General features: G+C 33.8%; 23 protein-coding genes, 4 long non-coding RNA genes and 5 pseudogenes across 42 annotated transcripts; 23 read left to right on the plus strand and 9 right to left on the minus strand.

The window, feature by feature from the left end:
* Nucleotides 1–2,316: 2,316 nt before the first annotated feature.
* LOC133303915 (putative receptor-like protein kinase At3g47110) lies at nucleotides 2,317–8,374 on the plus strand (the record flags this gene model as incomplete). Its single annotated transcript, XM_061503889.1, has 3 exons — nucleotides 2,317–2,710; nucleotides 6,636–7,800; nucleotides 7,939–8,374. Coding segments are annotated over 3 exons (1,933 nt in total), but the record flags the coding sequence as incomplete, so codon positions are not given.
* An 11,254-nt stretch (nucleotides 8,375–19,628) lies between these two features.
* LOC133303909 (probable LRR receptor-like serine/threonine-protein kinase At3g47570) lies at nucleotides 19,629–23,209 on the plus strand. 2 transcript variants are annotated; one of them, XM_061503882.1, is made up of 3 exons: nucleotides 19,629–21,707; nucleotides 21,789–22,429; nucleotides 22,569–23,209. In XM_061503882.1, the coding sequence occupies exons 1-3, from the start codon at nucleotides 19,732–19,734 to the stop codon at nucleotides 22,931–22,933; spliced, it is 2,982 nt and encodes a 993-aa protein (XP_061359866.1). In that variant the 5' UTR covers nucleotides 19,629–19,731; the 3' UTR covers nucleotides 22,934–23,209. The 2 variants fall into 2 exon arrangements, with proteins under 2 accessions (XP_061359866.1, XP_061359865.1); XM_061503881.1 differs by having other exon boundaries at nucleotides 19,631–22,429; nucleotides 22,569–23,208.
* A 901-nt stretch (nucleotides 23,210–24,110) lies between these two features.
* LOC133303910 (uncharacterized) lies at nucleotides 24,111–24,781 on the plus strand. The gene is made up of 3 exons (XR_009750529.1): nucleotides 24,111–24,220; nucleotides 24,522–24,598; nucleotides 24,700–24,781. It is a non-coding gene; the product is annotated as an uncharacterized LOC133303910 (long non-coding RNA).
* A 2,315-nt stretch (nucleotides 24,782–27,096) lies between these two features.
* Nucleotides 27,097–27,888, plus strand: LOC133303926 (uncharacterized). Its single transcript, XM_061503904.1, has one exon. It carries the CDS (start codon nucleotides 27,097–27,099, stop codon nucleotides 27,886–27,888), a length of 792 nt encoding a protein of 263 aa, XP_061359888.1.
* A 2,326-nt stretch (nucleotides 27,889–30,214) lies between these two features.
* Nucleotides 30,215–30,833, plus strand: LOC133303903 (uncharacterized). Its single transcript, XR_009750528.1, has 3 exons — nucleotides 30,215–30,272; nucleotides 30,574–30,650; nucleotides 30,752–30,833. It is a non-coding gene; the product is annotated as an uncharacterized LOC133303903 (long non-coding RNA).
* A 4,071-nt stretch (nucleotides 30,834–34,904) lies between these two features.
* Nucleotides 34,905–38,008, minus strand: LOC133303916 (phytochrome-interacting ankyrin-repeat protein 1-like). Its single transcript, XM_061503890.1, has 3 exons — nucleotides 37,870–38,008; nucleotides 35,503–35,674; nucleotides 34,905–35,398 (listed from the first exon to the last, which is right to left on the minus strand). Exons 1-3 carry the CDS (start codon nucleotides 37,999–38,001, stop codon nucleotides 35,208–35,210), a joined length of 495 nt encoding a protein of 164 aa, XP_061359874.1. The 5' UTR covers nucleotides 38,002–38,008; the 3' UTR covers nucleotides 34,905–35,207.
* A 1,511-nt stretch (nucleotides 38,009–39,519) lies between these two features.
* On the plus strand, nucleotides 39,520–42,088 carry LOC133303923 (trihelix transcription factor GT-3b-like). Its single transcript, XM_061503900.1, has 2 exons — nucleotides 39,520–39,994; nucleotides 41,134–42,088. The coding sequence occupies exons 1-2, from the start codon at nucleotides 39,665–39,667 to the stop codon at nucleotides 41,728–41,730; spliced, it is 927 nt and encodes a 308-aa protein (XP_061359884.1). The 5' UTR covers nucleotides 39,520–39,664; the 3' UTR covers nucleotides 41,731–42,088.
* Nucleotides 42,089–47,874: 5,786 nt separating this feature from the next.
* On the plus strand, nucleotides 47,875–48,444 carry LOC133303927 (cytochrome P450 89A2-like). The gene has a single exon (XM_061503905.1). The coding sequence runs from the start codon at nucleotides 47,875–47,877 to the stop codon at nucleotides 48,442–48,444; it is 570 nt and encodes a 189-aa protein (XP_061359889.1).
* A 1,633-nt stretch (nucleotides 48,445–50,077) lies between these two features.
* LOC133303907 (cytochrome P450 89A2-like) lies at nucleotides 50,078–51,622 on the plus strand. The gene has a single exon (XM_061503879.1). The coding sequence runs from the start codon at nucleotides 50,078–50,080 to the stop codon at nucleotides 51,620–51,622; it is 1,545 nt and encodes a 514-aa protein (XP_061359863.1).
* Nucleotides 51,623–58,321: 6,699 nt separating this feature from the next.
* On the plus strand, nucleotides 58,322–59,054 carry LOC133303928 (trihelix transcription factor GT-3b-like; annotated as a pseudogene).
* A 13,089-nt stretch (nucleotides 59,055–72,143) lies between these two features.
* LOC133303908 (cytochrome P450 89A2-like) lies at nucleotides 72,144–73,685 on the plus strand (annotated as a pseudogene).
* Nucleotides 73,686–77,970: 4,285 nt separating this feature from the next.
* LOC133303904 (LRR receptor-like serine/threonine-protein kinase FEI 2) lies at nucleotides 77,971–89,257 on the plus strand. Of its 3 annotated transcripts, XM_061503876.1 has the most exons (15): nucleotides 77,971–78,134; nucleotides 78,707–78,933; nucleotides 79,361–79,496; nucleotides 80,152–80,223; nucleotides 80,323–80,394; nucleotides 80,738–80,809; nucleotides 81,199–81,270; nucleotides 81,395–81,466; nucleotides 83,533–83,627; nucleotides 85,479–85,646; nucleotides 85,760–86,092; nucleotides 87,147–87,392; nucleotides 87,978–88,111; nucleotides 88,489–88,726; nucleotides 88,881–89,257. In XM_061503876.1, the coding sequence occupies exons 2-14, from the start codon at nucleotides 78,837–78,839 to the stop codon at nucleotides 88,705–88,707; spliced, it is 1,788 nt and encodes a 595-aa protein (XP_061359860.1). In that variant the 5' UTR covers nucleotides 77,971–78,134; nucleotides 78,707–78,836; the 3' UTR covers nucleotides 88,708–88,726; nucleotides 88,881–89,257. The 3 variants fall into 3 exon arrangements, with proteins under 3 accessions (XP_061359860.1, XP_061359858.1, XP_061359859.1); XM_061503874.1 differs by having other exon boundaries at nucleotides 88,489–89,257; XM_061503875.1 differs by having other exon boundaries at nucleotides 78,711–78,933; nucleotides 88,489–89,257.
* A 5,352-nt stretch (nucleotides 89,258–94,609) lies between these two features.
* On the plus strand, nucleotides 94,610–99,943 carry LOC133303917 (SH3 domain-containing protein 1). 4 transcript variants are annotated; one of them, XM_061503891.1, is made up of 11 exons: nucleotides 94,610–94,748; nucleotides 94,844–94,939; nucleotides 95,288–95,401; nucleotides 95,491–95,560; nucleotides 95,648–95,796; nucleotides 96,375–96,476; nucleotides 96,555–96,755; nucleotides 97,635–97,697; nucleotides 97,867–98,010; nucleotides 98,722–98,796; nucleotides 99,469–99,943. In XM_061503891.1, exons 2-11 carry the CDS (start codon nucleotides 94,880–94,882, stop codon nucleotides 99,577–99,579), a joined length of 1,089 nt encoding a protein of 362 aa, XP_061359875.1. In that variant the 5' UTR covers nucleotides 94,610–94,748; nucleotides 94,844–94,879; the 3' UTR covers nucleotides 99,580–99,943. The 4 variants fall into 4 exon arrangements, with proteins under 4 accessions (XP_061359875.1, XP_061359878.1, XP_061359877.1 ...); XM_061503894.1 differs by having other exon boundaries at nucleotides 94,613–94,748; nucleotides 94,873–94,939; XM_061503893.1 differs by having other exon boundaries at nucleotides 94,670–94,748; nucleotides 94,848–94,939.
* Nucleotides 99,944–101,188: 1,245 nt separating this feature from the next.
* LOC133303920 (uncharacterized) lies at nucleotides 101,189–104,002 on the minus strand. The gene is made up of 2 exons (XM_061503898.1): nucleotides 101,635–104,002; nucleotides 101,189–101,515 (listed from the first exon to the last, which is right to left on the minus strand). The coding sequence occupies exon 1, from the start codon at nucleotides 103,883–103,885 to the stop codon at nucleotides 103,082–103,084; it is 804 nt and encodes a 267-aa protein (XP_061359882.1). The 5' UTR covers nucleotides 103,886–104,002; the 3' UTR covers nucleotides 101,189–101,515; nucleotides 101,635–103,081.
* Nucleotides 104,003–105,206: 1,204 nt separating this feature from the next.
* LOC133303934 (uncharacterized) lies at nucleotides 105,207–106,282 on the plus strand. The gene has a single exon (XM_061503909.1). The coding sequence runs from the start codon at nucleotides 105,367–105,369 to the stop codon at nucleotides 105,703–105,705; it is 339 nt and encodes a 112-aa protein (XP_061359893.1). The 5' UTR covers nucleotides 105,207–105,366; the 3' UTR covers nucleotides 105,706–106,282.
* A 5,754-nt stretch (nucleotides 106,283–112,036) lies between these two features.
* LOC133303937 (uncharacterized) lies at nucleotides 112,037–114,693 on the plus strand. Its single transcript, XR_009750533.1, has 3 exons — nucleotides 112,037–112,311; nucleotides 113,667–113,763; nucleotides 114,308–114,693. It is a non-coding gene; the product is annotated as an uncharacterized LOC133303937 (long non-coding RNA).
* A 2,440-nt stretch (nucleotides 114,694–117,133) lies between these two features.
* LOC133303924 (probable serine/threonine-protein kinase PBL15) lies at nucleotides 117,134–119,401 on the plus strand. The gene is made up of 5 exons (XM_061503901.1): nucleotides 117,134–117,553; nucleotides 118,106–118,241; nucleotides 118,362–118,495; nucleotides 118,582–118,705; nucleotides 118,877–119,401. Exons 1-5 carry the CDS (start codon nucleotides 117,134–117,136, stop codon nucleotides 119,323–119,325), a joined length of 1,263 nt encoding a protein of 420 aa, XP_061359885.1. The 3' UTR covers nucleotides 119,326–119,401.
* A 1,437-nt stretch (nucleotides 119,402–120,838) lies between these two features.
* On the plus strand, nucleotides 120,839–123,590 carry LOC133303913 (uncharacterized). The gene has a single exon (XM_061503888.1). It carries the CDS (start codon nucleotides 121,069–121,071, stop codon nucleotides 122,539–122,541), a length of 1,473 nt encoding a protein of 490 aa, XP_061359872.1. The 5' UTR covers nucleotides 120,839–121,068; the 3' UTR covers nucleotides 122,542–123,590.
* On the minus strand, nucleotides 122,846–126,775 carry LOC133303912 (protein NUCLEAR FUSION DEFECTIVE 4-like). Of its 2 annotated transcripts, XM_061503887.1 has the most exons (4): nucleotides 126,406–126,775; nucleotides 124,872–125,416; nucleotides 124,488–124,781; nucleotides 122,846–124,191 (listed from the first exon to the last, which is right to left on the minus strand). In XM_061503887.1, the coding sequence occupies exons 1-4, from the start codon at nucleotides 126,712–126,714 to the stop codon at nucleotides 123,711–123,713; spliced, it is 1,629 nt and encodes a 542-aa protein (XP_061359871.1). In that variant the 5' UTR covers nucleotides 126,715–126,775; the 3' UTR covers nucleotides 122,846–123,710. The 2 variants fall into 2 exon arrangements, with proteins under 2 accessions (XP_061359871.1, XP_061359870.1); XM_061503886.1 differs by having other exon boundaries at nucleotides 122,851–124,191; nucleotides 124,488–125,416.
* Nucleotides 126,776–137,738: 10,963 nt separating this feature from the next.
* On the minus strand, nucleotides 137,739–139,103 carry LOC133303933 (coniferyl alcohol acyltransferase). Its single transcript, XM_061503908.1, has one exon. The coding sequence runs from the start codon at nucleotides 139,101–139,103 to the stop codon at nucleotides 137,739–137,741; it is 1,365 nt and encodes a 454-aa protein (XP_061359892.1).
* A 2,551-nt stretch (nucleotides 139,104–141,654) lies between these two features.
* On the minus strand, nucleotides 141,655–144,253 carry LOC133303938 (uncharacterized). Its single transcript, XR_009750534.1, has 3 exons — nucleotides 143,968–144,253; nucleotides 143,025–143,113; nucleotides 141,655–141,872 (listed from the first exon to the last, which is right to left on the minus strand). It is a non-coding gene; the product is annotated as an uncharacterized LOC133303938 (long non-coding RNA).
* Nucleotides 144,254–152,175: 7,922 nt separating this feature from the next.
* Nucleotides 152,176–153,218, plus strand: LOC133303935 (uncharacterized). Its single transcript, XM_061503911.1, has one exon. The coding sequence runs from the start codon at nucleotides 152,700–152,702 to the stop codon at nucleotides 153,099–153,101; it is 402 nt and encodes a 133-aa protein (XP_061359895.1). The 5' UTR covers nucleotides 152,176–152,699; the 3' UTR covers nucleotides 153,102–153,218.
* Nucleotides 153,219–156,414: 3,196 nt separating this feature from the next.
* LOC133303911 (carbon catabolite repressor protein 4 homolog 4) lies at nucleotides 156,415–160,853 on the minus strand. Of its 3 annotated transcripts, none has more exons than XM_061503884.1 (10): nucleotides 160,762–160,853; nucleotides 160,566–160,660; nucleotides 160,441–160,481; nucleotides 160,132–160,181; nucleotides 159,980–160,049; nucleotides 159,727–159,848; nucleotides 158,966–159,099; nucleotides 158,436–158,562; nucleotides 158,127–158,274; nucleotides 156,415–157,377 (listed from the first exon to the last, which is right to left on the minus strand). In XM_061503884.1, exons 1-10 carry the CDS (start codon nucleotides 160,806–160,808, stop codon nucleotides 157,069–157,071), a joined length of 1,143 nt encoding a protein of 380 aa, XP_061359868.1. In that variant the 5' UTR covers nucleotides 160,809–160,853; the 3' UTR covers nucleotides 156,415–157,068. The 3 variants fall into 3 exon arrangements, with proteins under 3 accessions (XP_061359868.1, XP_061359867.1, XP_061359869.1); XM_061503883.1 differs by having other exon boundaries at nucleotides 158,436–158,580; XM_061503885.1 differs by having other exon boundaries at nucleotides 158,436–158,580; nucleotides 160,736–160,762.
* A 16,044-nt stretch (nucleotides 160,854–176,897) lies between these two features.
* On the plus strand, nucleotides 176,898–184,138 carry LOC133303936 (pectin acetylesterase 8-like). 2 transcript variants are annotated; one of them, XM_061503912.1, is made up of 16 exons: nucleotides 176,898–178,124; nucleotides 178,249–178,331; nucleotides 178,589–178,718; nucleotides 178,804–178,883; nucleotides 179,009–179,095; nucleotides 179,171–179,295; nucleotides 179,388–179,448; nucleotides 179,603–179,656; nucleotides 179,742–179,819; nucleotides 180,221–180,326; nucleotides 180,598–180,743; nucleotides 180,836–180,958; nucleotides 181,258–181,329; nucleotides 182,160–182,228; nucleotides 182,329–182,390; nucleotides 182,865–184,138. In XM_061503912.1, the coding sequence occupies exons 1-15, from the start codon at nucleotides 177,989–177,991 to the stop codon at nucleotides 182,338–182,340; spliced, it is 1,362 nt and encodes a 453-aa protein (XP_061359896.1). In that variant the 5' UTR covers nucleotides 176,898–177,988; the 3' UTR covers nucleotides 182,341–182,390; nucleotides 182,865–184,138. The 2 variants fall into 2 exon arrangements, with proteins under 2 accessions (XP_061359896.1, XP_061359897.1); XM_061503913.1 differs by having other exon boundaries at nucleotides 178,249–178,315.
* A 6,193-nt stretch (nucleotides 184,139–190,331) lies between these two features.
* Nucleotides 190,332–194,353, plus strand: LOC133303931 (uncharacterized). 2 transcript variants are annotated; one of them, XM_061503906.1, is made up of 6 exons: nucleotides 190,332–190,475; nucleotides 191,400–192,455; nucleotides 192,792–192,986; nucleotides 193,070–193,221; nucleotides 193,844–193,954; nucleotides 194,163–194,353. In XM_061503906.1, exons 1-6 carry the CDS (start codon nucleotides 190,332–190,334, stop codon nucleotides 194,215–194,217), a joined length of 1,713 nt encoding a protein of 570 aa, XP_061359890.1. In that variant the 3' UTR covers nucleotides 194,218–194,353. The 2 variants fall into 2 exon arrangements, with proteins under 2 accessions (XP_061359890.1, XP_061359891.1); XM_061503907.1 differs by lacking the exon at nucleotides 190,332–190,475 and having other exon boundaries at nucleotides 191,491–192,455; nucleotides 193,091–193,221.
* Nucleotides 194,354–196,505: 2,152 nt separating this feature from the next.
* On the plus strand, nucleotides 196,506–203,025 carry LOC133303905 (beta-amylase 8). Of its 2 annotated transcripts, none has more exons than XM_061503877.1 (10): nucleotides 196,506–196,958; nucleotides 197,153–197,377; nucleotides 198,298–198,378; nucleotides 198,550–198,753; nucleotides 199,452–199,646; nucleotides 199,923–200,087; nucleotides 200,212–200,472; nucleotides 201,391–201,603; nucleotides 201,785–202,001; nucleotides 202,410–203,025. In XM_061503877.1, the coding sequence occupies exons 1-10, from the start codon at nucleotides 196,575–196,577 to the stop codon at nucleotides 202,442–202,444; spliced, it is 1,980 nt and encodes a 659-aa protein (XP_061359861.1). In that variant the 5' UTR covers nucleotides 196,506–196,574; the 3' UTR covers nucleotides 202,445–203,025. The 2 variants fall into 2 exon arrangements, with proteins under 2 accessions (XP_061359861.1, XP_061359862.1); XM_061503878.1 differs by having other exon boundaries at nucleotides 202,422–203,025.
* Nucleotides 203,026–203,402: 377 nt separating this feature from the next.
* On the minus strand, nucleotides 203,403–207,886 carry LOC133303919 (alkylated DNA repair protein ALKBH8 homolog). Of its 4 annotated transcripts, none has more exons than XR_009750532.1 (8): nucleotides 207,356–207,886; nucleotides 207,178–207,279; nucleotides 206,928–207,014; nucleotides 206,600–206,725; nucleotides 206,118–206,408; nucleotides 205,443–205,508; nucleotides 204,293–204,421; nucleotides 203,403–203,671 (listed from the first exon to the last, which is right to left on the minus strand). XR_009750532.1 is itself a non-coding variant. In XM_061503896.1 (7 exons), the coding sequence occupies exons 1-7, from the start codon at nucleotides 207,653–207,655 to the stop codon at nucleotides 204,365–204,367; spliced, it is 1,029 nt and encodes a 342-aa protein (XP_061359880.1). In that variant the 5' UTR covers nucleotides 207,656–207,886; the 3' UTR covers nucleotides 203,403–204,364. The 4 variants fall into 4 exon arrangements, 2 of the variants coding, with proteins under 2 accessions (XP_061359880.1, XP_061359881.1); XR_009750531.1 differs by having other exon boundaries at nucleotides 203,403–204,040; XM_061503896.1 differs by having other exon boundaries at nucleotides 203,403–204,421.
* A 17,456-nt stretch (nucleotides 207,887–225,342) lies between these two features.
* Nucleotides 225,343–228,568, plus strand: LOC133303929 (probable LRR receptor-like serine/threonine-protein kinase At3g47570; annotated as a pseudogene).
* An 11,374-nt stretch (nucleotides 228,569–239,942) lies between these two features.
* LOC133303918 (probable LRR receptor-like serine/threonine-protein kinase At3g47570) lies at nucleotides 239,943–243,190 on the plus strand (annotated as a pseudogene).
* Nucleotides 243,191–252,328: 9,138 nt separating this feature from the next.
* Nucleotides 252,329–258,264, plus strand: LOC133303925 (rop guanine nucleotide exchange factor 14). The gene is made up of 7 exons (XM_061503902.1): nucleotides 252,329–252,412; nucleotides 255,514–255,903; nucleotides 256,146–256,300; nucleotides 256,395–256,469; nucleotides 256,564–256,833; nucleotides 257,241–257,588; nucleotides 257,840–258,264. Exons 1-7 carry the CDS (start codon nucleotides 252,337–252,339, stop codon nucleotides 258,215–258,217), a joined length of 1,692 nt encoding a protein of 563 aa, XP_061359886.1. The 5' UTR covers nucleotides 252,329–252,336; the 3' UTR covers nucleotides 258,218–258,264.
* An 11,351-nt stretch (nucleotides 258,265–269,615) lies between these two features.
* Nucleotides 269,616–272,897, minus strand: LOC133303921 (probable LRR receptor-like serine/threonine-protein kinase At3g47570). The gene is made up of 2 exons (XM_061503899.1): nucleotides 270,168–272,897; nucleotides 269,616–270,025 (listed from the first exon to the last, which is right to left on the minus strand). Exons 1-2 carry the CDS (start codon nucleotides 272,860–272,862, stop codon nucleotides 269,649–269,651), a joined length of 3,072 nt encoding a protein of 1,023 aa, XP_061359883.1. The 5' UTR covers nucleotides 272,863–272,897; the 3' UTR covers nucleotides 269,616–269,648.
* A 3,996-nt stretch (nucleotides 272,898–276,893) lies between these two features.
* Nucleotides 276,894–284,756, minus strand: LOC133303930 (uncharacterized; annotated as a pseudogene).
* Between the last annotated feature and the right edge of the window lie 2,810 nt (nucleotides 284,757–287,566).

A 287,566-nucleotide genomic window follows, 5' to 3' on the forward strand; every position in this document is an offset into this window, starting at 1 on the left:
TTATGATTATGTGTACATCAAAGTGAACCTTAGGGTGGAGTGATCTCCAAGGACCTCTGGTTTACTGTGATATATTCATATATCTCACCCCGTGTTGTGGGGCATCATTTCAGGTACTGATAGAGGTGAGGTTGATCGAGGCAAGAAGCGTGAGTAGACTGTACCTGATAGCTGGACATGTTGAGTTGCATGCCATTATTTTGATGCCACATGATGTATTTTGGAGGACTTAGTGCATGATCATTGTAGTAGTAATGGGTATCTGATACAGGGTTACTTGCTTTGATCATGTTCATTTTGTAGCTAAGTCCTTTGGCATGTGTATGATGATTACTGTAAGTTAAATGCATGAATGTATTTTTATGTATTGGATATGTTGAGCTGGAAAGTCAATTAGGTACCTTGTGCTAAGTTGGGAAACGTTGAGAAAACAAAGATTATGCTGCCCAATTTCCGTTAAATCAATGATGAGAGGATGAGAGTTGAGCAATGATATAGGGATATCACAAGCTTGTTAAATAGGTTGTAAAATGTGTAGGATTGATTCCCCAAGAAAGATGCATGAAAAATATGAGTATAGGAAATTGCCCAGAAGAGGGGGCTTAAGCCTGCAAATGGAGGCTTAAGCCTGCTCAGGGGGCTTAAGCGCCCATGAGGGGGCTTAAGCGCCCTGATGCACCTGTGAAGACCAAAAGCTTTCTGCCGCATGGGGCTTTAGCGCCCAAAATGGGGGCTTAAGCGCCCAGGTAGCGCGCTTAAGCGCCCTGGAGCGAGCTTAAGCGCCCTTGGTGGCTAAAAAATGTAAATTCCCTCTGTCTGTGGGCGCTTAAGCGCCCTGGAGCGAGCTTAAGCGCCCTACCCGCGTAGTTTTTCAGCATACACTGAGTTAGTAAAATTGTCATAACTTGAGCTACAGAGCTCCAAATGAGGAGCGGTTTGAAACCACGCGTAGCTAACGAAGAGATCTACAATATAGTAGAAGTTGGGAAATAAATAAGAAGTAAATTAATGTTTTAAAAATGGAATAAGAACATGATGTTAAGCTTGGTTTATCTGATTCCGCAAGGTAATACGGTTATGATCACGAAATTGGGTATTATAAATTCGGCATGTTTTAAAATGAAAAATTTATCCGGATTTTAATTGAACCCATGTGATTGTAACTGCGCTTAATATCATAATGCGATGTTAACAAACCGGTTCTAGAACGGGGTGTTACATTTTATGGTATCAGAGCAGTTTCGTAGGGAATAACTGTTAGCTATTGTTGAGTATGCTTAGTGTTTGATGCTTTTTAGTTGTTTTAGTACTCTTGATGATTATTGCATTTGTGATCACTAAGTGTGGGCCTGATCAACTCACTTCTTTGTGTAACATGTGTAGTGACATGACGAGGCACCGAAACAACCCCGGACCATCAAACACCAATGCTCAGCCATAACCTGTTTTGGCTGCTCTTGTGAGGCCCAGAAGTGGCCGTGGGGCAACGGGCATACCGCCTGATCCCGTGGCTGAAGCTCTTGCAGCCGTTCAGAGAGAGTTGGCTGCTAGCAGGCAAGCCAATGAAAATTTGTTAAAGACAAATGAAGACTCGCGGACTGCTATGGCCGCGATGATGACCGAGTTGAGGACGTTGAGGGGTCCTAGGCCCGTGAACCGGCAACCCACTCCTCCTCCTCACACTGCTACGCCTTCTCCACCTCATTCACAGGAAGAGGGTGTAGCGGGTAACAATGAAGGTGAGGCTAGCCACCATTCTGATAGTCATAGCCATCACACTGAGGTCCGTCAACCACGTGTTGAGCGTGTTGACGAGCATGAAGCTGAAGAAAGAAGATTGATGGCTTTCCGAAAACACAAACCTCCTTCTTTTAAGGGAGGTTATGAGCCAATGGCGGCTGCGAAATGGCTCCAAGCTATGGAGAAGATATTCAGGGTGATGAGATGCCCTGACGCAATGAAGTTAATCTACTCTGTTTATATGCTGGAAGAGGAAGCGGAAGATTGGTGGACCAATACCGTGCAGCCATTAGAAGCTGAAGGCCGGGAAATCACCTGGCGGTTGTTCGAGACATTGTTCTTGGATAACTATTTTCCTAGGGAGGCTAGGGAACAGAAACAGAATGAGTATAACGATCTCAAGCAAGGGTCGATGACAATTGACCAATATTTCGCCAAGTTCAATGAATTGGTGAAATATGCTAACTATGGGAGAGCCTTACCCATTCCGGCCGAGATGACCTCTAAATTTCAATGGGGTCTAAATGAGAAGATGTCTCGAAAGATGTCAAATTGTGACATCCGAGAGTTTAGTAGATTCGTGAACCAATGCCGGAAGGTGGAAGAAGTTTATGGTGTGCTGAAAAGTAAGAAGTCTTCCGAGGCACAAGCATCTGGTGCTAGTGGAGCAACTGGCTCTACTTCAGAAAAGGGTAAGAAGATGGATGACAGGAATATTAAAGAAAAATTACAAGCTAGACAGTCTGAAGAAAAGTTTAAAAGAAGCGGGAGTCAACAGAGTTGGGACAATGAAAGACCTATTGTGCCAAAGTGTGACAATTGTGGCAGGCATCACAAGGGCGTTTGTTTGATGGGCCAGAACGTATGTTTTAAGTGTGGTAGACCTGGTCACTATGCGAGGGATTGTCCCCAGATTGTGGGATGGGTTGCTCACGTGCAAGTGGTCTATGACCCTTCAGCAGCGGCACATGTTAGCACTTCGACCCAACCCCAGCTAGAGAGGTTCCCATACTTGACGGGAGGTATGACGCATGTAGATTAATATGACATGCATAGTTTATTGAGGTTGGAGCCACACATGCTTAGACTGTGAACTCAATTATGATTGTGTGATTCGTTATGTCTAGTAATTAAAGACTAGACTATGTATTGATTGCTAAAAGATGGTAAATTGTATGCAATGACCTTTCCATGGATGTAGTGGTATTACCTCCATGAGGATAGTATCCTATGAGATAGAGAATTCTCATTAAAGGTCTAGATTGAGGGGAACTTCCCTTGGAGTTAGCCTTCGGGACCTCCTTGTGGTCAGATACCTAAGAGAAACAGCCCATAGCGGATCTCTCTTGGAAGTTCCATCAGATGAGATTTTATTTATGAGGTTATTAGTAGGACCGCAGAAGGTCAGGGTTAAATATCAAGTGAATAGGTATGACCCTTGAGGAAAATGAAAGATAAAAGTGCTTGAACATATTAGTATCACCTAATTATAAAACATAGATTGAATCATGAATGAAACATTTCATCTTATGATAAGATGATGAGGGAAAGAGGAACCTATTAATAGGGTAACTTCGGGAACACAAGAAGAGTTCTCCGATAAATCCATAGATGATTGAATGAGTGGTTTTGTCGATTTTGAGGACAAAATCGTTAAAAAGGTGGGGTGAATATAATATCCCAAACTTAAGCATTTAATTGATTAAATTTAATTAAATAATTAAGCATGTTTTAGTGAATAAAATTAAGTATAAGACTTAATTAAATGAATCTGAGTCACTTTGGAGTTAAAAAGTGTACTCAGTGAAAATTAAGGGGTATAAATGGGTACTGGCAAAAGTGCCCAAAATATAAAAATAAAATTATAAATATTCCTAGAATAATATTCCAGACTTTTGGGTAAAGTTTGGTAATTAATGGAGTTGAATAGATAGACGAACTAATACCCGCATTATTTCACTTAACCAATGTTAAGTGATAAAGAACACAAAAGAACCCAAACCCCCCCAAGCAACCCGTCGAGCATCAGAGAAGAGGAAAGGAAGAAGGAGAAAGAAGAAGAAGGGAAAGGAGGGAGGAAGAGAGAGTGAGAGCAAATCTTAACCGTTTTGGGTGATTCAAAAGCCTAAACTACTCTAAATCTTCCCCTCTTTCATAATCCAAGCTTAGTTTTGAGTGGGGAGCATTGTGGAGAGGGATATTGCCCCTCAAAAATTCGGCCCTTTGTGAGATTTTGGGGTTTTGGGGGTTTCAACCTCCATGGAAGCTTGAGGAACACTCATTCCTCTATTGTGTGATCATTGGTGGTAAGTTTCCACTCTCTTTCACATGATTCTTGGAGATTTGCATGAGTTTAGGGTTAATGAATAGTGTTTTAGGGTTTTTATGAAATGTTGAGTAGATTGGCTATGTTCAAGGAAGAATGAGGCTTAGAGTATGTTGTGAAAAATGCTAGGAATGACATTTAATCGGTAGAAATGAGTTTATAGTGTTATTTTAGTATGCTTTGATGTTTGGAGAAATCTAGGCTTGGAACTATGGATTTCCTTGCATTGTTAGCATTGTTTGATTGTATTCCTTGTGTTGATAGGATTGAGGCAAGAGGACCAAGTGGAGTGACCAACCCTTGGGGTTGTGTGCAATTGAGGAAAGCTCAAGAGCAAGGTAAACCTTTGGACCTTGTGGTTGATCCCATTGAGTGTTCCACCATACTCCGTTGAGGAGAAATGGTTTATGAGATGTGATATGTAATTATGATAGTGATTGTATGCTCATGCATTGATTCATGCATTGATACATGTTATGATTGATTGATGATTATTGGTTGATGTTTGATTGTTTAAGAGTAATTGAGGAATGATTATAGAAGTAGCAATAATGAATGAGGTAATGGTTGAGGATTGTGATTGAGGTTATGAGTGATAGTATTATGATGAGGATGATTGGTAGGAACTTCCCTTGGAAACAGCCCTATGTGGATCTCCATGTGGTTAGAGCCTAAGAGGAACAGCCCTATGTGGATCCCTCTTGGAGGTTCCTAGATTGAGGAAAGGACTTCCCTTGGAAACAGCCCTATGTGGATCTCCATGTGGTTAGAGCCTAAGAGGAACAGCCCTATGTGGATCCCTCTTGGAGGTTCCTAGATTGAGGAAAGGACTTCCCTTGGAAACAGCCCTATGTGGATCTCCATGTGGTTAGAGCCTAAGAGGAACAGCCCTATGTGGATCCCTCTTGGAGGTTCCTAGATTGAGGAAAGGACTTCCCTTGGAAACAGCCCTATGTGGATCTCCATGTGGTTAGAGCCTAAGAGGAACAACCCTATGTGGATCCCTCTTGGAGGTTCCTAGATTGAGGAAAGGACTTCCCTTGGAAACAGCCCTATGTGGATCTCCATGTGGTTAGAGCCTAAGAGGAACAGCCCTATGTGGATCCCTCTTGGAGGTTCCTAGATTGAGGAAAGGACTTCCCTTGGAAACAGCCCTATGTGGATCTCCATGTGGTAAGAGCCTAAGAGAAACAGCCCTTTGAGGATCTCTCTTGGAATAGATTGAGGAAAGGACTTCCCTTGGAAACATATGTGGATCTCATGTGGTAAGAGCCTAAGAGAAACAGCCCATAGTGGATCTCTCTTGGAAGTCCATGTGATGCTTGTGGATAAGAATGTGTTAAGCTATTATGATTATGTGTACATCAAAGTGAACCTTAGGGTGGAGTGATCTCCAAGGACCTCTGGTTTACTGTGATATATTCGTATATCTCACCCCGTGTTGTGGGGCATCATTTCAGGTACTGATAGAGGTGAGGTTGATCGAGGCAAGAAGCGTGAGTAGACTGTACCTGATAGCTGGACATGTTGAGTTGCATGCCATTTAGCATTGCTATATGTATATTTTGATGCCACATGATGTATTTTGGAGGACTTAGTGCATGAATTGTAGTAGTAATGGGTATCTGATACAGGGTTACTTGCTTTGATCATGTTCATTTTGTAGCTAAGTCCTTTGGCATGTGTATGATGATTACTGTAAGTTAAATGCATGAATGTATTTTTATGTATTGGATATGTTGAGCTGGAAAGTCAATTAGGTACCTTGTGCTAAGTTGGGAAACGTTGAGAAAACAAAGATTATGCTGCCCAATTTCCGTTAAATCAATGATGAGAGGATGAGAGTTGAGCAATGATATAGGGATATCACAAGCTTGTTAAATAGGTTGTAAAATGTGTAGGATTGATTCCCCAAGAAAGATGCATGAAAAATATGAGTATAGGAAATTGCCCAGAAGAGGGGGCTTAAGCCTGCAAATGGAGGCTTAAGCCTGCTCAGGGGGCTTAAGCGCCCATGAGGGGGCTTAAGCGCCCTGATGCACCTGTGAAGACCAAAAGCTTTCTGCCGCATGGGGCTTTAGCGCCCAAAATGGGGGCTTAAGCGCCCAGGTAGCGCGCTTAAGCACCCTGGAGCGAGCTTAAGCGCCCTTGGTGGCTAAAAAATGTAAATTCCCTCTGTCTGTGGGCGCTTAAGCGCCCTGGAGCGAGCTTAAGCGCCCTACCCGCGTAGTTTTTCAGCATACACTGAGTTAGTAAAATTGTCATAACTTGAGCTACAGAGCTCCAAATGAGGAGCGGTTTGAAACCACGCGTAGCTAACGAAGAGATCTACAATATAGTAGAAGTTGGGAAATAAATAAGAAGTAAATTAATGTTTTAAAAATGGAATAAGAACATGATGTTAAGCTTGGTTTATCTGATTCCGCAAGGTAATACGGTTATGATCACGAAATTGGGTATTATAAATTCGGCATGTTTTAAAATGAAAAATTTATCCGGATTTTAATTGAACCCATGTGATTGTAACTGCGCTTAATATCATAATGCGATGTTAACAAACCGGTTCTAGAACGGGGTGTTACATCTACCAAATGAAGTGGGCCAATTGAAAAATATTGATGAGCTTCATGTCTCTGAGAATCACTTATCTGGTAATATTCCTGGAACCATTGGAGAATGCTCAAGCTTGGAGTACCTTTATTTGGCCGGGAATTCCTTCCATGGAATCATACCATCCTCTATGGCTTCACTAAAAGGTCTTCGACATTTAGACCTATCACGAAATCACTTGTCTGGATCAATTCCTGATGTTTTACAGAATATTGCTTTCTTAGAATACTTAAATGTATCATTCAACATGTTGGATGGTGAGGTACCAACTAAAGGTGTCTTTAGAAATGCAAGTGAGTTAGCAGTGACTGGAAACAACAAGCTTTGTGGAGGTGTGCTAGAGCTGCATCTACCGCCATGCCCTGTCAAAGGTAACCAACATGCAAAACACCATAATTTCAAGTTGATAACAGCAATAGTTAGTGTAGTTGCTTTTCTTCTCATATTGTCATTCATCCTCACTTTCTACTGGATGAGGAAAAGAAGCAAGAAACTATCTTCAGATTCACCAACAATTGGCCAGCTGGCCAAAGTTTCATACCAAAACCTACACAGTGGAACTGATGGGTTTTCAACAAGAAACTTGATAGGATCTGGAAGTTTGGGCTTTGTGTACAAAGGAATTATTGAGTCAGAAGACACAATTGTTGTCATAAAGGTCCTAAATCTTCAAAAGAAGGGAGTTCACAAGAGCTTCATTGCTGAATGCAATGCACTCAAAAATATCCGGCATCGAAATCTAGTTAAGATTTTAACATGTTGTTCTAGCACAGATTTCAAAGGTCAAGAATTTAAAGCTCTTGTTTTTGAGTACATGACAAATGGAAGCTTAGAAAGTTGGTTGCATCCTACAGCAAATACTGCAAATCAACCCAAATCATTGAACCTTGAGCAAAGGCTAAATATTATTAGTGATGTTGCTTCAGCAGTACATTATCTTCATTATGAATGTGAGCAAGTTGTCATTCATTGTGATCTGAAGCCTGGCAATGTTCTTCTTGATGATTGCATGGTAGCTCATGTGAGTGATTTTGGCCTAGCAAGATTGCTCTCAAGTTTTGGAGTCTCTCTGACGCAAAGTAGCACAATTGGAATAAAGGGAACTGTTGGTTATGCTCCTCCAGGTATACCCTAATATTGTTTGGTTAAGTCGTGAAATTTTTCATTTTCAAGTTTTAGCTAATGTTTATGGACCTTTATTTCCTTTTGAGTTAATTTTTTAATATCTTTAATGGCATTTACTGATTTGAATTACATTTCAGAGTATGGAATGGGTTCTGAGGTGTCAATTGAAGGCGATATGTATAGCTTCGGAATTTTGATTTTAGAAATGTTAACAGGAAGGAGACCCACAGATGAAATGTTTAAAGATGGTCACAATCTCCATAATTATGTTAAAAGTTCACTTTCGAATCACCTTTTGCGAATTGTGGACCTGACTATTCTTACCAATGAAGAAAATGCTACTGACAATGAGAACCTTGGCCTTATGCATCCTAATGTAGAAAAATGTTTGCATTCACTTTTCAAGATTGCACTTGCTTGTTCAATGGAATCACCAAAAGAAAGAATGGGTATGATTGATGTCAGAAAGGAGCTTAATCTAATCAAAAGTTTCTTCCCTTCTGGAATTTAATAGAGGTTATCCAAGAAAAAACAACATGTAGAGGCCCCATTATACTATTGCTACTAATTAATGCCAGTAGATGTTTGTGATATTTCCATATTCATGTTACCTCTTATCTTAAATGCTTTTCCTTGTAATTGTCCATTCACATTTAAAAAAACAAAGAATAAAAATGTAGTATGAGATTTCCTTATTGTTTACTTGTGCAACCATAGTCTAACTACATTACATCCACAAAAAAAGAGTTATTATTTTTGAAATTCTGGAGCAATGACGTCAATCACTCTTTATTAGAGTTTCTATTAGAGAAATATAATATAACAGAGAAGTGATCTTTTCACTCTAGTGTAAGACTAAGAAGTTTTACTCTTTATTTCAGTCGTTAATTTTCATTCATCTAACGACTATAATTTATTTGGAATTAATAAATAAATAATTAGTATAACTCAATAAATTAACTATAACTGTTAAATGAAAGGAAATCAAAAGAGTAAAACTTTTTAGTCTTACACTGAAGTCAAAAGATCTCTCCTCAATATATAAAATTATTAAATAACATTCACTTAACCACTTTAATGGTTCTTTTGGATTGAATTAGATGTATTATATGATATTATTGGAGCCTTCTTGATTACTTGATCAGGTGTTTAATTATCACCATTCTCATTCTATTAGTAAATAATTTATAGATGAGTTTGTATGTTATCCATCCATTGTCCAATAAAACTCTTGTAAAGGTTCTTTAGGAAACGTGGAATGCACAGCTTACGGTGATATCTAAAATGGTTTCAAAATGTGTGCAACCAGAGTATAAATGTTTGAGTTTAGGCATTTGCTTTCGATTTGGAGCTGTTATGTTTGGCTTTTTTTACTACGGTTTATGATTCCTTAGCCTGATAACCTTCGATTCGTGCTTTTGTCTGCTATATATTGTTAAATCATGTAAATTATTTCCGTCATCTTCCTGTATTCTTATCATAAGATAATTTTTCTATCATTAAAGTTGTTACAGGCAAAATGTTATATGTTTAGTCCTAATGTTTTTAAAAGATTATAACGAAAGATCAGCAGGACAGAACGGTGAATGCCGAAATTAAGCAGGCCCATAGTCCTACAGAGACTCATGTATGCCAGCGCAGCAGCTAATTAATTCTACGGGGACCCATGTACGATGTGGGGTAGGGGTGTGCAAAAAAACTGGTTCATTTGCCCTGTCCTTGACCCGACCTTGACCTGACCCATAAATATCTATATTTTTTGAACTGGTCTAAATACTGACCCACTTTTATTTGGGTCAGTTTTAGACCTGACTTGTTTTAATATTGACCCATTGACCCAAAACTTGACACATACACATTATGTGAAAAAAAAAGAAAAGCACAATTACATTAAAAGAAAAGTTTTAACGTAAAACAATTACGTCAAAAATTTTTACGAAAAATATTTCCATAAAAAATTTTCGCAAAATTTTTTGACGAAAAATATTTTCATCAAAATTTGTGACTAAAAACATTTTTGTAAAAAAATTTGACGGAATATTTTTTTTGTCAAATTTTTTTACGGAATCTAAATTTCGTCAAAATATTTCACAAAAACATATATTCCTCAAAAAATTTGACGAAACACATTTACATCGAAATTTTTTGACGGAAAAAATTTTCATCAAAATTCTTTACAGATTTCGAATTTCGGCGAAAGTTTTCGACGGAAACATTTTCATTAAACTTTTTAACAAAAAAAAATTTCGTCGAAATATTTAGCGAAACACATTTCTATCGAAAATTTTCGACTAAATATTTTGTCAAGTTTTTTGATAAAAAATATTTCTATCAAAATTTTCACCGGAACACATTTCTGTAAAATAATTTCGTAAAATTTTTTGACAAAAAATATTTTGATAAAAATTTTGACGGAAAAAATATTCTGTCAAAATTCTTTAGAGAATTTAAATGTCATCGAAAGTTTCAAATGAAACATTTCCCTCAAAACAATTTCCATCGAAAATTTGGACGAAACACATTTTCATCAAAAAAATTTGACGGAAAAAAATTTCATCAAAATTCTTTACAGATTTTAAATTTCGGCGAATGTTTTCGACGGAAAAATTTTCGTTAAATTTTTTGACAAAAAAAAAAAATTTCGTCGAAATTTTTAGCGAAACACACTTCCATCGAAAATTTTCAACTAAATATTTTCGTCAAGTTTTTTGATAAAAAATATTTCCATCAAAAATTTCTACGAAACACATTTCTGTAAAAAAAAATTTCGATAAAAAATTTTGACGGAAAAAATATTCTGTCAAAATTCTTTAGAGAATCCAAATTTCGTCGAAAGTTTCAAATGAAACATTTTTTCCGAAACAATTTCCGTTGGAATTTTCGTCAGAACACATTCACATCGAAATTTTGAACGAAAAACATTCCGTCAAAATTTTTGATAGAATTTTTTTTTCGTTTAAAACTTTTGATGGAAGAAATCATTTTCGTCAAAACTTTTGACGGAAACTAAATTTCGATAGAAAATTTATTTTTGTACAAATTTTCATTAGAGAAAAATTTTTGTTGCTTTTCGACAAAAAGTATTCCGACGAAAAAATAATTTTGTAACGAAATTCTTGTCATTTGCAATGTAGAAATTTCGACGAAATTTTGTGAAGAAACCAAAATTTGTGACGAAATTCGGGTCAGGTCATACGATCATGGATACGTTTATGCAATGTTGTGTACAAGATTGTTACAAAGCTTGCAGCAAACAGATTGAGCACTATCGATCATGGATACGTTCGTTGGTCATGCCTAATCAGTGCAGTTTTGGAGCATATTTATATCATATACTTTGGGGTGACAAATGAGAACTACAAGGTTATCTCTAGCAGGCAGCATGATAACTTTGATTCAGTCAGTCATACGATACCTGCTCTTCCAACTTAGTCGATGCAAACAGGGATTCTTCCTGTGAGCACTGTTGATGCGATTGAGCAAGCCTCAAGGGTTCTTGGAATTGGGCGATGTTCCAACACTTGTTACCAGCAGTGGTGGTGTTACAAATAGCAAGCACTGTTTTTGCGGTTGTTCTTGGGGTTGAACCTAGCATGGAATTAATTGGGCTATGTTCCAACACTTAACATTTCTTTTCAATCTCTATGAGTCATTGGGTGTATATGAACTTAACACGTACATGATATGATATGAGCATTCACAAGGATGGAAACTGGTCTTTGCGGTTGTTCTTGGGGTTGAACCTAGCATGGAAGATGTGGTACCGATACTACCGAAAGTTGTATGTGGAAGGAGACTCCCGCGTGGCAATTGATGTGAGATGACCAATGGATGCTCCGAACATCATCCATATTATAATCTTGTGCTTCGCTGCAAACAATTGATGTGGTTAAGGTTGCTCAAATTTACAGGGAAGGGAATGCTGTAGCAGATTGGTTGGCTTCCTACTCTCACACTTGTAACCTGAACCTGCAACTGTTCATACAACACAACCTCCAAGCGAGTGTGAAAACTGTCTGCAGTGTGATATGCGGTGTGTTGCTTTTTCTAGAATGGGTCGTACTTGGTTTGTTTTTACTCAAAAAAAAAAGATTATAACTTATAATTGTCGATGTTATACTATAAAATTACTTTCAGGAATAAACTAGATTTTGAACACTAAAATTACAAGTTTATTATTATTACTATTTCATACTCTTTAAGCATTTTGATGATATTCACCATAAAACATCAAAACTACATAATATAAATAAATCATTTCTTGTCCTCTCTAATAATTCAATTTATAAAGTAATCTCTTTTTTATACAATATAAACAAAATATATTATCGTAAAATCATATTTCAAATAATATAGACTAAAAGCAACACTAAAAGCAGTTGCTGAGTGCTACAAAATTTGACAAAATTGAGATCCCTTTGGCTCCAAATATGACACAATTTTAATTCTAAAAGTAGCAATAAATAATGGATAATCCAACATTTTACAAATCATCAACCTCAAGCAATACAGGAATTCGTAGCACAAGATTTGACAATTTTTTTAAATTCAACCAGGAAGTCATAAAGGGTGGCACAGACACAGTGCACAGGGCTGAGGCTCCCACAGTCCCTCCATTGTAGGGTATGGGGTAAGTCAGATGGGCGCATCCATAGCTCATGATAGAAGAGGAGGCTGTTTACACAACCAGAATTTCGCCAACAAGTCACAATACAACAAGCTTATTGTTGCAACACGATGAGCTAATGCTGACCTACAAGAGAACTCTACAGAACATTTATAGACTAAAGAGAATTAATTAAATAAAAAAAAAATTAAGTCCATTTGAATAAGATCATGTAGCTTCATAGTTAATCAGAACCGTCTCTGTTTCTTACCAGTCATGCATACACATCTAATGGACTTGTCATCTACCATAATTTTCTATGTGCACTATATTTACATCCCTAACCTATGAATTACTTCGTGCGTAGTGACTTTAAGTTGCACCACCTTTACAAATATCACACTAACCCTGCAAAATCGTCCCCCTTATTCATAACAGTCCAACGTGAGAATGTGCTACCCAACCCCTTTCAATGCTTCACTCTGCTTGATGGCTTTCAATCTTAAGCTATTTGGCCCTACATATAGCACCCTGCATAACTGTTTCGCACATCATGTGCCATACTGCCATAATCATAGAAGAGCAGCATAATTGATCATTAAAAAAGTCGAAACAAAGTTAAATTGAATTTAATGTTGACTTTAAGTGAGGATTCCTTGATCTAGATCAGGCTCAGTACAGAAAAACCAATTAGGACAGAGGTTTCAGATCATTTATCAGCACTCAAATAATGGAATAATGTCACTACTCAAGCAACATAAGTACATAACTAGTAAAAAAAAAAAAATAACCGCGTGAACATCATCTAGAAGAGGTAAGGTGGAGCCAGCTTCTATACAACCTAGGAATAACCTCACCTTTGCATTAGATTCATCCATATTTCCCAGGAATAGAACCCTCAAATTTTGCATTATTCACACTTGTACAGCACTTCTTACAGCAAGATTATACAATCATAAATTGAGAACTTTGCTACACAATTCAAAACTCACGTTTATTAAGTACTGACCAAGTAAATGCCGCACATAATCATTTCTCTTCAAGCTATATGCCACCCTAGGGCCGTTTGGTACACGGATTTTTCCCGGATTTTCGGGAAACTGAAATTTTTAAAATTTTAAATTTTTAGATATTATCGTAAACTGAATGTAAAAATCATATTTTTGAAAATCGAGATTCCTGGACAAATAAAAGAATAAAGAAAAATTAAAACCAAAAGAAAAAAAAATTGCATTTGATATCTTTGAGCAATAAACTCAATATTTAAAAGCAATTGTCATTTGTTAAAAGTATTTCAGGTGGCCTGTATCTAGTTTTGGGCATGGCTCATTGTACATTCAGTAGTTACTGTAAAGAACCTTGGGATACACCACCCCAAAAGCTAGCTCTAAGGGTGAGAGTGACTAAGGCCTTATAAACTCCACATTAGTTGGCTCAACAACTAATGTGAGACTATATTCTCAACTAATGCAACAGGCACAGCCTACCTGTGCTAAGAAACTCCACAAGAGAAAATGGGGGACGGCAAGGCTCTGATACCATGTAAAGAACCTTGGGATATATATATCTCAACACGCCCCTTCACACGAGAGCCCTTTGGGCTTGAAGCGTGGAGAATGCAACAGGCCCAGCCTACCGTTACATTGACAGAGCGTTGATAATCACATTCTCCTTTTGGGTGTATTGGGATTAGGGTTTGGGTGTGAGCGAGTACAACTTATAATCTACATCAATCATAGTGAATTTCTCTCCATTTTTCCCACGGCCATTAATTCTGTGCCTATTACTCCTCTCCTTATTCTCTGCAGCAGAGCGTCTGGATATCAAAAGGGGGAAAGCATGTATAAAACACGACTGTAACAAAGGTAGTAAAAACGATTCCTCTGTTGATAAAAACACAAGTTATTCAGTGGGAAAACAAAACCTCAAATCTTGAAACTGAAGCCACCTAAAACAAAATGCAACTCCATCACAACAGGCAAAACACGAGAAGAAAGTATCTAAATTCAAATCCAACCAACCAATAAGCAGAATGGAACCCTCGTGTGTGTGTATATATATATATGTATATATATTGCTCCATAAAGCTACCTAATGTGTGTACACTTTTGTTTTTCCTTCTTGCTCATTCATTCTCTAATTTTTGGGCACCTCAAGTCGGACTCAAGATTAAAGACGATCACAAGAGAGCTCCTTTACTTCTTGCTTTCTTTAATGTGTTTTTCCTCAAATTATTGGCAGAGCTATTTGGTTGTCAATGTATGCAAGTGTACACATAAATTTGGTCATATATTTTTTTAGTAAAGAAATATTTTTTTTAATTAATTATGAATGTCACTCAAGGAGCAATTTTAGTGGTTGCATTGCAAGCACATGTACTAAGAAAGAAATACATCGTGGTTACGGAATGTTTAAATCAATTTGAAGCCTCCTCGGGTCAAAGAGTGAATAATGGAAAATCTAACATCTTTTTACCCATAAATGTCTCTAATGAAATGACTGCGAAAATAGTGAATATTAGTGGTTTTACTCCTACCACTAATCTTGGGAGATTCCTGGGTGCTATGATGAAGCATGGTAGAGTCAATAGAAGCCTCTATCGAGACATCTTGGACAAAGTACATAACAAATTAAATGGCTGGGCAAGCCACAATCTTTCCATGGCTTGAAGGGTTATACTTGCAAAATCTGTCATCTCTTCCATCCCTTTGTTCCAGATGCAAAGAGGCATCATCCCCATGGGAATTTGTGATGACATGGAAAAGCTTCAAAGAAAATTCATATGGGGAGATTCCAACTCAAAAAAGAAAGCTCATGTCATCTCTTGGGAGCAAATCTGTACTCCTAAGAATCTAGGTGGTCTCGGATTAATGAAGTTAAAAAAACAAAATGAAGCCTTTATGCATAAAATGGCTTGGTCAATCATTAACTCCCCTGATTAGCTTTGGACTCAAATTCTTATTGCTAAATATGGTAGATATAAGGATCTGACTAGCTCCCCATCATGTAAATCGTATGACTCAAATTTGTGGAGAAATCTTTGTAAAATCTGGCCTGACATGTTGGAAGGCCTTGTCTGGCAGGTTGGTGATGGACAAAAAATTAACTTCTGGTTTGATAACTGGATTGGAGAGATCCCCAGGCTGATTGATGTAGCTAAACATCAACCTCATCCTCTCTTATTATCCGATTATGTAGCAGAAGTTGTTGAACACATTACAGGAACTTGGAACTCAAACTTCATTTCTAGCTTTTTTGAATATGATGTTATTAAGCTTATTTCCGCCATCCCTCCCCCTTCTAGTTGTGCTGGAGCTGATAGTTTAATGTGGAAAAATTACAATCCTTCCACTTCTCTTGTTAAACAAGCATATGTTAAAATATCTAAATTTGTTAATAGCTGTACTGACTTTCCCTTGAGCAGGATATGGAGTTGGAAGGGCCCAGAAAAAATTAAATTCCAAATTTGGAAGATGTCTCATGGCAGAATGCTCACCAGGAATATAACTGCTCTTTGGGGATCTGGCTCGGATAGATGGTGGTGGCGGCAGTGGTGGTAATGGTGGCGATGGTGACGGCTGTGGCTGCGACGATGGTGGTGGTGGTTGGTGGCGGTGGCATGGTGGTGGTAGTGATGGCAGTGGCTACGACAATCGTGGTGGCGATGGTGGTTGTAATGACATAGTGGTGGTGGTGACGGCAATGGCTGCGACGATGTTGGTGGTGACAGCAGTGGCTGTGATGGTGGTGGTGGTAGTTGGTGGCGGTGGCGGTGGCGGTGGTGGTGCTAATGGTGGTGGTGGTGACGGCGGTGGCTGCGACGATGGTGGTGGTGGTAATGGTATGGTGGTGGTGGTGACAGCAGTGGCTGCGACGATGGTGGTGGTGGTAATGATATGGTGGTGGTGGTGACAGCAGTGGCTGCAACGATGGTGGTGGTAGTTGGTCGCGGTGGTAGCGATGGTGGTGGCGATAGTGGTAAGGGTGGTGATGGTGGTGGTTGGTGGCGGTGGCATAGTGGTTGTAGTGATGGTCGTGGTTGCAGCGGTGATGGTAGTGGTAGCGATGGTGGTGGTTATGACATGGTGGTGGTGGTGACGGCAATGGCTGCGACGATGGTGGTGGTGTGGTGGTGGTGACGATGGCACTGGTGGTACGACGATAACGGCAACGATGGTAGTGTGTCGGGATGATGGTGATAGTGGTGATGATGGTAGTGGTGAAGAGTAATTGAGAGAGACAAGTGTTTTTCATTTTGTGCCCGGGAATAAAAAAGCAGAAATTTTTTTATTCTTTTTTCTGTTCCTCAGCACAAAAATTAAATCGGTTCATCCCGAGAACAAAAAAATAAATCGGTTTTACTAAACGAGTTTCCTATCCATTTCTATTCCCGGGAACATAAACTAAAAAAAAAGTGATTTTGGGAAGGTTGTCATGCACACCCTAAGTGCATCATTCTCCCCTGCTATGAAAATATATGATTGGATAAACTAATGGCTACGCATCTGATAACAAAGAGAAGGATATCAGTCCTTTGGGGATTCTAAACCAGGGACAAAATTGGGGAGTACGACCTAGATCATAGTCCACCTTTCAAGATATTAAGATGCAACTCAACATTCATAACTTTGATGACTATGATCATAACACAATTTATGATGATTATCCAATTTATAAGGACTATCCATCTTATGATGAAAATTCATTTTATGATGATAATTCAGTCTGTGATAAATCTGATAGAGAATATGATGATAAATATCTAAAAGAAAAAGAATTATTAGTTGAGTTTTACTTAAAGAGATTGCTATCAGTAAAGATGAAGAAGATTTGATGACGAATATTTTTCTAGAAGGGGATAATGATGCCTTTACGGTTGGCCCATTACATGGCCTAACCATTGATTCAGGAAGTCCGGAGCCAACCAGAATTGTGACTCAATAAGTATGGTCAAATTGATAAAAAAAATAGTAATTTAAAATATAACAAATTATGATCAAATTCTAATCCAAATAAAGCCGCAGATATTATTGTGGTTTGTTTGACAAGAAAATGAAAGCAACACATTTGGCATGATTTGAGATCTAAGATTTAGGACGTGTTTTGAATGACTTAATTGTAATTATTTATTTATTCTTAGAATTTAATTACCGTTATATTTATTTTAGGAAATTTCCATATTTTTAGGATTTTAGATTTTGAATTTTGGATTAATTTGTGATTATTCTATAAAAGGGTGCTTATAACCCTTATTGTATGAGTTAAATTTTGTTATTTGTTAATTAAAAACTGAGAATTAGAGGGTTATTCTTTTACCAAATCCTAACTTTCTTCTAGCCACCTTTTTTATGTGCTTTCGACGTCAAATAGTTTACGATAGAATGAATATGGTGGATGTTATCAAAGAACTGCATCTAGTGATGAAGGTCTAACAAATTGATTCCAGATTTTATTTTATTTTTCCCTTAGTTATATCACTTTTTGATCCAGAAAAAATTCTGTTTGGATGTAAGTGACTTATCTTTGTTCAGAGTTAGCACTTTGGTTTTCTATTTGTGCTAGTATTGAACATCGTTCACTTTTGTTTATCATATGTTATTTGCATATAGTTGGATCACCTGATCACTTGAATTCCGTTACATATATTCTCGATCAATTTACACAAGTTAATAAATTTCAAGAAAACCGAGGATAATTTAGTTTTTAGTTTTGTTTCCTTCCACTTCTCTCATTACAAACTTAAGTATGGGACTGATACCTTGTGGTGGTAAAGTATCCAATATGCTTTTAAGTCCAGAGACTGACATAAATGACTTCCTGTTGTAGCAATATCCGCTGGTCCACATAGCATTAGGAGAAAACCTCATCTTCCTGTCTTCCACCCCAAAATAAACGATTGTAAGGTAACACACAAAAAAGACTAATCATGATGAAGCAGACAAGCTAGCATTGACTTTTATTAGAAGCAATACATTAAAATTTATCCAGACTTTGTATAGAACGTATTAACCAGGGCATGACCACTGACTAGTAAGAAAAACTAGAGAGAAACCATATAGACAAAGACCGAAGAGTGAGAAAGGCCAAGTTTTATTCATTAATCACGAAGAAATTCTTATGTATTTTCAGATTAATTCATTCAGCTACTTAACTTCTATAATAAATTATTTTGACAACATAAATCTAATTTAATTTTTCAGTGTGACTTGCTATGTATGTCTTCATTGAATTGATGTATTAGCATGTGATATATATTCTGCTTCCTTTTGTGACAAAAGCTCCGACTAGACGATATTATCTCAGAGGGTAAACAATTTTGTTATGCACGCACCTAAATTTTCACCCCGTTTTAATGCCAATGGCCACATAATACAAGCTCATCAATATTGCTCGAAAATCACTAAGGTAGATATGATGACAAAAATGACTCCTCTCTATAGCAATATCAGCTGGTCCACATAACATTAAGAAAAAACCTCATCTTCCAATTTTCCACAACCCCAAAAAGCAGTCAAGCATCGACTTTTATCAAAAGCAATAAATTCAAGTTTATCAAGAGTTCCCTTGGTGGGAAACGTATAAACCGGGGGCATGACTGCGGACTAATACGCAAAATTACATAAAAAAAACAGAGAGATGCAGACTGAAGAGTGAGAAAAGACTGAAGAGTTAGTTCTTTTGTATTTTTAGATTAATTCATTCAACTATTTAAATTTTAATAAATTATTTTTAAATTATTTTGACAACATATATTTAATTTAATTCCTAAATGACATGCTATGTCGAACAGACATTTACTGGGAGCATTGACAACTGACTAGTAACCAAAATTAGAGGGAAAACCAGAGAGATATCAAGACAGAAGAGAGAAAAGGCCAAGTTTTATTCACTAAAAGAAATTCTTATGTATCTTCATATTAATACACCCAACTACTTCATAAATTATCATAAAATTAATTTGAGAACATAAATTTAATTTAATTCCTATCTAATCTCAACGTTTGATAATACATAGCTTTTCAATCTAGAAGAAATTCCAAGTCATTACTGGCGATGTACCAATTCAGGAGTTATTGGTTACTAAATTCCCATTGATCGGGCCCACGTCTGTTGGCATCTTTATGGTCCTTTTTCTTCTCTTCACACCTAAGTCCATGTAAATGCTGCAAATAAGTCCTTTTACTTGACTTATAAGTGGTGCTAATTTCCTATTGCGTTGCCTCCATTATTTAAGTGCATAGAGTAACACAAGGAAGTAATATCCCACATCTGTGTTTCCATCCAATTATCAAACTCCGGTAGTCTCGTCTTCCTCAACCAAAAAATGAAGCCCTTTTCTCTCATCATACATGAATTTGGTTCTACATGCCTTCCCCTATTTCTTCTCTTAATTACTTTGAACTCACTTTGGTTTGGCCCAAACACAACTGCCTCTGCATCAGGAAATGAAACTGATCACTTGGCATTGCTCAAATTCAAGGAATCAATATCCAATGACCCATCTGGAATCTTGTTCTCTTGGAATAGTTCTATCCACTTCTGCAACTGGCATGGACTCACATGCAGCCCCATGCATCAAAGAGTTACCGAGTTGAACCTACAAGGTTATCAATTGCATGGGCTCATATCTCCACAAATTGGCAATCTTTCTTTTCTTATAGAACTCAACCTCGCAAATAACAACTTCTACGGAAAAATCCCACAAGAATTGGGTCGATTGTTACAACTGCAGCAACTCTCTCTCGTCAATAACTCATTGACTGGGGGAATTCCTACAAACTTGACAAGTTGCTCTGATCTCAAAAGCTTATTATTGGGAGGGAATAATCTTATTAGCAGCATACCAATTGAAATTGCCTCTCTCCAGAAACTTCAGATATTGTACGTTGCAAGAAACAATTTAACCGGAGGAGTCCCGCCATTCATAGGAAATTTTTCATCCCTAAATCATCTCAGGGTGGGTTATAATAACTTGGAGGGAGAAATTCCACAAGAAATATGCCGCCTTAAAAACCTGACATTGATAGCAGTGGGTGTAAACAAATTGTCGGGTACATTTCCTTCTTGTCTTTATAATATGTCATCTCTTACTATAATCACAGCTACAGAGAACCAATTTAATGGCTCTCTTCCACCCAATATGTTCCTCACCCTTCCCAATCTCCAAGACTTTGAAATTGGTGAGAATCAAATCTCAGGTTTGATTCCCACTTCCATTGCAAATGCTTCTATCCTTCAAGTACTTGATATCGGTGCAAACCATTTTGTAGGACAAGTTCCGAGTATGGGGAAGCTAAGAGATCTGTATTTCCTACAATTGTCTGAAAGCAATCTAGGTGGCAATTTAACTACGGATTTGGATTTCTTAAAATCATTGACAAACTGTAGTAAGTTGCAACTATTAGGTATCGCCAACAATAAGTTTGTAGGTCATTTGCCAAATTGCTTGGGTAATTTATCCTCCCAACTCACTCAACTAGATCTTGGGGGTAATCAGATATCAGGACAAATTCCTACAGAATTAGGAAATCTAATTAGCTTAACTCTCTTGGGCATGGAAAATAGTCGTCTTGAAGGGATTATTCCATCTGCTTTTGGAAAGTTTCAGAATATGCAACTTTTATATTTGGGTGGAAACAAGCTGTCAGGAAATATACCATCCATCATAGGCAACCTCAGTTTGTTGTTTTATTTGGATTTAGACCAAAATTTGTTAGAAGGAAATATTCCTACAAGTATAGGGAATTGTCAAAAGTTGCAAGTTCTAGACCTTTCCCGGAACTACCTTAGAGGAACTATACCCTTAGAGATTTTTAGTCTTTCCTCTTTAACAAATTTACTAGACTTGTCACATAACTCATTAAGTGGTAGTCTACCAAATGAAGTGGGCCAATTAAAAAATATTAATGTGCTTAATGTCTCTGAAAATCATCTGTCTGGTAATATTCCTATAACCATTGGAGAATGCTCAAGCTTGGAGTACCTTTATTTGAAGGGGAATTCTTTCCTTGGAATCATACCATCCTCTTTGGCTTCACTAAAAGGTCTTCGACATTTAGATCTATCACGAAATCACTTGTCTGGATTAATCCCTGATGTTTTGCAAAATATTGCTTTTTTAGAATACTTAAATGTATCATTTAACATGTTGGATGGCGAGGTACCAACTAAAGGTGTCTTTCGAAATGCAAGTGAGTTAGTAGTGACTGGAAACAACAAGCTTTGTGGAGGTGTTTTAGAGCTGCATCTACCGCCATGCCCTGTCAAAGGTGACCAACATGCAAAACACCACAATTCCAGGTTGATAGCAGTGATAATTAGTGTAGTTTCTTTTCTTCTGATACTTTCATTCGTTCTCACTTTCTTTTGGATGAGGAAAAGAAGCAAGAAACAATCATCTGATTCACCAACAATTGACCAGTTGGCCAAGGTTTCATACCAAAATCTACACCATGGAACCGATGGGTTTTCAACAAGAAACTTGATAGGATCTGGAAGTTTCGGCTCTGTGTACAAAGGAACTATTGAGCCAGAAGACACAGTTGTTGCCATAAAAGTCCTAAATCTTCAAAAGAAGGGAGCTCACAAGAGTTTCATGGCTGAATGCAATGCACTCAAAAATATTAGGCATCGAAATCTGGTTAAGATTTTAACATGTTGTTCTAGCATAGATTTCAAAGGTCAAGAATTTAAAGCTCTTGTTTTTGAGTACATGACAAATGGAAGCTTAGAAAGTTGGTTGCATCCAGCAGCAGATATTACAGATCGGCCTAGATCTTTGAACCTTGAGGAAATGTTAAATATTATTAATGATGTTGCTTCAGCAGTTCATTATCTTCACTACGAATGTGAGCAAGCTATCATTCATTGTGATTTGAAGCCTAGTAATGTTCTTCTTGATGATTGCATGGTAGCTCATGTAAGTGATTTTGGCCTAGCACGAATACTCTCAAGTGTTGGAGTCTCTTTGATGCAAAGTAGCACAATTGGAATAAAGGGAACTATTGGTTATGCTCCTCCAGGTATACCCTAATATTGTTTTGTTAAGTTGTGAAATTTTTTATTTTCAAGTTTTAGCAAATGTTTATAGAATTTTATTTTCTTTTGGGTTAATTTTTTTTATATTTTTAGTGGCATTTACTGATTTGCATTACATTTCAGAGTACGGAATGGGTTCTGAGGTGTCAATTGAAGGTGATATGTATAGCTTCGGAATTCTGATTTTAGAACTGCTAACCGGAAGGAGACCAACAGATGAAATGTTTAAAGATGGTCACAATCTCCACAATTATGTTAAAATTTCATTTTTGAATAACCTTTTGCAGATTGTGGACCTGACTATTCTCAACGAAGAAAATGCTACTAGCAATGAGAACTTTGGCCTTATGCATCCTAATGTAGAAAATTGTTTGCGTTCGCTTTTTAAGATTGCACTTGCTTGTTCACTGGAATCACCAAAAGAAAGAATAAGCATGATTGATGTCATGAAGGAGCTTAATCTAATCAAAAGTTTCTTCCTTTCATAAATTTAATGGAGGTTGTCCAAAACAAAAAAATGATGTAGAGGCGTCATCATACTATAGCTACTAATTAATGCCAATAGATGTTTGATATCTTTCGAATGTTACCTCTTATTGTAAATGTTTTTCCTTACTCACATTTAAAAATACTAATAAATTATTTGATATCAACCTAGATCATTGTCCATTATCTATAGCAATATCAGCTAGTCCACGTAGCATTATGAGAAAACCTCATCTTCCAATTTTTCTCAACCCCAAAAAGTAGTAGTGACATAAATTATTTGATATCTTTCCCCATTCATGTTACCTCTTATCTTAAATGATTTTCTTTGTAGTTGTCCATTTACATTTAAAAAAAAAAAGAGAGAATAAAACTGCAGTATGAGATTTTCTTATTGTTTACTTGTGCAACCATAGTCTAAGTGCATTATATCCACACAAAAGAGATATTATTTTTGAAATTCTAAAAAATGAGTCAACCTGGTTGACTCGTAACCCGCAAAAAATGAGTTGGGTTGGGTTGAAAAAAATGAGCTGACAACCCGAATCAGCCCGACCCGAGCCTGCTCGAAAAAAATCGTGCCAATCCGCTAGTCAAACGAGTCATTTCGCGGGTTGGCTCCAAGCAAAAATGCAAAAGATCAAACCACTTACCCATATAATATCCCTAACCTAATTAATTAGTAAATTACAAGTAATTAAATAATTAAGCATGTTTTAGTGAGTAAAATTAAGTATAAGGCTTAATGAAATGAATCTGAGTCACTTTGGAGTTAAAAAGTGTACTCAGCGAAAATTAAGGAGTATAAATGGGTACTGGCAAAAGTGCCCAAAATATAAAAATAAAGTTGTAAATATTCCTAGAATAATATTCCAGACTTTTGGGTAAAGTTTGGTAATTAATGGAGTTGAATAGATAGACGAACCAATACCCGCTTAAAGCCACTTAACATAAGTTAAGTGACCAAAGCAACAAAAGAAACCCAATTGTCCCTCCCATTCCCGTCGCCAGAAAGAAGAAGAAGGAAGAGAAGAAGAGGGAGGAAGGGAAGAGAGGAAGAGAAACCCTAGGGGGAGCTAATCTCAACCATTTTGAGTGATTCCAAAGCCTAAACCACTCCAAATCTCCTCCTCTTTCATAATCCTTGCTTTGTTTTGAGTGGGGAGCATTGTGGAGAGGGATATTGGCTCTCAAAAATTCGGCCCTTTGGTGAAATTTGAGGTTTTGAGTGCTTCAACCTCCATTGAAGCTTGAGGAGCCATCAATCCTTGGTTGTGTGACCATTGGTGGTAAGATTCTAACCCTTGAACCATGTTTTCTTGGAAATTTCATGATATAGGGTTTTGAATGAATAGTGTTATGGGTTTTGTGAGAATTTGAGTAAATTGGCTATGTTGTGGTAGAATTGAGACTTAGCACATGTTGAGAAAAATGCTAGGAATGTCATTTAATCGGTAAAAATGAGCCTAGTTAGTTAAATGACTATACTTGGTATATTGCAAGATTATCATGCTTGTTGAAGAGTTTTCTTGCAATTATGACCAATGGGTTGGCTTGGTTGATTGATGATTGGATCCTTGTGATGTCTAGGATTGAGACATTTGGACCAACCGTGAGTGATCAACCATTGGAGCAAGCTATGGAGCTTGATTAGCTCCATTGGATAGGTGAGTTCATGCTTATGTTTGGTATGAATTGTATAGCTTGGATGATAGCTATGTGATGTTATTGGATGCAATATATGTTAATTGCATTAAACCTTGTGTAGGTTTTGTTTGAGAAGTGGAGTATTTTAATTGATTGACTGTGGAAACTGTTGGTGGTGAACAAAGGTCGAATTGAAGCTGAGGTAAGCCTTCGGACCTTGGGTGTAATTCCCTTGACTGTTCTACCAAGCCCTGAAAGGGTGGAGGTTGTGATTGTGTATATAAATGCAATAAAATAGTGTAATGCTTTGTTATACGTATGTGTATGCATTTGGTGTGGCATAGGATGGTGTTTCCCTATGTTGGTATGTTGCATGACGATGCGTAAATCATACTTGGTAGTTAGCTGGCCAGTAGGACTATTTGCATCTGAGTTTCCTTAGGACAGCTTGAGAGCTCGAGGGATTTCTCCTGGAGATGTATTGCACTTTGCATAGATATGTATTTACTGCATTATTATAGTTATTGCTATTACACTGATATGGAACTGTGGGGTGGAGAGATACTCCAAGGACCCCTGGTTTACTGGATATATTCGTATATCTCACCCCGTGTTGTGGGGACCCCCTTTCAGGTAAGGATGCTGCAGGAGCCTCTGGTGGCAAGTGGCCATATCTGGATTATGCATGAAATGTGGCATTTCTTTTGAGATTGTACATGTTGTTTTGTAGCTCACATGTATAGGATTGTAATTCATAGACCATTGATAGATGTATGAATTGTATATTGGAATGGACTTAGCCTATGCTCATGCCTTTGGTCATCTCTTTTGTTGATGAGAGCCAAGGGAATGATCATAGTGTTTTGTTAGCTAAGTTCCATGAATTGTAATGAACATGATGTGTAATTGATGAGTACTTTGAGTTTAATATATGTATGTTCATTAACTATTGGATTGTTGAACTGGAAACTAAATTAGGTACCTAGTGCTAAATTGGGAAATGTTGAGAAAACAAATACATCCTGTCCGTTTGACCAATTTTCATAACCAATGTGATGGAATTGGACTTTGATGTCTCTAGGGAAGTGGTAGACATTCCTCTTAGCTTTCCATAGAGACCAAAATGGTGTAATTTGAGTGAGTATAGCTCAAGTTATGAGTGGAAAATTATAGGTAGGTTAAATGACCTTGTTTTGGGTCACCCAGCCCTGTGGATGGCGCTTGGGGCGCCAGATTCACGCTTGGGGCGCCAAATTACGAGATCAGACAGTAGCATCCACGCTTGGGGCGCCAGATTCACGCTTGGGGCGCCAACTTTCTATTTTCCCACGCTCTGAGCGTGGATCTCACGCTGCGGGCGCGGGGGTTCTGGAGGTTTCGCACCCTTTTCTTAAAAAGTGCATAACTTTGGCTACGGTGCTCCGATTTGAGCGCGGTTTGAACCCACGCGTAGCTAATGAAAAATACTATAACATAGTAGAAGATGGGAATCATAAAAGGAGTTTAGAATTAATTTGATAAGTAAAGTGATGAAGACATTTCACGACGTATTGTCAAGTATAATGGGAATATAATCTTAAGTTTTGTCCCACTATTCCGCGAAGTATATATAGTTATGGTCACGCACTTGGTTATTTGAATCCGGCTTGTATAAAGAGGAAAAATTTATCCGGTTTTCTAATTGAACCAATGTGATTGTAACTGCGCTTAATGCCGTACGCAATGATAACAATCCGGTTCTAGAACGGGGTGTTACATTTTATGGTATCAAAGCAGTTTCGTAGGGAATAACTGTTAGCTATTGTTGGGTATGCTTAGTGTTTGATGTTTTATAGTTGTTTTGGTACTCTTTATGATTATTGCACTTGTGATCACTAAGTATGAGCCTGATCAACTCATTTCTGTGTGTAACATGTGTAGTGACATGACGAGGAACCGGAATAACCCCGGACCATCAAACACCAATGCTCAGCCAGAACCTGTTTTGGCTGCTCTTGTGAGGCCTAGAAGTGGCCGTGGGGCAACTGGCGTACAGTCTGATCCCGTGGCTGAAGCTCTTGCAGCTGTTCAGAGGGAGTTGGCTGCTAGCAGGCAAGCCAATGAAAATCTGATGAAAACAAATGAAGACTCGCGGACTGCCATGGCCGCAATGATGACCGAGTTGAGGACGTTGAGGGGTCCTAGGCCCGTGAACCGGCAACCCACTCCTCCTCCTCACACTGCTACGCCTTCTCCACCTCCTTCACAGGAAGAGGGTGGATTGGGTAACAATGAGGGTGAGGGTAGTCACCACTCTGGAAGTCGGAGTCATCACACTGAGGTTCGTCAACCTCGAGTTGAAAATGTCGGTGATCATGAAATGGAGGAAAGGAGATTGATGGCTTTCCGAAAACACAAACCTCCTTCTTTTAAGGGAGGTTATGAGCCAATGGCGGCTGCAAAGTGGCTCCAAGCGATGGAGAAAATATTCAGGGTGATGAGATGCCCTGACGTAATGAAGTTGGCTTACTCTGTTTATATGCTGGAAGAGGAAGCGGAAGATTGGTGGACCAATACAGTGCAGCCCTTAGAAGCTGAAGGCCGGGAAATCACCTGGCGGTTGTTCGAGACTTTATTCTTGGACAACTACTTCCCTAGGGAGGCTAGGGAGCAGAAGCAGAACGAGTACAATGATCTAAAGCAAGGGTCGATGTCAATTGACCAATATTTTGCTAAATTCAACGAATTGGTGAAGTACGCCAACTATGGGAGAGCCTTACCTACTCCGGCCGAGATGACCTCTAAATTTCAATGGGGTCTGAATGAGAAAATGTCTCGGAAGATGTCTAATTGTGATATCCGAGAGTTTAGCAAGTTTGTGAACCAATGCCGGAAAGTAGAAGAAGTTTATAATGTGGCAAAGAGCAAGAAGTCTTCTGGGACACAAGCTTCAGGTGCTAGTGGAGCAACTGACTCTACTTTAGAAAACAATAAGAAAATAGATGACAAGAATGGAAAGAAGAAATTGCAAGCGAAGCAATCTGATGATAAATTTAAGAGAAAAGGCAACCAAGGAGAGACAGTTATGAGTGAATTCCCCCTGTCTAAATGTGACACCTGCGGGAAGACACATAGAGGCACATGTTGGTACGAAACAAAGTCGTGCTTCAAATGTGGCCAACTGGGTCACTTTGCTAATGTATGTCCTACTAGGACTTATCGGATTTCAAATGTACACGCAATTGTTGGATCTCGAGTAAGAGGTCAAGATTATACCTTAGAGCCACATGATGGGGAGGAAACTCTCAGGCAAGCAGAAGGTATGATTTGAAAATTTCTTTCTTGTGAATTGTCCACCCAGTGTAATGATGATAGACATGTTGTTGCATAAAGTGTAATGCATGCATGTGAGTGATGTATTCTTGATGATGCATGCAATGTCTGTGAGAGTGAACATTGTGTTGAATTGACAGATTTGACGTTAGTCTGATCAAGTGGAGCATAGGCTCTATAACCACAAAAGTTAAAGTTAACAAAAGAATTAATGAAATGGAAAGCTAGAATTATGAACCAAACTGTAAACCTCTAGGTTTAGCTTACGGCTAAAAACCATTAGGAGGTGAAGGTATAACAAAGAAAAGTAGTCTGATAACATGCATAGTTATGCCTGATTGTATGTTAATGTATTGAGGCAAAGAATAAAAGACTATTGCATGAGGGTGTGAAAATGATTGTTCTTGTGAGTTTATGTTATATGAAATTGCATTTAAGATGGATGTGAATTATTAGCGAAGAAATTCTCTAAATAGGAGAATAAGTGGATACGGGGCTTTCTTAATGGAATAATTCCTAAGAGTAGTGACTCTTGGAAGCACCCAGATAAAAAATTTGTTTTTAAAAAGGAATAATTCCTTAAAAAGTAAGTCATGAAGTGAGAGTGAAGATGGTATGGTTAGTGAAAAGGCTAATGTACCATTGAATGATGAAAACAAGTCATCAGTGAAAGGACTGGTGTGCCATGTCAGTGAAAGGACTGATAAAATCATCAGTGAAAGGACTGGTGTGCCATGTCAGTGAAAGGACTGATATGTGAAATCAGTGAAAGGACTGATAAAATCATCAGTGAAAGGACTGATATGTGAAATCAGTGAAAGGACTGATAAAATCATCAGTGAAAGGACTGATATGTGAAATCAGTGAAAGGACTGATAAAATCATCAGTGGAAGAACTGATGTGCATGCTAGTGAAAGGATTGGTGCATGATATTAGTGAAAGGACTAATATCTAATTAAAAGTTTAGGTAAGGATTGTATTATCAGCGTAAAGACTGATAGGGTCATCGGTGAAAGGACTGATGGTCTATTACAAATGTAGTTGGTATTATCAGTGGAAGGACTGATGCACTGATGTTTCAATGGAATGGTATCATCAGTGACAAAACTGATGTACAATTAAATAGGATAGGATATTATCAGTGAGAAGGCTGATGTACTAAAGCACATGTGGACAGTAATATTAGAAAAATGGCTAATATTAGATCGAAAACTTAGAAAGGGTTCAAAGTTGTAATGAAAAGACTAGTTCACGAAATAGAAAATTTTGTGAGATTTATTATAAACAACCTTGTAATGATAATGGATCATTGAGAAAATAGTCTGTAAAAGACTGTGTGCCTAACGAAAGGGTTAGCACACAATATGGAGATTGGTGATGATCTTAGGATTGTCTTAAAGATGAGGAGTTTGAAAGTAACATTATTAAAATTGAATAAATGTTGATGAGGTAAGACCATGATGTTTTATGGTTTCATACCAGAACGAAGGATATAGACCTGGTAGGGATAAAATAACTAGGCTTGAGGAGATCGAGCACTACTTATAAGCTCAAAGGCTTGCACCTAATGGCAACGTGTGTATAAGTATAGAGATAAAACCATTTTGATGGTCGAGATGCAGTGGGAAGGCAGAAGGCCTGACCTGTCCAGTTGGTAACGGGGAGAACGAGTTCTCTAGCGGAAGCCCGAGTTCAGGAATAGGTATGTTCCTGATTTTGCGGACAAAATCGCTAAAAGGTGGGGTGAATATAATATCCCTAACCTAATTAATTAGTAAATTACAAGTAATTAAATAATAAAGCATGTTTTAGTGAGTAAAATTAAGTATAAGGCTTAATGAAATGAATCTGAGTCACTTTGGAGTTAAAAAGTGTACTCAGCGAAAATTAAGGAGTATAAATGGGTACTGGCAAAAGTGCCCAAAATATAAAAATAAAGTTGTAAATATTCCTAGAATAATATTCCAGACTTTTGGGTAAAGTTTGGTAATTAATGGAGTTGAATAGATAGACGAACCAATACCCGCTTAAAGCCACTTAACATAAGTTAAGTGACCAAAGCAACAAAAGAAACCCAATTGTCCCTCCCATTCCCGTCGCCAGAAAGAAGAAGAAGGAAGAGAAGAAGAGGGAGGAAGGGAAGAGAGGAAGAGAAACCCTAGGGGGAGCTAATCTCAACCATTTTGAGTGATTCCAAAGCCTAAACCACTCCAAATCTCCTCCTCTTTCATAATCCTTGCTTTGTTTTGAGTGGGGAGCATTGTGGAGAGGGATATTGGCTCTCAAAAATTCGGCCCTTTGGTGAAATTTGAGGTTTTGAGTGCTTCAACCTCCATTGAAGCTTGAGGAGCCATCAATCCTTGGTTGTGTGACCATTGGTGGTAAGATTCTAACCCTTGAACCATGTTTTCTTGGAAATTTCATGATATAGGGTTTTGAATGAATAGTGTTATGGGTTTTGTGAGAATTTGAGTAAATTGGCTATGTTGTGGTAGAATTGAGACTTAGCACATGTTGAGAAAAATGCTAGGAATGTCATTTAATCGGTAAAAATGAGCCTAGTTAGTTAAATGACTATACTTGGTATATTGCAAGATTATCATGCTTGTTGAAGAGTTTTCTTGCAATTATGACCAATGGGTTGGCTTGGTTGATTGATGATTGGATCCTTGTGATGTCTAGGATTGAGACATTTGGACCAACCGTGAGTGATCAACCATTGGAGCAAGCTATGGAGCTTGATTAGCTCCATTGGATAGGTGAGTTCATGCTTATGTTTGGTATGAATTGTATAGCTTGGATGATAGCTATGTGATGTTATTGGATGCAATATATGTTAATTGCATTAAACCTTGTGTAGGTTTTGTTTGAGAAGTGGAGTATTTTAATTGATTGACTGTGGAAACTGTTGGTGGTGAACAAAGGTCGAATTGAAGCTGAGGTAAGCCTTCGGACCTTGGGTGTAATTCCCTTGACTGTTCTACCAAGCCCTGAAAGGGTGGAGGTTGTGATTGTGTATATAAATGCAATAAAATAGTGTAATGCTTTGTTATACGTATGTGTATGCATTTGGTGTGGCATAGGATGGTGTTTCCCTATGTTGGTATGTTGCATGACGATGCGTAAATCATACTTGGTAGTTAGCTGGCCAGTAGGACTATTTGCATCTGAGTTTCCTTAGGACAGCTTGAGAGCTCGAGGGATTTCTCCTGGAGATGTATTGCACTTTGCATAGATATGTATTTACTGCATTATTATAGTTATTGCTATTACACTGATATTAACTGTGGGGTGGAGAGATACTCCAAGGACCCCTGGTTTACTGGATATATTCGTATATCTCACCCCGTGTTGTGGGGACCCCCTTTCAGGTAAGGATGCTGCAGGAGCCTCTGGTGGCAAGTGGCCATATCTGGATTATGCATGAAATGTGGCATTTCTTTTGAGATTGTACATGTTGTTTTGTAGCTCACATGTATAGGATTGTAATTCATAGACCATTGATAGATGTATGAATTGTATATTGGAATGGACTTAGCCTATGCTCATGCCTTTGGTCATCTCTTTTGTTGATGAGAGCCAAGGGAATGATCATAGTGTTTTGTTAGCTAAGTTCCATGAATTGTAATGAACATGATGTGTAATTGATGAGTACTTTGAGTTTAATATATGTATGTTCATTAACTATTGGATTGTTGAACTGAAAACTAAATTAGGTACCTAGTGCTAAATTGGGAAATGTTGAGAAAACAAATACATCCTGTCCGTTTGACCAATTTTCATAACCAATGTGATGGAATTGGACTTTGATGTCTCTAGGGAAGTGGTAGACATTCCTCTTAGCTTTCCATAGAGACCAAAATGGTGTAATTTGAGTGAGTATAGCTCAAGTTATGAGTGGAAAATTATAGGTAGGTTAAATGACCTTGTTTTGGGTCACCCAGCCCTGTGGATGGCGCTTGGGGCGCCAGATTCACGCTTGGGGCGCCAAATTACGAGATCAGACAGTAGCATCCACGCTTGGGGCGCCAGATTCACGCTTGGGGCGCCAACTTTCTGTTTTCCCACGCTCTGAGCGTGGATCTCACGCTGCGGGCGCGGGGGTTCTGGAGGTTTCGCACCCTTTTCTTAAAAAGTGCATAACTTTGGCTACGGTGCTCCGATTTGAGCGCGGTTTGAACCCACGCGTAGCTAATGAAAAATACTATAACATAGTAGAAGATGGGAATCATAAAAAGAGTTTAGAATTAATTTGATAAGTAAAGTGATGAAGACATTTCACGACGTATTGTCAAGTATAATGGGAATATAATCTTAAGTTTTGTCCCACTATTCCGCGAAGTATATATAGTTATGGTCACGCACTTGGTTATTTGAATCCGGCTTGTATAAAGAGGAAAAATTTATCCGGTTTTCTAATTGAACCAATGTGATTGTAACTGCGCTTAATGCCGTACGCAATGATAACAATCCGGTTCTAGAACGGGGTGTTACAACCCACACCACCGAGCAAGCATATCAGTATCAGGTTTGAACTTTTAAACCCTAACTCAATGTGTTTCATTCGTTTGGGAAATTTTGCCTTCCATCTTCACTGTTGATTCAACTTATTTCTCAGCTCTTTTCTTTAATTTTCTTTACATTCTCCTTGTCTAAAAAATCGCTATCAGCAACCATATTCATAAGCCACTCTCGACTAAGCCTTTTCTTTGTCGCCTTACCCAAATTAAAAGTTCACCCATCCTCACGCATACCAAGCTCATCCATCCTCACCCACTCTTCGCTGGTTAAGTTAAGCTTCTATTTTTGTTTGTTTTTTGTTGTTCGTTTTGTCGCATATGGACCATACTTTTCAAGTCTTGGTTTTCATTCACTTGTTGATGTTTGAGCTGCTAGAGTAGTTATGGTGTTCTAGTTTTTGCAGCATGCTGACGTGCTACTCGAACCCCCAATTTTGAAAACCCTTTTTTCGACCAACCCCTAATCCAACTTACGTGAACTATTTCTTCGAGCCAACCTGTAAGCCAACCCTAACCCGCCTCAGGTCAGGTTGGGTTGAATTTTCTGTTGAATTTTTTTTTTTCGAGCCAACCCTAACTCGGCTCATTTTTTCGAATTGCAATCCGTTTGGGCCGGGTCGAGCTGGGTTGGCCCGTTTTGCCAACCCTAGCAGTGATGTTGGTCTCTTTTTGGAATTTATTTGAAATTAATAAGTAATTAATACGTATAACTCAATAAAATATAATCATTAGATGGATGGAAATCAATCACTAGAATAGAGAGTAAAAATTTTTAATTTTATATTGGAGTCAAAAAATTCCTCCTCGATATATAAATTATTAATATAACATTTATTTTGTCGGTTAAATTTTTGAATTGAATTAAGTGAATTATATGGTATTGGAGCCTTATTGATTACTTGATCACGAGTTCAATCATCATTATTCTTATTTTATTAATGAATAATTAAATATGATGGAATTTTTTAATATTGATAGATGAATTTGTATATTATCCATCCCTATTGCGGTATAAACTCTTGTAATGGTTCTTTAGGAAGAATAAATTTTAAGTGCATCTGTTGCAGTTAGATTCAGTGTATTCCACCATTAGAAGCATACACGTCAGAGGAGAAAAAGAAAATTTGACAGAAGAGAAATTTTGACTGATATATAATATTTCCATTAATAAGATACTCTGAATCTTTAGTGCAACAATAATACTAAATATTTATTCCTTTAGCAAAAGTGCTTTAGGAAAAGTGCAGTGCATAGTTTATGGTGATTTCCGGAATGGTTTCAAACTGCGTGCTTTAGATTTGGAGCGGTTATGTCTGGCTTTTCTTCTACGGTTTTCTGATTCCTTAGCTTAATAGCCTTGCATTCGTGTTTTTGTCTGGTTAATACAACTTTTATGTTAACGCAGATAACAATCTTCTGCCTTATATCCATCGATAAATGTGCAATTTTTTATTAAAAAAAAAAAAAGAGTGGTCTACATACACCATTGAATATCTTTATTTAGAAAAGCAAACTTGTCTACAATAAAATGAAAAAAGTAAACCCCGTAGTTAAACCATGTAAGTTATTTCCTATATCTTCATGTAATCTTATCATAAGATTTTTCTAATCATAAAAATTATTACAGGTAAAATGCTATATGTTTAGTGCTAATGTTTTGAAAGATTATAAATTATTATTGTCGACGTTATACTAGAAAATTTCTTTCAGGAATAAATTAGATTTTGAACATTAAAATTATAATTCTATTATTATTATTATCATTAGAGGAAGGTTATACTTACAACCTATTTTCGTTTACAACTTCTTGCAACCATATTTTAACCGTTGATTTCTGTCAATCAACAATTAAGATTTTTGCAAATAAAATTTATTAATTCACAATAAATGACAATTGTTGATTGACGAAAATCAACGATTAAGATTTGATTATAAGAATTTATAAACTATTTAGATTGTAAATATAACCCTCCCTTATCATTATTACATACTCTAAGCATTTTGATGATATTCACCATAAAACATCAAAACTACATAATCTAAATAAATCATTCGATGTCCTTTCTAATAATTCAAGTTATAAGGTAATCTCCTTTTTATACAATGTAAACAAAATATGTAATTGTAAAATCAAATTTCAAATAATATAATCACAAAAATAATTTTATCATGATCAATTTAAATGAAGTTTCACAACTAATGTAAACATACGCTGCATTTGAATTAACTTTTTTTTAGTATTTGAAATTACACATAATCTTCTATAAAATAATTATAATAATAATCAAAATCCAAGTGAAAAAAACTTTCGTCAAAAGAATAAGGCGATCCTTTTGAAAATAAGATCTATGAATCCAAACATATTAACAAAAAATAAAGAACTGAAAAAGTTATTGCGCCAAATAATTAATCAAATCCTAAGATTCATTTGAAGACAAGAATTATAGATGCAAGATTGTAAAGATATCATTGTTCATAAGAAAAATACCACTCCATAACAATAGTGATACTTTCACAGCTGGCTTTGAACTCGAACAAAGCATTGTGTGCACACACAATGCATAAAGGACAGGACTATATCAACAAACGCACAACATATCACATTAACAACCTTATATCATTTTTTTTTCCCATAAGAGGAGCATCCAAAATATTAACATTGTAACACAACCCATACATTAAGGAAATCATGCGTAGTACGTTGCTTAGTCCAATTCTACATTTATTCACACAAGACAAATCCGAACATCAACCAAATCCCTGAAAGGCAAATTAACTTTCAGAGCTGTAAGATGTCTACCCCGCAGATAAGTCTGCATGTCGAAGTCGCTTCAACTCCTCATAGGCCCATTCAAGTCCGGGGCAGTAATGAAGCGGAGGATTAAATCTGCTATCATTGATATCAGGTGGCAAGAATGCTCCATTCTCTATCAAGAATTTCACCGCCTCCCTCCTCCTCTCTTTGGCTGCAATGTGGAGCGGTGTCCCTGGTTTTAAGAGAAGAACATACACATCAATATGAAATTTAAAATTTTGAACGAACACAGACATAGTAGTATTGAAGTCTGCAGAGGAATCAAAAATAACTTACAACCACAAGCACCCTTAGTTCTTGCATCAATGTTGGCACCACGCTCAAGCAGTTCATCCATCACACCAAGGTGACCACCTTCAGCAGCAAGGTGGAGAGGGGTCACCCCTTTGGATTTAGGGCCCCATGCAGTCACATTGACATCCATTCCTTCGTCAAGAAGTTTTCTTACCTGTTCAGCAACACTATAAGCAGATGCCCAGATGCGACCAAATTTGACAAAAATGAGAACCCTTTGGCTCCAAATATGTTACAATTTTAATTCTAAAGTAGCAATAAATAATGGATAATCAAACATTTTACAAATCATCAACCTCAAGCAATACAGGAATTCGTTGCACAAGATTTGAATTTTTTTTTAAATTCAGCCAGGAGGTCATAAAGGGTGGCACAGTGCACAGGGCTGAGGCTACACAGCCCCACCATTGTAGGGTGTGGGGTAAGTCAGATGGGCGCGTCCATAGCTCATGATTGAAGAGGCTGGTTACACAACCAGAATTTTGCCAACAAGCCACAAGGCAGCAACCTTATTGTCACAACACAATGAGCTAATGCTGACCTACAAGACAACTCTACATAACAAATATAGACTAAGGAGAAAAAAAAATATTTAAGTCCATTTGAATAAGATAATGTAAGGTTCATAATGAGAACCGTCTCTGTTTCTTCCCAGTCATGCATACTCATCTGATGGACTTGTCATCTACCATAATTATATATCTGCACTGTATGTACATCCCTAACCTATGAATTACTTAGTGAGTAGTGACTTTAACTTGCACCACCCAACACTCGACAAATGGAAAACACTACAGGTCTGACAAAAACTGAGCAACGTTTCTAGTCAGTAGAATACCCACTCCTTTTACAAATATCACGCTAACCCTGCAAAATCGCACCCTTATTCATAACTGTCCACCCTGAATGTGCTACTGGCAACCCCTTTCAAAGCTTCATTCTACTTGTTGGCTTTCAATCTTAAGTTATTTGGCCCTACATATAGCACACTGCATAACTGTTTTGCACATCATGTGCCATACTGCCATAATCATAGAAGAGCAGCAAAATTGAACAATAAAAGAGGTAACACAAGTTAAACTGAATTTGATGATGACTTTATGGGAGGATTCCTTGATCTAGATCATGCTTAGTACAGAAAGAACAATTAGGACAGAGGTTTCAGATCATTTATCAGCATTCAAATAATGGAATAATATCACTACTCAAGCAACATAAGTATATAACTAGTAAAAAAAAATACATTACTGCCATAACATCATCTAGAAGAGGTAAGGTGGAGCCAGCTTCTATACAACCTAGACTATAACCTCACCTTTGCATTAGATTCATCCACGTTTCCCAGGAATAGAACCCCTAAATTTTGCATATTTCACACTTGTACAGCACTTCCTACCGCTAGATTATACAATCATATGTTAAGAACTTTGCTACACAATTCAAACTAATACTGACCTAGTAAATGCCGCAACTATTCATTTCTCTTCATGCTATATACCACCCTTAAGTAAAAATTATTTTCCCCTACTCTTCTGAAAGGGTCTAAAAGAATAAAGAAAAATTAAAACAAATTGCATTTGATATCACTGAGCAGTAAACTCAATATTTAAAAGCAATAGTAATTTGTTATAAGTATTTTAGTTAGCCTGTATCCAGTTTTGAGCTTGACTCATTGTAGATTCAGCAGTCACGTAAATTGAGAGTTGATAATCACAGTCTGCTTTTGGGTGCATTGGGATTAGGGTTTGGGTGTGAGCGAGTAAAACTTATAATCTTCATCAATCATAGAGAATTTCTCTCTATTTTTCGCATGGCCATTAATTCTGTGCCTATTTCTACTCTCCTTATTCTCTGCAGCAGAGCGTCTGGTTATCAAAAGGGGCGAAGCATGTACAAAACACTACTGTAACAAAGGTAGTAAAACAATTCCTCTGTCTATAAAACAAAAGGTATTCAATGGGAAAACAAAACCTCCAATCTTGAAACTGAAGCCACCTAAAACCAAATGCAACTCCATCACAACAGGCAAAACACGAGAAGAAAGTATCTAAATTCAAATTCAACCAACCAATAAACAGAATGGAACCCTCGTGTGTGTGTGTGTATATATATATATATATATATATATATATATATATATATATTGCTCCATAAAGCTACCTAATGTGTGTACACTTTTGTTTTTCCTTCTTGCTCATTCATTCTCTAATCTTTGGGCACCTCAAATCGGAATTTTCCTTGTAAATAACATTTCTTTCTCTGATTTCATCCTTAAAATTCAGTAATTAAACAGGAACACAGTAAATCTGCATTTAAAAAAACACAAAAAAATAAAAAAGACAAACTTACCACTTTGAGTTCACCTTTCCGAGCGCAAACATGAAGTGAGGTCCAACCCCTGTCATCGGTACCGACCCCAGGCCTCAACATGCGCCTTCTCGAAGGGCTCTTTCTGAATAAAACTGGCTGCTCCTCCAGCATATCTCTCACCAATCAACGCAAAAACGAAGATCAAAACAAACAAAAAACAAAAAACAAAAAAAGAGAGACCCAAACCCTAGAATCAAAGAGTATTGGGTTCCAATGAGCTCAGATTAGGTTTCACCGAGAATAATCACAGAATCCTCCCTTCGATTATTGGAAACCTAGAACCAATCCCCCAAAAAATAATAGACAAGAAATCTAAAAGGGTCTCTGATTTTACATATTTTGCACGGAGAAATCCGAGAGCGATATTTTGAAAAGAAAAACACAAAGGCGTGGGAAAAGGGGAATTAGCGAGAGGGAAGGGAGTGATTGGCCATGCAATATGGTGCGAAGGGATTCAAGCCAGGACCGAAGACACGAAGGTTTTGGGCGATGAAGAAGATGGAATTCATGATAATCATAATTGATAAGGATACAGGATTGTGAAGAAAAAGAAACGTAGTGGAACAGGAATCAAATGAATCCTTGTTTCATTGGGATGATGATTGGCAAGAACAAACGAAGGAGGAGGATTCTGTGATGTGAAACCCTAACACACCCAAATGAAGCGTAAGGGCTTTCTTTCTTTATCTTATAAGGGGTTGTATTGTGGTTACGCTCGAAACTTACTTCCCTAACTTATTATCATTAAATTGTATTTATACTATTTATGTTTAAAAAATCTTATCTTCCCATGTCTATCTTTTTATTTATTTATTTGACATTTTTGTGTTTATCTTTTTACATTAAAAAAAAAAAAAAGATTTCAAATGACTAACTATGTTAATTGCATTGAAATTAGTATATTTGTTTTTAATTAGAATGAAATTCAATTTATAATAAAGATAATTATCATTTTGGAAAACAAATTCAATGTTAAGGTTAAGAAACATAGATTACTATCTTGATTGATAATTTATACTATGATTTATGTCTCGTTTGATAAATAAGATATGATTAAAATAGATAGGATAAGAGTACTTGCAGAATATGAATCTAATAAACTTGTGTTTGATATACATTAAATATCATTAATATTTTTTATTTATTTTTTGGAGGTTATATCATTAATATTTTAATATTTAAGATGAATTATATTATGTTTTCTATGTTACAATACAATAGAAATATATAAAAATATTATTACTATTTTTACAAAATTTCATATGATTTTTAAATTTAATTTTTAAACTATTTTTTATGTTTATTTACACATTAATTGTTATTCTAAATCAATAAAAAATTAATAGTCATAATTTTAAATAAGAAACATTAAAATAAATAAATAACTTAACGAAAAATTTAAAATAAAATAAAAATCATCACTGAATAAATTTTTAAAATATGTAATGCTTATAATAATAATAATAAAACGGTGTAAATTTTACACCGACGAGGCGACAATCAGTAACGGCTTTGTTAAATGAAGGGACATAATCGTAAATTACCATTTTCAAGAAGCGGATTTTGAGATAATCGTACGTAATGATAGTCAACGATTCCTGTCTTGTCGACAAAGATAACTTGCGAAAGCGGAAAGAAGAAAAAAGGAAAAAGTTTTTTTTTTTTTTTTCGATGCTTCAAGTTTCAGGTGCGGCTCTTCTTCCATTTCGTTCAAAACCCTTATCCCAAATTCACTTCATTTGATTCAAACGACGACGTCGTGGCAGAAAGGTCAATGTTCAGTGGTGGAGGTGACGATGCACTGGCGGCTCGCCTCGGCATGATGACGCCGTCGTTGCTGAATCCGGCGACGCCGTCGGTGGTATCGGGCGAGATGTCTCCGGCGCCGTCGAGGGAGGAGAGGGGTCCGGCTCAGACGCAGTGGAGCCAGCAGGAGACGAGAGAGTTCATAGAGATCCGCGCGGAGCTTGAGAGGGACTTCACTGCTTCGAAGCGGAACAAGACGCTTTGGGAGGTTGTTAGCTCCAAGATGAGGGAGAGAGGGTTCAGAAGGAGCCCTGAACAGTGCAAATGCAAGTGGAAGAACCTCGTTAATCGCTATAAGGTATTTCTCTCTCTCTCTCTCTCTCTCTCTTATTGCTTTGTGTGTGTTGTTGGATGTCGTTTGGTTAATTGTGGCGTTTGCATTATTCATGAATTTCGATGTGAGTTTTGTATGGCAGAGCAGACACGATTTTATTTTATATTTTTTTTTTTTTACCTTTGAATAATGGTTATGAGTTTTTGGTCGGATTGATTCAGCACTTAGGTTTTGATTGAGTTGGTGGAAAATTTTGAGGGAAAATCACTTCATATCTGCGTGGTAGAACAAAAATGTGGATTTGTTTAAAGTGGAGTACAATTCATTTACTATCCACCCTGGAAATGTTGGCCATTTCTATAGCATTAAAGTGAGTTGAAAGTAATATTCCTCACCCTATGCCGAGCAACGATGAGTTCAAATCAAAAAGTTGGCATCCCACTCTAATTTCACTCTTCTCCCTGTTTTCTACTTGAACAATCATAGCCTTTGTGATATAATGTATTCGGGTCTGAAATTTTGGGCCTGTTTGGGGTTCATAACTACATGTTACTATTTGTTGATTGATATATGCCAGTGGGAGGAGCACTAAGCGAGCATTCTCATTATCTCATTGCATTTTTTTTATCAGCGTTCATTTTGATGTTTTTGCCAGTGGGAGTAATAATGTATCCACCCTTATATCCCGCATTTTTCCCATTTGGAATAATTCAGAAATGGTGAAATATGACAAGATGTTGATTTTTCGAAAACCGAGTGTGTACCATTAAATTGTATTAAGTTCATATGATGCTTGGTATGATGAAGTAATTTGGTTATAGGGTGTGCTTGCCACAGCTTAGGCTAAAAAGTCAACAAACCCCCTCCAACTTTGGTCATGTGCAGGAACCCCTCTATTTTTTGAAATTCACCAACATGGCTCCTTGAACTCACCTAAACGTGCATACCAATGTATTTTGACCTCCCCTATGCATGTGCAGAAAAACCTGCATAGGAAATCAATATGTACGGTTTGGTGAGTTTAGATGGTCTTTTGTTGAATTTATGTTATTGGGTGTGCAACTGTGCATGAATCTTCTCTTATTTGAAAATGCAGAAAAAGCCATATCTTTAAGAGGGGAGTGTTCACTTTACTCAGAAATTGCATGGTAATATTTATGCAGGGAAAAGAAACATCTGATCCAGAGCATGGCAAGCAATGCCCATTTTTTGAAGAATTGCATGCAGTCTTTACCCAAAGAGCACATAAAATGCAACAGTCCCTTCTTGAATCTGAAACTCGATCCGCTCAAACAAAGAAAGGGGTGAAAAGATTAAGTGGAGATCGGTCCTCAGAGGAATTCTCAGAAGATGATGAGGTCGAATATGACAGTGAAGAGGAGAGACCTCCCAAAAGCAATACCCGCAAAAGGAAAGCTGACAAAGTTGCAATGGAGAAGTCTTCAAGGGCAAACATTCCATCAAATGCTGCCAGTAACAATATTAGTAGTATTCAGGAAATGCTCAAGGAATTTTTCCAGCACCAGCTAAGGATGGAGATGCAGTGGAGGGAGATGATGGAAAGGCGTGCTCATGAAAGACAGCTGTTTGAGCACGAATGGCGTCAATCGATGGAAAAGCTTGAGAGGGAGAGATTAATGATTGAACAGGCATGGAGGGAGAGAGAAGAACAGAGGAGAATGAGAGAAGAGAATAGAGCAGAGAGAAGGGATGCTTTGTTGACGACCCTTTTGAACAAACTCATTCATGAATCTAACTAAATGAGGCAAATGGCTTGGGTTCCTTATAGCTAATTTCTTTCTATTTTCCATTTGATATATGATTCTGAGTTTAGCCGTGAATGAACTAAATTTCATAGTAGCTTTTGATTACAGATAATTTTGGAAAGGAGCATTCATTGGATGAAGGAAGGAGAGCATATGAATATAATAGGAGTGTATGAACATTTTCTTTTGAAAATTGATACAGAAAGATTTTTTTTATATGACTATTTAGGGATACTTCTGTTTGGCATTCAAGGTCAGGGACATATTGCTGTAACTAAAAAACAGGTGTTGGTTTCTGCCTGTCTGTATGATTTTTCTTATTTCGGTACATATATTATAGGTTTTCCTTTTTCCCTCCTTGAAAGATGCATGCAAGGATGACAAGTTTGTTTATTATTGAGATAAATCTTATTATTTTCTTTTATGGAATGTTCTGGATGTGATTGAGATGAAATTTTATACAAAATGATCCTTAGCTTTCATGGTTTTGAGTCGCAAAATCATGCCCTCTTCAAGTATTGGAGTTACTCTATCCTAACCTCTAGCACTAACACCTCCAAATACTCTACCCAGTCAAATCTCTAAAGTTTTGATGTTGGATAAATGTAGCACTCAAGAGTTGTTTAGATTTGCATTGTTCATGATTATTTTTTTTCGTGGGGCGTGCTGTAAAAAAACAAAGAACATATTTACTAATTCAGTCAGGGTGTCAGTTGAGTGTTGAGTATGTTGATAGTTGTCAATTGGTTTATTTATGGGCTTTTGTAAATTAAAGGTGATTGAAGAAGACTGGCTTTGTTGCATGTTTTATTGTGTTTCTTAGGTTTGCATGTTTTATTGTGTTTCTTAGGTCTACGTTTACGAACATTCGACAAGGAATCGCTTGCAATCTTTAACAAATTAATCCTGGGTAGGGGTTAGGGTATCTTATCTTTTTATTAAACACTATTTTCTATCAATGGTTTCTATTTGATGAAAGACATTTTTCTTAAATTTATTTTTACGTGCATGATTCGAGATTTCGGTGGATGAAGTTTGTTATTACGTTTTTGGGAAAATTGTTGTCATAGTGCCACGTGTGGCACTCGAGTCCAAGCAGAGATGTATGGTGTTTTTGTTTTTACCCGAAATTATCTTTCAACTGGTGCATGAGCCTTTATTTTGTTAATTTTCACTGATTGGAGCTCTAAACCGGACAAATGCTACGTAAGAGTGGAGCATGATGAAGCTTGGCTTGCTATCATGCCTCGCTCTAAATAAAAAAATGACGACTTTTTATTTTTTCTTTGCTTCATAGGCACACTTTTTAATAGTGCAATTATACTGTAATTCTTTTTTTTTTTTGTATACCAATTATACTGTAATTCTGTACACAATAATTTTGAAGTTAAAAAAAATGGCAGATTTCTACAGTGCCACATGTTATTTGTGATTAATTTTTCTTATTTTCCTTAACTGTTTATGTTATTATTCATATGTTTGATAATGTACAACAACCGCGCCTTGTCATTATAGTGAATAATATTTGATTGCAACTTTATAGAGACAGGAAAAGCTAAATCCAAAAGACCAAGCTACAAAAATATACACATTGACTTACCGATAAGCGTTACATCTTGAATTTAGCATGATTCATTCTGAGTTTAGCTGAATCCATTCTACAGATACTTGAACCTATTTTGTTTTTTTGTTATGCTTTCTTTTATTTTATTTACGTGTAATTATAGAAGTTGGTAATTACGTGTCAATAAATTTGGCCCAAATTACTTTTTCCACAACTAAAAGCCATGTGTGTCTGGAGCATAGATGAAAATAGCGCCGCAATAGCGCTATTGTAGCGGGTAGCGGCCATATGCCGCAATAGAACGCACGCAACGCTACTATTCAATGTAGCGGCAGTAGCGGTCAACAATTTGCAGTAGCGGATAGCGTGGTTAGCCGGGCAATTGCACGCTACAGTGAGAAAGCAATGGAAAAAGGAGGAATGGAGGGTATTATGGTCTAAAACTTTAATTATAAGGGTAAAATAGATTTTTTAATCTAAACCTACTTGGGCTTTATCACTGAGGGAAAGGAAAAGGAAAGTGTTGATAATGAAGGTGGTGGTGATGAAGAAATTGAAGAAGAGGAAGAACAAATTTATAATTTTAATACTAGTGACAGTGAGGATAGAGAAGACTTCTTAGAAGATGGTGGAGATGATGATTTTGCTTAGTTCCTTTCTTGATTTTGAAATAGACCATTAAAATTCGTATTTGACAATATTTAGATCATTCTTTTCAAGGAATTTATATTATTTCCTTTATATTCTTTGAATCCTTGTTTGGAATGAAAGTGACAATAGAATTAATTATGAATGTATATTTTTAATTTTAATTAATTTTTTTATGGACTTCGTTGTAGCGATTATACCGCTACCCGCTATACCGCTATAGCATTTTTGAGCTTGGCCGCTACCCGCTATTAATAACTATGGTCTGGAGTATAAATTTCAAACTTGGTTACAGGATTTATTTTTCTCTCTAAGAAGAGAATGAAGTTAGAAAAAAAAAAAAAAAAAAAACAATCAGTGCAAAGAAAGGATGCTAATAAATTCTCCTATAAAACAAACAACACACGAGAATAACCCGCAAAAGCTAAAGACAGAGCTCTACCGTCCCTTCAAAATTGGAAAGAACAAATACTCTAGAGACTCCAGAAGCTAAAAACAACATAATTTCTTAGAGAATAATAACATAATGGATTTTTGTAGTGTTAGGTGTTAATGGATTTTTGATTCTCTAAGAAATTATGTTGTTTTTTAGCTTCTGGAGTCTCTAGAGTATTTGTTCTTTCCAATTTTGAAGGGACGGTAGAGCTCTGTCTTTAGCTTTTGCGGGTTATTCACATGTGTTGTTTGTTTTGTAGTAGAATTTATTAGCATCCTTTCTTTGCACTGATTTTTTTTTTTTTCTAACTTCATTCTCTTTTTAGAGAGAAAAATAAATCCTGTAACCAAGTTTGAAATTTATACTCCAGACACACATGGCTTTTAGTTGTGGAAAAAGTAATTTGGGCCAAATTTATTGACACGTAATTACCAATTTCTATAATTACTTTAATTTGGTTCAAGCTATGGTTTAGATGATGGTCCAACAGAGGTGGAGTTTGAATTTATGTTATTTTATCTTGTTCCATAGTGAAGTGACTTTCATGTGTTGATTCTCATGTTTGTGCATGTCACGTGGTTCTAATAAACCGTGGCATTTAAGTTTGTCTGAACTGTCTTCACTCTTCAGCAGTGAAGTAATGCTGAAAGAGCCGTGATAGTTTACTTTTCTTCTAAGGTCTTAGATATGTGGGTTGGCAAGCAAGACTTATCATTAGCAAATAGAAGTTAATCAAGTTATGGATGAGCTGTAGCCTACAAAACCTATTGTGTAAAGAATTTTGAGGAAGATCATGGGGTTCCCATGCTTCATTTTTTAATACTGAACTACTGAGGCATCTCCTTGCCTACTTGGAAGAAGAAAATCATTAGATCTCTTCATATTAGTAATCAAATGATTATGTTTTGATATTATTGTTAAAGAGCTTTGTCATATTTTAAATTAGAACTTTCAATGTACTGAAATTCTAAGTTTGTGGAACTTACATTAAAGTAACACAATAGAGGTCTGTATATTCAAAGGTTTGTTTAAGGTGCATAATTGATCTAAGAGAGGATATCTAGGAAGTCAATAAAACCATCATCTAAATTAACTGAGGTGTGTATGTCTTTAGCAAATAGGATAACTCCTCCGCAACAGGGGTAAGTAGGAAATATTGATAAGATTGATACTCAGAAATGATAAAGAAATACAAATAGGAAATAAAAATGAAATGGAATTGTATTGATGAACTGAAATTCTTACAGAACAAGACTTGTACATGCTAATACAAAAGAAAAATGAGAATGTATTACAATGGAAAATTAAAAAAACAAGAACAATGACAGATATCTGAGTATTCGAGAGACTCTGTCCTCTCCCAGCCCAATTCCAAGTCTTAATTCCCAAGATGCTAAACCTTTATCCCCATCCTTCTTATAGTCCGCTCCCCTAGGTAACCGAAACCCACTCTCCCTTTCATGCCCCCTGGAATGTGAGTTAGTTATGAAGGTGTTGATCCCCTGTGGTTGCACCTATGATAATCCCTAGTAATGGGTGGTATCCTAACAATACTCCCCTCCTTTTAAGGACCTTGTCCTCAAGGTGTAGTTTAGTCAACAAAGACCCACCTCCTGGATCCCACTGTTTGAATTGTAAGACTCCACATACACACCAATATCGACAATTTCCACCTGAATCCCATTGCCCTTTTGCAACAGTAATCACTCTTTCAATAGTGGGAAAAATAATCCTAACAGAAAAATCCTTCAATCCTTCATTATATTGTTTCTCATGCAATCTGATATGAGTTTCACCATCATCAATTTGTGGGAAAGGTAATCCTCAATCAGCTGAACTAGCGTGAGGGGAATCTTGCCACCATATATAGTTAGTCACACTATTCCTCTGCATCTCTGCCAAATTTCTAGATGTAATGACAACTAGAGTGATCTCTTCTCTTATAACCATCTCAATAGACTCCTTGTCATCTAGGTCCACACAATTGTTAACAGACAAAGAGAAAATACCTTGTCCGAGGACCCTGACGAGAAAAGGCAGCACAAAGTAGCCGATTCCTTCCAGCTTGGCCATATGGAGCTTCTTAGAACAATTACCCCATGAGAACATGAACTTTGTAGCATCAAATGAACAGTGCGTTCCATTTTCTTGATGATTGACCCAACCATTATCTCCAACCAGTATCTGCAATGTGCTATCTCTTGTACCTTTTGCAGTCAACAAAGTGTAAGAGCAAGGGTTTGGGGTGATTGGAAATTATTTGCTGTAGGTGAGTGCAGGTTGAGAATATTGGTTCGATTTCGTGAGACCTGGAGATCTTTGTGGATGCCGTTCTTGGCAAAGTGACATTACGATCAACTTGGTATAGGCAGAAATTATAAATTTTTGGTTGGGCTTACAAGCCCAAATGTCACCCTTTAAAAAAAAAGAAAGGACTCGTCCTTGGGCCGATTTGGGAACATTTCAATAGTGATTTGAGCCTGATCTTTTTGGCCAGCAACTTAGCCCAAATTCTCTAAGCACCATTGCGACCTACTTTGCTCCATCTTCTTCAGATGCATTTGCATAGAGCTGTCAAAACGGGCCAGTCCGGCCCGTTAGGCCCTCGCCTGCGCGGGCCATAGCCAAAAAACCCACATATCAAACAGTCCGCACGGATCAAAAAATTATGCAACCCCACGGGTTAGGGCCAGCCCGTGGGCCAAAAAATTTTTAACAACACTTTCAAGAGTAAAATTCCAATAGTATATATTAATGTTCCTTGTAAGAGAAACAAAAAAGGTTAAAATTTGGGGGAGAAATTAACATTAAGAAAGTTCATGGTCGGCTTATGTACATTCATAAAAGCAGCAATATAGCTATAAAAAACCTTAACTAAAACTAGGTTTAAAAACAATTAATTTAGTAATTTTGTCTAAATCTGTCTGTTTCTTAACTTCATTAGGTACATCAGGGGTTATTTACTAAAGGCAAAAAACTACGAATTAAACAATTTGGTAATAAAATTTACACAGGTGCAATATTCCAGGCCATGACTAGATGCAACACAGTTTAACACTGCACCATATCTGATTTAATTCTTTTGAACAGTTGTAAGTTCAAACCAAATCATAGATTATTTGGGTTAATTCAAAGCATGCGTCAAACTTGTGCCACATAACATAGAAAGATTAGGCTAGTTCTGGATGTGAACTCATGAATTCAATTCCTTAGGCAATCACTCCAAACGAATATAAAATCAGTGTGTGCAAAGAAAAAAAGCAAGTTGAACAGAAAGCAGTGCTGTCAGAAAGAAAAGGGGGAGATTCATTAGTGCCAGAATTAAAAGGCAGGAATTGCTGAATTATCATTTTGATTGTGCTTAATAGTTAATACTGCAAATTCAGACACGAAAGAACAAAAAGAAACAACTACTAAAGCAGGAAAAATAATAATAAGGGCATACCAATTTATGATCATTTCAATTACACAATGTATGTTTTACTTTCTTATGTGTTTTGGAGATAAACTTGATGAGGAAACTGTTGAGAATATTCAAAGGGTACAACATAGTTTACTTCACAATTTCATTCGGTTCAATGTCCTGAATTTTCTACCAGTCTTTTTCACCGAGATTTTGTTTAGAAGACTATGGAGAAAGATCTTGGAAATTCGTCAAAGTCAAGTGAGTGTCTTCCTCCCTATAATAAAAGCACGACATGAGAAAATGAAAAGCAAGGTTGGTGTTGGTGTTGGAAACGAAGTAGAAGCAGAGTTTGAGGCTTATGTTGATACCCTTTTTGATATGAAACTCCCACATAGTGGAAGCAAATTAAAGGATGAAGAGTTGGTGAGTTTGTGTGCTGAGTTTATCTTAGGCGGCACCGACACAACAGCTATCACGTGGTTGTGGGCCATGGCAAATTTAGTGAAGCATCAAAACGTACAAGAGAAACTGTTTGATGAAATTAAGGAAGTTGTGAAACATGGTGAAGACATTGAAGAGAAACATTTGAAAAGGATGCCTTATTTGAAGGCTGTGGTCTTAGAGACCCTGCGGCGACATCCACCTGTTTCATGAAAAGTCTGAGAAACTCGTTCATGTTTAGAAACTTTTTAATAGGTGCGATCTTATGGCACAGTGGCTGTGTGTCCGTGTTGCAGTAATTGAACCATTGAGTCTACCTGCTAATCTAAATTGTGTGCTACGATTGTGGTTTGAAAATTCTGTTTTGTGAAACGTGCATCAATATTAGCAATTTTTTTATTTATTTTTTATTCAAGTTACTTGATTTATTTTTATTTGAATACTGTTTCGGAAGACATGGTATGCCCATACTAACAAATTTATGTTTCGTGGTATTAGTTTCCTGTCAGTGATTTTACTTGATTTGCGTGATTTTTTGTTTCATGAATCATTTTTTAATATTAAATGATTCATTGTTTGTTTGGATAAAAATAAGTATACTGTTTGCATGGTACACGTCTTTGAAAAATTATTTTTTGTTTGTGTTTGTCATTTTAAATGATATAAAGTTATCTCATTTTAAGAGAGAGACAGATACAGAAATTTTTTTATTTAAATTTTAAAATTAAAAAAATCATACACTTTCTCTCTCTCTCTATTTCTATTTTTCTGTGTTTATCTCTCTCCTAAAATGACATAATTTATGTCGTTTAAAATAATAAACTACAAACTTTTTTTAATAAATATATTGTTTTTATCAGGTTCGTCTTTTACGGATAGGGTAATACGTCACTTATGTTGCATAAGAGAAGTATTATCTCATGCTCAAACAAAAGTTAGGAGAGAGAAAAAAGTTATAGGTAAGAAAAAAAAAATCTTGTGGGACCCATTTAAAAAATATGAGTGTAGGAGATAAAAAAAAATTTATGTAAGAAAAGTAATTCCCTTACGGGTATTGTTTACAAATTTACGGTTTGTTTGTTGTGTGAACATTAAAGACAGATTTTGTTTCTTTCTATTCTATTGCACGAACTATAAGACAGATTTAATTAATTAATTAACTAATAATCTTTGAAAATAATCTTTGTTACGTTTTAATTAATTAATACAATTGACGTAACCTATAATTTGAAAAATTATTTAATACAATTAACGTAACCTATAATGGAATTAATTAACGTTTTAATTGTGGTTTCAAGCGTTACGTTTTCTGATAAACTGACCATGCTTTAACGTTGTAATGAATTTGGTCCAAAAAGTTTAATTCAATAGTATTTTCCAAAGTCAGATGAGTATTTCAATCGTTGCTTTTATAAAAAAACAGTAAATTAATTGAAAAGAAGTTTCTTCCCAACAGTAAATTAATTGAAAAGAAGTTTCTTCCCTTCAAACTACTCAAGCTTCGTTACATATACAGTATTCCAATTGTTTCTTCCCAACATTTCCGTTGAAAAATTATTTAATACAATTAACGTAACCTATAATGGAATTAATTAACGTTTTAATTGTGGTTTCAAGCGTTACGTTTTCTGATAAACTGACCATGCTTTAACGTTGTAATGAATTTGGTCCAAAAAGTTTAATTCAATTGTATTTTCCAAAGTCAGATGAGTATTTCAATCGTTGCTTTTATAAAAAAAACAGTAAATTAATTGAAAAGAAGTTTCTTCCCTTCAAACTACTCAAGCTTCGTTATATATACAGTATTCCAATTGTTTCTTCCCAACATTTCCGTTCAATGTTTGCAATGGGATTGTGGTTCTATTTTCTATCTTCTATTTCTCTATACCTTTTCCTTCAAGCTTTTCTCAATGTCATCCGCAACAAGAGACTACCACCAAGCCCTCCTACCATACCCTTATTAGGTAACATTTTCTGGCTCCTTAAGTCGTCAAAAAATTTTGCTGTCCTCGAACCTGTCCTTCGATCTTTACGTTCCAAGTATGGCAACATTGTTACCATTCACATTGGGACTACACCTTCCATTTTCATAACATCCCACGAAGCTGCTCATCGAACACTTGTTAAAAATGGCACTGTCTTTGCTAGTCGCCCCTCAGCTCTTCAAACCATCAAAGTCTTCTTCCCTAATCTATACACCGTTAGTACTTCTCCTTATGGTCCCATTTGGCGGTTTTTACGTCAAAACGTCATGCAAGTTATTCAACCTTCTCGATTAAATTCATATTCTCATTGCCGTAAGTTGGCGTTAAATGTATTCAAGAAACATCTTTTAGCTGATATTGAATCAGGCAATAATAAGGGCATACCAATTTATGATCATTTTAATTACACAATGTATGTTTTACTTTCTTATATGTGTTTTGGAGATAAACTTGATGAGAAAACTGTTGAGAATATTCAAAGGGTACAACATAGTTTACTTCACAATTTCATTCGGTTCAATGTCCTGAATTTTCTACCAGTCTTTTTAACCAAGATTTTGTTTAGAAGACTATGGAGAAAGATCTTGGAAATTCGTCAAAGTCAAGTGAGTGTCTTCCTCCCTATATTAAAAGCACGACATGAGAAAATGAAAAGCAAGGTTGGTGTTGGTGTTGGAAACGAAGTAGAAACAGAGTTTGAGGCTTATGTTGATACCCTTTTTGATATGAAACTCCCAGATAGTGGAAGCAAGCTAAAGGATGAAGAGTTGGTGAGTTTGTGTGCTGAGTTTATCTTAGGCGGCACTGACACAACAGCTACCACGTGGTTGTGGGCCATGGCAAATTTAGTGAAGCATCAAAACGTACAAGAGAAACTCTTTGATGAAATTAAGAAAGTTGTGAAACATGGTGAAGACATTGAAGAGGAACATTTGAAAAGGATGCCTTATTTGAAGGCTGTGGTGTTAGAGACCCTGCGGCGACATCCACCAGGTCACTTTATATTGCCTAGGGCAGTGACGCAAGACACTGTGATAGATGGTTATGATATACCTAAAAATGCAATGGTGAATTTTCTTGTGGCTGAAATGGGGTGGGATCCAAATGTGTGGGAAGATCCAATGGAGTTTAAGCCTGAAAGGTTTTTGAGGCATTGTGAAGGTGATACTAAATTTGATCTAAAAGGGTTTGCGGAGATTAAAATGATGCCTTTTGGTGCTGGAAGGAGAGTTTGCCCAGCAATTAGTATGGCACTGCTGCACCTTGAGTACTTTGTGGCCAATTTGGTAAGGGATTTTAAATGGACACTTGAAGATGGGTGTGAGGTTGACTTGAGTGAGAATCAGGCTTTCACTATTGTGATGAAGAATCCGTTGAGACCATGTGTGTCTCCAAGAATCACTTGAAATATGCCTTCCAACTTTCTGGTTTAGCATTTAGGGGTGCTAGGACCCCATCTCCCCCTTTCCAATCCCCACCCCATTTCCTCCAAAATAAGAAAATTAAAAAAAAAATTGGAATTTTGTTAGTTTCTTGATAATTAATATTATGTTATAAGAACAACAATTGAATGAGATAAAAAGAAACAGCAGTGTATAAATATGACATATGACATATAAGAACAACAATTGAATGAGATAAAAAGAAACAACAATTGAATAATTAATATTTTGTTAGTTTTTTCTGTATGTATATAAGATAATTTTATTTCATGTAACCTGAAAAATTATATTCCCTTACATATCGAAATTAGTTTAATAATTTTTCTTAATTGTTCAAAATGTGAGACAGGACAAATCATTAGAGGCCGAAACTTGTTTCAAGAGAGCCGCACCATGGAATTTAGATTATCTTGATTGATCTCACCCTTGTTACAAAAATAAAAAATGAAAGAAATGTCAACATTGCGCGCATATAAACAGTATCCAAAATGGTTGTACCAAAAAAAATAAAATATATAAAACAGTATCCAAAATGGTTGTACCAAAAAAAATAAAATATATAAAACAGTATCCAAAATGATGGGAGTAGTGTCTCTTGGCTCACTTTTACACAACATGTAAAAGAGGATTGCAGCATGCCTTTACCGTGGTTCATGGATTGTGACCCCACCCTCAAAAGTAAGTGTCGGCATCTCCGTGAATCATATTCATGAACCAGAATCCATCATGTTCATAATCGTATGATTTTGTCGCAACAGTTTGTATTCCTGATAGAATCTGTCATTCCAACAATACAATGATGTCCTCCCTCGTTCTTACTACCATAACAATCCAATGTGTTTTCTATAATAATTTATTATCTGTTATATTATATATATAAAATAATATTATATAAAATAGACTTGAAAATGTTATATATAATTATATATGGTACCATTTAATGTGCTTTTTCTGCCTTTTTTAATTATCAATCATCAATCATCTAACTTTTTTATTATTTTTTTAATTTTTTATTTAATTTAGTATATTAACTAAATGCAGTGCTGATTCAATACAAAGTCAAGCTTATGCATGCAACTATTAAAAATGTGTAAATCCATTATCAAATAAAGTACAACTTTTTACATTAACAGTACACGAAAATTAAAATCATATATATGTTACAAATATTATTTTTATGGGCAATATTAATTAATTAGTTGTGTATTTTAAAATTAATCGGGTTAATAGATATTTCAATATTATTATTGTAACTGGCCCATTGTGATCACATTGAATTGGGCTTATGACATCTGTTGTTATTGGGCCTAATTGGGCAGCAGTGTAGGTTTTAGTGTGACCCTGGTTTTCCATGATGGGTGGACACAGACTTTATTAGCTAGGTCTCATCTCTCGCCTATTTATATTGGAGTTAAACATCATGCTATCATTGTTGAGGCTGCCTTTATCGAAACAAGTGACAGAAATGAAGATCTTGCATATAGTCCGTTCTTTCTTTCGTCTTTGTGATGATCCAACAAGGTACATACAATCCTAACTTTGATTTTATATTGTTTGGTATTTTATAATCATATACATAATCCAGGTTAAAATAAATCTAACATTTGGTATCAAAGCCATGTGTATATGATTTTAGAATCCACGTTCTTGATTGGAATCAAGAAATTAGGATTATTTTTATAAAGGTTGAAACTTTATGTGTTGATTCATGAATTTTTTCTTCTGTTGAATCGAGAATATTAGGGTTTTTATTTTAGTGTCACGATCTTTCTATTCATGTATGATATGTGTGTTTTTATGAAATATTGAAGGAGAATTTGTATTCTAAAATTTTAGGGTTCATCGTATTAAAAAAAAAGCACTCTTGTTTAAAACATCATTTTAAGTTTTCAATTTTCGTGCCCTTTTTTTTATCACCATTTGAATACATTTACACTATTGTCCTATATTTAGTATAGGAAAGTGGAGAAAACGTTTTCTATGATGTTTTATATTAAGAAGGTAGTTTTATGGTATCCTTTGTATTGGATCGTGCTTAAACACTGATATTAAAAAAAAGGTATCAATTATGATTAAAAAAAATGATTAATTTGGCTGAAATGTAAAGTGATCAGAATGGATATTTTCACTTTTTTTTCTATGATCGTACATAATAATTTTTGTTTTTGTTTTTGTTTTTTGTTAATATGGTTGCGAGCATTCTTCGATTCCTCAAAAGACCCAAAGATGATGAATAGGTTGTTTGTAAATTCGGTAATCCGTTCTTTTTAGTTAAATTCTATTTCCATCTATGTTTTCACTCTGAGCGTGAATGAAAGAGGTAATTGGACACTTGTATATGTTGACGATGGAAACCCAATGACACATAATTGCAATTTTTAATGGATTTGGGGTATTCTAGTTGTTGTATACCACCTGTTTGAGGAAAAGTCTGGGAAACTCGTTCATGTTTAGGAACTTTTTAATAGGTGCGATCTTATGGCATAGTGGCTGTGTGTACGTGTTGCAGTAATTGAACCATTGAGTCTACCTGCTAATCTAAATTGTGTGCTACGATTGTGGTTTGAAAATTCTGTTTTGTGAAACGTGCATCAATATTAGCAATTTTTTTATTTATTTTTTATTCAAGTTACTTGAATTTTTCTTACTTGAATACTGTTTCGGAAGATATGCCCATACTAACAAATTTATGTTTCGTGGTATTAGTTTACTGTCAGTGACTTTACTTGATTTGCGTGATTTTTTGTTTCATGAATCATTTTTTAATATTAAATGATTTTTTGTTTGTTTGGATAAAAATAAGTATACTGTTTGCATGGTACACGTCCTTGAAAAATTATCCTTTTCATTTATTATTTTGTTTAAGGGAGAACTGATTGTAATTTTAAATGACATAAAGTTATGTCATTTTAAGAGAGAGACAGACACAAAAAAAATTTTATTTAAATTTTAAATTAAAAAAAAATCACATATTTTCTCTCTCTCATGATTTCCATTTTTCTGTGTTTATCTCTCTCCTAAAATGATATAACTTATGTCACAAACGCCAAACTTTTTTTAATAAATATACTGTTTTTATTAGGTTCGTCTTTTACGGATATTGTTTACAAGTTTACGGTTTGTTTGTTGTGTGAACATTAAAGAAACTATTTTATTATGTTTCTTCCTATTCTATTGCACGAATTATAAGACAGATTTTTTTTTTTAAAAGTTCAAGTCCACATTTTTATTTTCCACAGTTGATATATTTATTGATATTTTTTTGCGGTTATATCTAAAAGTCCAACACTAATCTATCTAAAAGTGTTTTACGGTTATATCTAAAAGTCCAATCACATTTGGACCACGTCTTTTGCTATTGAAAGATAAACCCATTTATTTAACGAGAAAAACAAATATTATGTTGTAAGAAAATTTCCAAAGTCATGTCACAGAGATAACTAATTGTGGGGTTCATTATTTTTAAAATAAAAGAATTAAGGGGCACACTTTTATATTTATGTAGGAAAATTGCTTGTGTCATGTAAAAGGAAGAAAATATTACCCTTATTTTATATGTATAAAATTAGAAAAAAATATTTATCCTTTTAAATAACACAACTTATATCATTTCACTCTCTCAAAGAAGTGAGACCCATACCTTTATTTTTTTGGTCAACTCTCTCTCATTCTTTATGTATCTCTTTCTCTCTATTAAAATGGCACAATTTTACATCTCTTAAAATGACACACATTTTATCCATAAAATTATGTTGGTTTAGATTTTCATGCCTTGTTATATTTAATAGGGCTGCATTTCACTTTTGGATTCCATGATATTTCCTTTTTGCTATATCATTATGTTGTTTTAGTGTATTGTATTTTCAATGTAATATAATGAAAAAATATTATTTTGATACACAATTTTAATAATTGTGATTGACAATAAGTGGAATTTTTTTTATCGACAAATGCAATAATTTTTTAGAAACACATGTTGGAAAAGTGTTTCGTGTTGTTTGAGCATGTTTGGTTCATGAGTTATTATTATTGTTTAATAATTATTATATGTTAATTACCTGCCCAAAGGAGATTTTTAATATATAATAATAAATTACATGAAGATAAAAATTATTGATGGGAATATGTAATTGAATTTTTTTGAAAATTACATATGATGCATTTATGTTGGAATTAAGGTGATATAAAATTTATCTGCCAAAAGGGGATAAATTTTAGACAATTATATATAATTCTCTCCGTTGTTAAAACTTCGTGTATGAAAAATAATTATATATTATATACTCTGCCCAAAGGGGAGTATATGATACTTAATTATTTTTGTTATTGTTCATGACTAATTTATTACATTATGTGTGTAACTTTTGGTGATAAAAATGAAATTGTGTTAAACTCTATCAGTTATGAATTTTATTTTATTTTTTGATATATTTTGGTGCACAATGTATTGAAAAATTAGCTCTCAATTGATATTATTATATGATTTTGTATTCTCAGCCTGTGTTGCATGCTGTAATTTTTTTTATTGGATTGTATGCTTCCGCTTAAACTGTTTAAATGCAACAACAAAAAATTATTGAGGAATGCTTCTGGTTATTTCATGCAATTTACTGCCCAAAGGGGGTTATTGTGTGTTTTAATTGAAAACTTAACAATAAATAAAATTATTGGAGGTGCATTGGTCTAGGTGATCTATCTGTCCAAATGGGACGAATCTCTGAAGCCAGTGTATGCTCATAATTGATTCATCTACATGAAAGTAAGTGGGAGTAAATATATTTTCTTAATACTTTATGTAGATGACATTTTATTTGCTAGTAAGATGTTGATTTATTGAATGAAACAAGAGCCTTTTATCTAAAAGCTTTGATAAGAAAGACTTTAGAGTAGCTTCCTTCGTGTACAGAACATGAGTTTAAATTCCTTGGTGGTAAAATAAAAATTTCCAAGCACAATAAATTTTCCAAGCACGATATGATCACATTTTTAACATTTATTGTGCTTGGAAAATTTTATTTTACCACCAAGATATATTGATATAATACTTAGCTTGTATACATATCGTCCATTCCCTTTTGATTTGCGTGGGATGGTATAATAAGAAGACCACAATTTGCACAATACCGAAGTGATGCATCTATATAAAACAAGAAGACCACAATTTGCACACTAAATTCCTTGTTGGGCCTTCAAGTGTAATAAATACATCTAACAAAAAACAGCAACTATAATGTAACAAACTTAGAATATATCTATTAAACTGAAAAAGCAGAACTGATATATGTGTTACTTGAATAATAAATATGTAACTGATAACTTACGAAAAATCGGAACTGATAGATATATAACTGAATAATAAACATGTTACTTGAATAATAATAAATCGTGCCTAATAACAACAAGTGCAACCACAATATGTTACTGTTTCGGAACTTGAATAGATTTCGAAATTGATATACTTTGAATATATATATATATATATATATATATATATATATATATGAAAATAGTGACATGTTTCATCTTTTCCCGTGTGTGTGTCTATATATATATATATATAAATAAATAAATAGTGACACGTTTTATCTTTTTCTCCGTACATCGCACGGATAATGCACCCTTATATATATAAGGGAAGGAAGAGGATTAAGATTTTAGGATTTCTTAAATCCGCATGGGCTGTGATTTTAGCATTAAGGAAAAAGCCCAACACTATATAACAAAAATAAAAAACAAGAAATTACAACTGAATTAGGAGAATAGTCCAAGCGAAAATAACTCTAACTACCCACTACTCCTAATCTACAAACAGTGACATAGAACCTTTTTTTTTCTTTTAATTCTTATCCACAACTCAGAAAAATAAGAAACAACCCAACTATTAAATAGGACTGTTACAGTGAACTAATACTGAAATAACAAAAGGTTAAAGTATAAATGTAACATAACTTTAAGAAGTGCTTTTTTTTTTTTTACAAGGCAACTCGAGTACTTATAACTAATTGAAACAACTAGCACTTTTCTTAATAGTAAGTTATAATCATCGTACGTTTCTTTAACATCTTACGATTTTACATTTATATATATTGAGAATATTATATATCAAACAATTGTTAACAAACTCAATGGATCTAGGAGTTATGACAATCCTAGGAAGTTTTCAATAAGTGATAGGTGCTATTATTTAGAAACCACTAAACATTTAAGTGAGATGTATATAACGATGGCAAATATCATAACAGTAAGCACACATAAGATAACCCACAATATATAAATCTCAAATGTACATAACTAAAAAGTATGGCTAAGGGAGGGGATTAGAGTAGAGAAACAGAGATTTTAGTTTTGATTGATAGGAAAAAAAGAAAAAAATGGAATTGTGGTTCTATTTTCTATCTTCTATTTCTCTATACCTTTTCCTTCAAGCTTTTCTCAATGTCATCCGCAACAAGAGACTACCACCAAACCCTCCTACCATACCCTTATTAGCTAATATTTTCTGGCTCCTTAAGTCGTCTAAAAATTTTGCTGACCTCGAATCTGTCCTTCGATCTTTACGTTCCAAGTATGGCAACATTGTTACCATTCACATTGGGACTACACCTTCCATTTTCATAACCTCCCAGGAAGCTGCTCATCGAACACATCGAACACTTGTTAAAAATGGCACTGTCTTTGCTAGTTGCCCTTCAGCTCTTCAAACCTAAGATGAGGGAGAGAGGTTTCAGAAGGAGCCCTGAACAGTGCAAATGCAAGTGGAAGAACCTCGTTAATCGCTATAAGGTATCTCTCTATATATATATATAGTCTTATTGTTTTGTGTGTGTCGTTTGGTTAATTGTGGCGTTTGCATTATGAATTTCGATGTGAGTTTTGTATGGCAGAGGCGACACGATTTTATTTTATATTATGTTTTTTTTTCTTTGAATAATGCTTATGAGTTTTTGGTCGGATTGATTCAGCACTTAGGTTTTGATTGAGTTGGTGGAAAATTTTGAGGGAAAATCACTTCATATCTGCGTGGTAGAACAAAAATGTGGAGGGAGATGATGCTGACAAAGTTGACATGGAGAAGTCTTCAAGGGCAAAGATTCCATCAAATGCTGCCAGTAACAATATTAGTAGTATTCAGGAAATGCTCAAGGATTTTTTCCAGCACCAGCTAAGGATGGAGATGCAGTGGAGGGAGATGATGGAAAGGCGTGCTCATGAAAGACAGCTGTTTGAGCAGGAATGGCGGCAATCGATGTAAAAGCTTGAGAGGGAGAGATTAATGATTGAACAGGCATGGAGGGAGAGAGAAGAACAGAGGAGAATGAGAGAAGAGAATAGAGCGGAGATAAGGGATGCTTTGTTGACGACCCTTTTAAACAAACTCATTCATGAATCTAACTAAATGAGGCAAATGGCTTGGGTTCCTTATAGCTAATTTCTTTCTATTTTCCATTTGATATATGATTCTTAGTTTAGCCGTGAATGAACTAAATTTCATAGTAGCTTTTGATTACAGATAATTTTGGAAAGGAGCATTCATTGGATGAAGGAAGGAGAACATATGAATATAATAGGAGTGTATGAACATTTTCTTTTGAAAATTGATACAGAAAGATTTTTTTTTATATGACTATTTAGGGATACTTCTGTTTGGCATTCAAGTTCAGGGACATATTGCTGTAACTAAAAAACAGGTGTTGGTTTCTGCCTGTCTGTGTGATTTTTCTTATTTCGGTACATATATTATAGGTTTTCCTTTTTCCCTCCCTGAAAGATGCATGCAAGGATGACAAGTTTGTTTATTATTGAGATAAATCTTATTGTTTTCTTTTATGTAATGTTCTGGATGTGATTGAGATGAAATTTTATACAAAATGATCCTTAGCTTTCATGGTTTTGAGTCGCAAAATCATGCCCTCTTCAAGTATTGGAGTTACTCTATCCTAACCTCTACTCGAGCACTAACACCTCCAAATACTCTACCCAGTCAAATCTCTAAAGTTTTGATGTTGGATAAATCTAGCACTTAAGAGTTGTTTAGATTTGTATTGTTCATGATTATTTTTTTTCGTGGGGCGTGCTGTAGAAAAACAAAGAACATATTTACTAATTCAGTCAAGGGTGAGCCCATAAATAAACCAATTGACAACTATCAACATACTCAACACTCAACTGATTGAAGAAGACTGTCAGTTTGTTGCATGTTTTATTGTGTTTCTTAGGTCTACGTTTAAGAACATTCGACAAGGAATCGCGTGCAATCTTTAACAAATTAATCATGGGTAGGGGTTAGGGTATCTTATCTTTTTATTAAACATTATTTTCTATCAATGGTTTCTATTTGATAAAAGACATTTTTCTTAAATTTATTTTTACGTGCATGATTCGAGATTTCGGTGGATGAAGTTTGTCATTACGTTTTTGGTAAAATTGTTCTCATAGTGCCACTTGTGGCACTCGAGTCCAAGCAGAGACGTATGGTTTTTTGTTATGCTTTCTTTTATTTTATTTATTTTATTTATTTTTTTGGGTACCGTTTCAACTACAAATGTTTCACATTTTATATATTGTTTCTTTTTTATTGAACGTGTACATAGGGCATCTGAATAGATCAACATGACATCAAATGGATGTTCCTTATTGGTTTCTAGGAAGGAGTCCCACTTTGGGAGGCTGTGCAAAGGGATGTTATTTTATGTAATGTTGCAGACCACCTTATGTTAGCCTGCACTGGTACAACCGGATAATATTCTCATGATGACAGCAGTAGATTTTGTATCATCCGTTATGATCTTACAATAATGCACATTAACAAAATGAAATTAAAACATGTCGCTATCTGGCTTGGAAGCAGGGCATTACATTAAAAGCATGGAGGCACGCCAAGAGAGCAAATTTTCTTTTGGAACTTTTGTACTATCTGCTCAGAAGATCGCTAGCTTGACTTTGCAGGAGGTTTCTCTTTCGGATGTTTGGAGGCATAATGATCACCAAGTTGATTTTGATTTGCAAGTTGGACCTGAAAAAGAATGTGGAACAACAGTATAACGAATCCTGATACAAACACAAAAAATCTCAAAAGATTCTTCTATAACATATTTAAGATTGCAAAAAAACTTTAGAAACACAAGGGTTCCATAACATATTCAGAAAAATTCCAGAAAAGCTTCTAAATTAAAAGGGTCCATTAACCTATTTAACCATAGTACCACTGCCACCGAATGACCAATACCACAAATATATGTTTGAGTACTTAAGCTCTGTCAAAAAGGTCATTTCATAAGTCTAATTCTAAAAATGATGATCTTAACAAAGATATTCTGGGCACTCAAAAACACTGCATATACCAGACACCTAGTACATGCATTGAAATATTGTTAGTTGAGCAGTCAATTTAAGTATGACTGTTGGTACCCAATTAACAAGAACAGATATTAAAAGGAACGGTGGTCTCACTGAATAACTACAATTTTATTAATGTAAAACAGAGTTATATCACCACCGTGAATACAACCTGTAACAGTAACAGAAAAAAGAAATGACAATCACGACATAGACTCAAAAATAGAAGAACACTACCCTTTCCAATTAATTATCCGATTGAGGAAGGAACCCTTATGATTCATACCCTTCCAGCAACTGGTACTCTCTTCCCAGTGCCAAGATCCACTTCACTACACAAAATTCTCCACCCCATCCCCCTCCCCACTCCAATCACATTTGCCGTGATTTGGCTGCAAATATGATTGCAATGGCCGCTATTGCATTCCGGTGCGACGCGGCGCGTTTTCTTGCGGCAAGGCACCGCAACACCCATACGGCGCGGCTTGCGGCGCAATTAACTACTATGATACCACCCATTACTAGGGAGTATCATAGGTGCAAGCGTGCAACCACATGGGATCAACACCTTCATAACTAACTCACTTCCAGGGGGCATGAAAGGAAGAGTGGGTTTCGATTCCCTAGGAGAGGGGACTATAAGAAGGATGGGGAGGAATGGTTTAGCATCTTGGGAATTGAGACTTGGAATTGGGCTGGGATGGAAGAGGACAGAGTCTCTCGAATACTCAGATATCTGTCATTGTTCTTGTTCTTTTAATTTTCCATTGTAATAAATTCTCATTTTTCTTTTGTATTAGCATGTACAAGTCCTGTTCTGTAAGAATTTCAGTTCATCAATACAATTTCGTTTCATTTTTATTTCCTATTTGTATTTCTTTATCATTTCTGAGTATCAATCTTATCAATTGGTATCAGACTCTTGATCCAGGAGCATTGAAACCAGGAAAAAAAAAAGTATGGAAAACAGATCTGAAGATTGGAAGAAAAGAGAGAAACAACTACAAAACAGATTTGAAGATTGGAAGAAAAGAGAGGCAAGTTGAAGAAGATCATAGGGAGATACTCAGACTCTTTGATGAGCTTCTTCAGAAGGCCAAGCATCACTCTAGAGGACGATCACGTACAAGAAGGAGGGGCGAAGGTTCTGAGGAGAACGAGAAAATCAAGACTCGTAAGCAGGAAGACGAAACGGAATTTTTTTAAACAAAAAACAGAGATAGTGAAAGAGGAGACTCTTGTGGAGGATGCGCAACCAACATCTTCATTCACGAAACCAGATTTGGGCTATTGTATGGAGAAAAAATTTCAGAATAAAAACAAAGAAGAACAGTCGCCTATGAATGATGTGCAAGTGACGATGTTGACACAGCCTGCGGAATTGGATCTTCATGAGTATGAGGAGGAGTTGCCCTGGTGCTGCTGTGAACGGCATCAACAAACGTGTGCAAGAAAGGAAGAAGAGGATACGAAGAGAGAGGAAATTGAGGGAGACAAGGATGCACATAAAGCTTTGACTATGGTAACATGTGAGGCGAAGACATCACAACCACAGGACTCGAACCTTCTTAAGTTGGAAAAAAATCCATTGCTGCACAATCTTGAAGGGAAAAAAGGTCTGCAAATGCATCTGAAGAAGATGGAGCAAAGTAGGTCGCAATGGTGCTTAGAGAATTTGGGCTAAGTTGCTGGCCAAAAAGATCAGGCTCAAATCACTATTGAAATGTTCCCAAATCAGCCCAAGGACGAGTCCTTTCTTTTTTTTTAAGGGTGACATTTGGGCTTGTAAGCCCAAGATGATGCCTAGCCTAATCAAACCAAAAATTTATGATTTCTGCCTATACCAAGTTGATCGTAACGTCACTTCGCCAAGAACGACATCCACAAAGATCTCCAAGTCTCACGAAATCGAACCAATATTCTCAACCTGCACTCACCTACAACAAATAATTTCCAATCACCCCAAACCCTTGCTCTTACACTTTGTTGACACATCGACATTTGCAAACGAGGACCTAGTTGCTGCAAAAGGTACAAGAGATAGCACATTGCAGATACTGGTTGGAGATAATGGTTGGGTCAATCATCAAGAAAATGGAACGCACTGTTCATTTGATGCTACAAAGTTCATGTTCTCATGGGGTAATTGTTCTAAGAAGCTCCATATGGCCAAGCTGGAAGGAATCGGCTACTTTGTGCTGCCTTTTCTCGTCAGGGTCCTCGGACAAGGTATTTTCTCTTTGTCTGTTAACAATTGTGTGGACCTAGATGACAAGGAGTCTATTGAGATGGTTATAAGAGAAGAGATCACTCTAGTTGTCATTACATCTAGAAATTTGGCAGAGATGCAGAGGAATAGTGTGACTAACTATATATGGTGGCAAGATTCCCCTCACGCTAGTTCAGCTGATTGAGGATTACCTTTCCCACAAATTGATGATGGTGAAACTCATATCAGATTGCATGAGAAACAGTATAATGAAGGATTGAAGGATTTTTCTGTTAGGATTATTTTTCCCACTATTGAAAGAGTGATTACTGTTGCAAAAGGGCAATGGGATTCAGGTGGAAATTGTCGATATAGGTGTGTATGTGGAGTCTTACAATTCAAACAGTGGGATCCAGGAGGTGGGTCTTTGTTGACTAAACTACACCTTGAGGACAAGGTCCTTAAAAGAAGGGGAGTATTGTTAGGACACCACCCATTACTAGGGAGTATCATAGGTGCAACCACAGGGGATCAACACCTTCATAACTAACTCACATTCCAGGGGGCATGAAAGGGAGAGTGGGTTTCGGTTACCTAGGGGAGGGGACTATAAGAAGGATGGGGATAAAGGTTTAGCATCTTGGGAATTAAGACTTGGAATTGGGCTGGGAGATGACAGAGTCTCTCGAATACTCAGATATCTGTCATTGTTCTTGTTCTTTTAATTTTCCATTGTAATACATTCTCATTTTTCTTTTGTATTAGCATGTACAAGTCTTGTTCTGTAAGAATTTCAGTTCATCAATACAATTCCATTTCATTTTTATTTCCTATTTGTATTTCTTTATCATTTCTGAGTATCAATCTTATCAATATTTCCTACTTAAATAGCTTGGTAAAACTTATACAGGGGCTGTTGCGGAGGAGTTATCCTATTTGCTAAAGACATACACACCTCAGTTAATTTAGATGATGGTTTTATTCACTTCCTAGATATCCTCTCTTAGATCAATTATGCACCTTAAACAAACCTTTGAATATACAGACCTCTATTGTGTTACTTTAATGTAAGTTCCACAGACTTAGAATTTCAGTACATTGAAAGTTCTAATTTAAAATATGACAAAGCTCTTTAACAATAATATCAAAACATAAACATTTGATTACTAATATGAAGAGATCTAATGATTTTCTTCTTCCAAGTAGGCAAGGAGATGCCTCAGTAGTTCAGTATTAAGAAATGAAGCATGGGAACCCCATGATCTTCCTCAAAATTCTTTACACAATAGGTTTTGTAGGCTACAGCTCATCCATAACTTGATTAACTTCTATTTGCTAATGATAAGTCTTGCTTGCCAACCCACATATCTAAGACCTTAGAAGAAAAGTAAACTATCACGGCTCTTTCAGCATTACTTCACTGCTGAAGAGTGAAGACAGTTCAGACAAACTTAAATGCCACGGTTTATTAGAACCACGTGACATGCACAAACATTAGAATCAACACATGAAAGTCACCTCACTATGGAACAAGATAAAAGAACATAAATTCAAACTCCACCTCTGTTGGACCATCATCTAAACCATAGCTTGAACCAAATTAAAGTAATTATAGAAGTTGGTAATTACGTGTCAATAAATTTGGCCCAAATTACTTTTTCCACAACTAAAAGCCATGTATGTCTGGAGTATAAATTTCAAACTTGGTTACAGGATTTATTTTTCTCTCTAAAAAGAGAATGAAGTTAGAAAAAAAAAAAAAACAATCAGTGCAAAGAAAGGATGCTAATAAATTCTCCTATAAAAAAAACAACACACGAGAATAACCCGCAAAAGCTAAAGACAGAGCTCTACCGTCCCTTCAAAATTGGAAAGAACAAATACTCTAGAGACTCCATAAGCTAAAAACAACATAATTTCTTAGAGAATCAAAAATCCATCTCAAACCCATTAACACCTAACACTACAAAAGTAGCATATTTTTCAAAGAAACTTTCTCATCTTACAAGTTACAACACTAATGCTTTGGGTCAAAGATATGTTTGTCCCCAAAAGTAAAAAAGGTAGACTAAACCGTAGCAATAACAAAGTATGCAAGGACTATATTTCCTAATATACAATTAAAGTAATCTCTCGCAAAGCTGCACCAAACTTCGGGTTGGGGCTCTGGCACTGGATAGAAACCCAACAAATTCCATTGCCAAAAATAATCATTTTTAATTTTATCTTATGCATCATTCCAATACACATCAAACAAAGACATATGAGATTATCATAAATCATAACAAATGAGGACTAAAATAAGTATCTAAATAAAATGCTTACACGGGTTTCTTTGATATTCCACCAAGGTACCAACATCAGCAGTAACGTGCCTTCAATCATAAATTATTGAAAAAATATTTATGGGTCTAAATTGCTAGCTAAAGTATAAACCACGAGTTGGCAACCTGACACAGAGCCAACAAGGGGCAAAGTGGAATAGAACATTATCTTTTAAATAATTAAGACAAGTTATTTATAGTTATTAACCAAATTAATAATTGAATCACTTGAAGCCAAATAATAATTCTAGCAACCCCTTCATCAATAAACCATTTCCTTTCAGGTCTGTTTAAATTAAAAGCGATTAGTCATCCAATCAATAAATAGGCACAAGTCACAACCAAGATCTGTTGTTTCGATGCCATAACCCAACAGCCAATTACTACAGCCTCTAGAAAACAATAACAGAGGGGTAATTTACAAATACCCAATAATAAAAATATAATTTTTGTTTTTTCGGGTGACACGGAGAAAATAATAATAAGAAAAAAAAAAAAAAAAGGGGGGGAATAAGTATAAACCTTGCAAATGGGACACATGACTTTGAGGCCAATGGCTCTGGCCTCAAGCTGAGACCCTTTTGCCTTCGGATTCTTCTCTGCGTTTCGCTTCTGCGCTTCGATCTTCTGCTTTCCCCGCGTCATCTCTCTCTCTCTCTCTCTCCTCTCTCGGAGTAGTGAAACTCGAAACAGGTGACCAACACGGAAATACGAAGACGAATGCGTAGAGAATGTAAATGGGGCCCACCCTCTTTTTTCCTGTGGCCATCACGTGGGGCCCTCCCTAAATATTTTCTTTCTTTTTCTCATTAACATTAGACTTTCTCAATCTAGTTTTAAGAAAAAGATTTTATCATATTATTTCAAGGGAAGAGTGGAGAGATAAACTTAACCTGTGATTGTAAAATCACTATTCATATGCCTACTAAAAAAATAAAATAGAAAACCATTATTCATATGTTCATTAATCCTAAATGAATGCCTTTTAGACACAAGACATAAAAAGAATTTTTGTTGTTTCAAGTTAACATAATTATTATGTACTCATATCATTGAATATATAACCACTAATTAATTTGTATATTAATTTACTTTTAAAGTAAGTTACTAAGGATATATGAACTTGTTTATTTTTAAAAAATAATATTTAGACAAAAATATGTAGTTTGTCACCGCGCCAATATTATAATTATAATTAAAAAAAAATTCATGCATGATGCAAATTTTATACTTTATATGATTTAACACTTAATTTTGCAAACATTGCATTCATGACATTAGTTTGACCTTGTAAAGTCTACAAGTTTTAAAAAATTTGTTTGTATTTATCTCTTTTAGGGTTGGCAAAACTCGTCAACCCGCCTCGACCCAGCCCAACCCGCATACAACCCGAAAAAAATGAGTCGAATTAGGGTTGACTCGAAAAAATAAACGAGCCAGAAAGCCTAACCCAACCCAACCCGAGTCGGGTTAGGGTTGGTTCGCGGGTTGGCTCAAAAATATGGCTTGTGAGTTGGCTTAAAAAATAGCTCGCGGGTTGGCTCGTTTTCAGCCTATTTACATAAACATGTAGTATTAATGCACCAGCTATGTGGCTTCCATCAGTTTAAACAAAGGGTTAAAAAATGAGAAATAAAAGCAAAATATTCTAGTTTCTAATTTTTTTACAACAAATTTACATCAACATCAAGAAACAATCAGAACCACTTGCTACTAAGTGGGTAAGATATTTGAACCAAACAAAGCCAACACAACCTAACAATATAAAAATGCTAGGGATGTGAGAAGATTAGGGACTTATGTTTAGAAAAGAAAGAAAGACGATGACAAAGTGTGTGGGTTTTGTCCATTTTTGTATATCATATTTTTTATTTTTTATTAAAAAATAAAAATAAAAACTCAACCTGCGAGCTGGCTCGTTTGATCCGAGGGTTGGCTCGGGTTGACAGCTCATTTTTACCAATCCAACCTGGCTCATTTTTTACATGTTACGAGCCAACCCGACGGTTGGCTCCTTTTTTCTACGGGTTAAGAGCCAACCTGACGGGTTGGCTCGTTTTTTACATCCATAATCTCTTTTTTGCATTTTCATATTTTTAAATGTAAGGAATACAGGATATCTAAATTTGAGCAATTTCTATGGAAATTATATTCTTTTATATTAAAAGTAAGTGGGCTTTTTGACCTATGTAGTTTGAAATTTTAAAAGTTTGACCTGAATAAGTTTATGGTCAAACCATTACCTAGAGTAATGCATTATAACGCGCTATGTCAGTTGCCGGAGTAAGACACGGTAGGATGTATATCGTTTATGAAAACATTCCAAAGCCTGCCATGTAACCGTTGTACATAACACGTCACATAAGATCATGTTTTTCATGATGTCAGAGTGAAGGAAAACATCTCTGCACAAGACGCGTCCTACTTCCCATAAAAACGCCAGCGAACCACATTGTTGTCTCATTATTCTCCTTTGTTTTTTTTTTTCCTGTGTGTGTTTGTTTTTGCGTTTTTTTGATGTGTTATTTTTTTTTATGTTGGAGCAGTGAAAAGTTCTGAAACTAGCCCTGCCATATTGCAGTTGGATAAGTACTAGTTATTACTAGGGAGCTGTAGTTGTCTCTATTACTAAGAATAAATATAATTAACTTATTTAAGTGTATCAAATACAAATCGAATGTTATTAGAACCGGACCGGTCATTGATCCGGTCGAGATACTGGGTTACTGGGTCAATAGTTCAACCGGTGGATTACGGGTTAAACTGCATGAATTGAATATATATATATATATAAATTTATATTTTATACTTAATTATATAATAAATATTTTAAATGGTGTCATCTAAACAATAACCTGGTGTAGTTTAGTGGTATTTGCTATGTTGCACAACCTCAATGGCATTAGATACAATTTTTGAAATAATTCTCTTACCTTAATAGTTATATAATAAATATATTAAATGATGTATTTTATTCAACAAGTGATGGTGGCTTAGTAGTATGAGAAGACGCTCTTCACTCTAACGTATCGGGTTCGAACCCCACCTGCTGCAAAAAATATTTTGTAATACTATAACCGGGGTTTATCACCGAATCACTAGGTCGACTACTAAAGCAGTCCAATATTATAACCGGACAAATCACGTGAATGGTAGTTTGGTTACTTTTTAACAAATAATAAGTTAATAAATGGGATCATTTATAAGTGAAAAAAAAGAGTGAAGATTGTGTTTGTAAATTTGAAGAATAGACAAATCAAGGATATGTTAACGTTTAAGTTTAATTTGGTAGAAGAATGGTAAATATAATTTACTAAAAAAGTTTTTAATTAATTTAATTGTTATCAGTAGACTTGCTGCGTCTGACACCCCATCTTTTATACTGTTTATGAAAACGTTACGAAGGCTACTGTGTGTTTGGTGTACAAAAGCCGTTACAAAAACTCACGTCTACAATAGACTAACTATATGTGCTACAGAAGGCTACTGTTTATGAATTAGTTATATATTTTGTTAATTTTACAATAGACTAACTATAGACTAACTCCAACATAAAAAAAATAACACATAAAAAAAACGCAAAAACAAACACACAGGAAAAAAAAACAAAGGAGAATAATGAGACAACAATGTGGTTTTTATGGGAACTAGGACGCGTCTTGTGCAGAAACATTTTCCTTCACTCTGACATCATGAAACACGTGATCTTATGTGACGTGTTATGTACAACAGTAGGCTTTGGAGCGTTTTCATAAACGATATACATCATATCGTGACTTACTCAGACAGCTGACATAGCACGTTGTAATACATTACTCTAAGCAATAGTTTTGACCATAGACTTATTCAGGTCAAACTTTTAAAATTTCAAACTACATAGGTCAAAAAGTCAAGTAAGTGTGTTGAATTTGTATTGTAACTTTAATGTCCTTCTTTTTTTACCAAAAAAAAAATCCTTTTATAAATTTTTAAACAAATTAGTTCTTATCAAAGGTCATAAATATTATTATTTTTGTTGTTGTAAAACAAAATATTATATAATGATAGGTAACTTGGTACATGAAGATAGGGGTGTTCATCAACAGATCCAAACCGATTCAAACCGCGATAACCGAACCGAAAAACTGAAAATCAAATAAATCGAAAATTGAAAAAAAAAACAAAAAAAATCGCAAATTTTAATTGGATTGGATCGGTTTTCGGATTGATTGATGAAAACCGATCCAATATATTAATTTCCTTCTACCTACTTGGGTCTTTCCCCAATCATAACCCAAAAATTTCTAAATTAAAGATCCATTAACCCATCAACTAAACTCAAAAAAAACACTAAGGTAGTGTTTGGTTGGGGAAATTTTTTTTGAAGGTGGGTAGTTGTCTTTGCTAGGAAAGATGTTGGAAAGTTAGTTTAGTAGGAAAATGTAAAAAAAGTTGTTTGGTAGTGCAAAATATTACTAGGAAAATTGAGTTAAATATCCTGATGTGTGTTTGGTTGAAAATAAAACTATGATGGGAAAGATAATGCAAATTACGAGATTAACCTTTTACATATCCGTCACTTGCAAACGTGTGGTTAGGAAGCAAGGGTATATTTGTCACACATTCTTCACCTTTTTTACATATCCGATTTCGTTCAACAATTCCACCTGTTTCAACGTCTTCTTGAACAGTGCTGAAATCCAAGATTTACACTTCTTCAGATAGTGCTGGGCAAGTGGGTTTGATGGCAAAGATTAACAAAAATTCCCAACCAAACATTGCTATCTCACATTCCCACATACACTTATCCAGCAAAGTTTGAGCAAATCTCCAACCAAACACTACCTAAGACATTCAAATAATAGACATGTAATGTCACCAACATCTCTATCGAGTGTGTGTATGAAGTATGTAAAGGGACGTGAGCATGTAAAAAACACTAATTAGGCCAAAATGTAATATATAATTGATAAATCATTTTTAAGAAAAATCACAAGTTCCAAGGCCCTAACCCTCCCACTCAGATTAGCCTATGGGATACTTAACGTTAAGAGAGAGAGAGAAAAGACTTACAAGTAACTTAGGGGCGCTATTAATTGCTATATTTAGGGTCGGTTTTTAAAATAGCCATTAAGAAACAACAAACCATCATTTAGGATGGCAATAATGAGCACCATAAAGGGTGGAAAGTCAAACTTCCATATGAGAGCCAGCAACATGAAACCAAGCTGTAAGCATGTCAAACATGTAGAACACAGTAGAAAAAATTAGACCCATCTAGTAATTACATTGTCAAGTGTCAACAATGCCACATCAGGTAGAAATATAGATCCCAGAGTTCCAAAATAATTCACTTACCACAATACGAATTGTAATTGAGACTGCATAAATCTGCATGAAAGAAGACACAAGTTAATCAAATGACAGTAAATATAATTAGCACTCAGATCACCCCAAAAATTATTTTGCAGGACCAACAATTTACTTTTGTAGGACCAACAAGCCGGGAAAAAGGCATTTGTGTCCGGCCAGTGTTCAGACCCCTTTGACCTGAAAACCTATCATTTACTTTTGGTTCTGAATTCTGATACAGATTTGGAGAGAATGCTTGTGCAAGTTCAACTGCTGAAGCTGCTCTACCATAGCGTGTGCCTACAGCATCCAGAGATGATTTTGGCTGCTCCGTAGGCTTACGCCATGTCTCAGGTGAAGTTTGCCTCTCAGAGACCACCTGCTGCATGCCTATCAATCTCCCTCACGTTTCTCCTATATATTATCACTGCCGCGCCAATTCCTCCTCTGTGCATGAACTCTCTCAGCATCTACCCTTTGCTCCTTCATTTCATGTTTTCTGCCTGTCCTTTGATCAAGAAGAGCATCCTCAGTTTTTCCACCATGTCGAGGCTGTATTGAATGATCATGAAGTTTCACTTACGACGGGTGCAAAATGTATATTTCATAGACTTGAAAATTGAGTAGAACGTAGATAATATAATTAATTAACCTCCGTTATTTCATAGACTTGAAGGCGGGTTTTTAAATGGCCACAAAGAAACCACCATTATACCCCGTATTTCCTGTAGTGCACTACTCCTAATCTACAAACAGTAACATATGACCTTTTGTTTTATTCTTATCCACGACTCAGAAAAATAAGAAACGACTCAACTATTAACGAAAGGCTAAAGTATAAATGTAACATAACTTTAAGAAGTGTTTTTTTTTTTTTCACAAGGCAATTCCGAGTACTTATAACTAATTGAAACAACTAGCACTTTTCTTAAGAGTATAAGTTATAATCGTCGTAGGTTACTTTTAACATCTTACAGTTTTACATTTATATATACTGATATCAAACAATTATTAACAGACTCAATGGATCGAGGTGTTATGACAATCCTAGGAAGTTTTCAATAAGTGATAGGTGCTATTATTTAGAAACCACTAAACATTTAAGTGAGATGTATATAACGGTGGCAAATATCATAACCGTAAGCCAACACATAAGATAACCACAATATATAAATCTCAAATGTAGATAACTAAATAGTATGGCAAGGGAGGGGATTAGAGTAGAGAAATAGAGATTTTAGTTTTGATTGTTAGAAAAAACAAAAAACAAAACTAAGAAAAAAAAATGGGATTGTGGTTCTATTTTCTATCTTCTATTTCTCTATACCTTTTTCTTCAAGCTTTTCTCAATGTCATCCGCAACAAGAGACTACCACCAAGCCCTCCTACCATACCCTTATTAGGTAATATTTTCTGGCTCCTTAAGTAGTCAAAAAATTTTGCTGACCTCGAACCTGTCCTTCGATCTTTACGTTCCAAGTATGGCAACATTGTTACCATTCACATTGGGACTACACCTTCAGTTTTCATAACATCCCACGAAGCTGCTCATCGAACACTTGTTAAAAAAAGCACTGTCTTTGCTAGTCGCCCCTCAGCTCTTCAAACCATCAAAGTCTTCTTCCCTAATCTATACACCGTTAGTACTTCTCCTTATGGTCCCATTTGGCGGTTTTTGCGTCAAAATTTCATGCAAGTAATTCAACCTTCTCGCTTAAATTCATATCCTCATTGCCGTAAATTGGCATTAAATGTATTCAAGAAACATCTTTTAATTGATATTGAATCAGGCAATAAGGCCATACCAATTTATGATAATTTCAATTATACAATGTATGTTTTACTTTCTTATATGTGTTTTGGAGATAAACTTGATGAGGAAACTATTGAGAAGATTCAAAGGGTACAACATAGTTTACTTCACAATTTCATTCGGTTCAATGTCCTGAATTTTCTACCAGTCTTGCTCACCAAGATTTTGTTTAGAAGACTATGGAGAGAGATCTTGGAAATTCGTCAAAGTCAAGTGAGTGTCTTCCTCCCTATAATAAAAGCACGACATGAGAAAATGAAAAGCAAGGTTGGTGTTGGTGTTGGAAACGAAGTAGAAACAGAGTTTGAGGCTTATGTTGATACCCTTTTTGATATGAAACTCCCAGATAGTGGAAGCAAGCTAAAGGATGAAGAGTTGGTGAGTTTGTGTGCTGAGTTTATCTTAGGCGGCACTGACACAACAGCTACCACGTGGTTGTGGGCCATGGCAAATTTAGTGAAGCATCAAAACGTACAAGAGAAACTCTTTGATGAAATTAAGAAAGTTGTGAAACATGGTGAAGACATTGAAGAGGAACATTTGAAAAGGATGCCTTATTTGAAGGCTGTGGTGTTAGAGACCCTGCGGCGACACCCACCAGGTCACTTTATATTGCCTAGGGCAGTGACGCAAGACACTGTGATAGATGGTTATGATATACCTAAAAATGCAATGGTGAATTTTCTTGTGGCTGAAATGGGGTGGGATCCAAATGTGTGGGAAGATCCAATGGAGTTTAAGCCTGAAAGGTTTTTGAGGCATTGTGAAGGTGATGCTAAATTTGATCTAAAAGGGTTTGCGGAGATTAAAATGATGCCTTTTGGTGCTGGAAAGAGAGTTTGCCCAGCAATTAGTATGGCATTGCTTCACCTTGAGTACTTTGTGGCCAATTTGGTAAGGGATTTTAAATGGACACTTGAAGATGGGTGTGAGGTTGACTTGAGTGAGAATCAGGCTTTCACTATTGTGATGAAGAATCCATTGAGACCATATGTGTCTCCAAGAATCACTTGATATATGCCTTTCAACTTTCTGGTTTAGCATTTAGGGGTGCTAGGACCCCATCTTCACCTTTCCAATTCCCACCCCATTTCCTCCAAAATAAGAAAATTAAAAAAAAAAATGGAGAAAAAAAAGTAAGAGTTTTTTCTTTTGAATTTTATTAGTTTCTTGATAATTAATTTTATGTTATAAGAACAACAATTGAATGAGATAAAAAGAAACAGCAGTGTATAAATATGACAAGAAAGATTTGTGTTTAATTTTGATCCACTCAATATGAAAAAGTTATATTTTTATATTTAATAATGTATTAGCAGTTAGCACTTTGCACTTCGCACGTTATTTAATGAATTGGTTATACTAATAAATATATAAAATGTCAAATTCATTAAATATTATATCATTTTATTATTACATATTTTGTTTATGAGAATATAAATTTTCATGTTACATAGACAAGATAATTTGTCTCATATATATTACTTTTTATGTGTATAAAACAATTTTATCTCATGTAACCTGAAAAAGTATATTCCCTTTGTTTATACTGTCTACATATCAAAATTAGTTTTTTAGTTTTTCTTAATTGTTCAAAATGTGAGACAGAACAAATCATTAGTACAAATCATTAGAGGCCGAAACTTGTTTCAAGAGAGCTGCACCGTGGAATATAGAATACTTTATTGATCTCACCCTTGTTCCAAAAAATAAAAATAAAAAAATTGAAAGAAATTATGTCAACATTGCGTGCATATAAACAGTATACAAAATGGTTGTACCAAAAAAAATAAAAACAGTATCCAAAATGGATGGGAGCAGTGTTTCTTGGCTCACTTTTACACAACATGTAAAAGAGGATTGCTGCATGCCTTTACCGTGGTTCATGGAATGACCCCACCCTCAAAAGTAAGTGCAGGCATCTCCATGAATCATATTCATGAACCAGACTCCATCATGTTCATAATCGTATGATTTTGCAGCAACAGTTTGTATTCCTTATAGAATCTGTCATTCCAACAATACAATGATATTCTCCCTCGATTTTACTACGAACCGTGACCAAAATGTCACGTTTTGTCAAATTTTTTACTCAAATATCACGCAAACAAATTTTTTACCAGACTGACACGTGTCATAATTCGCTACCACTGGTAGCGAATTTCGTGGCCAATAATTTCGTGACACATGGTCATATTGCAGACCAAATTCGCTACCAGTGGTAGCGAACTATGACACGTCAGTTTTTTTCTGCGAAAGTGTCCCACGTGTCAAAAATTCATTCGCGAACATAATATGCTACACAAGATAGCGAATTACTACCTGCTTGACACGTGTTATTTTTGCTGACTGTGTATTCTGACGTGGCATAATTCGTTACACTGTGTAGCGAATTATTTGTAAGCATATTTCGCTACACAGTGTAGCGAATTATCCCACGTGACATTCTGGGAAAATTTACTGTTGGGCAGGCGTAGCAAAATAGTCACTGTTTCATTTTACTACTATAACAATCCAATCTATCTTCTATAATAATTTATTATCTGTTATATTATATAAAATAGACTTTATATATTAGCGAAAAATGTTGTATGGTACCATTTAATGTGCTTTTTCTGCCTTTTTTAATGATCAATCATCATTCATCTAACTTTTTATTATTTATTTCATTTTTTTATTTAATTTAGTCTATTAACTAAATGCATGGTGCTGACTCAATACAGAGTCAAGCTCATGCCAGCAACTCGTCCTCTTCATTGCAAGTGATGAATTATGTAGATTTTCACTTGAAAAGAGACTTCCATTTATATAGCAGGTTTGTTTGATGGTTTCCTCTTTTACATATTATGGTTTCCAAGTTTGTCATTGGTCATTTGATTTGTGATTTTCACTTGGGTCAGGTAAGGAAACAATTTTGATGGCAAATTTGATTACTTGATATGTAAAAAGATAGCATGTGCATTTAAACCAATAGAGATACTTTGTGTGAGACCATTTATAGATGGTGTGAAGTTGAAATTTACAACTCTAATAGTAATAGGTACGGGAGTGTAAATGATAGTGTTGATGGTTCATTGTAGTTTAAGGATTCAGGGATACTCTAAAAAAAGTCTACTCAAATTAGGTCCCATGAACTAAGTTTAGGCATGTACTTAAAAAAATTTATTCGACATATATAATTGTCATTGAGGCGCAGAAGCTTCCCGCTTTATCAATAACCACCTATTTAAAACATTTGTATTACATGAAAACATTAAGCGCTTGTATATCAAATTTTATTCTTATTAATCACATGTGATTTTTTATTCTTAATAAATTTTCTCGTCTTTCTTGTTATTTATTAGGGAAAAATATTTCTGCAGTTAATGCAGATAAATTATCTGCATTTATTCTCAAAATGATGTCGTTTTGGTATTGAAATTTTAAACAATTATAAATATAAAGACTATTATAACCCTGAAATAAATTAAAATTACAAAAACATCATAATTTCTGTCTCAAAACGACGTCGTATTGAACTTACTGCAGATAACTTATATGCAATAAGTGCAGAAAAAGCAAACCATATTTATTAATATACAATAGTTTTTATATGATATAATACATTGATATATATTTACTTCTCATTATTATGTGATTATTTTTACTAATTTAACTTAATGTTGATTCTAACCCTTTTACAAAGACGTAAGTTATTTTTTTTATTCAAAGACGTAGGTTATTACTATATGAAAGTAATAAAGATCCGTTTTCAAGGACACAATAGTCATTTTAACGACCATAATTGATAGTGAGCAATGCTTTGACCAAACTATACAGACAATGATGCTTCGGCAACGTTTATTAAAAAAACAAAGAAAAGGAAAAACCAAAAACTATACAGACAATGGAGAATAAGAGGTCCCACGAGGAATGGGCATCCTCAAGCAACTTGAAGCAGATTTTGTCATTTGTTACTTTTTTAATTTTTTCTCATTTAAACGAAAATAAACTAATTAAATTAAATGAGTTCATTTTCTCTATAGTAAATGCAGATAATTTATTTACATTAAGCTCAAAACAATGTTGTTTTGAGATAAAAATTAAAGTATTTTTGTAATTATAATTTATTGCAGGATTATAATAATTTTTTTTATTATAATTTTTTAATTTTTCAACCAAAGCGATATCATCTTAAAAACGAATATAGATGACTTATCTATATTCATGGTAGAAATATTAAAGTCAAGTTAAATACGTATATAATCTAATTTCAATTGAATAAAATGTGAATATAATTTTTTATACTATTATGTAATAATGTGTTATTTAGTAAATTTGTCAATACATGAAGTGTCAAATTTATTAAAAATGTGTAAACCATTATCAAATAAAGTATAGTTTTTTACATTAACAATACACAAAAATTAAAATCATATATATACATATATAATTTATATTTTATCAAATTTTATAAGTTAACTTTTAAAAAAAACAAACCTACTAAACACATAATACAAGCCACTTTATCATATTGTCACATATTTTATTTTAAATATCATATTTATCAGTTCATATTTGATCTTTATATTACTACGATAATATTTAAAAAATATATAAAAAAACTAATTTTTTGAAATTTATTAAATTTTATATAAGTATAACGAGCAACAAAGTTCGGTAATAACTTATAAAGCATAAACTGACAAATAGTAAATCACGGAGATAAGGAAGAAAAGATATTTGGTGAACGGACAGCGAAGCCATAGAAAAGGAAGCTAATTACATATTATCCTAATCCTTATCCTTATATTTTTATTGTCAAACTAAATTATACGTGTAAAAAAAATGGTGAATTCAATTATAATCGGACTGTAAAATTATATAAAATATAAAAAAAATATAAAAAAGGAAAAATTATTTGTTATTTTAAATGACAGAAAATTATGTAGAGATACAGAGACAGAAAATTTGAATTTTAAATTAAAAAAAACCACCCACTTTCTCTTTCCCATGATTTCCGTTTTTCTGTGTCTATCTCTCTTCTAAAATGACATAATTTATGTCATTTAAAATGACAAACATCAAATCCATAAAAAAAATATAAAACGAGAATAAAGGAAAAGAGAGAAGTGTTGTAATATAATGCAATGTAAGATACAGGCGTCAAATTTGTGAGTTGTAACGGGGTCTTAGAGCAAAGGCGTCGGTCGCACGTACGGTGTGTCTGCGTTCTCACGTGCGGAACAGCCTTGCTCTCATTGGTTCTCCTTTAATTCCCAAGCATAGCAATTAGCATCTATTCACTCACACTCAGCACTCGCTCTTCTCTTCGGAATCGCCCAAATCTCAGGCACAACGAACACAACACAAATCAGTCGGTGAAAGTGAGCGTGGGAGTGCAGTTTCAACGCTCTTGCTGTTATTCCTTTGCAGCTCAATCTGCATTCCTCTCTCACTTTCGCATCTCAGATCGATATCGAGGTCAGTGTGTTCTCTTTTCTCTCTGATTCTTCGATTTTCCGGGAAAAACAAAATTCACTATTGCTGTTCGTGTAATTGATGCTGCGGATTAGTTAACCTGGATTTGTTGTTTGTGCATTGCTTGCTTTTGATTTGAAATGCTGAATTTCTCTCTAGTGTACTGTTTATGAAGCTCTTCTAGTAGTTTACCTTTTGTGCTTCTGTGCTACTGAAAAGTAGTTGTGTGTTTCAACTGAAAATATCGGAACATTGATTGAAGCATTAGCTTGTATTGTATTGATGACAGAACTTGAAAGATGCGTTCATACTGAATGGTTTGTTGCGCATTTCTAGTTTTGTCTATATGCATCATCTTAAACTAAAATCTAGAAAACGTAATTTGTGTTTTGATTTACTTGATGAGTTTATGTGTGTAACTGTTGTAACTGTTTTTGAGTGCCATCGTAACGACCGATATGCAAAACTGCCAACTTAAAATTTTATTTTTGCCTGCTATATTTCCCCCTGATAAATTTGTGATAATGATGATTCATGTCTGCTGTTGTTTATGTTTAATTGCTTTTTCATTGCAGGCAGTGTCTATGTTTGTCTGCACTGCTGATGTTCATACCAACTAGACAACTACATGGTGGAGAGAGGAACTGCTGTCTGCACTGTCTCAGATGACTTTTATTAGCTATCTCGTTCTTGAAAAGTGTTGCTATGGGCATTTGTCTGATGAAATGGCAATGGCCATGGCTTCTTTGTGTTATGCTGATACATATTGTTATCAATAAAAGCAAAGCGATCAGTCCTGATGGTACGATCATATATATTTCTGACACCTCTCCTTAGTTTGTCACTTTACAGGCTCTTGTTAGTTAGGATATGAGTCCGCTTCTGATATCATCACATTTCAAGTTATATAATAAAGATCAAATTTTGTCATACTTTATTATGAACATCTTCATACATATATTTGTGATGCCCCTCAATTTGTCTGAAATTATCCTTAAATTAGACCAATATTGTTATTATCCATTATGCCTCCATCATAAATTTTTTTGAATTAAATCAAAACTTCACGAATTCTCCTATAGAAGTTTACCGTCTTCTTACTTGAATTTGTACTCTGATAGGACTTAGTTGAAATTAACATTTAACCAGTTTCATCACTTTCATGAGGTAGACACCTTTTCTCTTGCATAATTATTGTTATAGCATAATATCTTCTCTCATGTTTGTAGGTGAAGTACTTCTCAGCTTCAGGACAGCAGTTGTTAGTTCTGATGGTGTCCTGTTACAATGGAGGCCAGAGGATCCTGATCCATGTAAATGGAAAGGAGTAAAATGTGATCCAAAAACCAAGAGAGTAACACATCTGTGAGTTTTGATGATGATCTTGACAATTCTTGTCTTGCACTTGCTATAAGACACTGTTTTTTATGGGATGAAATGGTTTCATACATCATCTTGTTTTAATTGACTCGCGTAATTTATAACATCGATTATTTTGGGGGTAAATATATTATATCATGTTAGTCTTGTATTTATAAGTACGCCAAACCAGACATTTAAGAAGCTTCATGGGAAATTTATTTACCATGTCTCAAACATTTATGTTCTGATTTAGACTAGAAATTCTGTAAACAAAAATGTATTGTCTAATTCTTGCAGCGAGTACTGATTGTAAATTTCTCATAAAACATGTGGCCTTTTTCAGTTTCTCATTGTTTTAGTCTAGGATATTTTCATAACTTGATGCTAGACTTTAAATTTCTTCCACCCTGATGAGTCCCCCATTTTTTAAATCTTGTTTCTGTTTTAATCTGCTGCCCTTTCCCTCTTTCATTGAAGAAGGATAGGATGCTCTGTCTCTAGGTTAAAATTTCCTTGAAAATTGCATCTGTGTAATATTTTGGTTACATAATTTTTAAGTTATTGAAAACAGTACTTTACCAAGACATGACATGAGACTTGCTGGCCAATTATGTCTGGAATTCTTTATCTAACTTTGCCTTCATTGGTGATATTCTAGGAGTCTATCTCACCATAAGTTAAGTGGGTCTATGTCACCTGACCTCGGGAAGCTAGAGCATCTGAGGGTTCTGTATGTATTTTTAAAACTTTGATTGCATATATATTTTCTTTTAAAGTTATTTGATACTTTTACATAATATCTTATGTTATGATAATTTATCTGTTGTAGTGCTCTTCATAACAACAACCTCTATGGGACAATTCCATCAGAATTGGGAAATTGCACTGAATTGCAGGGAATGTATGTATTAACATGTGTTCATTTACCAAGTTCCGTTCTCTGTTTTTTTGTTTTTCTTTTTACCTTGGAAAATTATCTGCATTTATCTTAGTTGATGATGATATTAGGTTTGCAATTTAACAACATAATCTCACCTTTGTTAACTTTAATGTACATATGTATTCAAATTGTTACATATATGTACAGTGCAATCTATTGCATTTACTGCATAGCTGGGACCACATGAGTTCTTATGTTCTTATATTAACTTCTAGATCTTGTTCTTTATGTTGTGTTTTAAATTAGGTAAATCCAATTGTTATATGTTGCTACTTGGCAATAACTGTTAATTTGTGTTGTACAGATTCTTACAGGGTAATTACCTTAGTGGAATGATTCCAAGTGAAATAGGAAACCTTTCGCAGCTTCAAAATTTGTGAGTTTCTCTTTTTGTTGGTGCTTGTCTTTATGTTTGAATGTAATTGTTTGGGTGGGGATTAAGCACTATAAATATTGTAGTTTGGATTCATTCTGTTTTCAATTGAAGAATAAATGGCCTAAGTGTGTCTACTGGAAGAAAAAGAGGAAAGAAAAAGGAATGTTTGAGATAATTTATCTGGTGTTTATACGTGAGTGGTAGGAACATTATGCATGCACATGTGTCAGCTAATTTTGAGATGAGCGGAGTGTTCAGTAATTAAGTTATTTAATGGAGTTTCTTTTTTTTCATTTTCTTTTTTTTCTTAAAAGAAAAAAGAAAAAATCAAATTGGGCAATTCTGGTGTTACAAAAACCATATTAATCAACATGTCTCCCATTTTACAGGGATATATCAAGCAATTCCCTTAGTGGGAACATTCCAGCATCACTTGGGAAGTTGTATAATCTCCAAAATTTGTATGTAGACTTCTTTTCTGCTGTGGTTCTTCTTTCTTTATGCACATTTTTATTAATTAATTAATTTGTTTAAAAAAATTGAATTGAATTTTTTACTATTGTGGTCATGTTTGACACTCTGAAGCAATGTATCAACCAATTTTCTGGTCGGACCAATACCTTCTGATGGTGTCCTTGCCAACTTTACTGGAAGCTCGTAAGTTCAGTTTTTTTCTTTTCATAAATGTTTTATAGGCTAAAGAGCCAAATGGAATATGACTAATTGGTCTGCATAGGGTTGTTTACTTCCTATAGTTTTTGGGGCAAGGCTATTGGCATTCTCGATTGCTTATCCACACTCCACATTAACAACTATTAATTGTAATTCCCTATATTACCATTAACTAAATATATTAACAACAATTACTCTGATTTGTATCTGATTTATCTCCATGATTTGGGTCTGATTTCTTTCCATAATTATTCTGGTTTGACCGAATGTTGCTTCGTCTGCAATAAACATTATTGTAGAATCTTGTTGTGGATTTATCATAATATAACTAATTATGACTAAATTGAATAGAAATTATTTAGGTGAAGGTAATTTAGGAAATTACAATTAGGAGTTGTTAGTGGGGAGTTTGGATAGGTAATTGGTAGTGCCAATAGCATCACCCCAAGTTTCTGATCAGCAAAATGAGATATATGTGATTGAGATATAAGAGACCGAATACATGTGAAAGGCATATCATACCTATTAATTATTTTGGATTACTGAATAGATACTTAAAAGAAAAAGAAATTAAGACAAAGGAAATATCTGATTGAGATTGGATCATGAACAATTAGTATTCTAATTACAGGTCAATTCTGGTGTGTACTTTTATTTATCTTCTTGTAAGTGTCGAAGTGTGCTGTGTTGAATGCATGCTCCTTCTACTCCCTTATCTGATGACTTATTCTTCGTATCTTTTTATTGAATGCATGCTCCTTCTACTCCCTTATCTGATGACTTATTCTTCGTATCTTTTTATTCTTTTTCTTTTTATTGAGTTCTCCCCCAGCTCTCTAGATTTCTATCTCTTATCCATATGTCACTGCCTTTAAACATTTGAGTGGGAATGCAGTATCTTAGCTCACCTGCAACTCAAATTCTTATTAAACTTCTCTATTTAGTGTTTAGGCTTTGTTTGCTTGTAAAGAGTTAAACAGACTAAAGGCATGCATATTTTCTGTATGCATTGTGCTTTTCCTTTCCTTTGGCCTCTTCCAAACAAAGACTCAAGGTTTGACTTGATTCTATGAAAAAAATCTATTTAATGAGGTATCAAGCTTTTTGCTTGATACCATAGTTGTCAGTAGCAGTTAGCGGCCGGTAGGCCGACCCCGAAAATGGTATAGCGGGGTAGCGGGTAGCAGTATTGCCGCTACGGTGAAATATTAATTCCACATATATTATACTAACAGTCAAGAAACGATGCAATACCGCTTTTAGTATTAATGCTCAAACATAAGAAGTAACACAAAATCAAACCCATAATTCGACAATCAATGTCAAATACAAGGAACATAAAGGAAGGATCCAAAACTAAACACAAATGAACAATAAAATTGTCAAATAGTCAAGTACAAGAAGTGAACTAATTAAGAAAATCATCATCATCTCCGGATTCTCCATCAAATTCCAACATGGGAGTGGTGTGGCGGGTAGCGGTATTGCCGCTATGCTATGCCGCTGCCTTCCGCTACGGCCAATGTTGCGTAGCGTCGCGGTTTGTAGCGGTTCAGCGGTGCTACGGGCCGCTACTGACAACCTAGCTTGATACTGCACTATGGTACCGTATAACAAGATGTGCATTATAAAATTAAACAAAAAGTCCTGCAGTTCCTTCACTGGAATCATGGTATTTGATATTTAGTGTCCTTGTTTTATTGAAATCCATATTTAGTTTTGATATTCTAATTGTTACTCGTTATCCATGCATGTAGATATCTGTAGGCATATATTAATATTGAATATGCCTGTGTATTAACTTTGTCTACTCTTATGATAATTTTATTATGTGTTGTTGTGCTGGTTGATAATTTTATTATGTGTTGTTGTGCTGGTTGATAATTTTATAGATACATTAAGTGATAACACAAATAGCTTCATAATTATTTCTTAAATGTTTATTTTATTATCCTTGCTGATCAATGATATTAGATTGCCCTAATGTAACAGTCTACCTCTAAGGAACTAAATCTACTTATCAATATTGAGACATATGTGCCTTGTTGCAGCTTTGTTGGAAATCGTGGTTTGTGTGGAGTGCAAATGAATTCAACATGTAAAGATGATGGTTCACCTGAAACAAATAATCAGTCTCCTTCCTCGGGTAAAGCTGCTTGCTTTTGAACCAATTGCTTAATCCTTCATTTAATCTCTCTCCAAGCTCTCTCTATCTTTGTTTCTGTTTCTTTCTTTTAATGATGTATTGTATTTTCCAGTTAAATATTTTAAATAGAGCATTTGAGCCTTCAGCTTTATAGATATTCTGGCTTAATCTTTCTGATGAAAGGTGGTGACTTGAGTCCTCAACCGGTTTAAGATGAAGTTGAAATGAAAAGCGGGAAACTCTTTTTGGAGGGTCTAAGGGTGGTACCATCAGGCTTTTTTGTTAATATCTCAATCATGGACCTATCTTGTCATCTAAATGAGGGTAAGGTAGAGTCATGGCAAGGTTCTGGTGACATTTCATAATTAATTCAGACTGCAATCAAGGGAAAATATGGGAAACTTGGGCATTTCGTTCTTTGGGTGTATGTGTACTAAGTTGACCAGTATAGACTAGAGTCCCACTTTTTTTTTGCACTTGAGATTCTGTTTGGTGGGCTATTGAAAACACTCGACTAAAGAAACTAAATAAATAAAGGGAAAAAATCAACAGGTATAAGCAAAAAAAGATCTCCACATGAAATCTCGGCTTGCGAGGGTTGGGGTGAGAAAATCCTTTTATGCAATCTTATCCTTGTATTTTGCAAAGAAATTGTTTCCTTTATTTGATCATATGATCTTATGATCACAAAGGAGCAGTTTTACTATTGTTCCAGGCTTGCCCTCTATAATAGGTATAAACAAGCTTGTTAAAAATAGATTAAAAAAATTAGAAACGTTTCTATTAATGTGTTAATGAATGAACTTTAACTTTTTATTTAACCAAAAAATAAAAAATGAATATTTTATTTTAACTGAATTTGACGATGCATTTGGTATTAGGTCATGGCCTTTTTCTGGAGTGGATGACTCCCTAAGAACCGGAAGTTGATTTTTGTATGATCTGACTTTGCTTAGCTGCATGTTTTTGAGTGAGAGTGACTCTGCATAATAGGTACTTAGGTCATATTTGTCTTTATATGTTAAGTTGGCCAGGGAGAGGACAAGGGTGCATGTTGATTGATGTTTTGAGTGCCACCAAAGCTACAAAACTTAATGCGCCCTCCCAAAAAAAAGGCAAAGGTATCAGCACCTTTATAAATAACCAATTAGGTGGGAGTGCAAATTTAATATTGAAGTGGATGCAGTGCTTAGCGTGTTTTTGTGAACAAATGGTGGACTGCTTCCTTCACCATAACTATGTGATCAAATGAAGTGCTTCAAGTTTCTTTTTAGATTTACTTATTTGTTATCTATGTTATGCATGATTAATTTGATAAAAAGAAGAAATTTTGTTAGACTGTGTTAGAAGAGCTGAGGAGGAGGATAAGAGATCCTACTAAAATAATCAACTGTACAATAAAAGCTTAAAATTTTAAAGTCTACATCAAGACACTAAAGCCTTATGATCCCACTCACCTGAAAAGGAAAATTCCTTAAAGAACCTGATGTAATCATAGCAAAGAGATCCTAAATATTAGAGACAGAATTGTGTAGCAGTTTATGATGGAATTGGAAATGCAGTTAAAAGATACTTTCTGTATTTGTTTTTATGAAAATAAATGTAGTGATACTATTATTTCTGTGATATTTACCCAATATTTTTTTTTTGCCATTTTTGAATATTTCTTAACAATGCTAGCAAACAGGTTCATAGTATTTGTCTGACTTTTGATATGTTGGCACAGCCTTGAATGGACTCAATGAATTTTTCTTTTCACACCAATAGTTTTGACTGTGTTGTATATATTACAGTCAATTGGATCACATTGTCACCATTTTGACTTTTATAATTTTATATTACTCTTTATAGACCAAAATCAAATTGAAAAGAAGAAATATTCTGGCCGGCTGCTCATCAGTGCATCAGCAACCGTGGGCGCACTGCTTTTGGTAGCACTTATGTGCTTCTGGGGTTGTTTTCTTTATAAGAAGTTTGGTAAAAATGACAAAATAAGTCTGGGAATGGATGTTGGTGCAGGTTTGCTCCTTATCTTTCAGTGGCTTGCATATAGACCTATTTGAGGTAGCTTTGTCCTACTTTATGCATAGAAAAATCCTTGAAAATTAATATGTCCAAATAATGTCTTGTAGGTGCATCAATCGTGATGTTTCATGGAGACCTACCATATTCTACGAAAGACATTATTAAGAAAATAGAGACTTTGAATGAGGAACACATAATAGGGGGAGGGGGATTTGGAACCGTGTACAAGCTTGCAATGGATGATGGTAACGTATTTGCTTTGAAAAGGATTGTAAAGTTGAATGAGGGCTTTGATCGTTTTTTCGAGAGGGAGCTTGAAATTCTTGGCAGCATCAAACACCGTTATCTTGTGAACTTACGAGGATATTGCAATTCACCTACATCAAAGTTGTTAATATATGACTACCTACCTGGTGGTAGTCTTGATGAAGCTCTTCATGGTAAGATCCCGGGTTGAATACTTACTCTATTTTCATCATCATATCAATGCATGAAACAGCTGTATTTTTGGGTACAAGTGTGGGCCTTTTAAGGTGGGCATGTGTAATTACAAATTCAATGCTTACATGTGGTAATCATCATTTGTTTCTCCTTATAACCAACCAAACCTTTAATTAAGAACCCTTGGTAACTCTCTCAAAATAGGTCACAACATAAAATTATCGAGGTAGTTTGTTATGCTCATTCATTATTAAACAAGTAATATTAACCTTAGCAGCTGAGCATGTGACTCATTGATACTTTTTGATGTGAAATACCAACTCAACCGGGAATTATTATTCACTGAACATTTTGATGCATCAAGATTAGGTTATAATAACTTCCATCTGCTTGGGATGTGATGCTGTTGTGCTTGTGTTGTTTGGTTGTTAAATATGGCCTTTTTCATTTTTCTGCACTAGTTGATACATATTCAATTAACATGGAAGCTAAGTGTAGCAAGTATTGCGGCCCTGCCTAGATTAGAATCCATCCGACAGAGCACAATATTATATTGTATAATGATAGATATTTGAAGCCTGTTGAAATAACTGTTTTAGGAAAGACTTATCTGATATTGCTGCTTATTGTTTCTACACTTCGAAGATGGTTTTTGAGATCTTCCTATAGTTTGGTGAGGTGAAAGCTTTACATAATCTTGAAATTATCTTGGTCAACACGTCCTTTTTACTACAAAAAAAAAGTTCCTTTTTTTAAAGAAAAAAAATTAATTGATACATCTTGAAAGTTTTAAATCCTGTTCAATCTGACTTCCCTTGGTTTCCAACACGATGCATTAAATTTTTTTTGTTTAATTGGATCTATTCCAAAAGGTTTGTTCCTTGGTAGAAGAAGCTTATAGATTCTAATATAGTTGAAGTGGGTGTTAACATAGAGATTTCATTTATAATCTTTTCTCAAGATAATGAATTTTCCGTTTGAAATTTATATCTGCATTGTATCTCTGCTTAAGTCTTTTTAAAGGGATTATGTTGTTGGTGATGCATTTCACAGAAAAATCTGAGCAACTAGACTGGGATTCACGCTTGAATATACTCATGGGAGCTTCAAAAGGGCTTGCCTATTTGCACCATGATTGTTCCCCTCGGATCATACACCGAGACATAAAATCAAGCAACATTTTACTTGATGGAAACTTGGATGCTCGGGTCTCTGATTTTGGACTTGCCAAACTTCTAGAGGATGAAGAATCTCACATCACCACTATAGTTGCTGGAACATTTGGTTATCTAGCTCCAGGTAAGCAATGTAGAATGGATATGATATTGACTAGATACATAATTGGCCGGAGCATGATTGATGGTATTGAGCATTTGAACTATTACTGAAGTTCTCTTGTTGTCGAGGTTGAGGGTAACTATAACTGGTTACCAGGTAGTCTAACACCGCACGGATGCTTACTCTGCTTATCTTTTGTTTTGATGTGTGTGGAGAAGATAGGTAGCAGCTCATATGACATAATAACTCAGAAAATGTCTTTCTGTATCAAGTGGTGTTGAATGGGGTTTGATCGATTTTGTGAGTGTAAATGCAACTTGTTAGTCTTTATTCTTCTGGCCATGAGAGACAGAAAGAGGATCTCTTTTGCCAAACCAACCAAAAGGACATGAGAAAATGGCTGAATATGATTAAAGCCTTTAATATTTTTTCTAACAAAGTAAAATAGCTGCTAATAATCATAAGACGTATTGAGCTTCACAACTTTGTGACATAAAAAGGGCTGGATTTCTTTGGGGTGTGCTAAAATTTGGTATTTGTTAAGAGTATTTGTTTTGCATTTTATCTCCATGGTTGTCTGAGCAAGCTTCTCTAACTTCATGGCAGAGTACATGCAAAGTGGCAGAGCAACTGAGAAAAGTGATGTTTATAGTTTTGGTGTGCTGATACTTGAAGTGCTCAGTGGAAAGCGGCCAACAGATGCATCATTCATTGAAAAGGGTCTCAATATTGTTGGTTGGGTATGCCATGCACCTAAATATTAGATTTTAGTTCAAGTTATCTCTTTTCTAATTTTTTTTTAATAAGTAAACATTTTTAATTTTCTTAAAAAAAATATAAATACCTGAAGTACCTTTTGTTGACATTGAGAATACTTGGCCTTATGTTAGTGGGTTTCCTAACGGTTACCACTATAATTAGCATAGTTTGGGTGTGTGTGTTACTCCTATAATTTAATTAGATTAAATAATTGAAATTACTTATCGTCTTGTTTTAGTACATACACAAACAGTTTAGGTTGTTATGTGATTACAAAGCAAGCTAATCTTGTCTTAAGTTGCTATTCTAATGGGGAATGGATACCCATTCTAATGCCTCATATTTGCCATTGTTGCAGTTGAATTTTCTTATTACCGAGAATAGGCCGAGGGAAATTGTTGATTCACTATGTGAGGGGGTGCAGGTTGAGAGCCTTGATGCCTTGCTCTCTGTGGCTATTCAGTGCATTTCCTCGAGTCCAGAGGATCGACCCACCATGCACCGAGTGGTCCAGTTGCTTGAATCAGAGGTCGTAACTCCATGCCCAAGTGACTTCTATGACTCCAGCTCCGACTAGAAAACTTGACTTATTCACGGTATGTTGTGTTTGCTTCAATATGGCTGCAAATTACTTCCAAGTCAAGAGGCAATGAAAGAGTCTCAGAATCTGCAGCGTTACTTTTCATCTCAGTTGCATTCATTCTTAAAGTAAATTTAAAGTGAAAGATGTCTTTCATAACACCACTTCAGGACAGAAGTTGTGGTTCTACGTCAGATGTCATCATTGGACACGTTCATACGTTTCTTTGTCTTCGTGAATGGGGTTGCATGTGCTACTTAATCGATCGTGGTTCCACCCTTCCTCTCTTCTTCTTTTTCCCTGCTAGCATTTGTTATCATTGTCAGATTTGTTCGCTCCAATTTAAGTGTATATGAATATGTATAAGTTCAGAAGGCCAACTTTGCAAGTGATTCTTGTTATTTATTTTTGTAATATATGGTTTCCACTTTCCATAAAAGAATTCATCTAATTAGGTGGTTCTCAGGTCTCACTTTGCAGTGTCTTCTTCGCTTTACCTTTTTGGGCTGAAGAAATTACTAGCTTGTTATTTTATTTTATTTTAAATAAAAAACTAGGACAACAACTGGCGTATTATTTGGGTTGTGGGCAAATTAGAAATGATTGCATTCTTTTGTAAGTATATTCCCGTATTGGTATTTTTTTTTTTTGGGTACAATCTCGTATTGGTATTTGTCAGGAGTGCGAACTGGCGCCTTAAATTCCCACATAAAAAAATGTGAAATGGCTTTAAAAGGACAATAAAAAATAAAATAGAAAATAAAAAGTATGAATTAAAATATTTAAAAGTCTAATGACAATAAAAATTAACAATCAAGGAATCACAAAAGTTTATATTTTGAATTGAATGAAATAAAAATTGTGTTTAGGTATTCTTTACGTGCAATAAAAAATTCAAAACTATGTAATTCATTAAAAATAAATAATTATAAGTTGGTTAATTTAATTTGAAGGAGTAATATATTGTTCAAGAAATAATGTTTAGCAATTCATTAATTTAAATCAAATAACGTACATATTAGCATAATAATCAAGGGATTAATATGACAAAAGAGCAGTCTGTTTACCAAAAAAAAAAAAAAAATTAACAAAAGAGAAAATAACTATTCATACCAACCCAAATTTCATTTTTTAATCTCATTTTTGACATTTGTTGTACTTTTTATCATTTGTATTTATTTTTTCTAATTAAGATTATTTAGTTACTTATTCTTCCTAAATCTTTATTTTTACTCCTATTATCTATTGCAGGCGGTGTCTGCACTGCTGATGTCCATACCAACTACACAACTACATGGTGCAGAGAGGCACTGCTTTGGGCACTGTCTGACTGTCTTAGATGACTTTTGTATCATTCTTGAGCAGTGTTGCTATGGGCATTTGTCTGATGAAATGGAAATGGCAATGGCAATGGCCTTGTCTTCTTTATGTTATGCTGATACATATATCTGTAATCAATAAAAGCAAAGCGATCAGTCCTGATGGTATGTATGATCATATATAATTCTGACGCCTCTCCTTGTTATTAATTTACTGGTGCAATTTATAACATCTATTATTTAGAGGGTAAATATATTGGGTTTGGTGTTTGTCATTTTAAATGATTATGTCATTTTAGGAGAGAGATAGACACAGAAAAACGAAAATTATGGGAGAGAGAAAGTGTGTGGTTTTTTTAATTTAAAATTCAAATAAATTTTTTTTCCTGTATGTCTCTCTCTTAAAATGACATAACTTTATGTCATTTAAAATCACAAACACTTTTCCCAAATATATTATGGGTTTGTTTTTTCTGATGTTACTTTAGATAACTTTATCTAATGTTCATCAAAACGACGTCGTTTTGGGACGGAAATCATGGTATTTTTTGTAATTTTAATTTATTTCAGGGTTATAATAGTCTTTATCACTTTAATTTTTTAATTTTTCAACCCCAAAACGACGTCGTTTCGATGAACATTAGATAAAGTTATCTAAAGTAACATCGGAAACTTTTTTCCCATATATTATATCATGTTAGTCTTGTATACATAAGTACGCCAAACCAGACATTTACGAAGCTTCGTGGGAAATGTATTTACCATGTCTGAAACATTTGTTTCTGATTTATACTAGAAATTCTGTAAGCAAATGCATTGTATAATTCTTGGGTTTGTTTTTTCTGATGTTACTTTAGATAACTTTATCTAATATTAATCAAAACGACGTCATTTTGGGACGGAAATCATGGTATTTTTGTAATTTTAATTTATTTCAGGATTATAATAGTCTTTATCACTCTAATTTTTTAATTTTTCAACCCCAAAACGACGTCGTTTCGATGAACATTAGATAAAGTTATCTAAAATAACATCGAAAACTTTTTTTCTAGTTCTTTCTCATAACTTGGCCTTTTTCAGTTTCTCATTGCTTTAGTCTAGTATGTTTTAAAAACTTATTACTAGACTTTAAACTTCTTCCACTCTATCTACTAAAAACAAAAACAAAAAATTCACTCTACTTAGTCCACCATTTTTCAAATCTTGTTTATGTTTTAAACGCCCACCCCGGCGTTTTTTTGTTTTGTTTTTTATGGCTTTCACTGAAGCAGTGGAGCATGCTTTTGTTATAAGGTTTAAATTTCCTTAAAATATAGCATGTGTGTAATACTTTGGTAACAGAACTTCTTAGTTATGGAAAATAGTACTTTTTTTTTTTTTGGGTACATAACGGGGCCTAAAGCCCAAAGGAACAAAAGTTACACATGCAAAGTAGCACAATAGCCTATGCCACTGTTATCAAAATAAAATGAAGCGGTTGACGAGAGTCCTGATATATGTGAAGAACATACCTTGACCTTGAAACATGTTGAGAGAGCCAATGAGCTCTTTTCACTCCTCTTAAAAACTTAATAATAATAACAGCAGAACTTTTTTTTTTTAAATAACACCCTATATAAAAATATGAGTTTGTCCTGGATTACTTTTTTTTTATTTTCCTTTTTAATAACTTGCAACAGACAAATTTTTTTTTTCTGATTCTGACTCAAATTAGTAATTTTTATAGTTTTTAAGTTTTATAATATTTTTAATAAACTATAAATATACTGATAATTATTTTATATAAACATCTTAAGTAATTTTAAAAATTAATATTATCATTATATATATATATATTATATTTGATTGTTAATATTTAATAATATAAAATACGATTAATTTTTACGTAATTTTAAAAACAAAATTTAATAGTTACCAGTGTTACTAATTCTTGTCAAATAAATTTTATTTATATATACAAAATTATATTTAAATAACAAAAAAAAACCTATATAAATAATTGTACTATGATGGTGTTCAGATGTGATTATTTGAACATAATATGAAATTGTAGGCCTTATAGTGGTAACAGCTAAAAACTCCTTCATGTAATTCGATAAAACAAGGGACAAGTCAAGTCAATAATAACTTCAAGAATAATATGTAAAATAAGAGAGATATCTCTGTTGTTTTTTGAATGAGGGTGTAGACATTGCTTATATTTATGACAGCTGCCAAAAATCCATGATTTCTTCTTCTTTTCTTTTTTTGGTGGAAAAATCCAGGATTTCTTAATTAATGAATGAACCGAATCAATAATCAACCAAGGCAGGTTAACATATGTAGAGCAGTTGTTACTTGTCAATAATTTCGAATTTGGGCTGTACAGTTTTTACGGGGTAATTACCTTAGTTATAACCTTTAGGTAATTACAATTTGGATTGTAGATATATATATATATATATATATATATATATATATGGGATATGCTACTTTGACATCGGTGCCAAATTTTAAAAAAAATTTGACACCAAATCTCCACCGTTGATTTCTGCCAATCAACGATTATCATTTATTGAGAATTGATAGTAATTAATAAGTTTAATTCCCAATAAATTATAACCGTTGATTGGTGTCAAATTTTAAAATTTGACACCAGTGTCAAAGGATCTGCCTTATATATATATATATATATATATATGAGGAAAGATATTCTTACTACCAAAAGTTTCTACAACCAACTCACTACCTATCTAATCACCATTAGATCAACAGTTTTTTCTTTTTTTCAAAAACTTTTTAGCATTCTCTCTCTTTGATTCAATGGTGATTAGATAAGTAGTAAGTTAGTAATAGAAAATTTTGGTAGCAAGAATATCCTCCCTATATATATATATATATATATATATATATATATATATATATATATAGGACTTATCATTTCTCAAGCGGTTTGAGACAATATTATCTTCGGTTACTAAATCATAACCGCACAAAAATGGATCAATGGTGATAAAAGAAGAGAGAAAAAAAAAAGAATCATAACCATTCAAAGGTGAATCAATTAATATAAGAAAATAAATAAACAAAACGATGTAGTTTTGAGATGGCCGGAGATAACATTGTCTCAAACAACTTGAGAAATATTTTTTCCATATATATATATATATATATATATATATATATATTCTTAAGATAATCAAGATAATTATGAAGATATTGCCTTTTAAAGCTAAATAATTAATTTTTTAAAAGAGACATAATGATTCTCATACAAGTAATTATAGATAATGTATCATATTATCACCCTATTTAAATAATATCAAATATTTGATTTTTTTTATATAAATAAGGAAAAAAAATCATTCATTAAATTATTATTATTATTGATAATAAAATATATTTGAACTTTGGCAAGAAAAATAATCAATATGTTAGACTCCTATTGTATTCTAAATTTATTATTGGTAATTATATTTTAAATTTTGACCAGAAAGTGGGAAAAGACATCAAATGATTCTGTGTACAGTACACCGCTTTGTCTCCTAGGAAATTGGGTTAGAGCACCGAATTTCCATTAGGTGAAAATAAAATTTCGCCGCTGCACTGGATGATATAATTTATATTTTTTTATTCTTATAAAGAGGTAGGACCCACATCTTTATTTTTTTTTGTCAATTTTCTCTTTCTTTATATATATTATTTTCTATCTTAAAATGACACAACTTTACATCCTTTAAAATGGCGCACACTTTTCCCTACATATATTTATATAAGGATTTAATATTTTTCATATCTATCAATCTCATATATATATATATATATATGGGATAAAATTTTTTAATATCGGTATTAAATTTAAAGTTTAACACCTTATCTGAAAGCCATTAGATCATAAAAGATCAATGATATCACATGCTTATAAATCAAAACAGACTATGGCTCTCAGATGAGATATGAAATTTTAAATTTGACACTGATGTCAAAATTTGTTATCCCTGTATATATAATATCTGGACCTATATAATTTTAGGGATGTATAGAAAATAAAAAATATTTCATTAAAAAACACTAAACACTAAACCCTTTATATAATCATATCCATCCTTAAAAGTTTCACGAAGTATTCAGGGGATGTTTAGCAAGAAGGTGAAATTTTTTTTTCTGTAAAAATAGGATAGAAAAAATTATTTGTCTATATTTGATAGGAGATGAAGTAAAAATATGGATGAAAATTTTTTTTCCTATCATTTGCTTCTTCGTGTAAAATAGTTAGGAAAGATTACCATTGAAAAGGGTGAAATTATTTTTTTTCGCATGTGGTGAAAAAATTAACATATAATATAAATAAAATTAACTCAATATTTCTAAAAAAAATACCAAATAACCTTTAGTAACTTACTAAAAAAAAATTCCATCATATTTCCAAAAATTATTATTTTTAGATAATTTTTTTTCCCTTTTACCGAACCAACTTTACTCAAAACATAATTTTGGTTGCAGTTAATGTCCCAAAGTCAAGCGCGTGTCGTTGGCCGGTGATGAAAGTCTAAAAAGGAAGCTTTTTGCAATAACACCAAGATTCTCTCTTACCTCTACAATACAATACTGTTCAGTTTTTCACTTTTACACCTATAACCCATTCATTCCATTATTATAACATTTGTATTGTGTTTGTTATGTTGTGTGGTGTTGTCTTCTAATTATTGGAAATCACTATCTGGAAAGACCCAGGAACAGGTAATCAATCATCTTTTTTCATCCATGCCTTTGTTTTTTCTTTTTCAATGAATTGAAACCAAGTTTTTCTCATCATTTCCTGTTTGGACTGCAAGGTAGTTACTGTTTTTTCTGTTGTAACAAGGAGAATAATGGATGCTATAAGGAAGCAAGCTAGCAAATTGAGGGAGCAAGTTGCCAAGCAACAACAGGTGATGATTCTTATTCTACTGATTTCATATTTTCTTCTTCTTTCTGAGATGGGAATTTTTCATGTTGGATGCTTACAATCAATTGGATGGTACTTTCTATGCTAGTATTTACTATTTAGGTTAGAATTGGTTCTGTAGCATGGGATAATAATATCAATTTACCTTGGATTTTTTAAGTGAGATTTTATTATAAGGCTCATTTTTACTTCAGGTATGATTTCAACTTATGGAGTGGGATCCTTAAACAACAAGTGTAGATTATGTTTGTAAACTGTTCACTTTATTATGTTTCTAGTGGTTTCATTTGTTTTGATTTTTGTCCTCTATCATTATGTTATTGTTTTGCAGGCTATACTTAGACAATTGGGCCAAATTAGCAATGAACCTCTCATGACTGATGAATTTGAACTTGAATGTCACCAGCAACTTCAAAAGTTATATAATTCTACAAAGACAGCTAAGGTGTATTTATATTGTAGTCTGATGGTTGACATTTAATAAGTTCAGGAAGCTTTGTCTGGTCATATTTTTAACCAATGTGATGCTCACAGCATTTTCAGCGGCATATTGTTCGTGGTACTGAAGGATTAATCTCTATTAGTTCCAAGCAGATGGAGATAGGTGACTTTCCTTTTGGCCTTTTGACTCTTTGTTAATTTGATTTTTGCCTCAAGGATGATAATTGATATTTTATGCTATGTACTTCAGTAAGGAAGTTGGCTAAGGACTGCTGTAAGTATGGGACTGAGAATCAAGGTAGTAGTTACCCCCTTGCAAGGGCTTCTCTTCAATTTGGTAATTCATATGATATATTGGAAAACGAGAGGGAGACTATCCTTGGGATCTTGGGTAATCAGGTAATCTTTTGGGAAATTCTTTCGTAGTCTCAAGTATAGCCTTTAAGAGTTTACTTTATGAAAATGTAGCCTTGCAGTGGAGAGCATATGATATATTAATGTATGCAAATTATTGTTATTTAGCATAACATTTTGCCTATCTGATTTACTGGTAATCTTGCTACTATGATTTTTGGCTAACACATGTACAGGGGTTTCGGAAAATTCGATTTAAGCAAGTAAATCAAGTGATACATTCGTTTGCTGCTTCATACTTTTCTCATGATATTAGTTCTTTTTGCTAGATTGGAAATAAAAAACCCTAGTTCTTTGGAACTTTTTGCTTATACAACATAAGGGAACTATTTACTTGCTAGTGCTACTGAAGGGAAGCCCTAGTTCTTTGGAACCATTATTATTAACATTTGTTTTGTAGGAAGAATTTTGTCTCTTTGCCCTTCAGTTGTATGTTATATGCTCATATTTTGAGTCTAACACACTATCCAAAAACAAAAACAAGCACGGAGACTTCCCATCATGTCTTTTCCTCCGCCATCCCCAATTGTTATGCTTCTAATTCTGCTTCAGGTTTTGTATAGATCTCTGAGCCACTGCGGGCGCAAATAACAGGAGCTCCTTTGGAGGATGCACGCCATCTCACTCACCGTTATGATAAACTTCGTCAAGAGGTAGAAGCCCAGGTAATAATTTACAGCCATAATGGCATGTATATGGTGGTGTGTAGTGCAAGGTATTTATCTTAGAAATCTTTTCATCAGGCTGCTGAAGTTTTGAGGCGTCGATCAAAGTTGAGGGATTCTTCTATTTCTGCAGAGAGTACCATGAGACTTCAAAATGCAGAAACAAGGTTTAAAGAGCTTAAATCTGCCTTGGTAGCACTTGGTAGAGAAGCAACTGCTGCTATGTTGTCAGTTGAAGAACAACAACAACAAATAACTCTCCAGAGCCTCAGTACAATGGTATTGTTAGATTCCATGTGGAAGTTATTTCTTGCCATGTGATTGCTGATTTGAGTTTTATGTGTCTTGATGCTAAACATCATGACTTTTTATTACAGTACTGTTATATTGCCAACGGGTGAATGGATGTTAGCTATTAAATTTTTTTGAAGATATCAACATTTCTTGTTTATACAAGAAGAGATGCTCTTACATTTACCAAAAGTTGTTGGTCGAGTTATTTTACATTTTCTTGTTTGCCATTGGCCAAGTTGCTTCATATATGAAGATTAAAAAAAAAAAAAAAAAAAGAAGAAAAGAAGATTCACATGCTTTTACAGAGAACACGCTGTCCACAGTCAACTCTTCCATTAGGCTGTAGATCTTGAGTCTGGATAACATAGAAACATTTACAGTATACCTAGGGTTTGGTCTCTTGAAGTGATAGGAACTAATTCGATTTCTCGACATGGTAGTGATCAATTTTCTGTAGCTATGGTTTGAAATCTTTATTTAAAAAAAAAAAAAAAAAAAACTCTCCATGAAACCCTAACTTACAACGGCAAAATCCTTGTGTATAGACTTATCCTTGTAGTTTTTGCAAAGATGTTGTTTTATGGATTCGAACTTGTGACCGTCACAAAGGAATAATTCTACCACTATTCTGGCCTCGCTCTGTTGGCTCACAACCTTTATGAAAATCTGTATCCATGATAGTAAATTTTGGTTCTCAACTTGTATAATGAGATCTTGTGTAATATTTGCTTGAATGGATACATTGGTTGTATTTTTTTCTAGTTATATTTTTTGTGGTTCTTGAGCCTTGAGAACCCCAACCCCCCAAAAAAATAAAATAAAGTAAACTTTTCTTTCCTTTTCATTTGTTCCCTTTTTTGGCAGGTGGATGCTGAGAGAGCCTATCATCAGCATGCCCTTGTTATTCTAGATAAACTTTATGCTGAGGTTAGCCACCATGTAGCCTGACTCTTCCTTCAAATTGGAAAAATAATTACTAGCTCCTGTGTCTATTCTACATGTTGGTTTCTGGCATAATATGCTGGATTTTTTGTTTTTGTTTTTGCACTGATCAAATTCATAACTTGTACCTTCTATTCGGTGTTATTGGATTTAGATGATTATGGAGAGACAACCGAAAGAGTCTACATCATTTCCACTTCCAAGAGATGGATATAATAAACCTGCAGATGAGAATACTAAATCAAATGGCTTTGATTATAAACACAACAGTCAAACGGGGACATATTTTTTTGCAAAGGTAAGTCACGCATAAACAAATAAATAATTAGAGCTCCTTCGTTACATACAGCAACATTTTTGCAGTAGACTGTTGTTAAAGATGAAGCCTATACAGATAATTGAGCTTTGGTTTGCTGAAACTAATATCACATGTAGACCTTCTTTGTTTCATTGTTAATGTTGATGTTTCTTTTATGTGCATATTTGAATTTGTGGATATTTGATATAATATATATTGGGTTCGCTTTTTGTCATGTGACATGACTAGAGCACTTTCCTGCACACACAATCAAGTGTGGGTCCCACGCTTAAAAAAAAAAAAGTCAGACCAAAATCAGGATACGATGCCGTATCCTTAAGATACGGACGCGGATCCTTATTGCAGGAATGAACAGTGTCATTCCTGCAACATGATTCTTATATTTTCCATATATATTTATGCAATTATTTTAAGCGATAACATATATGCCTTCTCACTCCAGTTACCTTTTTATGTATCAAATTGTCATATTTTATGGCGAAGGGGTTACAGAAAACAGAATGTAAAATAGTGAATGTTTTGAGAAGCCCATTACATTGACACACAGACATAAAAAAACATTGACAAATCTTTGTGCTAAAAAAATTCAAGTCCTGTCATTTGATATAATGCAAAATTTGTTAGTGCAGTGCAATCATTCATTTACACTCATCCTTAACAGATTCATGTTCGTCATCATTTGTCTTGTAGGTCATACATCCATTTGATGCTCAAGCTGAGGGGGAGTTAAGTCTTTCAGTTGATGATTATGTTGTAGTTCGTCAGGTATTTCTTTAAGGACTTTTGAGCTATTTATGACGCATCAATTGTTCTCCAGATTAACTGACTCCTCTCAAAGCTTAAATTTTGTTCTAATAAAGAACCAAAGACGAACTTTTGGTGTTCATAACTATGCTCATTGGTTGGGATCCTAAAAGCCACTTACTTGTCTTTCTCCTTGTGATGTAAAATCAGAGGTGGAAAATAGACATGTAATTCAAATTAACCACAATTCACTTGTATAAAAATTGTATATCCCAAGATAACGTTTGGTTTGAACTCTGTCTTGAATGACAGTAAATGAATCATCTTTTGGTGGTAATTTTTGTGATTTGGTTTTTATACCTTCACCTACTCTTATGTCCATTATCTGTTACTTGAACATCAAAAACAAAAATAATTTTAATATTGAAATCTTTCACGACTTAATCATTATCTTGATAACTTGAAATTACTGGACACATTTTTACCTCTTTAACATATTCTTATGCTGAAGTGTATGTTTACTTTAGTGTGCAGTTTCCTACTTGTACCACTGTTGTCTGTTGATTTAGTAATTACAAAAATAAGTTATAATCCTTTTTTTTTTAAAGTAAATTATAAACGTTATTGCCAATTGAATCAGACTAACTGATTTGAATTGTATTCGTATTTACCTTTTGGTTGTTACATTTCAAGGTTGATCCCAATGGATGGTCTGAAGGAGAATGCAATGGCAATGCTGGATGGTTTCCCTCTGCTTATGTACAGAGACAGGACTTAATACCAGCCAACAAGATAATGGAATAATGTCAACGTGATGGCATCATTGTTCTTTTGATTAGGTGAGGAAAAAATTGTATATTCTCGCAATCACGGAATAGGTGCATTTGAAAAGTCATATCATGTGTTTGCAATTATTTTTGGGTTTTTCTCTCATCTGATTGTATATGTGAGCATAAATTGTAATAGGCAATGGCAGTTAAAATATGTAGATTAATATATGATTGGCATTTGCTTAAGGTCATTTTGAGGAACTTAGTGTTAGTGATGGAAAGCTCAGTTAGGTGGAAAAATGGTTCAATTTCCGTTGTTCATATTCTATACGATGGTCTGTAATTCTAAATGAACATATGGCGAGAAACATTGTATTAAGAATTCTTCCGATGTATCAATAGGGAAAAAGTAATTAGTATATTTTTTTTTCTGTGTAATTTTAAATGTCGAACAATTTTCCTTTTTTTTTTTATTAGCATAATGTCTACTAGACTAGAAGAATAAATTATTGCCGTTGTTACTGGTCCCAGGGATTTGAATGGTGTTAGTAGAGTATCTAAACAAAACAAAATCAGAACGTCCAAACTAGACTCAGAGATCATGGTTTGAATAAACTGGACTCCACGCTAACAGATGTACAGCAACGCAAAATTGCATACAAGCCTTTACAAACTCTGCAACAAACCCTTCCCCTCCTTATGTTATGGTATTGAGAAAAAATGCAACAGAAAAGGGAAAAGCAATAGAGTGACGTAAGTAACTGAACACAAAATAATATTGCATTAAAATAATGGGTTTAAATTATCTTATCTGACGAAGAGAATTCTCTTATGCAAATGAGACCTGAAAAGTTGTGTCATTCTTTTTTCTTTTTTTTGATTTTTTAGAAAATGGTGAGACTCGTATGATTTGTTTCTATAGCATGAGGTAAGTTATCTCCTACCGTAGAAGATTAATAAATCCTTAAAATAATTCACATAAATCAACGCAACTATTGCTGGTTACAATTTGTAACAGCATAAATAAACAACAAAGTGCTGGTCTCGAGGTCTTATCCTACTAAGTAGTCCATTTGAGCTAAATAGCCACATCCTTAAATTCAGGTAGCCAATATTATTTTAACCATATAAATAAAGGGTTTATCATCTATCATTTAACATGACCACAAAAATTTTCCTACACACAACATTTTGTGGGGCCCGCAGCAAAAAAAAAAAAAAAAACTTCGGCGCGCAAAACGAATCTCTATAACATAACACAATCACTTTTCCTACAACATAACTCTTATAAAACCCATAAATAAATGAATAGATTAATGAACATAAATGCTTTCAAATTTTTATTAAAATATTGTGTCAACATTTCTTGTTTATTTCATGGAAGAAAATTGCTCGCTTGACCTATGAGAAAGATCTAGTTGTGAATGTACGTGATAATCCATATTAAGGGAAGACTCAGGGTAACATGATCAAATTAAGGATGTTTTTTGGTGCATAGACATCGTCCATTCGAGGTACCTTGAATATATGAGCACAAGATACAAAAGTTCAAGATACATGGATATCAACAACTTTCTTGAGTTGTATAAAATACCAAAGTATGTTATCAAAAAAAAAAAAAAAAAAGTACCAAAGTAATCGCTTATACATGAGCATAAGATCCCAAAGAATTTGATACATGGTCATACTGGACTAATTAATTAAAAGCTATGCACATCACTTCGAATGCTTTACATTTGCCTCCAGCTATATTGTCTTTTTTCTTTTCTGCTTGCTTGAGCGAATGCTACAACCAAGCATGATTGATGGCATATTGAACAGCTCAGGACGTTCTATAGGATCTTCGTCCAAATTAGATTCTAAAGATGTGGTTGTAAATGGCGGATGTATATGAAATTCTAAAGCTTTTCTCCCTGCTGAAAATGTATATCAGATTCTTCCTTATGTTTTTTCACATGCATGCAATGTACCTGCAAGGTTGATGCCAAATAAAGCAAAAAAAAAAAAAAAAAAAGCATTAACTTTCTTGCTTGTTTAAGATCATACAAAGTTAGAGTCACATGCACTTGAAGGATCAGAGTCAGCTTACAAACATAGCTTCCTTAAAGGTTTTCTTCCTGCTGAAAATGCATACAGATTCTCCTCCTCGATGTTTTTCACATGCATGTAATGAGCCTGCAAAGTTTGTGCCAAATAAAGAAAAAAGAAAAAAGAAAAAAAGCATGAACTTTCTTGCTTGTTTAATATCATATACAGATAGAGTCACATGCACTTGCACTTGAAGGATCACAGTCAGCTTATTAAGATAGCTTCCTTAAAGGTTTTCTGACTGCTGAAAACGTATATCAGATTCTCCCCCGTCTTTAACATGTATGCAATAAACCTGCAAAGTTGTGAGCTAGAAACAAAGAAATAAAAAAGTATACCACCAAACACGTGGATCAACTGATAAAAGATTATTCCAGCTTAATTAGCGGTCTCGAGTTCGAGAGTCCCTAGAAATGCAGCTGTGTTAAAACTTGGTAAGAAAAGCTTACGTTGTCTTACCTGTCTTGAATCGGACTAGTTAAGTAATCGATGAATAAAAAAAAAAAAGGGGTATGAACTTTGTTGCTTGTTTAAGATCACATGAACTTGAAGGATTAGAGTCGGCTTATAAACATAGCTTCCTTTGCAGATTTGTTTGATATTTGTTTATTATTTAATTTTTATATTTGACTTGTATGCAATGTGTTTCCAGGGATTCAAGTGACAATCCCATGAAGCAACACCATGCACATAATAGGTCCATGGAAAAGTAGGCTCTCCCAGCCAAACAGTTTAACGGGTAGTCCACTTGAAACACAATGCTTGATACATTATTAGTTTCCTTTGCATTGTGTTGAACTTGTAAGATAATTTCCTCTGTTAAAAAAGCACATATTAAATAACTTCCTCGTTAACTAGCAACTCCGAAAAATGCTTGATATGTCAAAATAATAACAACAATGCATTCGCATATTTTAAAGTGATATTAAAGAATGTACCCAAAAATAAGAATAAAGATTGAAGAGAGAAATTCCAATCTTTTCAATTCAAACAGAAAAAAAAAAAAAAAAAAAAAAATAGAGGCCAGTGGCTTATGCTTGCCCTTAATTGTGTAACCTTGACACAACAAATATAAATCCGATGAACTCCATAAACAAACACCAAATTTGAACACAGAAGATTAGGGTTGTAAACCTGCAACAAATTACCGGTGTATAAAACTTCGTAATGCTCCAAATACTACTTTGCATTTACATATACTGAAAAGAGAAAACACTATGAAGATCATCAAATTAAAATACAATTGCCCAAAACATCTCCATTGTATAGCACAATATAGACAATCACCAAACTCTGTAAGGCATTTGTATAGATGTAAACACCAACACATGATAGTGTACCAAAACGAATAAGGCAATATATTTGCAACACCTTATAACAAGTTCTCTCTTTCTCTCTCTGTGAGGTATGAAGCATCAAATGATAGAGAAAATGTAGTGCTCTGTACTCTAATCATCACTAAGCTCGTCATCAATTCCAGAAACATTCATCCTAGCAGATGCATGCTTAGCCCATTCAACAATCTTCTCAGCCTCGCGGCTAATTTTCTCTTCTTCTTTCAATGCCTTCTTCAGCATTTTCTGCTGCTGCTTGCTCGAGAAACTTCCAAAATCCGATAACAACTCATCACTCTTATCCCACCCAACAACAACAACATTGTTCTCCTTGCTTTTCTTCTTCTCCTTCTTCGGAGAGCACCAGAAAAAACCAACTTTTCGAGGCGGCGATGGGGAACCACCCATCAACGAATTCGAAGACCCAAGAGAAGAAAACAGAGACTTTTGTCTCGAACGCTTTCCTTCGTCTTTTTGCGTTGGCTTGAACACCGAAGACACTGAGCTTTCTTCAGAGGTATGTGAAGAACCAGAAGCAGAACCAAAAGGGGGCGAAAGTGAAACAGACCCATGTTTAGATTTTGCTTCCGACCCCTTTTTCTGAGGCGAAGAGACACACCCAGATGGTAATTTTAATTTAGGGTCATCTGGGTTCTCTTTAGAAGGAGAAAAATCGGGACTTTGGTCATTACCCTTATGGAGAGTAGAAAGGGTGTGGGGAATTTGCTTGGGTTTGGTGGCTGGGAAAGATTTGAGCTTGCGGAAACGGGATTCGAGGTCAGTGGGAAGAGCAGAGTCAGTGATTGCGGAGCAATTGATGGCGGAAACTTGCTCCAAAACGCATGCGTCTTGTGCCTGCGAGATTATTTCTTCAATTGCAGACTCGTCTGTGTCAGAGAGGTCACACAATCCCCCCATTTTATTTTATTTTTTATAAATCTTTTATTTTTGTTGTGATTGTGATTTGAGAGTGAAGTGGAGAGTGTGATTTGTTTTAATGGAGGGAGAGAGAATGGTGTGGTGTGTGTTACTGTCGGTGTTGTTAAAGGAGGGTTGATCATGTTCATGGAGCGTGGAGAAGGAATATGCGGTTTTAATTCAACAACGGCTAACTGGTCTTGTTTTCAAGTGTGTGAGGTCCACTCGCGCATTCTTAGGACCCACTACTTGGCATCCTATTTTCAGAAAGAAAAAGAAAAAAACAATGTTAACCAAAGCACTTTTTATTTTTATTTTTGTATTTTTTTACAAAAAAATTAATTAGATTCCACTTATTTAATGTTAATAAAGAGATAAATAAACAAAATTTTCACATGAAAAATTCTCTTTATAAGAAACTAGAAATGAGTAATGGAATTTTCGAGGATGAAGGAGAATATAAAAAACCATCAATTATATATTAAAATTACGTAATTTCATTAAAATAATATAAAGTTATGTGATTTAAAATGATAAATATTTTTCAATTCTTTTTATTTAAATTTTTTATGGAAAAATATTTGTCACTTAAAATAACACAATTTTATGTTATTTTTAAATAGGAAAAAATATTTTTTATTTTAAATGACATAAAATTATATCATTTGAAGGAAGAGATAGATACAAGAAAATATTTTTTTATTTAAAATTTAAATTAAAAAAAAATCACTCACTTTCTCTCCCACGATTTCCATTTCTTGTGTTTATCCCTATCTTGAAATGACATAACTTATGTCATTTAAAATGACAAACAACAAACTTTTTTAAATAAAATAATATTGTTTATGTGTATATTTGATTATTTTTTATATTTTCTCTACTATTAAATTAAGAAACGAGAAAGTAGTAGGAAGAAAATATAAAAAAAATCACTAATTATATATCAAAACGATATGATTTCATCCCAAATAACACAAAGTTATATCCAAACACTTTTCTCTTCTTTTATTCATTAAAATCAACTTGTTGATTTTGGCTTCCTCTGTTTTTCCTATTCATTTCTCTCCCTAAATCAATATGCTTGATATGCTACCCCCACAAAAAGAAATTAAAAAAAGAAAACTTAATTTAGCCGCCGTCCAAAACTGAATATAGCGTATGCAGATATCAGCATTGACGTTAACTCTACACCAACCCAAACAATGATCACAATTTCAACGAACTCGCATAAACTGGGTCCCACCATCTTAGCAACTAGAAGCTAAATATGTTATAAATACACCGTGCTGACAAAGAAGAAGACCCCACTTATCCTAGGATGATTCCCTCACCTCTGTTTCCCATTCTTCAATTAAGACCTCATCGTAACAACTCCACATATGGCTTTCATTTTCCCACTTAGCTCAGAGCATATCAAATTACATCTATAAAAGTGTTCTATAAAAAATAAAAAATAAAAAATAAAAAGGAGGGTTGGTTTTATGCACCAAAATTGCATGATGGAGCCAGGAGGATTAGCATGTTGCTTTTGCTTCTCCACCAAGAAGGGTGTTGCTGCAAGGAATGACAAAAGCGGTGGAGTTTTAAGTTCAGACCACGTTGAATGGGGAAAGAATGATGAAATACTCTCTGACATGAGCACTTTTTCGATCAAGGAACAAGAAAAGAGGCTTAAGAAAGCGTTGGAAGAAGAAGGTAGGGTAAGCAAGGAAGCAGAGAGGATTGTCCAATGGGTGAAGCAGGAATCAGCTAGAATTGATGATTCTTTAATCAAAACAATTCTTAGTGATGATGAGGAAAAAGAAGCAACGGTTAAGTAATACTTGTGAGTTTATTGATTTCTCTTGCCTTTTTTTTCTTTTTCTTTCTAAGTTGTTATTAAACAATTCTAAAGTGTATAAACATCCCTCAGAAATGACCAAGATTTTGATATTACCAAAGTAAGTCTAGTTGATATTAGAACATAATCTCCGTTACATAGTTATTATTTTTTTTTTTGGGTATAATTTGGAGGGTATCTCCATTCAATCTCCTATGGTTATCTTCAAAGTACGACACGAAGACTATCCTTCATTGGAATAACGGGTGCATTGAGCTTAGCTATCGGAGGAAGGATGAGACTAATCCCCTTAAAAGAAAGGAAAGAGACACGTCTCTAACCTCAAAGATTTTTCAAAAATTTATTTGAGAGAGGATTTGAAATTCTGAACCAAGCAAATGTTACACATAGTTATTATTATTATTATTATTGTCTTAGGGGGTTCCTTTAGCTTCAAGTTATGCATCAGATTGCGATGTAAAAGGAAGAAGATCCTTCCTTTTGTGTCTTTGACTATGTCAAACGAAGGAGTTGTGTTGGACTAGTCTATCAGCTCCATTGTCTGTTCCAACGGAAATTTCCCAATTTCAATGAAGAAATCTCTTCTTGCTTTCACAAATGACTCGCCCTATATATATAAGGATGGAAATGGGACAAAAAGTTACATTTAGTTATAGGCTATGGCATATATATGGCTATCAAGTAACAAATTCATGTACCAAAATTGGCTTCATAGTTATAGCGAAACTTTGTGATTGATTTCTTCGTTGGTGATGCAGAATGACAGTGATTTTGATTCTTCCATTTGTGAATCAGAATTTTTTATTGCTGTCAAAGGTTCTTCATTTAAAGTTTTTTTTTTTTTTAAAAATAAAAGTTAAAATTTAATCTTTAATCTTTATTTTGAATAAATTTAGAGTATACAGTTTTCTATCCTTATTTGAGTCAAATGCCCACACATAAAATATGAAAAAAAAAAAAAAGTGACGATTGTTGTATGGCATTAGTAGATGAGTGGACGATGATTGTACAATGTACTAAAAATTCACTGTGGGTATATGTTACCATAACAATTTGGTACCAGGTCGTTTTAAATTGCCACATTCTTAGAATCAAGTTTGACCAGTCAAATTACATTCCTATATTTGGAATTCATGTTAGGCTTGGGTTAACAAATATCAACTATACCCCTTTACTTCCGGTGCCTGTACTTTCTCTCACGGACAAACCTCCAAGTCATGTGACAAAAAATCAACTTCAATTTTTTTATTATTCACAATGGTTCTTTTCATATAATATAAAAGTTTGATAATTTTGTGTTTAAAAGTAATTTTGTTTTTTTGCAAAACTGAACAAACAAAATGTTTTAAATTTACTTTTATAGAAGTCTTCATTCTTTATAGAGAAATAATTTTTTTATCTACTCTCTTTTGCCTGTAATTACAAGTATTTTCTTATTTTGTATCCGGTTCTTAATTTAGCTTTCTTCTTATTTTCTTTAATTGACCTTTCATGCTCAAAACATGATTCCTTTTCTTCTTAAGGAGTTACTAAATATTCATATTAATAAGTTATAAATAACAAATAATAAATGACCCTTTCCTCAGAATTTATTGTCTTATTCAATCGAAGAAACTTATTTAACGGTCACAAAATTAAATAAAAGTTTTATTGTATCATTAATAACATCAATATTTTTATTGCATACTTATGACGCGAAATTATAAGGGAATTAAAAATTAAAAATTGAGTTAGATTATTCTATATATTTATAATAATATACTGGATTAATTATATCAAATTCAATAACCTTAGAATTTAGGGGGGAAATTAACTTACATGAGTTAGTCTTATATCAATTATTAGCCTTGATTTAACTTTCATCTAATAACTCTAAGTTATCATATGAGTTATCAAATGAAATCAATTACGTAATTCTTTATAATCATACACAATAAAAGTTAATTTTTCCCAAAATTTAAATATATTTAACGAATTTTTAAAATAATATTTGCTTATTCAAATATAAAAACTTATTCAATAGGCGAATAAAAAATTATATATTTCTTGAAATTAAGCATCTTCTCTCAAAGTTTATGACAACATTTTTTTTAAATTCAAAATTATAATAAAATATTAGCTTTATTTGTCATACACAACAATTAATACACATAGTTTTGTACATAATCTGATTAATTTATAAAAATAATTATTTATTATTATTTTAAAATGATATGGTAACAATTAATTTATAAAAATCATTATTTTTTATTATTTTAAAATGACATGGTAACAAATTAAGGAGTTTATATTCATAACAAACTGCACCTATATATCATGTTAAATACACATTAAAAAAAATTGTGCATAAGTGTCTATTTGAATTAAATTTTGCAAGTTTGATTTTGCTTGAACTTATGAGTATTTACAAACCGATTCAACCTAATGAAAACAGAAAAAAAAAATGCCAAATAAAAGGAAAGAAATTCATTTTTTTTATTGAATCTAAACCGATCCTTATATGTAAATATAATGTTTTGATGATTTAGGAAAAGGTAAATATATTTCTTTGTTTTTCGTTTTAGCTGATAAATACATAATTAAAGCTAAGACTAATTTCAATTTTGATGATTTGTTTGTTATGATTTTGATAAATTGTTGGAGACCGGAAAGTTAAATGTACAAGTACAACTATAGAGTATCCAATTTAAAAATTAAGAATTTTACGATATTCGGCTTAACCAAAATTCTTTATTTAGAGTAACACCCATATGAACTGAATCAGATGTTCTTCACACGTAAAGGAATTAAAGCTTGATTTGGATAACAGGATACACATTTGGATTTGGATCAGAAATTGTGAATAAATAAATGCTGAAAATCATGTATTTATTTGTGATGCAAATTAAGAAAATTAGTAAAACGGGTGCTATAACCTATAATTAACTCTAGTTGAATATATAACATCGTTATTAAACTCGATCCGGGTATTGACTCGGTTGAGGTACTGGGTCACTGGTTAGATCGGTGGATCATGATCGGATCAGTTGACCCGGATATATATAGATATATAAAAATATATATAAATATAATCATATAAATTCAATTATATTCTCCATATCTAAAATGAATAAAACAAGGTTCATTAAATAAACTAAAAAACAAGAAGCATAAATAAATAAAAATGCATGCTATTACTATGTCATTTAAATTGCAACTCAGAATTCCCATAAACATATCTCTCAATGACATTGAACTCGTATTTTTCAAATTCAACTATATTAAAAATGACATATGTCACATTTTCTTAATTTATTATTCCGCAAATTACTTTAATATTAAAAGCTGAAATTTGAAGTCATTGTAGAAGAGTATACTAGCAAATAAAATTACAATTTTTTTTTAAAATGAGTTCTACATTTTTTTTTGACAAGATAAAACAATTTTGGTTTTTTTTAAATGCATGACTCGACTGGGTCACCGATTTTGATCAGATTTAGTCAGTTTTTTCCGAATTGATATATGACCAGTCCAATACTTGACCCGAAACCAGTCTGATGATCGGTTCATCGGATTCGGAATCCACCGGCCCGGGTCCGGTGGGATTTTACAACTATGATATACAGTCAAAAAATAGTACAGCTTGCATGCTAAATATTTAGGTGATTAGCGGCTATCAAAAATGTGCATAGCTGACAGCGCGTTCAGGAACAAAATTCACGGCTTTGGATAATGGTAAAAGGATAATGTAGAAGCTGATTAGACCACACGGCTTCAACTACCAAATTACTGAAGGGTATAAAGAAAGTGATTCCAGAACTTACAAAGTTATGATTAATTAAAATTCATAGTGGAAATCAATTTTTAGTGTTCAGAACTTAATAACGCAAAAGGGTGGTTTCATAATCTGTACCCATATTCTGATTGATTTCAATCAAATTGCACGATGCTGACGTCATGTTTTTGCTTCAACGCCAAGAAGAGCTTTGCAAAGAGCAGTGATGTTTTGGGTTCAATCTCAAAACATGTAGAAAAGGAGAAGAAACATACAATACTCAGAGATACAGATTCTAGCACGTTTTGGGTTATGGAACAGGAGAACAAACTGAAGAAGGCATTAGAGGAGGAACGTAGGATAAGCAGAGAGGGAGAGAGCATGTTCAAATTTGTTAATGAGGTACATGCTAGAATAGATGCTAAGGGATGATAGCAAATGATGATGAAGCAGCTGCTAAGTACTTCATTTAATTTTATTTCTTTGTAAATTTGTGACTACTTGAAAATTCTTAACATCATTCTAATGTAGTTCTTCCGTTCTGGTTAAAAATGTCGGAAGATCGACCAAAGTGTCACTTTTTGAAAAAAAATTTATCCAAATGTCAGATAGTACTTTTTATTAGACTGACATGTGATGTAATTCGTTATGACTGGTAGCGAATTACGTTCGTCAATAATTTTGTGACACGTGGCATATTTTTTAAGAAAAAAGTTGACCGGACATAATTTGCTACTAGTGGTAATGAATTTGGTACACAATATAGCCACGTGTCACGAAATCATTGACAAACGTAATTCGCTATCAGTCGTAGCTAATTACGTCGCGTGATAGTCTGATAAAAAATATTATTCGCATCATATTTGGATAAAAAATTGTCAAAGAGTAACATTTTAGAGTGACATTTAAGTCAGAAATGCCCATCTTCCTTTGTACATAAAGTTTGATAAAGCTGTACCTTTTCTATCTTTGCTTTGTTGTGCATATGACAACGCAACGTTAATAAAGTAGACAGTTTTGTATATTGGTAAAGCAAATAATTGTTTGCCATGCTAGAAACGTGCATGACATAATTGTGGTTGGGAGGAACTTTCTGGGACTAAATAGGAGCTATTTAGTTTAAATACAGATCCAATCACTTCTGTATATAGGAAATGAACATTTCAACATAACAAGGGCTCAAGGAGATAGCTAGCTGGCTTGGATCTGTGATTTTCTCATGTAGAAAAAATGGAACGTCGTTGAATTGCTTTGGTTTGTCAAATGAAGGACAGAAAAATAAAAGCTTGGGGGGAAAAGAATACTACGGGGAGTCATTGTTGATGATCAACCTATGTGTGTATTGAGATGGAGGAAGATAATAAGTAATATTAAAAAGAGGCTGAACAAATGAATCAAATATTGACAAAAAATAACCCTTGTTATTAAAAATAATGATCAATATTCAAAATTCAACAACTTACAGATGTAGTCCTAAACACCTTTTTAAAAGGTGTAATAATCCTAAAACGTAATTATTTGAAATATGCCTAAAAAGGAAAAGTTTAAATATAGCTAATTACAAATCCATTATCATTAAGCACACTGAAGTAAGAAAATAATTAAAATCAAATTAACCTAATAATTAAAAAATTAAGAAAAAAAATCAAATCCAGTTCTAAATTTAAGCCTTCCCATATAAGCCAATTTTAAGTGCATTAAGGGCTACAAAGAAATCCTACCAAGCAAAGTTGGAACCGATGAATATATGAATATGAAGAATCAAGAAGTTAAATTTGGGGATCTTGATAAGCAATTTTTTTCTAGATAAATAAAATTTCTAAGCTATGCGTATTCGTATCGTTTATTTTAAGGATATGTTTTTAAAGTGTTTTACCAGTTACTACCATAAAGGATATATGTTAATTATAAGGGAAAAGTGTGTATAATTTTGAAGGATGTAAAGTTGTGTTATTTTAAGAGAGAGAAAGAGATAGATAAAGGAGGAGAGAGAGTTGACAAAAAAAAATAAAGTTGTGGGTCCCACCTCTTTGTGAGAGTGAAAGGATGTAAGTTATGTAATTTAAAAGTATAGACACTTTTCCCTAATTATAATGGTCACTATTTTACTGCCTAGTTTGTGCTTAGATCTTTTGTTGGATAGGGGGTAGGGACGGTGTTATATTATATGGTGTATGTAATAGTACACATTAGTAAATTGATTAATTATTAAATTAATCATGAAATTAAGCATGTATTTTGAAATAAGTATATGATAATTATTATGAAAGTCCAATTATGCTAAACAAGTTAATTAGTACCCAATAAAATTATTAGAAAAGTTTTTAGGTAAAAGTTTAAGGATCAAATTGCAATTAAGTAACAATTTGACCTAAACTTAATTTTTATGATATAATTAAATAGTTTAGTAAATTTTATAGACTCAAAGTAACCTTGGATTAATTTAATTATGATTAGAGAAATTTATTTAATTGGTGAAAGTTTAGAAATTCGTTATAGGCCCAACTAATATAAGTGTCACTTAAGTTCCTTCCTTCTCACCAAAAAGGTTTCTTTCCCACGAAGGAAGACAGGAACAAGGCGTGACTACATTGAAGAAAAGGGCAAGGTTGGTTCTCCTTGAGTTAGTAACTAAAATCCCAAGTTGTCTTCTTGAAAGTTTAAGGTTGTGAGAATAGCCTTAGCGTTCTTTCATCTCGAGAGGCCTTATTCCATGAGATCCCTCTACATCTTAGGGCGCTGCCCTGTTCATGTGAGGAGTGAAAAAAAAAGGTGTGTTTTATATATTAAAGCTTGGAAAAGAATCTCTAAGTGTTGTGGAGCAAAACTAAGGTGAGGAACTTGATCTTAAACTAAGATTTTTATGGTTGATTACGCAATTTTGGGCTGATTTCATGATAACTATGATGACGATATTTGATGGGATTTATGTTGGAATTTTATAGTTGTTTATCTATGTTAGTGATTGGTTGTTTAAAACTAGCATGAGTGGATGATAAAAGCTTGAAATAGATTACCTATGTTTAATATGCAATTCAGCCATACATGAATAAAAGTGTGTAGACCAAGTGTTCGATAAATTGTCAATGTGAAAACAATATCTTGTAGGTGATTAATGATGAGTGACATGACTTATGACTTGTAAAAGTGTTTAAAAACTAAGAAGAAAATCCATGTTTTCCTTCTACATGCGTTTTGGCCATGAAGGAATAAAGGCATAAGGAAGTGTTTTTCATGAAGCTAAATGATGTCCTATGGTCCTAGTATATGGTGGGTTGTATGTAAAATAAATTAGACATGTGTAAGTTTTGAAGAAGGTTCATGAATCTTGGTTATGTACATTTCGGCCATCACATGGTTTTGGCCTTGGAAATGTGATTTTGTTAAGTTGGATTATGTATGATGTGTCTTTTAAATGATGTATATTAGATGATAATGTGCATGGATGCAATTTTAGGCATTGGAAACCATATAAACCCTATGCGCCCTTCGTATGTATGCTTTAGGCGATGTGTAAGAAATCTATTTGAAAATGGGTTTAATGACCCTGGATATGTAAATGGAAAGTATAGGTGTTTCATGTAATGTGTAAAGGTGAGATCAAGTAACTAAGAAAGCATGAAAATGTCCGTGGCTCTCCTATGTATGTACCTTGGCCTTTTTAAGAAAAGAGGTGAAGATGTGTTGTTTATTTGTCAAGTGGTTATTGTGTGTGACTTGTGAGCCAAGCTAAAGTGATTAGACTCATCAACTAGTCCTTAGAAAACATGAAAACTCTATGGCCTTAAATATATATGTGGTTCGGCCATGTAGGTCCTAATGGGCTTGGAAGTTTAGTTAATTGTTAAGTAATGTCTAGGAGGCACTCTTGTGTTATTCCTAGTATAAATTTGAGTTTGAAACACTGTAATCATTAAAGTGTGAGTATGTCTAGGTTGCTTGTCTAACAAGTAATCACCCTTTATGGTCCTATATGTTAAGTTTTGGAAGGAATTAGTAATGACTTGTTATTTGGCATACAATTGGCATGATAATATGTGAAGTAAGATTATGACAAGGATGAAATGACAATTAACCAATTGGTATGTCATATATGAAAAGAATGGAATCATTGAAGTGTTAATGTCTTGAATGTAATACTTGGCATTTAACCTATGTGATATGTTTGATGTTGATTCCTACTCTAGGTTTGTGCCTAGAGATTCTGAGTTTGTGGATCAAGCATTGGAGGGAGATACATAGCTTTCTTGTGATACAAGAAAGCCTTTGTGTAAGCTTCAAGAGGTAAGCTCTTTGTTTAGGAACCTTCTCTTTCTATGTTGTTCCACCATGGTCCAATAGGGTTATGGTATGTATAATTGTGTGATTGAATGTAGATACCTAGTATAGGTGAATTCATATAGACATGTGTGTAAGACGATGTGTTGTGTTTTGTGGTTCTTGGCCAATGAACAATGGCATGTATATGCTTTCACTGAGGGACTCAAGCCTCTAAGAGTATATCATGCGGAGGGACTGCCTCCATGAGGGACTCAAGCAACGGTGCATGATATCCTTAGGGACTCAAGCCTTCAGATTATCATGTGGGATCTTTCGGGGGGACTCAAGCCCTCAGAAGGTTCTGTTAAGACTTTCCACTGGAGGACCCAAACTCTTGGAAGTCTTATTTGAATATGATATGTGTACGATGATATGTTGATATATGATGTCATGCTATGCTTTGTATTTGACCTCTTATGCAGGAAGTGGGCTCATGGGTGGAGACTACTCCATAAACCCTGAGCTTACAAGATTATTTATCTCATCCCTTTTTGGTGACATATTTTAGGTGAGCAGACCGTTGATGAGCCCTCTAGGGCCAAGGATGTTGTTCCGGGCTAGAGGAGCTGACATATTGGATTAGATAGTTTTTCTTTTTGGAGACTTTGTGTATATTCATTTTTGGGTAATTGTGTATGACCAATGTTTTGTATATGGCCTGTACATGTTGTGAGAGATTGTTTATTCATGATGTATGTACAATTGATATCTCCGGCATTGATACATGTATTTATTCAGTTAGATGCATGTGTTCGTAAAATGTATATGAAATGATCTGTCAAGATGATAGAATGTGTTGTGACACTGAGCCAATAGTGTTTGAGCCCATGGATGGGTCTTAAGTCCTTGTATGGACTATATGTATATGTATAATCTGTATTGGACTGTTCTGAGTGGTAGGTACTGTAAATATGAGTGGGATTTAATCCCTAGACTGTCCAGTTTACAGAAGAGATGTTGTCTGTTTGACTCTGTCAGGGTTGGTAATTGTTATCATACCCTGATGGTCGTCAACCATTGCTTATGGTTACAGGATTGATAGGTTAATAATAAGAATTCTCTATTGGTATGGACGGTACAATTAGGTTAATTATGGAAACGTTTATATGCTATGCAATACGTCATGAAAAAGAAAAGGAAAAAGTTAATTCTCAAAGTTACGTAGGTTAACTGTGAAGCTTTAAGTTAAGTCTTCCGCATTTGCATGTTAATTATGTTGCGCTTTAGTACCATATGTATGTTAACTAACCGGCTCGAGACAGGGATGTTACAGTGCAATTCGCTTATGTCTCAAACAAAAGAAGTACAATATTTTAATTAAAATTTAGAAACAAATCCACAAATTACATAATATCATAGCAAATTTTTTTTTTAATATGAATATATATAGTACTGCATGAGCTAGTGGAGACTAATAATTTAGCTACCACATTTTCTTCGGATAATATAAATAACACTAACAAACCCACTTCCTTAAATATATTGAAGCATATATACATAATACGTTTGGTTGCAAATCAAATAATTAAGGTTTATCTCCTACCACTCTAGTGAAAGCAATTTTGGAATTTAATATACACCCAGAGGATAGAAGGATATAGTATTTTCATGAAAAAGGAAACCTCAATCGAATCAACAGAGAGAAAAAAAATAAATCAGGCAGTGGATTGAGCTCTCATCAGTAAACAGAGCATCAAATTTGGTAAAATCAATAGTCCCATCCCACTTCATAATAGTAGAAATGTCGTCCAAGATAGCACCATAGACATTGTTTGGATGAGAATCAGTCAAAATGGTATGTACAGAATTCATGTTAGGTTGAATCTGATCAAATGATATAGCCATGACCAACATTTTCAAAGTTTGATATGATCAATATTAGATAATTGGTTGATGCATTTCTATCCGGCTATTAAAATTGGAGCCAGAGGACAAGTGTGCATACCTCATTCCCTACATAGTTTTCCTTTTCTTTAATTTTTAATGACTAGTTTATTTTCTTATTCTTTTATAATGTTTTTTTGGACTAGATTGTTGCACAGCTCCTCCAGCATTTCAAATTGTAACTGCTCCTCTACGCTTAGCACCATTTGTTATTTGTCAGTAGGTGTATTTTTGAATAAAGACAGAATTGATGCTATCATTCCCTTCGTCACTCTACTGTGGTTTATACGTTACTTAGGTTACCAAATCATTAGCAAACATATTCATTGTAAGAGATGCGATTAAGTTTTCTAATATCCTCTCATATAAAATATCAATGCAAGTTTGAATAGCATCACCTATATTATTAGCACTCATGGATCAGATAAGGTTCAATCCAATCACAAATTTTACACTTTTTTTTTTTGGAGGTTAATTTCTTTTTTTGGAGGTTCAAATTTTACACTTTAAATTAAGGCAAATGTATTTCTGCTGGAAGAAAATTTTTGTAGCAATATATAGAAAGTCAGGATACGTATGTGGGTACTGACTTATTTTTTTAAATGCCAAGATCTGCATGCAAGTTCTAGTGTAAATGTGATTACTACAAAATTTCTCATCTGCAGAAACTGTAAAAGTGACGAACCCTTAAATTAATTGTTTTCTTATGCCACCGGGCATGATTAGAGTAAGTAGACTTTTACAATGTAAAAGTTTTTAAGGTAACTTTTCACAAAAGTTTTTTTACAATGCACATTTTTAAGGTACTCACAAGAATAATGTAAAAGTAAACTTTTACCTATTGGCAAACAACATAACTATCTTGGCAAACAACATAACTATCAATATTTAGGTCAATCCACCGTAAGATTAATAAGTCTTATATTTTATCTCTACCGTTTATTTCCGTCCATATAGTCCATATAATGCTCTTATTTATTGAGTTATATCATTGTTGTTTATTGGGAGATAAATGGTATTTAGACATACCAAATAGTTTTTAACTTTCTAGCCTAATCCTGATTACATTACTGCCTCCACTTCCTGGACTAAGGCAAGGCAATAGGGCAATAGGTACCTGACCTAAAATAGCAGTGAGTGGTCAATACTACAAAAAGGCAAAAAGATATTGGTGCATTCTGCATGAAGACACTACTTGGATGCTAAATTAAAGAACAAAAAGATAATGTATATAATTAAATAATATATGACAACATAATGTTTACTAGAGTGGTTAGAGCAGTTGAAGAAAGAATATCTTCCTCTCTCCAAATTCCTCTGTCTCTTATCACTTTGAAAAACTTTCTCTGGTATATTATATGATCTAGGTACTTATTTGGCACCACACCACACCCCACTAACCATTTCCACAAGTCCCTCACCTCACCTCTCCTCCATTTGCTAGAAGAAAATGAAGCAACCTGCATCAAAGCCATGGAGGCCTTTCACAGCAAATTGCTGCTCAACTGAGGACCAAACTATCTTTAGTAACTTCAGCAGGTGCAAGCCCTCAAAATCAGATTTTTCTAAGAACATTGCACCTTTACCATCATTTAGGAGGCTCTCTTTCTCTGATCTTAGCCGTTCCTCGTCCACACGAATCAATGAAGATCTTGCACAGTCTTTTGGTTCTGATTTGTTTGATTTTCAGCTGAGTGAGCTGCGTGCCATTACTCAGAATTTCTCGAGCAATTTCTTGCTGGGTGAAGGTGGGTTTGGAAAAGTGCATAAGGGTTATATAGATGACAACTTGAAGCAGGGTTTGAAGGCACAACCTGTTGCTGTCAAGCTTTTGGACATTGAAGGCTTTCAAGGACATCGTGAATGGCTTGTAAGTATGGCATTTTTTTGGGGTTCCCTTTTAGATTTTAATGAGGAATGAGTCCACAATTTCAACTCACAATCTTTACCTACTTTAATAATCTCAGCTTAGCTGAAGTGATAGAATGCAAAAATTTATCTCATTTTTCCAGTACCATTCATTATAATTATGTATTTTTCTTATTATATGGTTATAATATTAAAAAAAAAAAATTCAGAAACTTGTCAGATGATGTAAAAAAAAACTTCAATATTATAACTATGTACTTCCCAAATATATAATTATAGCATATGGTAATGGAAAAATGAGATAACATGAATATCTTTTTTTTTATAATTAGCAAAATTTCATACTAATCTCATGAAAAAAAAAGGGAAATAAAATAAAATAAAAGATCTAACCATGAGTAAGTTTTTAATCGTCATTATCCTATCTAACCGGAATGAGACCAACCATGAGTCAGTATCAAAAAGGTAAAAGAATATTATATAGAGAAAATATAGTATAAAATTAGAAGTAACTTATTAGCTGAGGCAATTGAATATTTGGGTTGAATTGCAGGCAGAAGTGGTTTTTCTTGGGCAGCTAAGACACCCCAATTTGGTTAAGTTGATTGGATATTGTTGTGAAGATGAAGAACGGCTACTTGTCTATGAATTCATGCCACGTGGAAGCTTGGAGAATCACATGTTCAGAAGTATGTATCATAATAACCCTTGTTTATTTTGATCAATGAGACATATGCACCAAAGCCTCATTTAGCAGCTATTTGGTGCCTTTTTTAAGTTACTTACTCAGCCACTGCATGTAATTGCAGGGCTAACATCACTTCCATGGGCAACAAGATTAAAAATCGCAATAGGTGCTGCTAAAGGCCTTTCCTTCTTGCATGGAGCTGAGAAACCAGTCATTTATAGAGACTTCAAGACTTCCAATGTCTTGCTTGATTCAGTACGTAATTAATTACCAAACATTATTCTCTTTTTCATTAACACAAGAAACTTGTTTTTATGCATTATGTGTTCTGTTTAAAATAGGACTTCACAGCAAAATTGTCAGATTTTGGACTTGCAAAAATGGGGCCAGAGGGATCGAACACACACGTTTCAACAAGAGTTATGGGCACCTATGGATATGCAGCCCCAGAATACATCTCAACAGGTAATTGTTCAAACAAGTGGATGAGTAGGAAGACTAGGAAATCTATGATATGAACCCATTTCTAGCTATATGCTTATGACTACTATAAGGAGAACCAAATGGAATTTAATAACTTGTGTCAATTGGGGTATAGTTTTGCTGATATCCAATGCAAAATATGAATGTTTACAGGGCACTTAACCACCAAAAGTGATGTCTACAGCTTCGGGGTTGTCCTGCTAGAACTACTTATAGGAAGGAGAGCAATGGATAAGACAAGACCAAAGAGTGAGCAAAACCTTGTGGATTGGTCAAAACCTTACTTGAGTAGCAGTAGGAGGTTGCGGTACATTATGGATCCAAGGCTTGCAGGCCAATATTCTGTGAAGGGTGCAAAGGAAATGGCCCATTTGGCATCCCAATGCATAAGTTTGAATCCTAAAGACAGACCAAGAATGCCAACTATTGTTGAAACTCTTGAAAGCCTACAACAGTTCAAGGACATGGCAGTTACCAGTGGACACTGGCCAGCCGCATCACCAAAACCTACTAGAAATGGTGCTTCCAACAATAAGGTAAAAACCAGAGCCAGTGCATACCACAAGCAACCCTCCCCTACAGTTCCGAGTAGGAAAACTTGATTTGCTACCAATTATAAAGAGTGCTTTTTAATTAAGTGTAAAGTATCACATGTGGTATGGCTACAGACTGACTATTAAGCCACCCTATATATAAATGTACATGTGTAAAATTAATAAAATATATATGCAGTATAGATAAACTCGAGTGTACAATAAAATTTTCCTTTCCTTTGAATCAATGATCATAATGAAAATCAGCTAGATTTTTAAACTGGTTAGGTGACAACTCGCTTGTGCCTGCTAGCTATCTAGAATTATCATCTGAAATAAGCTCAAAATTAAGAATTAACATCAATATCAACATCAACAATAATTTTGTCCCAAACTATAAGTGATCGGTGGTAGATAAGTTCAAATAAAAAATACGAAAAGATTGGGGAAAAAAAAAGGATAGAAATAAAAAAAATTCAATAAAAAATAATAATAATCTTCATTTCTTGAGGTGAATACTAATTAACAAGAATAAAAATATAACAAGAAATGAATACTAATGAACATGACCTATCTGTCTGATATATCTTTTGCAAGAATAATAATAATTACCACTAATTAAGTAGTTGATTTAGCGTGAGAACATATTCATTTCTTCAAGTTGAAGCCTTTCCATGTGATTTACGAATCAATGGCAATTCCATTAGCTTGTTAATGCTAAGTACTCAAAGGTATATGCAATTCTCGAGCCCGGAAGATGTGTAAATTTCCTAGTGCCTTAGGACTGAGTAAACCCCACAACTACGTCACATGATTGACTACAATTAATATATTCCAAAAATGGCGAGAAGATACCAAATTGTAAAGCTTTCAAATCATGTACGCAAATTGCAATCACCCAAACATGTTGAGTGGTTCTTCATTTCAAAACCTACATCTTGCATCTGCGCCAAACCAACCGTCGTTATTGACTTTTATTATTAAAACAGGCTTCTAAACAGAGTTGATTAAGTGATATAGTTGGTTTAAGCTTTTACTTTCTGCAGATAACATTTTTTAAATTCGTTAAAATAATGAGTAACCCATAATTCAATGCTAATATGCTTGTATAGCAAACAAAAAAGTTAGTCCTCAAAAGCAAATTTGGTAAAGAGTTGAAATGACCAAATAAAGAAAATGTTATTTTCACGTTAATTTGGTACGACCTAAGTTTTTATACCATTTTTTGGATATAGTATTGGTTTCTGTGCAGAGTCCAATTCATAAAACAAGACCCACCACATTTTTTTTACCATGTTCTATTATTGAAGTGATGTAGAAAAAATAATGTGCAACTATCTTAGGCTAGCTACTTTGACTTCAGCTTGTGTTGCATACCAAGTCCCAACATGCAAGTTCCAAATTACAAGAAAAACATGTAGTTGTAAATTTATAATAATTGATGTAGTTTCTTTCTTTCTAACATTACCAAAGACAAAACTTAACCAGGAATTCAGGATATTAATAATGATTCTCAATTTCTCTCAAGTCTATTATGGCATGGTCTTGTGGGAACGCCTAATGGAGTGTCCTTGTTAAATACAGTTTCTGACTCAAACTTACGAAACCTTTCACATGAGTCCACTTTTTCCCCTCAAAAGGTGGGGGTGAGAAATGCACTTAAAGAAAAATACAACCCAACCCACTTGATTCAGTGCATGCCTGCCATACTAGTCCCCATAGATACTTCCCAACTTTCAGCTAAGACATCACAGAATTCAAAACACACAACAACAAACATCTATGCCCAGAATTTCAGAATCCCTTTAACAAATGGCCATCAACAACAAATCCAAAAAGTCAAGTTCACCTTCTCATTTTAATCTCTGCATCACCCTTTTCTTCATAGTCCTCTTCACCATACCAGCTTTTTTCCTCCTCCATTCTTCCACCACCACCTCCACATGCACCACTTTTGCAAAGGCCTGGTCAGGTGACCTTCGTCTAGCTGAGTTTGCATGGAACCGCCTCCAATTTTTTGAAGATAACAAGCCTTCACCCATATCACTCAAAATTGCTGTCTTCTCTAGAAAATGGCCTATTGGAACAACACCTGGTGGCATGGAACGCCATGCCCACACCCTTCACACTGCTTTAGCACGCCGTGGCCATCAAGTTCATATCTTTACCTCTCCCCCACAAGATGAAGCCACTTCAATCTCATCTTCTTCAGAGATAAACAATCATCAAGCAGGTGCACCCTCTTCACCTTACATCCATTGCCATGAAGGGGAGCCTGGTAGGTGGCGCTACAACAAAGCATGGGAACAGTTTCAGGAAGTAAACCAAAGAGAACCGTTTGATGTTGTTCACTCAGAAAGTGTTGCACTCCCTCACTGGCTTGCTCGTGACCTTTCAAACCTTGCAGTGTCTTGGCATGGCATAGCCCTTGAGAGCTTGCAATCAAGTATTTTTCAGGACTTGGCTCGTAGAAATGATGAGCCTAGATCACCTGATTTTGACAAAAGCGTACAAGGGGTTATCCCTAAGGTGCTGAATGAGATAAGGTTCTTCCATAATTATGCACACCATGTTGCTATAAGTGATAGTTGTGGTGAGATGTTAAGGGATGTGTACCAAATTCCCAGCAGAAGAGTCCATGTGATTATCAATGGTGTTGATGAGGATGACTTTAGAGAAGATGTGGAATTGGGAAGAGAATTTAGAATCAAAATTGGGATTCCAAGCAATGCTAGTTTGGTACTTGGTGTAGCTGGAAGATTAGTGAAGGACAAAGGCCATCCTCTGCTTCATGAAGCATACTCAAGGCTAATAACCAAGCACCCTAATGTGTATTTGATTGTAGCTGGTTCTGGACCATGGGAGAATAGGTACAAGGATTTAGGAAGCCAAGTTCTTGTTCTTGGGTCAATGAATCCTTCCATGTTACGAGCATTCTATAATGCTATTGACATTTTTGTCAATCCTACACTCAGACCACAAGGACTTGATCTTACTCTAATGGAGGCAATGATGAGTGGGAAGCCCCTTTTGGCATCAAGGTTTCCAAGCATCAAAGGTAGTATTGTGGTTGATGATGAATTTGGTTACATGTTCTCTCCCAATGTGGAGTCCTTGTTGGAGGCACTCGAAGCAGTTGTGAAGGAAGGCAAAGAGAGGCTAGCAAGAAGGGGAAAAGCATGCCGTGAATATGCAACTTCCATGTTTACAGCAAGAAAGATGGCGTTAGCATATGAAAGGCTATTCCTATGCATAAAAAGGGATACCTTTTGTAGCTATCCTTGAGGCTTAGGCTAGACAATATTCTTTTTCTTTCTGTCCTTGTTTTTTTTCTGTTTCTTTTGTTCAGTATGACATGACTATACAATAATTTTCAATAATTTATCAATTTGAAATATTGTTCTCGTAATTAGAATTTCTTGTATCACTTTACCCACATTATAGCTTCCATCTTCGATATATGATGATGGTTACAGTAGACAATAAATAAAGGAGCTCTAATTACTGAGAGTTATATCAAACACTAATTTCATCCATCAAAAGGAGAACTGATATTTCATATTATATGTGGGTATAAAATTGCTCCTTCACGGATACATAAAAATCAATAGACATGATATTTGAAATGTTGCACCATAGACAAATGCCAAAGATTCAGAACATAATAAAGATAATCCAAGTCAGAGAGAAAATAGCACAAGTACTTTTTTAGGCTTCTTAGAACGCCAAGATGAGTCTGTTTCTACTTCAAGCCTTCAAGCATTAAGGAAAATTCTTAGCAAAAGTTCTTGTTTTAAGGTCACAAAGTCGATTAAGCTTGTGTTGTGTTCTCAGTAAAGAAACAAGGGGTCCTAAATTGCAGAACTTAGTAGTCAAAGACTAGTTTTCTTTTTTTTCTGCCCAAAAAAAAAAAAAATTAGTTGCCTTCTAGGCTTCTAGCAGCTAGCCTTTGTAAATAAATTTCTTTTGAAAAGTTACTCAAAGCATAGCTAGGAGTACTGCACTATTATCTTTGGATCCAAGATGCCTCAAGCAATGCCAAAACATAGCTCCTGCCTCCTGATTATACAAAGCATAGTATTTATGTCCTCACTTTGACCAAGGTCATGGTTGCAAAACATGAACACTTCATGAAGGTCCGGATATTCATTGACGCATATTTCCTCAAACCTCATGCACCCAAAGCTTCCATCCTTATTTACTTTTCATTCTTCTTTTTTTCTTTTTTTTTTTCTTTTTTTTTTTTTATTTGTTTGGTGCATCGTGAGAGGGAGAAACAAAAGCCTCACCCTTTTTGCCTCGAAATCTAGATCTCTCCTCATATTACACTAGAATATACATGTTCATCAAGACTAAGCCCTTGCATTAGTTTTGCCTCCAAAATCATAGCCTATATATTTCAAGCTTTTGCTATCAACAATTCTATAATCTTCACATCCCAAGTGTGCCTAAAGTTAAGACAGATCTGATCTTGCTGAAAGACGGTGTCTCTCAAAACGATCGTATGCATGTTTGGTTCTTAAGAACAACAGCACACTAGAAGCTAGTCCAATGACAGATATACATCCCCACCACACAAAAGTCCAGAAGTAGCACTGCCTTCCCATGCACACTAGTGAGTCAGACATGAAGTTTCCTGGCTTTGTTGAGTTAGCATTGGCATCATAAACTACTGCAGCTAGAAGTCCATAGAGAAGCGATCCAATTGGGATATTTGTTATGAGAATGTTGTGGTTGACGCTCACATTGTTAGGTCCAAACAGCTCAGATGTGACAGCCACAGCAGCAGCAAATATGAAACCAGAGCTGAAACCAATTAGTGCAGTGCCTGTATTAAGTGCCACAGCACTGTCTGATGCAGCAAGAATGAGGAACGCAATTGGGGTTGGTATAAGTGCAATGGTTAGCCATCCAGTCCTTGCAAAGTAGAACTTACTGCAATGCACAAAAATACTATATGTTAGAAATATAATATAAAATCATTCACATTTCTTTACTTAATGGTATAAATATTGTGCATAGGATAAGATATTAGAGATATAATATAAAATCATTCACGTATCTTTACCCGTCAGCTTAAACTTTTGGGAGAATCAGTTCATAATACTATCGTCATAACTGCTACAATTATATTTCAACAGATTCACTTCTGAATCAAGAGAGTAAAAAAGAAATGACCCTACAATAAGCTCCAAAAACATGATAAAGTAGAGAATGATGAGAACACTTACTTTCGAATATAGTCTGGTACAGCTGAAAACAAGCGACCAAAGAAGGAGAAGGATGAGTATAGAGTGACAAGGGTAGAAGTCCTTGAACTCATGCCTAAAGATTGAGCTATCTGTCCAAGATTATTGCTGTAAACAAGACCAATCGTACCTCCACAGAAGTATGCAACATAATAAAGCCAAAAATCCAACCTTCCTACAATATCTGCAGCTGTGTGTTCTTCTCCCAGCATTGCCAACTGATCCTGTCCAAGCATGCTTTGACAACATCCATCACTACTTTTTGTCCTGTGACTTCTATACATGGATCCATCATCACTCAGCAAATTGTGACCATCTCCATTGCTGTGAGTACTATTTTGACGGGTAAGAAGTTCTTTATGAAGCTCAAGATCATTAACATGAACAAGAATGAAGCCAGAACCTTCCATCTGAAAGCTGGAATGGATAACATGGAGAAACCAATTTCGAGCATATATAATTCCAGGTAAACATAATGGACAGATGAGAAGAAAAATAGCTCCACCAAAGTAGAGGCGTGCCGTGGCTGCATCAGAAGTTGAGGAACCAAAGAGAAGGAGATAAAGGCCAGTGAAAATGGCTAAGATGTTGTATATAAGAAATATCACTGAGTTCCTACGAGCTGCATCAGGAGAAAGAGAATCTAAAGGTGGTTGGCGAAGAATTGGGATTAGTGCTGCAAGGGAAGTGAGAAGTGGAACAATGGCATTCAAAAGCAGATACACTGTATCAGATGAAGGGTCTATTGAATTTGCAGCAAGTGTGTAGAGTGCAGCACTTACACCATTGAAACTCACAGTGAGTGACAATGCAAGGGCTCTGTTAACTGGGAAATTCTTAATGCAGAGAACAAAACAAACTGTGTTGAACCAACAGATGCTGCAGCCACTCAAAAGACACAGAAGAAAGATCTGCCACATACAAAGCAAAAACTAGTCAACTTTACTAAAACTATAAGCAATTATCTGTGTATTGCAACTCAGTGAGGTTTAGCACTTAAAATGTTAATCAGCCAAGGTTTGGTTTACTCAGTCTCATTGTGTTAATCTATTCCTTTCAAATAACGTTACAATTTCATATTTTGAAGTGGAAATTAAATTTAAATTAAAAAAAAAATTCTAAGTACTTAACATTTATGTGAATAATTTATTGTGTAAGTATCATTGGTGACTTAGTAGAATATAGAAGAAGAACCATGTTAGTTGGGAGTTGGGACCACGAGAGAGAATGTACAAAATTATAGTTGAAAAAGTTTAGGAAATGAAAAGGACTTACACCTAAGACCAGACCACAAATCACAAGACATACGGTTATCTATCTGATGAGGCAATTAAGAAAGCTATCGGTCCTTATAATTTTAATCTTTTTTAGAAAATACGTCGTCCATTCAAAACTGGAAAACATAACGAGTTTTAAAAACATTAGAAGAAATACAATATTTTATTAGATACGTCCTAGGAATCAATTACAAAAGAAAAGTAGGGGAAAAAAATATATTTTATCCTAAACCAAAAATAATAGCAATATTTTTTTGACTCTTTTTTTTAATACATATTTTATTTTAGGGGCAGGTTATATTTACAAACTTTTTTGTTTACAAACTCTTACAAATTACACTATGTATGACCGGTCATACTTTAATCGTGCAGTGTACGACCGGTCGTACTTAATGTAATTTGCAAAAAAAATTTGTAAACGGATCTTATCCTTTTACTTTATCACTTGTTTCACCGGTTCATAAAAAATTAGAGTAATCCGGTCCAACACTATTAATTAAAGGGAAAAAGCTCCATAGTTGTGGGTGAAAATTTCATGTTATAACTTAAAAAGGAAAGTGAGCATTTCATTAAAAAGAAAGTAAAGTGATGAAAAGACCACAAACAGAAACAGTAGTACATACCAGAAAATAAGGCAAAGTGATGAGTTGCTTGATGACAAGCCATTGGAGGCCATAGCCGATGAAGCCCATGGAAGCAGAGATGAACATGACAGCAGAGAGAGGAAGATACATGAGAGCAAGACCAGAGGACCATCCAAAGAACTTGCCCATGTCACTGGCTGTGGCAAGGTAGTTGAGTTGCACCTGTGAGATGTTGAGTACTGATTTCATAGCTGAAGAGTACTCTGAGAAATCAAAATTGGTGCCAGTGAATGCTTGTATCCATATTGTTGCCAACAATATCATCCACTTCCTTGATTGCCCCGCCATCACTAGTTCACTTCCACTTCACTCTCTTGCTTTGGAGGAGCACACAACAGTGGTAGATATATGACTTTGTGTATTTATGACTGTGAGTGTCTCTACGTGGCCTCATATATATCATGTGCAATTCGAACCTTACAAAAGAACCCCGGAGATTCTCAATTAAAAATTAGTTCAAATAAATAAAAGGAAAAAAAAAAAAATTCATGCTGTCTTTTCATAATTCCCATAACTATATATGGAATGAAGTAGGACAAATAAAATTATTGTACTATATATTAATTAAATATTTTATTGTAAAATAATATATAATTATGAATTGCTAAAAATGCTAAATATTTTCTAGTTTATTATTTTAAAAGTAAATAAACTGCTAAAAATTATGAATTCATAATAATAATAATTATTATTATAAAGTAATTTCATTTAATATATTCAAAACTATAAAAAATAATTAAAAAAATTAATGTTTCTGGTGTAAGTTGAAGACAAAAATATCTCCTACACACACACACACACATATATATATAGCGCTTATCGTTTCCCAAGCTGCTTGAGATAATGTTATCTCCGGCTACTAAATCATAACCGTACAAATATGGATCAATGGTGATAAAGGAAGAGAGAGAAAAATGGAATCATAATCATTCAAAGGTGAATCAATTAATATAAGGAAATAAATAAATAAAACGACGCAATTTTGGTAGCCGGAGATAAACTTATCTCAAGCTGCTTGAGAAATATTTTTCCCATATATATATATATGGGCTTAACATTTCTGCAGCAGCCGTAGATAGTGTTATCTACAGCTGACACAGAAAAGTGGACCCCACGGCTTTTAAAAAAAAAAAACTCAGGATCTGTTGCCGTATCCTAGGATTCGGACGCGGATCCTTGCTTGCTGTAGGTACAGCAGCTGCAGAAATCATTTTGCCTATATATATATATATATATATATATATATATATAAGTAAAGCCTTTCTTCGGTCAATGAAGATAAGTTATCTCCAGTGACCACAAAACGACGTCGTTTTATGGTGGAAATCAAGGTATTTTTGTAATTATAATGTATTGCATGATTATATTAGTCTTTATCCTTATAATTTTTTAATCTTATAATCCCAAAACGACGTCGTTTTGGATTCACTAGAGATAATTTTATCTCCAGAGACTAGAGAAATACTTTTATATATATATATATATATATATATATATATATATATATATATATATATATGACTTTAATGTTTCTACAGTTAATATAGATAAATGAGTTTATCGTTTCTCAAGCTGCCGGAGATAATTTTATCTCCGACTTATAAATCATAATCGTACAAAGATGGATCAATGGTAATGAAGGAAGAGAGAAAAAAAGAAAATCATAACCATTCAAAGGTGAATCAATTAATATAAGAAAATAAATAAACAAAACGACATAGTTTTAGGGTGGCCGGAGATAAACTTATCTCAAGTTGCCGGAGAAAAAAAATTTCCTAGATAAATTATATATATTCATTCCCAAAATAACATGTTTTGGGTGGAAAGATTAAAAATTTATAATGGAAAAGATTATTATAACCCTGAAATAAATTATAATTACAAAAATATATTGATTTCTGCCCAAAATAATGTTGTTTTAGGCTTAATGTAAACAGCTTATCTACATTGACTGCAGAAAAAGGAACCCTATATGTATATATATATATATATATATAGGGGAAAAATATTGTAACAACCAACTAGTGTTACTATCAATGTTACTACCAATCAATTTCACCGTTAGATCGATTATGTGAATTCAACGGTTATATTTATTTTCCTCTTTGTATGGTTATGATTTCCCATATTTAATACTTTATATTTATTTTCTCCTTTGTATGGTTGTGATTTCCCATATTTAATGATTTCACATTAAATATGAGAAATAATAACCATACAAAGATAGAAATAAATATAACCGTTGGATCAACATAATCAATCTAACGATGAAATTGATTGTTACAATATCATATATATATATATATATATATATATATATATATATATATATATATATATATGGGGCAGGATATTCTTACACCGGTGTAAGAGTAATAACTCTTACACTCAATCTTAACCATTGATTTCCGTCCATCAAACGACTGTAATTAATTGTATTATTCTCGTTAATTAATTATTAATTATAACCGTTAGATATGCGAAGATCAACGGTTAAGATTAAGTGTAAGAGTTATTACTCTTACACCGGTGTAAGAATATCCTGCCCCATATATATATAGATTTTATAATTCTCATTCAACATGAGAATTGAGATCTTTTTTTTTTTGGATATTACATGGAATCGAACAGTGAACCTAACACTCTCTAAACACACCCAACACCACTAGGCTATCCCTATTGGTGCGAGAATTGAGATCGTCATACACATCCTTCAATTTTCCTGCTGACATGGGTCCTACATATAATTTTTTCTAACATATGGGTCTCACATGCTTTTTGTCTCTACAACATAAGTTTTGAATTCTCATGTAACATGAGAATTATAAAATCATATAAAAGATGGGAAGAAGAGAGAAAAATCCCTTATTCCTTTGATTATAAGAGATAATTTTATTTGTATTTTACCGAAGAAATATTATACTCATAAAAATATTAGATAAAATAAATTACATTTATCATTTTTTATTATATTCTATCATATTTTAAATTATTTGAATATGACAACTAATATTAGTTTATTTTAGTATATTTTATTGCATTTATTTTTATTAATCCAAACATAACATTAAAGTGAATAATTTTTTATTTAAAAGACAAATTTATTAAGGATATTTGTTCTTTTAAAAAAAATTAAGGCAGAATGAAAGAATGAGAATATACTTTAATAAATCTTAAATTTAGGTTATGATATGCATCATAAAAATGAATATGTGCATATTTAACCTTTTTAAGTAATTACCTCTACAAAAAAAAATTCAAAAAATAAAATAATCATGAGGTAGTAAGTTATTTCAAGCATACAATAATAACTAATCAAATTTTTAATAATTAAACTTTATTTGATTTTACTTGCTCGATTTGATCGGAGAGAGTAACATGAACAGAAGACAAACAAGCAAACCAACCAGTTGGCTGCAAGTGACACAATGTGACGCAGTGGCATAAACTTTTGGGTTTTATAATTCTCGTGTTCAAGTAGAATTGAAATCTCATGTTATAGAGATAAAAAACATGTGGGTTCCATGTGTTAGAAAAAATTATATGTAAGACCCATGTCAGCACGAAAATCGAAGGGTTTGTAGAAAAATTGTAATTCTCATGTTAAATGAGAATTATAAAACCCTAAATTTTTTTATATAATCGTAATACCAAGCTAAGTAGTTAATAATTTCAAAAATTATAATATGATTTTTTTATTTTTGAATAAATTGTATTGATGTTTTAAGAATAATTAAAATAAGATCAAATTATATTGGACTTATCGTTTCTTAAATTGCTTGAGATAATTTTATTTTCGGCTACTAAATCGTAACCGTAAAAAAATGGATCAATAGTGATAAAGGAAAAAAGAGAAAATGAGAATCATAATCATTCAAAGGTGAATCAATTAATATAAGAAAATAAATAAACAAAACTAAATAGTTTTAGAGTGAATGAAGATAAATATATCTCAAGCTGTTTGAGAAATATTTTTCTCAATTATATTATAGTTACAGTAATAAATGTTTTTAGACAATTATCTAGATTAGGTCTCGGTAATTTTTATCAGAATTTTTCACGTTAAAAATGGAAATCGATGTGTGATCTTTCTTTATTTTTGTCACTATTTCCTAATAATTAGCCAATCTGATACTAGGTCGAGCTTCTAGTGTCCAGTTTCATAATTCCAACTTTCATAATTTATAACAATAATATAAATAATTAATATATTAAATGAAATTGAAAAGGCCAGAGCCGCAAGCAACAAATGAAGTACCGAAAGTTGAAGAGATATGTTTCTCAATTCTCAAGATGGGTCCTGGAAGTGGGAGTTGTTGGTCCAACGTTTTGAGCCTTTGCCCCCGCCTTGTTTCTATCTATCCGATCATACTGAGGAGTGCTTGCACATGATGGACGAAGAAGGAAGGATTTTTGACTGAAGTTAATTAGTCGGGACCAGGAATCCCCCGTTCATCAATTCTTCTTTTCTGGACTGGTTGGTTAGGTGTGAATTGGAATATTAATAATGTCCTTTCTCAGTACTCCCCGGTCGAACATTTTCTTTGGAGTTAGCTGCTGCCTTATTTGGCAAGAGAGGAATGGAAGATGGTTGTTGGATTTTTCCAAGAATCTGGGCAAGGAAACTCCTTGGTGGCTGAACTGTGGGATGCTTTTATTGGTCTGGAAGCTTGATTTGTTAGTTATAACGTATCATATCGTATCCGACACTTTTCGACAGTCAGTCACACTTCAATACTTTTTACAAAGACTAAAAAAAATTCAAAGGTTACTTTACGTAGCATTTTGAATTTTAACTATTAGCTTCGTTAGATTACGATTACGATTTTATTAAATTTAATATAAACATTTGGGATGTATTATGTTTCTTGAAAAATTGATGGGTATTATAAGTTTAGTTTTTTTTTTGTTAAATTATTGAATACTAGATATAATATACACTACATAAATTAAAAAATTATATAATATCAAAACATGTCCTAACGTATCGAAATTTAACATTTTTTAAAATTAACGTGTCGGAATGTCGTTTCGTATCTCGTGTTCCATGTCGGTGTCGGTGTCGGTGCAACATAAGTTATAACATTTCAAAACATACGTGTTGTATTTGATATTTTTTTAACATTTCAATATGTGTTGCAGATAGTGGCGGAGCCAAAAGTAAAACTCAACTAGTGCCAAAAAATCTAGCCAAGTAGAATTCAACATGTGCCAAGGTTGTATTATTTTCAAAAACTCAACCAATACTAAGGTTGTATCATAATTTTTTTTTCAAAAAAAGTATACCATTTTTTTAAAATTAGCCTATGTCAAGGCACCACCTAAGTAACAAGTGGCTTTGCCACTGGTTGTAGAGATTCAAAAAAATTCAAAAATTGCGTTGCGTAGCATTTTTAATTCTAATTATTAGATTCGTTAAATTATAATTATTATTTTATTAAGTTTAATTTAAATATTTAAAATATCTTATATTTCTTTGTAAGATTTACGGTAGCTTCATTGTTAGTCTTGTTTTACTTTTGTTAAAATGGAAGAAGAAAGGAACTATCGAATTCTAAGAGAGACCTCTCATATACAAAAGATTAAGAACTGAGGAGACATTATCAAACACTATATAATCTTTGGTGTATCAGGGACTAAGCATTTCTCTTTTCTCATGTTATATAAGGTTGTATTTCTCATGTCATAGACACAACAAGTGATGGGACCCATCACTTGTTAAAAAAAATAAAAAAGATTACATAGATTTCAATGTCTCACAACATGAAAAAATTATCTTTTATTAAATAAGAAAATGATCTCCCCGTGAACTAATTAGTCAATCTGTAAAAATATTTCCTTCACTTTAACTGTTAAAATCTGACTCTCATTGATGCCCGAATACGACAGATAAGATTATTAACTCGAACTATGTTATTGTTAGCTGTATAAAATATATATGGTAATAATAATAAAAAAATATTTGAAGAAAATTGTATTTATATAATAAAAAATTAATATATTTTTTTCAACAAAAAAAGAATCAGAGTAAAACGTGTTATCTATTTTATTATTTTAAAATTTCAAATAAATAATTAAAACTTGAAGTTTTTTTTTAAAATAACTCTTTTAAAAATTATAAATTATCCCAAAAGTCTCACTCCAATATAAAAATAAAAAAATTTATATGTATTATTAATTTATTTGCATCTAAAGGTTCATATGTTTAATAAATTTGAGTCATTAAGTATAAATAGAATTACCGGCTAATATTGAAAATAATATACATATATATATATAAATAATCAAATCTTAATTTTTAATTTCACTTAAACTCATTAATTATGTGAGTCTCTAAATGCAAGAGTAATCAATGATTAATTTAAGTGTAAATTTTTTTATTCGTACGGTATCTGAGAGTTATTCCTCTCATGTTGAAAAAGATATGATATATTCATGTGAGCAATCATAACTATACAAAGGTAGATTAGTGATGATAAAAGAAGAGAGAGAGAAATATTAAAATAAGTAATTACTAAATCATAACTGTTAATTTACATTTGTATGGTTATGATTGTCTCATGACCATGTCATTTTTTTTAAACATGAGATAATCTATTTCCACTGTAGCTATTACACTCAATCTTAATTATTAATTCCACTTAAATCAAGCGGCTCAAATTCATTGGCTTTTTCACCTTTTTACCCCTTATTAACTAATTAATAATCATTTTGCCCCTGATTCGAAACTATTTATCAATCTGCCCCTCTTTAGTCGACTACATTGCATTTTTAATCGACTAAATGACCAAAACAGACAAAAAATGGCTGCTGGGAGATTTAGTCGACTAAATCTCCCTATTTAGTCGACTAAATCTTCATATTTTACAAAAAAAAATAAGTCAGTATGATTTTAATCGATTAAGTAGAGAGATTTAGTCGATTAAATCTCCCAACAACCGTTTAGTCGATTAAAAATGCAAGGTAGTCGATTAAAGAGGGGCAGATTGGTAGATAGTTTCGAATCAGGGGCAAAATGGTTATTAATTAATTAATAAGGGGCAAAAGGGTGAAAAAGCCCAAATTCATTAGTAATGTATGGTTTTAGATACAAGTTGACCATGCACCTATATATAAAGACATTATCAATTTATATCAGAAGAAAGTGTTTCATCATATCTTAATTATGGATTCCACTTAAATTTAATACGTGAACCGTTAAATAAAAATAAAATTAACAGTTAAATGTAAAATTTATTATTTTTACACTTATATAAGATAATTTTATTCATATATATTTTAGTTTGCATTATTTGTCAAGATGTCAAATAAAAAATTAAATAAATGTCAATATCATTGTGGCTGCTATGTTTGCCGTTTGATCAAACTTTAAAAACTATAATATGAAAATAACGAAAAATAAATAATTAATGTGACAAAACCCTGTGTTTTAAAAAATTGTTTCTATAAATAATACGACTTAAAAATAATCATTAGGTAAAAACGTACCATATTCTATTAGGAAAATATCGGGCAAACATACGAAATATGGATATACCATTGCGTTGGACTGTTCAAATTTGGAGCAATTCCAATCCAAAAATTATTAGCTCGGCACTTCGATTATTACATCATCCTTTCTAATTTAAAAAAGGCTCACATTTTTATTTCCTTGATCTCGCCGTCTTTGTTGAACATTCCAACGCCTTGGTATATACACTCCCAACACTTGACATTTCCTTGTTGAATAAAGGGGGAGAGGAAAAATAAAACACCTTTGTTTATTTTTAAATTTCTTTTTCATTGACTCAAAATAATCTGCTACTTTTTTATATAAAGTTATTATTCCAACCACTATATGCATAAATATAGGGATATGCTTTCACTAAATCACAATAAAGTGTCCAGCATGCAAAATGTTTATTCAACATCCAAATTTTGACAATTCCAATGAATTAGGCTAAAGCTACTCAAACAAACTCTTATTGACAAGGACAACTAACAAATATCCGTAACAGTACTATGTTTCAATTGATTTGAATCCTAGTTACCTTAACAAGAAAGAAATCTTAATAAAAGTCATTTACTATGGTTATATGAGGTTTAACTAACAGCAAACTCTAACAAAGGAAGGTCCAAGAAGAGCTTGACCATTTGTTGTGTGCTAGACTGTTAGATCTTCTTGTTTCTTCTCCTTTGCATCTGTCGAAGATGCGTCCCAAGGAAATTTTAGGACATAGAAGCATTTTAATAATGGGAAAAAGAAGTATTTTTGAACGACACAAGTTTGTGTCATTTTAAGTGTTTTACACAAAGTACGACTGGTCGTATTTTGTGTAAAACTGAAAAGTTTTTTTTTTCTCTCTCCTCAGTCACATCGTTGACGTGTAAAGTGAAAAAAGTAATTTTTTCAGAATTACACAGGGTACGACCGGTCGTACTCTGTGTAAATCACTAAAAGAACATAACTTGCATTCTTTTAAATGACACACACTAAACCCTTTAATAATTTGAGAACAAATTATAAATCCCTGACATCATAGACAATTATGTCTTTGTTTAATCAATTTTTTTGTTCTTACATATTGTGATTATTTTTATACTATTTTTTCACTTAATTAATTTTAATACTTTGAGTTAACATTTGCAACTATTACTGCTACCAAATAATCAACTTATCTGATATATATATGAGTGTTAGCTGCAACTTTTGCCTGAATTAATGATGTAATTTCTGATATATTGGGCTTGTGTATAGCTTAAAATGCAGGTGAAAAAGGCCCAAGAGTGTACAAAACAGACCCGCTAGAGTGATTGGGTTATTAATGGTAGAATTGTAATTTCCCTTATATTTTTCCTTTGCCACGTATGTGATAACAGGGAAGCACAAGAGTGAGAAATGGCTGATGTGACAAATTGTGGATCATTGGATGAAGAATGAATCTGATGGAAAGCAAGCAAAGCATTTGCACTTTGTCTATTTGATTGTGTTTTTATTTTTTGTTCTTAAAACTGTTTTGTAGAATAATTATGGAAACAATTGTTTTCTATGGTTTTTTTATTTTAAAAGTTAAAAATCAAAACAGAAAGTTCTCTAAATTTGATTCTAAAAACAAAAAAACAGTTACAGTATTTAAATTTTTTTTTACAACACAGACCTTACCAAACGAGTTTTTTTGTTTTTTTGTTCTAAAAACTAAAAAACTGTTTTTGAAAACAGTATTCAAACAGAGTCTTAGTTTTTTAGTTTTTTCAAGTTTTCTACGTTTTGTAAGAAGGCACATGCAAGGACGTGTTTATTGGAGGAATCCAAGATTTAGCCGAATTCAACCTTCAAGTTCTGTAATTCCGATTAGATTCTATTTTTGCTGAACAATTTCAATTTGAGAATATTGTCGTATCTCTTAACCTTTTTACATTTAAACTTGGGTATGCAAATGTAATGACAATGTTTCTTTTTGTTATGAGTTTCTTTGTTGAATATTCTGCAATCATGAGTTTCTAATTCTTTTATGGGAATTTGGATAAATTGGTTTGTACCCATTATTTAAAATTACTTGTATAGCATAATATTGATTTTCAGTTAGCAATATCTTCTTATTTGAAGGCTGTGTGAATGGTCTTTGACATTATTTTTCATGAATCTTGATTGAGAAATTGAGATGCATGCAGGTTGTTAATTGATTGTTTTACAATCAGGGATGATTTGAAGTGAAAGCTGAGATTTATATAAACGAATTTGATTTAAGCTTTGGGGACATGTTTGAATCGATTTGATTCTGGGTTTAGGAAAATGCAGAAAAGTGTACAGCTCTCAACTTTCATCAAGAAAGTGCTATAAATGCAGGAATGCTAAATAAAAGGGAAAAATCACGAATTCCAAAACTCGGGTTATTGATATTGTAAGACATTTTCATATAATAATTCAACGTAAAGATCGATACATGTATAATAGATAAAACATAACATCATGTTGTGAGAGGAATTTGTGTACCTGATTGGACCATCTTATCTACTGAACTGAATGAAGAACTTGATCTCACGACTAGAGTCTTCCTCTCCGTAACGTATTCCAAAATTGCAGCCTTTGCGATTGGAGCATAACACCTCAGAAGACTTAACCCCAATATATATAGGCTAGAGAGGGACCTAACAAAACCCTACTCAACAGTGTATTTGATGGATTTACCCATCACAAAAGCTCAATCAAACATTAGTGCTTAGACTGTGTTGTCCAACTGGGCCTAATACCAAAAGATGTCAAAAGTCCAACTCAACATATCAGAATGGGCTTCAATAAATTGGAATATCCATTAACCCGATTATTTTAGAAAATACAAAAACATTAATTAATATTACTCACATATAAAATTTCTAACATTCTCTCACTTTAGCTATATTAATTAATTTATTTTATTTTAAAATACTTTTATATAAAAACGACTCTATTGGATTAATAACAAGGAAAAAATATTTTACATGGCCAAAATTTTAAAAATAATATTCCAATTTCAGCATCTCAATCCAATCCAATTCAATATAACCTTATTGTAGGAATTCCTATGGCGATTACTATGTCGAAAATTACATAACATATAATTTCCATATTCACATACAATAAGCATCATATCTTCATGAATTATGGGCCTAGCAGTAGTAAGAATTAGAGCCTGATTTTCATGGCTTTGATCAAATCTAATTTTAGTTGGAAGTAAATTCCTTGAGTTTTCAAGAACCTAAGAGTAGAGAATTAGATAAAAGAGATCGAATACACTGTTCTTTTGTGGAACGGTACTATCTTTGGACTCACATACTACTAATTGGTAATTGTTAACACAGACAAAAGCATTTTAAATTTCTGAAAATACGAAGCTAACGGGCAGCTTAGCAGTGTTCTCGATATTTTCAGGAGTTGTTTAATATTTAATTTGTATTTGTAAGTGATCCATTGGATATGTGTTGTAAAAGCAGGGAAATGGAGATAACATTTTGTTGCTGTATAACCATGTGCCAGGTTGCAGTTTTGTGCTGTATCAAATTGGAACGACTCTATTTCTGTTTCTATGCTTCGTTGTTTTTTCTCATCAATTCCCCAATTGGGGGAGTATCTTAATCAAAATATGTTATTATTAGCCCTTGTAATTCTCTCAAATCATTTCATGCATCATATACCCCGCAAAATAAACATTAATGTTGATGAATTCAAGATTAATATATATTTTATTTTATGAGCTTGGGGGTCGACAGAATTTGATATATTTATGGTCTAGGATTCCCAATCATTACTTTACAACCTATATTCCCCCATAAAGATAAAATGGCAATGTCCTACACTAAAGTTGAAGATTAGCAGCAGACATGGGCTGAAAAATTGGGTCATCCTTGAGTGCAGAAGCCAGTTCAGGCCACAAGATAGCAGACACAGTCCACGAACCATCACCTTTAGCACTTGGCCTTTGGTTCATGTAACCAACTCCTATCTTTTCAATGGAAGTGTAAACTGTCCCTAACAAGGGTGTCCCAAATCCAAAGTCAACTTCAGTGACAGGAAACCTTCTACCTGAGGACACTACCAGGACTGGTCCCTCCTGACCCAATACTGCCTTTGCTAGCATCAAACCAGGCCTATGACACTCAACCCAATCAATCAAATCCAAGAAATGAGCCTCATTCTTAACCTTTGAAATTGCCTCATGCACTATGTTAGCAGTGTCTGATATAGAGGCTTTTTTCAATTCTTGAATACTTGCCTCCCCAAAAGCCAAAGATAGGACATTACCAATGTAATTTGACATGGTATTCTTACCTGTTCCCATTCTTTCTCTTCCATCCACCAACCAACCCATCTTGCACTTTTCATGGCTTTGATCAATGGTGCCAATCATTATCCTCCATACATAGGCAGAGAAAGCCTCGATCTTTGTTCTCTTGGTGCCACCAACAGATGCAAGTCTCTGCAGCATGTTAATGCTTGATGCATTGATATGATAAAGGCGTTTAAGTGAGATGTGTTTCATTGGCATGTTCTGTATCTCTTCCATGGTGCACTTGATAAAAGTTTGGTCTAAGGATGGTTCATATTTGGGAGGAGAACGTGCACAAAGGTGTCTAGTATGGTCTGGTTGGCATGATAGTGGTTTATTTTGAGCTATTTCACACCATGAAGAAATAAATTTACCAAAGGAAGTTGCATCACCTAATGCATGGTCAAAAGTAAATGCAATGGAAATGCCTCCACAAGGGTAGTCTGTTACCTGAATTTGCAAGGGGAAGTCTGGTTGAACGGAGACTATCTTTTCTTGAAGAGTTTCATTGAGATTATAAAAATCTAAATTCTTTAATGGGGTATATGCATGAGCTTCAATCACCAGAGCACCATTGTTGTCACATATGATTTCAGGTTCACTGGTTTTGGGATTTTGAACAATTTGGCCAGCAAAGGGATAGTAGTAATTAAGTACTTGTGCCAAAGAGCTCTTAAGAGCCTCAACAAAAGCTTTATAGTTACCTAATTTTGGTCTGAGGTAGAAATATAAGTATGTAACAGGAAAACGGCCTGAAAGTAGATCAAGATTTGAGAGAGTGATTGAAAATGGCTCTGGTAAAGGATTGGCAGCTTTTACAATACTTTTCCTACTGAACTTGACTTCAAATTTCCCATACTCCGGAGACCCAACTTCCCTGAGAATGTCTGACATTTTTTTCAATGGAGGATAGTGTTTCTCTTTGGTATTTTCTTTATATAGAGGCTTAGGTTTAATGTGTTCCTGAATTCAATGAACAAGGCATATACTCATATATATATATATAGCATGTTTCCAGTGCATGCTGGACATTGACACCAATGTTTAAGATGTAACTTTACAGATATTTTATAATCATAGATTATGAATTGTAGTGATCACCTATCATGATGTCATGTCTCATGATTAAAAGCTGATCTCAAGAGGCCACTCTGTTAGTAAGTTGGTGCTGTTTTCCACCAATTTCCTCGAAAGGTTCAATTATAAAATAAAAGAAAACTCTATCTGTGGTCAATTTTGGCAGGCAACATAATTGTGGAATCCAAATAATCAATGTCATGCAGTAAACTGGTTCAAGCAAACAAGAAACTAACAACTGTGTGGTAACATTAGGCTCATACAGAATCATCCCTGCATAAGATCAAGTGAGTCTCATTGAAAACTATATGATGCAATTTGTAGATCATATAATAAAAGTAACAACTATTCTATTTTTCATATGAACAACAAACATTTGACACACAACATGGACAAGAAAACACATCAAATTCTGAAATTTGTACGATATAAACTTCAAGATTTCAATGTTTTATGACATGTGCGCAAGAACAAAATGAAAAGGTTAATGAGGGACAAAAGCAGCATGACTTAGATACAACTAGTTTCCAATGAGCTTGGGGAACACTAATTACAATCACCATATTGTACCACCGACTAGTGCTTGTCACTTCAAAGTTAAAAGCATGGGAACTGAGGTAAGCAATGACCAAATATTCGCATTAGCATCTTGTCCAATCATTCAAATTTTGCCTTTACGGCTTTGCCAGTAGCACCATCAACGGTCCCTTTATTGCAATCAGCTTAAGCTCGCAATTCAAGAGAAAAATGAGAAGGAACCATGTTTTTTTTTTTTTTTTTGATAGGCAAGAAGGAACCATGTTAAATTGGCTTTTGGTATTAAAGCTCCATTTGCTTTGCTTTTGTTTAACATTCAATTTTGATAGCCAACCACACCACACACACAAACACATTATAATAGAACACGAGTCTATCTTAGAAATATAATTCTACAAATTTGATGATCTGGGGATTACATCATATTAAAGCAAAACAATAGATGAAAAGAGATGATTTGATTCTTTAAAATTACTTTTTAATAGATATATTTTTATTTTTTTTTTGATAACATAATAGATATATTTTAGATGTAACAATTGCTTTTAAATAGATATATTAACTTATTATGTTGATTTTTTCCTGCACATTTTGTAACAAAATAATTAATTTTTATTATGAAAAAATTTCATGATCATCATTTTATAGTATGGAAAACATATTTGTTATTTTAAAGGATACAGGTATGTGACATTTTAAGTGAAATTATTGTGTTTTAGTATTTTTTAACTTCTCTCTCTCCATAAAACTCTCATTTTCTCTCTTCTCGTGATCTTGTATAGGTGAAAGAATATAAAAAATCACTAGGCATGCACTAGCTAAAACACAGTAGTTTCACTTAAAATTACACAAACTTGTTATCAAAAAAAAAAATTACACAAACTTATGTTCTTTCAAATAACAAATATTTTTTTCTTTTAAAATATATGGTCACATTGATAAATTTGGTTGAAAATCAGTTATTGATTAATAATAAGATGTACAAATTGCTTAATTGACTAATGACCTTACTTTGAAATTAACCGAAAAATGAAAGAATGTCTAGAGCAGTTAAGCGGGAATAAATTCGCGGTGAAACATGCTTGAACATTAATTAATTGAAAAGTGTAAAAATAATCAAAAGTGGTGTGCGATTGACATGATTAATTTTTGGAAAATACTTTTAGTATGTTGTAGGAAAAAAGTTACCTCGTGTTGTACAAATAAAAATTATAAATGGGACTCACAGGTAAGAGAAGAGAGAAAAAAAGTGATGGGACCCAACTCCTTTATGGGTGTGTAGGAAAGTTGTTTATCTCATATAAAATGAGATAAATATAATCCTTAATATTTGGGGGGGAAATTCATAAACCCCAATATACTCTTTCATCTTATATTTTTTTTTATTATCAATTATTCTCATGTGATTTGTTTCCATCCAAGTCCACATTTAATATTGCCGGTAATTAAACTAATTTGTCAATTTTACCACTATTTTTGTAACATCCCCAGCCTCGAGCCGGTTCAATTAACATACATATGATACTTAACAGAAACAGCGGAAGACTTAACTTACGAAAATACGAACTAACTTTTTCTTTTTCTTTAATCCTTTTTCACATGACATATCACATTGCATACTTCTTCTAATTTAATTCTTATTTTATGGAGTCGAAAATCGGACAGAGTAACCTCTGTAAATCGGACAACTGGGGATTTTCCAATCCCACTCTCAAGAGTTCCTGATAGACAGTTTAAACAATATATATTTCCAGAAGTACCAGTCATACCCATCTATGGGCGCATGCTGAACTTGGCTCCGTGCCACAAATCTAATAGCATGCAATCCAATACATAACATAACTGAATACTACATAGTCATATCATCATGCCTGAATACATAAATGTACATGTATCGAATATGAACACTATGCAACAACACATCTTTTCCAAAAATACGTCTAAAACAAATAGTAGCATCCGACCACCCAGAACTCCACATCCTCATAGTAGTACCTCTAGCCACGATTAGTGTCCTTGTCCCATGAGACTCTTCAATTAACTGTGTTCCTGAAATCATATCCCCAAACGGGGTTAGAGACGAATCTCTAGTAAACTCCAGGTTTATGGAAAACCCTCCATACCCTGGGCTCACTTCCTGCATGACAGTCAGATACATAATATACAAAACATCATATAAGCAATTATCATAACTGAACAAAGCATATATACATATCTTATCAAAGACAAACGCAGTCATTCCCAAGGGATGACCCCAAGCGAAAATCAACGCCCGTAACAAATATCTTTTACAAAAATCATCACAATACTCACATCAAAACAAAACGTGTTATATCAGAGACGTACGCAATCGTTCCCAAGGGATGACCCCAAGCGGAAATCAACGTACGTAATAAATATCTTTTACAAAATCATCATACATATCCCATAAAACATGTCATATAATCAAACATCATAACTAAACAAAACATATACACATATCTTATCAGAAACGTACGCAGATATTCCCAAGGGAGGACCCCAAGCGAAAATCAACGCACGTGTTCCCAAGGGAGGACCCCAAGCGGAACCAGAACATATCAGAGGCGTACGCAGTCATTCCCAAGGGAGGACCCCAAGCGGAAATCAACGCACGTGTTCCCGAGAGAGGACCCCAAAGCGGAACCAGAACATATCAGAGGCGTACGCAGTCATTCCCAAGGGAGGACCCCAAGCGGAAATCAACGCACGTGTTTCTGAGGGAGGACCCCAAGCGGAAATCAACGCACGTGTTTCTGAGGGAGGACCCCAAAGCGGAACCAGAACATATCAGAGGCGTACGCAGTCATTCCCAAGGGAGGACCCCAAGCGGAAATCAACGCACGTGTTCCCGAGGGAGGACCCCAAAGCGGAACCAGAACATATCAGAGGCGTACACCATCAGTCCCGAGGGAGGACCCCAAAGCGAACATCCGGGTACTATACAATCAATGGCCAGATATTGTTACAGAAATCATATTACAGAAGTCATATCATAACAAAACATATCATATTAACACATATCAAAGTAAATACATCAAAACAAAACATATCATATTGTCATATAGCTCTATATGAATGCATCTATATCATATATCTCATACATATCATACAACCTGACCACAGTCCGTACACTATGGCGGAACACAAAGTAGGAGCGAACCCCATAAACATAGAGCTTACCTCTTGGAGCTTTACAATTTGCTTACTTGAAGAACAAGCTATTTATCATGCTCCACGAGAATCCAAACGTTCACAGTCCCTAGGTACACCTAGAGAAGGAATTCAACACAAAACTCAATAAAATGATATAATGCCATGTAAATATACAAGACACACACTTTATTGTTTATTTTCTTCTTACTTAATCATATTAAGTCATGAGTGGGTGGTTCTTTGTTCAATAAATCCCCACAAAATTTCACATATTCACTTAGTCTTAGAATAGTCCCAACTTAAGGCAGAATGCCCATTACAATGGAGCTATAAGATTTCTCTTTGTCTAGTGCCTAAACCCAAGCATAGCCACCTATATAAATTATTTTATGCATATAAGTGTTCTCACTTTGCGAAATAATATCTCCGAACATATACCTCCTTTGAAAATGGCTAAAACTCATTTTAAGGTCATACAAAGGAGCTACCTTATTTTCTTTTTTATTTCACCAAAGCGAAGGTCCATACACCTTAGAATATTATTTCACGCATAAAAGTATGCTCGATTTGTAAAACAGATAGCACATACTTCCTTTGTCAATGGCTAAGAGGCACATAAAGGAATTCATGCCAACTTCATGATTCCAATGCTTTAGTCCATCAAATTCACGCTTATCACATACCTCTAATCCAAGATTCATTAATTCATATATATACGGTACTACGGTACTGTTCATCTCTACAATACTATTCATGTATACGTCACTATTCACGTATACAACACTATTCAAAAATATGGTATCTTTAATTTTTCAGATACATTTTCACCGTTAAAATTCTCATCTAAACACTTTTCTCAACATGAGCTAAACCTGAATCAAGCTCTAACATGCTCAATCAAACCAAATTTTCAAAATGAAACCATAAATTCAATCGTCATAAAAACATGAAAAGGAAGGGAATTTCTTACCACAATGCACTCTAAAACAAAGGAGGGATGAGTATCTAAGCTCCCATGGCCTCAAGCTCCATCAAAATCCATCTTTTCCATGAAATTCGAAATCTTTAGAGGAGGAGATCTCTCTCTACAGTGAAACCCACCCAGAAATACTAGTACCAATGGATTCCTCTCGAAATTTCTCACAAGTTTGGCTTTGGAACGAAGTGATTTGGAGGTCTCTAGCTCAAGTTATGAATTTTGGAAGATTTCCATCAAAATCCTTTTTTTTTCTTCATTTTCATGCTCTCTGTCTCTGCCTCCCGTATAAGTCACGAAATGAGAATGAGAATAGTGACTCCCTAGTCACTTAAGCAAGTTCATTATACCAGCGGGTATAAGTTCATCTATCTACCCACCTCCATTCATTACCAAACTTTACCCAATAGACTAGAATATTTTTCTAGTCACCTTTCTATTTTATTTTCACTTTTTGGATAACTTTATTTACCCGCATTTTTATCCCTTAACTGTCATTTTAACTCTCTTTTTCACCAAAGGTGACTTTATTTCTTTTACTTCTAATTATTCTTCAATATTAAATCCACAATTACTAGTGAGGGTTATTATAATTTTACTTGTATAAAAAGTTACTAATTAATTTGATATAAAGATTTGGGGTGCTAGTAATTATTTAGTGTCATTATAAAGACATGAAGAACAATCATATGTCCTGCCTCTTTCCAAGGTTTCACAGAACGAATAAAATATCCCTATAAAAAAATCACAAAAAAAAGTTAAAATTCAAAATTTTGAATGTAAACACTTTATAAATAAATGGATCTTTATTTTATTATTTCTTAACCAATTCCTCGTTGTTTCCTAAGCAGCTATCGTTTTATTATTTTTATACTACCATAACAATATTATTTATACTCTATTTATATTATTTTCTTATAATTTTATATTATATTTTTAGGTAATAATATATATATATATATATATATATATATATATATATATATATATTGTTTAGTGTATCTCCGGTCAATGAAGATATATTGTCTTCAATGAACCCAAAAGGAAGTCGTCATCTTGGGGTTGAGAAAAATGTATTTTTTAAAATTATAATTTATTCCGCGATTCTTTTAGTCTTTATCTTTTAAATTTTTTAATTTTTCAACCTCAAAACGACGTCGTTATGGGCTCACAAGAGAAATATTTTTTTCATATATATTTCAACATTTTTTTCTATTTTTGAATATAAAAAAGTATAAGAAATCATATAAAATATATGGTGTATGGGAATCATTTCTCAAAATATAATATTAATATTGAATTGTATAAATAAGAGGAGAAAAATAAAAGAGACATTAATTTACATATTGATCTTGGGTCAATACTCTCTAATTGTTTCTTTGGTTAATGTGATCTCCTTTATTTTGTCACTTCTAACTATAAACCGCTTCCTGTGAAATTTTTTCGGGCCCCCTTTCCAATAGTTATTGTTCTCCCATATGTTACTTGTTGTTTTTTCAGTTTATAATTAACTAGATTTTGTCACCATTTTTATTTTTAAGGTCAGATTTTATTTTTGGTAGACAAAACTCCAATATAAAATAAAAGTAAAATAGACAAGTTAGCTCAATTACTAATTGTGTTAAAGATTGATTTAGATGGAAAAAAAAAATCGCAGAGGATGATAAGAAGAAAAAACATAGAGATATAAATGATAAAATAATAAACCACATTGGGATTTGTGAACTTTTCTCTAATTTTTATTATACAATAACACAATTTTTTTAAGACTCGTGATATTTGTGCATCAATATAAACTTACATCACATTTAAACTTTACTTATTTTGGAAGAAAAAAAGTTAGAAAAAAATTTGTTAGAACATGCATTTTTTTGTTTTATTATGGCTTAATTGTACTTAGTCCCTCAACTATGATTAATGTGTGATTTTGGTTTCACAATAATTTTTTTGCAGCAAACAAATCTTCTAGCTTTTTCTATTGAAAAAAAGTAGGTCCCTCCGTTAATCTGTCGTCAAATTAATAGTAGAAATTTTTGATATAACCAAGGAATTCTATAAGTAGCATGACACTTTATTAAGTAAAACATTTTACTAGAATCATCAGTGACTTTAATTTATTTAAATACATTATTTTATTATATTCAAATATATCATTTTATGTTTTATTTATTTATAATTGTCTGTGGGTCCATTACGATATTAACTTAATAAAGTATTACGCCATTTATGTAAATCATTGGCTACGTCTCACTGACTTGTAATGTTAAACAACAGACTAATGAAGATCTAATTTTCTTAGGTAAAACGATTAAAAGATTTAACCGCAATAAAAAATTATTAGGAGATCAAAATCATATATTGGTCAGCCCAGAGGCTAAAAGTCCAATCAAACCAACAGGCTAAAAGCCCAGAGGCTAAGCTGTTTTTTTCTTATATTCCAATATTATTCTTTTTAATGTGATTATTCAAATACTAATTAAAAAAACATCCCATCAGTGCACGATGAATATAATTAATTGTTTTTTTATTAAAAAAAAAGAGAGTGAAGAAGAAATTGTCACATTTTAAGATGGATTTTATAAGAGTTATAAGATAGAAAAAGTGATTGTGTAATGTTATAAAGATTCGTTTTGCGTGCCTTAGTTTTTTTTTTTGCTTCAAAAAGTGCGGGTCCCACAAAATGTTGTGTGTTTAGGAAAATTTTTTATATTATGTGACATGATAGATGCAAATCCTTTTTAAGATAAGTGTGGACAACCGTCGACTTGAATTGGATTTTTAACTAAATCAAAACCAATTTCGAACCAAATTATTTTTTATTTTTTCAGATTCGAAACTGTTTAAAATTAGTTTGGTAACGGTTCAAAAACAATTTATATCTTAGAATCGGTTCATGCTTCAGAACCGATTTTGAACCAAGGTTTGAATATGCTGAATTGGTTTTGAACCAATTTTTTTGGTTCGGTTTAAATTTTAAGTTTATTTATAAAATCAATTCAATTTCAAAATTGATTTAAAAAAATTATTATTTGGTTTGGTTGTTTTGCACGCCCTTATTTTAAAGATCTATAATGGTTTATATATATATATATATATGTATATATATATATATATGTATATATATATATATATATATATGGCTTATCATTTCTCAAGCTGCTTGAGATAATCTTAGGGCTTATCATTTCTCAAACTGCTTGAGATAATCTTATCTCCGACTACTAAATCATAACCGTACAAAGATAGATCAATAGTGATAAAGGAAGAGAGATAAAAAGGGAATTATAATCATTCAAAGGTGAATCAATTAATATAAGAAAATAAATAAATAAAACGACGTAGTTCTGGGATAGCCGGAGATAAACTTATCTCAAGCTGCTTGAGAAATTTTTTTCTCATATATATATATATATATATATATATATATATATATATATAACCAAGTTCTATAATGGAACATACACTTACACAAAACATTATCTCATAAATATCTGCATAATTTTTATCATTTGATTAGAGGTGACCCTATTTTATTTTCTGGACACTTATACCGTAACTTACCCCTAATGTGAAAGATGTAGATATGAGTAACGTGTAATGAGTATTTTTCAACTGAGGACTAATTGGCAATATAGAATAATTCTTTTTAAAAAAGAAAAAGAGTATAATTGCTCTTGTGCGAAAACAATAAATGGTAGAAGTTGACCTACAATGATCGTTCAGCTGTTAGTAATTGTTGCCAGCTCGGACTTCGATCATCCACCACTCATTCTCTACAATCATACTAGTTTATAATATCTTTTTTTAAAAAAATAAATACTTATGTTCTTTTCCCTTGGAAAGAAGTTATTTTTCTGTACTACCGATTCAAATATGTGACTCTCATATTTGAGATGATTTGACCTAGTTGCAAGGTTCTGAATGGCCTCCACTTAATTTCCACTTTGAATTATCATCCTCTTGCACTCTTTTGAGTACCCCCACAGCAATTAAACTTTTTTTTAATCGAAATTAATATGCTTGTTTAATTAAAATCTGTAGGGTACGTATGCTACTATACATAGCTAGTATATATAGTACATATTGAGATAATTAACCAGAACAAACTTCAAAGAAATCGGATTCCTTGCTAAGAAGATTTTAGTGGTTAAATTAAAGTTTTGGAGAATGCAATCAAGCCCACACCTCAGTATTTTTTTTTAACTGGCATTTACACTATGCTTTCATTTTCTTACCCGAAAAACCGTACTCCATAAGCTTAAATGTAACACCTAAGTGGTTACATACTTGATTTCCTTGTTCTTACGTAAATCATAAAATGAGAAGCGAAGGGGAACTGAGATTGAAACACAAAGAGTTCAAGATAGTGAAGAAAAGGATAAATTGGCCAGCTCAATCTGACGTGAACTGATCATCCAAAAATAAATGTGCATGAAACACACCGTGAGCATTAATATTATTGCATCCATAAAGACACAGACAAAACGAAGAAGAACACCGCCTTAATTTCTTTCTTTTTTAATTTGCTGGGTACCGTCATAATTTATGTGTTCCTTTTCATTTCAGGTCCCTTTTATTTCCAAATTTAGATTCTGCATTCCTTTTTGTCTTTTGAATTGAACCCTCCCTTCTCAATGTCACATGTATGCACTGTTGTTTTCAGCTCCTTATCAACAAAACAAAAATCCTATGTACTGTTGTTTTCAGTTCGTTTTCAACAAAATAAAATGGCCTTCTCAGAAATTATAGCACCAGACGTAAATTTCATGTGGGTTAAAGGATGGATTTGAGTTATTTAGTAAAATTCATATGAAATAAGTGTGATAATTAAGAAAGTATTGTAACTTGTAAGGGGTGTTGTTAATATTCACCAAATCATTATTGTTGCGCCCTAATATCGAGCAGTGTCACTAATAATTCATGTAGGGATAACATTCTTGAAAGACTAAAGGTTAGATGATATACCTTCAAAAATGAAAGTAAAAAAATTAATGAATAAATTAGTTATATAAATTTCATACCAAATTTTTTTACTTAAACTCTCAATAGTATACTAAACTGAATATAAATTAATTTAGTCCTTAACATGATTAAGGATTTGTTTAATTTAAATTTTGATAGAATTAATTTTGAAAGAATAGATTTGTGTTTACGAAAACGAGCATATATAGTCCAATTTAGAGAAGAAGAAAAAATTATTATAAGAAAAACTAGGGATAAAAAGTAATTAATGTGACAAATTGCGGTTCTACGTACACTTAAAAATAAATATTTTTCGTTCACCAAAAAACAAAAAAATAATAATAAATAAATATTTTTCAACAAAACAGCTAAAAATGTCTACTTCTCCTAAAATCAATTTTAGGAACCAGAATTGATTCTACCCACCAAATTTTTTCAACCAAACACAGTTATACTGTAGCAATCAATTCTTTTAATTGAATACGTATTTTAAGGATTGCAAAATGTAAAACAAACAAGCACCAAGTCTTTAAACATTTTAAAGATTATGACGGTTAACACTCTTTAGATATGTTACACAAGAAAGGTTAAATAAACTAGAGGTGTGCATGCGTCGGGTCGGATCAGGTTTTTGTGCCAACTTGACCTAACTTGATTTTTATAGGTCAGATATTTTGACTTGACTCACTTTAATTTGATCCAAGTCAGGTTTGACTTGGTTTGAATTTTTTTGAACTAGTTCAGAATCGAGTCGGATCTGACCTGACTTGGTTTCTGAAGTAGGTCTGACTTTTGGTTTCTGAAGTGGATCAAATATGACCTGACCCGTTTTTGACTTGGTTTCATCACAAAATTTCGTCGAAATTTCTACGTTGCAAACGACGAAAATTTCGTCACAAAATTATTTTTTCGTTGGAATACTTTTTGTCGAAAAGGGACAGAATTTTTTCTCTAATGAAAATTTTTACAAAAATAAATTTTCTATCGAAATTTAGTTTCCGTCAAAAGTTTTGACGAAAATGATTTCCTCTATCAAATGTTTTAAACGAAAAAAGAATTCCGTCAAAAAATTTGATGGAATGTTTTTCGTTCAAAATTTCGATGGGAATGTGTTCCGACGAAAATTTCGACGGAAATCGTTTTGAGGAAAATGTTTCATTCGAAACTTTCAACGAAATTTAAATTCTCTAAAGAATTTTGACAGAATATTTTTTCCGTCAAAATTTTTTATCAGAATATTTTGTGTCAAAAATTTTTACGAAAATTTTTGACAGAAATGTGTTCCGTTGAAAATTTTGATGGAAATTTGTTTTATCAAAAAACTTGACGAAAATATTTAGTCGAAAATTTTCGATGGAAATGTGTTTCACTAAAACTTTCGCCGAAATTTGAATTCTGTAAAGAATTTTGATGAAATTTTTTTCCGTCAAAAAATTTCGATGGAAATGTGTTTCGTCGAAATTTTTGATGAATATGTTTTTTTTTTAAAATATTTTGACGAAATTTAGATTCTGTAAAAAAATTTGACAAAAAAATTTTTCCGTCACATTTTTTTACAGAAATAGTTTTAGTCACAAATATTCATGAAAATATTTTTCTTCAAAAATTTTGCGAAAAATTTTGATGAAAATATTTTCCGTAAAAATTTTTCACATAATGGTTTTATGTTAAAACTTTTCTTTTAATGTAATTGTGATTTTCTTTTCTTTTTTTTTGCGTAATGGGTGTAGGTCAAGTTTTGGATCAATGGGTCTTTATTAAATCAAGTTAGGTCTAAAACTGACCTAAATAAAAGTGAATTAGTATTTAAACTCAGTTCAAAAAATAGGTATTTATAGGTTAGATCAAAGATAGAGCAAGTGAATCAGTTTTTTTGCACACCCTGCAATAAACCACACAGCACGTGGTTGTTCCAGCATAATCGGTATTGATGAACTGGTGGAATTTCTTTTCTTTCTTTTTTTTAAAAAAGGAAAAAAAAAGTTAAATAAAGGCATTTGTCACATATATGCCAGAAAGGCATCTTTAATTTTGAATCCTGAGAAAGAAAAATTTGTGATTCAAAATCAAGAGAGAAACTGAAAATTAAAATTCAACCACTTGATCGCGAACCCTCTCTCTGAATTGAAAAATTCCACAAACCATCCACGAGCAAGTTGAGAGTGAGCTATGTTCCTTACCATGCAATTACGTGACCAAACCCAACTTGCATGTCACTGAAATTCAATGAATATGACAATCCCACCCCGCTTGTCCTAGTAGGTCCTACACTTCACGTGTCCTGTACTTATTCGTATTTCAAGGGGCCCCATTTTTTTATTACACGATATTTCGCAGCCCTCGGTAGTATCTGCAGTAAAATTAATTTGTTGTTTTCTGCTAAATCCCATATGACATATCTTGGAACTGGTGGGCATGACAGGGCTAAACGATAATCTAATAGAATAAATCTTTTAAAATCTCAAAAATTTGAATTTATAGGGCTTTCCAATTATATGATTTTTAATTAATTTATTCATAATTAATATAAGACTTTACGAGGGTGTTTGGTAAAAGATTTATTTTCATATTCCTCGAAAAGTGAGAGTGATAATTCAATTTATTCATGTTTGGTAAAAGATTTCTGAAATTTTTTTCAGAAATATGATTTTGCCAGAATTTTGTTTTATGTGTAAAATGTAAACCAAAATTCACTTTCTCATGAAAATGAAAAAATTAGATATGAAAATTCTGACAAAAATCCTGGTAATATTTTGGCTTACTAAACAACTTTTTGATAACCTTCACAGGAAACTTATTTTTCCACCATATTCCGGAGAAACATAATTCTCGGGTAAAAAAAAATCCTCCTCTATCAAACACCCCTAACTTTAATCTTCCAATTTCTAAGGATTTCTCTGTAAGCATTAATCTTAACATTTATTACTTCCTGTTAGCGGGAGGTGACAAAAACTACCATCAATAGACTAAACAAAATTAACTGTAGTAAATTGGTCTGAAATCATGTTTAAATCCAAAATTTTAAGACATTGAATTTATGAGTCTTCCTACTTATATGAACTTCACTTAATTCATTATCAATCAATATCAAACCCCATCACACTTAAATTTTTCAACACTTGCTCTTAAATTCGAGCTTTTTCAAGTATTTATATATGAGAAACATATGATATTAAAATACAGTCATTTTACTTAAAATAATAGAACATTGTGTCCTTTAAAACGATGTTGGTTACACTCCTCAAATATTTGACTCACAGAACATGAATTTGGCATCATATCAAACCCGAATACCAATTATCATCGATCAATAGACTAAATAGTGAGGGTAATGGTGTGGCTGGCTGGCTGGCTGCGTATGCTAGCAATTTTTCTTGGCTTATCCAATTGTTTGATGATCTTCCGTTTGGTTGTTTGTACCGCCTGCTGAGTGACCAAATGGGAGTTCACTAGCCTAAGCTTGTGCCTAGTGTGTTTTAGTTTTGCTGTTTTATCTTTTACTTTCCTTTTGTTTCCAAAAAAAAAAAAAAAAGACTAAACAGTAATTTATTATTATAAGTGGGCTGCACAGTATAGGCCTCAAATTTGCTTACTACATATCTTCTCCAAGTTGGCCTTCTCTATATAAAGGTCCTCATCTTTTGCAAATCTGAGTTAGGATTTAAAAGAGTGAGTGAGTGAGAGAGGACACTCCTTGAGCTCCACAGATTACAACAACACTCTTGTTAAACCATCTCCCTATAGTCTTTCCAAACACCAACCACATGGCTTCACAACTTGTTAGTGATGTAAGATGCCAGAGACCAATGCACTGTGCAACTTCTTATGGAGAAAGAGGGAGCGGTGGTTTCTTACTGTCTCGAAGCCAAAGCTATGGATATCATCGAATAAGGAATCAGAGTCGCATCCAACCTGAAGACAACTTCAAAGAACACAATATAGGACGTGAAAATGGTGCAAAGCGTAGCATAAATCTAAGTCGACAACAAGCACAAAAGCTTCACAAGTTGGGCTTCTCGTACCTTGCATCATCTTTTGTTTACTTAGTAACAAAGGTTAAAGCCTTCTACAATGGTTTTCTTGGAGATGTTGCAAGTGAATCAAGAATGGGCGTTGAAGCACCAATGGCTGGGCCATATTTCTCTGTTCCAGTTCTTCCAAATTAACAAAATAAACTCCTCCTTTCTTGGGGCAACATGTATTAATTAATGTCTAGTTCAAAAGAATATATATATATATATAAGGCAAGGATATGAATGTTTGTAAGTCTAGAAGTTGTACTTCCATGCGCATGTTTGCTATGAAGTTTCCTACTTTTGCAGTGATCAATTTACATTTTTCAGAACCAAATAACATTTAACGACATAATGAATAAAAATCAAACAATTTTGACGCTGCTGAAGTACTGCTAATTAATTAATCACTTCACATCAGTATGTGCAAAGATATTAGCCAATTCCATTACTCAGAAATAAATAGTAGTGCTCAATATTGTGTACAAGGGTAAGTTTCATTTTACAAGTTCTCACCATCTAACAATTTCAGATATCTACACTTGTACATTTTCAAGAATCTTTAGTGAGAAGAAAATAACTCTGCCACAGACTGGCTATAATAAATGTATTTGTGTACAAGGGATGAGTGTGATTAGGCAGAGTGCGGAGGAGATCAATGAAGTGGTCACTGTAGTGGTGCTGCGCTGTGCATTAATATTGGGAAAAGGATATATACCAACGCCCTCTCTATCACTTAACTCTTGACAAGCATAAATTAACCTCAATTTTAAAATTTTCCCTTTTGATGTTTAAGACTATCTATTCAGATCATGAAACTCATTCCAGAACATTCAGACACTCACTCACTCACATAGTCTCAGAGTCCAACCGAAATTATGGCATATTGTAGCCTACATATTCCATTTCTTTGTCAACTTGGATACAAAAATTCTGAAATCAAACCAACACATGTGCCAAATTACCATACCCATTCTGAGATGAGACATGAATTTGTCACCACTCATTTGCATGGATTTGTTTGCTTCTACTAGTGGCTAAGCTTTTCAAACAAGGAACCTAAAAGTTATTAAAAAAAAAAAAAGTTATATGATGATAAAAAACCCAAATTCAAAAGGAAGCTAAATATTGTGTACTTAGACCGAGTTTAGTGCATAGCTAGATTTTGAGCTAATTGATATTGAATTGGTTTAGTCCCGAAATAAACCTGATAGAGAATGTAATGATGAATTTGTCAACGAGTTTGAGAAATTGTTAACGAATTTTCTAGTTCCTCAACACATTCTTTGTCTAATCAAATTACTCCCTCGTGAGTGAAATATATTCTTTGTTTAACCAAATGCCCTCAAGAGTTAATAATGTCATCATTCTCTACCAAGAATTTTCACTTTGTATTGAGCATATACTTTCGCTCCTTCGAGAACTTGGTTCAAGCACCGGCTTCTACTTCAGGAAATAAATTATTTGAACTGTCAAATAATTGATGCCCCACACGGCACCCCAATTAAAGTTTCTGATACTGACCCTAGGAATAAGGTTACCCTGTACTCTTTCCCATGGCATAAGGGAAAAATGGTATTTACCTTCCATTGAAACAAGGATCCCCACCATATGTCTTTGGGTTTGGTTCAAATTTCGGAGACAAGGATCTATTATCCAAGGCCTTCATCTATTGGCTTATAATGCAATGTGACAGCTAAATGTTTTAAAATGATTTCATCATTGACATGTTTAAAATATGAACTTTGCCTAAAGAAAACTTTGTTCATGAACTCCATTTTTTATAATGAAGCACACGTTGAAGCGTGCGGAAGCCTAACACATACTTGACTGATTGTATAGTTACTTTAAATTGACTGAAGGAGCAACTGCGTAGTGAACTTAACAAACCTTGGAAAGGTGAAGTCTTGTGGACATGAACCTAATTAACGGCTAAACCTACCCCAACTTGCAACTTGTAGTATTCGTGGTCCCAGACTTGAAACAAATTGCACCAATCATAACTGTGTGTCAATTCGTGACGGCCCTGCTGCAATCTAACGAGATGATGTGACAATAAAATGACCCAAGAATCACTTGAATACACAGATGAGAGTCGTTAACATTAAAAGATAATGCAGAGCAAATTAAGCTATGAAACAAATGTAATCCGACATTTCCTATATTAGCAAAACATGTAAATTGATTTTGTTGAAACTATAAGGATATAAGTAGGAAAGGACTACACGAATATTGTTTAGTGTGCAATTATGTGATAGGATATGTTATAAAAAGACAAAATACCAGTCTTTATTTATAGTAATATTATGCTTTTAATTTTGATTAAAGAAATAAGTAAATCATCGAATATAAATAAATATAAGATTGTTCTTATGAAAATATATAAAATACTCTAAATTATATATATATATATATATATCCCAAAAGGAGACGAAAGCCAATTAATTAAAAGTTCACATGAAACGCACTGAGTTTACAACACAAGATGAAATGGAGCAAGTTTGTGATAAGATGGGATGAACACAAATTCAGAACAAACAAAAAACACAAAATATAAATTAGGTGGAAATCGAGTTCCGTTGAACTCAATACAATTGAAAGAAGAAATTATTTTCAAGGTGATACTAGGAATATTATTTGTAATCTATAATTATGCAATAAGATGTGACAAGATAAGTTACAAAAGACAAATTATTAAAACTTTTTAATCCAAATTAAATAAATATAAAACAAATCATGAAATAATAAATATAAAAATTATTCCTAAATAGTCATTTAAAATATGCCAAATTGTTTTAAGATATAATCATGATAAATTATCCTCCCAATCTAACAGAGTTGCTGCACCAACGCTGCAAAGAAAAGCTATTGAAATTTTCACCCAAAAAAAAAAAGCTATTGAAATTAGCAACTCCATACTGGAGGACTCTGTTATTACCATCAGTAAATAATAAATTATTACTCAGAATTTGATAGTATATAGGAAAGGTATTCTGCTATGGTCTAAGTTAGAGAACTCATGGGTCCAATATCATATCTCAACCCAAAATCTTAAAATATCAAGTTCAGAGATCCTCCCACTTATATAGACTTCACTTAGCTCATTATTAATCAATATCAAACTCTATCATACTTTAATATCCCAGCAATCTCCCCTTTAAGTGTGAAACCCTATATTGATATATTCTTCCTATCTCCAAATACCCTACGACCGTAGCTGGGGACCACCATCGATAGACTAAATTTGACCAACCAGATACCATTCTCAATTCAAAACCTTAAAGCATTGAGTTAATGAGTCATTTCACTTATATATGTTATGATTAGCTCATTCCTTCCCAATGCTGGATTTTATCACTCACACTTGAATTCCCAACAAGAACAGTGATATATAATCTGACAAAAAGAATTGACAATGACCACTGACTTCTTGAATCAATTGGTTAGTATTAAACTGCTAGTCGTTATCATACGGCCATCCAGTAATATCACTATCATGATGATCATCAACTTTCTGGATCAAATGGTCGGTTCTAGAACTTATATTACAAGCATAAAAAAACAATAATAACGAACAGAAAAAGATTACGGTAATAATACTAAAGGGCCCTGTAAGTTATAATGGCATGCAAGGACAGATATTATCTAATAAGCAGAATTTATAACTTTAACTTCAATATCAACAGAGAAGATTGGCAACATTGATTTACTCCCCAAAATTTTTTCTCTACAACAATAATACATAACAGAGTAAATTGTCTAAAATGAGATATATGCTTACCAAAATATGAGAATAAAAAAAAAAATTAAACTGTCAAATATACAAATGTAACCACGTTCTTTCTTAAAAAGATTCAGCTGCAATTTTATTAGGGAGTAAGAAGTCAAACCTATGTGTTGAGGTTCTTCACACTATGAAATTTTCATCATAAAACAAAATCTCCTTCAAAGTGTTTGCTTTTTGCCTTCTTGCCAGGTGGCTGTGTTGATTTAATGACGTTATTCACTGTACAATTGTTTCCAGAGCCTTGCTTTCATCTTACTTCAAGATTCGGAAAGGGGAAAGGAGATGGAACATGAACAACTGACAACTCAAATAGCACTTGGCATACAAGAACATTTATTCCTTGATAATTTCAAATTGAGCCCCAATTGGTAGATGATCACTTGGATGACTGAAGTTTGGCAGTCCACCAACAATATCAGCTGCATTGGGGTCTGGAAGCTCAAGAAAAGCAACAGGTTTAATGCAGTCAGAGGGGCAAAATAATATATAGTCAAGTGTTCCAGTGAAGCCAGGTGTGTAGTTTGTAAATGGTGGCTCTCCTCTCGTAGAAGCATATACACTGCATAAGGGAATAGGAGGCTCCTCTAAAGAGTCAGACATCAATTCTGATGACGGATTGCCTGATATGAGGTACTTATAAACCTGCAAAAAATGGGAGATTAAATAGGTTAGAACATTGCAAGAAATACAGCTCAAATTTTGAAAGAACATCAAAGCTATGAACAAATGCTCAAGCATGACTCCAGTAATATGGATGAACCAATGGATACACTAAAAGATCTATGGCAATACAAATTCCTCATGGTATCGCACTGTTTATTCTTATTCTAACTAAAAACTCCGAAATACTGCTATTTTTTACATTCTACAATATCACGTCATGGGTTGAATTGGTTTTGCTATTTATACAAAGAGTTTTACATCTTCTTTTTGAACAAAAATAAACAGTTTTCTATGAATTCCTTCCTATTAACATTCAATTGTGTACAAGATCTTTAGTCAAATTCATAGAATTTAAAGATTACTAGCTCAGTTAGGTTATCATTTTAAATAAATCTATCTCCACCATTTCTCCCGGGAAAGGAGGTGAAGTGTACAGCATTCAACTATGATATCTCTGGCCACATTTTGTCATTTCCCTTTCCCAGAAACTATTTTCATTCTTCCCTTTTCTTTTGAGATTGAGGATTAATCCATGCGTTGACAACAGATTTATGCATCATGCGGGACTTCTGTGCTATAAAAATGATTTCGGGAATAAGCTTAATCTAGCACCTAACTTAAGCACCAAGACAAGAGTCAGGCAAGAAATAATACGGCAAAGGCACTGGGAAACAGAATCTAGACAAAACTAAAATATAGTCAAGAAGATTTTAGAAGTGCATAGGCACCATATCTCCTGGCGTAGAATTGAAGTCACCAGCCACAATGACTTCAGGTATGCATTCATATCTATCTGATACCAGCTTTTTGAATTGTGCTAAGCGAGATAGAAGATATTTAGCTTGCGCCAACTTGACATCAGCCCATTCAGGATCCCTGAAGCAGAAATTTATAAGTCATTTATAAATTCCACCACTAAAGTTAAGCAAACCCATTTCCACCTAACTCAATCCATATTAAGTCAAAATTTCATTATGTCAAAAAAGAAAAAAAGAAAAAGAGCACGCACACATAAATGCACAGAATAACTTCATTACCAATAAATATGTGTGTTGGCCACAATAACAACATGACAAAAGGGATCTTTGAGTTTGAATGCTGCCAAAATTCCAACACAGTGACGCTTGAGTCTCACACAAGGATCATTGGGATCTCCACGATCTTCTGTATTCGATTTAGGTCCTAGATCAGAAAATCAGTTAATGAAGAAAAAGCACACTCTGTAGTCTGTACAGGCATGCATGTAACAGCAACTTCTAACTTTCTGTGCTGAAACAATCGATGCAGGCAAAAGATAACAGAAAAAACCTTAAAAAATGAAAAAACAAAAACAAAAAGAGAGAGAGAGAGAGAGAGAGAAAATATATCAATTGAAGGAAGGAAAGCAGGGTAAAATAGCAGCAACACAAAAAGGAAGCAGAAAGAAAGCTTGCTTCCACCAGTGTATCAGTAAGTCTATAACAATATCAAAACAGTATATGTTCCAGAATCAAAACGTGGTAATACTTAATATTAAGAAGAAAATATTTATTTCAAACAGAACTATTTTCTTTCAATTTCCACCAACCATTTGTGGGTGCAACATCCTTTTGTTTATCTGTCTGGACATTGCTGTGTTCATCATCATTTGAAGAGTTCCCATCTTGAATTGACTTTACAAGATCATTGTATTCTATTTTCTCCTCTAAGACCATCTCTGCACTAAACAGCACAGGGTAAGGATAAATTTTAAAAGATTATTTAAGTTAATAAGTGTTGAGATATAAGGACCAAAAGAGCATCAATAAAGATTTAATCACAGATTCACATCCATTCCATTGTTAAGATAAAATGAAAAAAATAAAATAAAAAAATAACATAACTAATCAACAATTAACCCCAAAAGATGAGATTGAAAATATTGAAGAGAGATAAAGAGACACACTCTTATCTGAATACTAATTAATCAATAAGTAGCATAGTACCATTATTGCTTGTTTCAATTACCACATAATTACATTAGAATTTTTGCATTTATCAGTATACTTATTAACCAACAATTGCATCAGAACAATATTAAATAAAAAAGTTTTCCCAATTCTCTCTTAAATAACAACAATATTAAACAAATTTCAATTTTAAAAACCAATAAAACACAGACTTTGGACCCTTGGATTAGCAAAGTTATTATAATTCTCTCTTACTCCATATTTAAAAAGCTTGTATCCAGGTGCAAAATCCTATCCACTCACTAGTCATAGGTCCTGTAACCCTAGTTAAAATCCACATTATAAACTGCTCTATGAAAAATTAGAAGTCACTTGAGTTCTGCACAAAAGTGGAACTTACCGGTCATGCTTGTAAAATAATCCACAACCATCATGCTTCTTTCCAGTTCTCTTAATATAAATAGAAGAATACCCTAATTCCAGCATGCTTCCTTTGTAATAGCTATCAAACTCGTCAACTTCCTGAAATGATTAATGATAACAAGAATAAGATTATTCGAAAGAAAGTAATCAACAAACTGAAATGCAAGACAAACGTTTGAAGAGAACAAGAATAAACAGAAAAAAATTAAAAATAAAAATAAAAAAAATACCTGTAGGCAGAAAAAATCAGCTCCCAAGTTCTTGAGAACTTCTAAAATTGCACTTGAACGAGGCTTCCACCTACAGAAAGCAAAATCAATTATGGTAAAAATCAAATTATTGATGTATAATTATTTGAAACTTGAATTGCAAAGCACTTTACCTCAGACACGAGGAAGGAGAATGTGGGAACAAAGAGCTCTTCACATAAGTCTACATTAAAACATCGACAACAAACAGTTAGTCAGTTACAGTTAGTTACAGGGTCCGAACAAGATATCAAACAGATAATCGGTTAAAAGTTTTTTACAAACAAACATTTATGGAGTAAATCTTCAGAGCTAGTGCTCCACTAGGAGATTCTCTTTATACTAAAAGTAAAAAATAAGTGTAACTCATGTGATATATTAACCATTAACCATAAAGTAAGTTAAATGGTTTCAAAAGATCTTGTTTTGAGAAATGGGCATACCTGAGCCAATATGTTATATGAGACAAGACTGAATCTGAAGCCTGAATCAAAAAACTTAACATGTGAGATTCTAAACATAATTGAATGGGGTCAAAGTCAAAGCATAAAGACGAAAGCTAGGTTACCATCAGGTTTATTTATGCGATGTATATCAGAGCCTTCTACGGAAACGAACTTAGGACATGCTGGTGATGTTGAGGAACTCATCTTCCTCAAAACGCTTCATTCATTCACAACACAAAATCAATGCGAGTAAAAAAAAAAAAAAAAAAACTCAAATATTCATATTAATTACTTAATTGAATTTGAAATGCATCAAACCTAGTGAAATAGGGTGTACGAGGAACCGCTGCTACAGCTCTTAGCATATTTATCTCTTTCTTCTATAAATTTGCACCTTGACCTCAACAATGACAATGCCACAAAGCTTCGTCTTTGACAGACCCAGGCCCAGGCCCAAACTTGTTCTGAAACAATGTCCAATGGACAGGCCCAAACTACACCTGATCAAAACCACCCATGTTACTTAAATGATGCTTGCATTTGCTCGTAATAATAGGAATTCGATGATAAAATGAATTTTATGGGAATATGATTAAAAAGTTATTTAGTAGATCAAAATATTATTAAAAGTATTGACTCAAATTTTTTAATTTTATATTTAGTTGATTGTCAAATATTTTGAAAATAGAGAGTGATTTTTAAAAATGCACTGCTGGCGTTAGTGGTGTCATCACCACACTATTGATGCGGGAAGAAAATATTGTTTGATGCTTGTGGCACCATCACCGCACTAGTGGCGTGGAGGCCAAAATATTTTCCCCTATATGAGAATACAAAAATATCACCCTTTAGTGATATTCTTGGAAAGTATTTTGTTTTAAAAAGTGTTCACAAATTAGAATAATGTAAAAATCAGATTTCCTAGAAAAATTTCACAATCCTTGTATCAAAAGTAGATAAATAAAATCTTCAATAATAATTTTCCGAAAATTTAAAAAAAATCCTCGTACCAAACATTTTATTATTGTATTATTATTTTCTTCATATTCAAGTTATTGTATAAATACGAATCATTAACGTTGCAATTTTCGATTGGATGTGAGAGGCTGAAGCCACGGCATTGGCACCACACGACCTCAAATGAGTGGGGTCAAAATTGATAAAAGTTGAAGCAGTTCTTCAATTCGTAGTCCATAAGGTTCCACTAGCGTATCGAACAAGTCTCCATTTTCATTAGAAGCGGAGAAAAAATAATATTCTTTTGTAGAATGCAAACAAACTCAGCGGACCTAATTTGCAGTCATGTCGCTTTCAAACAATTTTGTGCAAAACAATACAGTGCATGCAATCAAAGACTCAGATCTATCTTTCTTTCTTTATTTTTTTCATTTAAAGGTTTAGGTCTAGAATTTGTTGGTGTTTCTAATCAAATTGTAACCACTATACATATTCCTTTGCTGTATCTAATTACTGGCCACATTAATATTATCCGTTGAGATAAGATTACATTAATGACGGCTACTCTCCAGTCCACATTCTACGCTCTTGATTTGTCAATATCAACAAACCTCCAACCACAAATAATTAAAGGAAAAAAAATTAAATAAAAATGTGGTATGCTTTATTCATAAAAACTTTGAAAAGGAAAATGTGATGGCTAACAAATAATGCACATTTCATGTTTTTATCAGAAAACAGACTGCAAACACTTAAAATAAAAAAAGTTTTTTCCATAATGAAATGCAACATATTGAACGTTTATGTTTCTATAAAGATTCTTATTAAACGTAATAAAAAAGTTCTTATTATGTTTCTGAATAACTCCAAAATATACATCATCATGATTGTAGCTTAAGGGTATAGTATAAAGTAAGAAAAACCATGTCCACACTGGTACAATTGAACGTTTATCTTAGGTTAGGAAAAAACAAGTTCCGATTTTGTGTCTGCAATAAAATTTGTGGGTCAGGTTTTGTCCTTTCAAAATTGGTAGTTGGTACTGATTAGATCTGAATATTTTTGCGCCGACTATATTTATGTTGATGAAGCTCTTTTGATGGTGATTTGAACAGCTCTCGCACTTATTGAATATAATTTGGGGATTTCTCAAAATTGGTATTTCCCCAATTATAAATATGAATATTCTAAACATAAAGCAATTATTTTCTCTATAATACTTAAATCTGGTTGAATAAATTTTAACTTAAGCATAAATTTTCTCTATTATTTTCTCGCACTTATCCACCGGGGCTAGCCTAGTGATGTGGGTGTATGTATAGTTGTGTGTTCTATTCCCTTTAACCTATAAAAAAAGAATACCTACATATACATCCGATATATAATTTCCTTGAAAATCCATAGGTAAGCTCCATCAAATTACCATTAAAAAAGCTTCAACAACATAATAATGGTCAGCCAAAAAACAAATTCTCAACTGATTGGGTACTTATATTCATAATCAATAGAAACCTATAAAACTTAGGAAAAAGTGTGTATTATTTTAAAAAATGTAAAATTGTGTCATTTTAAATGAGAGAAAAAGATAGATAAAGAATAAAAGAGAATGGACAGAAAAATATAAAGATGTGAGTTCCACCTCTTTGTAAAAGTAAAAGAATATAAGTTGTGTAATTTAAAAGGACAAATATTTTTTCTATAAAGTTATTATACATTCTATAGCAGTATAGCATAAACATTATATTGATGCAATTATATCTCCGTACGAATAGGTCGATTGTTCTTGGGGCACACTGCGGGGATTTCATTGCATGTGTTCACGTGACGTGTCGGTAGTTGCTAATTGCTCCGTTTGGTACCACAATTTTGATATTTTACCCAAAATATAGCACATCATGGCTATAATTTATTTTAATATCTTTGAATGCCAAATAAAAATAATAAATTGAATTTCGTAAAATTAAAAGTAGGAAAAGATAGTAATGCATTGGTATAGTACACTGGCGGACCCAGGTTGAGTCACATGTCATCACTTCCAAGTGTGGATACGAGATTTTGGATTTTAATTTTTTTTTTTTAGTCAGGTAGGTTATTATTTGTTTCTTGGTTCAATACTTATAGTAGGAGTAAATATCATTTTAAGTCCCTAACAAAAAATGTAGTCCCCATTTTAGTCTTTTACCAAAAATTAGTCTCGAAGAGGACCTTAAAAAATTCAAAGTAGATCAATTTAATTAAAATCGTGATCCCTCACAAATTTAAAAAAGACTTACATTAATCTCAAAAACACTAAAATAGGTCTACTTTAAATTTCATAGGGACCAGGTGACTTTTTTTTTTTATAATGGAGTAAAGTGGGGATCGAATTTTTTATTATAGACCAAAAATGATATTTATTCTTATATTAGTTAGCAACGTAGCAACGTACAGAGATGATTAAAACAACGTAACAACGCAAATTGATTAGAGAGAAAATTTATTCTTCTTCCTCTGACATATACTCATTCCCATGATTTCTTCATTCTTTGTTATGGAAGCAACTAGATTATGAACCGGTTCAAGCGTTAATTTAAATATTTTTTACAAAAAAAAATTAAAGAAATTTTCCTGGATCCACGAGTATTTGTACATCTAAAATTATTGCACTCGGCCATGGGAGTTTAGGGAATAGGGATGGCCTCAAATTTGTACGTGACGCGTATTTATTTTCTTCGCATTCTGAGAAGTGGAAGTCCAAGTTAAATTACATACATGCGAAGAAGCAAACATTATTATTGCTTTCCTAAAATTGTTGCTATTTCTTGTTAATGACTCCTCTTTTTTTAGTTTTAAGACCCTATTCCATGGTGGGAAACTGGGAATATAAAGAAAAATCAAAATGAGATTGTATTAAAACATATTCAGTTTTAAATTTTTGTATATTAAAATCACAATATACTTTAAATTAAATTGATGATAAATATATTATTGCTTATAAACTTTATGGACAAACTCACTCTATAAACTTAAATATGTTTTGTGAGAGTGGCTTGAATGAGATAAGTGTCTCAAAATTTGTTATTTTATTTTTTTAGTAAACAAAACGGGGCTAAAGCCCAAAAGAAACACCAAACAAATTAAGAAATGGGGACAGCAGCCTCAGCTGTCAACACCAAAATTTGTTCTTAAAGTGCGTAGATCCGAAGGATTTATTTATACCAAATGTAGATAATGGTCGAATTTGACCACTCTGATTGTCGAGTAAAAATATGAGATAAATCAAGCCTATAAGGGTTTATGCAATCAAAATTAATTGGTTCTTTAAATTTAATTAATCTGTGTGTGTGAGAGAAATCGTGAGAATAAAAGATCATCGCGGCGAATTCTTTTCATTCTTATCTATAATTGTATTAACCAACAAAAGCAATAAATTAATTTGATGCTTGATGGGAACCACACCAATTATCATAAGCACATCTCCTCTTTGATGTTAACATACAGTTTGCTTCCGGTTAAGATGATCGATTAGAAGCAATAACATGAAAGGTGCAGTTGTTGGCTTCCTCAATAGTTCTGTTAGTTAAAATATCAACACATTAAGTAATGACGTTAACTCTCCAAGTACTGTTAGGCTTACCATCCTCATTAATAAATGACGCATTATTGTGGTTTGGTTTCTGGCCAACTTTCCCTGAAATGCTTCAGACTTTATCCAAATAAGTCCTTTTCAGATTTTCCTTTTCACTTTCTGAACTTCCAGTTGTTCTATATTAATTAAATTTCGGCATCACATGCTCCATGCAATGCACTTAAACTTTTTCAACTGCCATTATATTCTCGCGTATACATATATGGGTTGCCTTAATTTGTTTTATTTAATTACCTGTTCGGTTTAGCCAAATTATTAAAATTAATTGTTGTATGAGGGATTCTCAAGAGGAATTAAAACTGTATTAAAATAGTAATTGATGAGTGGATATATTGTACAATTCTACCATGAGTAAATATTTGGTACCCTCCTATAATAAATAGTTATTTACTAAAAATAGAAATAAGTGAAACCTATATATATATATATATATATATATATATATATATATATATATATATGTATGTATGTATTAACCATAAAAAAATTAAATAAAAATTAAAGTAAGTTATATAAATCAACTTAGGATTGCTCGATATTGTAAAGCAAATTCTACTCTAAAATGTTTTCTATTATCTCCCTGTTTTGTTAACTTCACCGGTTGTTCACTTGTCAAAATGAGACAAAGGCAAGGTAATGATTTCATCATAACTTCATTTATATATGGCTGATTTTATATGGAGAACAAACACGAGCATCAGACACATATAATGCATTATTATATTTATTGACTTTAGGTATTTATTTAATAGGGAATGTTAGCATATGGGGAAGGGAGAATGCCTTCTGTCATTTGAGTTCTTTACATTTATTTAATATATTCATTGTTTTTATAATTTTGATTCGGGTACGGTAGGTCAAATGTTTTTTTCCAAATTATTTGTCTAAATTTGAATTTTTAACCTTATTCTTATAGTGGAAAACTAAATTATGGTATTTCATTAATGAAAAAGTAATGAATACTTATACTGTGTACCTTTCACAAGAAAAAGAGAGGGAAATGCTTACTTGGCACAAGCAAACAAAAAATAACTAATCATAATTGCAATGAGTAATAGAAAGGAAAAACAGAAAAACTACTTTTGTACACTAAACTACACACGTAACGATTCAGATTGAATCCCATCCCCCCTTGAAGTTGGATTGTGAATGTCATAAGGACCCAATTTGGACATAAAATCATGAAACACAATTGGATGAAGTGCTTTAGTAAAGGAGTTAGCAAGTTGTTGTGTAGTAGAAATTGGAAATAACCTAAGTAACCTGGAAACAATCTTCTCTCCAATGATATGACAATCGAGTTCAATATATTTGCTTCGTTCGTGAAAAGATGGATTGTGAGCTAAGCAAATGGTTGCATGATTATCACAATAGACCATGGCAGGAGCAGAAATCGAAACACGGAGATCATGGAGAAGATAAGTAAGTCATTATATCTTACATTGTAACATGGCTATGGCACGGTACTCAACCTCTGTTGAAGAGCGGCTGATAGTATTATGCTTCTTAGACTTCCAGGAGATTAAAGAGGAGTCAAGGAAACTGCAGAAACTGGTTGTGGATTTTCTGGTGTCAGGGCATGTATCCCAATCGGCATTAGTGAACCCAGAAAGGACTAAGTTGTTCTGCGTGGGAAAAAATGACATTTTCCTGGACATCCTTTTAAGTAACGCAAAACTCTACAAGCGGCATCAAAGTGAGGTTGCATACGATTAGCGACAAACTAGCTAAGTTGTTGAACTACAAAAGATATATCAGGTCTAGTGTTGGTGAGGTACAACAGCCTTCCCACTAGTCATCGATATATAGCTGGATAAGAAAGAGGTCGTTCTCCTTAGTTCTGCAATGAACGGAGAGTTGGTTCTATAGGGGTAGAAGCACACTTGGCTCCAAGTAGTCCACTATCAGACAACAGCTCCAACACATATTTCCTCTAATTGAGAACCAGACCCTATTGAGATCGAGCCACTTCGAACCCTACAAAGGTGGCTGAGAAGTTACAATGAAAGTCTTCAAGAAACTTGGGTCGTGCTTTTAGCCTATTGGAACGCCTAAGAGAAGAAGGAGAAGGACTCAAGGGCATTGAGGTTGGTAAGGAAACATTTTGTTGACCTGATGAATCGAATAAGATAGCATCAACATTCTATTGACCTGATGAATCGGATAAGATAGCATCTGAACCTTGACTTAGATGCTCAAGTGGCAGCATTTCGTGAAAATTCTCTGAATCACCTCCAAGTGGCCAAGGTGCATGTCACAACATTTGCTTTCCAAAAAAAGGAAAACAATGCTCATAAAACACAACATTCCTTGAAAGGAAAATTTGATTGGACATTAAATCAAAGAGAACATAGCCCTTCACTCCATCTTTGTGGCCAATGTAAACACATTTCCTGGCTCATGGATCGAATTTTAAACATCCAACAGTAATAGTAAAGGCATATGCTAGGCATCCGAATGCCTTAAATGAACAAGAATGAGTGGCTTGTAGTAATAAGTTTGAAAGATGACTTGTGCAAAGTTGGTGTGCTCAAATGATTAATAAAGTGTATGGCATGAACCACACAATACCTTCATAGCCCTTGAGAGAGTTTGCTTGGGAAGAAGAGGGCTCTGGCCACATTGAGGATGTGTTGATGCTTTCTCTCTAGAATGCCATTATGTTCAAGAGTCTCAATACATGAAGTCTGATGGACAATTCATTTTGCTACAAAAAACTCAATCATTAAGAATTCCGATCCATTGTCACTGTGGAAGGCTTGAACAGTAACAGCAAATTGGTTTTCTACAAGTGTAACATATGCTCGTAAATGATTTTTCACTTCAAACTTTGATTTCATGAGGATTCCTCAAGTAAATTGGGTATGATTATAATATTCCTAACCCAAGTATTTAGGAAATTGCATGTGATTAAATAATTAATCATGTATTATTGGGGTTGAATTAGGTAAAATATCTAATTAATGAGTTAAAGGCACTTTTGAGATAAAAAGTGCAGTTAGTGAGAATTAAAGGGTAGAAATATAGGTAGATAAAAGTACTCAAAATATAAAAATAAAGTTAGAAATATGACCATACAAATATTCTAGTTCATTGGATAAGGTTTAGTGGTGAATGGAGGTGAATAAATAGATAAGCTTATACCCAGTTAAAATAACTTAACATATATAAGTTGAAAACTTAGCCCCACTTTCCTCATTTCTTCTTCTTCCACGATGTGAAACAGAGGGAGGGAGAAAGATTGAAACCATTTGAGGAGCAAACCCTAACTCCCTTGATTCTCAACCAAATCTATCCGTTCCAAAGCCAAAAACATAGAGAATCTTCACATCATTCCAAGTCCTAGCTTAGTTTTGAGTGAGAAGTATTGTGGAGTGAGATATCTTTCTCCCAAGAATTCGACCCACTTGGTGATTTGAGGAGTTTAATGGCATTTTCTTCCATGAGAGCTTAGGATAACACCATTCCTTGGTTGTGTGATGCTTTAGGGTAAGTTTTCACTTCTCAAACCTTATTTCCATGGTGATTGCATGAGGTTAAAGATGATGAATAGTGATTTTGTGAGTTTGATGAGTTTGAGTTAGATTGATGCTAAATTCCTTTGTAAATGTTATTAGGAATGATAATTAAACGGTGGAAATGAACTTAGATTGTCGTTTGGTTATGGTTCAATATTTTGGAAAAATTCATGCTTGAAATGTTGAGTTTCTTGCATTGTTGAGCCATGGCTTGGATTGATTGTGTTAATGGTGTCCATTGTGTTGGTAGGATTGAAGCAAGCGGACCCACATTGAGTGATCAAGCATTGGTGGAATCCAAGGAGCTTGATTAGGCTAGTTGTTTGGTAAGTTCATAAGCTTGTTAATGGTGCATGAATTTTCTATGTTGTGGATGAATATAGAGGTATTCATTGATGTATGTTGATTGATTTCACACTCTTGAATAGGGTGTATTGGTGATTGGAAGAAATTGTCAAGTGGACATACCAAGAAAGGTTGATGTGGATAAGTGAGCTAGAAAAAAGCTTGCAAAAGAGATGGAATATCAAGAGGTAAACCTTTGGATCTTGGAGGTTAATCCTTCTTGTTGTTCCACCATTGCTTTTATGGAAGTAATGGTTAATGAATGGATGATTGAATGGTAATGTTAGTATTATGGTATGTTTGCTTTCATAAGTATTGTTGTGTCATTGGAGAAAGGGCCAATGGACAAGCACTGGGGCTAGGTTGTATGCTTAGTGGAAAGGACTAAGATGCAACTGAAGCGTGTGTGATGATTTGATTGTTTAATTCTTTGGCCATTTGAATGCACGAGTATGCTATAATTAAATCATTACTGTTATTGCCTCTAGATATATAATGTAGCTCATGTCATGTGAATACTAACCCTTCATATAAGAAGTGAACTATGGGGTTGGAGGAATTCTCCAAGAACCCTGGGTTTATTGAGTTTCATCTCACCCCGTTTGGGGAATGCTATTTCAGGTACTAGCATGGATGATGTGGGACGAGGCAAGAAGCCTGAGTAGATGGCACATGATAGCTTGTCATTTTGGGACCACATATCCATTAGGATTGTTATATACATATATATATATATATATGTCATTTACATGGCCATATGATGTATTTTGGAGGACTTAGTGCATGATCATTGTAATAGTAAATGGTATGTTGTATATGGTTAATTGCTTTGATCATGTTCATTTTGGTAGCTAAGTCCTTTCGGCATGTATATGAGATTTGAAGAACATTGATGTAATTGAGACTTCAATACATTGATGAATATGAAGTTATGTTTACTGTTTTGATTTGCATGACGAATTGGTAAAGTGTGTATGGGATGTAGGTGCCACATGGTGTGTGAACATGGTTGGTTTTTCCTTGTCAATTAGGTGTGATAACCTTTGAAGAATGAAAGGGGAATGAAGTCCCTCCAAGAAACTCACCAAAAACAAGGGAGACCAAGTCTGTCCCAAGTGTAGGACGCTCAAGCGTTGATTTGGGCACTCAAGCGCGCTATATTTGCAAAACCAAGTGAAATTCTCTGCCTCTGGGCGCTCAAGCGCATTTATACATGCCCAAACACGTTGAAAATCCTGAAGATGGCAAAATTCGCCTGACTTTGGACGCTCGAGCGCGTATCCCGAAAACAACATGAACATAGTTCTCAAATCAAAAGGTGAAAGAGAGACAGAAGTGTTGAGATTAAAAGACAATTTTCTTTGTCTTGCCAAATGGCATACATCACATGGATCATCTATGTTTTTGCATTTTATGAAAGGATGTTGAAGCATCATAGCTTTTATTACAGGCTTTGAGCAATAGCCTAACTACAAGTGCCATATATTAGTGGCACATGAATTTATTACCAAGCTATTACTAAGGGATTGAGCTACTGGTTTTATACAAGTCATTTCTTTGTTTCCCTTCATCAAAGATTCTTCAAGTCCGCAAACTTGTGTGAGAATGTATAAAGCTCTCTCGATCTCAGTAGAACCAATCATTGCCATGAAACCCCTCTATCGAATGAACAGTTTGATTTTGAAATATCATATCACAGTTAGACTATTGTACTAGTCTATTCACTGATATCAGATTAACCGAGAACTCCTTCACATACAACACATTCATCAGTGTCAATGATTGTGAAATATTAACTCTGCCAAAATAATAGGAATACACCTTATCTCTATTAGGTAAGGAAATATCTTTTGGATCAATCTTTCGAACTGAAGATAAGCTTGTGAAACATGAGTGATATGGTCAATTGCTCCCGTATCTAAAATCCACTGAATAAAATAATTACCTGATGAAGATTCAGGTATTTCAGCCTTTACATTGAGTGCACTGGTATGTACGTAGTTGTTTGCATGTTGAGTTGAAGTCTGCTACATTGAATTATGTATCATCTCCAAGATCGTTTGGTGGACTCTCTATGAAGCTAAATCCACTTTCATGATTAGCTGTTGCAGTTGAATCAAGTTGCTCACAGACAATGGATGCATCACTAGTTGTGTGAGTTGGATTTTGCTGCTTGTATCCAGGAGGATAACCATGCTTCTCAAATCAAGTTTCCACAATGTGACTGGTTTTGCCACAATATGTGCAAAGTCTGGAAGATCTATCACATCCAGAAAATCCACAAACTCTTCCACGTGAATTAGAACGTCCTCATCTAGTCATCTTGTATGTGACTGATTTGCAGAGTTAAAAAAAATCCTTGGAGTTTCGTTAGCAGTAGAGAAATTACCTTCTAACTGCAGTTGCCTTTCTTGTTGAGTCTCAAGAGAGAAAACACGATTCATAACTGGTAAAAGATCCATTAGCATGATTTGTGATCTCACATGTGAGAACTAATCACTGAGTCCCTTCAAGAACCGAATTGAATAATCTCTCTCATGAACTTTCTTTATCTGAGGCGAGATTGAGCAACAAGGACGTAGGCATCTGCACATTGGACTAGGTTGAAGAGCTTCCAGTTCATCCCAGAGTATTTTGAGCTAGGTGTAGAAGTCAGAGATTGAATTTTTTCCTTAATGCAAGCGATGGACCTCATCTTATGGATCTAAGATTCTGAAAATGCCAGCCTGCGAAAATCTCTCCTTCGAGTTGTTCCATACATCAGATGCACTATCCATCCATAGGATTGATTGAGAAATTGACTCGGTTATTGAGCGATGCAACCAAGAAATTACGATGGTATTGCATCTCTCCCAAGCCCGTATTTAGAGTCCAAAATCTCTGGTGCTGAGATCATTCCATTAACAAAAGTGATCTTGTTCTTTGAAATTAAAGCCATCTTCATGGCTCTACCCTAGCCATGGTAATTCTTCCCATTTATAAGGTTTGAAGCCAATACAAGCGATGGATTCTCACTTGGATGGAGGAAATAAGGACTTGCAGGATCTGAAATATCAAGAACTCTAACTGCATTTGCAGTGTTGCTCGTGGATGAGCCACCAATCGGAGCAAGATTTTTCGAAGGTTCTTGAATTAGAACAGAACTCTTATTCACCATGTTTCAAATATCAATGAGCTTGCAAACAGAAGAAAGCTTTATAAGGAGTAAAAATCAAGTGAAGAAATAAAGAAGACGAACAAGAATTGGTGAATATCAGAGCTCCGTGAAAAACTCTAATACCATCTTACAGTGGAAAACTAAATTTTGATATTTCATTAATGAATAATTTACAAACTCAGGTACTTATACTGTGTACCTTTCACAATGAAAAGAAAGGGAAATGCTTACGTGGCACAAGCAAACAAAAACTAATCCTAATTGCAAAATTGAGTAACAGAAAGAAAAAACAGAAAACTACTTTTTGTACACTAAACTACACACGTGACAATTCAGATTGAATCTCATCACTTATATTCAAATAGTCATTTTTAATTACTGATACCGACATTCAATGTTGAACTGACACCGACACAGGACACAAACGACATTCCAACACATTAGTTCTAAAAAATTATTAGATTTCAACACGTTAGGACATGTTTTGATATTAAATAATATTTTTAATTTATGTAATATATATTATATTTAATATTCAATAATTTAATACAAAAAAATGAAACTAAACTTATAATACCTATCAATTTTGCAAAGAAACATAATTAGTAAAAATTTACTATTATATTTTCATTTTTATTTTTTACTATATCAATTTGGTAAAACATCAATTAATTTTTTCATGATATATAATAAAAATTCAAATATTATAGATATCGAAACATATCAGAGTATCGGGGAGTATCATATACAACACTTCAAATTTTTTGAAGTGTCGGTGTAACACAGTCGACATTATATTATGTTGTTGGGAGATGTTATACTTATTACTGAAATATTTTACAACTCTTACTACTAAATCAATCACCGTTGATTTCCGTCAATTTAACAGTTATAATTTATTGGGTACACTTATTAATTAATTATTAATTTCTAATAAATTATAATTGTTAGATTGACGAAAATCAATAATTATTAATTTAATAATAAGAGTTTTAAAACATTTCAGTAGTAAGTATAATCACCTCCTATGTTGTTATATGAAAATTTTGTATCTATTTTTTCCTAGACATTAAAAAACCACGCTTCTTTAAATTTTTTTAAGATTTTCTAAAAGAATAAAACACAAATTGTTTCAGATAATTACATGAAAATGAAAATTTAACAAGCATGATAAATTCTTTTTATAAAAAAGTACTTTTAGATTTGGCGGGGGTTGGCGCCTTTCGACTTTACGGTTCAAAGGTTATTGGATGACAACTTTGACCTAAATACTATAATGGAAATAACCACCAATAGGTAGTGTTTAGTAAAATAGTGATAAAATAAATGTGGCAATTAAGAAATCACCGTCAATCGCGTGCCAGTTGTAGGTGCACTACCCTCGACTTTCAATAACAATCACAAACTCCTGCTACATCAACTTTCCAACCCAATCATGGGATTCACAGTCTTCACGGTTCCATGGTCGACAAAACTAGGGTATAGCCGGTACCAGTCTACTCGTCATGCACTCTGTCTAATACTATGTAATGTCATTGACAATATTGGAAAAATAATAATATAATTAAAAAAGTAATTATATAACAACAATAATAAAAAATAAGTATATTTAAATAAATTATTTTATTAAGATACTCAAATATCTTATTTTATTTATTAAAAATACCAAAAGATAGATTAAAAAATAAATAAATTTTGACAAAATAATTTTCTATACCAATAAATAGTTTGAAACGGCGTGATCAATTAGGCTATAAGATCTACAAACGATTGCAAGGGGAATTTGATTTTATTAAAAAGTATAAGTTATTGTTTGATTAGTTTTTTAGTATTATTATCATGCTTTATTTGTGTCGAAGAATCATATGTCTTATTGATTGAGAGATATAAAACATGATTACAATAATTATATAGATACCAAATAATTTGAATTAGCTAAAAGTTAGGTTATAATTTTAATTAATTAATTAATTAATTTCAACCATTATGATTTACTAATCAAATCTTATTCAATGCAATTACTGTAATCCTTATGAGTTGCTTATCAAATCATGTTAATTAATGTCTAAACAAATCCTATCGCATGTCTTAATATCATGCAATATCAAATCAAGTATATATGGAATATTATTGATGGAATATTATTAATTTTTTTTTTTGTAAATAAAGAGGGGCCAAGCCCCAAAATAAAAGAAAATTACAGCTTAGTAATTAACTATCAAGCTAGACATATTTATAGCATTAGTATCTAAAAGATCCATCATCAACTGAGGAGGGGGTTCCAAACAAATTTAAATGGAATATATATGATGGAATTTTATTGATTTGATTCACACACACACAGATATATATATATATATATATATATATATATATATAAAAGATAGGATCATTTGATACGGGTGTCAAACTTTAAAATTTGAAATCATATCCTAACCGTGGATTTTCGCCAGTCAACGATTATCATTTATTGAGAATTAATAATTAATTAACGAATTTTATTGAAAAAATTATAACCGTTGATTAGCGAAAATCAACGATTAGAATTTTGTGTCAAATTTTAAAGCTTGACACCGTTGTCAAAGGATCTGCCCATATGTATATATATGAAGAAAAATCTAATGTTACTTTGGACAACATTGTTTAATGTTCACCGAAACGACGTTATTTTAGAGTTGAAAAATTAAAATGATAACGACTATTATAACTCTAAAATAAATTAAAATTACAAACACACATACATATATATATTGTTACCTATTGATATATCAAATTCATGTGCACATATTGAGTCTTTGATATAGATGCTATCTATTGATAAAAACGAATGCATGCCGAAATGTCTCCTAATAAAGAAATCAGACTTTTTGAGTCAACGAAACATCATACATTTTTACCTTTATTTAACAAAGAGAGTCGTAGAACATTATCACAATGATAGTTTTTTCAGAGAAGGAGGCACATGTAATTCCGGCAAATCAACACCTAAAATCCTGGTTGGTGTTTTTCCCCAACAGTAAAATTAAGGAGGGCGTGGCTCAGCTCAAAGAGAAAGAAGAATCTGAAACAAATTACACCTTGTGACCTATACATTTAAGGCACCGTATATGATTGTTAGGCCACAACTCGATAGGTCACAACTCGATAATAAAAAGGGACATGCCACATGAAACTATAAACTTCGAGTTTTTAAAAAATAAATATTTTGTTGATCTCAAAATAATTAAGCATTGAGTACACATGCTTGTTTTAATTTTTTATATATTTTTTTCATCTCATATACATGTTCAACAACTAACATTATGAGATAGCACAACCCCAATATAAAATCTTAGACTGAAACCAGTGTCAGACCTGTATTAGTGCAAGTGTATGCGAGTGCACACATAATTTTTTTTGAGAAAAAAGAATAAAATATATAAAATATATTTTGGATCATCAACAAAAATTACAGGACTCAATTTAATCTCTTAAAAAAAAGTCGACTCGTGATCCCTTTAAATTTTAAAATAGACCCATGTTAGTCCTTTTGAGGGATTAATGTGAGTCCTTTTGAATTTTTTTTTTGGACATTCAGATACCATAATTTTGATTATCTGAGTCTATTTTTGAATTACGAGGGATTACGAGTAGACTCATTTTTCCCTAAGAAATTAAATTGAGACCCGTAATTTTTGTTAAGGACCCAAAATGTTCTATTGTAACAGTTTAATTGACTTTTGATTACTTTTTTTATATTAAGTAAGTTTTTTTTCTTTTTTTTTGTATATATTCTTTTGTATTTTAATATATTTTAAATTTTCTTTATTTTTTTTTCTTTTATTCTTTTATTTTAAGTGTGCAGATATTAAAAAAAATTCTAGATCCGCTATTAACTGAAACTATTGCTCAAGAGATAATTCAAAATCATAAGGTCTCATTTCATTGCTCCTAACATAAATAATTAATTGACTTTACACTTCTCATTTATATGATAAATATCTTCTTATACCATTAGAAAAAAAAAGAGTCTGTAAAAATTGAAAAATATGTAGGAAATTTTTTTCTTTGCATGAAAAGTTGATGGCCCATAATTAATTCAATGAAGAATGCTTTCAAATTCAAATTGCAAAAAGTTTCAGCTTTTTGTTAAAAGAGAAAAAAAAAAAAAAATCAAATGGAAGGTTGCGCGAGCTCAGGGACATACCTCATGGGATAATAGCTCCAAAGTGGGCTTTCAACTTTTATTTAGTCGGCGCAAAGATTGCACATTCGAAGCACTCATCGATGTGGGAAAGCGTAAGATTCGATGCAGGCAACATTAGTTCCCCACTTTTAACTTTTTGTCAACGACATTCGGGTCGGATCCTGCCCAAAAAACCGAGCCCCACACAGCATCAATCTTGTTATTTGCAAATTTTATTTTATAGTAATTAACAATTTAATAGTACTTTTCTTGAACAGTACGCGGCACTCTTGTTTTTTTCCCACGCATATCTTATCAGGTATTACTGGATTAGTGTTCAATATAAGTATTAATTTTCATAATATATATTTAAAAATATAATTAGAAATAAATTTGATATCTTAATTTGCTTTATTTTTTATATGTGAATATCTGAAGAGATTTCTCCATTAAAGATTTACAATTATTAATTATAAAAATAGAAAATATATTGAAAATTTTAGGAAACAAATTATAATTAATTAAGAATCAAATCAGGAATAATAAGACCTATGTTTTCAACTAAAAAAAAGCTACAGATAACACTTTTTTTTTTGTCACTATTGTGTTCTAATCTGTATCAAATAAAATACACATTGTTTTTGGTGTGGTTTTTGTGTACATGACTGTCGGTTCTTGGGTTCTCTGCCCAAACTGAAAAGGTTTGAACTCTTTCGCTTTCACGGGAGAGACAACGCAGTTCCTTAACATAAACTGAAAAATTAAGACCCAATTCTCCCTCCAAACACTCTTAACCATTTTCCTCTCAACCTTGCCACACAAACAGACTTGTTAACCATTGCTAGTTACATTGTGTTTCCTTGTTTAACCATTCTATTAAGCCATCATCTCCAACTGTTTTTCATTAGCAAACTGGTTTGCCAAACACATTGAGCACTTTCCACTCCATTCTCCTCTTCATGTACAGCTACAGAGATTCATTGGCATCCATTATGCACATAATGTTTTTGGTGTTTTTATTTTTTTATTTTTTTCAGCTCTGATCATCTGTCAGTTTGTGGGGTTGGGATGAAGTTTCTATTTTTAGCGTTAGAATCTGGGATTAGTAATTGGATTGGAATGAAATCAATTATCCATTTTGTTCTACTTATGGGAAATGTGTGCAGTGCAGGTTGATTTCTTGGCTTTTTTCGTGTTGTATTCTGATAACTGATATTCATATATGGAAACGCAAGTTTGAAGATTTTCAATTGTAGGAACCAATGGGGTATTGGGGTTAGCTTGATTATAGTAAAATCTGCAGTTATATAAAAGGTTTTGTTTTCTGGGCTTAGACTACTGTATTTGTTGATTGGGTTGAGTTTTCAGGCACCCTATGTTCTATGGATGAAGCAATTCACTGATTCTAAGATCATAATATTAAGTTCAGATATTTCCCTGTAATTTAGCCAAAAGATGACTTTTACCTTGTTCATACATAAATCGTAAATTCTTGTAACTCCTCTGGGTTGTTACTTTTATATAAAATCAAAATGGTTGGTTCTTTGATTTCTGAAATGAGAAGAACAAAATAGATATTTTATTGGTAAACGGTAGGTCGAAAAGAAAATGAGTTGGAAAGATGAAATGGATAATTCCTCAATTAATCAATGGAAGGGTTTTTTTTTAATCATGTATTCTTATTGCCTACTCACTAGGATTTATCGTGATACTTCTACATAAGGTACTCTGTTTTCGTTATTCTCCATTCATAGTTTTATCATTTTTTTTATTTGATGAATTTGTGCAGAATGGAAAGCAAAAGAAGAGGCCAATGGTTAAACCTTGTAGTATGTGCACTGCTATTGCTGAAGGCAGAAGCTGTTTATGTACCAATCACTTATGTCCAGAACGCGGTAACAAAAGGAGCCGGTTAGGAATTTTTGCTCTTTCAGTTCATAGTTAACTTTATCAATTTTTGCTCTTCATCTCATGTTTACTATTTTTGTTAATGTTTATAACAATTGGGAAATTGAAATTTAAAATATTTTTGCAGTTTGTTTGGATGGGAGTCCTGCGGCTTACCATTTAGATAAGGGATTTGGAGCAGGGATTAAAAATTGGTTAGTTCAATTTGAGGTGTGTCCCTTTCTACAAACTTACATGAAGACTGAAAAGTCTTTGCCAAATACCAACTCAATAAAACATTGCTTTCACTCTTTATTTAACTCTATTTATTTCTTTAACGTGTGTGAGTAAAACTATTGCTATGTTATACTTTCAATTCCATAAGTAGTAGGATTTTCCAAATGTTTTTCTCTCTGTTGGAACTTGCAACTTCATCGAAAGTTCTCTTTTATTGGTAATGCACTTTGATTCTATTTCATTTCTTTTAGGGAGGAGGATGGTGCAACAATATGACTACTTGCCTTTCTCGCAAGTACACTCGTTTAGGTTCATCTAAGCAAATGGCCGAGCAAATTGCCTTTTCAGGAATTTTAAGTAACAAGCAACAGTTTAATCCAGGTATTCCCTTCTTGTTAATAGATCTTGTTATTCCTTATGAATCCAACATTTTGTTCAACTTTATAATGAACGTTGTGAATTCCAGATTTCTATAATTGGAATAGAATCAAGGTTAGGTATTGTGATGGGGCATCATTTACTGGTGATATGGAAGCAGTCAATCCAGTAAGTTTTACCAAATTCAAAGGAATTTTGATATCTAAATTTCAAGGAAGATATTAGTCATGGATAAATTTTTTTTCCTATTTTTTCCTTCTGATGAAATTCTAATAAAATGATGTGTAAATCAGGCAACTAAGTTGCACTTCAGAGGAGCAAGGATTTTTGCTGCTCTCATGGAGGATTTACTAGCAAAAGGAATGAAAAATGCTCAAAATGTATGAGACATTAATGATTTGTCACTCTTTTTATTGGTTTTTTTTTTCCTTCTCTCACCGAACTTGTAACTACAGGCTATTATCTCTGGATGTTCAGCTGGAGGATTGACTTCAATACTGCATTGTGATCGCTTTCGAGCTCTATTACCTGCAGGAGCTAAAGTAAAATGCCTCTCAGATGCTGGTTACTTTATCAATGCGTAAGCCCCTTAATATTCTTAATACTTAGCCTTTTCCTGAATTTTTAGATTTCCTTAGATCTTTTTAAGATTCATTATGTTAATGTTAACAGAAAGGATGTCTCAGGAGAACAACACATTGAACAGTACTTCAGTCAAATTGTTACCACACATGTATGTACATTCCTTTCTCTCTATCATTTTCCACTTTATACAAAAAAGGTGCCACTAATTTTTCCCACTTTTCATGTGGAAGATACTTTCTGAAGCAGTTGTTCAAGGGAGATCTAAAATGTTCAAGTTTGTTTTTTTCTTCTTCTTTTTTTAGGGCTCTGCTAGGAATTTGCCACAATCATGCACTTCAAGACTCAGCCCAGGCCTGGTAAGTTTATAAATTATAGTTTTTGTCTTTCTACAATTCCTTCTGTGGTGTTACTGACACTTCTGATTTCTGAACAATCTTGTAGTGCTTTTTCCCACAATATTTGGTATCACAAATCACTACACCAATCTTCTTTGTAAATGCAGCATACGACTCATGGCAGGTCAGATTATTCTGTTGCTCAAGAAACTTCAATTTATTTGCAGATTGGTGTTCCTTATTTAATATATTGGTCCCGCTAGACCTAAGATACTAACCTGGAATACAAAGTGTGAAAATAAAAAACTTCTTGATGAGAAAATTGTATATGCAAAATCAATTGGGATAATATCAGAAATTGGCCAAAGATTATTCTGCATACTTTTTTTTCTTAATATTTCCTGATTCAGTATGAACTTTATTCCCTCTTCCCCCAAGATAAAAACCTCCATATATGATAAATGGTTCTGGATAACTCATCTTCATAAATGTATTTGTCATTTGATGTTTTTGCTACTAGCTCTTAATAACTGGACAGATCCTTCTAGTATTTTCCTTGAACCTCAAGTTATTGCTTTGATTCAGATTAAGAACATTTTGGCACCGGGTGTTGCTGATCCTCATGGCAACTGGCATAGCTGCAAGCTTGACATAAGCAACTGCTCACCTAATCAACTCGGTCTAATGCAAGGTGAATATTCTGATCTCTTAATAATTTCTCATGGAAATATGCTGAAACCTAAACCCAAGGAAGTTTGCTTAGTTTGTAATCACCTTTAGAATGCTGTCTATTATTTGACATGCCTCTTGTCAATAATTGTTTATATCCATTGAAAATATTGGCATGAGAAAAACAGGCTACTGGGATTATATGTATGTATGTAGTTATATTCTTCTGAAATTTGGTGAAAGCTTTAGGGGCCTGTGTAGTTCCTGACTTTTATGCATGAGTTGATTTCCAGGCTTCAGGACAGAATTCTTAAGGGCATTGACTGTGCTAGGAAACTCTCCAATTAATGGAATGTTTATAGACTCTTGCTATGCACACTGCCAAACTGAAATGCAGGAAACATGGTTCAGAAGTGACTCTCCGCAGCTAGCCCACACAGTAAGAGGCTTAATTTTTTATTTTGTTTTTAATTTTCTTTCCTTCATATCCAGCTGAATAGCTAGCTGACTTGTCTGCATATCATTCTGCAGACAATTGCAAAGGCTGTAGCAGATTGGTTTTATGAAAGAAGGCCTTTCCATCATATAGATTGCCCTTACCCTTGCAATCCAAGTTGTCCCATCCCCATTATTGATCCACAAGACCACCCAGGAGTATAGATTCGTTTCATCAAAATTCGTACATATATATATATATTCTTTATCATTCTTATAAAACCACATTTATTGGTTAACTATTGATTGAATCATTGAACAAGAGAAAAAAAAAATATGATTTATGATTTTATCAAGCAATCAAAATAAGGCCGCCACTGCCCTGAACTTGTGTGCTGGGCGCTCTCCATCATCATTGTTTAATGTCACATTTGCTATATTCTTAATAAAAATTATTATATTCTTTGCTGATGCTACTACATGTTGTATAAGAGCTTTATATGTTGTGTGGATGTTAGAAAAACATGACCACCAAAGGAACGTCGGATGCATCAGCTAGAAAGCCCAGTTTTCCAAAACTATCAAACAAGGTGAGCTAAGTTGCAGTATTCTGCAATGAAGTCAAAATTTGAAGTGAAATTTCATGCTTCTGTTTATGTGCCTGACATTTCAGAATCAGAACGTTCCTAACACAAAAACCAGTTTGATTCCAAATATGATCAACTTTTGCATTGCATCCAACTTTTTTTTCACAGAATTTACAACGGAAAAAGAATGAGCAAAATTGAAATATAATAGAAATGATGCCAGCAATGCTATAATTTTAATTTTCATATTCGTTTATATTTAAAACTTTATACTATCAATGAACTAATTTTTTTTTTTTTTAAAGAGCTAAACATTAATTGTATTATTAAAATATCTTATTAATTAAAGTATATATGCATCTCATAAGTGAATTCATAAAAATATATCAGTCCTATTTAAACGCGCGCCTTGAGCGATTGCACTGATATCCTTTCTCACCTCTCGAATTCAAGACTTGATTACTGATTAGCAATTCCGCGATCTCCGTCGTCGCTCGCCGCCGTGGCCACCGTCACGAACTGAACTCACCTTCGTCGGAATCGTAGTGTTTGATGGTATGAGTCGTTACGTTGTAACCTGTCTTCGCTTCTATCTCGATTTCGTTTCACTGGGGGCCAAAGTACGAAAACATGTATGTGTGAAACAAAATTTTCCAATAAAACCACACCTAACTGTATCCAGTTGTTGGCTTTTTTTAATTAATTATTTTTCTCACTACTATATGCTCCAAAACATCATGAATTGTGGTTTTGAACTCTGTTTATTTCCAGATAAACTGCATAGAAATTTAAACTTGGATGATTCATTTTTATTTTTATTTTTAACTTATAAGGAACAGTGGATTGAGCTTTTGTGCATTGAACATGGGATCAGCGGGCTTCTATTAACGTTGGTTACTCTGGTAAAACCTAAATGTTTAAAGCAGTTAATCTAATTTTTTTAGTTATTAATTTATATATTATGCAGATGGGTGACATTTATATGGTCCTTTCATCTTATAGGTCATACTATAAAAGCTGATTTGCTGATTAATTATGACCCAACTGGATCATATCTCTGGCGTGTAAGAAGCATTATGTTTTGAGTTTTGAATTGATGTGAATTTTGTTTTATTGCTTTTGCGACATATTTTTGGTATAGTTTCCAAAGCTATTAGTGTCCTGTTACTTCTCATACCTGTTGAATAGTTAATACACAATTCATTCTATGGGACCATATGCGCTCTACTGGTTAGTTTCATTGTGCAGAGCTGCTAAGAAAAATCTATTTTGGGTCTTGTGGCTATTGTAAGAGCATCCAGTTTGTTGTGACGATGTTTTTATCTGAAAGATGTTGTTGGAAAAATGTTTTTACTGCTTTTTGAGAATATACAGGTTTTCTGTGATTTGTTTGAAAATTTTCTTTCTAGTAACGTCAGTGGTTGAATAAGTTGAGGTATTTGTTTTTGAAAATTGGCAAATATTGTCTGCTAAACTTCAGGTTGACTTTGTTGAAGCACTTCTATTGGATTTATGGATTTTTCTTTTTGTTATTTTAGAAATAGTTGATTTATCAATTGGATGCTGGCAGTGCAGAACAAGAAGGAAAAGACAGTCCCGTTGAATTGAAGAACTGTCTTGTCTTCATACAGACTACAATAAACTCCGGACAGAGAGCTTCATAATTGGGTCCAATCAATGTAAGCTTGAACTTAGCTGCAATTACTTGGCCTAAATAATTTTTTGCTGCTTTATTTTGGGGGGAGGGGGTGTTTTGGTTTTACTGTTTTTCCGCTTCTGTTTATATGCCCCTTATTATTAGAAACATTTATTTCTGTGAAGCACGGAAATTGTTCCTGTTTAAATTGCTGAATTTTGAAGAATATACTCTTTAGTTGCTGGGTTCTCCCACATATCTGGGTAAATAGGACTCTAGGAGAGTTGGGCTAGGGTTGTATAAATAGGGGAGCATATATGATTATTTTGATCTTCATGACTGTTTCTGGTTGTACACTGGTGAGGGGTAATAAACTGTAATCTATATGCAAAAGTGAACTGTACATTGCCATCTTACAGTGGTTTAAGATGTTAGCGGAGGAGAGTTGAAAAAGGAATTACCCTTATTGCTTAAGTATAGCTGGCAATCCATGAAAAGGAAAACACATGGTTGTTGGGAGTTTCAAGTTTCAACTAGAAGTTTTCAACTAATATAGGAAACATCTCATAAGTGTGTGTGCGCGTGCTTTAGTGAGGTTATGCATCTGCCAATCCCAATTCCTGTGATTATGGGACACACTTGGTGGATGGTATCAACGTTTAGATTGAAGTAACAATGAATGAGTGTAGACTTGCTTCATCAGTGAATACTAAATCCTATGCTTTCCTACTGGTGAAGAACCAAATAAATCATGAACTGTATTGAACTGTTCAGGAAGAATGTGGATACTCTCATGTGATATGAGATCATTTGAGACAATTTCAGTCATTAATAAACACATCAATAATTATCATTTTCTCTCTCTATCCTTACGTGCTCTCTTTAACCATTATTTGTCTAGGAACGGTTGAGATCCTTTCATATAATCTCATACCACATGAGACTCCTGTTCATTTATCAGTGTGTTTTCTTCAGTGAGATGTTTGATCATTTTTTTTGGTGATATTAACATCAAGTTTAGAAATTTATGATGTTTCTGAATTGTAGAAAGATAGAGAGTTACATGTTGTTCTAGAATTAGATTTGCGGGTAATGCATGCCACACTTTCCGTGCATCACATGTTATTTTAAACGTCCTTGGTGCATAGTAGTTCTCATTTCATTGTTTGACAATGGAAATTTGGGATGGCAGACTTGGTTACGTCAATTTACAGGAATTAGCTTAGTGCAAGGTGCATAAAGGCTATAGCCTGCTGGTGAAGGCGCAATTGTAATGCTCACAGCATAGGAGCATATATCTTGTTGCTCTGCAAGCATATAATTCAGAATTTCTAATTCAGCATGTTAAAGTTTTTCTTTTATTAAATTCTTTTTTTTTTTTTTTAAATATTCCAATTCGATTTGTCGCTTCGCGACTAGTCCGATTCGAGGCGGGTCCAAGATTAAGACTTTAAACCCTTCTTAAAGAAAAATTTCTATTGTGCTACGGTCGCACTATTCATTGAGTGCGACCCACCAATTAAAATGGGAGTGAGAAGATGTCAATTGTACGGATGGAAAGTTAAAAAAACAAAATAATCCAAATGTCAAAAGGTGAATGGAAGTCGTACGTGCGTTGGCTGTATTGAAAAAGCGCTCCTCCCAAAGGTGATACCAAGAAGAATTGAACATATGTTCTCATCCAACCTGTTCAGCTCTTGTATACTAACTGAACTAATATGATTTGTTACTTGTAGTAAATTCTAAACAGGTCATTAGTACAAAAAAAAAATCTTTGCAGGGATACTGCGGTCAAACCACAGCCTTTTCTCTCTAGTGGTGTTGTTGGGAACATAATTTCTAACTGGGGGTGTTCAATGCCACAACGCTTTTTTTTTTTTGTTTAATTAAAAAAAAGGATATAAACCAACCAAATTATGTCACGTGGTGCAATCTGATAAGTTGCACCCCACTAGCAATCCTCAATTAATTGGGGACATTGACCATATTGCCACTCCTTTAATAAAAATTTACCTGATTGTCACTTCTGAAAAAAAGTTTGCCAAAATGCCACGCCTGAATCCCGCTGGTCTGACAAGCGATAATGGACTGAACACGTGTCAGCGTCTGAATGGTCAACCATTATCGTTGGGCTGCCCAGCTAGAATGACAGAATGCTGACACGTGGCAAAAGTACAGACATCCAGAGAATGCCTGTGCTTTTGCCACGTGTCAGTATTCTGTCATTCTAGCTGGGCAGCCCAGCGAGAATGGTTGACCATTCAGACGCTGACACGTGTCCAGTCCATTCCCGCTTGTCGGACCAGCGGGATTCAGGCGTGGCATTTTGACAAATTTTTTTTCAGATTGGCAATCAGGTAAAATTTTGCTTAAAAAGTGACAATATGGTCATTGTCCCAATTAATTGCACTATCAGGCACGATTTGGTTGGTTAATATACTTTTTTTTTTAAAAAAAATTCTCTCTTTTTCTTTATTATGAAATACTCACTTCTCTACATTCATTAATTTCGAATATTAAATATAATCAATTCATATTGATTGCATATATGTTAAAATATTATATTTTTGTTATATATATATTTTTAAAAAATTTCATTAGTATTTCATCAATTAATGGATTTACACAATTCAAGCTAATCTGAAAATAAGTAAGAAACCATAACTGATATTGATTGATGATTATTATTATAATAATTAATAATAATATTGTATTGATTAATAATTTTAATTTTTTAGTGTTTAAAATAGGTGAGTGTAAAGAAGTAAGTAAATATATATATATATATATATATATATATATATATATATATATATATATATATTAAAAAAAGGTACAGACAAATTAGATTCTGTCATGTGGCATAATCTATTGAGTGTTGATAAGGAGCCGGAATTTAGTGCTCCGGGGACACTCTTGAATTGGTGGGACGGAGGAGAAAGAAAGAGGGGAAAGACTGAGGAGAGAGAGAAGAGAAAAAAAATAAAAATAAAAATTTAATCCAAGTGTCATACTCTTAGTGGAGGGATCACCAAAATCTCGTACTATATTAAATTTTCCGTCGATAAGGGAGTTGCGGCACTCATTGTGCTATATGATGCAATTTGATTGGTTCATATTTGTTTTTTATAAATTAAATGAAACAAATTAAAAAGAAAAAAAGAAAAAATTGTCGCAATGGGGTCGGCACATTGAGCACCCTTTGAAAATTATATTCCTAATGATATCAAACAGGAAAAAAGACTATGGTTTCGGATGGGTCAAAGTTCAAACAGCCGGGATACTAGTACATGTAACTCCTCATTTTCTCTCTCTCTTTGCGTACTCATCTTTAGTTCAACAGATATGAAGTTCCATTGCCCGGGGATCTCCTGTTACTGCGGGTGCTTATCAAAGAGCTCGGCAATTACCAATTAGGGGCGGAAAATTCTTTTCAATTGTGTCCATGAAGATCTTTCTGTTGCATATTCTAACCTAAGGGCTGCTGCTTCTTTTTTTATTTGGTTATTTACCATAGAGGGCTACTTCCGTTGGCTCTTTCTATCTGCAAGGTGATAATTTTGAAATTTGAAGCCCACCTTTGAAAAAACAATATAAAAATATCATGACTATTCTTGTGCCTCTTTGGGCTTGCTTAAGTGACAACATATATAATATATTCCATATTTCCATTATCTTTGAAGCTTCTACATGAGTTGTCCACTAAGCATTGTAAAATCTGCATTGAGATCCACTATTATTATATTCATTCATCCACTATTATTAAGGGCACTATTTCGACTGAGAGACATTATTTAGAGTTCGAATATTGATATATTTTTTTGTGGAAGTGAGACTCACTTATTACCGTACCTAATCATTATTGTTACACAAGCAAATCTCAACATGCATCCAACAAATTTTTTTAGTTTTAGAATATGAGTACTTTCTTAAGCTGAGTTCCCATGTTCTTACCTGCTCCCATCCCCACACAAAGTTTCACAGTACTCAGTAAAGAATCTTAAAGTCATATAGATCCACTTTTTCACAGTACTCTATAAAGCTTAACTCTTATCGATACCCCATTGAATTTGACGCAATGCCGGAGAGGGTATCAATGGTTTGAGAATCAAAGACAACTCAGTGTTGTCCATCGGCGTGCAATGGCTACGTGAAAGGTTAAACTTTTAAAATCCTAGCTTTGATGCCTCTTTATTCTTCTTTGCTGTAATGTTTACCTGTCATTGCGGGGTCTTTTTGCAACAACTAACAACCTAAAAGATGGGTATCATATCAAATTGGATACAAATGTTTCCTTCAATATCATAAACTTAACACCACTATAAGTATTTAAAGGTTTTTTTAAAACTAGTTCAAGCTTTCCACGTTATATTATACCTCACATCATATCCATATTTTCAATACTAACTCTGAATCTCTGATCCAACTCTTGGAAGATCCAATAGCAGGTAAAGTCAATGCATTTGATTTTGCCACTTGATTGCGGGATGCGTGTAACTTGAGGCACTAAATAATTAACCTAATGGGATATTTTTCAAATCTCCAATCTTATGCGTTACTTGGTATGCCTTTCCAAAATGGAAAAGAAAAAGGAATGGGTTGGAGATCAAATTCATCACTAATTTGATAATACATAGGAAATGTAAAAGAAAAGAAAAATTAAAAGGTTAAAATTTTAATAAGTCATATTATTTTTTCCATCTTTTTCCTTTTGAAAGAAGATGAAAAGAAGTGAAGTAATTTTTGTAAACTCCACTATATATTCCCATATTATGGTTAAGAAATGGAAAAGTAATTTTAATCATATATTTTATTTGAACATGTTTGAAGTTGTTCATGAGCTTTATGTATATATCGCGGCGGTTTCTTTGGTGTATTCCGATAAAATATTTGCAGAAGCATCTACTCTTAGGGTGTGTTTGGTACAAGAGAAATTTTTTGGTGACCGGGAATCATGATTAATGGGAATTCAGTAGAAATTGAGTTTACTTGGAATCTTACGAAAGAGGTGTTTGGTTCGCCAAAATATTACCGGGAATATTGGGTAAAAATTACTGATTCCATATTTGGTTTAGAATGAAATATGACTTGGAATATGAGGTTATTTTACAAAAATAACCCCAAACTATTTTTACTTTTGTAATTGATAGATTGGGTCTAGATTTTTATGTGTATTGAGGTATTTTTGTCTCAAAATTTATTATTGTGCTTTCCCTTTACTTGGTATTCTGATTGGTATTCCGAATTACCATATTATTTTTGGTAATCTGAATAGTGACTTTTCTTTATAAATCAAATTACCAGTAATCCTTGGATATCCGGGAATCGTAATTTATTCCTTCTACCAAACGTGGTAATTACATTTACCAAAGAAGGATTACCGGTAATCCTCTTCAAAAACCTGAAACAAACACCCCCTTAAGTTAATATATTCTAAATATAGAGTATAAACGATGAGTTTAATATTTCTCAAGATAGAATTATCTTATAAATATATAAAAGTGTACGAGTCGTATGTGGAATTATGTGAGAAAATATAAACTTTATATAATTTTATATTTATATAAGAAATAATTTTATTTTATATAATGTAAGAAACATTAAATTCAATAAGAGACAAATATGCAAAGCCCAATTAGTAAATGTGACGAACTTCTTTGTATAATAGGCAGTTAGCAGGGATGAAAGTTCCCAAAAAAGAGCCTAGGATTTCTCCTATTATGGATAATGGACGTAATTAAGCTTGAGCCAAGTAATACTTCCAGCACATGCATTTATATGCTTTTTACTTACATGAAACAAAATAAAAGAGTACAAGCATTTATTTGAAACACCATTCATTTTCTTTCATATTTTCTTTCCTTATTTGTCTAGTATATTAAACAAAAGTTTTACAACAAAAGATGTTGGGAGATTCATTTATTAAAAAAAGGTAATGAGTTCTAAAAAAAATTAAAAAGATTTTTTTTTGAAAAAGGTAAGACAGGACTTGACCAGCACCCCCTGACCCGTGGCCACGACAAATTGAATGTGATTGTAAGACACGTAGCAGTGGGCGTACGACCAAAGCTAAATTTGAATCCCCCAAACCGTGCCACAGAAGAATGCCACTTTTCTTCATCGTGTCCGAATAAATTTTAGGGATTGATCATTCTTATGGTTTGCTTCAGAATTATTTATGTTTCTTTAGTTTTTTTCTTATCATATATGCTCTTGTGCTTTGTAAAAATAAGAAATCACAAGAGTATATGTGATAAAAAAACATATCCTTTTACAAACCACATGGACATATATGATAAGAAAAAAATCACAGGAACATAAGTGATTCTGAAGTAAACCACATGGGAATTGGTGAAATTTTTCCTAAATTTTAATAGAGAGTATATTAGTATATCAAAATGCAAATTAAATAAATAAATAAATGAATTTTTAAAAATCATAAATATAAGCTACGTTAACAATTTCCAGATATTAATTTATGCAACAGAGAAGGATTAACATAACTCACTTTATAATTCTTAAAAAAGTAAAATAAAACTTTTACATTTTTAATAAAGAGATCAATATTTTTATACTATATAAGATAATTTATATATGAGAAAAATATATCTCCACCAGCTTGAGATAAGTTTATCTTCAGCTATCCTAAAATTACGTCGTTTTATTTATTTATTTTCTTATATTAATTGATTCACCCTGTGAATGATTATGATTCTATTTTTCTCTCTCTTTCTTTATTATCGTTAATCCATCTTTATACAGTTATGGAATAATAGTCAGAGATAAAATTATCTCAAGCAACTTAAGAAACAAGTCCTTTATATATGTATATAAATATGCAAAATTTATGTGCCATCAGAAAAAAAACAAAAAAAAAATATAAGTCTTTGATTCTCGTTATTAATTTTAGAAGAATTTAAAGTCTTATTTTTAACATGAAAAATAATAATCCCTTTAATAAATAAAGGATTCACAAGCACAAAATTTCAAATTTTTATATCTTTTTTATCCTCTCACTTTTCTTACAAAAACAAAAAGCCTGTTTTCCCGTTTCCCTGCGAGTTGCTTTGTCTCATTCACTCAGCTACTCCCATCACCCATCTTCACTTACAAAACTCCTCTTATTTGGATCTTTTTCACATATAACACTGCTTGAGTACATCTCTCTTTAATAACCACAACAATGCAGCTTAACAGTTAACACCGTACAAAAATGCTAGTTTAGTTTGCAATCTCTGCAGATCTGAAATACCTGGGATCTCGAAAAAATCGCATTTTGATTTCTGGGTCTTGCTATTTGGCGTATTGGGTAATCGGAAAAGCATTCGTTTTGCGGATTTTTTTTTTCTGGGGGCATTGTTTGCACAAGATGGGGTCCAGTAGCAGCAAAGGCACTTCTTCATCTTGCAGTGGCAGTTTTCGAAAGGGTCGATCTAGGGGCCATAGAGGTTTCCCATCTTATTGTCTAGGAACAACGTCTGGATCTCGTGACACTGATAATGACGACGACGAGGTAACTCACTATATTATTCGGAAATTTTCACAATGTCATTTTTTTTTTCTCGCTTCTTTAGCTCATCTTGAAAACTAATATGCTTCTGTTGAATTGGATTTTGATTGTAAAATGGAGCGTGCTAGTAGGATTACACTGCTAATGATTCAGAAATTACTTGTTTTCTGGCTCTGTTCACTGTTAGATGAATTAGATTTTAAAGGATAATCATTTTTCAATATTTTTATTCAGTTTATCCGTTTTTTTTTTAATCAAGTATGTAAGACATATTTTCCCCTTATATGCATGGGGTAGTGCTATTCATTAAATTTCCAGTTACTTTTAAATGGATTTGATTTAGAACATAGTGTTCAATCTCACTACTCGCACTACAAAGGAGTTGCTTACTAGGAGTTTATTGCACTACTGTTTGGTGTCTATACATTTATAATAATAAAGTATATGATAAGGAAAATGAAAGTTATTGGTTTTGTTTGATTTCATACTTTGACATTTATCACTTTTGTGGATATTTCTTGCCCTGTAATGTACTGATGCTTAAGAAGGAAATGATGTAACTTAATAAGCTATTATAGAAAAATGCAAATATTATTTTATACAATAAGGCAACTGCTAATACTTTGGTTTCCTGTTACAACATGCAAGTTTTATAAATTTGGTGTCTTACTGTATCAGAATTCAGAACTTTTTGGCTCTATGCCTCTGTCCTATTGATTGTTACCCTCATCGTCCTAACGGGTCTTTTTTGATTTTTAAATTATTAGATGCCTTTCAGGTAATTTTTCAAAATAATATAATGTAATAGTTTCTCGTTCCAATTTGTTTGTTTCAGTATAACTATCATGTATTCGTAACATTTTTGGTTAATTGGTCAAAGTTTTGTGGTACTAACTGCCTAACTGTAGTTTGCAACTCATGCTTTAGGTTTGTGATCAGAATAAAGTAAATGGAAGTGATGCTACGTACACCAGTGGCAATGAAATAGACTCAGATGAAGTGAAAACAGAATCTTTTAGAAAGTTGAAATCTGATAAATCGGATGAAATTCCTTGTATGCCTTCTAACATTGACCTTGATGACTGGGATCACACTGCATCCAGAACTGGTAGCAGCTCGGCCCATACTTCTTCAACTCAGTCCTTGAACCCTTCAAGTCGATTCCTTTCTCGCTTTAGCCTCATTCCTGGTAATATAAGCTTCAGACTTAGCAGAACCACCAGTTTGGGGTCATCTAGGCCTTGCCCTGCTTCTTCTGCAAGCCTCTCAATATTTAACAATGAAGATGAGCTCAATCTGCACTCAGGGCCTCCTGACAGCTTGATTAATAGAAATGAAACTCCACAACATAGTGACGTGATTAATGCATCTTTTGTTAGTCGAGTGCCTATACAGTATCATGAAGATGCTTCTAATAATTTAAGTTCTAATACCTCAGCATTGGGTTTTCATGGCAACTTGCAGAGCAGTCCCACACTTTCTCCTATCCAGGATGTGGATGGAAATGGAGATGGTTCAAGAGAAGTGCCGGATATGAGCTTTTTTCCTCGAAGAATTCATAATGAGACAGAAAATCTTGAGACTAGACATACTGATAGACGAAATGGAGCTCGAGAACCTGTTGAACCTAATGTTAGTTTTAGCAGAACTTTAAGTGTTGGAAGGCTTCGAGACAGAGTTCTCCGCCGATCAACAATATCCGACTTCACCTTTTGCCCTCTGCAACAGGAGAGAGAAGTGAGAGATGCTAATCAGGATAATGGAAGACAAGTATGGGAGAGAGATACAAGAGTGTTACCATCTGGTCGTAATGCTGTAAATTCTCCTTCTACATCTGGATCTCCTCTACCCAGTATGTCTAGCTCCATGTTTAGCAACCAAGACTATGAGCTTGAGACTTCAAGATCAAGAGAAACTAGGTATCAGGATCTACTGGAACATAGGTCGAATTTCCTTGAACGGAGAAGAAGAATACGATCCCAGGTTTGTGGAATTTTTGAATTTTCAGTAACAAGTGATGGTTTGATAATATGTTACCACTTACCAAGCAAAAAGCATAGCCTTATTATAGTAGAAGAAGAAAAAAAGAACATAGACAAAATGTTGTGCTTGTAATCAGTAAATGTGGCACACCCACATGTAGCAAAAGTAATGGGTTTGATATTGGCATAAATCATAAAATTATGAAACTTCGAAAAAATAAATAAAAAATAACCACTAAGACTTGGCATTAGTTCTATGGAAACATCTGTACATGACCTACTTCCCCGTGCCCTGGATTTTATTCGAAGTTAATGATCTACATTTAAAATGGTTTAGGTTCGCGCTCTTCAGCGATTGGGAAGCCGGTTTGAAAATCTTTCTGGACATGACAGATCGTGTATCTTGTCCGGTCAACATAGAAATGGTCGTTGTACATGCCGAATCATTAGTCGTGATACCAATACAAATGATGATACCAATGCTAGAGCTAGCATATCAAGAATTGTTATGCTAGCTGAAGCCTTATTTGAGGTAATTTTAGTGTGCTGTTAGCTATTCTGGTGGCCATCATTATATATTGATACAAGTTGAATATTTGTACATATTTTAATTAGGTTCTGGATGAAATTCATCAGCAATCTGTGGTTTTATCTTCCCGCCCTTCTGTCTCTTCTATTGGATCTGTTCCTGCACCTATTGAAGTTGTGGAATCCTTGCCTGTGAAATTATACACAAAGTTGCACAAACATCAAGAAGAACCTGTACAGTAAGTATTCAGGCTTACTCATCACTTGGTGTTCATTTTTCAAAATGCCATCATAGAATTTTTTCTTTTCCTTTTCTTTAATATTTTTTTTTCTTTCATCTCTTTTTAGTAACATGTCACATAAAATTTACATAGTGTGCAACTTTTCCAAAACAAAAATTAAAAAGGAGAGTGCAAACAGTGATCAATAATATGTAGTCATGTCTTAGGAGGCCACTGGCTTGGATCACAATATGCATTTTTGGATGTTATAATGTTTTACATGATGACATGAAAATGCCAACTGATGCCAGATACTGTGAAAGTTTACCTCCCACTTCCATATCCTGTTGTTATTGTTGTCATTAGCATAAAAAAATATAGCTTTAACTATTCGTGGATTTGAGGTATGGTTTATACGTACGTCTTTGTTTAGATTCTCATGACTCTTATTTTTTTTACCATGGAGTGGGGCCTTCTCTTACCCTTTTTTTTTTTTTTTTACTTAGTATGCTAATGTACATTTTTTTTTGTTGATAAATTTATTATTAGTACTGTCAAACTTTAGACTAGTTTAGGTATTTCACTAATATTGAATTTTAATAATCTGTTTTTCACCTTTGCTAATACTTTAATTTCACAGATGCTATATATGCCTTGTGGAGTATGAGGATGGAGACAGCATGCGAGTACTGCCTTGTCATCATGAATTTCATAGAACATGTGTAGACAAGTGGCTGAAGGAGATTCACAGGTATGTGGGAATCGAGATTTGGGTGTATTCTTCTGGTTAACTATGGTTAAAAACTTCAAATTTATAAAAAATTGCCTATTACTACATATATTCCTGCCAATTTACTGCTGTATTCTATAAATGTGTTGTTTGTAGCTTTACACCTAACTCAACATGTGTTAGAGGTGCTTACAAATGTATATCACTAACTTTTTTATATTATACACAGGGTATGCCCACTATGTAGGGGGGACATCTGTATATCTGATTCACTGCCAACATAGAACAAAAGTGGCAATTTGTTAAAGTGTTACACATTCACTAATGTGACTCTCAGAAGAAGCTCATTCCTTTCTGCTAGTATTGTCATTGTTGTCAATGATTATTTACTCCAATTTCTGAATAAACAGCAAACCATGGTAGAAATATAGACTCAATTACTAGCTCTCTCTCTCTCTGCTTTCATCACCAAGTGAAAGAGAGGGCCAAAAAAAGGTGGGGGGTGGGTGGGAGCTATTGTTTAATGAGGAGTTTTTCAAACATGTTTCAGAAAAGGTCCTCATGTTGTATCCGACATCTTTTTTGTTTTCTCTCACTCTCCCTGCTTGTTTTAACATACCCAACAATTCGGCAAAAGGAGGGGGGGAAAAGGTATCAGTCAAATGAGCGCTTTTCATCATTGGTGAAATTGCAGATTTATAGCAACGCATCTTTGACCGAAGCATTGTCTTTATTTTTAGACCAGTCAACCAAGTGCTTCAAAACAAAAAATAGCAGCGTGTGATACCTTTTTTCACTTTTCATAGGAAAAAGGGAAAAGAAATATTTGAATAGCAGTGTAAGAATAGATGAGAAAATTGGTAATTTTATTGAGGGAAACAAGTCCTAGTAATTCCTGATTGTCTCCTGATAGACCTGAAAGATCAACTACACTGCGATTTGAACAACTTTGCCTCATGCTTTTTGTTGTCTGGTTCTTGTTCTTCCAATGTAGAATTATGATTTTGCGCCAGGGACACACTAATCACTCATCAGATTATTATTATTTTTTAACGTAAATCAATTAAGAATAAATTCGATGTACAAACTTTCCCCATTTTACGAATTGACTGCGTTATGTCAAGTCGTTCACATGGCCAAAAGAACATATTTGGTTGGTTCAGTCCTACAATACAATGATCCTTAGAGTTTTGCCTCATGAGCTGATAGTTAATACCATCTGTTGCCAAAGCACAGTTATCAGTTTCAAAACACATGCAGAGGTGGAGTATCAACAATCATAAGCACATATGCATGTCAGTCACACAAACTGAACAAGTTTTCATTTTATAGGCACCATCACATCTCAGTTCGTTTTATAATCTCGAGATTACACTCGTATATTCCATTTGAAATTTGAAATCCACTTTTAACCGAATGCTAAACTTATATTTAATAATATATACAAAAAAAAAAAACTTATATTTAATAATACAAGACGAGCCACTAAAAAAATAATAGTATAGTTATTTTTCCATAAAAGATGCTATATTATTAGAGTAACTAATGTTTTATTGCAATACCCTTTTTTCATTACAAACTTTCAAATATTTAACCTTCCATTGTATAATGCCCTCTGAGTCTCCGACGACTTGCGAGGATTGGGATGAAAGTTGATTGTATGCAATGTTATTCTCGTTCTTTTGCAAAGAAACTATTTTTAAACTCAAACTCGTAATCTTTCGATCACAAAAAACAATCTTATCGCTATCTCATGGCTCACCCTTAATAAAGTTTTATTTACCCAAAATAAAAATATTTGTATACTTAATTAGGAGTAGTGGTGGCCATTTGGGTTACGAATGACAAGAATTTAACATGAACACGACATGAATTCAGAAATGAGTCAAAATCTTTGACACAAACATAACTCACTTATTTTGCGGCTGACACGAATAACCCACTAATCTCAAAGCGTGTTGTTTGTTATACGAGTTAACATGGCATGACACGAACAAATAACTTGTCAAACTCAGAGTGTGTTATTTATTATGCGTATTGACATGACACAAGATAATACGATATGACACAAATAATAAGATTAATACAACTTAATTTTGTGTCAATTTTTACCAATACAAACACGATACAAATCGTATCATGTCAATAGATCGGGTTTAAAATTGCCATCCGTCTAATAGGGAGGGATTAAAATGAAATTACAACTACACAAAATATATTGGTTTTAATAGCTCTCCTGTTGCTGCAGATCAGAAAATTTGCAGCAACACTTACTTCCACTACGATCCGGTTCTGTATCTTGGAATTTTTTATTTTATTTTTTAATTTCAGGATCCGCTCCATATTTTATGTAAATATGTTTGCTGCAAGTTTTTTATCAGCAGTGACAGCAGAAATGAGGAACCCAAATATATTATTATTATTTTTTAATTCTTTATGCACAATGGCACTAGTTGGACTTGGATGCAGCTGCACGTTGGGTACGAGGCCCAATCCTTTATGTTGGCCCAGTTGATAATTCAGAAAAATAATCAGAAAAGAGAGTTGAGTTGAGCTGAATTGTGAGAATTTGAGTAAGGAAAGAGAGTGTGTGTGGACTGTGGAGTGTGAAGTCTAAACGGAGAATGGGAGAATTGTGACGATGGAGAACATAAACGACGATGGTTCCGCACAAGATCTCGATCCTCAAAGCGACCATAGCTCCGATTATTTAGCTCACTCACAACCTCAGCCTCAGCCTCGTCGACCGCGCGGCTTCGCGGCGGCTGCAGCTGCCACGGGGACCAATTCCGCCGGAAAAGGGAAGAAGGAGAGGGAAAAGGAGAAGGAGCGCACGAAGCTCAGGGAGCGACACCGTCGAGCAATCACGAGCCGCATGCTGGCTGGGCTCCGTCAGTATGGGAATTTCCCTCTGCCGGCGCGTGCCGACATGAATGATGTACTCGCCGCTCTCGCGCGTGAGGCTGGTTGGGTTGTTGACACCGATGGCACCACCTACCGCCAGTGTCCCCCTCCTTCTCACATGGTGTGTTTCTCTATTCTCCAGAAATTCTCTTGATCGAGCTTAAACTCGCTAATCATTCTGTTTTTCTTGTTATAGAAGGCTCCAATTTGTTGATAGGTTAGAAGGTTTGAAACATGAGAAGTAACCAATTGTGGCAATGTGCTTGAGTTTAGTTAGTTGCATTCTTTACCTTCGTATAACATAGTATTATGCAGGGATCATTTGCATCAAGGTCAGTTGAAAGTCAACTCTCTGCTGGTTCTTTGAGAACTTGCTCTGTTAAGGAAACGCTAGAGAATCAGCCACCAGTCCTTAGAATTGATGAATGTTTGTCGCCTGCTTCCATTGATTCTGTTGTAATTGCAGAAAGGGACTCAAAGAATGAGAAATATGCAAGTGCAAGCCCAATCAATTCAGCTGACTGCTTGGAGGCTGATCAGGTGATTTTGGCGACGAATTATAGTGTTTTGTATCATATTTGGTGCCAATTCAGATTTACACCAGCAATCATTTTAGTTGTCCTCAGTCCTCACTGTTTTTCATGTTAGTGGTTGTCTGAAATCTAAACAATTAACTATGTATAATCTGATTCTACAATCTAAATGTTTTCTTGATATACCGCTGGTTGGAGACTGTAAATTAGACAACTCTTATACTATACTTTTCTGATGGTATGGGCCAGAGTTGCGTACCAATTGCATAAATTTTATTTCATGTGTTATTGTTTTTTACCCTAGTGATGGGTTTAAATTTATAATTTTTTTGTGGAGCAGTAATTGAAGCCATGTGATTGCTCTTCTTCTTGATAAGGCATTATGTCATTTGTTTGTTCACTTTTTAGCAACATTCACTGAGGGTGAGCCTTGTGATAGTGCCGTTCCTTTTGTCACCAAATGATCTATTAGGTTACATTTTGCAATTTGCACAATGAAAGAAGTCATGGAGTGTATTAACAGATACACATAGTATTCAGAATATGCTCCCCTTGTTTTTGAAGTATTATTGATTGACATATTGTTATGTGGACAGTGGACCACCCATCCATCTGGACAACCTGAGTATCAAGATAAGTAAAATTCATTTGAAATCTTTAGAAGTAAAAATGTTGACAATGCAATGCTGATATAGAACCATGTAGAAGATTTGACGTGCTCCAAAAATTTACCGAGTGATGCTAATCTTGTCTCATGCATCGAGGGCTTTATTTTGGTTCCTTGTAAGCTAGATAGTTTCAGGACAGGAACACAACCATGCTTTGTATTACGTGCCTTCAACTTTTGTATTAACACTCACTGGGTGGAGCCTTATGTATGGACAGTTGTAATCCAGGACTATCTGATTGTGAAATTTGTTGATGCAGCTTATGCAAGATATTCATTCTGGGGTGCATGAAAATGACTTTACTGGCACGCCATATGTTCCTGTTTACATAAAGCTTCCAGTAAGTGTCTTCTATTTGCTGCTTGCTGAATGTCTAGCTAGCATCCAACCTGATTTCTTCTAGACAACAAATTATACATTTACAGGTTTTATTTTGTGTGTCCTTTGAGGCTTTGACTGTGTTTGCCTTACATTTGATTATAGGGTTTCTAAAATTATCCTTTTATTGCAGGCCGGTATTATTAACAAGTTTTGCCAGTTGATTGATTCTGAAGGCATTAGGCAGGAGCTAATCCATTTGAAGTCTTTAAATATAGATGGTGTTGTTGTGGATTGTTGGTGGGGCATTGTTGAAGGCTGGAGCCCACAGAAATATGTCTGGTCTGGTTATAGGGAGCTTTTTAACATTATTAAAGAATTCAAGCTGAATTTACAGGTATACATTTTAATTTCTCATATCATCTTATACATGCATTCATAAAGGGCCGACCCAGTTCAAATACCCACTTCGTGAGTGTCTGGGGAAGGGAATACTCTAGGCAGTCTTTCCCCTGCTTTATACATGCATTCATGTCCATTAAAAAAAAATTATCCAACATGAGTATGTTTTTGAATGTATGCTATGTGGTGCATGTCTGGGGTTTTGGTAATATGACCAAATCATTTATTTTCTATTACAAAGGTGACTTTTCTGGTTTGGACTTTTGATGGAAGTCCTGCTTATTAAATGGTTGAAAATAGTAAAAAAAAAATGAAGGGACAAAATAGGGAACAAAGAGGGATGTGATGGAGGAAGGAAGCGTGTAACTTAAAAAAAAAAAAAAAGGAGGTCAGAATGAGATGTTGTCAACTCTGTATGACATATCTATTTTTGATTACTTGCAAGCTACTCTCACATTTTTTCTTTCAATCTGTTTTTCAGGTCTTCTGTTATTATTTAGACATAATAACTAGTGGATGATTTCAATTGTATTATTTCTTAAATATTTGTTTTTCAGTGTAATACATAAAATTGTTTCCCTAGCTTGCATAATATGTAAAACATCATATTGTTTAAAAAATTTCAGAGGTTTCTCTAATTTCTGTGTATTCTTGTCATGGACGTTGTTGAACCTATTATTTTAAATTTTGAAGGTTGTTATGGCATTTCATGAATGTGGAGGGAATGATTCTAGTGATGCATTGATTGCCCTCCCACAATGGGTTTTGGATATTGGAAAAGACAACCAGGATATATTCTTCACAGATCGTGAAGGACAGAGGAATACTGAATGCCTTTCTTGGGGAATTGATAAAGAGAGAGTTCTCAAAGGCAGAACTGGAATTGAGGTATGAAAATATCTAATACATCAATTACTCTACTTGATTCAAAATTTGGTATTCACTTTATATTGTCAAATGTTGGTTAGTAGCATTTACATACTGATTTCCATTGTAGTTATGCATTTCACCTAAAAAGAAAAAAATTATTTCTTGTATGTGTTTGATTGTATGCGGTTATTGGAGGTTGTACATTTGATTGTATATATTTTTTGAAGTGCTCCTCAATTAAAATCTGGATATGTTCTTATTTATTGTTTGTTTTGCCTTCTCTAATATATACAGGTCTATTTTGATATGATGAGAAGCTTTCGGACAGAATTTGTTGACCTGTTTGCAGAAGGTCTGATTTCTGCCATAGAAATTGGACTTGGAGCATCTGGGGAGCTGAAATACCCTTCTTTCTCAGAAAGGATGGGATGGAGGTATCCTGGTATCGGTGAGTTTCAGGTACCTAATATTGTGGCCTCATTTCAAAATAGTGTATTATTCTATATTGTAAATTGTGTATGTGCTATTATAATTTTTTTGTTAATGAAGTAGTCCTGTTTTCTATCTCATCTTCTATGGGCAGTGCTATGATAAGTACCTGCAACACAGTCTACGCAGAGCAGCCAAATTACGTGGTCACTCTTTCTGGGCTAGAGGACCAGATAATGCTGGACACTACAACTCTATGCCACATGAAACTGGATTCTTTTGTGAACGAGGTGATTATGACAACTATTATGGACGCTTCTTCTTACATTGGTACTCTCAGACATTAATAGACCATGCGGATAATGTGCTGTCTCTTGCAAGCCTTGCTTTTGAGGAAACAAAAATAATTGTCAAGGTAGTGTTTCTGGTATATCAGTTTTTTCTATAGTACTTTCATCTTGAAGTTGTGTGTGACTATATTTGGATAATGTTACTACCAGTAACGAGTGCATTCATAATTGATTGACGGTACTTAAGAGTCAGTTTGGTATCCCCTTAAAACTGAGGTTGCATTTACTATACAATAAAAATTAAGAGAGCAACTTTTCATGGAATAAATGTTATTGGTGAATACTTTCTTAACCCTTAAAAGTCATAGATATGTGGTAAATGAACACAAATTTTGGTGAATAAATGTTATTGTTCCAAAGATTATTTTTGAAGTAAATTTTGCTTCCTTAAAAATTTCTCCACCCTTACCACCAAACCAAACATAGCCTGAGGGTGAAAAATTCAAGGATGGAATTTTTGTATGAAGTTGGTTCTTGAATTTTGCACCCCACTTTAAAGGGATATCAAACTGACACTTTATTGACTAGTAATACGAGATAATTCTTGCTCAAGGCATTTGCAAAACCATTAATAATCCAGTCTGTTAAAGTTGTAATTTTGTGATGCAGTGTGGCTGCCAATTCAGTCTGTCAATTCCTTTAAACATTTTAATGTAGCTGGCTCTAATTGGAATCATTACCAGTGATGATTTATTTCCGATGCTTGTTTTACAATAGAAAATGCTTCTGTTGGAATCTTTTTTGCGTTTGTGTGCAGGTAAGTGGTCAGAAATCAGGATTTGACGATCCAATGCAAAAGGAAAAATCAATCTTTAGTTTATGCTTAGAGTTATTTAGTGCCACAGGCATTTAACCTTAGGAAGCATGGTCATTGCATCTGAAAAAAATCATATCCCACCCTAGAAAGTAAAAGCATATAAACTGAAGTTATATCATTTTCTCTAAATTAATGAATAAATGCCTTAACAGATCATAGCGTGCAGGTTCCTGCTGTATACTGGTGGTATAAGACTCCTAGTCATGCAGCAGAGTTGACAGCAGGATATCACAACCCCACAAATCAGGATGGATATTCCCCCGTGTTTGAGGTTCTGAGAAAACATGCAGTCACCATGAAATTTGTCTGCTTAGGATTTCATATTTCCAGCCAGGAAGTTAATGAATCATTGGTTGATCCGGAGGGATTGAGTTGGCAGGTATAATTTTAGATTCCTACATCTTTAATGTTGACTGGAATATTTGTCGTGATAAGTTTTGCCACCGTAATCCAGTGATACTTGTTCAGAAAGTTTCCATATGTCATTTTGATTAACTTGGACCGATGGATGTTTTCATCTATTTGTTATGAATGATGATTACTTGTTTATTGTTCCACAGGTATTGAACTCAGCTTGGGATCGGGGGTTGATAGCTGCTGGAGAGAATGCACACCTTTGCTACGATAGAGAAGGGTACAAGAGATTGGTTGAGATGGCAAAGCCCAGAAACGATCCTGATCACCGTCACTTCTCCTTCTTTGTTTATCAGCAACCATCTTTGCTTCAGGGAAGTGTTTGCTTGTCAGAATTGGATTTCTTCATCAAATGCATGCATGGTAAGGATCCTTAGAATCCACTCTGGTCTATATGGAAGTATTCTTTTTATGCGGTTGTTTGCACAAAGTATGGTATTCGTCCAAGATCTTTGTTCCACTTGTTCTTTTTCACTTTTTGGCGCTTCATTACCCAACTTTCCATATCAGATTATCTGTGTCTTATAGCTGTTGTGTAGTAGAAGTTCCCTTTGAGGTTGATAGACGGTGCTGTTACAAATTATGCCTGAAGCATTTTGCAATTTTATTCTCCCTGTCTGAAGAAATAATCTTCTTTGATTAAGTTTCTTAACTATATTATTGAAACTGAATGTTTCTCAAGCGGGCTTGTGATGATTCTCAGACATATTGTTAAGTTTTATAATTTCTCCTTTCAGCAAATATTTTCCATCTAATGTTTATTATAGCTAGCTATGCTTGCAGGTGAGATGACAGGAGATATGTAATGGCTGCAAAATTTTACTTTTTAACTGTAGGCCATTGAATGGGTCGCAATTACCCACTATGCTTGAAAATATCTGGTTGTCTGATCTCATGGCAGTGTAGTGTCATCTGTAATAATGCTATCTATATATAATATTTATAGGCTTCAAGGTATGGCTATCTACGCCCCAGGCATCGACATACCATATTGGATAAGTGCTTTAGCAAGCTTTGCAAAGCTAGAGGCTAAGTTCTATGGATTATCATAGTGAAAAAATTAAAAAAATAATTCATTCCAATCTATCTTATCGACAAAAATGGGTAATTATGAAATAAATTGTGTGGTAAGATTTTATGAATAACATTATTGGGTATAATAAGATGAAATAAGTCTAATTCTTACTTTGTCTAGACTCTGTTATTCGAAATGCATTTTGGTTGTTCAAAATCAATTGAGCCCCTAACCTGAATCTCAACGTGATTAGATATTAGTCCAGTCCCCTAAGCATGCAATGAGTGCTACACCATGGATTCCTCAACATGTTTTTTTTTTTCTTTTGGGTAAACCAACATATTGTTTTAAAAGCAGTGGAACTTGAATTATCTGCAGTTGTCTAGTTCTCTGCGAATGATGCTGCAGAGAAGACGCGCGTGATCGAATGACTCTGGCACCGCAGGTAGAAATTGAGAGTAGGAGCACCGTTGCAATTGTATCTGATCTGAGAGAAACGTTGCATGGGAAAGGCAAGGTTACGATGTTTCATAACAAGCAAGGGGAAGCAGCTGTGCGAATGTATTTGATACTGAATTTAATAAGTTATAATTTAACAAATGTTAATATTAGGATTCCTTTGAGATTCTCGCATCTACATTCTGCAATTTTTTTAAAATGTTAATGCAAATTAGGTTAGTATAATGCGTCATATGAATGTTTCTTATCAATTACTCGCAAAATAAATGCAAGATAAAATTCAAGTACAATATTGAATACGCAAATGTTCCTTGAAAGTCAATATATTATGTAAATACTCTACTAGCTCCTGGAGTAATATTAGCTGCGGTATCGCGAAATTAAGAAATGAAATCTTCAAAAAATATAAAATGAAATAAAACAAAATCTCTTGCGCAAAATTAACTCATGAATTATATAGTCCTCCCAGTATAACAGCCCATCTTATTATTTACTTCCTTCTTTGTAATTCTTGCATGTTTGTTCGAGTAAAACCACAATTCATCAGCAGGTTGATCACCTGTGTAAAGACCACAAAAGAAATCCTACTCAGACAAAATTCAATGTACATCAGATCACATTCATGTATAGGGCAAATCTATGGTGTCCCCACACAAGTTGGGTGTACCTGTACAACATGAGAAGAGGACCATTAGACGACTAGGAATATTTAAATAGATGGTTGTAGACCTTACAGGTTTTTATCCTCTACAGGCAACCACATAGCCCACTTATACCTGCTGCTCAAGCTATATAGCATATATCACCTGATAAACTCGATAGTAATCAGAGCACAAATTCCAATTCCAATCTTGTAAAAATAAAAATGCAGGGCTTTGGGAGTTGAAAATGGAGGCAAGAGCCACTGGCATACATGGTTGTCAGAGTTCTGTCATGTGAGATGCAAACCCATCGTTAACAGGCCAGAGCAGGTATTGATAAAGATACAGTAACTTAATGAAGATGTGGTTGTGGAGAACTGGTGGGTTATTTGGTAGACTACGGAGGATAAAAACCACCCTGAAGCACACAATTGTCCATTTAAAGATTCCTAATCCAAGAGTTAACATCTCTTATATATACTTAAGTGTACAAGCACTATAATATAAACAAACAAACAACAAACAAATGCAGAACATACCTCAAGGTTATATTCACTGCATCTCTCAATGACATAGTTATTTGATGCATTATATTTTAAACCGGTGAAAACTTAACTTTGAGAATCGCAATACCGAGGGAATTCACATTTGCACACACCTGCTCTAACCTGGTACACAGAAAAAGTGATTTTTAACATTACAATATTTTAGCCAGGAAAGAAAAATCTTGGAACAAACAGTTTTTAATTATTATTAGTGAAAGATTGCATGCACTGACATATCTCTTAAGAATTCAACACTTTTGAAAACATAATTTATCATGTAGATGTCTAGGTTCATTTATTGTGTAAATATAGTATTTAGGAAAATTGTGTAGTTGAAAAACATGGTTTTCAGCGTATGATTCTCTTTTCTTTCTCTATATCAATATGGTATCTGAGCCTCTATGCTTCAGTTGCAAATGACTTGCGTGAGGGGCATCAACATCAACATCGATATCATCTTTATTCGAAACTAATTGGGATCTGCAGTTGATAAACCCAAATAAAAAAGCAAGAAAAGATTGAGAGAAAAAATGAATAAAGGAAAAAAAGATTAAAAAAAGTCATATGAAACATAGGAAATAAGGATCTATCAACCCCTCCACAATGCTAATAGTTTTCCTCCACTTCATTCTAAGACAAACCATACACTAATATTTTTCCACCCCATTATGTCTACAATACCATTAATGTGCCTGCATCAAACCACCAAAGCTTCTCGGAAAATTGGTTTATGACAAACAATAATGGTGAACCATGGGCATATGAATTGTTATCAAGGTGTTTCTGAAGCATGTGTCTAATAACTGGATTTAAAGAAATATTGTACAGGAGAATTATAGTTTATATCAACCGATCATATCACCTAAATCACAAAGAACAAAAAATAAAATAAAAATAGATTGAAAAGTACACATGAAAAGCCATAAACATCAGAAGGAGTTAATGACAGAGCAGATGCGGCAGCTATGAAATTACCAATAAGGGGATTCCAATGGTTGGATTAATTCCCTTAACACTATCAAAATTCTAATTTTTTCCTGTGCTGAACAACTAGATACTAAGTCACTAACAATAAAATATACTACGGGATTTAATATGGTACTTTTAGGCAGACAAAATACAATAAACCTTGACATCCACACACCTTGCGAAATGTAAAAGATACCCTTCTTGAAGCCCTTCTGATGACTCTGCCATTTACTTTGTCTACCTGTGGGGGGAGAAAATATATTCAGGTGCAAAAATATACTGTCAATCTTCACGTTTTCTGCTAATAAAAGAATACCCTAGATTTCTCATTTAAATGTGAGAAATTAAGACAGCAAAGCGGCCCTATCACACAACACATGAAGAGAGCTACAAACTGATGGGACTAAATGCGGTAGCCAACATCTTACTTTGAGTAAAGTTATAAGTTCATCAAAAGGACAAGCTTTTGGTTTAATATATACCTTTATTAAATTTAAGAACACATACCAGAAGGGCTCAATGTACAAAGCAGCATAAGGAAATACAAATTGTCTTATGACAAAAAAAGCACATAAAGAATCTCAACATTTAAATACATAAATTCTCAAACATGGTTCTTTTGGAAAATAGCATTCTTCGCAAATTTTACACTGAAAATTTGAGAAAACTTTTGGCATGCTCATGAGCAAAAATAAAATAAAAATGTTTTCCTCCTACTCTCTCATGCCCTTTAAGATATGCTTAGCATCATTTTGTTGAATAAAATATCAAAATGACCAGATTCAGAAGTGTAACAATTTCTTTCATCATGTAAAAGGGAAAAAGTATAATCATTTCCTAAACATTATACCTTGTGATGTGGAATGTAATGCTGCCATGCATAACGTGCTTCTCCAGACATGAGTAGCAAAGATCGAGGGGGGAGATATATAGCCCTCCTTATAAAATTTGAATCATCTTCTGGACTTTCTACTTTTGTAGCAGCACTTGAGATAACTCTAGGAAGGCCATCACTGTTTGCATATCGTCTGAACTCCATTATACAAGGCCCTGACAGTGAAAGGCTGAAAATTAAATCTTCAAATGCAGAATGGGTGTCTATATGGGGGGACAAGCCCACACCAGGTGGGTACTCATTGACCTGTAACATAATTAGCAACATTAAAACTTAGAACATCAAACACAAAAACAATGCTTACATCTAAAAGCATCAAAGAGTGTTCAAGTATTAATTTGCAATAACTAAAATTTTTCTCATGAATGAACAAGTAAATCCAATAGCACTTATTATTAGATTAAAAATTCACGGAGTACAGTAGTAAGCTAGCGTACCGTAAGTTGGTCCAAAACTACATTTTCAGCATTCTTGAAAGTTGAACATGATGAGATTCTTTCAAGTATTGGAGAAACAAATGATGGAAGTTCGCCTAAGCAATGCCTTGTATTAACATTCCTAGTCTGCACAGCCAAACAAAGTAGAAAAGAGAGTGTAGATTATTCAATATTCTCGCATTACTCAACAATCTATTTGTTACGAATAAACACACATTTCCAATTAGTTTGCAATAGGATCACAAATTGTACGAAAATAATTAATTAGGTACAATGGAAAGGAACAAAACGAATAATGAGAAAAACCCAAATAATCTTTGAAACTCACATCATAACGAAACTCATAACCATAGTGTTGAACCCTTCTTTTTGAAAGACTGTTCCAAGGCCTACAGTCAACAGCTTGAAGCAATGCCTGCGAAGATGGAAAAGGCCAACATTTGTAAATGAAGTTCCAACATAGATTAAAAAAATGATTTTGAAGCAGAGAAATGCAAGCAAGAAGAAAAACAAAAAAATGCAAATATGCAAAGCAAAACTATGTAGTATTAATATGGAAGGAAAAAAAGAAAACTAACCTCTTCTTCTTTAGCAGTAATGAAGTCATGCACAAGGTAAATGCCTGGAATGCTAAGATCTGAAGCTGTGACAGATACAGGAACCAAGTCACTCACTTTATCCTGAGCAAAAACGTAAACTAATGAATAAACATAAAACATGAACCACTATAAATCAAATGACTAGTATCTATAGTACCTGTGGGGTTGGCTGAAGCACTGAATAACGGATATGCAAGGATCTACCTCCAAGTTCAGGACATGGACGTCCATCTAAAGCATTTAAGGCAGATTGTGCAGAACCCTCTTCAAAGTAAGACACAATGACACGTGTGCCACTCTCATCTGCTGCATAAACCCCCTGTAGTTCCCCAAATTTGCAGAACACAGATGCAATATCATCGTCAGAATGTCCCACTGCTCGCCCACAATTCGCCACATAAAGGTTTGAACTCAATTCACCATCTTTCTTAGGACGCCCAAACCTTGGCACACCCATCTCAATATCATATCCCAACAACGGATGAAACAAACTTCAAGCCACTAGAGTTTTTCAATTTTGTATCTTTTTTCAAATTGGTTCGACCCACTAAAAAACTATAATGAAATTATACGAATACGCCCTTCAACTTTTGAGGGTAGGAATCGAGTTCCAATTTTTTACCGATTAGGGGGACGGTTCTTCAAGCGTCGTTTATTCTAGCTCCGATCCGAGTTTACGCTGCACAAACCCACAACACTGAAACATATTGGGGGTAGGAATACTAATTTGATGGACCTAGCCTTAATTGAGCAAAGCAAACAAACTATTGAGGCCCGGACCAACCTAAAAAAAAAAAAAGAAACAGAACTTATGATGTTATGTTTTTAACATGGAAAAATATTGTAACAATTAATTAGGTGGCGTTTGGTTGGCATCTTTATGAAATTTTTCTAGGCATTTAACACAAGGTTTCCAAGAAGCGCATGTTTGGTGAAGCTCCTTCAGACCAAAAAACTAGACAACTAAAATGCATAGGTTTCTGAATTGGAAATGAAAAATATGGCTTTCGGCACTGTTAGAAAACCATTTTGGTAGGTGGGTTTTTGAAAAACCACGGATAAGTCACCGTTTGTTGAATTTCTTTGTATACTTTCCTGGTAAAATTTTATCCAACCAAACTACTTTTTTTTTACATTTCCCTATCTATTTCACTTTATCTCACTTTCTTACCATTTCCCTATCAATTCTATTTCCCTATTATTTGAAAAAAAATTCCTCAACCAAACGCCACCTTAGGGTTATTAGTTAGATCGATTATGTTGATCTAACAGTTATATTTATTTTCATCTTTATATGGTTACGATTTTCCATGTTTAATGTGAAAGCATTTTGTGTGATTATAATTTCTCATATTTAATGATTTCACATTAAATATGGAGAATCATAACCATACAAAGATATAAATAAATATAACTATTGAAGCAACATAAGCGATCTAACGGTGAAATTATTTGGTAGTAACCCTAATTAGTTGTTACAATAATCTACTTCTTTTTAATGAATGCTTTTTAATTTAATTTTTACGAGTAAATATTTATTTTCATCTCCCACATATCTATATTACATTAGTTTTCTCTTGATAAGCAACATTGAATAAGTACTTCAAGTATAAGTGATGTCATCTTAATCGCCTACTTGTTAACATAAATTAAAAATAAGAGCGTATTACGTAGGGATAAGTTTTGTATGCTTTCTTAAAAATTATGATGAAAGTGCTCTCCGAGACCATCTATTAGCATCCGAATGTTCTCCGTATACTTGACAAAAATGAGCCAACGTATTAGATTGGCTCGTAATCTGGCTAAAATGAGGGTTGAGTTAGGAAAAATGAGTTAGTAACTTGAGTTAGTCTGACTCATTTCAGCTCAAAAAAAATCGAGCCAACGCATGGGTCAAACGGATTGGCTCGCGGGTTATGTTTTTTTTTTAATATAAAAGTAAAAATTAATGAAGGTAATGCGAAAAGCTAAAACCTAAAATTCCAATTCCAAAGACCCAAACGAAAATACCATGCAGCTGACAATAAGTCCAAAATAGTGCATTAAGGACCTTTTTTATAATATGTGTGACCATGTGAATGTGGTGTCAACTGCCAATAAGTTCAAGTCCAAATGCAAAAGAAATTTTCTATGGTTTATCTGTATAATGTCTTTGTATTAAATGAATTAATAATTTAGGGGAAAAATTTAGAAGTTACAGTATCAATGAAATTTTATATTTTATTTTATTTTTTCGAGCCAAGCTGCGAACCAACCCTAACCCGACTCGGGTCGGGTTGGGTTGAGTTTTCTGGCACGTTTATTTTTCGAGCTAACCCTAACCCGGCTCATTTTTTTCGAGTTAAACGCGAGTTAGGTCAAGTTGAACGCGAGTTGCGTCGGGTTGGCTCGTTTTGTTGAGATATTCAAGTGTGATGAGTCCCACATTGGTTGGTAATGAGCTAAGTGAAGAGTATATAAGTGGAAGGGACCCATGAACCCAATGCCTTAAGGTTTTGGGTTGAGACATGATGTCGGATCCACTTGCTACGATTGGTGTAGTCTTAGCTCATTGGTGGTGGCCCTCAGCCACGGGCTTTCCTTGGACCCGCTTGACATTGGTATCAGAGCCAGATTGGGCTCGAGCTAGCCTGGTGATTCGGCTAGGAGGCGGGTCGAGTACTTTGCGCTTGGGGTACTCGGTTGAGGGGGAGCATACCAATGTTGGGTTTCACACTTGAGGAGGAGATTGTTGAGATATTCAAGTGTGATGAGTCCCACATTGGTTGGTAATGAGCTAAGTGAAGAGTATATTCGTGGAAGGGACCGATGAACCCAATGCCTTGAGGTTTTGGGTTGAGCATGGTGTCAGATCCACTTGCTACGGTTGGTGTAGTCTTAGCTCATTGGTGGTGGCCCCCCGCCACGGGCTTTCCCTGGACCCGCCTGACACGTTTTGCCAACCCTAGTTCTATGGAAAGTAAAAATTCAAATGAAGACATTTTGTGATATATATGAGTTGAAATATTTGGTTGACTAGCATTGGCAAAAGCAATAAGGTGATTTAAAATAAAGTCATTGAATAATGTGCCTTTTCAACTTCTTTTATTATTATTTAACTTGTCTTTTCTTTGTAGGAAAAAAATATAGTCTTGTCGCATGATGAATCGAAAGCCCATTAACTAAACATGATGATGATCTAATATAGGAAAAATAATTAAGTGATCCAGACCCACTTAATTATTTGATGGTCCCTCTCACATGAGTGAATTTTTTTCCAACATTTTATGGGTCAAGAGCACTACATTTCCTCTCCTAATATAGCCAAGAAAGGATGAAGAAGTGCCACATCCGCACACTGCGACATGTAGGGCTCGTTTGGTAGCAGGATTTTTTTTGTTTTTCCGGGATTCTTTGATTGGATAAATAAGAATGCATTGTTTGGTACATGATTTTTAAAATTTTCCCGGGAATCTGATTTTTCTGGAATTTTCTTTTGTGTGTAAATTTTTTTTAAAAAACCATCCAGGAATACCATCCAGAAGGTGGTATTTTAGGATTTCTATGGCAATGGAAAATTTAATACAACTAAACACAGCATCAACAAAATTAACCAAATATTCCCGGGACTATGTTAGTTTATCAAACAACTTTTTGATAATATTTTTAGAAAACTCATTTTCTCATCATTTTTTTAGAAATCGTAATTTCTGGATAAAAAAAAAATTCTCCTGTAACAAACGCCCCCGTAAAGAATTTAAACATGGACAAAATATGCCTCAGATCGTAGATGGAACTCCAACTATTTAAACAAAATGCGTACTTATATCTTTGATGCATCGGGGTGATCATATTAGTATAAGCTCAAATTTGATGGATCCTTAGAATTGACCTTCTGAATAAGATTTATCACTTTGTCACGAGCCTCATCATTTTTCGAACTTTCGGGTTCGATCTTATTGAGTTTTTGATTTTTGATTTTATTTTTTTATTTCCATTATTTTTATTTTCCTTGTCTATTTAAGGTTGATATAAACCCTAATTTATTTGGTTGTTTTTTATGGCTATTTAATCATTTTGCCTTTATTTTAATTTAAAAATTATCACTTTGCTCCGTCCTAAAACTATATACTAATTTGTTCATGTTTAACTGTTGACCAAGCCATATACTCGAATATATGACCTAGATACTCGAATATTTGTTGTTCTATATAATATACTTGAATATATGAGCATCTACTCGAATATATTGCCCAATAAATGAATTTAGTAAACCTTTTTTAAGAATCAAACAAAGAACAAGCAATTTAATCTAATGATTCTATATCAGTTTGAGACAGCAAGTGTGGGCTAAAATTGTGGAAGTATATGGACAGTGTAGCGATCAAATTTTGAGGATCTTTGACCAAAGAGTTTTTTTTTCCTCTTTAAATTTTCCTATCTGGTATTTAATTCCCTCTAAATACTGGTATTACCTTTGTGGACCTTTCTCGTGACGTTTCATAGAATTAACATTTCATTTCTGTTGATAGACCAATCGTAGGCTGAAATAGGGGATAATGGTTACTAAAATTCTCCATTTTCACGGTTATATATTTGAAATCTTCTACTGCAACATTAGTCACACTTCACTATATATATATAATGATGGAAATTGAAAATTTAGTAACCACTAACTTGTGAATGGTCTAAGTTCCATGGAAATTGAGTTAGTGGTCTAAGTTCCATGGAAATTGAGTTAGTGGTCTAAGTTCCATTAGTCACACTTCATGATAAAAATTGAAAATTTAGTAACCACTAACGTTTGAATTGTCTAAGTTCCATGGAAATTGAGTTAGTGGTTACTAAATTTTAATTTCCACGATTATGTATGTAGTGAAAATGACCAAGTCTCGTAAAGCAATCTCATTTGGGAAATTGTTATATTATTTGTCTATTGATTGGTGGATATTCCTCCTAAAAGTGCCCATTTGTCCCAAAACATAATACACATATATATATATAATAAAGAAATGGATAAGCCTGACTAATACGAGGATATATTTTTACCAAAATACAAATAAAAAATACATAGGATAGATTTATAAAGGAAATATGCTATGAAATAAAATATTTAATTATAATAAAAAAAAACACTAAGATGTTTTCACACAATTATTAACCACACCGTCCACACGTTATCATGTTATTTGAAGATTTTGACTCTTTCCAAAAAAATATATACATTTTGTCTCTAACAACAACTAATTAAAATATTGAAGGCACCAATGGATTAGTAATATGTACATATCTTACATATTCTATATTTAACGAAGCATATTTTGTACTTAAGTAAGCAGTTTGCGGGGACGATGGTCTTAATCTCAGTCTTTGGCCTTGTAGGGGAAACTTGGCTTTATATCTTATGTGTCACGGATATCTTTGCAATTATCCACTTAAAATAGATAGTTTTCTGTTATTAAAAATAGGGTTTTATAAGAGTTATGTGGTAGGAAAAGTGATTGTGTAATGTTATAGAGATTTGTTTTGCGTGCCTTAGTTTTTTTTTTTTTTTTGCTTTAAAAAGTGCGATCCCCACAAAATATTATGTGTGTAGAAAACTTTTTTGTGTCATGTTAAAGGACAAAACGAAAACCCTTAAAAATAACATTTTATGATAACATGTTTATTGATAAAATGAGGGGAAACGTGATTTTTTATTTTTTTTTTGAGTAACTCAAGGATATCCCCACCTCTTTGGGGTGAGACTAATCCCAATCGAACACCGTAAGACCTTTGCGGGGGCGGTTCTACCCAATACTTTTTTTTCATACCCAAGGCTCGAATTCAAAATCATGGTTAAGAGAACACAGCCTCCGAACCAACTGTGCCAAAGGGTTTGGGTGTGACCTTTTCTTTTAAATAGTTCAGCTTGAGGGATGAATTCAGGAAACAAAATGAGAAAACAGTACAATATTTGTTAGAGGCTATCTGATTTTACAATTATTCTTAGTGTGACAAGGAAAACTCTTCAGTTAAAGTAATATTATAAAGGGAAATCATTTTCTCATGCGATAGGAGGAGATAGTTTTCTTATATTGTGAGACATCAAAATTGTGTAATCCTTTTTATTTTTTTATTTTTTTTAACAGGTGGTGGGCTCCACCACTTGTTGTGTCTATGGCATGAGAGATGCAACCTCATGTGACATGAGAAAAGAAAAACCCTATTATAAAAGGCTTTTTCTTGATAACTAGTTCCCCAATTGTTTCCTTACACGTTTCTTGCATAGAAGCTATCATTTCTTGGATTTATTTTCTTACATATAAATTAAATGCAATTGGTTATTCAGTTGACCTTTAAGGATGGTAATCAAAACTCCATTCACACTATATGTATGTTTACTGAAATCACCGAAAGAAAGAATTAATATGGTTTATGTGACGAGAGAGCTTAATCTAATCAGAAGTTTCTTTATGGAGACTGACAGCATTGCAGCCACACAAAAATATGATAGAGGTACATCATATTATTGCTACCTAGCAATGCCAGTAGATGATTGAAATCCTTTCCTTTTTCCTGTTATATTTTATCTAAATGTTTTTCCATATAAAAGTTGGGTAATATATATTTTTTTTTTATAACAATATTTTTTTTTATGTTGCATAAGAAAAATATTATCTCTTATATTTAAATTTTTTAAATGGGTCTCACAAATTTTTTTTTTCTCATCTCTAATTTTTCTCTCTCTTATATTTATTATTTGAGTAATAAATCATACATCTTTTATATAACATAACAAAAATATTACGCAAAAGCTTGTCAATTTATATTCAAAGAGTTCCACCCACGAAGTGACGTTGCCATCCATGTGAAGATTTGATGTTTGAGAAATGTAGTTTCAAGAAAAAGCATTAAAAAAAGACTTTGCTTTTCCTTCCCAAGTGGTGGACCCCGGTGACAATTAGCAGAAAAAGCATTAAAGAAACTAAAGCATTAAAGCATTAAAGCATTAAAAATTTTGTTTCATGAAACTAGACTTAAAGCACTAAATCATGAAACTAGACTTAAATCACGAAGGACATCTTTGATATACACTATAGGATAAAGTTTGATAATATAAAACTTGATAATATAAGGTTTGATTGTATAAGATCTGATTAAATTTTAATACTATTCAATGTTTGACATGATATTGTATAAGATAATATATTATATAAGATAATATTATCCAATGTTTGGTAATGCACTGTATAATACTAGATATGATAAAAAAAAATATTTTTGATAACAATACCTTTTAATAATGAATTTATATAATTCTTCCAAATATATCAGATGATATTAATTTTTATATAAATCTGTTGATCAGTGTGTCCAAAAAATATATTAATTTTTATAAAAATAAAATTCTCTAATATTTTAAAAAATTATATATTGAAAAAATATTTTTTATTTAAATATATTAATATTAAAATAATATATTAATTCTTGAGAATTACATTGGTTAATACATCAATCCCTTATCAGGCTTAATCCTACCCTCCTAGGCCTGATTAAGTTATATATCATTTTGATGTATAAAAGAATCCTGCTGTATAAGCTTATACTATATGATGGTCATACCAAACAACTAAAAATGTCATAACGTATAATATAAGCTTATACTATCAAGCTTTATACATCACACCAAACAGACCCTAAAACATCAAAGGAAGCTAAAGTACCATTTCTAACAAGTCTTTAGGGTGTGTTTGGTACATGTTATCTTGAAATATTGCTAGGCATCTGAAAGTGGGTAAGTAGCTTGTCCATGTTTGGTAGAGGTTATTAAAACATTTGCCTAGCTAACCCATTTGCCCAACAATTGAACTTTGTATGCAAAGTTGGACCAAAAATACGGTTCACAAATCCTTCTTCAACGGTGGTATTTGAGTGATAATCAGCTAAGTGTAAAAGGTGAACATGGGAGGTGCAAAAACTACCCTTTGAAAAAGGTTGAATAATCCTTTAATTTGATGACTTCAATAGTAGTTCTCATTGGGGATATTTTGTAAAGGGTTATTTTGTAATTTCAGCATGATTTCTCATCAATATTTTATTTTCAACCAAATATAGATTCAGGGAATTTCACTCAATTTTTTCGGTAATATTTTGTCCAACCAAACAACTGTTTTCTAACTTTGCTACCTAACTCACTTTTCTCGCAGATCTCTAGTAATCACATTTCCCTGATAAATTTTTTTTTCACCTGTACCAAACGCCCCCTTAATGCTTTTTCTGGAAATTGTCACCAAGGGGCCCTCCACTTGGGAAGGAAAAGCAAAGTCTTTAATGCCTTTTCTTGAAAATACATTTCTCGAAACATCAAATTTTCACATGGATGGTATCGCCACTTCCTAGGTGAAATCTTTGAATTCTTCCCACAGACGACATTAATGTACTACAGGATAAATAGATGCATGTTATATAGGATGAAGTATGTTAATATAGGGATACTCATAGTCACAATGGTAGATACCAAAGCACTGTAGAAGCTTCCTATAATGTGCATAAATGAGGGGTGTGTGTGTAACACCCCGTGTATTCCCGGAATATTAACATTACATCGTATTAAGCGATGCTTAATTAAAAATGCGGAATATTCTTTGTCTTTTCAATTATGACGTCATTATCAATTACCAACTTGATTACTTAATCAATTTCATAAAATAACGCTTGTATGTAAATTGCAATACGACATCTACTGAAATACCTCCATATATAGATAAAGTGTGTATCTAAATCACGGCATTACATCAAGTAATCCGGACAAATATCCTGATACATTATTACAACTCCAAAAGACTCAAGACATAATCAAGACATAAAAATACTATGTGTCATGGACAATCCCCATGCTCACCAAATAAACATAGTAAACAACAAGTCTCAACATAAATCTTCAAAACATAAACTGAAGCTATAAGCATAAAAGCAGCATGCAAATCCAGCATCCAATCAAGGCAGCATAATATAACAGCAATCTAACTCAGCTCCGGCCTCCTGCCGCCTGAGGTCTCAACATTACCTGACCCTGAAATAAGCATTCCCCAAACGTGGGGTGAGATCTCTAAACTAGAAATCTCAGTAAGGCAAGGGGTCCTCAAGGATCTTCCACCTCAAGCTCACTTACATGTGCAATATAAGTTCAAAAAGCATTTATATCATTATCAGTTCCAAAACTATGTAGTGCAACAGATATCTATGGCATGTGTGTAATCACTATCTACTGGCCAGAGAAATGTAGGAATATGTCTATTCCCTACATGTAGTACAAGGAACACCGCTTGCACCTCACCCACAGCCTCACCCTCTTGTATGTTCTACATACTCAGGCTTGCCGTATAGGTGGAACACCTCCATGCATATCAACAAGGCACTAACATATAATAGCTCAACAGCATTTCCAAAACATCAAAAGCATGTAACACAACATGCATATACCATATCCCCATGGGACATGGTGGAACCACAACATGGCTAAACCGAGGACACGAAAGCTTACCTCTAAGCTAGCTATCCAATGCCACAAGCTCAAAGTCCAATCACAGCAGACCACAATCTGATATGGACCAAACATAAATCAATAACATGTACCACATGCATACAAATTAAAGACAACGCCTTTTCATTACGTTTTCAAGTCTTAAAGCTTCTAACAAAGCCACAAGCCCTAAATCCCATGATTCTGGCTTAATCCATTAAATACAGAAGTTCAACTTCATCAATCTAGGATCCACAAACCCCCAATAGCCTACTGTACACACAGCACAGCTGCTGTTCTGCGAAATCCCAGAATATCCGGATATCTCACTGTCCATATCCGGATATTGATACAGATTCACATATCCGGATATCCAATATCCGGATATCCCAAAACCACGTATCCGGATATCCAATATCCGGATATCAGTTCGACAAATATCCGGATATCTCACGACAGAATGCAGTTTCTGCATTTTCGTGAAGATATCCCTTAAAGGTTCCCTTTTTACCGATTTTAAACACCTAATCATGCATCTCTAGATGTGTTAAGCCTCACCCAACAACAAGTTATCATCTTTTAGTCATTAGGTGCATCAAGGTACCATTTTTAAGCCTTAAAACTCAAGTTAAAGGTTGGTGATCATACCACAGCTCAAAAACAGCAGAGGGAGGTGCTCTTGGAGCTCACTAGAAGCTCCCACAGTTCTGACTTCACAAGGCTACGAAAATACACTTCAAGCTTGTCCCTTTATGCCAAAAGGTGGCTTCTTGAAGCTCAAGAAGCCAAGAACAAGGCTACACAACCCAAACTCAGAACAAACAACCCCAAAAACGTCCCACAAACAGCAAGCATCAACTCAAAAAGCTCCACCACCCCCTCACAATGCTCTCAAGCTTAGTGTTTACAACTCTCAAGAAGAAGACTCACAACAAAGATGGCTTCTTGGTCCCTTTTCATGAGCAAAGGCCAAGACTTTCAAGAGAGAAGAGAAGGCTGGAGAGAATCAGCAAAAGAGTCACGTAGAGGCTGAGTATGGCCTAGGGTTTTGTGCCCTTAGGCTTATATAGGTCCACTTAACACTAACCACACTGTGTTAACTTTAATTGCTACGCTTAGCATTTAAATCCCAAACTTTAGATTCTGAAACTACATAATTTTCTAAGATTTATCATATTTTTCTTATATTTTTCTGAGCAACTTTTCGGTACGCGCTTTTCCAAGTCAGTACCGGTTTCTAGCACCAGTTCTCATTATTTGGACTTGAAACTCGTTTTACAAATCCTACATGTTATTCTAGTAATTATCATGCACTTACTTTAATTTTCCGGGATACTTTTTCGGTACACATTTATACCGACTAGCAGAACCGGTATCTGCACTTTTCTTCCGAAAAGCGACTTCCAGCATTCTTAATCACTTTTTATGATTATTAAGCCTCATAAATAATTATTAGGGTCAATTATGGAATCATTTCTTATCTTTGCATAATTAATTAATTAAATACCTTAATTAACGGTGCGAGTTCTTACAGTGTGCATGGCAAAGATAGCTCTGCTGAGGGGCAGAGTAACAACATAGGTAGAGAGTGCAGAAGAAGATCTCCCCTTCATGTGTGAGGGGGGTATTTAGAAAGGAGAGTCCTCTCTCGCATGGGGAAGCGAACTGGTCAGTCCCATGAACTGTCTCATCAAGCCATGTCTTGTCTTGTGACAAGACATGCTGCCCACTGTCAATGTACAAGGGCAGCAGTGTAGGGGAAGGGAATGTCCCAGTGGTAAGCCTTTATGACTCGCTATGGATGCCTTCTAGAAGATTTTAGATTATGGGCTTAGAGATATGTGGCCCAATATTGTTAGGCCTAAGTGGGTATCCAGAACATGTGTTGTGTAAATTCTTGTTATACTATGGGTGTGCATGACAACCTTCCCAGAATTATTTTTTTTTAATTTCTGTTCCCGGGAACATAAATGGATAGAAAACTCATTTGGTAAAATCGATTTATTTTTTTGTTTCTAGGATGAACCGGTTTATTTTTTGTGCTGGAGAACAGAAAAAAGAATAAAAAAATTTCTGTTTTTTTGTTCCCAGGCACAAAATGAGAAACACTTATTTCTCTCAATCACTCTTCACCACTATCATTATCATCATCACCACCATCATCCCGACATGACCACTGCCACCATCGTCGCCGCCGTCGTTGTACCACCAATATCGTTGTCACCATAATTACCACCACCACGACGATGCCATCACCACCATCACCGTCACCAACCACCACCATCATCATTGCAGCCATTTCTGTCACGACCACCACCATCGCCATCGCTACCACCATTTTCACCACCGTCACCAACCACCACTACCATCACCGCAACCACTACCATCACCACCACTACCATGCCATCACCATGTCATCGCCACCGCCACCACCATCGTCGTAGCCACTGCCGTCACCAACACCATCATGCCACCACTACCACGCCACTGCCACAAACCATCACCACCGTCGTAGCCACTGCCATCACCACCACCACCACTATGCTAACACCATCGCCACCATCACCACCACAGCCACCGCCACCACTACCATTACCGTCACCACCACCACCACCAGCATTGCAACCATTGTTGTCATGACCACCACCATTTCCACCAACGTCACCAACCACCACTACCATTGCCGCAGTCGCAGCCACCGCCACCGTCACCAACCACCACCACCATTGCTGCAGCCACTGCCGTCACCACCTATGTAGCACCGACTCGACACGTGACACGATACGACATGACACTCCGATACGTCAATTCTAAAAAAATATAGATTTCGACACGTTGGGACACGTTTTAATATTAAATAATATTTTAAATTTATATAGTATATATTTCATTTAATATTCAATAATTTAATAAAAAATAAAACTAAACTAATAATAAAGAAACATTTTGCATTGTTTCCTTTCTACATCAAATAAAGAAACAATATCGTAATGTATTATTCAATTTCATCCTATTAGTTTACTGATTAAGTGTATTAAACTAAAATTAATTAATATCATGTCATTGTCAACTTGGTCATTTCAAGTTAAAAAGAAGTGCTATTGATGCCAAAACCTTGAGTCTAGTCGTCTGCCATTAGTTTTCAAAACAAAAAGTTGTCTGCCATTATTAGTTTATTAAAAAAATAGTAAATAGAAAAAAATCAACCAGTAAATGGCGAAACGAAACAGGGAAACACCAATAAATGCCCAGACCAGTGAGACGTGAGCGAGAGAGGCGATAATGAGGAGAGGAGAAAGAGGTAGGTGATAAAGACGCAAGCGAAACAGATGGATGACAGAGAGAGAGAGAGACAAACGGTCTGCACTTTAGGTTAGTTTCCATTTTTATTAAATGTTATTTCTTTTTTAATAATATTTAATTTTATTAATATATTTTATTTTTCAAAAATATAATTTTTAAAAAAAATAATGTTTTTTACGAAAATTCCATTTGACTGTGTCGGACACGATCAAATTCGCGTGTCGAAATAGTCAACGTGTCGGTAAAGTTGACCACGTGTCGGACACCGTGTCAAAGTGTGTCGGCGTGTCGGACACGCCTCTCCCTTTTTTTACAAGTGTCCGTGCTTCCTTGGTCACCACCACCACCATGCCACCACTACCACGCCACTAACCATCACCACCATCGTCGCATCCACTGCCATCACCATCATCGCCACCACTACCACCACCATTATGCTGCCATCATCGCCACCATTACCACCACCATCGCCACAGTCACTGCTGTCACTACCACCATCATCACCACACCACACCACCACCATTACCACCACTGTTGAGGCTGCCACCATTACCACCATCACGCCGCCGCCACCACCCCACACCTTATGGAAAAGAAAGTGATGGTCCAAAAAAAAATTATGCTTAATAAGAATTATTTTTTATTATATTATTTATTTTGTTATCAAATGCAATTCTCATTCTCAAAATAAAAATTGAACATATATAAACACATTTTTTTTCTCAGAAACTGTTCCAAGGCACAGAAATAGCAAATAATTATTTCTTTTCAGAAACAGTGTCAGGGAACAAAATAGTTGTCATGCACACCCTATATCTGACGCTGAGATAGATACAAGAACCAATTTACTCGCACTCGATCTTTAATAGACAAGGAAACTCATGAACAAGCAGGAACTAGAAAGAAATAACAGACAAAGAACAAAAAGGGGAAGCATAATATACATATCTCAAAGGCTTAATTAATGTCATATACTTACTTTGATGCTTTAGTGCTTTAAGTCTAGTTTCATGATACTTTAGCTTACTTTGATGCTTCAGTGCTTTAAGTCTAGTTTCATGAAACAAAGTCTTTAATGCTTTAGTTTCTTTAATGCTTTTTCTAGGAGTTGTCACCAGGGTTCACCAGTTGGGAAGGAAAAGCAAAGCCTTTAGGGTGTGTTTGGTACAAGAGAAATTTTTTGGTGACCGGGAATCATGATTAATGAGAATACAGTAGAAATTGAGTTTACTCGGAATCTTACGAAAGAGGTGTTTGGTTCGCCAAAATATTACCGGGAATATTGGATAAAAATTACTGATTTCATATTTGGTTTAGAACGAAATATGACTTGGAATATGAGGTTATTTTACAAAAATAACCCCAAACTATTTTTACTTTTGTAATTGATAGATTGAGTCTAGATTTTTATGTGTATTGGGATATTTTTGTCTCAAAATTTATTGTTGTGCTTTACCTTTACTTGGTATTCTGATTGGTATTTCGAATTACCATATTATTTTTGGTAATCTGAATAGTGACTTTTCTTTATAAATCAAATTACCGGTAATCCTTGGATATCCGGGAATCGTAATTTATTCCTTCTACCAAACATGGTAATTACATTTACCAAAGAAGGATTACCGGTAATTCTCTCCAAAAGCTTGAAACAAACACCCCCTTAATGCTTTTTCTTGAAAATACATTTCTCGAAACATCAAATTTTCTCATGGATGGCAACGTCACTTCTTGGGTGAGCTCTTTGAATTCTTCTCATAGACGGCATTAATGTACTACGGGATACATAGATGTGTGTTATATAGGGTGAAGTATGTTAATATAGGGATACTCATAGTGACAATGGTAGAGACCAAAGCACTGTAGAAGCTTCCCATAATGTGCATAAATAAGGGTGTGTGCATGGCAAAGATAGCTCTGCTGAGGGGCAGAGTAACAACATAGGTAGAGAGTGGAGAAGAAGATCTCCCCTCCATATGTCAGGGGGTATTTAGAGAGGAGAATCCTCTCTCGCATGGGGAAGCGAACTGGTCAGTCCCATGAGTTGTCTCATCAAGACATGTCTTGTCTTGAGACAAGACATGCTACCCACTATCAATGTACAGGGGCAGCAGTGCAGGGGAAGGGGATGTCCTAGTGGTAAGCCTCTATGGCTCGCCATGGGTGCCTTTTAGAAGGTTTTAGATTGTGGGCTTAATGATATGAGACCCAATCTTACTAGGCCTAAGTGGGTATTCAGAACATGCGCTGTGTAAATTCCTGTTATATTATATCTTACGCTGAGATAGATACAGGAACCAATTTACTCGCGCTCGATCCTTAACAGACAAGGAAACTTATGAACAAGCAGGAACTAGAAAGAAATATCAGACAAAGAACAAAAAGGGGAAGCATAATATACATATCTCAAAGGCTTAATTACTGTCATATACTTACTTTGATGCTTTAGTGCTTTAAGTCTAGTTTCATGAAACAAAGTCTTTAATGCTTTAGTTTCTTTAATGCTTTTTCTGGGAATTATCACCAGGGTCCACCACTTGGGAAGGAAAAGCAAAGCCTTTAATGTTTTTTCTTGAAAATACATTTCTCGAAACATCAAATTTTCATATGGTTGGCAACGTCACTTCCTGGGTGAACTCTTTCAATTCTTCTCACAGACGACATTAATGTACTGCGGGATACATAGATGTGTGTTATATAGGGATACTCATAGTGACAATGGTAGAGACCAAAACACTATAGAAGCTTCCCATAATGTGCATAAATTGGGGGGGGGGGGGTGTGCATGGCAAAGATAGCTCTGCTGAGGGGCAGAGTAACAACATAGGTAGAGAGTGGAGAAGAAGATCTCCCCTCCATGTGTGAGGGGGTTATTTAGAGAGGAGAGTCCTCTCTCGCATGGGGAAGCGAACTGGTCAGTCCCATGAGCTATCTCATCAAGTCATGTTTTGTCTTGGGACAAGACATGCTATCCACTGTCAATGTATAGGGGCAGCAGTGCAAGGGAAGGGATGTCCCAATGGTAAGCCTCTATGGCTCACCATGGGTGCGTTTTAGAAGGTTTTAGATTATGGGCTTAATGATATGGGGCCCAATCTTACTAGGTCTAAGTGGGTATTCAGAACATGCGCTGTGTAAATTCATGTTATACTATATCTGATGCTGAGATAGATACATGAACCAGTTTACTCGCGCTCGATCCTTACCAGACAAGGAAACTCATGAACAAGCAGGAACTAGAAAGAAATAACAGACAAAGAACAAAAAGGGAAGCATCATATACATATCTCAAAGGCTTAATTACTGTCATATAGTTCACGTTATCCGTACAGAAGATTCTGAAAAGGAAAAAGTGTGTGTCATTTTAAAGAATGTAAAGTTGGGTCATTTTAAAAGAGAGAAAGAGATAGATAAAGGAAGAAAGAGAGAGTTGACAAAAAAAATAAAGGTGTGGATTCCACCTCTTTGTAAGAGTGAAAGAATGTAAGTTATGTTATTTAAAAGGATAAACATTTTTCCCTTCTGAAAAATAAAGATCCAATTCATGCGTACATATGAAATGTTCTTTCACATGGTCTTAAAAAGCATAGAGCAAGGACAGCCAAATGTAAATGACTTGATGTCATTTATATACATGGTCTTATAAAGTATTAGAGTACAATTTGGTGACAACAATATTCACATTCATCAATTTTTATATATTTATTTAGGGTTTTATTAATCTCATGTTAAAGGAGATAAGTTATCTCATGTCATAGAGATAAATTTGTAGGCTCCACCATCTGAAAAATAAAAATAAAAAAGAAAAGAAAAAGATGGCACAATTATCGAAAGGTGAGTAGGAGAAAAATTTATCACATGTAACATAAGAGTAATTTTTTCTATTTATTTATCTCTTACCGTGGAATTTTTTTTTAAAATAAAAATAATAATTGAATAAGGTAACTTTTTTGGGGGAAGTACCATCTTCAGAGAGTTTTTGTATAAAACGAAGGCTAACTGCTTAGAGAAGTAAAGTGAAGAAGGTTTTCGCGAGAGATGAGGACGCCTAGATTTGCATGAGACAATGGATAGAAAAAATTAGAGTAAATATTTTTTTCGGTCGTCAGCAAATTTTACGATACCCGCTTTAGTCCCTAGCAAATAAAAAGTTTATTTGTGGTCCCTAAGAAATTCAAAGTGGACCAATTTTAGCCCTTTTGAGGAATTAATGTGGGTCTTTTTTGAATTTATGAGGGATCATGATTTTAACTAAATGGATCGATTTTAAATGTTTTAGGGACCACAAATAATTTTTTTATTTGCTAGGGACTAAAGCAGGCATCGTAAAATTTGTCGAGGACCAAAAATGATATTTACTCAAAAAAAATTATAGTAGCCCCTAAAGTGCACTCAACGTAGTCCTGTTCCTAAATCCTAAGTCCCCTATGCAGAGCTATGTCAGTAATTTAGACATAGAAACTGCCTTGGCAAAAAAAAACCTAACATAAAAAGATCAAGAATTAGAAAAAGCGACCCATTTTTCACATTTTTTGAAATTATGTATCAGAATGCCACGGTTTATAAACTTTTTATCAATATGTCATGTTTCATGACCCGTCATCAGTCCCAACGGGTAAATTTTTGGTGCATCTGTTGCACCAAAGTTCAGTACATCTTATCAATGAGAGTATTATATATCAAAGGAGAGAGAGAAAATTTGATAGAGAAAAAAAAAATTTAGTTGGCATGTACTGAATCTTTGGTGCAACAGTAGCACCAAAAAATTATTCGTCTAGGACACGTCATTTTTTACAGCAAATTCCTATTTGCTCAACATCGTGGCAACTGATGATTTTTTTTTATGTATTTAAATTACTATTTTGGCACGTGTATACTAAACTTACCATGACTAATGATCGATCCTGAAATGTAACATATTGATATAATGTTTATGAAAATTGGCATTTCAATAATTAAAATGTCAAAATGTGACATTTTGATTCTTGTCCCAATAAGAAACACCTTCTTTGTTGACTGAGTCTAACACCATACTAATCGATGCCACTACAAAAAAAATTGCGCATATGGATTTTTCGATATCGTTGCGTCTAAATTACTTGATGCATATCCTTGTAGAATTTTACCTAACCAATACTCCTAGTTTATCATGTACTTTTTCTATTTTTTATTTTTATTTTTTATTTTATAATAGTTCGAATTTCTTAATTAAGGGGAACAAGTTTCTCCGACGCCACCAAACATGATATGGTAGATTTCACATTCACACTGTATGCATGTTCCCTCCACTATTTATATCAATCAATAGGAAGCAATCTCACAAGAAACGAAGCAGCGATCTTACACATAGCAATCTCACAAGAAGTTATCACATTCACACCATCTCGCGATCTCCCCTTCCCCAACCAAATGAAGCATTTTCCTTTCCACCTTTTTCTTCTCTTTACTTTGAGCTCACTGTGTTTTGACCCGAACCCAACTGCCTCTGCCTCAGGAAACGAAACTGACCATTTGGCATTGCTCAAATTTAAGGAATCAATTTCCAATGACCCATATGGAATTTTGGTCTCTTGGAATAGTTCTACCCACTTTTGCAACTGGCATGGACTCACATGCAGCCTCAGACATCAAAGAGTTACTGAGTTGAACCTACAAGGATATCACTTGCGTGGATTCATATCTCCACAAGTTGGCAATCTCTCTTTTTTGAGAAACCTCACTCTTGCAAGCAACAACTTTTACGGAAAAGTCCCAAAAGAATTGGGTCGATTATTTCGACTGCAACATCTCTCTCTCACCAATAACTCGTTGAGTGGGGAAATTCCTACAAACTTGACAAGTTGTTCTAATCTCAAAGGTTTATTCTTATATGGGAACAATTTGGTTGGCAAAATACCAATTGAAATTGCCTCTCTCAAGAAGCTTCGAGAGTTAAGCCTTGCAGTAAACAAGTTAACAGGAGGAGTTCCATCATTCATAGGGAATCTTTCATCCCTAACTCATCTCGGGGTGGGTGCTAATAACCTAGGGGGAGATATTCCACAAGAAATATGTCGCCTCAAAAACTTGACTTTCATATCAGTGGTTTCCAACCAAATGTCTGGTACATTTCCTTCTTGCTTTTACAATATGTCATCTCTTGCTACAATGTCAGTTACAGATAATGAATTTAATGGGTCTCTTCCACCCAACATGTTCCTCACCCTTCCCAATCTCCTACTATTTGAAATTGGCGGGAATCAGTTTTCTGGTTTAATCCCAACTTCCATCACAAATGCTTCCGTCCTTGGAATAGTTGATGTTGCTAGAAACCACTTCACAGGAATAGTTCCAAATCTAGGGAAGCTAACAAATATATGGGCTCTAAGTTTGTCTTCAAACAATCTAGGTAATAATTCAAAGAGGGATTTGGAGTTTTTGAAATTCTTGACAAATTGTAGTAAGTTGGAAGTTCTCTCTATAGCCAATAATAATTTTGGGGGTCGTTTGCCAAATTGTTTGGGCAATTTATCCTCCCATCTCGGACTACTATACCTTGGGGGTAATCAAATGTCAGGAAGAATTCCTGCAGAATTAGGAAATCTAATTGGCTTAAATCTCTTGGGCATGGGATATAACCACTTTGAAGGGATTATTCCATCTGCTTTTGGGAAGTTTCAAAAGATGCAATTTTTAGAATTGGATGGAAACAAGTTGTCAGGAGAAATACCAGCCTCGATAGGTAACCTTAGCCTATTGTTTCATTTAGGTTTAAGACAAAATATGTTCGAAGGAAATATTCCTCTAAGTATAGGAGATTGCAAAAAGTTACAATACCTAGACCTTTCGCAAAACAATCTTAGAGGAACCATACCCTTAGATGTTTTTAGTCTTTCCTCTTTAACAAATTTACCAGACTTGTCACACAACTCATTGAGTGGTAGTCTACCAGATAAAGTGGGCCAATTGAAAAATATTGATGTACTTAATGTCTCTGAGAATCATCTATCTGGTAATATTCCTGGAACCATTGGAGAATGCATAAGCTTAGAGTACCTTTGTTTGCAAGGTAATGCCTTCCATGGAATTATACCCACCACTTTGGCTTCATTGAAAGGTCTTCGACGATTAGACCTATCACGAAATCGCTTGTTTGGATCAATTCCTGAAGTTTTACAAAATATTTCTGTTTTAGAATACTTGAATGTATCTTTTAACATGTTGGACGGCAAGGTACCAACTAAAGGTGTCTTTCAAAATGCAAGTGAGTTAGCAGTGACCGGAAACAATAAGCTTTGTGGAGGTATTCTAGAGCTGCATTTACCACCATGCCCGGTCAAAAGTGAGAAACCTGCAAAACATCATGATTTAAGGTTGGTAGCAATAATAGTTAGTGTGGTTGCTTTTCTTCTCATACTATTATTCATTCTACCTATCTACTGGATGAAGAAAAGTAAAAAGAAATCATCTTTTGATTCACCAACAATTGACCAACTGGCTAAGATTTCATACCAAAACCTTTATCGTGGAAGCAATGGGTTCTCAACAAGAAACTTGATAGGATCTGGAAACTTTGGCTCTGTGTACAAAGGAATTATTGAGCCAGAAGACAAAGTTGTTGCCATAAAGGTCCTAAACCTTGAAAAGAAAGGAGCTCACAAGAGTTTCATTGCTGAATGTAATGCACTCAAAAATATTAAGCATCGAAATCTAGTTAAGATTTTAACATGTTGTTCCAGCACAGACTACAAAGGTCAAGAATTTAAAGCTCTAGTTTTTGAGTACATGCAAAATGGAAGCTTAGAAAGTTTGTTGCATCCTACAATAGAAATTGCAGATCAACCTAGATCACTAAACCTTGAGCAAATGTTAAACATTATTACTGATGTTGCTTCAGCATTTCATTATCTTCACTACGAATGTGAGCAAGCTGTCATTCATTGTGATTTAAAGCCCAGCAATATTCTTCTTGATGATTACATGGTAGCTCATGTGGGTGATTTTGGCTTAGCAAGATTGCTTTCAAGTATTGGAGTCTCTCTAATGCAAAGTAGCACAACTGGAATAAAAGGGACAGTTGGTTATGCTCCTCCAGGTATAACATTCTAATATTCGATTAAGTTGTGAAATATTTTGGCTTCTAGTTTTAGTTCTTCTTTCAAGACCTTCTATTTCCCTTTATGATCGAAGATAACTTTAATAACATCAACTGATTTGCATTTCATTTCAGAGTATGGAATGAGTTCTGAGGTGTCAATTGAAGGTGACATGTATAGCTTCGGGATTCTAGTTTTAGAGATGTTAACAGGAAGGAGGCCTACAGATGAAATGTTTAAAGATGGTCAAAATCTCCATGATTATGTTCAAACTTCAATTTCAAATCACCTTTTGCAGATTGTGAATCCAATTATTCTTCACAATGAGTTTGAGGAGGCTGCTAACAATGAGAACTTTGGCCTTGCACATCCGGATATAGAAAAATGTTTACTTTTACTTTTTAGGATTGCACTTGCCTGTTAAGTGGAATCACCAAAAGAAAGAATGAATATGGTTGATGTTACCAGAGAGCTTAATCTAATTAAAAGCTTCTTTCCTTGCAAAGCTTAGTGAAGGAAAACTGTTTCACAAACATAGGACACATGGTTAAAGGCACAGCCATACTGTTGTTATCAATTAATACTAGCAGATGTTTTGTATCATTTGCCTCTTGTATTTTTTCAAAATTAGAGCCCTCATAATACTCGAGGTTTTTTTCTTCTTTTTTTAAATTGTGATGTGCGTTAAAATTGTTTATTCTAGAATCTTAATATTTGAATGTTTTAAGTTATTTGTTGATGCAATCACTAAAGAATGATCAATCAAAATCATCCATATCTAATGAAATGATAAATATTTATGGTAAGAAAAGTGATTATACATGTAAAATAGTTAATTTAAAATGAAAATTTAAGGTGCTAAAATTAAAATTTAATAAACCTAGATATAAAAAAATAAATTTCGGATCTACTATTGATTAAATGTTACGATATAATATATATAGGTACATTTAATAATTTATAATATTATTTATGAACGTCCAAATAATTGATTAAAATAATTTTTTAAAAAAGGAAAAAAATTACTTATTTTGTTTTAAAATTATAATTATATTTAATTTTTTTTTAAAAATTATATGTCACTTTAAAATATGAATCACGGATAACTTAGTATTTTAACTTGTTTAATATTTTAATTAAGTATAATATTAGTGAATAAAACACAGTATTGAACTATTGATGTTTTTTGAAATTAAAATATTTAATGATTATTTTAATTTTTGTCCAAAAGAAACAAAAGCAGTTTTTTTTTTAACCGATGCTATTCTTACACTTACAATAAAAAAATTTAGTCATGATATTGAATTGTGGAGTAATACCAGCCATTTCTTTGGAAAGTAAAACAAAAGAATTGAATATATATACTTCAAACAAAAGTAAAATTACACTTATAGTTATATTTAATTTTTTAAAAATTATGTGTGAAAATCAGGCATAACTTATTATTTTTGAATATAAAAATTTATTACATACTGATATAAAATATTGACAATTAGAGGTGGTAAAATGCGCTCGACACGGAGGGCCAGCTCACCCTGCCCTCCAAATAGGAGAATTCGCCCACCAACACGTTTTTTTTATATATATTTACTGTCTAACAAACCAATCTTTGTGTGGCTGATCATTGGATTTAATGCTGTAAATATTTCATAAACAAGCATCTAAACTAATCTTATTTAGGAGGGGTTTAAAGCTTTAATCCTAGACCAGCCCCGAATCAGATTAGTTTCAAAGCAATGAACCGATTGGAATATTTACAAAAAAAAACTAATCTTATTTAGATTAAATACGATGCATTAAATATATGCTTATATATATATTATTAATAATTGTGTATACGTATGCAATTAAGCTAATGAATGATCTTTTGATATTACCACATTCAACTTCAACTATGAAATGTTTGTTATAATATTAAACGTACTAACTTAATATTTTTCAATTCTTCATCTAATATATATGTCACAACTACAGAAAACATAGATACATAGCAATCTAGACGCAAGTATAAGAACTTTTTTTATTGATAAATACGAAAACTTATTATATGTTGATAGTTAGAGGTGACAAAATGGGCTCGGTCAGGAGGACCCGCCCACCTCACTCGCTAACACATTTCCCCCTTATATCTACTGTCTAACAAACTCATCTTTGTATGGTTAAGATAATTTGATTTATTGCTGTAAATATTTAAGAAACAAACATTTAAATTAAATGAACAATCATATTGTGATAAATAAAAGTCCATCTAAACAAAATAAACAATCAGCACAACATTTAATTTTTTTCTTCATGTATATTAATTGATTTTATTTTGTAGTAAATTTTGTGTACTGTTGAATCAATAAAACGATATCATATTGAATAATGATGCAGAGGAGAAGGTTCATTGGTAGTTATATTTGAAGACTGAATTATTGAGTACATAACTATATTTGATTTGCATAATAATCAATGCCTCTGAATTGCAGATTTTGGTTTGTGGTTGATATTTACAAAGCTCTGTGTGAATGTTGTAGTCTTTTAAAGTTCAAAAATAGCACACAAAATAGCAAGACAATTCTTTTTTATTTTAGATAATTCTCAAGTAATAGGTTTGCTTATTTGTTTTTTGTTCCTTCATGTTTATACCTTCACCATAGTACTGTTCAGAGCTTGACAGTCAAATGAAGGTGTTGATTTACCGATGCGATGATTAACCAATTACGGCGGCAATGATTTCATTCTTTTTTCTCCGAACATCGCACGGATAATTCATTAATTAATAACTAATCTACAATAAGATATGGATTAAAACATGCTTATTATAAAAGAGTAAAATAAATTATTTTTTTGTGAATAAAATATTTAAAAAGATACGCAAAGCGAGGTCACGAAAGCAAAGTACGCTAGGTTGTTAGAATTCAATTTTACTCTCTCTTTTTTAAGTACATAAACGGGGAGAAAAACAAAATAATACTAGAAATTTATGGCTCCAGCTTCACGACCACGAGCCATCAACAGAGATATGTAAAATAATTAGAAAACTGAATCCAATTGTGAATCAAACTGAATTGTACTTAAAATAACTGATTTTTAAAAATCAATTCATGGATCGAATCGATTTTTAAGAAACAGTTCATGAACCGAACCGAATTTTAAAACCAGTCCAAGAACCGAACCTTTTTGGAACCGAACCGATCCGTTTTCGAATCAAACCAAATTAATTTTTATTAATTTATTTCTTTAATTTTTTTAAAAAAATTCAGAATAGGGTCGACCCGAACCGGTTCCAACCGAATTGTTTCCAACTAAACCAAACCGGTTTCGAACTGAACCGAACCAGTTTCGAACCGAACCGATTAAACGAAATCGGTTTGGTTTTTCAAAAAATTTGATTCAACTCGACCCATGCACATCCCTAGCCAGCAACTCCCCCGAACCCTGGGGGATGCCCTTGATGAATAATGAGACTCACATCTGGAGCACACTAGAATTTTGCTAATCAATCCGCACAATTACTCCCCTCCCTTATGACATGCGAGAAACATATTTCTTACTCCTTCGAACACCACTACGTCTTGATGCAACTAATTGATTGAGAGCAAGAACCTGATACAGAACCTCTATTGAGCGCATTTTACTCTTTGAAAATGTTTGTACTTTTGCTTTAATGACCTCGTTTTGTGTATGTTTTTTTATAATAGAGCAGTCAAAGACATCAGTCAAACATATGGGATCAGTCCGGCCCGTCAATAAGCATGGCGCGACACCCCTCCACATCAGCTACCAGCAAGCAGTGTGGTAAGGTATATTGACGGACTGGTGTCGGTTGTTTATAGTTAACGACACTAATCAATTTTCAATCTAACTTCTGAGTACTAACTGCCTCCTCCCTATTCGATTTTCGTCTCTCTCTATTAGGAACCTCTCCTCTGCCACTTCGTTTCACATTCCAGGTAAATAGCATTTTTTTATTTTTTTATTTTTGTAAATAGTTTTATATGTTATTTGCAAACCGTAAGTTAGAAGCCTATTTAGTAAAATAGTTAATTAGTAATTATAATTAATAAAATAATGAAATAACAATTATAATTAGGGAATTAGTAATTTGTAAATTATTTTATATATTATTTATAATACCTTAGGATAAAAGTCTAAAGCCTAATTAGTGAATTAATTAAGTAGTGAATTAGTTTAATATTTTTGTAAATTAATATTAGTATGTCATTTTAAAAACCTAATTAGTGAACTAATAAATTAGTGAATAAAGTATATGGAGAAAAATAATTAGTGAATTAATAATTAATTTTTGTGAATTATTTTATATATTATTTATAATACCTTAGGATAAAAGCCTAAAGCCTAATTAGGGAATTCAATTATTGAATTAAATTTTTTTTTTTGGTAACCTGTAGGGGAAAAAAATCCCAACAAGAATTGGCTAATCTGGCCAAATACATCGAGTTTTACCAAAACCACCTAAATCAGCTAAATACAAAAAGAAAATACCAGAAGGGGGAGAAGGGAAAATACATAAGTCCTCTTGCTCCGAATTCACCAATGGAAAATTAGACAGTCAATCCGCACAGCAGTTTCCTTTTCTATACGTGTGATTTATAACCACATACCACTCTCTATTCAACCATGCCTGTATACGAGTAACAAGATGAGACTCACAGGCTGGCTCACTCCTTGCAGCAAGCCACGTGACTGCTGTTAAATAATCACTTTCTATTACTAATTTTCTCCAACCATTATCCCAAGCCATCTGAACACCTTTTAAAATACCCCATAATTCTGCCATGATAGCACTACAATGGCCAATTCGATAGGAGAAACTAGTCAGCCATTGGCCAGTATTATCTCTAAAAATACCCCCACACGCAGCCGGACCTCGGTTACCTTTTGCTGCTCCATCAGTATTCAATTTCACCCAACCCTCTTCCGGAAACTTCCAAACAATGGGGACCTCCTCCTTTCTTGAACAAGACACACTAGTTGCCTTTCTCCTGGACACATCCCAAATTTCCTTCGATTGGTTATCAACAAATTGCTTATTATACGCATTATGAAGACACTGACTCCCATGATTCTTATCATTTCTCCACCTCCAAGCTAGCCAAATTGTTACTGCAAAATTAATATTCCAAGGTACACCCCTGCCATCTACTATATTCACCTGTAGATTGGATAACAGCCAACATTGCTCATCCAAACTAAAGAAATTCTGACAGTATCTATGAGCTTCCAATTTAATCGAAAGATCTCTTATACAAAAACAATCTCTTAAAACATGAATAGTTGACTCATCCTCCACACGACAAACACAACAGACAAAATCCCCCATATGCAGGTGGTTCAATCTCATATTTGTTAGCAATCTACCATGAGCTACCTTCCACATGAAGACCTGTATTTTATGAGGACCCTTCCAATCCCAAATAATCTTCCAGATATCTGAATTTATTGACATCCCACTAACCTGTCCAGCTAACAGATTATAAATACCCTTAACCGAAATTTGTCCACGCCCAGAAACATTCCATCTAAATTGATCACAACCATCCAGGTGATGGGGAGGGAGAATACTTCGAATAGTTTGAATATCCTTGTCAGGAAGCCAATTTGACAGAACCTGTACATTCCAATTTCCCGATTCATCTAAGTAATCAGAAATCGATTTAGTCGCCTCTTCCCAAGGGATTGGAACTAGGGACACATCCAGAAGCCTCTCAATCTTACTAGCCCACCTATCTTTCCAGAACTTCACAGTAGTACCATATGCTAATTCCCAAAAAGAATGGGCTTCCATCTTCCTCCAAATATCACAAATATGCTTCCAAAAAATTGAGTCATCATTCCTGCAAGAAAAAATCTTAATTAAGTAGTGAATTGTTTACCAAAAAAAAAGTTGTCAATTAAAATTAGTGAATCAGTTTAATATTTTTGTAAATTAATATTAGTGAATCAATTTAATATTAAATATATCAAATATTTATACATCAATACTAACTAATGAGGCAAATTATATCCCAATTTTTTATAACTTAAAATCTCAACCTCATTCAATTATAGTTTATGCTAAAAAGGAAATTAAAATAATGAATAGATTATTAATCTGATGACAAGAAAAGTAAAGGCTCATATATTTGAATCACAAACCTGTATGGATCCAGCTCATAGATTTGAATCACAAACTTTGAGCAACCTATGCCAGCATAGGCAAGTCCTATGTCATGTCAATGATGCTCATGCAGATTCTTACTTTCAGGATGGAGAGCCTCGAATAACGAGAAATGGACTTAAGATCCGCAAAAAGAGAGGGTGTGCATGACAATTATTCTGTTTTCTGGCATTGTTTCTGAATAGAAACAATGCTTTTCTATTTCTATGCCTTGGAACAGTTTCTGAGAAAAAAATGTGTTTGATAACATGTTCTATTTTTATTCCAAGAATGAGAATTGCGTTTGATAACACAACAAATAATATAATAAAAAATAATTCTTATCAAACATAAAAAAATTTCGGATCATCACTTTCCTTTTTATATGGTGATGGTGGCGGCGGCGGCGGAGGTGGCGTGGTGGTGGTAATGGTGGTGGTGGTGACAACAGTGGTTGCGGTGGTGGTGGTGGTAATGGTGTTGATGGTGGTTGCATAGTCGTGGTGACCGTGGCGGTGGTAGTGGTGGCGATGGTGGTGGTGGTAACGGCAATGGCTACGACGATGGTGATGGTGGCAACGGTGGTGGTGATGGTGAAGGTAGTGGTAGTGGTGGCGGCATGGTGGTGGTGGTGACGACAATGGCTGCGGCAGCGGTGGTGGTAATGGTGGCATAGTGGTGGTGGTGGTTGGTGGCGACAATGGTGGTGGCGACATGGTAGTGGTGGCGGTGGCATGGTAGTGGTGGTGACGGCAGTGGTGGTGGTAATGGTGGCATTGTGGTGGTGTCGGTGGCGGTGGTGGTAACGGCAGTGGCTGCGACGATGGTGGCGGCAATGATGGTGGTGGCATGTTAGTGGTGGTGATGGCAGTGGCTGCGGCGATGGTGGTGATGGTAGCGGTGGCGACGGTGGCGATGGCGTGGTGATGGTGGTGACGACAGTGGATGCGACATTGGTGGTGGTGGTGGCGGTGATGGCATGGTGGTGGTGGTGACAACAATGGCTATGGCGATGGTAGTGGTGGTTGGTGACGGTGGTGGTGATGGTAGTGGTGGTGGTAGTGGTAGCGATGGTGGTGGCGGTGGCTGTAATGATGGTGGTGGTGGTGACGATGATGATAGTGGTAGTGGTGGCGGTGGTAATTGTGGCATGGTGGTAGATATGGATGGAGGCGGTGGTGATGGTGGGAGTGGCACCATGGTGGCGGTGGCGGTGGTGACGACGATGGTGGTGGTGGTCGTGTCGGAATGATGGTGGTGGTGGTGATGATGGTAGAGGTGGAGAGTAATTGAAAGAGACAAGTGTTTCTTATTTTGTGCTCGGGAATAAAAAAACAGAAATTTTTTGATTCTTTTTTTTGTTCTCCAGCATAAAAATTAAATCGGTTCATCCCGGGAACAAAAAATAATCCGGTTTTACCAAACGAGTTTTCTATACATTTTTGTTCCCGGGAACAAAAATTAAAAAAGAATTGATTCCGAAAAGGTTGTCATGCGCACCCAGAATGTTATTATAGTAGCTGATATGGTAGTTATTAATAATTATTAATTCACTAATTATAATTCACTAATATTAATTTACAAAAAATTAAACTATTTCACTAATTATAATTCACTACTTAATTAATTCACTAATTAGGCTTTAGGTTTTAGGCTTTTATCCTAAGGTATTATAAATAATATATAAAATAATTTACAAAAATTAATTACTAATTCCCTAATTATAATTGCTATTTCATTATTTTATTAATTATAATTACTAATTAACTATTTTACTAAATAGGCTTCTAACTTAGGGTTTGCAAATAACATATAAAACTATGGGTAATCAGTTGGTTATATTACAAGAAAAAATCTAAGTTTCCTGCATAGACATGAATTGATAGGCTCCACCAATATAAAAAATCAAAAAATAAAATAAAATAAAGCGCAGCTTTTAATGTGTCACAGATGTTTTTGTTTGCGATAACTGGAGGGAAACACCTCCCTAAAACTATTTACAAAAATAAAAAAATATTAAAATGCTATTTACCTGGAATGTGAAACGAAGTTGCAGAGGATAGGTGCCTAATAGAGAGAGATGAAAATCAAATAGAGAAGAGGGAGATAGTACTAAGAAGTCAGACTTAGTCCCCTCAACTATTATGACGCGTTTAATGTTGTCAATGAAACTAACGAGACCAGTGCCGTCAAGATGTCTCAATGAAACTGTTATCACCTTTCCTCCCAGTGTCTTAGTTATTGCATATTTATTATCTCGGGTTGGCTGAATATCACATTCATAAATTATCAGTTAAAAATATAACATTTTAAAAGAGATGCAAAATTATAATTAGAATTCTAGAAGGAGAGAAATTTCGGTGATTCTGGACCACTATTAACTCAGTGGTGATCAATCAAAATCAGACAGCTATTAAGGAAACAGAAGAGAGGAGAAATAAAAATAAATTTTTGTTCAAGTGACACTCTCTAAATGAAAGGACCACATGGGGCTTGTAGTATCAAAAAAATTCCCTCTAAAAGCAGCTTACTTTATTGTTATTAAAAATAAAATTTACAATTTACAAAACTATTCATAGTATCTTTAAAATGGGGGACTGATCCCATATGTTTGATTGACGTCTTTAACTACTTCGCTATGAAAAAACTTCTCACAGATGCTTTGAATATGACAATATTTTCGAAAAAATTTGTATTACGGTGCTTTAGCCATATTTGGCAGGAAAAAAATAGAACAAGTCATTCAATATGCATTTATTACTCTTACTCAGGTGAGTTAAAAATCCCTGTGAAGGACAAAATCTTCAATGGTGGAGTGCATTAATTTAATAAAAAAATCAATCTCTTACCGTATAAAACGCCACCAAACCGATGATCATCATATCAAATATGATATAGTAGACTTTTACCAGAAGCAATAAATCAGAGTAATAATAAAGTAGACAGCAACATTACCTTCGTGGTCCATTCTCCATTTAGCATTAACATTTCATTACTGTTGATAGACCAATCATAGACCGAAATAGGGAATAATGGTTACTAAAAATTCCCAATTTTCATGATTGTATATTTGAATTCTTCTGCTGCATTGGTGACATTCATTAGAGGTGAAAGTAAATTGGGTTAGGTAGAGCTTGTTCCGAAAAGTTTAAGTTTATATAAAAAAAAATTAATTTGACCTGGCCCGAGTCTAGTATTAGTCTAAATGTTAGCCTGACTTGGTCCGTTTATAAAAAAATAAATGGCCTGACTTGACCCGTTAACCTGTTAATTTTTAACTTCCAAGCAGAATCATGAATCAACTTCACAAAATACTCAAATTCTGTTGCTAAAATAAAAAATCAAAATTTCAACGTCCAAACAGAACCATGGATCACAACAAAACTCATCAAGTCACTTTCAAAAGTAAAATGCTCAAACTAAATAACATATATTTCATCAGATCTAACAAACAAATCTATACTATGTAAATTAAAATAATTACATAAATCCAACAAACACATCATGATGCTTGTAGTAGCCAAAAACTTCTCTTCATCTTCTCTCCCCTACAAATACAATTCCAAAATTACATAAGTTGGCAAACAATTTATATATGTAGAAAACAAAAAACAAGAACAAAGGATAGAAACAAAAAAAAATAAGATTAAGAAACAAAAAATCTTTTAATAGATTCATATAAGCAATCTCACATGCTGAGATGTTGGTTCCTCCTATATAAAAAAAAAGTAAAATTTCTATTAAAATTTAATTGAATATAATTAAATTATAAAATAATTTCAATTGATTAAATTTATATCTTTTGTTTTTTCTTCAAGGCATACTTATTACGTAGCCAATCTCCGTTGTATATTAATGCTTGGATGATATCTTCAGCCAAGCTAGAAAGATAGGCATCAATAATGTTGATTCTGATGGTACTGTAAAGATTGGTACAAATTTTATGTCACTCTCAAAGATAGTATTGGTGAGGGAACGAACCTAGGTCCTTCCATCACCTACTTAGTTCACATGCATCAATTGAACTATCACCATTTGATACTACTATGAATAATATTATTTTATTTTATTTAAAATAAATAATATAATACAGGCCGACCTGTAGGTTTATAGGCCCGACATATAAAAAAAACATATCACCTACTTTCTAAATAGACTTTTTTAAAAGCTCGTGCCTGTTCTATTTGACTATATGTAATAGACCAAGCCCGACCTGATATAGGCTAGGCTGTAGGCCCCTTTAGGCCGGTCCAGCCCACTTTCACTCCTACACTTCACTATATATGTAATGATGGAAATTGATAATTTATTAGTCACTAAGTTACATGGAAATTGAGTTGGTGGATACTAAATTTTAATTTCCATGATTAACATAGTGAGAATGACCAAGTCTAGCCGTCTAATTTTGGCAGTTGTTATACTATTTATCTATTGTTTGGTGGATTGTCCTCCCAAACGTGCCCATTTATCCCAAAAGAAAGCTTCACAAGGAATAATTTATAAAGGAGATATACTATAAGGAAAAAACTACTCTTATGTTACATGTGATAAATTTCTCTCCTACACACCCTTCGATAATTGTGCTACCTTTTTCTTTACTTTTCTTTTTATTTTTCAGGTGGTGGAACCAACAAATTTATCTCTACGACATAAGATAACTTATCTCTTTTAACATGAGATTAATAAAACTCATACTATAAATAATAGATTTAATTGTGATCAATAAAATTTATTAAAATAAGGAAAAAACTATTCTCATCCCACATGAAATAAGTTTTTCCTGTTATACACCATTCGATAATTATACCACTTTTTTCTTTTTCTTTTTTCAGGTGGCGGAACTCATAAATTTGTCTTTATGACATGAGATAACTTATCTCCTGTATCATAAAACAATTATCAATAAACACTAAGAGTTTTTTACACTACTATTAACCACGTACACGTTAATACCTCTTAAAGCTTTTGATTCTTGCAAAAATAAATAAATAAATAAATAATCTCAAAACAACAATTAACTAAAATATTGAAGGCACTAGCCAAGAATTACTGGTTCAAGTGACAATTAGTCTGACCCCTTAATTAGAGGTCTCAAAGTTTGAGACTTGGGAATAAAAAAAAAATGATATTGGAAGAGTAGTTGCTTATATGGTCATATTGTACGTAGATATTACATATATAATATGAGGAAAATATTTATCCTCTTATAAATAAAGTTGTCAATGTAATTCCAAAATAATATCATTTCACGGTGTGGGAAAAAAATACAGTGTGTTTTAAAATTTTCGCTTTCCTCTTATAATATTTTTTTTTTTCAAAATGCCATGTATTTTTTTTTTCAACTACGAATCGATATTTTTTTTTATATCCAAAAAACAAAAATCTCTTGTGAGTTCATTGAGTTACCTCTCTGCATTTATTTATATTTTATTAAAGCTGTCTAATATTACGGTAATTCTTAGTATGAAAAAGAAAACTTTTTTATTACAGTAATTTTGTAGAGGCTTTTCTCTATAACTATGTTCCATATTTATTCCCCCCTTACTCGTTTCTTGTATATAAGGTGTCATTTGTTGGATTTATTTTTCTGCCATGTAAATTAGCTGCAATTGGCTATTGAGTTGACCTTTAAGAATGGTAATCAAAATTCAAATCCAATATATCACATTCAGACTATATATATAGCAATCTCACAAGAAGTTATCACATTCACACCATCTCGCAACCTCTCCTTCCTCAACCAAATGAAGCATTTTTCTTTTCACCTTTTTCTTCTCTTTACTTTGAACTCAAACTGCCCAAACAGTTAGGAAACGAGACTGACCATTTGGTATTGCTCAAATTTAAGGAATCAATTTCCGATGACCCAAATGGAATCTTGGTCTCTTGGAAAGTTCTACCCACTTTTGCAACTGGCATGGACTCACATGCAGCCTCAGCCATCAAAGAGTTACCGAGTTGCACTTACAAGGTTATCAACTGCGTGGTTCTATATCTCCACAATTGGCAATCTCTCTTTTCTGGTATATCTCAACCTTGAAAACAACAATTTCTATGGAAAAATACCACAAGAATTGGGTTGATTGTTACAACTGCAGATACTTTCCCTCATAACTAACTCATTGACCGCGGGGAAATTCCTACAACTTGACAAGTTGCTCTAGTCTCAAAGAGTTACACTTAAATGGGAACAATTTGATTGGCAAAATACTAATTCAAATTGATTCTCTCCATAAGCTTGAGCTATTATCTGTTGGGGGAAGTAATTTAACTGGAGGAATTCCACCATTCATAGGGAATCTTTCATCACTAACCCATTTCTCGGTGCCTCTTAATAACTTAGAGGAACATATTCCACAAGAAATATGCCACCTGAAGAACTTGACACTTGTAGTGCATATCAACAAATTGTGGTACATTTCCTTCTTGTCTTTAGAATATGTCATATCTTACTGTAATCTCAGCTGCAGTAAATCAATTTAATGGTTCTTTGCCACCCAACATGTTCAGCACCCTTCCCAATCTCTTTTATTTTGGCATTTTTCAAAATCAATTTTCGGGTCAATCCCAACTTCAATCACAAATGCATCTGTCTTCAAATGTTTGATATTGGTCATAACCATTTCGTAGGACAAGTTCCAAGTCTAGGAAAACTACAAGATCTTTTGGTCCTATCTATAGGTTTGAACAATCTAGGTAACAATTCAATTAAGGATTTGGAGTTTTTAAAATCACTGAGCAACTGTACTAATTAAGTTGCAAGAGTTATCTTTATCTTACAAATATTTTGGAGGTTGTTTGACAAATTTCTTGGGTAATTTATCCACCCAACTCAATCTATTATATCTTGGGGCCAATCAAATAACAGGAAAAATTATTGCAGAATCAGGAAATCTAATTAGCTGAATTCTCTTGGTCATGGAACTTAACCATTTTGAAGGTATTATTCCATATGCTTTTGGAAAGTTTCAAAAGATGCAATTTTTAGATTTGAGTGGAAACAAGTTATCAGGAAATATACCATCCTTCTTAGGCAACCTGATCAATCAGTTATTTCATTTGGGTGTGGCACAAAATTTGTTAGAAGGAACTATTCCTTTTAAGTATAGGAAATTGTCAAAAGTCGCAATACTTAGACCTTTCTCAAAACAACCTCAAAGGAAATATACCCTTAATTAGGTGTTTTTAGTCTTTTATCCTTAACAAATTTACTAGACTTGTCTCAAAATTCATTTAGTGGCAGTCTACCTAATGAAGTGGGTGTTTTGAAAAATATCGAAATGATGAATGTCTTTGAGAATTATTTATTGGAGAATGCACAAGCTTGGAGTACCTTTATTTGCAAGGCAATGCCTTCCATGGAATCACACCCACCACTTTGGCTTCATTAAAAGGTCTTCAACGATTAGACCTATCACAAAACCGCTTGTTTGGATCAATTCCTGAAGTTCTATGAAATATTTTTGTTTTAGAATATTTGAATGTATCTTTTAACATGTTGAACAGCAAGGTGCCACCTGAAGGTGTCTTTCAAAATGCAAGTGAATTAGCAGTGACCGGAAACAATAAGCTTTGTGGAGGTATTCTAGAGCTGCATTTACCACCATGTCCGGTCAAAAGTGAGAAACATACAAAACACCATGATTTCTGGTTGATAGCAATAATAGTTAGTGTGGTTACTTTTCTTCTTATACTGTTATTTATTATAACTATCTACTGGATGGAGAATAGTAAAATGAAATCATCTTTTGATTCACCAACAATTGACCAACTAGCTAAGGTTTCATACTAGAAACTTACACCGTGGAAGCAACGGGTTATCAACAAGAAACTTAATAGGATGTGGAAGTTTTGACTTTGTGTACAAAGGAACTATTGAGCCAGAAGATAGAGTTGTTGCCATAAAAGTTCTAAACCTTCAAAAGAAGGGAGCTCACAAGAGTTGCATTGTTGAATGTAATGTACTCAAAAATATTAGGCATCAAAATCTGGTTAAGATTTTAACATGTTGTTCCAGCACAGACTACAAAGGTCAAGAATTTAAAGCTCTAGTTTTTGAGTACGTGAAAAATGGAAGCTTAGACAGTTGGTTGCATCCTGCAACAGAAATTGCAGATCAGCCTAGATCACTTAACCTTGAACAAATGTTAAACATTATTATTGATGTTGATTCAGCAATCATTATCTTCACCATAAATGTGAGCAAGATGTCATTCACTGTGATTTAAAGCCTAGCAATATTCTTCTTGATGATTACATGGTAGCTCCTGTGAGTGATTTTGGCTTAGCAAAACTGCTTTCAAGTATTGGAGTCTCTCTAATGCCAAGCAGCACAATTGGAATAAAAGGGACCGTTGGTTATGCTCTTCCAGGTATAACATTCTAATGTTTGATTAAGTTATGAAATCTTTTAGCTTCTAGTTATAATTCTTCTTTCAAGACTTTCTATTACCTTTTATGTTGGAAGATAACTTTAATAACATTAATTGATTTGCATTACATTTCAGAGTATGGAATGGGTTCTGAGGTGTCAATTGAAAGTGACATATATAGCTTTGGGATTCTAGTTTTAGAGATGTTAACAGGAAGGAAGCCTACAGATGAAATGTTTAAAGATGATAATAATCTCCATAACTATGTTCAAACTTCAATTTCAAATCACCTTTTGCAGATTGTGGACCTAATTATTCTCTACAGTGAGTTTGAGGAGGCGGCTAACAATGAAAACTTTGACCTTACACATCCTAATGTAGAAAAATGTTTACTTTAACTTTTTAGGATTGCACTTGCTTGTTGAGCGGAATCACAAAAAAAAAGAATGAGTATGATTGATGCTTACTAGGGAGCTTAATCTAATTAAAAATTTCTTTCCTTACTAGACTTAGTGAAGGAAAACTGCATCACAACCATAGGACAGTGTAAAGGCACACCCATTCTGTTGTTATCAATTAATACTAGCAGATGTTTTGTTTCCAACCTCTTCATGCCGGAGGGTTTTTTTTTTTTTTTTGGTGTGTAAAAAAAAGTTGTGATGAATTGTTTATTCTAGAGTCTTAATATTTTAATGTTTTATGTGTTGATGCAGTAACTAAAGAATGATCCATCAAAATCATCCATATCTCATGAAGTTGATAAATATTTATGGTAGGAGGTGACACAGTGAGGAACCTCGTCTTTCATTAAAGATAGTCTTGTGTCCCAACCATTGTGAACCTAATTAATTGGAACAAATACATTTTCAAGCACATTACCGTATTGGGGCTCAAAGCCCATCATGTGATTTCCAATAAACCATTTTATCATAATGTATTAAAATGGATTTGTAACAATCAATTACCAATAATCAAGTGAAAAAGGAAACTCAGCAAATTGTATTGATACTCTAGATTAGAATAAACTCTACAGGAATCACATGCATGTCTGGAAATGAAATTACAGAGAGTGAAAGAACTAAAAACAAAATAACATAGCAAAGAGGATAGTTTCAGAAGAATTAGAGAGCTTCTAATCTCAATCAAACACCCAAGTTCCCAATTGAACGTATAACGGATAATGGATAATGAAACCACCAATAACATCGTAAAACCGATGAACTGCTCAAATGTTCGGTGGAATAACAATCAGTCAAAACTCGATTAAAAAAGTGACGACAAATTAGTTCATGTCGTTTTAAGGGATTAAACCACGTTGTTTTAAATATCATGTTACGTTTTTGAATTATTTTAAAATGTAATTCTAAAAGTTACGAACTTATATATAATATTTTTATTATTGAAATTAATTATTTGTTAATGTATTAATTTAATGTTAAAGAAATATAAAATCATTAATGTGACATTTACTTTAAGTTTTTGGATTAAAATGATTTTTAGTATTTATTATTTAATATATTATATAGAAATATATATTTAATTATTACCGATTTGACTCTAATTAAATCATAATTGGACTGATAAATTGTGAATCAGTGTTTATCGGTTCAATGACCAATCTGATTTAAAAAACATTGATAATGACAAAAAAGAAAAGAATTTTATAAATGGCATAAACATAGGCTATTCTTATGCATTCTCTTTGTGCCGTCTTGCCATTAAAGAAAAAGCAATCGGCGCGGAATCACGTTATGTCATCAGATGCTATGTGCATGTGAAGCATTTGCCTTTTTCGAAAATATTCTTAAGAGATTTGATAAGACATTAGGTATTGAGGCATGTGAATTTTGACTTTATAATGTAACCAGGCTCAGTTGTGTATTACTTTTTCTAAATGGAAATTAGAAGAAGTTAGCTGATTCAAAGTTAGGAAGGTTGGTATGTCAATGTGCATATAATGAAAACCAAATTAATTGGGTAGGGAAAAAAAAAAATCTTGTAAGTGCTCAAAGCTTTTCCCATACTGATTGCAACAAAAGATGAAGATCCGACTTCAAAGTCATAAAAGGAACCAAAACGTCAAATAAGTGTTATTATTATTATTATCATTATTATTTTGAGTTAACTCAATCTTAATTTTTTTTAGTAACCGGCTTGAAGAGGAATCTTATTCTTTCCGCTTACTCAACTCTTTTGCTATTAAACCACGATTTGGTGTGATAAATGTTATTGACTATTAACCCTGGCATAATATATGTATAATGGAGTTTGATGTTCGCAAATTCAAACATAGTAATATTCGAGAATAAATTATGGAGAAGGTCTCTTAGAGATGGTAAAGAAAATGTTTTCATTTGATGACATATAAGAAGCCATAAAGGACTGTTCCATCTTTTATTTCCCTGCATTGAAACACTAAAAACCAAAAAGTGGCACCATAGCGCCCCCATGTTCTTCTATCTGGTGTTATCCCCAACATAAGGGTAAGAATAACAAAATGGGGACAAATGTTAGTGGTGGCTTGGGCCTTGTTTTGTGGGGCTGCCTTAAGCTTTTTGGTTCTTAGCAGAGTGAGAGTGTGGTGATAGGAATTGGAGCGGCAAAGGCAAACAACTTTGGTTCGAGTTTCAAAAGGGGACAAATTAGATACAGCCGCTCCAAATCCAATATTCTTAACAGCTGCACGCAATTGAATGAATGATTGGTCTTTCCTTGGTTTCTAATGGGTGGTCCTTATTGATAAATGCTGCCTTTCTAGTTACAAATTTTATCTGGTTATACTTATAACTTATTTTTGTTTATAATCTTTTACAATTATATCTTAACAGTTGATTTCTACTTATGAATGATTATCATTTATTGTGAATTAATAATTAATTAATGAGTTTGATTTGCGAAAATAATAACCGTTGATTGTTACGAGTCCCGCATTGGTTGTATAAGAAGCTAATGTGGAATTTTTAAGTCATTGGTCACTCTCACCCTTTGAGCTAGTTTTTGGGGTAGTGATCTCAAAGTTCGTAACAATTGGTGCTTTCATTGAGAGTTGGGTCATGGAAAAAACTACCTTTGAGCTAATTATTGACGAAAATCAACGATTAAGATATGATTATAAGTTGTAACTTCCTCTAAAAAATATATAAACTTAAAGCAAGTAATATTTTATTTATATTATCAATATGTACTTAACATTGCTCATCATAACTATTAGGAACTAAATTTCTCACTATTAATTGCATAGCATATACCACTGGCGGTTTGCGTGGATAAATGAGAATACGGACAAATTAACAGACAGGAACCCTTAGTATCGGCGCTTTTCTTGGCCCTGAAATGGGGGAATTAAGTGAAGGTAATCAAATAGGCATGCAGGCACATCTCTCTCTCTCTCTCTCATGCTCATGGCATGTAGGTTTTGACAATTATCTCTGCTCCCATGTGTTAAGTTTGAATTCTGAACTTTTTTTTAACTGTTCAGACTTCAGATTCGTTGGGAGAATTTTATTTTAGGGTTCGTTGCGGTAGAAAGCAAAACTTTATAGCATATACAAAAAAAGTGACTCGTTGAATTTCTTTTTAAAAAAACAATTATGAGGATACGACATCATATCCTAATAAATATGTATTTGCTACACAAAAATACTATTTTGCAACAACATGAGAAGTATAAATATCTTTATTTTATGTACGTAATTTTAGTGTTGTATTTCATAACGTACAGCTCTAGTTTCTTCCACGTGAATCAAGATTGTTTATTTAATTGATAAATAATCCTATAAGTCAATAACTTGTATCTGTCGTTAAGTCAAATTGTTTATAAAAGTAGGTAAGTACAGGCATATTTATTGGTTAAGACACTTAAATTAAATAAATGATAGATATGTCTTTACTTGTATATTTTTAAAAAAATTAATTTATTTACCAAAAAAAATAAATTAATTTTAAAAGAATTCAGTTCTAATTATGTAAACTTCTTAGAATATGAAGTTATAATTATTATTTGATGTGTTTTACAAAAGGAAAATATCATTTAATGTGAAAATAAAAAAATAGAATTATAATTACCTTATTTATTTATTTGGTAACTGACTCAGCTTATTAATATATTCAAACATGAAAACAAAAAAATAAATATAAAAACACGAACACAAAGGTGACAATGTGCTTGCTCGTATCTTCTTAAGAGAGGATAACATTTGTTCCTCTCTTTTTTTACCGTAATTGAATGCATAATAAACAAAATATCCACGACAAAACAAAATAATATCAGGTTAATTCAAATATCTTTGCAGACTGTGTAGTGGGAGGAAGTACAAATATGAATCATATGATTACGTACGTGAATAAATTACAATCAAGAATCTTTTACAAATACGTAAATTTCTTTCTATTTTCGTATTTACAGCTTGTCCTTTGTATGTTTCAAAAATGGAAGATGTTTGTAAGTTGTTGATTATTTAAATTTGTGATCAGAAAATTTTATAAATTTTGTTTTATGAATAGAATTTTATAATTTTTTTTTTGGTATAACCTGGAGGGTATCCTCATTCAACCTCCTCCGGTCACCTTGTCCTCGGAGTACGGCCCGATGTCTACCCCTCAATAGAACAGCGGGTGCATTAAGCTTCGCTACCGGATGAAAGATGAGACTAATCTTCCTTCGAGGACAGAGGTACATCCTCTTGCCCCCAACAAAATTTCAAGAATTTTATAATTTTTGTTTATGGGAAATGTAGCTCTCAATTTTATTTTTTTTGGAGCAATACATAGAAGATAGGATATGCAGTGAATTTTTCTTTTTTTTTTCAAAAACAAAAATGAGTGGGTCCCATTTTTTACGTGTATGCTATAAAAACTCCATTTGCAATGACCGCAGGAAAAAGAGATCCTTTTATTTGGATCTGGATCCTCTAATGTGAAAATTCACATGATTATGTAATGTGGGGAATCATAACCATACAAAGGTGGATCAATGGTAAAAAAGGAAGAGAGAGAAAAAAATGATAAAATAGGTAGTTACAAAATCATAACCGTTGATTTACCTTTGTATGATTGTGATATTTCTACATGACCATATCATGTTTTTTTCTGCACATTAGAGGATCCATTTCCCCTTTATTTATACATCTTTTCATTTTTATCCTTTGCAAATTTAACTCACCTCATTAATAACCTGAAATTACATTAAAAGATAAAAAGTATGATTTAAACACGTTTACGTATTTATTTATGGAGAATATATTTTTCATATGAGACAACTTGTTTCATATAACATAAAAAATAAGGACAAGATATTTTGACACCGGTGTCAAACTAAAATATTTGACATCAAATCTTAACTGTTAATTTCGTGAATCTAATAGTTATAATTTATTAGGTCATATTTATTAATTTTCAATAAATTATAAATATTGAATTGATGAAAATCAACGATTAAGATTTTATGTCAAATGATCTACTTGAAATTTCATCAATTACACGTCTATCAAAAAAATAATTTAGTTTAGCTAATTTTCTTACACTCGTAATTAAAGATCTTACATAAAAAGCATATGTATAACTGATATTACATGACCAATCATATATTGAATTTTCATTTTATTTGAGACAATTTTTGTAGGACGATATTTTTCAAAAAAATTCAATAAATTTAAATTTTATAAAGTAGAATAAACAGGCTTATATAAAAAAGGCTATATATACTCCTAAAAAATAGGGTTTTATTAGTCTCATTTAACATAAGATAGTTATTTTATGTTGTAGAGAGAAAATAAGTGGGTCCCACCATTATAAGAAAAAAGGAAAAAGAAAAGAAAAAACATCGGGTACAGAAATCGAAGTGAAAGAAAATGAGAGATGATATCTCATGTGAAAGGTGAATAATATTTCCTAAAAAAATAATACTATCCGAAAAAGTTGCATTTTTGACAAATGCATGCCAATCGAAATAATCATTTGAATTTTGGTGTAAAAAATTTATAGAAGGAGTTAACAATTTAGATAAAAAATCCAAATTGTTATGAAAATATATATCCCTTTATTTATTGGGAAAAATATTTATTCGACAATTTGAGATAAATTGATCTCCGGCCACCCCAAAACTACGCGTTTTATTTATTTATTTTCTTATATTAATTGATTCTCCTTTGAATGGTTATGATTCCTTTTTTCTCTCTCTTCCTTTATCACCATAGATCCATCTTTTTACGGTTATGATTAAGTAGTCAGAAATAAAATTATCTCCGGCAGCTCGAGAAACGATAAGCCCTTATTTATTAATGCAAAAGAAATTATATTATCATTTAAGGCAAAAAAAAAGTATGCAGCTGCGACAGAAATAGTTTGTCTGCTACAAATACATATTTATCAGGATGATGTCAGATCCTAATAATTTTTGTTTTCAAAAAAAGAGTGGGTCCCATCTATGATGCACGGACACTGACACGGGACACGACACGCCGACACGTTAATTCTAAAAAAAGGCATATTTCGACACATTGGGACACGTTTTGATATTAAATAATATTTTTAATATATATAATATAATTTATATTTAATAGATATAACAATACATAATAAGTTATATAACCAATCAAATATTCAAATTTCATAACAAAAATAAATTTCCGTATCTTGTTAATTTTTCATGTCAAATTTCATAACAGACAAAAATTAATTTATAAATGATTTTTTTATTTTTAGTTAATAAAATAAAATTAAGAGTAAAAAAAAAAGCGTGTCCGAGCGTATCCCAGAGTTTACCACGTGTCGAAAAAAGTTGACTACGTGTCGAAAAAACGTGTCGGAGCGTGTCAGAAAGTTGACCACGTGTCCTAAAATGTTGACCGCGTGTCGGACGTATGTCCGAACGTGTCAGAGTGTGTCTGTGTCGGGCACGTGTTCGACACCCACAATTTCAAAAACAAAGCGTGTCCGTGCTTTGTAGGGTCCCATTTTTTTTGTCTCTGTGGCAGATATTTGCTTTCAACCGCTGCGACAGAAAAATCGAACCCATCATTTAATAATATCATATAACATCGTTCAATGAATTTTTTTTTTTTTTTTGATAACAATCGTTCAATGAGTTTCACATATCAAATATTGTTAAATTCATTAAGAGCCTATTTGGATTCTCTCTTTTTTAAATTAGAAGTTATTTATAAGCTAAAGCTAAAAAAAAGTTAAAAGCTGTTTGAAAGAACATATTTCAAGAAAACTCTCTCTCTCTCTATATCTTTATAGCTCCTTATTTTAAAAAAATGCACACAACTCAAGAAAGGTAGATAAGAGCTTAAAATAAAGCTCATCCTAGGAGCTTTTAGCTTTTTTCTTCATTAAAAAAAAAGTTTTTCTCAAAATCTGTTTGGCCTAACTTCTGCTTATAAGTAGCTTTTAGCTTAAAAATGAGAGGATCCAAACGGGTACTAAATCATGCATTAACACATTATTAAAGGTCAATATATATATAAGGATAAGATCATTTGAATTTTGACACCATGTTAAACTTTGAAATTTGACATCAGATCCTAACTGTTGATTTTCGACAATCAACGATTATTATTTATTGAGAATTAATAATTTCCGCTAACCAACGGTTATCTTTTATTGAGAATTAATAATTTATCAATAAAATGATATCGTTGATTGACGAAAATCAACGGTTAGGATTTCGTGTTAAATTTCAAAATTTGACACCGATGTAAAATGATTTTGCCCTATATATATATATATATATATATATATATATATATATATATTAAAAAAGGAACAAGATATTCTCATATTATTTATTAGGTAAATGTTATATTTACAAACTTTTTGTTTACAAACTACACTATATACTCCCGAAAATACACTAGGTTACACTATGTATTTCCGTGAGAACATAGTATAATTTACAAAAATTTATAAACAGATCATTCCCCTAATTATTAATATAAAGATATTATATTACAAGAAAAAATACAAAATTAAAATTAATGAATTCTATATAAATAATAATAAGAGTTACTGTTATTTTTGATGTTTTTATTTCTCGTAACAAAGTTGTTATTATGTTAATATTTAATAAATATTTTTTTACTTAAGGAACTTGTTGATCAGAAGTAAATTTATTTACTTATTACCTTTGATAGCAATAAGTTAAGAAGCCAAATACACTTTAACACACATTACAATTGGCTCATGCATCTAATTTCTTGGTAGAGTACCTGGTTTGAATTTTCCTTTTCCATGTTTTTAATTGAAAAATTCAGCTATTGTCTAATGTGTATATATATATATATATATATATATATATATATATATATATATATATATATATATATATATATATATATATATGAAGTTAAAAAAAAGGCGAAGGAAAAGAAGTGCATTTAGCTGCATTATAGTCACAGAGACAAGTGACCACTGAGTGCATAAGTTTAATTTGAAAATTGAAATCCAAAAACATAAAACATTATTAAGGACTAAGGAGAACTAATTTTGAACATAAGGACGATATTGATAGGGAACTAACCATTGGCCCCCACTTTCCAAACTTACTGTTATTGACCCCTCGATCAATCCAAACCGTTGTATAGGGACAGGGACCCACTAGATCCAACGGACCAGATTAAGGTATCGCATCGGAGCCTCCTTGTTCCCCATCCCCAAATCCACTTCTTCTATTTCTCTCTCTTCTTCAACGTCTCTCTCTCTCTCTCTCTCTCTCTCTCTTCTTCTATTAAATACACACACGCCAATACCATTGCTAATTTCTCTTGCCTCCATATTCTCCAACCTCACTCTTCTTCTTCTCACTTCCTCTACGGCGCCATTGTGTTTTGCTTTCGCTTGCCATCACCATTCAACCTTTCACACCAAACAACAATGCTATCCGAGGTATGTTATGTTCTCTTTCCATCATGTTTTTTCATGAAAGTATGAAACCATTGTAAGTTGTTTTGTTTCAACTTTGAACTGCAAAAAATAAATATAAAAAATAAAAATGTTCCTTTTTTATTTTTTATTTTTTTGTAAAACTTTACTTTATCTTTTTGGTTGGATCTTCCTCAATCCTCACTTCCGTTAAGAAAAAACGTTTTGAAAAACAAGTATTTATGCAAAATCAGGGACACAAAGTGCAGAATCTGCGTGACCCATGATTTACTGTTCAGACCCCTTTTCTGACTTTTTGACCATCGCTTCATAAAGTTACCATAAGTAACACCTTTTTGCTCCGCTCCACTGCAATCTTTTATTAATCTTTTTTCCCGATTATGATTAATTAATTAATTAATTAATCGTGCTCCACGTGCATATATGCTTAGTAAATTATGTCCTGTAATGAATAATACTTTCTTTGGGTAATCCTTCGTGGTTAATTTTTTTTTTTTATGCGTAGGTATGAGATTTTGGTTTTAATTGGTGATCAATGTCGCTAATTGTGGCTTTTTTTTTTTTTTTTTTTTTTTTAAATTCTGGATGTAATGGTAGTTATTTCATGCGTGACTTAGCACGTGAAATTTAATGTTTTGGAGAGTGCTGTGACAATTGACATGGTGGCCCAAAGCGTTCTCAGTATTCATTATTAATATCGAAATTTTATCTAGTGAGGGGGGTATATAATATAATTGTTGAAAATGGTTTATAATAATATTTTTGTGACTTTGTTGGTGAAGGGTTCAGTGGGAGAGTTATTGAAGCCACAGTGAGTCAGTGACCTTTGGCTGAAGCGAGTCACCAAACACTGACGGAGGGGGTAAGAAAGTGAAAGGGATGTTGACGATGAGAAAAAGACTAACTTGCTGCACCAGAGAAAGGAATATTAGCATTGATTTTGATGAGCAAGAGAGTAAGTCCATACCGTCTAACTGTGTCTATGTGCTTTATCTTTCTTTTTCTTTTTTTAAATTAGTTAACGATTATTATTATTATTTTTGCCATTAATTAATCCCTTTTTAAGAAAGGCATTAACTTACCCTTTGATTAGCCTATAAAAAAGAGATTTGCAATTAAATATCCGGGGAAAAAAAATTACTGTGATTAACTAGAAGTTTGCTTGTTTGGAAAATATTTATTCTAAATATGCAAATCAAATCACTAGTACTTTAGCAAAGTTGTGAAATTAAGAATCATATTTTTATCACAATAACTAAGAGCCCATTTGGTTCAAGATTTAATTTAATTTTTTTTTTAATTAATACTATAAAATTCACTTTGCATATTAAAAAGTTGCTCTAAAATAATACTTGAAAATAATTTTATAATACCCAAATAAATTTGAAATTTTGAAACAGGTCTTTACTATCAATTTATTTGGTAATATAACCAGACTAAACACCAAATTATAGGGTCTTTGAGCATAAGTAGTTTTCTTCAAATCTTTTTTTTTTCTTCTTCTTCTTTCTCTTTATTTTTTATTTTTTAAAAAATCTTCACTAAAATCAGGGGTCTGCTCATCGTGAAAAGTTTAATAGGCATACTTCGCAAAGTATGATATTATTTATTTTTGTTTGTGTCCCTACAAGGCTACAATAGCAAGAGCAAGGGAGCTAGATTTGAATTTGAAATCTATAGCTACTTCTCCCAGATAATAATCAAAGTCTCATTTACTAATGATACTATCCTATATTACTAGGTTGAGTAATCCCTTTATTGCACAGTTATACTTGTTCTACACTCATAAGTCATAAATACCCATCTTAACAAACCAGAAACTTGGCTATTCAAAAATGATAGCGGTCTCGACCCAAAAAAAAAAAGAGACAGCCGTAGGATTACATTTTGCTAGAATTCAAAACTTCAATTGTTTGGTATTCGTTAGTAGTCGATCAAGTTTACTATGGTTCAAATTTTATTTTTGTTTTTTGTTTATTCTAATTTCTTGTTTGAACACTTGTATTATCACTTTGAGTTCATGGATTTGAGGCTTGATTAGTAGACTGTACTATTGTGTGAAGGACTACATCAATCATCTCGTTACGATGAGTATAGTTTTACCATTGGATGTAGGCAAATATGAAAATCTGACGCAAAAATTTACAATTAATTATAGAACTATTAAATTTACGTGTGCTAAACGATAAACTGTAAATCTTCAATTACTCCACTTAAATTTTAAGTATCAATTATTTGTTGTTAATCCTGAAAATTTAGTCGGGCATAACATATTGACCTTTTAAAAATTCTAATGTTTTGCTACAATTTGTGATATAAATAAGACTAACAGGTATTAACAAAACGAAGTGGACCAATTGATATTCCTTCATCGTTGATCTATCTCCATCTGTTTTTTGCTAAAGACAAATGGTGGAATCCCACATTTTTGAACCGTTTGCTTAGTTCTATTCTTCTAGATGTGACATGGGTCTTGTAGTTTTAGTTTAAAGCTAGAAGGACGGTGTAAGTAAAATGGAACAAAGAAAGTGTAAGTTTTGGTGTTTGATAAGGTCATACTAGTGGTTGAGGTTGCAAGGTTATATCTCTCAATCTGAAGTCCTTTGACCGACAAGTTGGTGGACCCTGGGCCCCGGTAGTGTTGTTATTAGTCGTAACTCGTAACTACTACCTGTGCCCATAGATACTGACAATGAAGTTAATGTGTGCGAAGTGGGGATGCAACATTCATTGCCCAACTTTGGTTCTCAAAATTTAAAATTTTTTTTCTTACTATTTGGATGTGATCCTTTTGTGGGGTTTCTCTTTTCTCATTTGAGCCTTTTTTGTCCATCGTTTTTTTTATTTTTATTTTCATTTTTAAGGTTTGAATTCGATGCGGTTGTTGTTCTATCATGTCATAGCCCATATCCCCGGAAGCTTCTCCGCTCCATTCAAATCTTTGTCCCATGTAAACTCTGGGTGATATTGGTGGAAACTTTTTGTATTGTTACTCATTGTGTCTCCTCTTCATGAAAAGCTTTTATCTCTCTCTCAATATATATATATATATATATATATATATATATATATATATATATGGCCTAGATTCCAGCTTTTTATTTATCTATCCTATTGAACAGAAAGGAAGATGGAACACTTGTTCTCTCACGTTCTATGGCCAAACGCAAAAATTAAAAGTTAAAATAAAATATAAATTGGGGTTGCTGAAGACACTTGCATGTGACCATGTATGCTTTATTATATATAACATGTCGTTCTGGATAGATTTGACTGATGGCTGTGCCATTCTCTCAAGTGCGAGCCTCATACATGTTAATATTATTGACTTATTGGTGCGGGATTTTGCATGCCTTAGTGGAGGTTTTCTCAGGACATTATAGTGGATTTTTTGTATTAAAAAAAATCAACAGTTGTCATGTGCAGTGAATAGCATCAGGACATATGCAAATAAATGAATAACATAGATTCCAATCAGTCAATCTTGCAATAGGTCCCATTAATTTGCTATGATGATCTGCAGTTACAGAGATACTTGACCTTGAGTAAGGTCAAGTATCGACAATATGCATTAATTTAAGTAAAATATATGAACTTGGAAGTTAACAATACCCGTGACAGATATACGATGAAACCTCAATTATTCATTCTTGTGATACTATTAACTCAACCATATGCGATAGCCTTTTGTTTTTTATTTGGAGATATTTTTAGATGTGTCGCGTCGAGCTACTTGCCAATAACTAGGCAAATGATTTAGATATCTATTTCCGATGTTGCATGTTTATGTATGCGTATATAGGAGAAATCAGAAAACCTATGTGCTTTTCCTTAAATTGTACTTATAAACATGTAGCAAAGTTACTTTTTAGTTGTAAACATGGTGTTTATTCTTGTGCTACTTTTGGGTATGCCTGCATCGGTTATTTGTCCAACAGCAGAGAGATTATATTCTTGCATTGTTTCAACGTTGACAGCCATGTTTCATTTTGTTCTAGATTATTTGGATATATTTAATATTTGTAATTTTTATAAATTTACGATGGAATCTTTCAGGGATTATGACATATAATGGTCTTGAGAGTTGCATTTTAAATAATCAGTCTTATGAAGAAGAAAGCAGAACTAGTAGAGGAGATGGATGTATAACTGATCCATTTGATGACGACGACTCAAGTTGTTCCTCCAGCAAAGATGCTTTTGGATCATTCTCTTCAAAATGTTTGACAATGAAAAGGGATGAAAAAGGAATGGCAGAATGGGAACTCCCAGAAAGTCCTCAACATTTTTATGTCAAAGAGAAGCCTTCTTATTCTATCCAAAATTCAGATATAGAAGCCATGAAGGAAAGATTTTCAAAACTTATGCTAGGTGAAGATGTTACAGGAGGAACTAAGGGTCTCAGTACAGCTTTGGCACTGTCTAATGCCATCACAAACCTAGCAGGTCTGCTCTGAGTCCATTTTTACTATCTTGTCTTGATTCCTTCAATAATTACATGCAACTGAATATGTTTCACATAAAAAAAAGGGGTTGGCATATAAAGCTTTGATGTTACAAATTCCCAAAAAAATAAGAAAAATAAAAAAAAATCTTTTAAACCCTTATAATACAATCATCGTATCTCATTTGCAAGACTACATGGGATGTTTCTCATTCATTTGTTTTATTCTTCTGGTCATATGCAGTAACGGTTTTTGGTGAGTTGTGGAAATTGGAACCCCTATCTGAAGAAAAGAAGAACAAATGGCGGAGAGAAATGGATTGGTTACTGTCTCCTACTAACTATATGGTCGAGCTAGTTCCTGCTAAGCAAAGCAGTGCAAATGGTGGGATCTTTGAGGTATCTTTCATTTGAGCTAGATAGGAAAGGATGTACTATTTTATATATCAGTATGACATTGTAGTAAAATAAGAGATTCATCTTCTTTGACCAGATAATGACTCCAAAAGCTCGTGCTGACATCCACATGAATCTTCCGGCACTTCAGAAGTTGGATTCTATGCTTATTGTATGCCATCTTGTTATTCTGATCAAAGATCTTGAACTTTCTTTGAAAATAACTTACTAGACCACCACATCTATTTTGGTTCTTTGGTTGACAGGAAGTGCTAGATTCGATGGTAAATACAGAGTTTTGGTATGCAGAGGGAGGAAGCCGGGCAGAATGGAGGAACACAAGTGCGCAGCATAGCAAAAGATGGTGGCTTCCATCACCCCAAGTACCAAGAACCGGGCTTACTGATACTGAAAGAAAGAGGCTGCTTCATCAAGGAAGGATGGTACGTCAAGTATTCAAGGCTGCCAAATCTATCAATGAAAATGTGTTGCTGGAAATGCCTGTGCCAGCAATTATTAAAGATGCACTTGCAAAGGTGATATATCATGTAATGTTGAATAACTTCAATCTGATTTGTATTGAAATTTTTATATACATTTTATCCTTGAGCAATTCTGATGATGCAGTTAAGTCATTTAATTATTGATGCTTAATATAAGCCTGGGTTTTTTTTTTTTTTTTTTTTTTTTTTTTAAGATACAAGTGATAATTAAAAACATAACCTAATATAACCTACCCAAATCCCTCATCACTGGACCAAACCTAGTGGCTTTATACGCCTGGGTTCTTGAACAAGAAAATTGCATCTTTTGATATCCTGACCATAAGGAACTTTTCATTCTTGGCTAAGAAATTAATAGCATTCATAATCAAAGTGTAGAATCTTGATGAATTAAATTTCGATCTTCATTTCATCATTAATATATCTGTTCTATGTTGCAGTCTGGAAAGGCAAACCTTGGGCAAGAACTGCACAATGTTTTGACGGCTGAATCAGGCTCTGGGGAAGACATACTTAAATCTCTCAATTTGAAATCTGAACATATTGCCCTGGAGACCATTAATAGATTGGAAGCTGCCATATTCTCATTGAGAGAAAGAATTAAGGAACAAGTTAGCGCCAAATCTCCAGTTAAAACCTCATGGTCTTTTGTGAAGGACCCTGCGTCAGAAGTTAATAAAATGGAATTATTATTAGACCGTGCAGAAACACTTTTACAGCTGCTTAAAATCAGATACCCAAACCTTCCTCAAACATTTCTGGATGCTACTAAAGTTCAATATGGCAAGGTGAGTTTTATAGTAATGCATTTCACAAATTATTTCTGGCAGGAGAAAACACACTACCTCTTTTTGTTTTTGGTTTTATCTGCTACATTTACATTCCAGCCTATTTCAAACGAAAAAAAAGAAGGATAAATAGAAAAGCTAAGGAAAGTTATCGAATTTGTTGAGGGCTAAAAGTTTGTCCTTATTGGAGGTGTGAAATTTCTGGCAAACATTTAGTGGTAATGTTAGTTGTTTTCTGTCTTTTTCTGTAGGATATTGGACATTCAATTTTGGAAGCTTATTCCAGAGTTCTTGGAAATTTAGCCTTCACCATACTGTCTAGAATGGGAGATATATTGCAGGAGGATTCTTTAAGCAATTCTAATTCACCTGTGGCGATAAGTTGCTCTCCTGGGATAAATCTCTCTGAAACTTGCATGGTTGGTTCACATATCAAGCAGTCCTTATTTGATAAGATGAACAAGGCAGATGGACAATGCTGTGATTCTAGTTGTGGTAGTAGTTCTGATTTAGAACTTTCTTCTCTTGATGCCAAATCCAGCTCTGTAATTGCTACACCAAACCGGAGTAGTGTGTGTTGCATTAGTAAAGAGGCTTGTACAAGTGTGTCTCCTCAAATTTCCCTATAGTGGCTTTTGTTTAGCTGCTTTTGTAAATGTTCTTGTTATTAATTACTACATGCTAAGTAAGAATGGAAGCAAACTGTTATGTTTGCCTTTTCATAAATTTTCGGTTGTTTTATGGCTAACATTGTGGTTTCATATCTGAGATATGATGGAGTTAACAATCAAATATTTATATCCTACCCAAGTTTCGAAAATCATAAATTAGTATTTGACCTGGGCTTCAATATCTGTCAAGTACAAGGTGTCTACAACCTGAATTCAAGAGGAATTTGGCTATCTTTGTAATTATAAGTTCAATACTGAGATATGTACAAAATTACTTGAAACAAGTAGAAGTTTGTATTTGTGGGCATAATAAGGGTGTGGGAAATCTCGGAATCAAATATTCTCTGTTCATTAAAGTTTGAGAAGGTAAACGACTGACCATTTTTTAGAAAGTAATAAAGAAAGAAATAAATGTAGGAGCAATTGCATCCGCGGAAGCGTATGAGACCATCTGAGATGATGATGTTCCACACGCTTGAGTCCTTTGCGTCACAGCACGAACTCACGAACTGTTGTGGTAGACCTTCCAAACTATCTCTCGAGGAGGAAGGGGAAGTGTGTGGGCACCAATCAGATTTTGAGCTTGCCTCTTTCTCACAAAAGACCTTGGAGGCTGATGACTTAAGTGGTACTATTTATATGGGATCCAAGAAACCCTAGCTCATTGGGCTCTAGGTTCCTTGGCTCTTCTCATACTAATAACACATTTGGGCTTTAGTAAGAGAGCAAACCCAACAAGCCACTTGCTCTTTTGGATACAAACTTGAGTCGTAAAACCCAAGATCATGTAACCCATAAGTCATCATCTATCCGAAAAACACCCCATCCCTTGTCTCAAGCTAGCTTGGGGATCTACCATCTGTTATTAATCAAGGCTCCTGATAATCAACGAATGATTATCTAATTCGGTGCTACTCCACTAAAAGCCCGAACTTGAACTCCAAGATTAACAACACTTATAACATGAATATGCATCGCCTCTTTGTAGAATGTCTATAATTGATTGACAAGTTTTCTGTAACTCAATCAATTATTTATTTCCTTGACTATGATAGTTTCTCTAATGGATTACATGCACTGGCCAATGTCTTTAATATCCAAGTACCGAAACATATCAATGGGTCATATCCTACAAATTCCATGTTGTTTATCTCATAAATACCGATAATCAAATAATCTCACTTCCAAAATACCAAGTTATTGATCGTTAATAGATCGAACCTCACCTGTTGGTAAATCAAAGAATAAAAACTATTTGATTACCTATTTATAATAAACTCAGGATTAAGAGCAATTACATAACTATAGTTAACTGGAGATTTGATATTTTATGACAGAAAAAACAACCTTAATCAAATCTCTCATTGATCCTTTCAATGTGAATGTTAATTCACACCAATATTTTACAATGATTCGGACAAAATCATTACATAAAATATTGCAGCCTAAATAAAGTGCCCAACATTATTTAACAGCTGTAAATCTATTCATCAATTGTGAGAACCTATGATCATGTCCTCCATGAACGTATCCATATGATCATATACTCCACAATTTGATCCGGACCTTGATGTTTGTAAATAGTACGCAAAATAAATAAATAAAGACTTTATTTATGAAATTTCGAAAATGATTCATTGTCTTACTCCAAGAGCACAATGAAACCAATAACTCTCACTCGCTTAATGCAAGTCTGCGATCCTCCTAAGACCCAAAGAAGTAACATGTCTCTTGAACACAAGTTCAGGCAAACTCTTAGTAACTGGGTCTACAAGATCCATCTCTATTCATATCTGAGTTTAGTGAAAAACTCATAGCTCGAGGTTGATTTCTTGAGTCAATATCCACTTGAAATAACTGAATTTGTGAAAACTCAGCTTTTCAAGACTCCCACTAGAATATACTAGCAAATAATCTCTCGTTCTCCAAAGATATTTGAGTACATGCTTAACAATAATCTTAGTGTTCCTCTATATCCAGAATGGTACCATCTCACTACTCCCATGCGTGACAGATGTCTGGTTTAACGCCCAACACGATATGCATGAGATTACCTTTGCCAAAGCATAAGATATCCTGCTCATGCATTCTTCCTTCTCAGGAGTCTTTTGTTACTCCTTAGGGAGATGAATTCCACATCTGAGAATTATAATTCTTCTCTTAGAATTCTCATGTTGAATTTTGGCAAGAGTTTTGTCAATGTAAGTAGTCTGAGGTGATGCCAACAACTAATTCTTCCGGTCTCATAAGAGTTTTATACCAAGAATATAATTGGCTTCCCCAGTACTTCCATACCAAAACACTAACTTAGCCAACTCTTTATGCTTGATATTACCTCCATGTTGTTTTCAATAAGGAGCATATCATCTACATAAAGTACCAGAAAAAACTACTGTCTTCCATTGGATTCTTTACATACAAATACACGCCATTCATCAAGGTTCTCTCAAAATCAAAATTTTGATAACCTAATCAAAGACTGATGTTCCAAGACCTGGATGCTTGCTTAAGTCCATGAAGTAGACTTTCACAACTTGCATACCATGTGTTTATGCCCATTTGTTATAAACCCTTTTGGTTGTTGTATTCAGATATCCTGATATCCAACTCCCAAAATTAAATCTCATAATTGAGACTTATAGCAGCAACTAAGAGAATCTGGATAGACTCAAGCATGGCATCTGGCAAAATTTGCCTCCAAGCTGGCTTTGAAGGTTTTCACCTTCCTGTCCATCCTCTCTTTGCCTTTTATGTCCACATGCACCTAGTGGATTTTATCCCCTTCTTGGTGTCTTTACTGGGACCGAACGGAGTTGAAATACAAGTATTTCATCTCATTGTTCATAGCTTGAGCAACACTTGATCAACAACATCTTCTAGTGCATTATCGTAACTAGTAGGATCAATGTCACTCAACAAGAGACAACTTGAGAGTTAACAAGGTTCTCTCCCACTACGAATGTACTGCACTAGACCTTGTGTATTTATAAGTAAAACAAAGAGTGGGTCAAATGGTGAATCTTCAATTTCTTAAGGATCAAATTATTCTTGATATTGTTCCTCCACATGTGATACTAATATTTCTACTAGTTTCACTTATATATTATCATGTTGAATTTCCAATTATGGTTCTCTTATTTGTTCACCTAGAGATATATTTATCCCCTCTTGAACAGTCAAGGGAATAGTGGATGAAGCTTATAAAGATTCTAGAAATTATTGATCTGAGATAAATCTCATCAAGAATATCCTTACTTAAGAGCTTATAATTTCTCATCTAGTCCTCCTTTAAGAAAATCATGTGAGTCCTCACTTAGATTATCTTGTCCTTAAGACTAAATAAGAAATCTTCCCTTGTTCTCTTAGGGTAGCCAAAAGATATGCACTCTTCCATACAAGATTCCGCCTTATTTGATTGCTGTTGTAGGACGTGTGCTGTAGCACCCTAAATCCGAATATGTTTTGATATGGGCTTGCACCCTTTCCATAATTCTTTAGGTGTCACTACAACAAACTTTGACGGAACCAAGTTAAGAAGGTACATTTCCTTCTTCTAGGCATCTCCCTTGAACAACATTGGCAAAGATGAATAACTGAACATGATCTTCACCAAATCTAGAAATATTTGATTTTTGCATACTGCAATTTCATTCAACTAATGCATTCCTAGAGTTGACAGTTATAAAACTATCCCCTCTTAAATCAGGTAAGACCTGAACTTACCAGACAGGTGGCCAACACTTTAGTCAGACCAAAGCGTTTTGATTTGAACACCTACATGCTTTTCTGCCTCAGACTTAAACCTCTTGGAAATTTCCAAAAGTTTTACTTATGGCGCACTTGGTTGATCTGTCCAAATCCAGAGTAAACATTCATATAATGAAGTACTCATCACCTCTTCTGGCTTGAATGCTAATTGGTCCACATACATTAGTATGTACCAGTTCTAGTTGAATAGTTGCGCAAATATTTTTGGCCCCTTGTAAGATTGCTTGACCATTTTACCTTCCAAATTGGACTAACATGTAGCTTTTAGTTTAAAAAATTCTAGAACTTTCAGTCCCTCTTTTAACTAAAACATGTTTTCTACTTGAGGTAATGTGACTCAACCACAAAGGCCAAAGTTATATTTCATTTGAAATTTTTATTTCTTTGGTGAAAGTTCTTGTTCATCATCCTTTCCATTCAACACAATAAATTTAGGGGGTATAGGGCAAAGGTAATAAAGACTACTTAAACAATGTACCAGAACAAACAAGACGAAGATGAACTCCGAAATGTAACTGAGGAATCAATTTCATTGTCAAACTATGTTTTAATCAAAACAACTAACAATAATTGAATTCCTTTTGAAATCTGGAACAAATAAACAGTCACCCAAAACCATAGTCTTATAAATCACTTATCCTACTGCAAATGCAAACACAAGTTACCATTTTCAAGCTTAAAATATCTATGTCCATTGCTGACAGGTATGCCATGTTTGAACTACTGCAAAGAGTAACAAACATAATCAGTGATTAATGAATCAATAATTCATTCATTGATCAGGCCTTGATATGCCCATGTCTGGTTCTTTTCATTACCTATGGGCAATTTTTCTTTCAGGGTCCCTTCAGTCTGTTCTTGAAGAACCTGCCTTGCGGCTTCTTCATAGCAACTGGTTTGACAGCCGATTACCAAGTGATTTTATTCTTGTTACCACCCTTGGGTTTTTCCTTGATTTTAACAAGACTTTTAGCAAAATCTGCGATGACTACATTCTGTCTAGCAAAGCTGCTAGACACAGCAAACATATTAAGAGTTCGAAACATCTCTACTCCATTCTTAACCATGTGCATTTGCTTATGCAAGTGTTTGGAAAGATTGACAAAAATATAATAGCGAACTACCATATTTGTCCTTTTCCAATCTGAGTATTGGGTCCATAGACACATCCTCTGCAGGTTGCTATGGCCCTTGTATTGTCAGGACAAATTTTAGCTTTCACATTTTAGAACAATATCAAAAAAGGGATAGGATATTGTGCCAACCAAATAATGTTACTACCAATGTTACTACCACATCTTAACCATTGATTTCCATCAATCAACGGTTGTCATTTTTCAAATCAAACTCATTAATTAATTATTAATTCGCAATAAATGATAACTGTTGTTTGGCGGAAATCAACGGTTAAGATGTGGTAGTAACATTATTTGGTTGTCAGAATATCCTTTCCCATAAAAAAAAATTATTTTTCACTTAGTTGGTACCATCTAGAGGTTTTTGACTCAAAATCATGGCTGAAGGATTGAAGGAAGTCATTTTCCAAAAAAAAAACATATAAAGCACACAATTACAAACAAATAATGCAATAAACAAACGAAGTACAAGTAGATTCTCATAACTACTCTTGTTTATTGTTAACAATCCTTCAGTTTATCTTTACAAGGCTTACGTTGGGCAAGTCACTTGTAAAAACTGAAATTGTTATTTGGGCTTTCGGTGCCATTACCAGAGCCTCATTGGGAGGGTTAATAATTTTACCAAATTTGAATGTATTTAACCATTGTTTAATTTCAAAATTATCTCTAGTATCTAAGCATTGCCGACGTTGGGCCGTACAATTCTTTACTGAAATTTTGAAATTATTAAGGTCCAATCAAATAAAATCCAGTCATGCTCATCTGTTGGGTTTCAGATGACCATTTCATTAATGGACCCACAATTGGAGCCCACAGGTTTTAAAATTGAATAATTAATTTAAAACCTTCACTCATTCAATATTTTTATTTGAGAATTTTATAAGCTCGGTTGAATTCATTGTTTAATTTCAAAATTATCTTTATAAACTTAGTATTGTCGACGTTGGACCGTAAAATACTTTATTATAATTTTAAAATTATTAAGGCCCAATAAAATCTAATCACGCTTATCCGTTGGGGCCTCACATGATTTATTTTATTGATAGGCCCACAATGCGCCTGAAGGTTAAATTAATTTCTTAATTTAAATCTCCTCCCATAATTATTTAGGTCCAATCTAATAAAATTCACTCATGCTTATTCGATGGGACTTCGCATGATTATTTTATTAATGGTCGTTATAATGCGCTTGAATGTCAAATTAATTTCTTAATTTAAATCTCCTTCCATTCAACATAGCAATATTTCCAATTTCCAAGAATTATTTAATTGAGAGTATCCTTTGTTTGATTTAAGAGCGCCGATAAACGTGCATCACTTAGCTTATCTGAATTTTGAAATCATTAAGGTCCTAAAATTCGGTCATGATAGGCAGCGTGTGCTTCACACAATCATGATACATGATTATGATATGCAGCGTGTGTTTAACACATGACCATTTTAGAAGACCCACAAAATACTCGCAAAATAAAATATTCTCTTAGGAAATTTGCTTAATTATTTTTCTAGATTTAAATCATCCAAATAACTGATTTAATTATTAATCTAGATTTTAGCAATCATAATAATTATCAATCATAAGGATAATTTGAAATCAAAATAATTTCCAAAACGATTATTTGTCTTGATGTTAATAATCCAAAATTAATTAATTCAATTATTAATCTAGATTTTTAACAAAAATCATAATAATAATTAATTTTTTAGGATAATTTAAAATCAAAATAATCCCATAATAACTATCATACTAGTCGCTGAAAACATAATAGCTACTATGCTCATGTAATCATACAAGATATGCAACAATATGACACCATCTATTCTATATGGCATGTTATCAATCATATAATTCATCTAATCATACAATTAAAGCAATTAATTATAATAAAGACCTTAATCCATGGTTTCCTAAAAAAGAAGTACAAAGTAATCAAATAGGAAACTTTTGCGGTTGATTTGCTCCTTTCCTTATTGTCCATAGTTTCTGTTTCAAACCACTTTATGGTAACTATGGGCCCAAAAGCCCAAAATACCAACTTTTGGCAAGAAACCTTAAGTCAACATTCAGGAACCCTAGCCGTCACGTCCACTGCGCCGTCACCCAAACTCATCTCAGTACAAAATTACAGGGGAAGGACCGCCACAAAGAAACGAGCTCACCGCCGCCGGAACCACCCAAAAAGGTGGATGGACGCTCCCTCACGCTCTCATTCTTTGCCGGAGAATGGCGGCCACTCGTAGAGGCTTGTGGAGGCGCGTGGAAGTTTCGGTGGCGGCGATCCACCCACTGTTGTGTTTGTCTTTTCGTCCTCTTTCCAACCATATATAGATCACCCAAGTCTGAGATCGAGAAGTCCTCGAAAAGTCTCTGACAGTGCTGACTGCGCATCTTCTTCGCGGTTTCTCGATCTTGAACTTTTACAAAAAATTGGAAAATACACAGAAATTCCGAAAATAAATAAAAACAGCAAGGAGGAAATCTAATCATAAAGGATTAGTCTCCTTGTTACCACCCAAGAAAATACAATCAAATCTCTACTATGGATTAAAGCCAAAAATCAAATAAAAACATTGAGTTTTATAAAAGGAATTATAAAGGATACACATTCCAATAATATCAAATATAGAAACCTAGGTGCCATATTTTACGAAGCAAAACAAATTACATGATAAACGTAAAATAAAACTAGATCCACATCCAAAAACACAATCCGGCTCTGATACCAATTGTTGGAGCAATTGCATCTGCGGAAGCGTATGAGACCATTGTGGTTTGGATATATAAGGATCATCATGGTTTTATCAATTACCTCTTTGATGGCGCAGATGTGAGATGATGATGTTCCACATGCTTGAGTCTTTTGCGTCACAACACGAACTCACGAACTGTTGTGGTAGACCTTCCAAACTATCTTTCGAGGAGGAAGGGGAAGTGTGTGGGCACCAAGAGCTTGACTCTTTCTCACAAAAGACCTTGGAGGCTGATGACTTAAGTGGTACTATTTATATGGGTTCCAAGAAATCCTAGCTCATTCGGCTCTAGGTTCCTTGGGCTCTTCTCATACTAATAACACATTTGGGCTTTAGTAAAAGAGGAAACCCAACAATAAAATCATATAAAACATCAAAAACATTAATTCTGACTCGGGCTTCCATTGATTTATTTGTCATTTGTCAATACGGGTTGAATGAGAGCATGTTGTTTTCTGAAATCCTGTTTATTTATTAATTTATACAGTAATCCCTTTTATTTCTGTCAATACTTGGTGTTCAAAATTCATGCACCTATGTTCTAGGGCATACTTTGTTTATAAATTTCCTACATATGGCAGTGTTAAGATGTGACGGTTCTTCATCTTCATCCTTACTTGACTTAATTAGATCATTTTCATGTTTAACTTTATTGTTTCATGTCATTGGCTATTATCTCATACTCAAATAACATCACCTTGTTACTAACTGTAATCATTTATAGTTAACCAAATATTTGGACTTTATGTGTCACAAAATGACCTTGTTGCGTTTTTACTCAGAAGAGAAAATACATGTGCTGATAAATGGTCTCGGAAGGAACTGTTTCCATTAGAAATTTTCAAACGAAACAGATAAAAACTTATCCTTACATAACCCATAGGGCTGGATTTTGTTCTTTGTCGTTTGCTAATTAGCTTACATAGCCAAACATATTAAGTGCAAGGGGCTGCCCTGTTATGCTTATACTTGGCCAAGAAAAGAATTGAAGAGTTGTTTTACATGAAATTGGTTATGTTGGGTGTGTTTTGTCTCAAGTAACAATGATTTTGATTTATTCATCAAATGGGTTTAGTAACAGGATATAAAGTTATTTCGTACTTTTGGATTTTGGTAAAAAAAAAAAAAATTTACAGAAAATACAGAAACAAAATTTTCAAAGTTTGCAAGTAATAAATAGAAATACTTTTACTTTATTATATGCATGAACCCTATTTCTATAAACCGAATTATGTTTAGTCATCATTTTGATAATTATTATACAGACAACCTTACGTTATTTTATTCAAATTAAATGTGATAATTTATGTTTGATCTTTGTGTGTTGTTAATTCATGATCGGAATTTTTTTTTATTTTGTAGTTGTTTATTGCTATATTGCAAGAGATAAATATAGCATAATATCATACTCTATTCATTCATTTTTTTAAAACATTTTTTTTTTAAATTTAGGATAAAGTCAATTATCATTTATTTGACTATTAAAAATTGCGATCGTATTTTAAGAATCTAACTTATAATAAGATATTATTTATTATACATATAAATTTTAAATATTATAAGAGTAAACTGTAGAATTTATTTATTTTTTCTTCTATCGAATTTAGGGTTGACGGTGTTTATGGAGGAGATAATTGTGAGTAGCGTCATATCATTATGCATGATGAGAGAGAAAGAGCTAAAAAGGGTGGTTTGCATGCACAATTATAACAAGAGGCTAGGGGATGAATCCTTCCGTTTATAGAAGGTTCCTTATGTGGGAATAGATTTGCACAGAATCATGTGTCCAATGTGGAAGTCTATTGTGCCGATCCATAACAATTATTTTAAAATTAGAAGTTAACAAATTAAACAGTTTGAACCCATAACATATTGCATATATATATATATATACGCTTAAACATACATTAAATCTTTAAATAATAATACAAACATATTAAAACTTACATAAGAAAAAATCAAGCTTTGAAACTAGATTAGAAAAAGACAACGTGAAGAGGAAAAGAAAATCAAACATTTGTGAGCGTTATCTGGTAGCAATAGTATGATGACACAATGCAACTTGCCTCCACTAAATCCTAGAAGGGAAGAAACTTTTGATCAGATTAAGCTCCCTAATGGCATCAATCATACTCATTCTTTCTTTTGGTGATTCCATTGAACAAGCAAGTGCAATCTTAAAAAGAGAAAATAAACATCTCTCGGCATTAGGATGCATAAGGCCAAGTTTCTTATTGACAATACCTTGTTCTAATTCGTAGGGGAGAATAGTCGGGTCCACAATCTGCAAAAGGTGATTCGAAATTGAAATTTCGACATAATTATGGAGATTATGACCATCTTGAAATATTTCATCTGTGGGTCTCATTTCAGTTAATATTTCTAAAACCAAAATTCCGAAACTATACATATCACCATCAATTGACACGGCAAAACTCATTCCATACTCTGAAATGTAATTCAAATTAGTTAATATCATTAAAGTTATCATAAAAATAACTTCTAAAGGTCACTGCGTACATGTTTGTGATTATCCCACTAGAGGACTTAAGCTATTGGGAGTCACTTTGATATGTTGACCAATCCATTGTAGGACTTAAGCCCTTGGAGGTCACATATGTCTTATATGTTTTGATTTATTCTGATATGATATGATATGTTCAGTATATGATGTATATCTATTCTTTGTATCTAACCCTTCTTGTAGGAAGTGGGCTCAGGGATGGGGATTGCTCTATAAATCTTGAGCTTACTGAGATTTGTTATCTCACCCCTCTTGGGGACATGATTTTAAGTGTGCCAACGGTGGGAGAGCCCTCGGGGGCCAAGGAGATGCAACAGTGATAGTAGGACATACGTCCATCATTAGATGGCCCTACTTGAATTAGATGCCATTATTTTGAGATACTATGTTATGTATATGGATGAATATATAGTTATTTTGAGGCATGATATGCGATTATGCATTTTTTTTAATTGTTATCCATTCTTTTGAGAGGCATGGTATGTAGCCTCGAATTTGTGTGTGTGTGTGTGTGTGTGTGTGTGTGTGTGTGTGTGTATATATATATATAAGATGTTTGCTCTGTATTTATTCCTGTTGGCACAGAGCCATACTTTATATATGATGTATTTCAGTTAGAGGCAATGTGTTAGCCACTGGATATGTATACACTGAATTTGACTTTTCTGATTGGCGGGATATGCTTACATGAGGGATTTAATCCCGACATTGTCCAATTTATAGCCTTTATGTTGTCTATTTGCTTCCGTTAGGGTTGACACTAATCGTCATGCTCTTATGGTCATATGACCATTGATTACAGTTTTAGGACTGATAAGTTAGGAAAAGAAACTCTGTATCGGTATGGGACAATACATTGTGTTTAATTTTGGAAAAAGTAATATGCTATGCAATACATTAAGCATAAAAGAAAAGGAAAAAGTTAGCTTATAGAATTACGTAGGCTAGGAATCAAAGTTTTAATTAAGTCTTCCTCTTTTGCATGTTTAACTATGTCGTGCTTTAGTATCATATGTATGTTAACAAACTGGCTCGAGACGGGGATGTTACATATAACATATTGGCTACATATACTGTGATAGATTATAATTTAAACATACATTAAATCTTTAAATAATAATACAAACATATTAAAAATTATATAAGAAAAAAAAATAAAGCATTGAAAGGGCCATTAACTAGATTACAAAAATGCAACTTGCCTCCACTAAATCCTAGAAGGAAAGAAACTTTTGATTAGATTAAGCTCCCTAATGACATCAATCATATTCATTCTTACTTTTGGTGATTCCATTGAACAAGCAAGGGCAATCCTAGAAAGAGAAAATAAACATCTCTCTACACTAGGATGCATAAGGCCAAGTTTCTTATTGCTGGTACCCTGTTCCAATTCGTAGGGGAGAATAGTTGGGTCCACAATCTGCAAAAGGTGAGTTGAAATTGAAATTTCAACATAATTGTGGAGATTATGACCATCTTGAAACATTTCATCTGTGGGTCTTCTTCCGGTTAATATTTCTAATACCAAAATTCCGAAACTATACATATCACCTTCAATTGACACAGCAAAACCCATTCCATACTCTGAAATGTAATTCAAATTAGTTAATATCATTAAAGTTATCATTAAAACAGTAACCCAAAAGGAAATAAAAGGTTAAAAAACAAGAGATGAAACTTGAAACTAAAAGATTTCACAACTTAAACAAACAATATCATATTATACCTGGAGGAGCATAACCAACGGTCCCCTTTATTCCAACTGTGCTACTTTGTGTGAGAGAGACTCCAAGACTTGAGAGCAATCTTGCTAGGCCAAAATCACTCACGTGAGCTACCATGCAATCATCAAGAAGAACGTTGCCAGGCTTCAAATCACAGTGAATGATAGCTTGCTCACATTCATAGTGAAGATAATGAACTGCTGAAGCAACATCATTAATAATATTTAACCTTTCCTCAAGGTTCAATGATCTAGGCTGATCTGCAATATCTGCTGCTGGATGCAACCAACTTTCTAAGCTTCCATTTTTCATGTACTCAAAAACAAGAGCTTTAAATTCTTGACCTTTGAAATCTGTACTGGAGCAACATGTTAAAATCTTAACCAGATTTCGATGCCTGATATTTTTAAGTGCATTGCACTCAGCAATGAAACTCTTGTGAGCTCCCTTCTTTTGAAGATTTATTACCTTTATGGCAACAACTGAGTCTTCTGGCTCAATAGTTCCTTTGTACGCAGAGCCAAAACTTCCGGATCCTATCAAGTTTCTTATTGAAAACCCATCTGTTCCACGGTGTAGGTTTTGATATGAAACCTTGGCCAGCTGGTCAATTGTTGGTGAATCAGAAGATGGTTTCTTGCTTCTTTTCCTCATCCAATAGACAGTGAAAATGAATGACAGTATGAGAAGAAAAACAATTACACTAACTATTGCTGCTGTCAACCTGAAATTGTGGTGTTTTGCATGTTTATTACTTTTGACAGGGCATGGCGGTAGATGCAGCTCTGAAACACCTCCACAAAGCTTGTTTCCGGTCACTGTTAACTCACTTGCATTTCGAAAGACACCTTTTGTTGGTACCTCACCATCCAACATGTTGAATGATAGATTTAAATATTCCAAGAACGAAATATTTTGCAAAACATTAGGAATTGATCCTGACAAGTGATTTCGTGACAGGTCTAAATGTCGAAGACCTTTTAGTGAAGCCAAAGAGGATGGGATGATTCCATGGAAGGAATTCCCCTGCAAATAAAGGTACTCCAAGCTTGAGCATTCTCCAATGGTTCCAGGAATATTAGCATATAGTTGATTCTCAGAGACATCCAGGATATCAATATTTTGCAATTGGCCAACTTCATTTGGTAGACTACCACTTAATGAGTTGTGTGACAAGTCTAGTAAATTTGTTAAAGAGGAAAGACTAAAAACCTCTGAGGGAATGGTTCCTCTAAGATTGTTTCGGGAAAGGTTTAGATATTGTAACTTTTGGCAGTTTTGTATACTTAGAGGAATATTTCCTTCAAACAAATTTTGGTCTAAACTCAAATAAAACAACAAACTAAGGTTTCCTATGATGGATGGGATACCTCCTGAGAGCTTGTTTCCACCCAATTCTAAAATTTGCATCTTGTGATTTTTTCCTAAAGCAGATGGAATACTACCCTCAAAACGGTTATTTTCCATGGACAAGAGAGTTAAGCTAATTAGATTTCCTAATTCTGCAGGAATTTGTCCTGATATTTGATTACCCCCAAGATATATTTGACTGAGTTGGGAGGATAAATTGCCTATGCAATTTGGTAAACGACCTCCAAACTTATTTCCGGCCATACCTAAGAGTTGCAGCTTACTAGAGTTTGTCAATGATTTTAAAAACTCCAAATCTGTAGTTAAATTGTCACCTAGATTGTTTGCAGCAAAACTTAGTTTTAGAAGATCTTGCAGCTTCCCTAGACTTGGAACTTGTCCTACAAAATGGTTTTCAGTTATATCAAATATTTGAAGGACAGAACCATTTGCAATGGAAGTGGGGATTGGACCTGAGATTTGATTCCCGCCAATTTCAAGTACTAGGAGATTGCGAAGGGTGAGGAACATGTTGGCTGGAAGAGACCCATTAAATTGATTCTCTGGAGCTGAGATTGAAGCAAGAGATGACATATTGTAAAGACAAGAAGGAAATGTACCCGACATTTTGTTGGAAGCCACTAATATACGTGTCAAGTTTTTGAGGCGGCATATTTCTTGCGGAATATCTCCCTCCAAGTTATTTTCAACCATCGAGAAAACAGTAAGGGATGAAAGATTCCCTATGAAGGGTGGGACTCCTCCAGTTAAATTATTTTTTGCAACAGCAAAAATTTGAAGTTTTTGAAGAGAGGTAATTTCAATTGGTATTTTGCCAATCAGATTGTTCCCAGATAAATGTATCTCTTTGAGATTAGAGCAGCTAGTCAAGTTTGTAGGAATTCCCCCGGTCAACGAGTTGTTGCTGAGAGAGAGTTGCTGCAATTGGAACAATCGATCCAATTCCTGCGGGATTTTTCCGTGAAAGCTATTGTTTGCGAGGTTGAGGTTTATAAGAAAAGAGAGATTGCCAACTTGCGGAGATATGAGCCCATGCAATTGATAACCTTGTAGGTTCAACTCAGTAACTCTTTGGTGCATGGGGCTACATGTGATTCCGAGCCAGTTGCAAAAGTGGATAGAACTATTCCAAGAGATCAAGATACCATATGGGTCATTGGATATTGATTGCTTGAATTCAAGCAATGCCAAATGGTCAGTCTGGTTTCCTGATTGAGAGGCAGTTGTGCTTGGGCTAAACCAAAGTGAGTTCAAAGTAATTAAGAGAAGAAATAGGGGAAGGCATGTAGAGTAAAATTCATGTATAACGAGAGAAAAAGGCTTCATTTTTTGGCTGAGGAAGACGAGGTCACTAGATGGTGTGTTTTCTTCTGCTAAATAGCTATGTTGGAAACACAGAAGAGGCTTATTCCTTCCTTCTCTTACTCTATGCGTTTAAATACTGGAGGCAACAAAATCAACACATAACGTGACATCTTGAATTCGAGTTTTTATTGCCACCACAAAAAATATAAATAAATAAATCAGAGCAATCCATCTCAAGTCAATTGGGAATTAAATATGGAACTTAGTTATGGAGAAAAAGTCTTTATAAAATTACAGTAGCCAAAGCGTTTTACTGACCACTAACTCAATTTCCATGGAACTTAGACCGTTCACAGGGTTAGTGGTTACTAAATTCTCAATTTTCATCATTATATATATAGTGAAGTGTGCCTAATGCACTAGATGAATTAAAATATATATATATAATCATGAAAATTGGGAATTTTTAATAACCATTATCCCCAACTTTAGTCTCTGAATGGTCTTTCAACTGTAATGAGATGTTAATACTGTAAAAAGTCTCTGGAGAATGGTCCACACAGGTAATTATATTGTAGTCCACCATATTGTTACTTGGAAATAATTTCGCAAATGTGCATGAATGTGACTTAAAGTTGATTTATTTCTCCTGGTAAAAGTCATTGTTAGTCTTACCACTACATGTCATTGTGTGGGCCGAAAGCATATTGGATATCTTACCACCACATGTTATCAATCCCATACTTGGTTTGGAATGGAAGAAAGATAGAGGAAAGGAAATTAAATTATGCCCTCTTTGTAATCTGAACATATGCCCTTGCGACCATTAATACATTGGAAGCTGCTATATATATTCTCATGGAGACAGAGAATTATGGAATAAGTTAGCAGCTAATCCACAGTTCGAACCTCATGGTCTTTTGTGAATGACCCTATGACAGAAGTTTATAAAATGGAATTATTATTGGAATTATTTTATTTTATCAATAAAATAACCTTATTGATAGTTGTATTCATTTATCGCTTTTGCCAGTCCTAGTCTGCCAAACATTTCAATATTTTTTTTTTTTTTTGTGGTAAATAGCAAGTGGTGTTACTCCTGTTCGGATTTGAGTCTATCCATTCTTCCTAGTTATAACTCTCAAAATCGAATGCATTATTGTAAAGAACCAATTCAACCCAAAAGCTTAAGCTGTTGGGTGAGGCTACATTAATGATTTTATATATCTCAACACGCCCCCTCACACGAGAGCCCACTGAGCTTGAAGGGTAGACAATGCACAGGCCCACCTACCTGTGCCAACAAAGAAATTCCACTCGAAAGAAAGTGGGGGGCAGCGAGGATCGAACCCGGGACACGAGACTCTGATACCATGTAAAGAACCAATTCAACCCAAAAACTTAAACTGTCGGGTGAGACTACATTAATGATTTTATAGATCTGAACAATTACTCTTTGGATAGACCAATCTTGATATCTAATTGAGTCGCCATATTCCAACAACTCTTGGTACCAAAAATTTCAACTTTATGTATATCAAAATGACATTGTTGCATTTTTACTCTAATTGAGAACATAAAGATGCAGATATATGAACTCTGAAAGCATCTTCTTCCATCAGAATTTTTCAAAGCGTTCACAACTTTTCTTTGCATAACCGAATTATTGTGGGAGTTATGGTTATACTAGATAGATCTCCGTGTCGAGATCTATCTGGTTTAATTGTATATTTGTTTGTAATGATTTTTAGCATGAATCCCTTAAAAATTCAGTGCTTTCACTATAAATGGCATAAAACATTGATGTGGAGATTTTGTTATGACTTATGAGATGGGCTACAAAAGTTGATTTGATACACTGGAATCGGGTCAAAACTGCATGCTTCATTTTATGCAAAGTAGTTAGTTAAGACATGGGCTGGATAAGACAAATGAATCAGTCCAAAAAAGGAAAAAACATCATTTTAAAATTTTTGGGCAAAAGAATTGATCGATTAAAGTTGATTGGATAAATTTTTTCAAAGTAATGCAGTCAAACATATCACATATGCCGACGGGACTCTGCCACGTTAGGCAGTCCAATTATCGTAAAACTTCGAAAGAACATAACTTGTGACTCGGGTATCCAAATTAGATGATTTTTTTTTATTTCACATAACTTTACGAGATCTACGCAATGACACATCATTTGACATATTTTATCTCCCACAGGCATTGTTTGAATTTGTAACAATTGTATCACAATCACAAGAGCGTTTAAATCTCGAAGATCTTCAAATTATGTTTGTGGAAGATAAAATATGTCAAATGAGGCGTCATTGCGTAGATCTCAAAAAGTTATGTGAAATAAAAAAGATCATCTGATTTGGATACCCGAATCACAAGTTATGGCCTTCTGAAGTTTTACTCTGACTGAACGGTCTACGTAGCGTTAACGTGGTATGAGTCACGTCAGCATATGTGATATATGTTTGACTGCATTACTTTGAAAAAACTTATCCAAAACTTATCCAATCAACTTTAACAGAGGAATTATTTTGATCAAAGATTTTAAAATGATGCTTGTCCAAAAAACCAACTCTTAAACCTCAAGGCTAAGGCAGGGGCATTTAACGAAAGCAAAAGGGAGAAAGAGATGCCACATCAGCACACCCTCACGAGTAAAGGAACGTACAATTAGGACAATACCCATAACAGAAAACAAGTTCCATAATATTCTTCTTCTGTTTTTCGTCTTCCTTTGTTCGTCTGTTTATGTTGTTTTTCTTCTAATTTTAGATTTATGAACATCTTGTTTTTAGTTCTTGTACTTAGAATTTGAAATCGTAATGGAATTTGAAATCGTAATGACATGAATTAAGCACTTTTTGATTGAGGAAGACTAGTACTCAATATTTTCATATATTTAGTCAACTGATCTATGGTTCTTTTTTGTAATGAAGTTGTTTGTTAATTCTCAGATTTGGATTTCTGGCTAACATTGTTTAGCTTGGGGTGGGGTAGTTGTTTTGTCAAGTTGTTGTAGATTAGTTGTTCTAAAGCATGGATATGGGGAAAATTATCTTCAAAATGTTGTTTTGTCATTTTTTGTGTTTTATCTTCTTACTTGATCTAGTGTATCTTCTTACCTAAGATCAGAAAAATCAAAAACAAGTGTTACTGTTTCATTTTATCTTACAACATTATTTAAATTACAGCCCTTATTGTTTTGAAGTTTTATTGAATTGTTCATTTGCATTATATCATTCCAATTAATTGTTCCACTAACATGACATACGTGCAGTTGTGCTATAGTCGTGATTGCTGTAGTTTTACCTACTTAGCTATAGCAACAACTAGGATATGACCCGTGCCTTCGCACGGGATGGTGATTAGTAAAATATATAAAATAAAATAAATAATAAAATTGATATTTTTTGGAAAGCAAAAATAATAGACATGCATTGTACATTAAGAAGCATGGCAAGCAAAAAGAAAATATAGTAGAACAACCAACATTGTGGATTAATATTCAACAATGTGCATCCATAATTTTTCAAGTTTTATATTTAACCTGTCATTAAGAAACAAATACAAATCATTTCACAGTGATAATAACAAATCTTTAGATTATAATAAACACAGACAAAAAAGATAAAATAATTACAAATAGTAAGAAAATAAAAACTTACATGTTCAAATGAGTAATAGATAATAAGGTCACAATGCTCTCAAATATATCATGAACAACAATTGAGAATTCTCCAAAACTTCAAACAGCACTCTGATGCATAATTAAATCTCCTAAATTAAACTCGGCCTCATGTTGAGTTATAAATAGCCCTGATAGATATTGTGTCTCCATTCTGTGCACATCATTATGAACAACAAAATTTTCTCTGCCAAAACATAACCATTGATTAAGGTAAGCAGGTATGATCTATAGTGAGGAATTTCAATAATATTTAAAAGAGATAAAACCTAAGTGGTACAGATATAAGTAGCTACCTCAAACATGGTCAGATCTCGTGCAGCAGTAATGTATAATAGTTTTACAAATAAGACACATTAACTTATGTCAACCTTTGGAAAATTTCTTGGAATACAATATTTGTTGTTTCCTTTGCAACTGAGCCATGATCGTCAAGTATGAGAAGCTTTAATCCCTTCTTACTTTTCACCCTGGAGAGAGCCACATACAATTGGCCATGAGTAAAAACTGGTCTTGGAAGATAAATTCCTACATGAGATAAAGTTTGACCTTGACTCTTGTTTATTGTCATGGCAAAGGAAATAACCAATGGAAATTGCCTGCGTTCAAACTTTACAGGGAATGTGTTATTTGAAGGACTCAAATTCATCCTTGGAATCAACACCATCTCACCTATGTTATTTCCTGAAACCACTTTTCCCTCAATAACATGTTCACCAAGTTTTGTAGTAATCAATCTTGTCCCATTGCACAAGCCTCTTGATTGATCTATGTTTCTCAGAAGCATCACTGGTACTCCTTTCTTGAGTGTCAATTTATGGTTAGGAAGTCCAGTTCCAGAGAAAGTGTTAAGTATTTCTGGAGGAAATGCTTCTTCCTCAACATTATTATTCCCTTCTGCTTTACAAATACTATCTAAACTAAGGTATACCTTCTCTTCTTCTGAAATTTTTGACATTAAGTACTCATTTAACATGGAGACATCCGCTAATGTTGGTGCTAAGATTGCCCGTTCTTGGAAGAAAGACACATTAAGCATATTTTTCAAAAGATTTGGATAGGCAAATTCTACTAAAGCAGAGATTGGATCATTGCAATCATTGATCAAGATTTCATCTGGGATTTTTATTGTAGAGTATCCATCAAGATTGTCACCAACTTTGCCATCTCCAACATCAAGAAGCCATTCAGAAAACATTTTAATCTCCATGACATCATTATTAGAACCTTGTGAATACAGCCGCATGTTTTTAGTCAATGTCAACATTTGACAATAATGCCATAGATGTGAAGAATTTATTGTTGCATGTACAATTTCTTGCCTTCCACCGTGAGGAATAACGGGCAAGATCTGTCTGAAATCACCTCCTAGAACAACGACTTTCCCACCAAACGGCGATTCAAAACTTTTTTGATTTGAAAAACGAAGAATGTCTCTTAGTGTTCTATCCAAAGCTTCAAAACAGAATTTATGAACCATAGGTGCTTCATCCCAAATGATTAATTTAGCTCTTGACAGTAACTCAGCCTGAGGCGAATTCTGCTTAATGTTGCAGGTGGAATCTTCATTGATGTCAATAGGTATGCACATCCTAGAATGAGCAGTTCTCCCTCCAGGTAATAATAATGACGCAATTCCGCTTGAAGCAACATTAAGAACAATCTCTCCTATTGATCTGAAAGCAGCAGATAATGTTTTCCATATAAAAGTCTTTCCCGTGCCTCCAAAACCATATAGAAAAAAGAATCCACCTTTATTTGCAGATGTTGCTTCCATGATTCTGTGGTACACATTGCGCTGCTCTTCTGTTAGGCTTGCAAGTAAATGTTGATGCTCTTTTGCCAATAAACTTCTATCATAAGATAACTCATCAAGTATCAACTTATTAGTTACATGAAGTACAGATTCACCAGTGGGACATGGCATTGTAGGATAATTACACAGACTTTTCCCATTACTCTGTAAGAAACTTTCAATTTCAGCAAGAGAAACATTTTTAATCTGTTCATCGGTCATTACCAAATCTGCATACCATCATGAGTAAATAAAAAATAATGGAAAATTTTGGAATCAAGATATTCATATACGGAATTTTGATATTTTCAAAGAACAAAGGATGAATAATTTAAACATACCTTGGCGGTTCATGTTCTTTCGTTGCTGATATAAGATATCATCAGATAATAATTTCCAACATTGTTCCCATACATATTTAGGTCTACTCATATTGTTGCAAAACAACAGCAAAGCAAACAGTCTTCTTATATAATGTCCGGATGCCCAAAAGCTTGCTTCTTTAATTGCATCAATGTATTCTTTGTCATCGTCCAAGAAACCTAAGGAATAGCAAGCTTCTTTGAATGTAGGAAAAATGACACCATTAACAGTTCTCAAATCTTCATAATTTTTACAACCTTTTTGAGTATTCAACAACATTCTTAGGTAGTAATCATCTCCATTCTTTGGCGGAACATGAGTTAATCTTCCAATAGAAAATCCTCTTTTTCTAGGATGCCATTCATGGTTGTTTTCTTGGTAGACAAATTTGGTTGGAAATTCTGGATATGTTAAATCTCTGCCTTCTTCATACTTATTGTTAGCCTCCATCCATGCTTCAAACATTGATTTTTTCTCCATAGCATTTGTCATAACCTCAGAAATTGAGCTATCATCTTTAAAGACAACAGATTTTTGATCAGGAAGGTGGAATGGCAGCCTTTGTACTGGAGGATATCTAGAATGAATCTCAAAGCCAAGGATTCTCCAAACCGCTTCACATGAAGAAATATATCTACATTAAGAATAGTTAGAACACAGAGTGAATTATTTAGTAATTAAAACATTGTTGCATACAAAGTTAGATGAAGTGACAATGTAATAGTTTGCTCATACCTACAGTCATAAAACATTTTGATTTCATCTGTAGATGACGTTGTTTGACTGTTTGTAGGAGAATGGTGAAAAGTTGCTGTAACTCGGTCGTTGCCCTTGTGAATGTACTTGAATAGATATTTTATAGCTATACTCTGGCAAGTATATTCTACATTCATATGAGCTTGATACTTCAAAAGCAATTTGGCATTATATGGGACAACATACCGACTATCGAGATGTACTCCTTTTTTGTTTACTGTTATACCATCATCTCTCCTTTTGTAATGAGGAAAACCTTCTTCATCAATTGTAGTTCCAGGTAAGAATTTTTTGGGGAAACGTTTGGTACACTTCCCACCATGCATGCAAGTGGATTTCAGGTTTGCCACACCACATGGACCATGTATCATAAAATTGTTAACAACTTCATGAAGTGCAGGATTATCATTTGGATTTGGAATTTCCGCAGAGATAAGGGAATCAATGTCACTTGCAGTAGATGGTTTATCATGCGGATGTAGAAATAGAAGAATGTGGGCATGAGGCAGTCCTCGTTTTTGAAATTCTACAGTACATACATCTAACACAAATGTAATAAAAGAAAAATCCGTAAGCATCAGAAATTAATTTTAAAAAATTATGTGAAAAGCATGTTGGTTAACAAATAATTAAATTAATGGAATGAAGTAGGCTTACATGCATTAACTCTCCCCAAGGCATGTCCTTTAGTTAAATCGTTCATGAATTGGTCTAGCTTGATCTTGAACACTCTACAAAGAATGTCTGGACGATCTTCTGGTCTAAGTCCTTTGTCTTTTGTGAATCTTATAATTTCTGGCCATTTAGGATTGCATGTAATGGTGATGAAGAGGCTAGGGTATCCAGCCCATCGACATATTGCAAAAGCATCTTTGCAGTTCTCAGCCATGTACCTTGGTCCTCCGGTGAAGCTTGATGGAATTATTATACGTTTCCCTGTCACACAAGCTTCAGTCTCACCTCGATGGAAAGCGTCATTTACATTCTTGTAAAGATCAGCTCTAAGCTTTGATTGGTTATATCTAATGAAATTTAAACGTTCAGACTCAATCATTGTGTATGCATCGACTAAAAATTGTTGGAATAGCTTTTTGGATTGGAAAAGAATTTGTGATTCCCCCAACCTGTTCTGCAGTCTAAAGGAAAAATATTCCCTTATGCTTACAGTAGTCCTAGTCCTCTTATTTGAATGCTCCGAAGATTTGAAATTAACATCTTCTCTATACCCATCTTCACCATACGGAAACAACAATGGATATTGCAGTGCGAGATACAAAGGATGCTTCACATCTATTCGTTTCAATGTTCCAGATTGAGTTTCTAATATTATGTCTCTATCACCAATAGAACTATCAATGTCTCCAACTACCAAAGCAGCAATTTCTGATGCAGTTGGAAGATTATAAGTTCTGCCATCCTTATCCCTCTTTCGAATTAGCCTCATTTTTAGTCCATTAAAATCTCCTTCTTTGTAACGATCTCTTGCACAACGAAATGATTGTGCAATGACGTTGTTGTCATCCACCATTTTTTGCAATGAAGAAACAATTTCTGTATCTAAATTTTCAGCTTTATCACAGTTCCTACAAAAATTAGAATAAAATTTATTCACAGTCTTGATCAAAAGGAAACCAACATGTAGATGTAAGAACATACCCTAGACAATTCATCCTATTATCCATTTCGTTGTCAGTGTCATATATGTATAGTTGAGCAAACTTTGGTGCAGTATTGTCCACTGGAAGAAGACTTCCCACTAAGTGATGTACTTGTCCACCAACTTAAAACATAAGGAGTACTTCCATTGTTAACAGAACGATCAACCTTGCCTCCGAAGGAAGTGAATGAGAAAATCATGTTGTAAGCTCTAATATTACGTAAGAAATGCTTGCTTCTCTCATCAACATTATTATGAAGTTGTACCAAAGTGTCTGGTGCTGTTTTTAGTAGAGGAAGATCGACTTTGCCGTTCATGCAACATAGGCTAAACTCTGGATTTTGAGTTTGTCTATTTTTTCTATTTCTTTCGGCGTACCACAACAATGCTCCACAGTGCACACAAGAGAAAGTGGCATCACCAATATCTGAATAATCTAAAAACAATGAATAAAGTATTTAGTGTTGCACAATTCAAACAAATTTCCAACAATTAAAGATTATTATGTTTCATATAATGTAGTCTTGGAATAATAAATTATTTGAATATAGTGATATTAATAAAGAAATATGACATGTCTATAAGTTATGCAAGAAATAAAGTAGCATGTAAGTGTTTCTAACCATTGCTAATAGGAGGACTGTGGTTGACTTTATCGACTTCAACCGAAGCATTATTAAAGCTTGATTCAAGTGAGCGAATAGTTCCCAATAGCTTGGAACGATTAACCGTACTCATGGAAGGGCTACAATAAATAAATAAAATAATGTTAGCAAAATTGTCTTAAAAAAATACAAAATTCATAGGTACAAAAGATAGAATACATTGTATCTGATGTAGGAGTAGATGAATTGGTTATACTATTTTCGATAATTCTATCATCAAACGCATTGGTTGGCGCCTCGCAATTATCACCTTGTACGAAAACCAAAACAATTAGTGCACGTTTAATGCAATATTAATAATGTAAATACTTGATATTGGATTAAAAAAATGAAGCATACCTAGTTGGGTACGACAACTACTGTTCATAGAAGCATTTTTATGCAAGACATTTTGTGTCAACTTCGCAGATCGCTTTTCTAAGATTAAAGTCCTCCTTAACAGTCTTGCATCTTTTTTTTGACTTGAGGAATGAGCTTGCATAATTTCATGAAAGTTCTCAAAAATAATCATACTTGTTTCGAAAATCACAGTACAACCAAATCTCAAAAAAGTCAATTTGATAAAAGAAATAATACCATTTGTTATGTTGGTAAGTCCTGAAGACATTGTAGATGGTGTAAGTTCACTGCTTTTTGATATAGGCACCATGTTCATAGAAGCATTTCCATGAAAGACATTTTGTGTCAACTTCGCAGATTGCTTTTCTAAGATTAAAGTCCTCGTTAACAGTCTTGCATCTTTTTTTTGACTTGAGGAATGAGCTTTCATAATTTCATAAAAGTACTCAAAAGAATCAAACTTGTTTCGAAAATCACAATACAACCAATCTCAAAAAAGTCAATTTGATAAAAGAAATAATACCATTTGTTATGTCGGTAAGTGTTGCAGACATTCTAGATGGTGTAACTTCACTACTGTTTGATATAGGCACCATGTTCATAGAAGCATTTCCATGAAAGACATTTTGTGTTAACTTCACAGATCGCTTTTCTAAGATTAAAGTCCTCCTTAACAGTCTTGCATCTTTTTTTTGACTTGAGGAATTAGCTTGAATAATTACATGAAAGTACTCAACAATAATAAAATTTGTTTGAAAAATCACAATACAAACAAATCTCAAAAAAGTCAATTTGATAAAGTAATAATACCATTTCTTATGTCAGTAAGTGCAGCAGACATTATAGATGGTGTAAGTTCACTGCTGTATGATGTAGGCAACATGTTTTCATCATGCGCAAAATGCATAAGCTTTGGTGTTTTATTCAAATTAGGTCCTTGCATATTCTCTCTTGAATGAGTTTTCCTGGAAATAAGTAAAAATAAAAAGATACTCACGCAATTATTTAAACAAATTGAAATATATTATAATAATTTTAATATATTTAGAATAATATACAAATTGGAAATCCATAATAATGTTTTTTTACCTGAGAGATGCTTTATTAAGCATTTGACTTGATGTTTGGGAAAGTAAACTGTCAGACGACAAATTGACACTGAATTCATCTGCAAACAACAAGATAAATTTATTACAGTGGGTTATATTACAGCGTGATACTACTACTATGATAATAATGAGATAGAGCAGGCATAACCAATGGAACAATCTATTGAATTCAATGTTGGAAATGGAGTTGATGTGTCAATGGATGGGTTTACATATTGTTGTTGTTTTCCTTTCCCTGCAATGAAGTTCTTAACCGATTAGATTGACCAAAACAAAACTACAGTAAAAGTGAGTTTAGACACATTGTCTGATGGCAAAAAAAAAAATGACCAATAAAAAGATAGAGAAGAATGTAATATTTAAATGAGCATAAACCATTTGGTAGCAACATATAGCTAAAATTAAACAATTTAATACAGAACCAGCTCCTTATATTGCAGTTTCATGGTAATATCTTATAAGCAGAAAATAACAAAATAAATTATGCAAAGTGATAAAAGTAAAAAACCATTGCATGGAAATAATGTAGTAAAAAACGAAATAGGATTATCTACCATAATAACAACAACAATTCACGACACATTACATGACGAACAAACATTCATTCATACAAAAAAAGTGACTTTAGACAGACATTGTCACATACACAATTAAAAAAAAGGAAAAAATAGACACAGACTTCTGAAATATTAAATCAGCCAAAAAAGACACAGGTGCTATGCAAGAACACTATGGTTCAATTAAGTTGAACTAAAGATCGATCTGATTTTTTTCACTGAAGTCAACATAGGAACATTTCATTACTTTAGTGAACTCAATATCTAGTTTTTTGTATAATGGTTAAGGATTGTAGCTTATAGACAAACACGATTTTTTAGTAGTGTTATTATTATGTTGTTATCTGATCTTTCAATATAATTAGAGATTTTGGGAAATTGTTAATTTAGTAGGAGGAAATCATTCTTTGAAATGTTACTATAGATGGTGATAGATTCTTTGCCTTATGACCTTCTAACACCAACAGCTAATCTTATCTGATTCCTTATTGCAGAATGTTATTGATAAGTTTTGCAAATTCATTATTCACATTTATGGTGCGCCCTAGGCAGTCTTATGAGCTAATCTCTTAGTAATTGCAATGAGCATAATACAAAACGGTTCCGGTAATTATGGTGTTGGGGACTTCAGATTTCAAAACTTAATTTCAATGTAATGGTTTTTCCATACTTTAATCGACCTTTGTTGAGGATAGACTTGTGACACTGGAGCAAGTATCTTTTCAACCAATATATGCAATAGTAATTCAGTTGCTAGGTAAGTTAAAATAAAATTAGATCATACATTTCATATACGTGTATTGAGTCTGATATTATAAACACAGTAATGAAACATGAGATGAGGATTGCAAAAATGAAATCATATATGTAATATATATATTCAAGAACCAATCATTGTTAAAGATTTAATGAACTGAACAAAACCATAAATAAAAAAGGAGAAATAACGAACCTTCTACTTTCTTCTTAACTGATTGATCCATGGAGGCAAACAATCATCCAACGGGATGGTGGTAGGAATGTAGTAGATGAATATCGTTTATGTCAGAAAATGAAAAGTCACTTCCCCTTTTGTTGTATATATTAATTAGTAATAATTTGACCTTTATTTGAAATACCTCTGTTTTGGCAAATTTACTGTCTTTTCAGTTCATTGTTATATAACTTTGGCGCTAAAACCTTCTTTGTAGGTCTGGTGCGGCAGATTAAGTGACTTTTCAGTTCTTTGTTATGTAACTTAGTCAATAATAAAGTGTCTGTTCCATAAGTGGGAAATGAAGGGGCATTAGAGGATGAGTGAAGGCACGACAGAGTCCCAAGAATTTGTCTGTAACATAATTTTTAGAATTAGTAGCATTAAATAAGTTGTGTAGGTTGTTGCGGGTTTTTTTATTAAAAATTTTTGGATTTAAAGAAATATAAAAAAAAACATGAGTAAAAAGAAAAAAGAAATATCGAGTTCGGAATTCTGGTTATACCAAAAATTTTTCGTCTCTTGCTACCGTGTCATATGGCATAATTTTATTGAGTTTACTATTGAACCTAAGTGGATAACACAAAAAAAAATTGGAAGACATACACCTCATATTAATTATGTTTTAATTAATTATATAAATAAAGTCAAATTATTTATTACACGGGATATCTAAAAACCATAAATTACTACTTTCTTAAGATGATATAAAAATATTAATAGCTGAAGGTTGGATTGTGAAGCTGCCATACTGTGCTTTTTATTTTCCTTCCCATTTTCATGTATGAAATTCACATTAACATGCATCTTCTATAAGTCACGTTAACATATATCGATATCTTTTTAATAAGTTGTGTAGGTTGTTGCAGGTTTTTTTTTTTTAATTTAGCTGTTTAAAACTATATTAAATGATTATTAGTGTTCTGTTAGTATGGTAAGAATTTCCCCTACCATTCCGAAACAATGACAACATGAAGCTACTACCTACATAATCATTGTTTAATACTGAAGACCTAATTCGTGGAAATGTATGAATATGTAACTTTGTTTCATTATCATAAGACATGTCATTTTGCTTGCAATTACATGTCACCTTGCATGTAATTGCAGTAACACGTGCCCAGTAGTTTTATTCTGCATGTAATTGATCATTGGTAATATATATGAAACAAAGAAGTATGATTGATAGAAGAAATAATTATTAATAATTATTTGACAACAACAACAAATTGCTAACGAAACTATAACCTTCAAATATTTGACAACAACAAATTTCCTATTGGATCTATTTGATAGAACATGCATTATGAAATTTTGAATCCCAAAACACAAGTTCAAAATAAGCTAGCTTTGTCTTAATTTGATCGCCAAAATTTATATTGATTCATGTCTGTAGATTAGTAAAATGAAGAAATTGGAAAGGTGTCAAGGCTCACTCTCAAAAAGTCAACAAATGGAAGTAAAATCCAAGAGACAGTGAAAAAGAAAATAAATAAAACTGTATAGTAACTAAAAATTTAATTAACAATGTGAAATGTAGTTAGTTAGGTAGGCTATTATACCAAAATCCAGTAGAAGACTAAATCCTGTAAGCATGGTTAGTTCCATCTCATTTTCAATGCTGCGGTTGATATATGGTTAGTTCTTGTAGAGAAAGTGAAGTGTAGGTTTTCATCTTTTACTTTCTTAATGTCATCATAGATGAAGACCAAAAAATGGTTAAAGGGGTTTAATTAATAACTTGTACAAATCATGTTGTCAACTATTTTGTGTAAAAAACTTTTTAGCCCCATTTTTATTTGGTGCTCAATGGCCTTTGTTGATTATGCAAATGCAGTATTAAAGCTGGAATATATTTGCCTACAATAATCAGATCAGACAATGACTACCTGGAAATCATAAACAATTATAGGACTTAAAATTTTCTGTTTAATGTTACAATGCATGAGATGCTTGTGGCAGAAATTGAATAGTTGTAGAAAAGTGTAATGCAAAAGTTCAATACCAATCCCTTATGGTTTTTTCGTTATTTCTTTTCATGCATTGAAATAGTTTGAATGACTTCAAGAACATTTCCAAGGTCTTTGTTTGTACTACTATCGTCAGAAATAAGTTGTCAAAGAAAACTTAGGTTGCGAGAAATATTTATCCCAATTGTATAACTACCATATATTAATAACTAATAACGACAATAGCATGGCTTCCACTTAGACTCAATCAGCAAATCCACGACTTTGAGAAAAAAACAGAGAAGAAAACCAAAAGTTTGAATGAGCCTCATAAATATTGTTTTAAACGTTTATTGGAATGATAAATAGCAGTGCTGAAATTTGATAGTACACTTTCTCAGTGTAAGGTCTACATTTACCCTATAAAATATACTAATAGAAACTATGTTGATGTTACTATTACTTAAATTGTTATTTGATATCAATTGTTATTATCTACCTTTTTTAATTGTAGATAAAATTTTTGTTATCAATCGTAATAAAAATTTAATAAATATATAGTTTGATTTTGTGTTACTTGCTTGTAAAACCATTTTCATGTTGTTTATATTTTATATTCATAATTTAAAAGAAATATGAAATGTCGCTTATTATGACATGTACATGAATTCTTGCATGACGTCAATACTAATATTAATTGCTGTTGTTTAATAATTTTTAGAAAATATGTTCTATCTTGTGAAGGCATTGTACACTGAGATGCAAAATATAAAGAGGCAAAGTATGTCCTCAGGAGAATCTTTATTCAAATGTATTTATGAAAATGCAAGCATCATCTTCTCGCACATATAACATTATTTTGTCAACATTA

Source organism: Gastrolobium bilobum, unplaced genomic scaffold (assembly GCF_033153095.1).
Source record: "Gastrolobium bilobum isolate Gb01-03AN ecotype WA unplaced genomic scaffold, APGP_CSIRO_Gbil_v1 utg15030, whole genome shotgun sequence".
Lineage (NCBI taxonomy): Eukaryota > Viridiplantae > Streptophyta > Magnoliopsida > Fabales > Fabaceae > Gastrolobium > Gastrolobium bilobum.

Bases quoted from the DNA above. Each gene is read 5' to 3' on its own strand.
- LOC133303912 (XM_061503886.1), bottom strand. From the start codon at position 126,714: ATGGCGGGGCAATCAAGGAAGTGGATGATATTGTTGGCAACAATATGG. The intron at 125,417-126,405 runs GTATGTACTACT...TGTATGTGGCAG, and splicing joins TCACTTTGCCTTATTTTCTG to ATCTTTCTTCTGTGTCTTTT. The intron at 124,192-124,487 runs GTAAGTGTTCTC...TGTGCATTGCAG, and splicing joins GTACCAGACTATATTCGAAA to TAAGTTCTACTTTGCAAGGA.
- LOC133303913 (XM_061503888.1), top strand. From the start codon at position 121,069: ATGGCCATCAACAACAAATCCAAAAAGTCAAGTTCACCTTCTCATTTT.
- LOC133303935 (XM_061503911.1), top strand. From the start codon at position 152,700: ATGGCTTCACAACTTGTTAGTGATGTAAGATGCCAGAGACCAATGCAC.
- LOC133303936 (XM_061503912.1), top strand. From the start codon at position 177,989: ATGAATTTGTGCAGAATGGAAAGCAAAAGAAGAGGCCAATGGTTAAAC. The intron at 178,719-178,803 runs GTATTCCCTTCT...TGTGAATTCCAG, and splicing joins CAAGCAACAGTTTAATCCAG to ATTTCTATAATTGGAATAGA. The intron at 179,449-179,602 runs GTATGTACATTC...TTCTTTTTTTAG, and splicing joins GTCAAATTGTTACCACACAT to GGCTCTGCTAGGAATTTGCC.
- LOC133303911 (XM_061503883.1), bottom strand. From the start codon at position 160,808: ATGCTAAGAGCTGTAGCAGCGGTTCCTCGTACACCCTATTTCACTAG. The intron at 159,849-159,979 runs GTATTTTTTTTA...TAATCATTTCAG, and splicing joins CTGATTTTTTCTGCCTACAG to GAAGTTGACGAGTTTGATAG. The intron at 157,378-158,126 runs GTGCCTATGCAC...CATTTTTTGCAG, and splicing joins ATTCTACGCCAGGAGATATG to GTTTATAAGTACCTCATATC.
- LOC133303905 (XM_061503877.1), top strand. From the start codon at position 196,575: ATGGAGAACATAAACGACGATGGTTCCGCACAAGATCTCGATCCTCAA. The intron at 199,647-199,922 runs GTATGAAAATAT...TAATATATACAG, and splicing joins AAGGCAGAACTGGAATTGAG to GTCTATTTTGATATGATGAG. The intron at 200,088-200,211 runs GTACCTAATATT...TTCTATGGGCAG, and splicing joins CTGGTATCGGTGAGTTTCAG to TGCTATGATAAGTACCTGCA.
- LOC133303927 (XM_061503905.1), top strand. From the start codon at position 47,875: ATGTGTTTTGGAGATAAACTTGATGAGGAAACTGTTGAGAATATTCAA.
- LOC133303921 (XM_061503899.1), bottom strand. From the start codon at position 272,862: ATGAAGCCTTTTTCTCTCGTTATACATGAATTTTACTCTACATGCCTT. The intron at 270,026-270,167 runs GTATAATATGAT...ATTACATTTCAG, and splicing joins CGTTGGTTATGCTCCTCCAG to AGTATGGAATGGGTTTTGCT.
- LOC133303917 (XM_061503891.1), top strand. From the start codon at position 94,880: ATGGATGCTATAAGGAAGCAAGCTAGCAAATTGAGGGAGCAAGTTGCC. The intron at 95,561-95,647 runs GTGACTTTCCTT...TATGTACTTCAG, and splicing joins TTCCAAGCAGATGGAGATAG to TAAGGAAGTTGGCTAAGGAC. The intron at 98,797-99,468 runs GTATTTCTTTAA...TTACATTTCAAG, and splicing joins ATTATGTTGTAGTTCGTCAG to GTTGATCCCAATGGATGGTC.
- LOC133303904 (XM_061503874.1), top strand. From the start codon at position 78,837: ATGGGCATTTGTCTGATGAAATGGCAATGGCCATGGCTTCTTTGTGTT. The intron at 80,224-80,322 runs GTATGTATTTTT...TATCTGTTGTAG, and splicing joins CTAGAGCATCTGAGGGTTCT to TGCTCTTCATAACAACAACC. The intron at 87,393-87,977 runs GTAAGCAATGTA...ACTTCATGGCAG, and splicing joins ATTTGGTTATCTAGCTCCAG to AGTACATGCAAAGTGGCAGA.
- LOC133303907 (XM_061503879.1), top strand. From the start codon at position 50,078: ATGGGATTGTGGTTCTATTTTCTATCTTCTATTTCTCTATACCTTTTC.
- LOC133303926 (XM_061503904.1), top strand. From the start codon at position 27,097: ATGCTGGAAGAGGAAGCGGAAGATTGGTGGACCAATACAGTGCAGCCC.
- LOC133303933 (XM_061503908.1), bottom strand. From the start codon at position 139,103: ATGTCAGACATTCTCAGGGAAGTTGGGTCTCCGGAGTATGGGAAATTT.
- LOC133303919 (XM_061503896.1), bottom strand. From the start codon at position 207,655: ATGGGTGTGCCAAGGTTTGGGCGTCCTAAGAAAGATGGTGAATTGAGT. The intron at 207,015-207,177 runs GTTAGTTTTCTT...CCATCTTCGCAG, and splicing joins TTACTGCTAAAGAAGAAGAG to GCATTGCTTCAAGCTGTTGA. The intron at 204,422-205,442 runs GTGTGTGGATGT...TCTGTGTACCAG, and splicing joins TATCTTTTACATTTCGCAAG to GTTAGAGCAGGTGTGTGCAA.
- LOC133303923 (XM_061503900.1), top strand. From the start codon at position 39,665: ATGTTCAGTGGTGGAGGTGACGATGCACTGGCGGCTCGCCTCGGCATG. The intron at 39,995-41,133 runs GTATTTCTCTCT...ATATTTATGCAG, and splicing joins ACCTCGTTAATCGCTATAAG to GGAAAAGAAACATCTGATCC.
- LOC133303909 (XM_061503881.1), top strand. From the start codon at position 19,732: ATGAAGCCCTTTTCTCTCATCATACATGAATTTGGTTCTACATGCCTT. The intron at 22,430-22,568 runs GTATACCCTAAT...ATTACATTTCAG, and splicing joins TATTGGTTATGCTCCTCCAG to AGTACGGAATGGGTTCTGAG.
- LOC133303924 (XM_061503901.1), top strand. From the start codon at position 117,134: ATGAAGCAACCTGCATCAAAGCCATGGAGGCCTTTCACAGCAAATTGC. The intron at 118,496-118,581 runs GTACGTAATTAA...TGTTTAAAATAG, and splicing joins CCAATGTCTTGCTTGATTCA to GACTTCACAGCAAAATTGTC. The intron at 118,706-118,876 runs GTAATTGTTCAA...GAATGTTTACAG, and splicing joins CCCAGAATACATCTCAACAG to GGCACTTAACCACCAAAAGT.
- LOC133303925 (XM_061503902.1), top strand. From the start codon at position 252,337: ATGTTGACGATGAGAAAAAGACTAACTTGCTGCACCAGAGAAAGGAAT. The intron at 252,413-255,513 runs GTAAGTCCATAC...GGAATCTTTCAG, and splicing joins TGATTTTGATGAGCAAGAGA to GGATTATGACATATAATGGT. The intron at 256,470-256,563 runs GTATGCCATCTT...TTTGGTTGACAG, and splicing joins AGTTGGATTCTATGCTTATT to GAAGTGCTAGATTCGATGGT.
- LOC133303934 (XM_061503909.1), top strand. From the start codon at position 105,367: ATGCACCAAAATTGCATGATGGAGCCAGGAGGATTAGCATGTTGCTTT.
- LOC133303920 (XM_061503898.1), bottom strand. From the start codon at position 103,885: ATGGGGGGATTGTGTGACCTCTCTGACACAGACGAGTCTGCAATTGAA.
- LOC133303916 (XM_061503890.1), bottom strand. From the start codon at position 38,001: ATGCTGGAGGAGCAGCCAGTTTTATTCAGAAAGAGCCCTTCGAGAAGG. The intron at 35,675-37,869 runs GTAAGTTTGTCT...GTTGCTGAACAG, and splicing joins GGAAAGGTGAACTCAAAGTG to GTAAGAAAACTTCTTGACGA. The intron at 35,399-35,502 runs GTAAGTTATTTT...TCTTAAAACCAG, and splicing joins AACTAAGGGTGCTTGTGGTT to GGACACCGCTCCACATTGCA.
- LOC133303931 (XM_061503906.1), top strand. From the start codon at position 190,332: ATGGGGTCCAGTAGCAGCAAAGGCACTTCTTCATCTTGCAGTGGCAGT. The intron at 190,476-191,399 runs GTAACTCACTAT...CTCATGCTTTAG, and splicing joins CTGATAATGACGACGACGAG to GTTTGTGATCAGAATAAAGT. The intron at 192,987-193,069 runs GTAATTTTAGTG...TATTTTAATTAG, and splicing joins TAGCTGAAGCCTTATTTGAG to GTTCTGGATGAAATTCATCA.